The 286,825-nt window shown below is 46.7% G+C and overlaps 4 protein-coding genes across 11 annotated transcripts; 3 read left to right on the top strand and 1 right to left on the bottom strand.

The window, feature by feature from the left end:
- Nucleotides 1-2,078: 2,078 nt before the first annotated feature.
- Nucleotides 2,079-20,113, bottom strand: adgra3 (adhesion G protein-coupled receptor A3). The gene is made up of 20 exons (XM_052078322.1): nt 19,597-20,113; nt 19,298-19,517; nt 16,848-16,919; nt 14,509-14,580; nt 12,750-12,821; nt 12,562-12,633; nt 12,303-12,463; nt 10,897-11,110; nt 10,648-10,812; nt 10,317-10,518; nt 10,100-10,249; nt 9,800-9,958; nt 9,451-9,618; nt 6,947-7,157; nt 6,581-6,789; nt 5,336-5,460; nt 5,131-5,254; nt 4,913-5,058; nt 4,746-4,841; nt 2,079-3,629 (listed from the first exon to the last, which is right to left on the bottom strand). Exons 1-20 carry the CDS (start codon nt 19,646-19,648, stop codon nt 2,312-2,314), a joined length of 4,008 nt encoding a protein of 1,335 aa, XP_051934282.1. The 5' UTR covers nt 19,649-20,113; the 3' UTR covers nt 2,079-2,311.
- Nucleotides 20,114-20,451: 338 nt separating this feature from the next.
- Nucleotides 20,452-28,085, top strand: LOC127609004 (coiled-coil domain-containing protein 149-like). Of its 4 annotated transcripts, none has more exons than XM_052078631.1 (13): nt 20,452-20,628; nt 21,367-21,528; nt 21,602-21,640; nt 22,518-22,625; nt 22,702-22,818; nt 22,901-23,073; nt 23,139-23,211; nt 23,284-23,368; nt 23,761-23,905; nt 24,253-24,329; nt 24,436-24,468; nt 26,310-26,399; nt 27,499-28,085. In XM_052078631.1, exons 1-13 carry the CDS (start codon nt 20,581-20,583, stop codon nt 27,810-27,812), a joined length of 1,464 nt encoding a protein of 487 aa, XP_051934591.1. In that variant the 5' UTR covers nt 20,452-20,580; the 3' UTR covers nt 27,813-28,085. The 4 variants fall into 4 exon arrangements, with proteins under 4 accessions (XP_051934591.1, XP_051934599.1, XP_051934606.1 ...); XM_052078646.1 differs by having other exon boundaries at nt 20,462-20,628; nt 21,340-21,528; XM_052078649.1 differs by having other exon boundaries at nt 20,464-20,628; nt 21,346-21,528.
- A 4,076-nt stretch (nt 28,086-32,161) lies between these two features.
- LOC127608912 (putative pre-mRNA-splicing factor ATP-dependent RNA helicase PRP1) lies at nt 32,162-50,555 on the top strand. The gene is made up of 14 exons (XM_052078430.1): nt 32,162-32,323; nt 33,036-33,309; nt 33,479-33,672; nt 33,857-34,016; nt 34,908-35,126; nt 39,375-39,542; nt 43,160-43,246; nt 43,349-43,498; nt 43,566-43,674; nt 47,070-47,261; nt 47,492-47,614; nt 47,674-47,852; nt 48,421-48,590; nt 50,129-50,555. Exons 1-14 carry the CDS (start codon nt 32,316-32,318, stop codon nt 50,235-50,237), a joined length of 2,142 nt encoding a protein of 713 aa, XP_051934390.1. The 5' UTR covers nt 32,162-32,315; the 3' UTR covers nt 50,238-50,555.
- Nucleotides 50,556-55,156: 4,601 nt separating this feature from the next.
- ppargc1a (peroxisome proliferator-activated receptor gamma, coactivator 1 alpha) lies at nt 55,157-285,872 on the top strand. Of its 5 annotated transcripts, none has more exons than XM_052078355.1 (14): nt 55,157-55,406; nt 150,882-150,929; nt 242,731-242,910; nt 259,704-259,895; nt 260,715-260,840; nt 262,842-263,196; nt 264,851-264,896; nt 265,116-265,189; nt 267,418-268,573; nt 270,620-270,712; nt 272,190-272,310; nt 274,822-274,943; nt 277,190-277,341; nt 283,182-285,872. In XM_052078355.1, the coding sequence occupies exons 1-14, from the start codon at nt 55,335-55,337 to the stop codon at nt 283,283-283,285; spliced, it is 2,841 nt and encodes a 946-aa protein (XP_051934315.1). In that variant the 5' UTR covers nt 55,157-55,334; the 3' UTR covers nt 283,286-285,872. The 5 variants fall into 5 exon arrangements, with proteins under 5 accessions (XP_051934315.1, XP_051934306.1, XP_051934335.1 ...); XM_052078346.1 differs by having other exon boundaries at nt 259,701-259,895; XM_052078375.1 differs by lacking the exons at nt 55,157-55,406; nt 150,882-150,929 and adding an exon at nt 240,533-240,848 and having other exon boundaries at nt 283,182-285,519.
- Nucleotides 285,873-286,825: the final 953 nt, after the last annotated feature.

Here is a 286,825-nt window from a genome sequence, read left to right as displayed (position 1 = left end):
ACACCACTGATAACGACTAATTAAAGACAGCAACTGGGACAAAATGGAATCATCTCATTTTTCGAAATCAAAACATTTATTTTAATGGCAGCAGTCATTATTGTAGCATCGCGTTTGTTGTTGTCGATCGAATGATAGTATAGTAAGAGGTGTTCTTTCATATCTTATTGAACACAACTTACACGGAGGCCAAATATAGAGCCCTAAAAATAAAACATTGTTCCGGGCTGTTTTGAAGAGAGCAGATTTTTAACAACAAAGCTGACTCGTCTCCTAAAAATACCACCAACCTGATTTTAATCATCTTCACAAAAGCGATCACTTCAGTCTTTAAGGAGGACCACGATTCCGTCTTCTCTAGAGTTTAGTTTGTGCCCATGTGTTGCTCTGATTTCAAGCAATCAATTAAGTGCCCTCTGCATAATTTAAACTGCTGATTAGAATTTGTCATAACCAAGCTGACAAGGCAATAAATCTCGGCCAAATATGTGCTCCATTAATAGCAACATTTCCAAGTGCAAATTTATGGCGAGCCATTGTGACATTATGCACAGTTTGAACATTAACATCACTCGCTCGAAACGATGGAACCCCCACCCCTCCAAAAAAAAGATCCTACCGTCATGATTCAATTTTACGTAAACCTCAGTTGAAACTTGGTGTACAAGATTAAAAAAATAAATAAATAAATAAACAGACGTCAAGTCAACAGTATTTCTCGAGCACTTTCAAACAGCCATCGCTGCATACAAAGTGCTGTACATGGAGCAATTTAACATGCGCAATAAACAGTAAGACAAATCGGTAATAAAGGCGGTAGAAAGCACCAAACAATAAAACCAAGAACAAATCTAAGTCACGCTGAGTCGAATGCCAAAGAATACAAGTGAGTCTTGAGGAGGGCTTTAAAGATGGGCAGCGAGGAGGCTTGCCGAATGTTCAGTGGGAGGTCATTCCAGAGAGAGAGACCAGCAACAGAAAAGGCTCGATCCCCTCTGAGCCACAGTTTAGTTCTTGGTACTTCTAATTGTAAACGGTTTGCGCATGAGCATTCTAGTTTCAAGTTTTATTGTACAGTACTACATGGTACTAATTTAAAATGAAACGTTTTGGGGATTTGATGATGATGAATTCGACTCAAGCTTCTAGACGGTAGAGGTCAAGCAAGGACGTCCGCTCGATGTGTTCCAACCTGTCAAGTCAGCTTTCATATACAACCAATGTGGTGTAATTTGGGCATGCGCACCACCAAAAAGAGCCCCTCTGATGGGGATCCCCCCCCCCCCCTCCCGGGACCAGGGACGCAATTAAAACACCTCGTATCACCACGAGGCGAAGGGGTTGAGGGCTCTGAAGTTCAGCGAGAGAATCCAATTAGCAGCTTGCAACATCCGTGTCAACAATAGAAATTCTTGTCTCCGGCTCCACCTTTGAACCCAGGACTGCGGCTGCAGAGCAGAAAAAGATCCCATTGCCCAAATCACCAACTGGCAATTATGGCTTCTTTTGTAATGATGTCACATCTCGTACAAAAAAAAAAAATCATAAAATGCAGTTGTGGGGTTCTGACATAATTCTACCACACCTGACATTCAAACACACATTTTAAATGTTCTGACAAAAGCATAAAATGTAGAGAAAATACTGTATTATAGAAACAGTTTGTTATTTGCCTTTAAGAGGCGGGGCTTGGAGGCAAGGCATGGCATGTGCGGTCCGGCTAGTGTGCAATGAGTTTGTGGGCGTGAGCTGTAACTGACGGCTGCTCCTGTGCAAGTGTGCAGATTTTGGGTGGAAGGTTGGACAGTTACTTTTATTTTCAGAAAAAAACTCACTTAATTGCTGTTTTGTGCTCCAACCAAACCCAAGTCTTCCTTTTTAGGGAATCAACTGCCCTCGTGAGCATGTTTGAAAAGCCTCTGATCAGAAAGGCGATCGAGTTGTTATTCTAAACCGGCTGTGTCTGACTATTTCACCACCACAGTGGGCGTCGATTACGATCCCAACAGTACAGTACTATGTACAGTACTGTACTAAAAAAAAACATAAATACCGATGGAAGTGTCACAACACGAGAGTTTTATATTTGGTACCTTTTATTACTGCTGCTGATGTTGCTGTTATGAACACAAAGGCGACATTGTGTCTTTTATAAAAATAGAACATTTATAAAAAGCAGATGAGCGGTACCAACACGGCCACTTCTTTCAAACAATACCATAAATTGTGAACAATACAAAAAAAACAAAAAGAAAATCTACAAGAAAATAGCCTTTCACAGTAAAAAGTGTCTTCAGGTCGGAACGTGTCGCTACACGGTAGTTTCATGTTTCCACAAGCCAGTTTTGATACAGGGGGCGCTCTCGCCCGTACTTATTAGTGGAACCACTTGCCCATTTTCTTTGTGCGCACTTCCATTTGGTGTGATGAGGTTGAGGCCGTAAGATTTGGTTTCCAGTTCGCCGCTGCAGAACGGCTCGGCGGCGGAGTCTCTGGAACCAGCGGGCGCCGCCCCGGCCTCGGTCTCCTCGCCTACCTTGCGAGAGCGTCGCGGTAAGCTGGCGCTGTCGCTGCTGTCGTGCTGCAGCTGGCTCCGGTGGCGTTCCCTGTAAGCCATGTAGGCGGCGCGGCGGCTGTTGCGCGCCGCCATGTCATAATAGTGGTGCCGCCTGCTGGGGGCGCTCTGGACGCTGCCGTCCACGCTCGTGGGCACGTCGTAGGCGTACTCCCGCAGCACCGTCAGGCGGCTGGCCCGGTGAGCGCGAGATCGGTTCTTGTGGGGCCTGTTGCCGGCCGGATTGTTGTCCAGGGGACGAAACTGCACGTCCACCGGCGCCACATGCATTTTGATTTCGTTGTCCACCGAATGCTCTGTCAGGCTGTTGTCCAAAACGGTCATCACCGGGACGGCGGCGCTGGCGGCGGCGGCGGGCTTGCACTGGGCGGCCTCTGCGTGCAGATTGGTCAGCTTGCTGCCGTGCGCAGAGTTGCGTACGCTGGGCGCGCTCTTGTTCGTGTAGGAGGAGTCGGCGCTGCTGCTGCGGGCGCCCTTATTGGACTCGGCGTCCGTCTTGGCCGAGCCGGCCGCGGACGCCGCGGCGACGCCGGGTTGCGGCAGCAGTGCGTCCTCCTGTGCGGAGTAGTTGCGTCGGGTGGAGCAACAGGCCTGCGACCAGAAGCGCCTCATGTCCTGCCTGTTGACGCAATGGTGCGTCACCATGAATGCGGCGAGGGCCAGCGCCACCACGCCGAACAGGCAGGCGAACGCCAAATCGAAAGGGTGGTCCTGCGACACGGCCGTGGCGCCAAACACCCACAGGCTGCCGTACAACCCCAGCGCCACCGCCGCCCCCGTAAGCTGCGCGCCGAAAGTGTGCTCGTTCTCCAGCACCGCCATGGGAGCGGCCCGCGGAACGGCCCCCGGCGTGAGGGGGCGGCGAGGCCCGTCCGCCGCGGCCTCGCCGGCCAGGTGCTGCCGCTCGTCGGCCAGCTCTTTGAACTCGTAGCGGCGCTCGGGGTGGCGCCGCAGCTGGAGCAGGATGCTGAGGAAGTACATGCAGTCCACGAAGACGATGAAACCCGCCGGGCCGTAGAAAGCGCCGATGCTCGGCTCCCACGCCATCCAGCAGCTGGAAAAACAAAAAGTTCCTCCGTCATCTCATTGGCACAGGATGGACTTCAATCATTTTATTTACGTTCATTCTTCTTTTATGCTGGAATTTGATCTGGAGTGTCATTTTTGGACTCTTTTGACACGCAGGGGTGTCAAACTCATTTCGTATTGTGGGCCACATACGGCCTCTGTCGATGTCAAGTGGGCCGGACCATTAAAATTATACCATACTCCGATATACATAACCAAAATATCCTTTTGCTCTGGTTTAAAGAAGCACAAGAACATTAGGAAAATGTTGAAATGTAATGAACATATCTTTGAGAAAACATTTCATGAAGCACCTTATATTTCCTTAGATAAATGTTGCAATTTACTTTTATTATTCACACATATGCATTGCAACTGATCCCACTGATTGTCCAAAGGCACAAAACTTTCACAAGTTATGATTGAAAAATATAGTAATGCACTTCAAGATTAAACAAGATTTATAAAGAAAGGAATTTTTAACCATTTACACATGTGCATATAAAATCTAAATTTAATCCCTGCCTACGCCTTAGAAATTTAGGAGATTGCTATTAAATGTGTAAAGAAACTATTCACATGTCCTTTATAGCGCCTGCGGTGTTGTGTCTGTCTCAGTGACTGCAGTTGCCTTCTTCTCTGATCAAAACTATGTTGTTTTTTACTCTTAATAAAACAGTGTGTCCCCTAGAGGATACTCCATGAATTGCACCTAATGAAAAATATTCAATCCTTGTCTTTAATGCATGTTATCACTTTTAAATGATCATGTGGGCCTGATCGATCCTCCTTGGGGCCAGTTCCAGCCCGCAGGCCCCATGTTTGACACCACTACTTTAACGTATGCATACACTGAAATCAGGACGATCTCGTCTAAATTTAGCTCCAAATGTACATAGTTTCGTTGCTTGTCTCGTATGAATGCCAACAGGTGAAAACAGTTTCATTGTCGCTTCTATCACTTGCTCGGAGAGCATTTAATTGTTCTGCGTATCACTAAATGTCACTGGTATAGATTGCCGAACAAAGAGTAAGTCACAATTCACATGATCTCTGACAGTCGACTAATGCGCCAAAGCACCAATTCACACATTCTACTTACTATGGAGCATTGATTTGGCTGCCGTAATTCTTGATGTTCGCCGCCGCCGTAATGCCACAAACAATAGTGGGTATGCCTCCGCCGATTAAGTAGAACCTTTGGGAAACACCAAGAGAAAGTTCCAGCTTCCGAGCAGAAATCAAGAAGACGTGGCTTGACGCATGTACCTGAGCATCGGGCGAGGCGGTGGGGGCGGCTCATCCGGCTCCTCGTAGCGCTTGGCTTTGCGCGTCACCTGCTTGTAAATATTGCGTGCCGTCACGCCGACCCAGAGGGCGGTCGCCAATGTGGAGTAGTGCAGTAAAATGCCCACCTGGGGGCGGAGGGTCAAAAACCCAGCTGTCACCAAGACGAACTAGAGTGGAAACGCAAAGTGGGGTCTTACCGCCTGGCAGACGCTGGCGTAGCGCGTCTGATTGATGCCGCCCACAAACACGGCGCACGTGAGCGAGACGTGGAAGCAGAGGTTGACCAGCATGTGCCAAGACTTGCGGCTGACGCGCGCCGACCTTGAAGCGGCAGCGACACCGGGGCGTTAGCGGAACGGCGGATGTGGAAGGTGGGAGGAATCGGGCGAGCGAAGCGCTCACTTGTGGTGGGAGATGTAACTGACGATGATGGTCAGAAGGCAGAAGAGGAGCACGATGCTGGTGGCGTAGATGACGGGATGCAGCGGCTCAATGGTGGGGCTGAAATAGTCCATGCTGCTGAGGTCCTGCAATGGACAAGACTGCTAAGCTTATTTTGGTCGGGAGCAAAACTTGGATTTCCGGCCACCATCAGTTCACTTGAATATGTCGCGGTAAAAGTTTTCGACTTAACTTGCATTTTGAGGTTTTTTTTGCCCTTTCCTTTGTGCAAGTATTTTGCCTTTGATGTATCTATTTTTTGGTCTGAAGAAAGTGAATGCTGAGAAGAATTGGATGATGAATTTACAGGAAAAAAAAAAAGCTGACTGATTGAGTTCTTAAACATTGTATTGTAAACGTCCAAGCTATTTTTACACTTTTGACTGGTTCATAATTTTTCAAAATAAAATAGTAAGACTGACCAATGGTATTACCGTATTGCCCCGAATATAGGACGGCCCTGATTATAAGACGACCCCCTCTTTTTCAAGACTCAAGTTTGAAAAATGACTTTTTGAACACCAAATTAATTTTTATGCAGAAAATAATTATAGTGCATCTGAAACAAATGATTACAACAATATATTTGAGAGAAAGAGCATGTTATTTTGCCTCATTCAAATCTAAAGTGCAATCACATTCGTAAATAATGGCTTCTGGTTTTTGAAATGTAAATTACATTATAACTTCTCCTCAGCTGCCGGTTAACCTGGCCGATCTTCCATCCACTTTTCTCCAGATTGTCGCTACGTTTCTCCATTTTCTGTTATCTCGTCTATTATTTTCTTCTATTTTAATTCTTACCATCTTATTTTTATTTTTATACTACGTGGCAGGAGTTCACTTTGGCCTGAAGAGTCAAGTTTGGCATTCGCTTCAATGATATCTGACGCCATCTAGCGTCGTGAATGGGTATAATGTCTAGACCCTGAATATAAGATAACACCAACTTTTTCAGTCTTATTTCAATGCAAAAAAACTCCCTCTTATATTTGGGCCAATACGGTAAATTATGACAAAATATGAAGCAACCACATTTTGTCGTTGGACATTTCTGCTGAAATATCATAACTCTGTATTAATCTATAGACGGGGTATTTGGCAGGTCTACTTCACAGTTCTAAGGTTCAGGCTTTGAATTTCAGCTTGTCTAACTGACTCAAAAGTTCGACAAAGTTCAGAGAGGAGTACAAGCGCGCCGCCTACCATGAGCAGTCCGTAGTTGCCGAGCGAGTTGCAGGATATGGTGGTGAAGTTATCGTGGTGACCCAGGATGCGGCAGCCGTCGCTCTGCCAGCCGCCCTGACCGCCCACCAGGCTGAAGTTCCAGCAGGCGGACACGGCGTCGGAGCCGCGGGCGAAGCGCCGCAGGGTGATGTTGACGGGCGTCCGCAGCATATGCACGGAAATGCCATCTGGATCCGAGTAGAGACCAAACGCACTTTAAATGAGTCACCCCGGGACCTGCATTTTTCTCTTGTCATTGAATCGCCACGCACTCGTAGCAAAGTTAACAATAAAGAAAATGGATCAGTCCAAAATCAACCCCAGCCCCAACACAATCCCACTTGCCTATCTTTGCCATGATGACCGGAGTGGCCACATTCCTCCGTTTCCCGCCGTCGGCCAGCTGGCTGGAGTTGCCAGTTGACGGGAAAAACTTGCCGTTGCGGAAGCCCAGCAGGTGGAGCTTATAAACGGTGTCCTCCGAATGCCCGGGCAGCAGTGCCGCCTGGCTGAAGAGCGACTGAGGAAGCTGCAGAGAGGCCTCCACCGTGGTGCTCTAAGGAACCAAGGCAACATCATGAGAAAATTAGAGCTGTCAGTTTAGCGCGTTTTTATTTAAATGAATTTTAACGGGATTAAATGTTTTCTCGCGAGATTAACGCGGCACACGTCACAAGCGGATGTTACGTTGCTCTATAAATACACCAGAAACAAAACAGCAAGCGCACTGCAGAAGTCCACGCCCATGTCTGTTTTGCCAGCCACGGCAGCGCGAGACACCGAAAACGGACACTTAGAGTTTATGAATGGAAAGTTTACTTTTAAAAAGTTGCCAGATTGCTCCACTGACAAGAACAAAGTTACCTGTTCTTCTCTCTCTGTGTATAATACAGGTATACGATGTATGCCACTGACGCAATTGTTACTTGTTTGGAACTATTTTGTGTGGTAGGTTACAGCGGTCCGTGTCCATATAAATAGAGCGGGTGGAGCTTCTCTGTGTTCGTCTGACAGTGCGCTGCTGTGGAACTAGCGAAAGTCAAACGTCTCCAGTGTTGTCATTGAACCAAGTGTAGTCATCCGAAATGAGGTATACACAAAAACCGTAGAGAGACTTCCGCGCAAGAAGGACCAACACAATCAACATAGCCTGACTGTGTTAGGGGGAGTGAACCCCCCCTCTTTCAGAATGGTTTGCCCCAGCAGCACGGGGGAAGTGCTTGCACTTGTTTGTACGGCGGCAGTTTTGAATACAGCGGCACATAACGAACACTGGTTCCGGGGTCTCGTTATTCTCCAACAAACATACAGAAACAGACTGTTGTGTTCAAAGCAAACTTGAGAAAAATGAAGTATGCAACCATGGTTTATCCACAATAGACGGAGTAGTTTACCTTAGATGTGCACTTTATAATGTTATATTGCTCTGTTTTGATTTCATTAAAAAAAGCTGTTAAAGCAGCTGTTGTGTGACAAAATATTTTTTTCACTGTTGTTGATGGACAGTAATATTGTGTGAGAGATTATGTGTGAACAACTGCTCCAAGTGAAAAAATTTCATGTAAAATTGAAAATCAAAATTGTTATTTCAGTAAATATTTGCATTTGGCACATAGAAAACTGATTCATGATTCCAAGTTGATGAGAGCATTAAAATGGGGAAAAATAGGACAAAAAATGTAAAAGGAAATTCAGAAACGATAAAAAATGTGTGAGTAATCACAATTAATTTTTTAGTTCATTTGAGTTAATTATGACAGTTGCATTTTTAATTAGATTAAATATTTTAATCGTTTGAGAGCTCTAGAGGAAATAGATCTAAAATATTCATATAGAGCTCCGGATGTTGACGTCAAGCATTCCAAGATGCACTGCGCCAAATTGCAACAAATGTGTGCCAGGGCAAGACAGGACAAAAGAATGGACAAGCATTTGACAGGCTTCTAAAAGAAGAACCAAGGTAAAGTAAAAGAATAGCCGTCATTAAAAAGAACCAAGAACAAGATGGAGAAGTGTTGGTTATCGCCGGTGTGGCGCTGACTTTGTAACTGGCGAGTCAATTCCTGAATCCGTTGATCATGCAGATTGACTTGATTGTATAGTTATTTACGATTAAATGAAGTGAAAACTGGTGAGGAGGTTAGGAGCGTGCACGCCAGCGTCGCCCGCTTCATTTACATTTATTTTTTTTAAAAAGCGTAACTCTAATTGGCTGGTCCACATCTGGCTCTGAGGGTACCTAGTAGTGGCATTCTACTTGTCTCAAAGATTAAGCCTCAAAAGTACCGTACACATGTTCAATCCGCCGTCGCGACTGTGGTAAAAAGCACTCCTGGCGCTTTATAAGGAATTAATATCCAACTTTTATAGCTTGTACATGTATCGAATGCCCTTTTCATCAAAGTGAGATACGAATTCCGTTGGATGGAATTGGTGATTGATTGACACTTATGTTATCACGGCTCTCCATCTCTCATGTGGCACTGCGACACGACTGCCAGCATGGACTGCATAACAAAACGCACGCAGTAATCAGTCACATGACGTCGGGAGCTCTACATGGTGAATTGCGGGTTCTTCCAGACCAACCACCCTTTCACCCACCCCAACATAAAACGTAGAGAAAATAAAAAGGTAAGAAAAAAGGGTACAGTCATGTAGAGTACAGTGTGCTTGGATGACCGCTAGGTGGCAGTAATTCACAAAGTATGGCGTTCCATTGGCAGTCATGTTGACGGGTAACAAAAAATTTAATGTTCTCTGTAACTGTGTCGTCATAAAAAAATCTATGACTATTATTATCATTATTAGCAGTAGTAGTAGTAGGAGTATTTGTCTTCTTGACTGACCTTTAGCAGAACGCTGGAGAAGGAGCCGGTGGTGTTGCATTTAAAGGTGAGCTGGCGGTCCTGCCCGTGGGTCCGTTCCGGGCTGGGCCTCTGGAACAACATGCAGGTCATGCCGTTCCACTCGTTGGCCTTAACCGAGTGGGCCTCCAGCGCAATATTAGGGGAGGTCTGCCAAGAAAAAAAAACAACCGTTGGGCTCTGATGATTTTGAATGTTAATTGATATCACGCAATTTTAAAATGATTAGAGAAATGGATACGATAAAACAAAATTAAACAAACAAGGGCAAGATGACCTATTTGGTGCATTTTCCAACATATTACAGATATTTTTTTGTTGGTGCACTGACCAGGGAGAAGGCCTGCGCCGAGGCCAAGCGGTGGGCGGCGATCTTCTGGAGGCAGGCGATGATGCGGGAACAGGCGGTGGCCTCGCGCTGCGCCATCCAAAGCACCCGCTCGTCGGCCAGCATCAGATTGCTGGCCATGCTCACCATCACCTCACCCAGCTGGAAAACAAGAAGACATCGGGCGGGAAGGGACACTGGCATCAAACGGTTGAATCCATCCTCCGTTTCTTGGCCTGTTTAAAAGCTACCAGCTGTGTGTTTGACTTCGATTAAACCCAGAAGTGAGCGCTCGCCACTCACGTCTTTGAACTTGTCCACAAACTTGGCGAACTTTTCGATCATCTCCGCCACAAAGATGATGTCCATCTTATCCGAGAAGTTGGCGGCGTCGATGGTGTAGACCAGGAGGCGGCGAGCCCTGGGCACCACGTTGCTTTCGTTCAGCGGCATCTGATAAAAGAGGCAAAGGGCGAAGGTCATGACGGGTTGTAAAATGAGAAGAACTCCCAACACTCACCTGGTTGATGACATAAAGGAATCGTGTGACGTCTTTTTGGAACTGGCAGCGGGAGTAATCATCCTCCGCCCACAGCCCGTTGCGATTACAGTCCCGCCAAGCGCGTTGCTCATCGCCGGAGCCGCCAGAGTAGCTTCCCGCGCTCGACGTTAATCTGTTGCAGGGTAGGAAGGCTCGGATTCCCGCCAGGGTGCGCGGCCACCTGGAACGTTGTCGGAATGGCTCTTATTTACTGCAATTTGTTTTCCACAAATTTGTAGTCGGGAGTCATGGATGAAAGCAAATCGCATGCCAGACAAAAGGTGACTCGGTACAATTTATGTGAACGAACCGAAAGTCTCCCTTGTTGTTGGAGATGCGTTCAGGGGCGCAGTATTTCGCGGAACTCTCCAACACAACAATATGAACCGTCCGGGTGGTGTTTCCTCGGCTCGTCCTGACCCGGCACTCCCAGTTCCCGGTAAAGCCCGGTTGGATGTTTGAGATGGTCAAAGCGCTGTCAGAGGACATATTTCAAATTATATTCGAAGAGTAGCGGCGTCAAGGCTTTTAAAAAAAATATTGTTGATTGTCTCATCACCTGGCAATCAGAGAGCAGTTGTGCACCATGTGTTTCTCGATGTAGATGCCCTGGGCGGCGTCGGCCGTCACCATGCGCCCGTTCTGGTACCACAGCACCTGCATGTCCTCGGCCACAAAGGACGCTTGACACTGGAATGGCAGGCTGTCCCCCTGGAAGACCACCTGCCGCTGGGATGGAGTCAGTTGGAAGGAGGGCAGCTCCAGTGGGGCGTCTGCAACGGAAAAGTCGTCAGGGGGAACTTCATTGACATTTTCAGGTATCGCAAGTCATCGTTGGACAATAATCAGCCCCTCCACCCCCAAAAGGTGCAATATGCAAGCATATGACCAAAATATTTTTTCAATGCATGTATAAAAGAACCACAATCGTAACCCAAACAACAACGTTTGAAGAAAACAACAAAATAAAAGCAAACCGCTTTTTTTTTTCAGTTCAAAGTGCCCACTTTCATAAAAATTCCCATTCGGACAGCACAAAACTGCTCAACAAGAAACCAATATTAAGTGTAACAACTAATTTTGAACATTGTTCACAAAAATAAAATGTAACCAAAAAGGTAATATTATTGAGTTGTTCCTCCTGCATCATTATTATAAATCCACACACACACACAAAAAAAGATTAGGCTTACTCACGTCGTCTTAAAGGCAGTATACGATCGAGTGTAAGTGCAACTAATACATCTTTGCCATCTAGAGGTGACTGGTGATATTACAACTTTAAGCTCCAGCCCATCCCAGTATATTCGTAGCTTGGCACCGGCGGATTTGCGTATTGTGATCCCCCTGCCCTATTTTTTTTTCACATTTTGAAATTTTCCTGTTCTTTTGGTGGTCACCCCATTTTTAATGAAAAAAAAATTGTGAATGTTTATCATAATTTCCTTTTTTTCAAAGATGTTTTGGGGTCAAGGCATTGCCTTCTTCTGTGTGTGGTGTCTATTTTAGCTTTGACCAAGCTAATGAATTCATAAGAAGTTAAAAAGTCATGAATAACCTAATAACCCTCAGTATATAGTACTTGTAAATAGTACTGCGATTTATCCATTTGTGTTCATATTGTATTTAATTGAAAGATGTTTGTTGTTTTTTTTTCTCTTTCTCCTTTCTTCTTTCTACATACATTCTTGCTGCTGGAGGCTGTAAATTTCCCCAGTGTGGGACGAATAAAGGATATCTTATCTTATCTTATCTTATCTTATCAACGCTCCACATGTTCGGGCTTCACTATTTATCAATCCACATTTTCATTTTCATTTTTGTGCTTCCGAGGTCGTGATGCAAAGTGAACTGATAAGACACAAGGGAGCATAAGTAGACACATCCGCCGATTCTCTCATATCAACCCCCACCGGCTGAAAGCAAAACAAGTTTCAAGAGACGGCCGGACTGGCGCTCGCCTACCGCACGTGAGGAGCTCCGGCTTGACGGCTGTGATGAGCTGGCCCTGCAGCGACTGCGGGTACGAGCACTTGGTGGTCTTGGCCGCCACATTCCTGTCGCGGAGCCACCGCAGCAGCCATAGCAGGTTGCAGTCACACAGCAGGTAAGGCGTCTGGAAGTCCCTGCGGGATTGCCAGCAAAAGCGGTCCGGGTGAGTGATTGCTCGGCCAATCGACGATCCCGGTAAGTTTTTTTTTTTTTTTTTAAGCTTCAGACTCACAGTGACTTCAACGAGACGAGGCTGTCAAAGGTCCCCTGAGCCAACGAAGAGAACAAATTCCCAGAAAGATTTCTGCAAATGTGAGTGAACATGTGAAGGGGTCACAGAAGGTGTGGGGGTGGCGGGGGGGGGGGGGGGGGGGCACCATTCCACTTGACTTTCATCACAAAACTAATGAAAAGACATACAGCCGGATGAGACTCGTGAGGCCCCTGAAGACGTCCGCGTTGAGACAGCCGATGCTGTTGTTAGACAACTCCCTGCCGCACAAAAGCACAATTTCAAAAGCACAATTTCAATTTCTTCTTTCGTTTTTTTACCCTCTCTTTTGTTATCACGTGACCACTAAAAATGGATATAAAACACCGTAGATGTTTTCAATGTACAACCGTTTCTGAAACTACTACTTCTGTCAATTCACCGTAATCTAATTTACAGGATTTAGAACCACTTGAAGATTAAAAACCTGTTGTGTTTATTTTTTTCCCTTCTTGTTATAGTGTGGTTGGAACTGAACCATAAAGATATTGATTTTTTTTTTTTAATGTGCAAAGATTTTTGAGAAACTTCTGCTGGGTTTATTTTGACTCTTATCCACCCCTTATATTTCTTTTACATTTTTAAATTGAAAAAATAATGCTTGAGCAGTCTGTAGAGACAGAATAACTTCAAGATGGGGCGGGGGTTCGGTTTCCTAAGCATGTTTGTGTGCCTACAGGTGGGTCTCTGCACTTCAAAAAAAAAAAGCAGACTGAAGTAATTCATCACACGTGATTATCGAGTGTCAGGAGCTGCCGGTGCCTCAGTCGACGACGTAAACACTCCAGTCAGAAAGAATTGCACCGAATGATACATGTGGAGCACATCTTTAACATCGCACATCAATTTAACCTTCGCGCCATATTGCCGGGCAAATTGGCCCATTTGAAAGTTTTTGAAAAAGTGGTGGGATTGCAGTTAAGAAAGTAAATACGAGCTATAAACATTTGGGGGGGGGGGGGTGCATTGCAGGCGAGATTAACAGCACAGAAAGGGCCGGAAGGGAAGGTTAAAAATAGCCTGATGTGATGAGGCCTTAGTTGGGACCCTTTCAGCTGTTAGTGGGGCGCTTCGGTGTAGGTCAGTGGAATTCATCGTATGTATGTGTATGTGTGCTCATTTCTGAATGTCAAGAATTTTAGTTAGTTTTGTTTTAGTCAATGATTAGTCAAATTACACACAGACTGTATAGCTTGCAGGAATGATTGATGGAATATGCCCCAAAATGGCCGCATCAAATCAAAATGTATGCATTTTTATTCAATTGTTATTTCTTTTTTTTTTGGGGGGGGGGGTGTTTGTTAGGATGGACATGTCCACCTCAACTGGTGTCTAAAATAGTGAAATGTGGGGATGGGGGGGAGCTCGGTAGGACTCCCTGTGTGTGAGAGAGAGAGCCTTAAATATGCAGCCCGCACAAGCTGAATGCCTTCCTGTCTGGCTCTCGACGCTCAGCAGGCGTGGCCAAACTCAACTTTGGCTCGGCCAGCATCTGGACACTTTTCGATTCCAAATCAGGTCGCATTCAGGAGACACACTACATTCCCAGTCTCCTGAATGCACAGATAACAAAATAACGGCCCATTTCAAAAGCGCCGTGCGCCCTATCCTTGCACTGGCGGGAGCGTGTGAAAGTGTCCAAGGACCCAAGCTGTCTCGGGCTTGGAGCCAGACTAAACAAAGCAGTGGAAATAAAACAGCACTTGACCAAGCGTCCTCCCCTTATGGACGCATAGCAGAGCTGCCGAACACAAACACGCGGCGCACTGCAAACATAGATGCGTGCGACAGCTGCTCTCGACGCGGTACAAAGTCTCCAAAGGCAGTCAGAGTGGAAGGGGGGGAAAAAAAAAACAAAAAACAATCTCAAACTCCAAATGTGAGAAGGACACTCATGACACTACTTACAGTCTTTTGAGAGCTGGCAATCCGAGGAAGGCACCCGGTTCTATTCGGCTGATCTGGTTATTCCGCAAGTCCCTGGAAATCAAAGAATTAAAAAATAGGTCTTTCTCCTTCTTTTCTCTCTTTTTTTTATTTTTTATTATTAAACAAGCAGCCTCTCATGCTGAGCCATGGCCACTTTTGGTGTAGAGTCTTCAACAAAAGATAAAAATCAAAGCAGAAGTTAAATCAAAGGTTCACTTATTCATTCATTCATTCATTCATTCATTCATCTTCCTAACCGCTTGATCCTCACTAGGGTCGCGGGGGGGTGCTGGAGCCTATCCCAGCTGTCTCCGGGCAGTAGGCGGGGGACACCCTGAATCGGTTGCCAACCAATCGCAGGGCACACAGAGACGAACAACCATTCGCACTCACACTCACACCTAGGGACAATGTAGAGTGTTCAATCAGCCTGCCATGCACATTTTTGGAATGTGGGAGGAAAACGGAGCACCCGGAGAAAACCCACGCAGGCCCGGGGAGAACATGCAAACTCCACACAGGGAGGCCGGAGCTGGAATCGAACCCGGAACCCCTGCACTGTGAAGCCCACGTGCTAACCACTGGGCTACCGGGCCGCCAGGTTCACTTATTCATTTGAAATTAGATTTATATCAATGAAACCATGTTTCTATATTTTACAATTATTTTTTTTTCTTAATCACAGAAACTGAGAATCTATGGAGACGCCACACCTAAAAAAATAGCAATTCAAGGACCTTTTGGATGAAACATGAAGCCTCAAGAAACAAGAAGAAGCCCAGTTGCCTCGATTCAAATCACGATGACATGAATGATTTCGACCCGGCTTCCGCAAGGGGCATTCCTTCCAAAGCAGCAGATTAACTCAGGAATTAGCATGTGACGCCGGGCTAGTCCGGCTCTCGTTTCTGTGGGTGGCGTAATAATAATGGCGATTGTGTGATACGGAGACGCCCCCGATACCTCCACAGTGACTCGAGAAATCTGCGCACGGAGCCCGATCGGCATAACTGATTCTCTACCCTCACTGGATGTCGTCTTCATATTCACAGCTGGAGAGACAGTTTCTTGGCGAACAAACGAGTAGAGGGAAAACAGAAAGGCACCGGAGGCTGTGGAAAGTGGGTGTGTGGGTAGGAGAGGGGGTGAGGGGGTGGGGTTGGCGTCTTTTATTTTATTTTCACAAGGGTGAATTTGATGAATGTTGGGAGGGGAGGCGTCAGGGGTTGTGTTGCAGACACCTCCCGACCTTTGCTTGGCATCATTACAATGACAAAGCAGGCGAGTTGTCCAGCTCCACTGACCCTCCGGGCACAAAGGAGAGCTACTTTTGGAGCGCCGGATTCAAATGACGACGGCCCGAGCAGGCTTTTACGGCCCAATCGTCTAGCCGCTGGTACATAAAAGGCTTCCAGGGGCATTTTTGAGGGGTAGGGGGTGGGGGGTGAAGATCAAAGTTTGCTGGGACACCAATTAAGCAAACATCCTTCAACTTGCCTCTGAGAAGTAAAAAATGAACCTAGTCATCAACGCAACATTTGGATGGACATCTTAAATAAGCACGACGCGTTTCTTTTAGCCCCAAATTAGGTGTCTTAATAACGTGCTTTCAAAATTCCCCAACAATCGGAAAAGCTCACAAAATGGCACTTTTTTGGGTAAACATGCAGCTCACCCAAGATTGACATGGTTGTGTAAATTCACACGTGATGCATGGGTAGGCACTCCGGAGATTTAACTGCTACAATTCAACCAATTAAAAAAAAAAAATCAATATCTCATAACACCTTGAAGGCGCCTTCAAGGCTCATTTTCCAAAGAGCGCATCAGATTAAACGTATCTACGCGGGTGTCCAGAGCGCAAAGTGGCTCCCTTAAGATCCTGAGTCGTTTTTACCAACGTTATAGGAAACATACCTCTAATTCCCAACTGATGCAGTCATGTGCTGTGGTAGCCTCGGGTAAAAGCCCCACCATTAACGGCCCTTGTTATTCAATCTGCGAGGAAGCCATTCCCCAGTGATAAATCATGCGAGGCCCATATGTGCGGGCCCCGGAGCCTTATTTCTCCAAAGAATCCCTCGCTCGGAAACACGGGAGATGACATTTCAAAACCAGAGGGGTATAGCGTGAGTGAGAGGAGAACTGATACGCCAAGAAAAGACAGCCCTGACCCGATCAACCAAAGCCAGGTTGGATTGTCGAAAGCCCAGAAGGCTTCTTCTGACCAGGAAGACAACCACCAACAATGAGGGCGGTACCCAAATGAGCCGAACTGCTTTTGTAGCGTTGGATATCATTTGCGGCGCACTACTTACAATTTTTCCAACATTGTCAGTCCGAGAAATGAGCCGTTCTTCAGTTCTTGAATTTTATTGTTGTTCAGAATTCTGTGAAATAGGGGGGGGAAAAAAAGAGCATTAACGCAAAGCATCATCATACAAATGAGCATTGTCCTTCTAACGTCCAAGCCGAAAAATGAACATGTTTCTAAAACAGGGGTGCTCGAGTCTGGTCCTCGGGGGTCCTGTTTTAGAGTACTCATCCCCTACAGTGGGCAAATTTCAGCAAATGTTTTTTGCAAAATTTTTGCAAAATTGTGCCCACACGGCCATGTTCCAAAGGCTGAACACACCTCAAATCATCTTTTCCTATTGAAGTGAATGGAGATGTTGTTAATTTGTTCCAACATCCACCTCCACAAATTAAAATAAATAACTAAAAATAAAACAACACATTTGTAATGTTCATTTCTTTTTAAATCTGATGTAAATTTACTTGGAGATCAAAGCTCCTCAAAATCCTCCCCCCTCAGGGCGTCTGCTGCTGCATAGGCCACTTCCTTGCCCCTCTCTGGGTGGGGACTCCAGAGGGAACAGTCTGAAGTTCCTGGTAGAGTTTTGTTTCCCTTATCTTGATGCCTAGATAAGTCCTGCTAGAGCTCAAGCCAGGAAAAAAACTACAAGGGGGAGTCCAAGTGAATCTCGCAATGGGGAGAGATTTATGTCAAAGCTATTCACACAGATACATCCACAATTTTTGTTTTTCAGATCCACAAATAAATGTGCAATTTTCAAAAATGTTTTTTGGGGGGTGGGGCAATCGTCATGACTTCTCATTTGTCAATATTCAATTCTCTGAGTGAAGTGTATAAGGTGCGTTTGCGGATCAGCGGACACGGGCATTTATTTATGAAACAAACGTCACCCTGTTTCAAGATGTGAAACATCATTGTGTGAGACACAGGTCTCAAACAATGATGATGATTATTATAATAATTGAGAAAGTGCAATATTCTTGACGGAAATCCCCAAGTGTTGTGCAGGGTTTGGTCTGTGACAGACTTGTAGTGTGACATCTTGTCCGGTCCAAGACACAAAACGATAATTATCTGGTAGTCTGAGCATGTGACCCTCATGAATGACAAAAAAAAAAGGTGTGTAGCTTCAGAAGGTTGTTGGAACCTGGCAAATTGGCAGATGGACTTCAACTTTACATAATTTCCATACAGGGCAATAAAAATACCCGTGGAAATCTTCAATGCCAGAATTTAAGGTTATTATATGACTTCTATAAAGCTTGGGAAGGTATCCCCAGCAATGATTTAATGACAAAGCAGACCCTTTTCTCTCAAAAAGAGAGAAGACGACAAAACCTGACAAGAGTGACATCATCCGAATGAAAACTGAAAAAGGAATTAACAGTGTTGAGTGATGCCAAGAGTGGCCTGGAGTCCATCTATGCATCCCTCCATTTTTTTATCTGCTTTATACTCACAAGGGTCGCGAACCGGTTGCCAGCCAATTGCAGGGTTAAAAAAGAGACGAACAACCATTTGCGCTCACACTCACACCAATGGATAATTTTGAGTGTTCAATCAGCCTGCCATGCATGTTTTTGGAATGTGGGGGGAAACCAGAATACCCAGAGAAAACCCACGCAGGCACGCAAACTCCACACAGGGAGGCCGGAGCTGGAATCGAACTTGGTACCTCTGCCTGTGAGGTCGACACGCTATTCACTCGACCACCAGGCCACCCTGGCCTGGAGTCTTTTCCCAAAAATTATCCGCACAGGGGGATTCCTCTGCCGTTGCAACCCGAATGCTCTTTTTCGTCTCACCAAGCTGTCAGCTGATCACTATCAGGGACATGTGTTAGTATGACCTCTTAGTTTCACAATGTTGCCATCATCACGTGGCCTGAAATCCAAGAAAGACCACAGATATGTCGCCCCAACTTCCGCTGCACCGGCATTCATACCTGTCCATCCATACATGTCACGTCATGAAATAAAACAAACCGTCCCAGCCTTTGTGAACAAAAATCCTTTCAACAAATCCACACGCTTGGACAACAATGGACTCCCGGGCTTGAGGTAAATCCTCCCCTTTTCATTTTTAGGCCTCGGGCGTCTAATATTTCCTTTCCCTGCCCCGGTGTTCTCATGTCGCTGCAATCGCTCAACACCAACACAAAAGCACACAGAAAAAATGCTCAGCTGTACTGTGGAATTCATATAAGTGCAAAAAAAGAAAAAGGTTATGTTAAGGAATATGTTTGAATGGGAAAACTAAAACCACAGTTGTGTTCGTGAGGCCTACTCTGTTATGTGTGCCTACACCGTTCGTGAATTTAGTTATGAATAGTTTTATTATTTAGATATTCATGAAATATGCGCAATTAGTCCCAGACAACTGAGACCTCACAGGAGGACATGGTGCATTCAAGTGGCGTCGTAAACAGAAACGCCCACCGTTTATACTCACAGCGTGACAGTCCGATTTGGGAACGAGTGCGACGGCAGCATCTGACGGAACTCCATGTTACTGCAGACAACCTTCCTGTCAGACGACGGGCTTTTCCCGGTGCTTTTCGAGTGCTCGTCGTATTTGCAAGCGGAGGCGTCCGGCGCCGCGCGGCAGCCGCCGATGCATAGCAGCAAAGTCACAAACTGGATTAAATAGGCTCTCATTTTCCCCACGGGGCCTTAAAGTAACCACAGTAAAAAATGAGAAATCTCACGAATCGAACATAAATTGCTTTTCCTTTTACTTTAACTACAGACATGTTACTGTAGCTTGTAGCTTATTCGGTTGTAGTCCTGCTCCATCGTCCATTCTTTTTTGCCTTCAGCGGAACGGAAGGTTCTTTGTTCCTTCATTTAAAACCACCTTTCCAAATACCGTTGCGTTTGGTGCCCATCGCGCGAGTGTTTCCTTTTCCACGGAAGGCGCCTGCGGTCAATTCCCAAATATCCACACACACAAAAAGGTTTCGGGCAGTGGTCCGATCCAACAGAAGTCCCCCTTCTCCTGTTTTTTTTTTTTTTGCAACAGGAAATCGGCCAGAAAAAAATACGAGCGACGAGAGCACCAGCAGCCCAAAGGTTACCACAGCTCAAAACGTCAAATGCGATGGGAAAGTGTTGAGAGGGTGAAGAATCCACATGTATTGTAACGTCTCTTGAGTTCCTTTCCCGTCTCGCAAAGAATTCCAGGCGAGTTCTTGTCCATTGAGAACTCTTCGTTTTTCCTCACCCGGAGCTGAGTTGGCTGGCAACTTCCGCGTCGATATTTCAAAATAAAACGCAGCCGAACTCGTTTTTTGAACTGAAATATGTGCTTTGTTTTTCCCCCGAAGTAATTAGTTTGAAATATTAATTAATTCTGTGCAGCACTAATTCAAAAATATATATATTTTTAAAAATGTGTATACACGGGTATCGAGTATTGCTTTTCCGCAAACTTTCGTCTCCCTCACTATTTACAGTTAAAAGAGCCCACATATGAAACCATTACACATTTAAATTAGTCTTAAACAAAAACAACAACAAACCAATTTAAGTCATTGGGACCAAATCGTTCAAAAATAAGAGCGAGGACACCATTTATTTAACCGGAGATTAACCGGATATGGTTGCCTTCTTCACAGAGTCATTCTTAACAACACGGACGCTCCGTTAGTGTGACGTAGGCGGTAAACAGATGGCGAGTCGTGCTCAGTCCTTCCCATTTCAGACGTTTTCTTGAAGATATTCGGAGAAAAAAAAATGCAGTCTTCTCGAAGCGAGAGTGACTGGCAAGGCCTGGTGAGCGAGGTAAGTGTGCCTTCCACGAATCCACACACGGGCTTTAGATGACTGGGATAAACATATGGAGCCAGCAGTTGGGAGTGATGCTCAACTTTTTGTACGCAATTCCAATATATGGGTTCTGACCAACTGATTTATCAGCCAATTATTCAGCTGTTATTCCGTGGAGATGAGCGCCATTTAATGTTTCTTTTCGTCACGTTGCACCCTGCCTCCTAATGTTTGCCTTTCCACTTACCGGGCAGGTAACCATTGTTGACATTTGCACAGTCGCCTGACTAAATATCGGCAGTACATTTATATGAAATAATCAGAGGTGGGTAAAGTAATCACACATCGGACTTAAGTAAGTACTAGTATATTAGTACAATATGAGCAATACTTGTATATAAGTGAGTATTCAGTGAAAACCATCTCAAAAACCAACGTATTAGTGAGTATTTTTATTTTTAATGAGTATATAAATGCACATCCTGTAAAATATCAAATAGGATTGATCTATCGCCCACCAGCACCACCAAAATGAATGACATATTTATAAAATCATAAATCTTAATCAAATCTAGCCTCAATAAATAGTTTTTCAATCACTTTCTAATGTTTATAATCACGAAACAGCACGCACAAGATAATCTGTTTTCAAAAGTAAAAACTCCTCCGAAAAAATCCGTACTCAAGTAAAATACAGATACTTGAGCAGGTTATTTCTCACCTCAGGTAAAGATGTGTGTATGTTTGCGCTAGTTCCTGGTGTGTAAGCGCAAGCTGGAGAGCAAAAAAGAGGCCCTGCTCATTCTGTCCAAGGAGCTGGACACGTGTCAGCAAGAGCGAGACCAGTACAAGTTGATGGCCAACCAGCTCCGAGAGCGCCACCAAGGACTCAAGAACAAGTACAGGGAGCTCATTGTGAGTGTGTGCTATTTTTGTGCATCAGCAGGCTTCTTGCCTTTTTTGACGCTGGCATTTGTTCATGATTTAGGAAGGCGACCCGTCTTTACCACCAGAGAAACGCAATCAGGTAAGTCTGTGGAATAATGTTGTCGGGGGCTCTTCTACGAATCACTGTCACATTTTTTTTCATTCATTCATTCATCTTCCGAGCCGCTTGATCCTCACTAGGGTCGCGGGGGGTGCTGGAGCCAATCCCGGCTGTCTTCGGGTAGTAGGCGGGGGACACCCTGAATCGGTTGCCAGCCAATCGCAGGGCACACAGAAACGAACAACCATTCGCACTCACACTCACACCTAGGGACAATTTAGAGTGTTCAATCAGCCTGCCACGCATGTTTTTGGAATGTGGGAGGAAACCGGAGCACCCGGAGAAAACCCACGCAGGCCCGGGGAGAACATGCAAACTCCACACAGGGAGGCCGGAGCTGGAATCGAACCCGGTACCTCTGCACTGTGAAGCCGACGTGCTAACCACTGGACTACCGGGCCACCCCACATTTTTTTTCATATTTTTATTCCTTTGCATGCTCTGAGTGAGACATTAGATTCATTTTGATGTGCTTTTGACAACAAACCTCCTAGTCGGTTAAGGTGTTTTCTTCTCCTATATTGAAGCATGGCGCTAATGTGCAAATGGTGCATAATATTCCACTGGCTTGTAAAATCATTAAATACACTTTTTAGGAACAAAAACTCTTTTGTTTTTTTTAATGAAAGCTTATGCCTACTACACTACTGTCTGTTTAGGTTTGTCACAGTGCTTCTAACTGGAGAACTAAGAATTTATTCTTTCGGGGTGTAAAAAGTTTGACCACTGGTGTAAAACTTTGCGATGTGGGCCAAATTAGCCGTGTCATGAGGTCGGTCTCGGGGCCCCTAGGCGATCGCCATGTTTGACTCCCCTGTTGCGGCGCCTCTGAATGTTCGTTCTGCTTCCTGTGTAGGTGAACCTCGCCCAGTTGCTGCGAGACACCAAGGAGCGCGTGAAGCAGCTGACCGAGGAGGCCAAGGAGCTGACTCAGCGTCTACTGGAGGCCCAAGGGGATAACAAGGTAAGTGGGGAACGGCGCATACTTCCGTCTTCGACCGCCAGACGTTGCTGAAACCGGCAACGTTGTCCTTCTTCAGCTCCTGCGAATGACGATTACGCGACAGCGGCTGGGCGACGACGAGGTCGGCGCGCGACACTTGCCCGCGCACGAACGTCAAGATCTGGTGCTACGACTGGAGAGAGCAGGCCATCAGGTCGGGAAAGCCTCATCTGTACACAATGGGATGTCCTAATTTTCAGGCCTGTAATTTAGGCGCATGTTTTGCGTTCCGGTAGATGGAAGAGATGGCGCACAACGTGAAATCCCTGACGGACGAGCTCCACGACATGAAGGCGGAGAGCGCCGTGTATCGCGACAAGGCCGAGCGACTCAACGTGGAGCTCAACCACGTTCTGGGCAACCGGGACTCGCGCATCGTTGACGTGGACGCGCTCTGCATGGAAAACCGGTAGCGCGCGCGCACGTCGTTTCTCTCTTTTTGTTTGGGATTTGAAGGCGTGTTCCTCCTCAAAGGTATTTGCACGAGCGCTTCAAACAAATGCAGGAGGAAGTGAACCTGCTGAAATCCAACATCATGAAGTACAAGGTAGAGGCTTGTTCGGCCGATCGTTGTAAAGACGAGCTTGGGAGCAAATAAATAAAAGTGGAATCTTTGCAGGCCGCGCTAACGAGGAGGAAAAACTCAAACGGTTACGAGAAGTCACACAGTCGTCCGATCACGGGGGTCCTCTCCGCCGAACGAGGTAACCAACGAATAACTGCACAAATTCTTTTTCTTGGTTTATTGGATTGATGACAAATTGACGTGGGGCGGGGCATCTCTAGGATGGGTCTCGAAGTCTGTACTTTTTATGTTTCGGTCCCATTTGGGTCGGTCTTACCTCGAACCGATTCAGAGGGTACCCCATCGTTATTCCTCTTCACCTTAGCTTTTGGCCAGTGAATCAGAAACGCCTTTATTATCATTGTATTACATACAACGAAACTTGGGTGCCACTCCCTAGTGTATTTTGTAAAAAAAATAAAATAACGGGTTAATAAATACAAAACTCAACAACAAGCCATAACAACAGCAAAAAGCTGATCTGATTTTGACTTATCCCATCAAGCTGACATTCATTTCTCCCCTTTGCAGTGGAGGAAATGCTCCTGGAGGAGCACGGCTGCAGCCTCCCGGCCACGCCTCAGTCCATTTGCGAGCTCAAATCCCTGGCCACAGCCCTGCTGGAGACCGTCCACGAGAAGAATCTCGTCATCCAGCACCAACGGAAGACCAACAGGTGAGCGATTGATCGATCGGCGGCCTGATCGGCTCCATTGAGTTGACTGATGTTTATTGCGGGACAATGTGCAAAAATAACATGCAACTCGAGGAATCAATGTGCCCTGTACTAGTTTATCGGTTGTGGGTTTTTTCCTTGTGGCAGGTAAAAAGAAAATGAAGCCAACCCGACTCCAGTGAATTTCCTAGCATCCTCATTTATTATGGCAATGTAATGCAATACAGTGCTATTTTTATTTGCTTTCTTCCGCAAATAGTACACGCATTAGCATCCAGTATATGAATTTAAAGTGCATTCGTCGCATGGTGTTCACAAGTCTACTAATTGCCTCCCTCACATTGCAGGATCCTCGGGAACCGCGTCGCCGACTTGGAAAGGAAGTTGAAGACGTTGGAGGTTGCCGGCTTTTGGAGTCTCCCAGGTGCGTCTTTTCTGGACTCCAAAGCTCAACAAGCGCGTACATTTCCTCCCTCTCACCCTTTTTTTGGTATGACTTTGTCTTCCTCTTTGCGGCGGCTGCGTCTTAGGCCGGACCTACCGCGTGTCCGTGGGAATTGGGAGTATGTATTCCTTGTGTGTCATCTCGTGTTTGCCGTGGGTCAACTCCACTTCATCCACCATCCATGGTGCAGTTCCCCTTCTCCCCACCGGGGTGCGGTGTTGTGCCACATTTAAGGCAACGGCGAAGATGAGTGAGGGTGGGGGGAAGGGGTGAGGTGCTGCCGACCTGTCACCACCATCATTCTACGCCATAAAACTGACAAGCGTCCATTATGGAAAATGATTGCCCACATTACAAACGCATTTAGGGCGAATGTGGCGTTATTAGGGGATTTGTAGGCGCCTGAACGAGAGGTGTGGGCTTGATGTGTATAAAGCAGGACGGAATGAAACAGGCAAACTATTTGTTTTTGAGTGAAACGCGCATGATTGACATCCCCCTCAGTGCCCAATCAGCCCAAAACAAAAGCAGTTGCGCGCATCAATTTTTTTATTTTATTTTTTTTGTGGCACAGCCTCACAGTTGAATGGTTCGTCGTAAAAGGTTGATGAGCGCATTTGGCAGGTTTGTGTGTGTTTGTGACGCCATCAGCAACATATGGTGTCAGGCCAAGAGGCGCGCAGCCATCACTAATGAAGACAGATGACGGCGAAGTTAAGGCCACTTTTGACGCGGGCGAGGCACAGCCAACACTTTTATGGATGTGACGATAATGCCTACTGATCTTAAAAACGATTTTTCAAACGTGAGCAGCCCCGCACGGGACGAAATATCGCCTTGTGTGTGCCGCACTCCAGATAAGTGACTTCCCAACTGCCGTGTCGTCAGAGATCAAAACATTTACCGCAGGAAATTGTCCAAAATAGCTTCATTGCTCGTCATTCAATGTATTAATATGTGCCGATCACCACAGGTAATCGAAACTGGCTCTGGCAAGTTTTGTTCACACCGACCAATCGGAGGACAGAGAAATGATGATGTCATCGAATGTCAATTTGCTTCATTGTTCATGTCGTTTTTCGTCCTTTTGGACCAGCACTACTCATTGGAAAGACCCCGTGCAGATTTGATTGAGGTGACGACACACATAGGCTGAAATCTGATTGGATGAAAATAATAATAATAACAATAATAAAATTCTCCATCCACATTCACATACTGGAAGCAACCAAGACAAACGCAATGTTGCCACAGCTATTAAATAAAGGGTTAGCTGATTGCCCCTAAAAAATAAAGATGTGCCCTTCCTTTGGCAGCAATGATTTGAACACCAGCTCAGTGATATGTGGCTTTCTGTTCAGCCCGCATATTTCTGAGCGGGTATTAAATCCACTGTGAATGGAGAAAAAGTCCTTAAAAATGGCTAAATTGGCCCTCAAAAGTCCTTAAATGCTCCATCAATGAAAAGCAAGTGGAAGAGTGGGAACCCTGCATGTTGAAAACGTGACTTGGCGTGTATGTGTTCCCCGCCGCCTCACACGATAGGGCATAGATGACCATCCCATAATGGTTCACGGCTGAAATTATAAATTGCTTCCCTTTTCCACGTTTATGTTCCATTTATGTCATGTGTTGTTTTTATTATTTTACTTGATGTTCACTGTTTTGTAAAGCGCTTTGTTACAACTGCAGCTGTTGTGAAAGCGCTCTATAAATCGGGATGTATTGTATTGTATTTTCACGTTGATGTTCCTGTTGGTTAGTAAAACACTATTAAAAATATGAGAGCGTTCGATTACTAGTTACTCGATATGGCAGCCGTTAGTGAGTAACTGGCCAAATCTCATCAAATGATAAAGATAAAGAAATAAATACAATTTCAAGAGACAAATTCATATTGTGAATGTAGGTCAGCGCTTGAAGTGGGCTGATGACTAAAGTAAACTTTTGTTCTGGTAGGAACGCAGAACGAGGCGCCATCCAACGAGAAGCTCCCGCCGGGGCTCCATCCAACGCAGGCGGCCTCTCAGCCACACCGTCCGCCTGCAGGTAAGGCGCGTGCAAAGTCGGCCCACTGGCGAGATGGCACGAAAAGCGCCATTAGCCCACACGTCCATCGCCTCTGCTGCCTCGTCTCCTCATCGGCGTGAGTTGCCCAAATGCCGTGGCATTTGGAAAATGGGAGGCGAATTCTCGCCCGCTGACATTCAAAAACTTCTCTTGAAAGACGACCAAGTGTGAAATGTATGCGTAAAGGGGGAAAGTGAGGTGGGGGGGGGGGTGAAATATGGATGCCGGACTCAAGTAACATCGTTCTCCTCCCATGTTCGTCTGCGGGGGCTTTGAGAGTCTTTAACCTTTTTTTTTCCTTTTTTTTTTCCATGCGTGTCCACAAATATGGGTCAGTAATCCCCCAAAGTGCGGCCACATTTTGGCGAAGAGGCAGAACTAAGCTGTTGCTGTCACATGTCCCCTTGTCACTGTCGCTGCGACTATATTTAGACTGTTGCTATGGAAGTGCTCCAGCCACAATTGAAATAACATTGTCTGTGTTGACCAAACAGAGAGCATTCACTTTGCACTAAGGACCAGTAAGGGTAGTTGCCTGTCAAAGCCAGCAGATGGCGCCGCTACCGCTACGCTCAGTGAAGTTGCAATATTATTGGTGATTACTCGCACTTTTTCACTAATATGACGAATAATAGTGGTCGATTACTGTCGTCCCAAAGTGCAATTTGTATGAAAACGAGAAATGATGTCGGGGAAACTCCAAAATGTGCACATTTTGCGAGAATGACTAAGCATTCCTTTTTGAGTCAAGTAATCAGATTACAGTTGCTCTGGACTAAAGTAGTTTTCATTTCCTTTTATGTTAGGTGAAATGCAGGAGATTATAAATAATTCCAAAAAGTTGCCTTTATTTTTAATTTTAAAAAAATCATTCTTAAATATCACTGTTAAAAATGCAGTGCCAAATCAGAGGCAAACCCGGCTGTCATATTTTATGTTAAGCAGCTGCTGAATCTAAATACTAAAGCAACTTGAAATGTAACTTATCGGTAGTTACTTTTAAAATCTGTTATCAGGAAAGTAACTCGGTTACCTTTGAAAGAAAGTAATTTGCAAATAAATCATTTACTTCTTCAAGGCAAATGTGGCGACATTGCACACGACCCAAGTTCCCATGAATCATTGTGGGAGTGCCACACGGCCGCTGGCGACCTTGGCACAGATGGCGTGCCACAGCTGGCGGCGGCGGCGGCGCAGACGAACGAGATTGACGGCAGACGAGGCGACCCGGCGACCCCGACGGAAGAAGATGGACGGAGTCCCGTGGAGGAGGCGGGGCGCGAAGCCCAGGAGCCAGACGTGGTGGCAATGGTGGAGGAGGGCGAGGAAGCGGCCCTGGCGCTGGCGCTGGACGCCTCACCCAGCCAGTCGCGCCTTATATATAATATATAATCGCAACTTACATGCGATGCAACGTTGCCAGCAGGACCATCCGACGCCGAGCTGCGTGGCGTGACATACGTCACCGCATGGCGTGAATGCATTTGAAGAAGGCTGCCTTTTCATTTCCTTGCTTCATTGCAAAATGGGACATTATTTCAATTTGACGGAGCGCTAATTGATTTTTTTTTTACCGTTACCGCTTTGATCTGTGAAATAGATCAGAAAATCGGCATAAATGTTGATCGTTGTGATTTTCAAAATAAAAAGCAGGTGTTTGTAAAAGTCGTTTTTGAAAATTGATCATCCGCCTGCAATCAGTGGCAAGAAGTTGAATATTGACTGTTGAGATGCTGAAACGCCCCCCCCCCCTCCCCGAACCCCTCCCCACTCCCACGCAGGTGACAGCTGGCCTCTCCATGCAAAACGCCAGAAACTATGAAGCGCTTACCCGGCGCAACTTGCTATTTTTAATCCCCACGCCACTAAATAAATTGGAGCGGCGGGCGGGCGGCGGCGTGAACCCGACGCCAGCCAGCTGATTTGGCACGCCGCTAAGAGCCCCCTTTCCTCCCCGAGCGAGGAGCCGAACTTTCTCAAGCAGATGGAGTGCGAACTAATGAAGTCGTAAGACGATAGCAGCTCGCTTTTGGATTCCTCATCAGGAATATTTGCACGCCTTCGAGACAGCGAAGAGATTTGCAAAGTTGTTTGGGGAGAAAACAGCATTTTGCCAAGAAGATCCTGGAGCTCTTGCGGGCTTGTGTGACATACATTCCCTCAACATAAATTCCAACAACATCAGAGCTATGACTGCGAATTTCATGGAACCGCTGTGGCCAAATGTAGTTGGAAAAAAAATGTTGCAATAAATTGAAATAAAAGAATGTGCTGCAACAGTGTGCTGGACAGTCCCGGGGCACTTGTGTCTTGCGCCTGTAATGGGCAGCATTTTTCACAGCCCCACTTTGTTCACCGGAGAGATCGGTGCTGTTAAACGGTCTGCGGCTGGATGGATGTAAGGCTTGAGGAGCCGACGATGAGAAGAAAGGAGCGTTGGCGCGGAGTGCCGATGCGGATGTGGAACTGGGAGTCGTGGCTTGGAATTGAAGTGGATTTACATGGGATGGGAGATGTGAGCCAATCTCTTTTTCATCAATGGACGCTACAGCTTCGTGTTTGCTTTCAAAACTTAGCTTGGAGCAGACGTGTGCACATTTTCAGCATGACGTCTCTGATCCACTGGTGAAAGGACACTTTAATCCTCTCCTCTTTCATCTATAACTGCTTCAGACAACAAAGTGAATGCAGAAAAGTGGTGAATATTGCACGACTGTCTGTGTCCTATGTGTTGTGTTGTATTATTTTGACTTCAAAATGGCACTGCGTGAGTGGCTGCCTTTCCAGCAGCTCCTATTTTTTGTTGTTCTACTTCTTCCTTTCATAACTTTGCTGCTGTGAATCGGGAATTTCTCCATTATGAGACTAATAAAGGTTTTCTTATCTTAACTATTTTTGGGGGGGTTCAGTTCCTATTTTGACACATAGGGGACAGTCTGTACTTTTCCTGACTGATCAGTCAACCCTGGGCCAACTCCCGTTTGTCAGATGGCCCGACGCTGTCAGTAGCTGATTTCGTGATTTACGTTTTGAATTATTTAAGGGGTGCAAGCAGTAGTGAACGAGCGGTCAATCATTTTATGTTATCTTTTATTCATTTAAAAATATTACCACTTCAACTATTGTTGAGGTTCCTGGAATAACTTTTGGGATAACACGGAAACACGACATATCATTATTATTAAATATTATTTAATATGACAATTTGAAATTTTGGCACAGACTTTAGCATACGACATGGAAGTTGACATGCCTGATTTGCTTTTGTGGGCCATATAAAATGTTGTGGTGGGCCAGATCTGGGCGCCGAGCCTTAAGTTTGATACCAGCACTCTAAATAGTGGTGCAACTCATTTTTTAAAAACTTTATATGAATCTAACAAATGGAAACAGCGTGCCACCAGTAACACAAACACCTCATCAATTCAGTACAAGTAGTGTTGCCCTTCAGATTATTTTTACTGTAAGCTTTGCAGTTTTGTCTTTTTTTTCACATTTTCCCACAATTTCATGACACAGCTGGCTGGGTCACCACCATGCACATGGGCTCCAATAAGTGTGACCGTCATCATCATCATCATCATCTCGCGGAAGGTTGAAGGGCGAAGATGAGCTTTTCGGAGGCCGCACTTTCCAAGCCGGGGTTAATGACTCTCGCAAGCGGCTGATTCTTTTTCATCTTTGCGATGGCCCTCGCGCGCCCGAGTTGTTCTCGTATCTCGGGAGACGCCTGGACGCCCGCAGCTTTTGGGGCACACGACTTGACAAGTGTAACTTTCTGCTCTACTGCTGACAGGCCTTGTTATTAGCTGTCAGAAAAGGGCAGCAGTGCGCCACAGAGGGAAACAGGCAGAGGTTGTCACTCCTCTTTTGCGATGGAATCACAAGTGAAGGTGAACAAAAGCCTGCTCAGCCTCCAGCTACATCAGTAGCATAGATGAAAAGGAAAACGAGATAACAACTGCAATGTGGGAGGGATTTTAAAAAATATATTTTGTAGATTTATTGTGACTTAATGAGGATTAAGTTGATTCAACTGATTTGAAAAAGTATGAAAAATAGAAAAAATGATAAAAGCATGCAATTCATGATGTTGCTGCTGAGTCATGTTGCTCACTTTTTTTCCTATTTCTCGTGATGGCTAAAAAGATTTTAGCAATCGGGCTGCATTTATGTTGAGAGTCACAATCACAGAACACAATTACAACGATGGAAAATGTGTTTTGACAGTAACAAGGAAGACAAACACAATCATAAAGCACTTCTTTTTCATTAGCTATGTTAAGTTGGTCATTGAGCAATTTGGTAATTTTAAAAAGTTCAACAATTCTTGATTACTTTCATAATCGATTAAACCAGGGGTCCTCAAACTTTTTCCTGTGAGGGCCACATAAATTTTCCCTTCTCCGATGGAGGACCGGTGTCAGTTTGTAACATCAACGATCGTAGGGGAGCTTAAAAAATTTATTGTTTCCCAGAAAGCCACACATAAGCAAATAACCCTTTCCAGGTTCTTTACAGAAAAAAAAGTCACGAAACAAATAATAACACTATTAATGAAATAAATAACAACTAAATAACCCTCTCTGAGTTCTTCACAGAAAAAAACAGGAAATAAATAATAACTAAACAACTCTCTCTCTTTATAGCCCCTTGAAATCCACAAAAAAAAAAAAAGAGTTCTGCCATCTACGAGAACGCCACCTATCTTGTCTTGTGCATGTCTGCTACCGCCTTGTTCACGTGTTCTACTAATTGATCTGAGACAGAACTAAAACACTGAAACTTTTTATCACGTGTAAATAACTTTGTGACCTTGATTTCAACCCTATTTGCATCATGGGTCATTTTGCCCCGAAGACCACCTTTGTACTTTTTTTGTACAGCTTCCATGGAAATGTGAATAAAAACAACATTTAAAAATTTCTGCAGTTGGGGACAATCTAGGAAAAGTCATAAAATTTCAAGTTAAAAATGTATCATTCAGGAGTTTTTTGGGGCGTTTTTAACACAGTGACGGGTCATTTTGACCCAAGGACAACACGAGGGTTAGAGGGCAGGGTCAAATGGGCCATAATTTGGGAACCCCTTGGATTAAACTGTTGACTCAATATTTCAATTCATCAATGAATCTGGAAAAAAAAATCAATTTCAATTACTTAATTTAAAAAAGGAAATTATTTCAAAATGATTGTGCAGAAACTGCAACAACATACAGTACATATGATGATTGATTGATTTATAGGTTTGGTATGTACCATCAGCCATAAAATTGGCAAAAATGTTGAATAATGTTTTACAAAGTAAAAGAAGATGTTTGGGAATGTCCGACTTTGATTCGACACGAAGATATTCGGACTACTTTCACAGAAGACTGCAGAAATATTTACTGTTGAGAGGCTGAAATCAGAGGATTTGAAGTTAAACAATTTGCAGTTAAACAAGGTTATTAAATCATAAATCGATGATTAAAATAGCTGATCCATTTGATAAACAAACGCTAAGAATTAATTGATTTTCCTCTCAATACTTGATATGATTCATGTTTAATACAGCAAAAATTACATTTATTTTTTTAACAACTCGTGCATGTTTCTGTGTTTTGTGCATGGATTCCAGTATTTTAAATTTCAAAGGGCAGGAAATGTTCTCCAATTCTCAATTGATGTATAGATTGTTTTTCAACCGATGAGCATTTTCTCGGTATATTTTTTCTTTTCCCAAGTGAATAGCGACGGATCCTTTCAGTGCTGCAGTTGCAGCAGCGTTTGCAGCCGAAGGGGGCGGGCGCTCAGTGCATCAGCATCTCTCTCGTCCTCCTCATCAAGCTTGAACGACCCGATTCCCTGCAAGCATGCGACGTGTCGACATCGTGACACCTGTTTAAGGATAAACATGATGAGGTGAGGACGAACATGGGTGTCATTTTTCAGTTTCGATGAAGAATGTATGCAGTGTTTCTTTTCACATTGGGCAGCCCATGATGCTAGCCCAGTAGCAGGCATCGGGTTTGTTAATAATTGGGCGTATTTTTATGATTTATTTTTTCTCACGAAGTCAGCATCTTTCGACGACTCATCAGATGTTATAAATCATGGTGCTTCTGTCCCAAAAATTGGAAATTGAGAGACTACGACGTGCGACAGTTTGACATCAGTCGACTCGTTCTGGGTTAGCATTGTTACAATTGGTTGGCGGTCGTCACGTGACTTCTACTCCGAAAGTTCTACCGACCAACAAGAATTAGGCTCTGGTCTTATTTACAGTACTGTATTGTTATAAAATTGTCCAATGCCCTTCAAGCCTCTCCTCGAATTAATGCGATGAGCGTTTTCAATATAATGACAGAATGCTCGCTATCAGTCGAAAGATACACGTAGAGGACTTTTTGAACGCGTTCGCCCGTTCCTGCAATACGCTAGTGTGTGCGCCATATTCGATGTGGCAACTCTGTCCGGAAAGCTCATGCACGGAAATACACACTACATAAAGCGTCCACCTACAAAGTTTATGCAACCAATTCAGCCACTCGCATGCATGTGAAGTGTGTTTGCAATATCTAACCCTTGCAAAATAATTATAACAGTTTCATGTTTCTGTCTCTGTCCCCTCCAGGCGTGACAGGGATAGGTGCCGAGGTGGTGATGAGCAGTCAAGGTCTGGCTCCTGTGTCCAGTGTGGAGAAACGGAGACTGACCGAAGTCAAACCGCCACGCAGGAGCACATCAACCCGTTCACTCAGCTGCCCTACACAGCTCGATACCACCAGATTCTCAAGAAACGGCAACAGCTCCCCGTGTGGGACTACCGAGAGAATTTCACACACATCCTGATGCATCACCAGTGTTTCCTTATTGTAGGAGAGACCGGCTCTGGAAAGACCACACAGGTAGGAGAAGCATGTGGGTAAATTAAATAAAGACATGAAGTAATTAAACTAATTTCTCTAATCACAATTTTTCAACAAATTGTGGTGCCTTAAACTCTCCTCTAAATTCTGGACTGACCGATCCAACATTTTGCCTTCCTTTTCACCTCCTCTTTTTTTTGTCCATCAGATCCCCCAGTGGTGTGTGGAAAAGTTTCAGTCCACGGGGGAAGCCAAGCGGGCGGTGGCCTGCACCCAGCCCAGGCGGGTGGCGGCCATGAGCGTCGCCCGGAGGGTGGCCGATGAGATGGATGTCACGCTGGGCCAAGAAGTGGGGTACTCCATCCGCTTTGAGGACTGCAGCTCTACCAAAACCGTACTCAAGTAAGAACACATATCAAAGTCACACATACCGTACGATATGTAACCATTCTGAGGAGCTTGAGCTCCACCAAGACCTAACCCACACGTCATTGCAGTGATAATGCTAACATATTAATGTCCATTACAACTTCACAAGATCCTAACAGGAACAGAAATATTTCTAAATCACAATTTATTATCACAGGTACTTGACGGACGGGATGCTGCTGCGGGAGGCCATGAGCGACCCGTGGCTGGATCACTACGGCGTCATTGTTCTGGATGAGGCTCACGAACGCACGCTCGCCACAGACGTCCTTCTAGGCGTCCTCAAGCGGGTACTCCGCCAAAGATCGGACCTCAAGGTAAATATGATACGTCTGATTGGGAAAATGACACCAGAGGTGGGGAGCAATGTTGTGACGTCAACAATCAGTCCATTGGTACAGGTGGAAGGTCTGCGAGTCCGCCATTAATGGACTAAGCACAGATGGAAGCTATTTTCTTCCGTCCCCCAAACCGCTGAAACCTGCCTGAAATAATGACGGACTGATGATGCCGAATGTTTAATGACACGGCCACCACTGCTGACACACTTATACCTTCTTACACCGAGCAGTAATGACCGGGGGGTGAAGCCCTGCCTCGAGAAGTCCCTTGTAGTCTGAAAACCATTCTTTATTTACTTCCAAAAGTTAATCCATCGGCAAGTCACGCTAAACCTGACTCGGGTGTTAACTGCAGTGCTCATAAAGCAGATGGATAACGCCTTGATTGTTTGTCATTGTGGAATCTGAGGTTATTGCGAACGATCCTCCTTCCTAGCGCACGCCCTCCCCATCTCCTGCATCCCCATCGGCTGGCGAATCCGGGATGTTTAATTTGCCTTGATTAAGATCAATTATGATGCCCCGCCGTGCGGAAAGCGAAAATGCCGAGATGCTGGCCCCGGAATATAGCGGAGATTGAAAAGGGAGTGACACGCTTTCCCTCAGAATCCTAATGCGCTTGATCAGATGGCTTGGAAGGGAATGACATGTACCCAACATGAGCCGACGAGGACTGCGGTGTCCCCCGTGTCAGTCGCCGACATCTTGCGAGAGCGTCCCAAAAGCCTGCAAGAACAACACTCATCCTGTGTGGCTTTTTACCACCTTGTGTCATCATCATCATTGTCACGGATAATGAACTCATTCTCCGCTCGAGTGGCCGCTCCATAAATGGCCGCTCTCCCTGGCTGTTTTTCCCTGTTGCAGGTAATCGTCATGAGCGCCACACTGGACGCAGGCAAGTTCCAGGCATTCTTTGACGGCTGCCCGCTGCTGTCCATCCCTGGACGCACGCACCCCGTGGAGGTCTTCTACACGCCCGAACCCGAGCGTGACTACCTGGAGGCGGCCGTCCGCACCGTTGTCCAGATCCACATGTGCGAGGAGGACCAAGGGGATATTTTGCTGTTCCTCACCGGGCAAGAGGTATGACTGCAGTAATCCGCTACAGCGCTGAGGCTCTGAGTGTCAAATTATGAGTTACTGCTGATTAATTATAATTGCATGTGTTCACAGTTTAGTACCGGTAGTAGTAGTAGTAGTAGTATTTATTCGTGTGTGTGCGTGCACGCGTGCGTACATTATATCAACGCTTCTACCTCAAATTTTAAGAATCTCTGTCATCTTTTCTCTCTTTTGTGACACTTTGGTAATAGATTTAATGTGACAAACACTTTAATCGATCCCAGGATGCGTGTCACGATCACATTTCTGTGGGTCCGCCATCTTTTGGGATCTTACACATTGTGGCACCATCCATGAGAGATCCAATGCTGCCATCTGCTGCCAACAGTGGTGGCAATGTTTTATTTATTGCTATTTATTTATTTATTTTATTCATTATAATAATACATTTTATTTATAAGCGCCTTTCACGACACCCAAGGACGCTTTACAATAACAAAAAACACAAAACACATTCATTCATTCATTCCCTTTCCAGAGAGATGTTAAACACAGAGTTTGCCAAAACATTTCTCCACCCATTCCATTTAAAAAGAATGAATAAATAGGTCGTTGACAGCATTAAGTTGACGGCACTCCTTATTAGGATTCCAGTTGATGGCATTTTACGGAAACGGCACACAAGCAGTCAACTGCCTCATATTTTCAACACACACGCTATGAACAAACACAGTGCAGCTCACCCTGTGACAAGCGGACTTTATGATATGCTATCAGCAGCACATCAAACGTGACAAACTAACGTGAGCTACCTTTTGCTAACCGTAAAGCCGGTACAATTTCTAGCCTATCTATTGTCATCCAAACAGTCAATGATTCTGACTTCCTGTTCGTGTTTCCGACTCTGTTACTTGAAATTGTAGGTCACATTTCTTGCCTTGTCTGTCTGCCATTCATGTTTCGAGGGTGCACAGGACACAATGATCTCTACCAGGGGTGTCTGGATGCAACCCTCAAAACAAGTTTGGACACCCCCGATGTAGACCAAGGGCGTTATCGCGTCCGTTTTGAGGCCAAATGCTTGTGCAAATAGCATACCTAAGCGAGAAGGAGAGGAGTGACCAACCTGTCGTTCCTTCCTCCCCACCATCTCCTGAAATTAAGTCATTTCTTTCCCCTGCACACGCTTGCCCATTGATGTGTAATAGAGGGCAGGGTTCACTCTCGGAATGATGAATTTGGTTACAGCTGGGTGAACACACGCACACAGAAAAGCTCCACAAATGTCTCTAGATTTCCAGTCGAAGCCTGATAAACAAGCAGTCGGTGTTTGTTTGATTTTTTTTTCTTTACTTGTCATTGCCATTGCAGGAAATAAAGATGTGCGGACAGAGGGTTTATTGTGCACACACACAACAGTTTTCATTGTTTCATTCATTCATTCATTCATTCATCTTCCGAGCCGCTTGATCCTCACTAGGGTCGCGGGGGGTGCTGGAGCCTATCCCAGCTGTCTTCGGGTAGTAGGCGGGGGACACCCTGAATCGGTTGCCAGCCAATCGCAGGGCACACAGAAACGAACAACCATCCACGCTCACACTCACACCTAGGGACAATTTAGAGTGTCCAATCAGCCTGCCATGCATATTTTTGGAATGTGGGAGGAAACCGGAGCACCCGGAGAAAACCCACACAGGCCCGGGGAGAACATGCAAACTCCACACAGGGAGGCCGGAGCTGGAATCGAACCCGGTACCTCTGCACTGTGAAGCCGACGTGCTAACCACTGGACTACCGGGCCGCCTCATTTGCTCTGCATATAACCGACGACCATGTAAAATGGACGCAGAAAATATGACTGTAACTCATGGATGGTCCTTCCTTTCTTCTGTGGAGGATATTGGCAGATGGCACGTCAGTTTAATGGTCCATCAGCACCACCAACTGATCTTGTACTTCTAGCGCAAGGAAACCAATCTGAATTGATGGTGCCCGGGTGTTGTCAAGTATGTCGTCGCCGTCTCGTGTTGGGCCTCTGAGACACACTTGTTTGTCAAGTTCTTCTTGGAGCTGAAGAAAATTTTTAAAAGGGCATATCCCAAGTCCAGGGCACTTATTTCAAGGCATCACTGCAAATTATTAAAAAAAAAAAACGTCATCTGTGATGTTTGTGGCTCATGCGCTCCAATTTTATTTGATTTTTTGGGGGGGGCAGGGGGGTTGTTCATGATTGAGCATCCTAATTGGGTCGAAGGAGTGTAATGTTCAAAGGGTGCCGTTGCAGCCTCCTTCTAGCTCTTCTTCTTCTTCACCTCTACGGCCTCGCAGCAACTTTGAAGTGGACTAATGATGGGGAGGCAATCCGTGTTTTTTTTTAGTTTGGTACACCCCAGCTTTCAACACCAAACCCATCGCAACTTTCAAGCAAAGATAAATCCTAATGTTTAAGCTTCCCTCTCAACTCTCAACTGCGAGAGTCAAAACACCGCACAGCAGTGCGGTGAGTGGGGCAAATCCAGAGAGGGTGACCTCGTAGAGGAAAGCGCGTGGGTATTGGCTGGTGGACACGACCCAACACGTGGGCCGTATTCCTTCGGGAACACCAGCCCAGCTTGCTTCCAGCGCTTTGGCAAAGATCGCTTTTTTTTCCCCCTCCGCAGCAGCTGCTGCATCCCGAGGCTTGATTGGCTCTTAATACGCCGGCTAATTTGACCGATCCATTCCGATTTACCGGTTTCCCACTTGTCACAGTGTTGATTAAGAGACACACGGCCATCGGAAGGCTTTGACTTCATGTGATGTACAAAGAGACCGCCGGTGAGCTCGCTCATTCACGTTCAACGGTGGGAAAAAAAACCTCAGACATGCTTCACACTCATCAATTATTCGTATGATATATTCACAAATCTTGACACCGACAGAAGAAAGTGTAGGGAAATAATTCTTGATTCTGAAAGCAAATTATTTGTATCAATTATAAAGACAAACGATACTAATTTAGATGCTCGAAGATTCAGATTCTAACAAATTCTAGCTCGAAGTTCGAAGACGCAAATTTGTTCCTGGTAGTAGTCGCAACAGCTTTCTGGTGCGTCGCACCCATGGAGGAAGTGGGTGTTGCGATCCACTTTTCACCACCCAATAAAGTTGTCGGCTGTGTCAAGAGTTGTTTTTGTACATCCTGTGGGCCCCTAAAAAAGACTGCGGGCCACAAATACATACGTACATCTGTCTGTCTCGCTTTCTTTTTTCTCTTTCTAGGTCTCTCTTTTTATCTCTCTTTTTGTCTCTCTGTAAATTTCTCTTTGCTGACCATGCATTATTGTTATTATTATTATTTATTATTATTATTTTTTGTTTTGGGCGGCCCGGTAGTCCAGTGGTTAGCACGTCGGCTTCACAGTGCAGAGGTACCGGGTTCGATTCCAGCTCCGGCCTCCCTGTGTGGAGTTTGCATGTTCTCCCCGGGCCTGCGTGGGTTTTCTCCGGGTGCTCCGGTTTCCTCCCACATTCCAAATACATGCGTGGCAGGCTGATTGAACACTCCAAATTGTCCCTAGGTGTGAGTGTGAGCGTGACTGGTTGTTCGTCTCTGTGTGCCCTGCGATTGGCTGGCAACTGATCCAGGGTGTCCCCCACCTTCTGCCCGAAGACGGCTGGGATAGGCTCCAGCACCCCCCGCGACCCTAGTGAGGATTAAGCGGTCCAGAAAATGGATGGATGGATGGATTTCTTGTTTTGCATTTTTTTACTGGCTGGCTGGCCATGCGATGCATTCACTAGCCTGCAGGTGGTGCTACAGCCCAGGCTTGCAGTCACTTGTATCCAGGCTGTGATGTTGACAGTTGGAAGATTAAAAAAAAAAAAAGAACGACATTTATGTGCAGTTTTAAGACGTTTCTATGTGGATGTGTGTCCATAAATAAAAGTGTCCAGCCTGTCAACTCCAAGTGCACGTGTTACCTTGCGCCGGTGCTGTCATGTTGTCTAACTCCTGCCGCCACTCAGGCCTTCCTTCAGTCTGGCTCCAGAAGCTTGAGCCTGACTGAACTGATTTGCCGGCGGTGCGGCATATTCCGCTTTACAACGCTGTGCTGCAGAATCATGAAGCCTGTTTGTGTCTGACTGGCTCGAAAGTTACAGTTTCCGTGATTGCTCGCCACCACGCTGAAGCTGTGGCGTCAAATTGGAGGGGATAGGTGCAAGTGGTAGCGGCGTGCTTCTGTTTCGTGGCCGCTTTATTTGATTCATGCTCGGTTTGTCTTACAGGAAATCGAGGAAGCCTGCAAACGCATCAAGGCAGAGGTCAACGACTTGGGACCCGACGCCGGCGAGGTGAAAATTATCCCGCTGTACTCCACGCTGCCGCCACTGCAGCAGCAAAGAATCTTCGAGTCGCCTCCGGCCAATAAACCCAATGGCGCTATCGGAAGGAAGGTAAACAATCCAAGGAATGAGCAGAATTACGACAGACAATCCAGTTAAAAATCGGTTACCAAGCTCAGTCACACACAGGATGATGAACATTTTGGATGTGGGCCTTTATGGGGCATGGCCCAGTGAGTGACGTCGCTCCTTGTGAGTGTTTTCATTTTGCATTTGTGTGTTTGACTCTTGGTCCTGTTGAATAAGTGTCAGAAAGTGCATCGGCATCTGTGGCTCTCCTTACAGTTGCTTAATTACTTTGCTAATTTTATATTTGTATATACACTCATGCCTTGAGATAAAAAAACCAAACAAAACTACACTAAACAAAAAAGCACTTCCAACTCCTGGAATGAATGGTAATGCAAAAAAAATGCTATAATCAAAGCATTTCTACCATGAATTGAATATTTAATGCACACGGTTTGTGACAACACTAAACTAAACCTGGTATGAAATCGAACATTCTTCCTCCTGTTTGGACCTTCTTGAATCGTTGACATAAAACAGGAAGTCAAGGAAGGAGCAACTCCATGAGCCAGCAATCCTGGCCACCAATGGAAGGAGGTAATACGCACTCCTCCTGGGTGGCCTCACGTCGAGTGAAAAATGCAGAGATGTCATCGGAGCCTCCCCGAGAGGAAGTCGTGAAAAAGAATTAAGGCTTGTCACGCCCGCCGCTGCGCATGCTAACGACTGCATTAGGCAGCCCTCAATTAACATAAAGCACTGGCTCGTCATTTATTCGCCATTTGTCCGGGAGAGCGGCTGATTGTCTTGCCTCCCCCCCCCCCCCCCCACCCCCGACTGTAATCTCTCTTGGACAAATGCGTTACGATGAGTTTATCTGGAGTGTTACGTCAAATCTCTCGACCCTTTTGAATGCGGACGCGTCGTTTGACGCACTTTTCAGTTTAAGCCCGAAGCTTTATTTGTCAACAAAGCTCGGGTCGCGAGCGTTAAACTGTGAGCGATGGCCCGCGTTAGCCGCTGCGCTCGCTCCCTCTGCAGGTAATAACCCAGAAATAACACGCAGAAACGACGCTTTAATGATATTACTGATGAAGCAAGGCCCGGATTATCTAGCGTGCCAACAGACTGGAAAGAGCCAGCAGGCATCGGGCGTAATGGCCCCGGCCGAGATAATCCTTCACAATCAATGCAGTCAATGACGCCGACGATATGATGGGGAAATGGGAGAGGGTGTCATGCGCGGCAGCTGCTTCTGTCCCACAGACAGCCTTGCCTATTGGTGCGTACGGGTAAGCGCTCGACCATCTTGTTCCCAAAAGATCAGAAATTCAATTCTTCAAAACTCTCTGGTGACAGCGAAATTTAGCAACCTGAAATGTGGAAAACGTTTCCATCATTAGTACGTTAACAAAAAAAGTCTCCAGGATCCACCCCCAAAAAGACACAAGAAGTCAGCCATTTTGGTTTGAAGCGGCCATTTTATGCTAAATTCAGGTTTGCTAACTAGCCATTAAATGTTTAAAAAAAAAGACATTTGGTCTGAAAATGTCACTTAGCAACGTCAAATTTAGTAGATATCTCTATCATGATTAGATACACAAAAAAGTCTCAATAAGCCATGCTCAAAAAGACCAGGAAGTCTGCCATTTAGGTTTGAAGCAGCTATTGTGTATTCATCTTAGGTTTGCTGACTGGCCATTAATCGTTCACGGTCGTCGTTCAGATAAATTGGGTTTGACAATGTCACTTAGAACACGAAATGTGGTGGTTATATTTATCACGAGTAGTTACACAAAAAAGTTTCAAGAAACCATGCCCAAAAAGTAGTTTGTTGCGGCCATTTTATGCTCATTTCAGGTTTGCTGATTGGCCATTAAATGTCAAAAATGCAGTACATTTGGTTTGAAAATGTCAGTTAGTAACATGAAATTTGGTGGACATATCTATCTTGAGTATTCATTCATTCATTCATCTTCCGAGCCGCTTGATCCTCACTAGGGTCGCGGGGGGTGCTGGATCCTATCCCAACTGTCTTCGGGCAGTAGGCGGGGGACACCCTGAATCGGTTGCCAGCCAATCGCAGGGCACACAGAAACAAACAACCATTCGCACTCACACTCACACCTAGGGACAATTTAGAGTGTTCAACTATCTTGAGTAGAGACACAAAAAAAGTCTCAAGACGTCATGCCCAAAAAAGAAAAAAAGCCTGCCATTTTGGTTTGAAGCTGCTCTTTTCTGGGTAACGAAGTTGTGAAACATTTGTGTTATTCGGCTAAACACTGCGGCGAGTGATGACTCGTCATAAAACTCTCAACTCAAATAATTCAGGTCCACAAGGCAAGACAGAGGCCCACTGAGCAATGTGACGAGTTTGAACGTGCATACAGTATAGAGTAAAAAATAAATCTGGAAAGTTTCTCCACTTATGATTAGATTCACGGTTGCCTCGTCTTGGCTGAGGTAAGTAAACACAAGTTGCCGATGTACACGGAAAGAAGCATTTATTTATTTTCATTCGACGCCCACCCGCATATTAAGTTATGACACTAGAGAGGCAGTTGCCAGTTGGAGTGAGCTATTAGTCAGCCGTCACAGTCCTGAGTGCTGTGATGAATCTAAAAGGGCCATCGTTATATAAGGAGATCTCACCCCAGCGGCGGGCGCTTTGCGTTCGCGTGATGTGCTGTTTGTGTATATGCTGACAGCCACGGACCCATCGGGTGCGATGACTCATTTGACTGTCATTTCTCATAGGCAGTCTTGCTGTCGGGATAATTGTAATCAAAACTGATCCGGGACCAGAATGCGCTGGAGGTTCTGCCTCCCTTTCTATTTGCAAATATTACTTTTCATTGTCTCAGTAAGGTTTTTCGGAGGTACCTTAACTTACGGGTGCCCGGAGTGTAATGTGTGCTTCAGGTCGATGAAAGTAAATCATCAGTCATACTCAAAAACTCCAAATGGCTCCCCAAAATCGTCAGATTATTTTTCAAATTCAGCCCCCGAAGCCAGTTTAACTCTTTCAGGCCCAGCGGTTATGACGGTGGTGCATGAATGGGTTAACGTAGCAACACGAAATTTGGTAAACAAAGCCCGGTAGTCCAGTGTTTAGCACGTCGGCTTCACAGTGCAGAGGTACCGGGTTCGATTCCAGCTCCGGCCTCCCTGTGTGGAGTTTGCATGTTCTCCCCGGGCCTGCGTGGGTTTTCTCCGGGTGCTCCGGTTTCCTCCCACATTCCAAAAATATGCATGGCAGGCTGATTGAACACTCTAAATTGTCCCTAGGTGTGAGTGTGAGTGCAAATGGTTGTTCGTCTCTGTGTGCCCTGCGATTGGCTGGCAACCGATTCAGGGTGTCCCCCGCCTACTGCCTGGAGACAGCTGGGATAGGCTCCAGCACCCCCCCCGACCCTAGTGAGGATCAAGCGGTTCGGAGAATGGATGGATGAATTCTAAAATGAGTAGAAATGCTTAAAAAGACTCTGGAGGTTTTACATTTTTCATCATTCTACACTTCACTGTTGATATGTTATCTAGTTACTACAAATTTCAATAACATGCGGAGATGACTAAATTTGAGTTTTGGTCAAGACGAATCTCCATTAATTTGATGTCAGGTTATGTCTCAACTCACTGGCCTTCTTTTCCCGCAGATTGTCGTGTCAACCAACATCGCTGAGACATCCCTCACCATCGATGGCATCGTGTTTGTGATCGACCCTGGATTTGCCAAGCAAAAGGTTGGCAGACCTCGTGTTGCAGCATATTTCTTCGATGTAGCTTGAGCTAGGACATTGGCGCTGTTTGTATGCAGTAGTAGTGGCAATTTCCTGCCTGGACAGGTGTACAACCCTCGCGTCCGAGTGGAGTCCCTTCTGGTATCCGCCATCAGCAAATCGTCGGCCCAACAGAGGATGGGCCGAGCCGGACGCACGCGTCCCGGGAAGTGCTTCCGATTGTATACCAAAAAGACCTACAGGACAGAGATGCGGGTAGGAAGCGGTAAATGCTTGAAAAAAAAAACATCTCAGGCCTCGCTTACCGCTCCTTGTTGCACAGGACAACGCCTATCCAGAGATCCTAAGGTCCAATCTGGGCTCAACGGTGCTGCAGCTGAAGAAGTTGGGAATCGACGACCTGGTGCATTTTGACTTCATGGATCCACCAGGTGAGTGTAAAAGTCCCGACCCCTTCCCGTTTTACGTCATCAAAAGCTGTGCGCATAATGGTTGCAAAAGAATGGTTGACATTTATGCTGCTGGAGGCTGTAAATTTCCCCAGTGTGGGACAAATAAAGGATATCTTAATATCCGTGGCTTGGCTGGCAAGATGATTTTTTTTATTGTGGCTTTGGTATAGGTTTTGAAAATTGGCCATTTGGTTTAACTTAAGGTGTATGTGTTGAAATATTGAGTGTTTAGGAATTGTGGAATAAAAGCATGGTGTGATGATTGCTACTGCTAGCTAGTAACAGTTAGCCGACTCGTTTAGCTATGAGCCTCCATGCGCTCTCTCTCCAAGTGACTCCAGCTCTTAATTCGTTAGCATTACTGTTTGCGATGTTGCTCTTCGCCGTTAGCGCGATGAATATCAGGCCATTGGACAATGGGGGACTTTGAAACGTCTTCTTACCAGACGGTGATCGCATAGGGATCAAACAGTTGCTTTCCATTTGACAGTGTGAGCTTTTTTAGTGCTGATATTTCACGATCCTTTACAGGCTCAACTCATTCAGTACCAGCCAATTCTGGACCAAGTCTGAAAAGACGTTTATAAACGTCTTTGGGAGTGAATGAGTTAAGGGCCCATAAAAACATTTATCTGTAATATTACCCTTTCAACACATTAAAACACACTTTTTAAAATTTCTTCTCAGCTTCTTCGTCTCTTCTCCGAACTACACTGTCCATCAAGTTCGTTAGTGTCCGACATGTTGCAGCCCAACGTGGTACCGTGCTAAAAATGTGCAGCTCTAAATTCGGATTTGCCCGAATACTCAACTGTAAAAGCTCATTTTAAAATTCATTCATTCATTCATCTTCCGTACCGCTTGATCCTCACTAGGGTCGCGGTGGGTGCTGGAGCCCATCCCAGCCGTCTCCGGGCAGTAGGCGGGGGACACCCTGAATCGGTTGCCAGCCAATCGCAGGGCACACAGAGACGAACAACCATCCACGCTCTTAGAGTGTTCTATCAGCCTGCCACGCATGTTTTTGGAATGTGGGAGGAAACCGGAGCACCCGGAGAAAACCCACGCAGGCCCGGGGAGAACATGCAAACTCCACACAGGGAGGCCGGAGCTGGAATCGAACCCGGTACCTCTGCACTGTGAAGCCGACGTGCTAACCACTGGACTACCGGGCCGCCCTCATCTGCAATATAGCAGCTCTGCGAAAGATGAACGGGGGGGGGGGGGGGGGATCCTTGTCCTCTCATATTTGATTTCACATCAGACAACGCCGCCGTCTTGATTGGGATCAGTGTCGTCTTCATCGATACAAACGCGGTTACAAAGCGCTCTGAAACCTTGCGTCCGTTTGATGCGCGGTATCAAATCGGGGTCCGCCGCGCCACTCGGGAGCCGGCGAAAGACGACGAGATCAAATGATCCTGGCAGATATCAAACGCTGCATATTTGGAGCTTTTCGGAGCGCTTGCAGTTTTGATGAGCACTTTTACTTGGAAGAGCGCGGCGGCGCTTGTTGTGAATCACGCTGGAATTAGGCCAACCAGATTCCCCGCGAGAGCGTGCGTTACTACATCTTCCCGAGGAGACCGCCAAACCCTCGCCGCCCCCTTCCTCCTCACCATAATATAGTTTTCATCTCACCTCTGAGATTAAACCCATCTCCCCACCGCCCCCCTCCATCCCCCCGCCCAGCGTGGCAAGCGCCATTTTGCGAACGAAATTGGTTACATCAATAGCGGCGCTATCGCCCGGGCTATTGCCTCCTCCTTTATATTCCTCCGGTGACTGACCTCCACCGCCACCCCCGCATTCCTCACAAAATGGAAGCGTCAACATATCGGATCGGCCTCGCCTGCCGGCCAAGCGGGGACGGGCTGAAGTGGGGAGGAAGGATGACTTTTTATTCCTTTGATGCACCGCTGGCATTGACGCCGCAACCTAACAAGTTCCTGGATGCTGCCGCACGCTTTGAGTCCTGGACAGACTCTTTATAATTTCTCGTCTCTTCCGATCGATTTTTATGCGCCCGCCTCCGAGTAAATGGGCCAGCCAGGGATGTGTCTCCAGAGGAGGCGCGCTGTGATACAAAGACTTAACAGCGTGTTTTGTTTGCCTGTTCCTGCCACTGTGTGTCTGTGTGTGATGTGTGTGTTTGTTTGTGTTTTCCTTTGGAGGTGCTGTCTAGCTAATCAGCCCCAAACGCCATGACTTATTGGACGAAGGTTTCATTTGCCTCGTGACATTTCCCAAAGAAATTCCTTTGAGCCGCACCCGGGTTTAATGTTCCTTTGGCCCACAGTGAACAGAGAACATTTCTGCGAGTTCCTGCGCTCGCTTATGAGACTTTAATGTCTTAGTATGGTTGCTCGGCAAGTTAAACGTTCAGGATAAAGCCTCTGTGATACAAGTGATCAACATTTTTGAACCGTTTAGACCGGAGATGAGCAACTTAAATGCTGAAGGTGCCCACAATTAAATTAATGAATGGGCCACTCAGAGTGTGGTTGCGGCCTCGTTTTCCATCCGTGATTTCGAACAAACTACCCCTGTGTTTTTTTTTCCCATGCTCCTAGCAGGACCCGAGAGGACGTTCATTTTTATGCAACTGGTCATTGGGGTCAGTCACTGCATCTGGATGAAACCCATGATGCAAATCACGGACGACAGAAGAAGTGGCATGCGCCAAACTGAGCAGGAAGTTGGCCGTCCTACCCTGTATCAATAGTGCACTCAAATAATTTTTCACTTCAATGTATTGCACGTAAAAAAAGCAATAGAAATTGTTATCAAACAAAACTTCAGCAATAACTCGTCCTGAAAGATTTTGTGCAAATATAGGCGGCCCGGTAGTCCAGTGGTTAGTACGTCGGCTTCACAGTGCAGAGGTACCGGGTTCGATTCCAGCTCCGGCCTCCCTGTGTGGAGTTTGCATGTTCTCCCCGGGCCTGCGTGGGTTTTCTCCGGGTGCTCCGGTTTCCTCCCACATTCCAAAAATATGCATGGCAGGCTGATTGAACACTCTACATTGTCCCTAGGTGTGAGTGTGAGTGCGAATGGTTATTCGTCTCTGTGTGCCCTGCGATTGGCTGGCAACCGATTCAGGGTGTCCCCCGCCTGCTGCCCGGAGACAGCTGGGATAGGCTCCAGCACACCCCGCGACCCTAGTGAGGATCAAGCGGTTAGGAAGATGAATGAATGAATGAATGAATGAATATTGTACTTAAAAGTTGACTACAGTACAACTGAACCGTACGTAGTCAGCAGTTCTTTCGTGTACCACTAGAGGGAGCCTGCATACAACACTTTGAGAGTCTCTGGCCTTTTTCCGCGTTCAAGTTTGCTGACCCATAATCGTGCCCGTACTTCCTTGGCAGCCCCCGAGACCCTGATGCGAGCTTTGGAACTGCTCAACCACCTTGAGGCCCTGGACGACGACGGCGAACTGACGGGTCTGGGCGCCGTGATGGCCGAGTTCCCGCTGGATCCGCAGCTGGCCAAGATGGTCGTCGCCAGCTGCGAGTTGGGGTGCTCTGACGAGGCACTCTCCATCACCGCCATGCTGTCAGGTGGGTACTTTCTGCCTTTCTGTGACTCCTCCGGTCTCTTTGTATCTCTCTTGTAACCTCCCGATGACATCACAAGATGACGTCAAGTACTAAATGATCAAAACAAAATAAATAAAGACGAATAGCAAAAACATTCCCGCAGTTGCGATAATGTAAATGGGTAGTGGGGACCGTACTTTGTCCACCCTTGGGTTAACTTCTCCCTTTGGGCCCATACCAATCTTGTTTAGTCCCGCAGTGCTTCATGCGACCCCCTGAAGCCAAAAAGGCGGCCGACGATGCCAAGATGCGACTGGCCCACCCAGACGGAGACCACCTGACTCTTCTCAACGTCTACCTCGCCTTCCAACAAAGTAAGTCAGTGTGCGGCATCCCCTCTTCTTGATTTTGACCTCTTCATTTTCCCACTCAGGCCACCGGTCATCGCAGTGGTGCTACGACAACTTTGTCAGCTACCGCTCGCTCATGGCGGCGGACAGCGTGCGTCTGCAGCTGGATCGCATCATGGAGCAATCGGGCTTGCCCCGGCGGACCTGCGACGGGGACGACGTCCACATCCGCCGCATGCTGCTCACTGGTTTCTTCATGCAGGTCGGGGTTGTTTTACATTATAGTTGAAATCGTATTTTTTTTCTGATTGCTGTTGAGAAACAAATTATTGTTTTTTTTATTTGGGATTTTTTTTTCATAATCAAACAAAACCAAGGCGGCCCGGTAGTCCAGTGGTTAGCACGTGGCTTCACAGTGCAGAGGTACCGGGTTTGAATCCAGCTCCGGCCTCCCTGTGTGGAGTTTGCATGTTCTCCCCGGGCCTGCGTGGGTTTTCTCCGGGTGCTCCGGTTTCCTCCCATATTCCAAAAACATGCGTGGCAGGCTGATTGAACACTCTAAATTGTTCCTAGGTGTGAGTGTGAGCGTGGATGGTTGTTCGTCTCTGTGTGCCCTGCGATTGGCTGGCAACCGATTCAGGGTGTCCCCCGCCTACTGCCCGGAGACGGCGGGATGGGCTCCAGCACCACCCGCGACCCTAGTGAGGATCAAGCGGTACGGAAGATGAATGAATGAAACAAAACCAAATAGCAATGAAGCAATATCACCCAAGTGGGAGTGATGTTTTACTCACTCGGCCACCCGCCCGCTTTTGTCTCAATTTGGGCAGGTTGCTCACCTTGAGCGCAGCGGCCACTATTTGACGGTGAAAGACAAGCAGGTGGTCCAGCTGCACCCGTCCAGCGTGCTGGGCCACAAGCCCGAGTGGCTCCTCTACGGCGAGTATGTGCTCACGGCCAAGAACTACATCCGCATGTGCACCCGCATCCACCCGCAGTGGTGAGTCTTGCCCACTCGCATGTGATTCTCAACCAGTGTGGAAATTCACTTTCACTCAATCGACGCAACAATTATTTAGTCACTCCAAATAATGTATTTTGTTTCATCTATCTATGCGAATGTCTCATGTTGCCAGATTTACCCAGTAAAAAGTAACACAATCTCTTGGTACGTTTCAATCCAAACACAGCTACAAACACACACACACTGTGTGTGTGTTTTTTAAAAGTAGTGTTATTGAAGCTAGAAAACACTGCGTCGACAGCACAAACTGCGCGACAAGTTATTTGTTGATTGCCATGACTGGTACTCAGTCATGGCACCGTATTCCATGATCTTAGCAGTTAAGCGTATTTTATCATTCAATAGCTAATAGTTTTGTCGCATGCACAATATGCATGCGTGAGGTAGACACCATGGCTGAGACGTACGTATGTGTTGTTTATTTGTTGTCCAGTCAATTCTTTCGTTAGCAGCAAGTGCCTTCGGAGGTGAAAGGTGCTGCTCTTTCAAAATGTTGATGTTGCTTTCAGGTCGGGGGGGAGATCTTGCCCCAAGTGGAGGAGTTTAAGTATCTTGGGGTCTTGTTCACGAGTGAGGGCAGGAGGGAGCGAGGGATCGACAGGCGGATCGGTGCAGCGTCTGCTGTGATGCGGACGTTGTATCGGTCTGTCGTGGTGAAGAAGGAGCTGAGCCAAAGGGCGAAGCTCTCAATTTACCGGTCGATCTACGTTCCAACCCTCATCTATGGTCACGAGCTATGGGTCGTGACCGAAAGAACGAGATCCCGGATACAAGCGGCCGAAATGAGTTTTCTCCGCAGGGTGTCCGGGCTCTCCCTTAGAGATAAGGTGAGAAGCTCGGTCATCCGGGAGGGGCTCCGAGTCGAGCCGCTTCTCCTCCACATCGAGAGGAGCCAGATGAGGTGGCTTGGGCATCTGATTCGGATGCCTCCTGAACGCCTCCCTGGTGAGGTGTTCCGGGCATGTCCCACCGGGAGGAGACCCCGAGGAAGACCCAGGACACGCTGGAGAGACTATGTCACCCAGCTGGCCTGGGAACGCCTCGGGATCCCCCGGGGAGAGCTGGAAGAAGTAGCTAGGGAGAGGGAAGTCTGGGCTTCCCTGCTAAAGCTGTTGCCCCCGCGACCTGGCCCCGGATAAGCGGTAGAAGATGGATGGATGGATGGATGGATGTTGCTTTCAAGTCAAAGTCAATATATTCATTGTATTCATTGTAACTTTTTGTGGCATTTTTTTAGTCATTGTAATCTGAATACTTGACTGGATAACATGTTAAATGTGTCATTACTGGGAAAAATGCAAATTTTGTAAGTAACGCGTGCCTTTGTAACCTGTCACCGTCATCACAGCCAGCGATATTTATTGGCATTATTTCACAATGTATGCGATGTATGTTCAGTATGTTCTTTGGCTCTAAAAAAGTTGGCAAATACTGTTTTCGGGTACCTGACCATGACCAAGTAGCTTCCCCTTGTATCAAAAAGTTTTCGGATTAACGCTGATGCTCTTTTCGAGGTTGTTGGAAATCGCCCCGCGCTACTACGAGATGAGCAACTTCCCGCCGTGCGAAGCCAAGAGAGAGTTGCAGCGCATCAATGGCGAGCTCTCATCCAAGCAATTGTGAAGAAAAGAAATGCAGACCATTTGTTGCGAGTCAAGGGGAGGCATCATCGAGATTGGCTTTTATCCAGAACAGTTCCCATCTCATCAGGTCGGACGATCACGCGTCCGCCTTTCATCTTTTTTTGAGAGCTGGATTGTTGTTACATTTATTCCGCTCACAATAAACATGAATTTTGGTATAAAACAACCCCAAGTGTCGGTATTTTGGTCTAATGGGCCCTTTTAACTGTAAGATGCAAGGTAAACAAGCATGCTGGCGACAAAAACAGGAAGAAGACCATAGCCGTCTTTTCAATGTAGGCTCCCTCTAGTGGTAGTTGACAGAATCACTCCCTAAGACATTTCAGTTGTCTTTAACATTTAAATTCAATGCGTTCAAATTCAGATGTAATTTGACCAATGTTGTGCAATACTTTTAAATGAAATGATGAAGTACATTTTTTGGTTATTGTTCTATAATTAAGCGCAATGTTCATGTTGAAACTGTGAATATAGCAGTAATGGCTTACAAAACAACTTTGACTACCTTTTAGCGTTTTTTTTTTTTTTTGATGAGCAATGAAGCCTTCTATGCCACTGCGTTTTTCAGTTGTTCTAAATGGCACTGTGTGAGTCAAAAATTGGCCAACCTTCGAGATATACGATGAAATATGCGATCATTTCGTGGGGGCTACCTATGTAAGAACACAAAAGAGCCCTTTTCACGTGCTCAACGGGGAGGTTAGCATGTGTTCTTTTAGTTTTGCATTGCTCCAAAAAAAAAAGTGGGCGGTGATTCGCCATCAACAAAGCGAAAAAAGGGTGAGAGTCATCCCTCCCCGAGTGAAGCCAATAGAAAGGCCATTAGTCGGCGCTGATCTGGAAATTATATGGAATTGATCCTGAGGTAAGAACACTTTTTCAGGCTCGATACTTCCCATTGATTCTGGCTGCTATAATTATAAATGAAAATCGTTACGGAGCCAACTTGTGTTTTGAACTGAGTCTCACCACACACACACACATACAAACCCACTCACAAAAGTGATTTCCTCTCCTTGTAATGGAAAGCATATGAGATGTGTGTGGCTTAAACTTCTTGAACAGGCACTTCATTAGGTACACCTGTCCCTATTTTGATAACACCCAACAAGCAATCAACGATCCTTCATCTATCCTGTATCCATTTTGCAGACTTATCCACCTATTGATGCTTTCGGCCGTGAGCCCGAACTCCCAAATTGCGATTTTTTTTCAAGTAATAAGATTTTTTTGTTGTTCTTGTGTTTCTTTTGTCACTTTGTGTTTGTTGTTACGTCGTGTGGACTTGATGTGGACCTTTTTCAGCATTTTTTGGCCACGACATTCATCAAGGAGGAGACTCTGTGCTTGGTGGTTGCGCCTTCTCGGCAGCATGGGTATACCAGCACTGTTTTTGACTGGAGGAATGTCGGCGCCATTTGACTGTCGTTGCTGGACAGTCCCGGGGCGCTTGTGTCTTGCGCCTGTAATGGGCAGCATTTTTCACAGCCCCGCTTTGTTCAGCGGAGAGATCGGTGCTGTTGAACGGTCTGCGGCTGGATGGATGGAGGTCTTGAGGAGCCGACGATGAGAAGAAAGGAGCGTTGGCGCGGAGTGCCGATGCGGATTTGGAGCTGGGAGTCGCGGCTTGGAGTTTGAAGCGGATTATGTGGGACAGGAGAAGTAAACTCATCTCTTTTCGTCAATGGACGCTACAGCTTCGTGTTTGCTTTCAAAACTTTGCTTGTAGCAGACGTGTGCACATTTTTCAGCATGATGTCTCTGATCCACTGGTGAAAGGACACTTTGATCCTCTCCTCTTTCATCTATAACTGCTTCAGACAACAAAGTGTATGCAGAAAAGTGGTGAAGATTGCACGACTGTCTCTGTCCTATGTGTTGTCTTGTGTTATTTTTGTTATTTTGACTTCAAAATGGCGCCGCGAGAGTGGCTGCCTTTCCAGCAGCTCCTATTTTTTTGTTGTTCTACTTCTTCCTTTCATAACTTTGCTGCTGTGAATCTGGAATTTCTCCATTGCGAGACTAATAAAGGTTTTCTTAAGATGTAAATTGGTCTGTTTTAACTTTGCATTGTGTCACAAACCAACATTGGACTTTGCCTGCCTTAGCGCCATGATACTTGCGCGACCCAAACCCGCAGCGAGCAGGTGGTGTTTCCGTACAGCGGCCCCGCTCTGCAACCACCCCCGGAGTCCGTTCTGGTCGGCCAGTGCCTCATCATCATTTGATGACTGCGGGCAGGAAACTTTTATTGCAGCACACCTCAGCGTTCTGGGAAGTCCATCCACCCACCCGCTATTCCTCCTCTGCCTACTTGTGCTTTCCTTTTGTTTTGTTTTTTTTTCTGCACCATATTCCAGGCCAGGTGTCTTATCTGCCATCTTACCGCGCACAGCATAGCCAATCTTTTGGAGAAGATGGCGACGGGAATGTAACAAATCCATCTGTCCCGGTTTGAATTTGTATGCTAATTTGAAGTAATGGCCCCTCCGGTGAGGGTGCGAGAGAACAATTCCATCACGGCTTGTACAACAGCCGCATCTCAGCCCCGGCCAAGTGACATCGGCGCGCACGAAGCCCGGGTTAGCCTCGAGAGACGGCGAGATGGCATGCAGGAACGGTGCCGTGGCTTGAGCCCCCAGCGATTTGACCTCATTTATTCCCATGTAGACCGCATTGAACTTTCACCTTGTTTGCCTCATCACACGAGCATCATAGCCTCACCAACGGAACCGCGTATTGTCACCAAAGTGTCTGGGGCTGCTGATTTGATTCAGTGAGAAGCTTTCACGCGTGGCCGGGCAGAAAACGAGACAGCTCGGAGAGAGGAAACACAAGATGCATGGATCAAATGAGCTGAGCCGTGTCGTACGCTCGCCACCTTGGCCCTCCCTCGACGCGCAGCAAAAACGTATGACACCACTCGGCTATCTTTAAATTAATCTCTACGGCACGGGAAAGATAACGGCCAATAAGGTGATGCTTACTTTTCTTCCGCTGCCACAGCACACCTATCAACGAAGACCATATATAGTTTACAGTATTACAGTATAGCATAGATGCTATACTATAAAAATACGAATGGTCACCCATACCGAGTTCCGATCCAACTGATACTTTTCATACGTCCATTTCAATATACACAATGACCGATTAATGTGGACAAAGATCTTTCTTTCTTTCTTTCTTTCTTTCTTTCTTTCTAACTGTTCTGCTCTCCCCAGCCGCTGGGTTACTCAGTCAGTTCCAAGCACAGTTCAGTCAAACCAGATGAAACTGGAACTTGTTTTGGGATGTTTTATTGTCCCATGAAACCGTCGTATAAAACCGTAACACAAATGATTACAAAAATGCACCGTAGGTGCAAAAAAGTTGGAAACTGTTGATTGAAGCTCACTGTGTGATACTGTCGATACAAATACAAGTAAGTAAACCAGCTATGGGCGGCCCGGTAGTCCAGTGGTTAGCACGTCGACTTCACAGTGCAGAGGTACCGGGTTCGATTCCAGCTCCGGCCTCCCTGTGTGGAGTTTGCATGTTCTCCCTGGGCCTGCGTGGGTTTTCTCCGGGTGCTCCGGTTTCCTCCCACATTCCAAAAACATGCATGGCAGGCTGATTGAACACTCTAAATTGTCCCTAGGTGTGAGTGTGAGTGCGAATGGTTGTTCGTCTCTGTGTGCCCTGCGATTGGCTGGCAACCGATTCAGGGTGTCCCCCGCCTACTGCCCGAAGACAGCTGGGATAGGCTCCAGCACCCCCCGCGACCCTAGTGAGGATCAAGCGGTTAGGAAGATGAATGAATGAATGAATGAATGAATGAATGAATGAATGAATAAACCAGCTATCTTGCCTGTACAGTAGTCCATTCAACAGTAAAAATAGACTCTATGGATGGAATAATAACAACAATGTCTTATTTGTTCATCCAATATCCAAGCTGCCTTTATTCCCCCCCCCCCCAGTCCCCCCCCCCCCTCAAAAAAAATTGTGTCCACTCAATCAAAATCTTTTTTAGATGAATATAACATCATGGAGGTTTTCCAGCCAGGTTTTAAACTGCTGCATAGAACAAAGTCAGTCCAGTTATGAGTTTTTAATGACATCCTCCTGGCTAATGACACTGGAGACTATGTCTGCTCTCACCAGCGGTTAGGATTCTCAGTCAGTTCAAAGCAGGGTTTTAATAAAACCAGATGAAACAGAAACTTGTTTTTGGACACACACACACACATGACGTCACAGCTGCAAGGGGACTCCAGCCTGCTGTGTTCAGTGTGTCTTCTTCATGCACCTTGCCAGTGTGTTCATTTTGCCTTTGTGTAGTTTACCATCCTGTTCAAGAAACGGCTGAAAATTCCTTGACTCTCCTTTCCTCACTTCACTTGAGCAGATTTGAATCTCATTTGTGACTTAAATGTTGGCTCGAATCACGAAGCAATGTAAATTCGTAAAGAAAAAACTAATAATAATAATAAAATAAAATCTAATGAGTTCGGGCACCCGTATGCCAAGATAGCGCCGGATTGCGCAAATGAAGTTTTGCAGCAATCTACAGGCCAAAACACCATCAAGGTTTGGACGTACATTCCAGAACAATAGGTGGCGCTGTAACCCCGAGATTTTAGCGATTTTAGCCAATCAGAAGCATGAACTATATTCGTAGCAACAACATTTCATCATTTCGTATCCGTGAACAATAAAGTATTTTTTAAAATTCAAAGTTCACTTGTTCCTGACTATGCCATAGTTTTATTAAATTATTTTCACTTTTACATTTGTAATTTTAACTAAAACACGCATAAAAACACGGACATTTAAAAACAATCACATTTTTGAAACAATTTTATACACTCTGGATGCTTTATTATTTTATCTTGTTTTATTTGGGAAATGGGAAGTGGTGTGGTGGTGGTGGGGGGAGGCACACCATGTGACAGAGGAAGCCGGGGAAGCTGGTCGCTTGCGTCCGCGCGGTAACCGCCCGCCCGTTGGAAGCGAGGCAGGCCGGCCGGAAGAATCCGACACGTCGCTGCGGTGTCGACCGAATTCCGAGCTCGAGTTTCTACCCGGCGAGCAAATGGACGCCGCCCGTGGCCGCCGGAGCGACGACGAGCCAGTCAGTCTCACGTGGGAGAGCCGCTGCGAGCAGGTAGGGCACTTCGGCATGATGCCACCTTGTCTGGCGCACACGTGAACGTGATCTGGTGATGGAATGGAAGCTGGAAAAGCTTGACAATTGAAAACGACAAAAAACGTATGTTTTCTGTTTTGCTGTGAGACGCACCTGAGCTAATTATCTTCCTAATTAACGCCAGGTATGCTCCCCCCAGTTCCCCCCATCCATTAAACTTTCTCCCACAACTATTTGCTCATTTGAAGAAAGGAGTCAATATGTAAGGGGCAGTTAAGAGGATAAAAGGGGTTCCCTGTTGGCTCATGTGAGAGTTGGTTGCCAGGTTTCACTTTCAACCCTCTTTTGATAGTCAAGTTCTCTTTTTGGGCAAAGTGGCTCATGCAGTTGCAGTGTTCAAAAGCATTTTTTAAAAAAGCATTTTCAGACAAAATGTCTATTTAATATCTTTGAGTGTTCAATGTTTTTTGTTCACCGAGCAAATCTCGAGTTGTTTGAGAAGGGCTTGCACTCACTTTGTAATTACAACATGAAAGAGGATTAAAGAAGCACTTAGTGGGTGTCTTAGTGTAACGTCGCAACTATTTAGCAAACAAAAGCATGCAAATGTCTTATTATTGAACGACTTGTTGCACCCATTCTGGGTTTTGTTTTGGGTTACGCTCACTCAACGAATGTATTTTTTATTCGTATTTCTTTAATTGAATTGCTGTTGAGCTGCTGTTGTCTACCAAAAGCAACCTCAAACATGCTGTTTACTGTGTCTCAGAATCCTCTGTGTATATTAAATTGAAGTGCTTTCATTCCACTCTTGAAATCACTTCAAAAGGATAGAAATATGTATATATGTGTATATATATATATATATGGGCTATTACGCAGTGGCACAGAGTACCAAGACTTCTCAACTTTAACCTCTGGCATGTTGGGACTTTCTATGTCATACGGGGACCTCATGAGCCCACGGTTCCTTATCTTGTGCTATTTCTGTCTTGCACTTTGGGGTACTCGTACAACTCCTTCAGTGTGCGCCTTCATTGACACATATCAAGGACGCCGAAAATATAATCATAACATAACGCCGCCAACACAAAGGCTAACGTCAAATAAAATCTTCGCAATAAATAAATTGATGCCAATGCAAGAACCTTAGGAGGCTTTTAATTTGAAATTGGCCAGCGTGGTGGCGTGACGCCTAGCTTGACCTGTTTTCAGTGCCATTACATAGTTGCACAATGCCATCCCGAACTCATGTTCAGTCACTAATTTAGAATGCTACAAAACCACAAAATAATTACGCCGTCATTTTATGATACAGCACTTCAGTCTTCATATATATGTATATTTTGGGGAAAAAGTTGGGTATGTTTCTATTTTCCATTTTGGGGATGTACTGTATATATGAATGAATTGAATTGAAATATTGTGTCCAGTTGCCTTCTTGTGAAAGCAGGTCATCTCATCCTGCGCAACTTTGTTGCTATAAAGCCCCCCCCCCCCCCCCCCCTTCTCTCCTGTCCCCAAATCCAGCCGGGTGGGTAAATAAATAAATAGGAAGCAAGGCAAATGTTGACAGAGGCCGTCCTTGTGGCCACATTAGCCACTCATGCTTGAGCGGCGGCTAAAAAGCCGCTGCATTATTCAGTCTCGCACACACACACACACACACACACACACACACAGAGGCATGAGTGTCTCTGGACTGTGTGTGTGTCTGGCCCTGAGAACACTTTTTGGGGCACATGCCTTCACTTTATGGGCAGAGCGGCACTGCACGATGCCTAATTAGCATCAGCCTCTCTTCTTTCTTGGGGGGCTGCTGTCCATGGTGCTGAAAAAAAAGTATGGGCTAAAACTTTCAGCCCATACTTAAAAAATTATTATTATTTTTTTTAGTTTTGGTTCGACAACAAAACAAGTCATGCTTCTTAGATTATTACGTTGTCAGAATTTAGGTCAAGGTAGAGCGAGACCACAGAGGAAACTGGATGAAAAGTTGCCATTGTGGTCAGCAAAATTGTCACGGTATTACCCGGTATTGTTCATAGAAATTTGTTAAAGGGAGCGACACAAGTTAAAAAAAATTGCAAGCATTGCTGAAGCAGCTATCCTCAATACGATACAACATTTAAGAAAGTAAAAAAGAAAAAATATTCACATTTGGGTGAATTTCAAAATAAGACAAAATGCATAAATAATAGCTGAAAGATACAGTAAATCACATTAAAAACAAATATGTAAAAATAAAAGAATATTTAAAAAAAATCCAAAATATGTAAAAAATAAAAAGAGCAAAATTAGCCATTGGAAAGCACTGGGAAACTCGGTTGCAAGCATGTAATTGTCGATAATTGCAGCTGGCTGGTAACAAAGTGGATGATCTTACTTTCGATTGGCCCGCTCTTTGCATCTTTCGTATTCATTCGGTCGGCCTGCGTTGGCACTTGGTGGAGCAGCCATCGATTTGTGTGCGTGTGCGTGAGTACACGTGCGTGAGCGTTGACTACCTTCAAGATGGCTGGCAGCACAGATAAGAAAAACGACATTTGGGAAGCCGCATTATCTACTGCGCCATCGGCAAACTTTGGTTCATGGCTTCAGTCCACGCTTGCCCCCGAGGAGAATACTTTTTTTTCCCCCTTTACTTTTCTCCCTGCTCATCAATAAGTGTAGTGCACGCCAGCTGAAAGCCTTGCCGTACTCTGAGCACCGTAGCCAGCGACAAATTGAAGGTACGGGTGGATAATTATCTCATTGAAATTTTGAGGAAGTCCCGATACCTGCTCGCCATCTGGGTGCAACATGTTAATGTCAGCGCTTTTACTTCCCGTCAATGGAGAAAAAAACCTCAAAAAACAAATGGCTGAAGAATTGAACACCAGGACGTACAACAATACAACCTTGAGATGCAAGTTTAATCCCGAAAGTGTCAACACTCGTATCTCAAATACATTTTCCCTGCTGAGAATAATGTCCGGTCCAGCTTCCCACCAAGAAACAAACATTTATGTTGTTGTTGCAATATGGAAAAACTAACATGCTATAATATTGTACAGTATAAAAACAACAATCTGGGATTCCTTGTCCCCGCAACCTCGGTTAAACGGAAGACAATGCGATGAGGAAAACAAGAGTCAGAATATAAGTGAGTAGAATTGAAATAATTGATCAGTTTGTGCCCATTAATTTCATGCTGCAATCCAGTTGAGTGGGCTACTCCTTCTGGTGTACCAACCTTGGCCACTGGGAGGTAGTGCAATGCAGTCAGGCAGCCAAATGAAGAAGAAAACTTCCTCTCTGACGACAACTACAATCGGTTGTCATTAGTCATTTTTCGTAAAGGAGGAAAAAATATATGCCTTATGAGCATTGTTATATTATGTCATATCCGTAGCTCAAAACCTGTTGATGCTTTTCATCTGTCAATGGTGTTTTGCATCGTTTGTTAGCATTGAGCTAAGGCGCCATTATATTGTGATTGCATTGGAAGTATCCCATTAAAAAAAGGTCAAATCAGTTTAGATTTTTTTTTTTGCTGTGGCACTTGAGCAGACTGAAGAGGCTGCTCAGGCTGTGACGCTCGATGAAAATAATGCCGAGGCTTTCTCACATCCGCTTCCCGTTTGCCTGTGATTGCCTGTGAAAAAAAAGAGGCTCCTTCTTTTTCCTCGCCACTCAACAATCTGTTGATCCCTGGCGGAATCTTGAGATGAAAGGCGGCGACGGCGTGAAGCATCCTTGCTTTTCTCACCGGGAGGTAAAAAGTACTCCGGCAAAACTTTGACTGGCACAATGAAGCGTTATCAGCGTCGGGCCTTTTTTGATGGCGGCTCGGAAACTATCGCATCGCCTCAACCCAGGCCTTTGACACCCCCCACCCCTTGCCAAGGTGTTCCTTTTGATTACCTCCGCAGCAGATTAATTGCTTTTCTGAACCCCCACCCACCAAACGTCTGCTGGCTGCACCAAGTGGATGCCTGCCAGAATGGGAGGGGGGGGGGACCCCTCCAAAATAAAAACAAATCTCCATTCCTGACCTTCCTTGCCTTACTTTGCCTCCGTCGTCACGATTAGCAGCATCAGCGATGTTCTCTCTACTTTTGGGGGAGGATGATGAGCAGATAAGGAGCTTCGTCTTCTCAATTCCCGTTTCATCGCGAATACGCACTCGCCATTCAGTTCCTTTGAGTGCTGTGTCTCCTTGTCTCCTTGTCCTTTTGTAAATATGTTGTACAAGTTCAGTAGACTAGTGCCATAGAAACAGAATCGTGCACATGACTGCTATTGGGGTCCAAAGGAATTATTCCGTATTGGCCCGAATATAAGACGGTGTTTTTTTGCATTGAAATAAGACTGAAAAAGTGGGGTCGTCTTATATTCGGGGTCTAGACATTATACCCATTCACGACGCTAGATGGCGCCAGATATCAATGAAGCGAATGCTGAACTTGACTCCACAGGCCAAAGTGAACCCCTGCCACGAAGGATAAAAATAAAAATAGAGGTAGCATGAAGAGGAAAAATAAAAAATAGTGGTAAGAAGGAAAAGAGAAGAAAACAATAGAAGAAATAACAGAAAATGGAGAAACGTAGCGACGATCTGGAGAAAAGTGGGTCGAAGATCGGCCAGGTCAACCGGCAGCTGAGGAGACGTTATGATGTCATTTACATTTCAAAAACCAGAAGCCATTCATTTACGAATGGGATTGCACTTTAGATTTCAATGAGGCAAAATAACATGCTTTTCTCTCAAATATATTGTTATAATCATTTGTTTCAGATGTTTTAATTAATTTGTTGTTCAAAAAGTCTGTTTTCAAACTTGAGTCTTGAAAAAGAGAGGGTCGTCTTATAATCAGGGCCGTCTTATATTCGGGCCAATACGGTACATAATGGTAGAAAAAAATTTTGGGGGCGAAAACACACAAATACGAGAAGATCAAAACAATTCTGGAATTTTCTTTTTCCTAATAAATCATCAATGAACCTACAAAATATCCTTAAAATAACTCAAAAATATTTCAAACTAATACAAACAATATTTGAAAATTACGCAAAGTATTGGCTGAAAAATCAAGAAACAATTAGGAAAAAATATTTGATGAAATGAAGAATATCGCCATGGAAACAGAGCCATCTTGGCCTTGAGTTGTTGCTGGTGAAGCAATTTCATTTTATTTTGCCCAGGCATCTTTTTTCTGCTTGCCTTTGAGACATACACGTGTGCATCTCCTCCCCCTTTTCCACTTTCAGGACATCCTGAAAGCGCGTCCTGGGGGTTTGGGGCGAGGCGGCAGGAGGGGTGTGTGTCAATGATTTATGCTCTCCATTTTGCGAGCAGTCCACCAACAGCCGCCATTTGGGCTCAAATGCTCTCGACGATCAACTGAAGCCGGAGTGGCTTGGTTCAAAGTTCCCGCGGGTACAAAGAGTCCTTCCAAATGCTCCAAATTGGCTTTTGAAAGATCGGAAAAGTGCATACATTTTGGATCTGGGCTGTTGAAGTACTCAGAATTCCGTGTCTCTCTTTCAAGTGTCTGAGGAGACGATATTTAAAAGGAAGCTCATATGCAAGGAACCACATTTGGTCACTTAGTCAAAATGGACGCCACATGCTTTGATTAAGTTAAAATTTCCGTTCAACCATTTGAACTAATTAAAAAAAAAAGAACATTCGCACACGAGCAACACAAAAGCCATCGAATGTGTCAAACTTGAATTTCATCCATTTTGAAATCTTCTTCTCCATTGTCGTTGTTTCTTGTTGTTGTTTCTTTTCCGACTCGAGTCAAAGTGAAGTTTAGGCCGCTTAATTGGTTCAGGTACCGCAAAGAGCGCCGCGGGGCTCCTCTCCTACAGACGGTCCACCCACGTCAAGTGCAAATCAGCATGTGATGAGCGCACTGACTCATCCGCCGGCTCGCCAACAGTGCAGCCTTTGTGGTGTTGATGATTCTCGGCCTCAGAACAAAAGAAAATAAAACCACAATGGCAAAGAGTTGAGCTAATTGAGCTGGGAGGCCCGAGGAGGTCTCCTGAAGACCCTCGCTCGCTGCCCATGACCTTTCTTTTCATCCACTGTCGTCTCTGGATATCTTAATTGCTCTTCAATTGTTTCTCAGTCGAACAAGGAAGCATATTTTAAGGGTTCGGTATTTCACATAGACACTTAGCAACTTAACGGATTTCATTTGGAACCATACCTCCTCAAAATGTACATGCCAGCGCAGTGCCGAACCTTAAAATACAGTTTTGTGTTGGACCCAAGTGTTGACCAAAAATACATAAAAGTGCATTACACTAGGATGTTTTAATTCAGTGATAAGTTCAGCTACCACTAGAGGGAGCCTGTGTACCACACTTTGCGAATCACCGATATAGGTCCCTAACTATATATATACAAAAATATACATATTGAATGAAGAGGTTCAGTAGCGACAATATATATATATATATATATATATATATATAAAATATTGTTTTCTTTTGGACTTTTTTTTTGCTTCCCATAAATTAGTGGTGTCCAGGTTTTCAAAGCAAACATGGTGAAGCAGCATTTAGCTGTCATGCTGGACAACATCCAGGTTCATTTCGTTCCCTTCATACCTTTTGACCTAATTATTCATTAATAATTTTCACCGTACGATCTTTTAGGTTGTCTTTCCTTCAAACGTCTTTCAGTCTCTGGTTTGTAAGTGTGTTCAAATGAAAATTCTTTCAGTAATTTTACGACGCTACTTTTGTCCTGCTTTGCGACTGTTTTCAGCTGTTCTGTTTGGAAGTGTTTTTAGGTGTTGTTGCCTCGGTTGTGTGACGCACATGTATTTGCCTTCAGTATAAAGTGTGCTATACAAATGAAGTTGCTTTGCCTTGCCGATTTGGCTTAGCATTCAGTTCCACTCGATGGCTGCAGGGGGAGCCCCGAAACCCGATTATTCCATCTTTCCTCGTGTACATTCAAAGCGTGACGCCCGTGCCCGTGCGGCGTAGCGTTAGTATGGCCGTGCTCCATGCAACAGCTAAAACGGGCTCCATTGTGTGCATCACGGCCCACTAGCTGACAACAAAAGCAGATTATGTGTTCTATTTGAGGCATATTAAGATGTAACATGCCGCCGGATGGGCCCGGCGCGGCCCCCCATAAAAGCCGCCGGCAAGCTGCTGAGATGGAGACTCTGCGCCGTTTTCCGTCCTTTTAGTTGCACTCGGGGACTGATTACGAAGCGGCTAAGGGCCTTTACCTGGAAAGTCACTTTCACGTCCTGCTCCGCCATTTGTTAGTGTGGCTAATGTCTCATTAAGCCTCGCAGAGGGGAAACGTTGTGCTCTTTGGGTGAAGGTTACACTCCCAAAAGCTCGAATGATAATCGCCGTGCCACAAGGCCGATTTGTGGTCGAGCGTCATTAACCCGTCATATCGTCGCGTTATGTCCACCTTGCCGAAATAGGAGCCAAACACGGGTGCTCGGGGGCAAGTGCGTGACGCCTTTTGAAAGTACAGAAAAAGGAATAAGCAGAGAGCGGTCTCGGGGCTCGCTGGGAAATTCTACATATTGTGCATGATAATTACAAAGCAATCATAAGCTGTTTTTGGTAAACAAGCCAAAGGCCTGCGCTCTTGGCCTGAGAATAATTAAAAGATGCACGAAAACCCCCCCCGCCCATCCCGAAACGGGCGAGGGGCTGCTTAACACGCGTGCAATTTGGCATTTGCTCTTCTTCCATTTCAGTGGAGGCGATTGCTGTTTTGGGTGGTGGAGCCAAAACATGGATGCCCTCATTCATTTGGATTTTTTTATGGGGCGAGGGGGGTGGGGGAACACAGGAAATGTTCTTTATGCCCACGTTTTCTCTTATTCACATGTGACAAGCTATGTTAACACTGTTGGGCATCATGCCCAATTAAGACTTTTCGTCTCATCCGATCTTCGTACGTAGTTGTTGACATTAAAAAAAAAAGTGACTTATAAGGCGAATGGATTGCATCCGTGAAGTGAGTGACACACATTCGCTGAAGAAACACCACAGCATGTCAACGCAGTGTTTACAGACGTTAAGTATGGCCCCTCGTCTAAATCTTACTCCTGACACATTTGTCACCATTAAATTTCTTTTCGCCACTTCATGTGTTTTTTTTTGTTTTTTTTTCTGCTCGCTTGTCCGCCTTTGTCTTCTCGCTCTGTCTGTTGAACAGTTGTGATGTGACTTGCCTTTGCACGATGCACAGGTCAGGCGCGTCCACGTACGAACGAGACTTGGATTTGAAATATCGGAATTGTACTGTTCACATTGAAATGCCAAAAGATCCAAGTGACGTATGTGAACATAGTTGTCGTTCGGGCTGCCGATCAGCTAATGCGGAAAACGGAACCACCTGTTGCTTTGGCACGGAGATTGGGAGTCAGCCAATCGTAATCAATAAGGTCCTTTCCTCCCCGAGCCACTTTGAGTTGACGGGTCATGCCGTCCTCCCTACCTGATGACTGGCGAGGTTTTTATCACATGAAGCGCAGACATGGTCACCTTACCCCAGGACTCACTTGAGAGAATTCCATTGGAAATCAATAAATGCCCTCCCCCTCTCTGCTCTTTAATAGTTTTTTTTTTTTTTGGGGGGGTTAAAAAAAGAGCTTCTTGTTAGCGGCGGGCGGTGTTGCATCGTCAGCCAGGACGGCTTGACTTTGATTCGCTTCCTCTTCCGGCACTCATTGTTTGTTGGCACGATTCGGATACGAGAGGCAGCTCGCTCAACATTTGCATTGCCCCAAAGGTCAGACGTGGGTCACATGACGTGACTCACATCAGATTTCAGTTAAAATCAATCACCAGTCTTGCGAGTGATTTTCTTTTTTAACCTATTCCGCAGAAAACTATTATTCATGATAACAACTTTTCACAATTCATTCATACCATTGATTTAATGAGTTTATCGATTTATACGAATTGAGCTTTTGCGTCATTGTTTCGGTAGTCCCATAACTTTACACTATACGATACTCTTACTTCTCTTTCAATGACTTCTGTACCTATCCCCTTTTTTTTCAAATTTCAAACCAATTTTTTTCAAACCTTTTTTTGAAAATGTTTTTGGAATGATATTTTTGTGCACCCTAAACACAATGTAATATATTTTTTAACCATCCATCCAATTTCGAATCCGCTTATCCTCACAAGGGTCGCGGGGGATGCTGGACCCTATCCCAGCTATCTCCGGGCAGTAGGGACACCCTGAACCGGTTGCCAGCCAATCGCAGGGCACACATAGATGAACGACCATTCGCGCTCACAATCACACTTGGGGACAATTTTGAGTGTTCCATTAGCTTACCATGCACGTTTTTGGAATGAGGGAGGAAACCGGAGTACCCGGAGAAAACCCACGCAGGCCCAGGGAGAACATGCAAACTCCATAAAGTTAACCAGCACGCAATTATTATTTTTTAAAAATAACCCCAATTATTTTTTTCTTTGGCTTTCATATTGTAAATAATGGTAAACATGCTCTCCATGGGGATCGACACGTTCACGACTCACTGGTAGCTGGTCAAACATGACCGAAGCTTCATGTCCGTTATGCATTTAAATGGGGAAATAATCTAACAGAGAATACGAAGACGATTTTGGAGACCCTTAAAACACGGTGTTTGTGAGTATTTTAGTAAAGCTAACGAACAATCGGGCAGATACTGAATACAATGAGGTGAATGCATGCATGTGCGATTGAGCGAGATGACTTGACTCCTAACTTTACGGAGGATACGAACATGTAACGAGAGTCGTCTGAGTCGTTCCTGCCCAGCCGTAATGATTGTGAAGCCTTGTTGGTGGCTACTGTTGTTAAAAAATACACTCAGAGTGCCTTTTCCTCTCCTGGAGCAAAACAGTGATGTGGCCTCCCCCAGGGAAGACTAGCCTTTTCTTAGCACTAGCGTCCTGCCTCCTGACAAGGAGAATGTCGGCAGAGCTGCGAAGAGAAAACGAATAAAAGTTTGCCGCACAGCTTTTTAATTCTACGAAGTACCGCCATTCAAATCTCCCGTCAAATTTACATATAAAGTGTTCAATCATCACACTTGTGTGCGAGAGAGTTTGCTTTTGTTTTGAATGGATTGGACCGGCACGGCGTTTAGTGTGCGAGCGGCGCAGATAAGAGCGGTATAAGCAAATAGTGCAGCTGAGTTGTCTCCCTGGCACCTCACAGGATTTACGGCGCGAGTCCGTCGAGCCATCAATCAATCGTGACGCACTCCAAGGACAACTTTGTCTCTTTATGCAATTTGTAAGGCTGTCCAGTCAAATTGATTCCTTAAGCACAAGCCGTCCGCCAAAAAAAGAACATTAACCTCCCGTGTTTGCCGTAAACAAGACAATAAATGATACCACTGCTGCCTGTCAGCGCACCCCAACGACGAAAAAAGAGAAGGGTGACAAACAACAAGATGAACAGTGATCGCAGGAGTGATTGATTAAATGGGATTTAATGGAACACCGTTATCAATGGTTCTGGCATTGTCCTCCATTCTTCATGCCACCGAAACACGCTGGCCTCACGGTTGTAAATTGTTATGGCTTGGCGATCCGCGGTTGCCTCGGCAACCGCAGAGCCACTATTCTCCCTTTTAAAGAGGCCACTCTGCCAAAACACTTTTAATTTGTGGACAAACGGGGGCAGAGTCACCCGAAAAGCAAAGCGTTGGTCGCACCCGCGTCGTCGATACGGCATTGGCATTTGCCGACTCCTCAGCCTGGAAAACCACATTTCACTGAAGGAATACACTGCGGCCACCTCCACTGGGACCTTGCCGCCACGTCTGCAAGCCCCGAGGCCTTTTCCCGGTTGGATGTGCCCGGAATGCCTCCCCCAGATGTCTGAGCTCCTCACCCGAGGATGCAGATCAGCCTTCAGTTGCCATGTTCTCAAAACAACGACAAATAGAAATATATGAAGCTTGATCCATCCATCCATCCATCCACCCATTTTCGAATTGGCTTTATCCTCACGAGGGTCGCGGGTGTGCTGGAGCTTATCCCAGCTGTCTTCGGGCAGTCTGCGGGGCACACCCTGAACCGGTTGCCAGTCAGCCAAGTGCGGGGCAATGGAGCTCTATGATGAGGATTTTTTTCAAATGTACAGCTCTAAAGCAAGCATTTTACCGGAACCCTCTACAATAGCGTGTCTCACCATGAATTAAAGGTGGGAAAAGTGTCGCTCACCAAAAAGCTTTGATGGGTGGCACGCACAGTTGGGGGAAAAAAAAAACAAGTGTTCATTTCAGTTTGATCAGCGCAAGTGTTCGGCGGCATTGGGGGCGGAGGAGTTGTGCGGGGGACCCCGTTCCGAGGACTCGCTGACAAACGGCGATGCGACGTGTCAGCCTGGCTGCACATTTTGTGCGTGTGATAAGACAAATCTAGAGGGAGGGAGATCCAATATTAGCAACAAGAGCGTTCGCTTTATACAAAAGAGAGTTCTCTTTGGATGAGACGTGATTTGGCAGTCGCAGAACCAAGTGGGAGAGATCAGTTTACAAGTTATTTCTTTTTATTTTCTAAGGCCGTGAACTCACCTGGCTTTGCAAATTTTTCACAAAAAAAAAAATCAAAACCTTGACGCATAATATGGCTCTAATTTGGATCCTGCCACAAGTTTGCTCCTTGCACCAACTGTCATCTGAGGGATGAAAGTGGACCCGAAAAAGCAGCGAGGCAAGTAAACAGGCTTTACTGAACAAAGTAGATGAACAAAATCACTTACAGGCGAACACTGGAAAAACAAAAGTCAAAACACAAAGTCCCGAAAATGCTAAGAAACCAAAGTAACAAACAAAAAACGATGACAGAAGAACGAAACGACGTGACAGCAACACAAGAATCTGACCAAGACTGACAGAAACAAGGGAACTAAATACAAGCAAACTGAGAAGACAACGAGGAACACTTGGACAAAACACAAAGAGCTGAGGGAGCTGATTGATTGACACAAGGGACTCGGATGGCGCACCTGCGAACAAAAACAAACAAGGAAAACAAAAGCACATGAGGAAACAAAACTATGAAACAAAACCAAATGTAATCTGAACAAAAAACGAATCATGGCAGTACCCCTCCCTCATGGGACGAATCCCAGATGTCCCAAAGTGACCCGGTGGCAGCCGCAGGAACGGGAGCAGGTGGCGGCCGCAGGACGTACGCCGCTGGAACAAGGACGGGTGGCGGGCGCAGGACGTGCGCCGCCAGGACAGGAACAAGCTGCGGCCGCAGGAACGGGAGTGCGTGGCGGCCGCAGGACGTACGCCGCTGGAACAGGGACGGGTGGCGGGCGCAGGACGTGCGCCGCCAGGACAGGAACAAGCTGCGGCCGCAGGAACGGGAGTGCGTGGCGGCCGCAGGACGTACGCCGCTGGAACAGGGACGGGAGGCGGGCGCAGGACGTGCGCCGCCAGGACAGGAACAAGCTGCGGCCGCAGGAACGGGAGTGGGTGGCGGCCGCAGGACGTACGCCGCTGGAACAGGGACGGGTGGCGGGCGCAGGACGTGCGCCGCCAGGACAGGAACAAGCTGCGGCCGCAGGAACGGGAGTGGATGGCGGCCGCAGGACGTACGGCGCTGGTACAGGGACGGGTGGCGGGCCCAGGACGTGCGCCGCCAGGACAGGAACGAGCTGCGGCCGCACGATTTGCGCCACTTGAACTGGGATGGGTGACAACTTTGGAATATGCACTGCTGGAGGCAGGTGGTAACGGTATCAATTGCCTCCGGGCCTCCGGGGTCCCTTCTTGGTCGGATCTTTCCGTCACATGTGCCTGATGCTAGTGGACCCAAAAAAAAGCAAGGAGGCAGGAGAAGAGGGGTGTACTGAACCGAAAGGAAAGAAAAAAAAACACTGGAGTCAGCTCGTCTCTATCCTGATAGTTTAGGGCAGTGCGTCAAGAATGGCCACCGATTTGAAAAACAGAACAAAACAAACGCACCTTCTTTCTCGGCAAACAAGGGTTATTTATTCACTCTCTGGGAGGCAAAGACGGCAGTGCTGACAAACAATCTTATGATGCAGTCTTCATGTCAAGGCCGGATCCCCCATCCCCACTCCGCCCCAGCCTACCCCGTCGCCCTTTCCTCTGTCTCCTTCCCATTCTTCCAGCCTGCAGAATGTCTCCGTCACTTGTCACAGTCCCTTTTCCCTAGCCACGGGCCCTGTTGACACAGGAATCCGTCACTCCTCACACGGGACGTGTTGGCGGCCATTACTATTCATGAGGCGGTGTCATCTACTCTGTCACCCCGTTGTGGGAGGGGGAGAGGAGTCTGTCTGCAAGGCTGCCTCCCCACCTCTTTATCAGCCAGGGGTGGCTAATGAGAAGCACCGAGTTAATACCGCCACTGGAACCACAATGTCTTTAAACCTCTTAATTCATTTAGTGGCTTATAATTGAAACCGGGGGGTTGAACCGCACTCTGGACACAGCTCATTGTCTTGCAAGTCCTGGCGGTTCGAACTTTGAAGTTTTTGCGTGACTTTACAGGCGTACTCGCGCTTGAAAATTGTACGAGATGTGAACGATCTTTGGCCAGATGGGCCTGTCCAACCATGTGTCTCACTTGCACTTAAGTTGAAAACTGCAGCCTCGGCTAAGACTAGGGAACCCGCTGGATGTGGCGACGTGTAAATTAAAAGCGCCCTGACTTAGGCATCACACACTCGAGTGTTTAATCAGCATGCAGTGAGCACTGTGCGCTCCAAAAGCGGCAGCTCTTACTCTTGCGCACCACCCTCTCATCCTTCATGCATATTTCTTGCCACAGCTTGCGTTGGTGTCTTCTGAAGACACATATTGATGGCAAGAGGGCGTCCTCCAGCCCTCCACGCAGAGCATCCGGCACCTTGAGGCCTTCCCTCTCGTTTGTTTGAGTCAGCCCTGCAACTGCAAACCCGACTACTCGGGCTCCTCGGGCCTGTAACGATCAGCGATACCTTATTGGCCCGGATATAAGACAGCCCTGATTATAAGACGACCCCCTCTTTTTCAAGACTCACTCTTAAAAAAAAAAAAAACTTTTTGAACACCAAATTAATTTTTATACATAAAATAGTTACAGTACATTCATTCATTCATCTTCCGAGCCGCTTGATCCTCACTAGGGTCGCGGGGGGTGCTGGAGCCTATCCCAGCTGTCTTCGGGCAGTAGGTGGGCGGGGACCCTGAATCGGTTGCCAGCCAATCGCAGAACACACAGAAACGAATAACAATTCATACTCATACTCACACCTAGGGACAATTTAGAGTGTTCAATCAGCCTGCCACGCATGTTTTTGGAATGTGGGAGGAAACCGGAGCACCCGGAGAAAACCCACGCAGGCCCGGGGAGAACATACAAACTCCACACAGGGAGGCCGGAGCTGGAATCGAACCCGGTACCTCTGCACTGTGAAGCTGACGTGCTAACCACTGGACTACCGGGCCATCGTTACAGTACATGTGAAACAAATTATTATAACAATATATTTGAAAGAAAAAAGCATTTTATTTTGCCTCATTCAAATCTCAATATCTGAACATTTAAATTTGTAAACTAAAGTGCAATCCCATTCGTAAAATGGCTGAATGGCTTCTGTTTTTTTTAAATTACATCATAACTTCTCCTCAACTGCTGGTTAACCTGGCTGATCTTCCACCCACTTTTCTCCAGATTGTCGCTACCTTTCTCCATTTTCTGCTATCTCTTCTATTATTTTCTTCTCTTTTCCTTCTTACCGCTATTTTTCTTCTTTGTGCTACCGCTACTTTTATTTTTATCTTTCGTGGCAGGGGTTCACTTTGGCCTGGGGAGTCTAGTTCAGCATTCGCTTCATTGAATTCTGGCGCCATCTAGCGTCGTGAATGGGTATAACGTCTAGACCCCCGAATATAAGACGACCCCCACTTTTTCAGTCTTATTTCAATGCAAAAAACACCGTCTTATATTCGGGTCAATACGGTAATCCTCTCCGAGCCCAAAATGCAGCTGTAAATATTCAAACGTGCCATTTGATGATATGTGCGAGGGAACGCCGTACGGATGACACCACTCGGCGTCCCTAAAAACGCACAACTTGCCGGCATAAATTTCCCTCCCTCCAAAAAATGCTCATTCATTCCCCCCATTTGTCACTTCAATCGTTATTTTTATAACGCCGCTCTATTAATTGAACTGCTTCTGCCGCACAACAATTCAAGGCCCAATGCATCCATTATGAAGGGCGCGCGCCTGAAACCTCGCGGAACGCGCTCACAAATCAGCCTAAGCCGAGAGGGGAACCTCACAGTAGTGTGGCGCAATCACCCTCATCTTTCATTGACAATGGGCTCTTTCTTCAGTCATGCAAAGAAAAGTGCTCGGCGTGGGAAGATCGGATTCGCCGTAGGATAGGACGTTCGACAGAATTTGCTTGGAGTTGTCGTCCGCCGTCGTGGGAAAAAAATTAAAGAGCGACTCAACATCACTCTGACACTTTGGCGCAAGACCCTTGGTTAGAAATTTTAAGATGAGATTTGGCATATGTGCCACATTTGCGTCATTCGGTAAGAATGTCAAGACCAGGACAATACTCTTCAAGGTACGCCTTGGGAACATACCTTGGTGTCCAGCAACTCTCGCTATTGGGTACATTTTCACACATTCCACTGATAAATATGGTCTGCAAGTCTTTTTTTGACGACGGCATCAATGACATCCAGGGATAGTGCTTGTGTACCACCAAAACCAAAATGGTGACAAGGCATTGAGAGCAACTCAAGAATCTAAATGAAGAACCAGGACTTAGCTGTAAGAGGAGCACGATTTATCCGTTGACTGTTCTAAGTGATTTAAATTTTTATTTATTATTCATTCATTCATCTTCCGAACCGCTTGATTCTCACAAGGGTCGCGGGGGGTGCTGGAGCCTGAATCGGTTGCCAGCCAATCGCAGGGCACACAGAGACAACCAACCAACCACGCTCACACTCACACCTAGGGACAATTTAGAGTGTTCAACCAGCCTGCCACGCATGTTTTTGGAATGTGGGAGGAAACCGGAGCACCCGGAGAAAACCCACGCAGGCCCGGGGAGAACATGCAAACTCCACACAGGGAGGCCGGAGCTGGAATCGAACCCGGTACCTCTGCACTGTGAAGCCGACGTGTTAACCACTGGACTACCGGGCCGCCTTATTTATTATTATTAATTTTTATTGATCTGTTCCTCTTAGCTGTCGCTAGATTATTTTGCATGTTCGCCTGTTGCACTTTCAGATTTGTCTTCCAATGTAAAGTCTATTGTTATTATTATTAACGTACTATGAGCTGGACAGGCTGTGTTTCGGACTGTCTCGCGAAACATCTCAAACTCAGGACGGCCCTTGTTAAATCACTCGCTCCTGCCTTGTTGTCACAGAGGACCCCCCCCAAGCCCCCCAAAAAAACAAAACTAGGCGGAAAACCTTTCGAATAAGACAGATTTATCTTTGATTTCAGTTGTTTGTATTTCTCTGTGACAGAACAGCCGCCTCTTGGTGGCTTTGACATTTTAATTTATCTGTTATCTCCCGAAAGACTTTAGCACTCGTGTGACTCAGCATAGCGGCGTCTTAAAAACAAACAACATACTCCTGAGCCGACGGAGACGGGGAGAGGGCGTGATGGCGCGACGTCCAATTTAACTGCCATCTTAATGGAATCTATAATAAGAGCAGGGGCACAGTATTGGCGACGAGTCGCATCTTTGGATGGGGGGGCTCGGAGGGGGGGGGGGGCATTAATCACAAAGCCTTGGGATCACCCGACAGTCCAGAACAAAATGCCCAGATGTCATTGCCAATTTTGTAGTAACGTATTCCCTGTGGGTTCTACACCAGCTCCTCGGTGGCCCCCGATGCCACCGAGAGGTAATCTGCTGTCTGCAGCATTGTGGCCTACCTGCATCCCCCCCCATTTAAACCTCCCCTTACTTTCATTTCACGGGCACCTGTTCCTTCATGTGCCCCTGGACGCAGGCGTCAAATTTTCATGCGGCCCGCCCGACTCGCAGTTCTTTCTCCGCATGAGCATTCTGCCGCTCGGAGAACGCGAGGAGGCGGCTGTTTCGGTTGTGACAACAAAGCAAACGGCTTTGGATATCGATGATGAGATCATCTTGTGGGGGGGGGGGGGCCTGATGAGGCTGCTTTCTGCGTCACGAGTTGAGCAAATATTAACCAGCAAACCTCAATTTCATACGAATGCAAAGACACAAATGTCAGAGCATTGACGCATAAAAGGACACAAATCAAGTTTGTGTACCGTCCCGATCACCCGATTCCCTGCCGGCTCTGAAGGATCATGACGGACGCCAATTAAGGGATGCCATTTAGCACGGCTCCACTAACAGACTAGCGGCTTCTGCTTGTCAAATACAAACGTGGCAGGTTTTCTGAAAAGCACTTTGGATCCCGACAACAGGAGGCAGTATGAGCACGGCGGTCTCGGCGTTGCATCAAACCCCGCCGCTACTCGTCGGGAGTTGCAGATGCTGCCGGTAATGATGCGGACGACGGGCCGCGGACAGGAAGCGGTGCTGGCTGAAATGAGTAAAAATGACTTTCTCATTACCTCCCTCATTGCTCCTGTAAGTAGTCACAGTTTCCGCACGATTAGGGGAACGAGTTACCGCGCGCCGGATCTTGCAAACACGCGCCGCTTTCACACTTCACACACACACACAAAAAAAAATCGGCTAACCAACCGTTTTTACCTCCCGCCCAAACATTCCTCGTCAGACCGACTATTAAACGATGGGGTTCTCTCATGCTTCCCCCCCATCAAATTTTCCATTTTTGCTAATAACCCAAATATTCAGCGACTTAACCGTCATCTTTTTCCTCTGCCCAGTATACGCCGTTAATAAACAGCGGGGCCTATTTTCGTCCCGACAATCCTTACGTTTGCACAACTCCACAAAGCCTGAGGGCAAACACATTTGAATAAACTCCACATTTGTTTTGTTTGCAGGTTAATAAGTGGTAAACACGGCTCATTTTTGCCATAGTGAGCGCCTCGATTGGCACGGCTGTTGTTATTATGGCTTGTTTTTCCCCAACCTTGCATCGTACGACCCTCTCCAAATTAGCCCAAAATAAGCTTGACTCGCTGGATTGTATTTGCAGCGCACAAGCATTTTCACACCTACTGCTTACAGTGTCAGATGTGTCATGCTCCCGCTTCCTCCAGCCGTGCGGTATTTCTGTCCGCCGTGCCTCGTAAACCCGTAAATAGCTTCTGTTGCTGGAATGCCAAAATACAGTGGAATCAGCCGGTTAAAATTACCCCCGATCGCACTCTGGAAACCCACACACACGAGTTCCCAAAATACCTTGCGGCCTTGCGTCACGCTTGGCTGTTTCTATAGGCTTATGTGTGGGGATGGAGTTGAGGTGGCAGCGGGGGGGAGGGCAGGGCCGACGCCAGTTCTGGTGAGCAAGCAGTTGCCCCGGTGCCAAGATCTCATAGCGGGAGGGGAAATATGCCAGCTGATGCCCCGCCATGTCAATAAAAAGACGGCAAACTGAGGTTGAGTCAGCTGAACGGTAACTTGGAAATTCATTTCCTGAAGCACCACGTGGATGGTTAAAGTATTTCTATTGCCCAGGTTATCCTGGATTATTGGGTGTAAATCAGTCCGGTGTACATATCAGTCCACCTCTTTTGGATTTGTCAGATTTCTAGCTTGCCCTACGTAGTATTTAATTTTTAGCTCAAAGAAAAAGAAACCCGCCATGGGACTAAGGCTGAAAACTAGCATTTATGCTAAATCCAGCGCATTTACAGTATACTTTTGTGTTGATTCACTCATTTTCCGTGGTGTAACCCCCTCAATCCCAGCATTTTACTGGATTTGGACTGATCTTGCAAGGCCCACAGAATATTTGGTTCCAATGCAATATAAACATGGAGCCGCCCAAAATAAAATTTGGATTCTCTTCTTTCATCAGAAAAAAAAATATTAGATAAGAAAAACCTTTATTAGTCTCACAATGGAGAAATTCCCAATTCACAGCAGCAAAGTTATGAAAGTAAGAAGTAGAACAACAAAATATAGGAGCTGCTGGAAAGGCAGCCACTCTCGCGGCGCCATTTTGAAGTCAAAATAACAAAAATAACACAAGACAACACATAGGACACAGACAGTCGTTCAATCTTCACCAATTTTCTGTATACACTTTGTTGTCTGAAGCAGTTATAGATGAAAGAGGAGAGGATCAAAGTGTCCTTTCTCCAGTGCATCAGAGACGTCATGCTGAAAATGTGCACACGTCTGCTACAAAAGCAAACACAAAGCTGTAGCATCCATTGACGAAAAGAGATTAGTTCACTTCTCCTGTCCCACGTAATCCGCTTCAAACTCCAAGCCGCGACTCCCAGCTCCAAATCCGCATCGGCACTCCGCGCCAACGCTCCTTTCTTCTCATCGTCGGCTCCTCAAGACCTCCATCCATCCAGCCGCAGACCGTTCAACAGCACCGATCTCTCCGCTGAACAAAGCGGGGCTGTGAAAAATGCTGCCCATTACAGGCGCAAGACACAAGCGCCCCGGGACTGTCCAGCAACGACAGTCAAATGGCGCCGACATTCCTCCAGTCAAAAACAGTGCTGGTATACCCATGCTGCCGAGAAGGCGCAACCACCAAGCACAGAGTCTCCTCCTTGATGAATGTCGTGGCCAAAAAATGCTGAAAAAGGTCCACATCAAGTCCACACGACGTAACAACAAACACAAAGTGACAAAAGAAACACAAGAACAACAAAAAAAGCAAGGCTCATGAGAGCACTTGCTGACGGCTGCCTACTCGGGCGCCATCTTGACTTCAAAAAAAAAAAAAAAGTTTCTATCTTATAGTTTCTATCTTTTTCCATTCGTCAGCAATCGGCATTACAAAATAGCTCGGTTCAATGAAAATGGCGATTCCTGGGCAAAAAAACGGAGAAAAATAGCTTTTTGTACAAGCAGGCAATTTCAAGCACGTGAGGCACCACTGCCACCTACTGGTCACTTTTTTTTACATGACTTACAATGCAAACGGCTTATTCTCATTCACAGATTGCATCCGACCCTCTTCCTGTCTTTGACGCAAAAAAAAAAAAGATTTAGACGTACAAGTACCTCCTTGTTAGGCGGGGCCTAATTTTAAAACGACGTACAAGTACGTCTTGTGGAATGAAAGAGTTAACGTGCACTGTCCCAATGAAATAAATAAATACATCCATACATAAATAAATGTGGCTTTTGAAGGCACGGGGTTCACCATCTTTCAACTATTTAGGTGTATTTGACCAATAATTGATTGAGGTTACGTCTGTTCCTCCAAAGGTAGATCGTGTTGGGCGCTAACCCGCATTCATCTGCATTGTGAGGAAAGCCAAACAAGGCTGACATTTGTCCCCGCCGTCTCCTTGTGTTTGCTACGATGGCTTGTATAAATAAAGGCCGTTCTTGTGTTCTTACGCTCGTATGGTCGGCATGCTGTTTGGGATTAAGGAATCTCATTTTGCCCCGAGCCTTGCTTGCTTGCTTGCTTTCGGTCGGTCAGCTCATCTGCAGATCTCGCAGCAGATAGACAGCAGCATTCTCTGCGCCTCAGCATTTTTTGTTGTTGTTTGTTTCCTTGCACCCCCTTTTTTTATTTATGTTTTTTAATGTGCTGCCATTTGCACAAAAAAAGGGGAAAGGGTGGCGGAGGGTTATGCAGGCACACCCGCTGGCTGGTTCGGAAATCGCTCCGGGTGGTTATCGAGCTCCTTCCATTCTGTCTGTAGAAGGAAAACCCCGACGCCGTTCCCGTTGTTGCTGAAAGATTTAGAGCGAGTCAGCTGAGGGGGCAACGAGGCAAGGACAGCCTTTGTCGCCGGGGAGATGAGTGACAAATGGTCGTCAGTGGGTTACGGAGTGTGATGACGACCAAAGAGGGCGGGCGATCAAAGACGAGAGCCTTTTGTGTCTGGTAGCCTCTTTAGCCAATTATGACACTTGATACCTTAGTAAGAGTTGGTTAGATAAAAAAAAAACAAAAGTCATGCCGGAGGTTGGGCTGGGGAATTCATTGGAATTCAATTGTGATTTCAATTTTGGCTTGATCTTAAAACGTGACGATGGAAGAAAAAAAAAAAGATTGTGCGCGCACGTTGTCAAGGTACCCAGAAGGCACCATAATACGTATGCAGCGAGCGTGTGACGTTCTGTGATTCTGGCTTCCCTGTGTGCTTTAATTGTACCCAACTTGGGATTTGACCATAAAATTAAACACAAAAATTAATAATTTACACATATTTTGTATGTATTTAAATACACGCCATGCTTTGTTTGGTAGTTTTGTTTTACGGTCGTTGAATAAACACAAAGTTTTGAAATCAATTGTTGCTCTTATGATTGCAATAGCAATCAAACATAACCATGATTAAGATAAGATATCCTTTATTTGTCCCACACTGGGGAAATTTACAGCCTCCAGCAGCAAGAATTATTATATTTTCTTACCATTGCCAAGGTGTAGCTGCAAGTGTCATACTCTTTTTGTTTTTTTTTTTGCCACATTTCACGGATCATACGTGGCTCCCTATGCTCGTGCCAGCACCCTGATGCTATTGCAAAGCGATTACTGTATAGCATTTGAGTTTTCCTATTCCTGTGAGAACTGGGAGGGGCCTCCTTTTGGTACTGGATGTCCTCCCTTTTTTTTGTTGTTTTTTTTTTTGGTCCATATTGACAATCTGTCGGGGTTGAGTCACGCAGGCCACCTGCGAATGGATTCTTGTGTATGCAGACCGAAGAGTTCTAAAATATTATCTTGGTTTTTTTTTTTTTTTGGTGGAAAGAAGGTGATATTTTGGGCGGCCCGGTAGTCCAGTGGTTAGCACGTCGGCTTCACAGTGCAGAGGTACCGGGTTCGATTCCAGCTCCGGCCTCCCTGTGTGGAGTTTGCATGTTCTCCCCGGGCCTGCGTGGGTTTTCTCCGGGTGCTCCGGTTTCCTCCCACATTCCAAAAACATGCGTGGCAGGCTGATTGAACACTTTGAATTGTCCCTAGGTGTGAGTGTGAGCATGGATGGTTGTTCGTCTATGTGTGCCCTGCGATTGGCTGGCAACCGATTCAGGGTGTCCCCCGCCCACTGCCCAGAGACAGCTGGGATAGGCTCCAGCACCCCCCGCGACCCTAGTGAGGATCAAGCTTCCAAATGCAGAGCATTGATATTCAGCAGTCTTCAGCAAAGATGCTTGATCCCCTATTGCTGAGGAAAGTCAAGTGCCATCCAGCTTTACGTTTCGGATGTTCCCGGTCTTACAACTGTACTCAATAAGGAATTGGAAATGAAAGGAAGTTTGACTTTCGGAGCTCTGCCTTGTACACTGTACCTTCTTCGCTCGGAGAGAAATTCTTAGGCTGGATCGGCCACAGGATTATACTGCCGTGATCATTACTTCCTCTTTAGCTGTTTTGATGCATGTCATCCCGTTGCAAATCCTCCTCGTGATAGACGCAAACAAATTAAGGCTGGCTAAAGGTCAGCTAAAGGTGACAGGCGCTCATCATCGGCACCTCTGCTCCTCGTAGATATGCTTTGAATTGATTTTTTTCCCCCTTCCGCTGCAGGGGAATTAAAAAAAAAAAATCCACCTTTCCGAAGACCGAAGGCTTTGACCGAAGACCAACCGATCTTGTTCGGAAGACATTGACATAAACATTTCTCCAAAAACCGTGTTGTCCTGTTAGGTTTAAAAAAATTTTTTTTTAGGCGTATCCATTTTAAAAGTGTTCCAAAATATCAGCTTTAAGTGGGAAACTGGTCTTACCCGTATGGCACGGTTTGTTTCTGTGTATGTTGTTTGTTGATACGTTAACAAGGAATAGTCATTTTTTTTTTCCCCAAGATGGCGCCCGAGTAGGCAGCCTTCGGCAAGTGCTCTTCAAGAGCCTTGCTTTTTTGTTCTTTTTTGCTGTTTTTGTCTTTTGTTTTGTCACATGTTGTTTGTTGTTTCATTGTGTGGACCTGATATGGACTGTTTTCAGTGCTTTTTGGCCACGACATTCGTCAAAGGAGCAGTATCTGTGCTTGGTGGTTGCGCCTTCTCGGCAGCACGCCTGTTACCAGCACAGATTTTGATTGGGAGGAATGTCGGCGCCATTGACTGTCGGTGCTGGACAGACCTGGGGCGCTTGTGTTTTTTGCGCCAGTAATGGGCAGCATTTTTACAGCCCCATCTTGTTCAGCGGAGATGTCGGCACCGTTGGATAGTCTGCGTTTGTGCGGGTGGATGGATGGCCGCAGAAGTTGAGGATGAGGGGAGAGGAGCGTTGGCGAAGAGCGCCGATGCGTATTTGGAACCGAGAGTCGCCGCTTGGAATTGAAATGGATTTCCATGGGACAGGAGAAGTGAACCAATCTCTTTTTTCGTCAATGGATGCTACAGCTTCTTGTTGACTTTGAAACTTAGCTTGTAGCCGACGTGTGCACATTTTGAGCATGACGTCTCTGATCCACTGGTTAAAGGACACTTTGATTCTCTTCTCTTTCATCTCAAACTGCTTCAAACAACAAAGTGCGTGACGGAAAAGTAGTTAGGACTGCACGACTGTCCGTGTTTTATGTTATGTGTTGTGTTTATTATTTTACTTTATGTTAACTGTTTTGTTACAGCTGCTGCTGTTGTGAAAGCGCTATATAAATCAGCATGTATTGTATTGTATTGTATTTTTGTCTCCCAATACAACTGAACTGGAAGAAAACCAGTGCACCACTCTCTGGGCTGTACAGTTAAAATTCGCACTGCACCAGCCCTAAGACAACAATGCCCCTTCCAGATTCTCTCCTCAATAATCTCCTGATAAGAAATAGCACACTTGATGATTAATTATAGCCATTGTGCTTGCGGACTGATGTGCTCCCTCATCACATCCATCTTTAACCCCGCCCCTCCCTTTTCCTCCTCTTTCTGCGGCTCCCGGAGTAGTTTTCACGAGGGACATAAAGGCTAGCCAACTGTAACGCTAAATGAAAGTCGTTCTGTAAGATGCGGCTTTAAAGACGACTTTTTAAAAAATCATTAAAAGTGTTCAAAACAATTAGAGTTAAAGGTATAAGCGACGTAATCGTGGCGAATCCTCAGTGATCCTCTAACTTTTGACGCCATGCTTCATCCGCAATAAATGTCGTCTGCAAAACAACCCCCCGCCACCCCCCGAAAAGTACATTTTAGCATTGTCTATCTGTCGTATGTGGGACTGATTTGGAGTTTGTCAATGTACGAACTGGAATGCACCTAAAATGTCTGCTTCAAACCAAAACTTCCTGTTTCAATTCAGAGACATTTTTGTGCATCCTGTTCTGATACGTCCAGCCAATTATGTTTCGATGAGTGAAACTGGTGTCAGGCTAATTTTCCTCAACCTCCGGAGGGAATTTTGCATAGGGTCGTCTTCGGTATCCATTGCGCTCGCATGCAAATATTCAGACATGTTCATTCTGCCGTCCCTCATGACGCCATTTCTTTTTCTTCTTCTCGGAAATGACGCAAATGCAGTTTTGCTTTTTTTGGTTGCTCATTCCATGTTTACGTCGCTCAGTTGATGAGAGAATTTTGATTGTCTCATGAATTCAGATGGCATCCATCTTCAGAGATCGGCAAGTTACTAAATAATAGCCGAGTGGCCAGCCGTTGATGTATCACGCTGACCTTTGGGACAAGGCGAGGTGAGCAGGAAGGAGTGGAGGGCATTTACGACTTGAAGCCCCCCCCCCCCCCCCAAAAAAAAGAAAATTTTGAGCTTCCCTTCAAAATGACAGCAGCTCGAATAACTTTCTCCAAGTCAGTGTTTGCTCACACTACCTGATGACTAAAAGGCTGTCACAGCACTGCCAAGGCATCTAAACATATTCACAGAATGGCGGGCGAAGGCGGCATAGTTTGGCGGTGTCGTGACAAACCCTTGTTTGGCTTCTCCCCGGGATGCTACACGTTGGGAAGGAAATTACCCGCGGCCCCCCCAAGTGGGATGACGGGCGCTGTGATCTGTAGCCAGAAAAACACACACACACACACACAAAAAAAAGCAGCACAGCAAACCTTGGGAGAGCATCCACTGAATGATGCTACATTTTCCACATGGGCCTCCACAGTCATTGATGACATTGGCGGTGTTTTGTGTTGTGTTCAGGTTGTACTTTTCAAGCAGCCGTCCAAACGGTGACGCTGACCAAATACGGCTCACCAAATGGACTTAACTCAGTCGGTACCAGCCAATTCTGGACCAAGTCTGAAAAGACGTTTAAAAACGTCTTTGGGAGTGAATGAGTTAAGAATCAACTTCACACCAAAAGGAAGAGATTTGAAGACATTTTTTTTTTAAACATGCAGGTGTCCAAAAGCAAACAAGCTGGAGGAGCAGTTCTTTGCCAAGATCCAGGTGCACAGGGAGGCAGGAAATGGAGGTCAGTGGGCGGGCGGGCTTTGCTTTACCGGCGCCGCGCTGGCTTCTGTGACAGTTTCCCGCAGTCTGCTTTCTCCAGGGTAGCCTGGAGCTGGCACCACATGAAATGTTACTTTTTTCGCCGGCTGGCTCGGGGAAGTGGGAATGCTGAAATGAAATGTTTATCCCTGGAAGTATTCGTTCTTTCAATAGCTTTTCCGTACCCTATTTCTGACAAAGAGTAGGTGCGTCTTGATGAGTTGACAATTCACAAGAAATGATCAGTGGAAGGGCGGCCCGGTAGTCCAGTGGTTAGCACGTCGGCTTCACAGTGCAGAGGTACCGGGTTCGATTCCAGCTCCGGCCTCCCTGTGTGGAGTTTGCATGTTCTCCCCGGGTCTGCGTGGGTTTTCTCCGGGTGCTCCGGTTTCCTCCCACATTCCAAAAAATATGCACGGCAGGCTGATTGAACACTCTAAATTGTCCCTAGGTTTGAGTGTGAGTGCGAATGGTTGTTCGTTTCTGTGTGCCCTGCGATTGGCTGGCAACCGATTCAGGGTGTCCCCCGCCTACTGCCCGAAGACAGCCGGGATAGGCTCCAGCACCCCCCGCGACCCTAGTGAGGCTCAAGCGGCTCGGAAGATGAATGAATGAATGAATGAATGATCAGTGGAGAAAAATCCCTTTTACTTTTTTGACGCACATATTGCGTGGGAATACGTTTGCCACCTATGGAAATACGACAGGCCACTGAAATCGGATTTTGGAGTCTAAAGTGAAGTGTCCAAGCGACCGCTGATCGAACATGTGACCATCCACCACCGCCGCCGTCGCCTTGGTAGCCATTAATGTTGCATGTTTGATTCGGTTCAGTCCCGCTGCCTCTGCTCACTGCACCCGCATCCCCAGCAGATGCTTGATCGGAGATAAGTACGCGGGTCAATGTCTATCTCATCGAGGGGGCCCGGCCCTCGTTTGGCCCGTCATGTCAATAACTGCCAGGCGACGGCGCCTCCACCTTGATTGACAGCTCTCCGCCGACAAGGTTTATGGGGGTCGGGACCCTCCTCTCTTGTCACCTTCAAGTGGATGTCATTAGCCGCGAGACCTTGGTTGCCTGCGACCGCCGCCGTTATCTGCCGCCGTTTGCTGGAAAGACAACAGAAGGTGATGAATTGTCTTCAACTTCCAGCGAGGAACCGTTTTTGAAGTAATCAACATCAGGCTGGATCAATGGGAGGCTAAGCTACTTTTGCGCGGGGGGGTTGCCGAAAGGCCACAGCCGTGCACTGTATGTCGAGCCAAATCAGGTCATTGACCTTCCGGCTGTATTATCCCATTAACCCGCCCTGCTGGGAGTTAAACGTGTGATTCCCTACCCTCCCTCCCGCTACGCCCGTGATTCCACATCACGAGTGTCCCTTCCGACAAATGTCTGGGGTGGGAGGGGCGGACTTGGTTTCAAAAGCATGCGAGAGGGTCGCCCCCGTTTTCAGACGCGTTGATATTTTGGATTACGGCCAAATTTTATGATGAGCATTAATGGTTGGAGAAATAAAGGAGAAGGCAAATAGATATGGGATGTGGGGGAGGGAGGGGTGGGAGGGGTGGGAGGGGGCACTTTCGCTATCTCCCCCCGGCATGCCTGTATGCCTTATCTGGCTCCATTGCGGCAAATGTTTATGTAGAACTTAAGCGCTTGCAGAGACTCCGATGTGACAGTTCAATTTATGAAGCGATTATGATGTGGACTGACCCCGAACTGGTCTTTACACAAAGGTGATCTTCACTTTTTTTTTTTTCTGACAGCAAACACGACATTGGGGGCTGAAGTGCTGTCCCACCCCCCCACCCCCCATCCTGTTTGTTTTCACAGCGAGGATCAGTCAATGCCACCGCAGCGACCAATTAGACAGAAACTGTCCGCCCGGTTCTTTCATTGAAATCAACTTTGATCACTTTCCTGTTAATTGGCAGGATGCTGGCGTTGCTGTCGAATTGGTGGTGGGTTCAGTTCAGTGTGCTCGCTTGAGGGATTTGTCGCGACAAATAATTCAAAGACAACAAAGATGCCGGGGTTTGATGCCGACGCCCCTTCTGTCTTGCTTATTCTCGTCATACTTTTGCATGTCAGATTTGTCTTTAATGAGATAAACCACCCAAGAGTGTACAAAATAGACTTTGATTTTTTTTTTCCTTCGAATGTATTCCGGCGACTTGCCTCTTTGAATGGATTTCTTTTTACATTTGGCTTCCTTTCCCCGAGATCAATTACGGAGCTTCATAGGTCAAGCCAAAGTTTGGCCGAGTACTCATTTCAAACCAAGGTGAAAATCAGCTGCTTTGACATGCCATGGATTATGCAAATGAAAGATCAATTACGTTCTCGTAGTTTTCCACCAAAGGCTTTGTTTCTCAAAAAATAAAAAAAACAAACCTTTTAAGTTTGCAAAGCCGCAGCAGGATTCCGAGTCCACTCGCAATGGCTCCCTTACTTGTTCCCCGCACGATACCAGGTGCATATTTTAAGATAGAGCCTCAACAGCGCACCGACCAACGATGCTGGCCGTAATAACGGCGTTTTCAATGGCGGTCGGTGTTGTTGATGGCATTCATTTCCAAGCACTTTCCAGCCTTTACATCTCTCTACAAAGCAATGGGTTGCGAGGCGCACGTCTGGCTTTTTTAGATTAAAATGTGTCACCAAGCTTAACTGCTGCCTTTGAAACTGGACTCCCCTTCAATTTCTATTAACGTTTGCGCAATTACACCCCTTTACATGATAACGCTCGTCTTACTAACACCTGATATGTGGCATTTGTGACGGACACGTTGCTTAATGTTGGCCATGGTTGATCTTCTTCGGGACTCGAGTGGCGGACATTCCCGCGCGCTACTTCTTCCACGTTTTGTTGCGTCACGTGGGGTAGCGCTCTTGGACATGCTTAAAAGGCTACAGTGGGAACTGTGCTTAAGGCTAGGATAACAAGCAAAGGTTTGGTGGAGGATAAGAAATGGAACAACAAAGAGTGTGAGCAAACTTTCACTCGATTTAAATAGTTTACTGGTGAGATGCCCGAAAACCTTTCCTGGGCTGCATTACTCGCGTCACCCACCGAAAGTCGAAAGTTGAGGCACATTTCGGTGCTAGGCTAGCTAGCTAGCAACTAGGTTCGGCTGGCTACTAAACACCCTGCAAAGTCGCTTCGATGTCTGTAACAATCACCTCTCTGCAGCGAATAAGCTACTTTTCTGAAAAATACTGCTCTGACGAAGGTATGCTAATAACCGAAGATCGACGCGGCTAGCACATGAGGCAAAGGATCGAAGTGCTTGGGTAATCAAGTCCGCGTTTCACAGACCTGTGCTGGAACTGTGTTAAAGCGGAGTACATTCAACTTTGAATGGCAAAATAGCAGGCAAATGAAAACGTTTTTGGAGAGAAAATCTACTAGCTAAACAGAACCAGAAATTAATTGCAGTACACTGCGGCGTATGTCAGACAGCAGGAGTGAAACCCAGAAGTTTCAAAGTATATTGATATCGTATTTATAATTTATCAATACGATTATTTGTTTGGTTTCATAATTGAGTTCTGAGTTTTGATATTGACTTTTGAGGTCTGCAACAATATCTGCTCCCAAAGTTGCATTGTTTAGATATCTTAAAAAAAAAAATCTATTTAGCTTTGCTTCTAAATGAGAAAATAGTTTGCTCTATACAAAATGTGGATTTAAGAAATAAAAAGTAGTGATTGTGTAAAAAAAGAAAAAAAAGAAAACCAATCCTTCATCAGGTCTGTTGTCATATTCTTATTGACTTTTGACGATGGAATCCATCAAAGACTCAAAGACACCGAACCCTCCCTCCTCAATAGAAGGAAATCTGATGCACACTTGAGGTTAAACGCATGACATTGACAAGGCCGGATGTTTCTAAACTCGACCCGTCCATCTTTCTCGCTTCACCGCGCCGCTCGACCTTCCATTTTGCAGTGCATCGAGTGCCTTGTTTTACTGTCAATAATAACACCTTGGAAGAGCCGCTTGATGACATCGAAGGCGGCGCGTAGCGCCCCTGGTGGACGGTGCGCTTTGAATGTCACCTCCCTCCCTTTCTTCAACGCCCCACGCATATTCAGGTGCCTCGTGACTGTCTCACCTCTCGGTAGCCTCCCATGGCTCACCGGGGATCTTTTACCTTTTGCTTTGCAATCACGTTTCATCTCTGCACATGACTCATTCTGCTCAATAAGCTCCAAAGTAAGCAGATTTGTCCATCCTTGGCTCCCTCCCTCCACCTCCCTTCTACTCCTTAAGAAGGCTATTGTGATTCACAGAGGAAGCCCTTCAGAGCAAATATTCTGTGGGCATTTCATGTATAAACATGGCTGACTTTCTAGTACCGGTGGGTGGGGGGGAGGGGCGGCGGCGGATGGGGGGGATATTGGATGGTTGAGGAAAAAAAAATACTTTTGCGATTCAATATCGACAAATGTTCCGATTTGTCGGTCCTCATCTTAATGCCGAGCGCGATAAACAGATTAGCCCGGAGACGGTGGACCTTAAGGGCCCCCGTCGCAATTCCTTCTGATTTGTTGGGATTTGGCTTGCCAAGCTCCAGAACGGTGATGAAAGGAGTCAGGCCCCCGTGGCATTTCCACAGAAATAAACACATCCAGACTTTCTGCTTATATTTAACTGGATTTGCCATTGTCCGGATTATAACAATCTGATGGATTTTCCTATATGTGAATTAAGCCCCCCCACCATCTTCCATAATAGCTAGTCATTAGTTCACAATATAATCACATTTCATCCCATTGTCACGCTGCCTGGTATAACGTACAGTGGGCTGCACTGGGACGTACATATAGAAGAGCTGGAGGACGTTTAGATTGCAATTGATTTTCTTTTTTTTTCCTCCGGGGGGAAGAAAAAAAAATCTCATTGTTTCTCGCACATTCGTGAAACGGATTTCGGGCATTGATGTCGAGGCCCACTTTGATAAGTCATGAGTTGGCTTTTGTTGAAGGGTGACGCTTTGTCAACGATGCCGCTCCTTTTTTTTTTTGTCGTGGTCTGGCCGTGAGCTGCGCGGCGTGCGATATCCCTGAGCTGTTTGTCGGTGGCACCGGTCAGTAGCAGCTGAGCCCCTTTTGCCTTGTGTGTTGATGGAGACGTTTGCCATGATGGACCCTTAAAATCAGGATCAAGCCAACGTCTCAATATTAATGACTTAAAAAAAAGTGTGTGTGTGTGTGTGTGTATATATATATATTCGTCACTTTCCCTTATTTCCCACCAAAAAAAAAAAAAAAAGGAAAAGGGGAGACTCATAATGGGATTCAGCCAAGGCATTGGATTTTAAATGAAGTCGGTGCCAGGCTTCATAATGTTATTTTAGATTCCCGCGTTCCAACTCCCATCAGCGCCGCGACAGAATCAAATGTGAATATAAGCTGATATAGGGAAATTGGTTTGTAATGTGCTGATGCTTTGGAGACCCTGTGCATGCAGGCAAGGAGGAAAAAAAAAAAACCTGCCGTGGCACACGCCGAGTGATGTTTTAATTACTTGAACTGGAAAGGATGAAGAGTGAAACAGATTAAACTATTTTTTTCCCCCCTCCCGGTATTCATTTTCAATGTTTTAACTCGCCTTTTTTTTTTTTTTGTCTGGTGGCCAAGCAGCAAAAAATGGAGAAGTGAGTCATGTTCACTGCGACGTTCCCGGCCCCCGACTTGCTCACCCTGCACGTCTCTCGCCACGCTACCTAATGAAAACGTCCACCGTAAAATTCATTACCCGGGCCTTCGAAGATTTTGCATTTGATGTTAAAAATGTTGCCGCGCTTTGATCACACGCTGCTGAAAACTTCATGTACCGACACACACACATACACACACCACCACCCCCTCTTCCCCCACCCCTCCGTCAACGGCGGCGTCTTGTTAGCTGCTTATACGATCACATGGGGGGCTATGTAAGTATGAGAGTGACTCTGGGGATGGCGATGCTGTCCATCCATCCCTTTGATCACAGCGGATTTGTGGCGTAATGTCCTCCAGTGGTCGTCTCAGTGACTTTTCTTGATCCACCACAAATCCGGACGATCATCTGCATGTTAAAATGCATTCTGACCAGCCAAGGGCAGGAGTCCTTTTATCTCAAGTGGAGTATCATAAAACAACGACGAGACAAATATGTGGCCCCTCTTGTGTCAACTCGGGGTTACCGTTGAACTTATTGGGTTGGCGGAAACCATTTTCTTCTCGGGTGTCAAACTCCTCTCTTCACTCGTGCGGGCACATTTACTGGTCCGTGTTTATTTAGAGTAAAAAGGCAAGACTCCGGGCGGCCCGGTAGTCCAGTGGTTAGCACGTCGGCTTAACAGTGCAGAGGTACCGGGTTCGATTCCAGCTCCGGCCTCTCTGTGTGGAGTTTGCATGTTCTCCCCGGGCCTGCGTGGGTTTTCTCCGGGTGCTCCGATTTCCTCCCACATTCCAAAAACATGCGTGGCAGGCTGATTGAACACTCTAAATTGTCCCTAGGTGTGGGTGCGAGTGCGAATGGTTGTTCGTTTCTGTGTGCCCTGCGATTGGCTGGCAACCGATTCAGGGTGTACCCCGCCTACTGCCCGGAGACAGCTGGGATAGGCTCCAGCACCCCCCGCGACCCTAGTGAGGATCAAGCGGCTCGGAAGATGAATGAATGAATGAATGAAAGGCAGGACTCCATCTTATTGTGGCTCTCTGCTCACCACGCAACGACTGGACCACTCTGCAGCTAATGATAAAACTCACCTCATTCATCCCAGTATTATATTTTAAAGGGTTAGTGAGTCATGATCAAGTTCAGAACTTTTTATTCACCATGTGCTGATGTACCGCAACGTAACTGTGTAATGATGTCACACTGTACAGCTTGTTTTCCTTGTATTTGCATTTACTTTTAATGCGCTTTCTTTGACTCTGCTGTCTGTAGGCATTGAAAATGAAATGTGCAATTCCTGATTGGCTTAAGTGGATAAATAAAAGTGGTGGCCCGGTGTGCTAGTGGTTAGCGCGTTGACCTCACAGGGCAGAGGTCGTGGGTTTGATCCCGGCTGCGGCTTTCCTGTGTGGAGTTTGCATGTTCTCCCTATGCCTGCGTGGGTTTTCTCCGGGTACTCCGGTTTTCTCTCACATTCCAAAAACATGCATGGCAGGCTGAGTGAACACTCAAAAATTGTTCCGGGGCGTGAATGTGAGCACGGATGGTTTTTTTTGTCTCTGTGTGCCCTGCGATTGGCTGGCAGCCGGTTCAGGGTGTCCCCCGCCCGAAGACAGCTGGGATAGGCTCCAGTATGCCCGCAACCCATGTAAGGATGAAGCGGTTCGGAAAAGGAATGGCTGGAAAGTTAAATAAAAGTTACATTTGGGAAAAAAAATGCGTCGAGTGCATGCAGAAGCGTTGTTGCACTTTTTTTTCAGGTGCGAATGGGGCTATCCGCAAAATTTCGCCAACACAGAAGGAGCGTCATAACAACGCAAAACATTTTTATTATTCCCTTGTGTCGCTCCAAGGTGAGGAGGGATTTTTGATGACTTCCTAACACACCTGCGCCGACTCCCTCTTGCCCTTCCATCCCCAACTCAAGGCGCACATCAAATAGCTGCGTAATCTATATCTTCAATGTAATTGTGACTTGAAACGCTCCGTTAAAGACCGTCGCTTGCTTTGAGCTCCGAGACGAAAATTGCAGGGATTAGAGACGTGTATTTTTGCTCCGCTTCGCTCGAAAACATCACAGTACTGATTTGATTGGAGGTCACCGCGAGCTGCGTTTGGAAGCTTTTCAGTACCCTTTTAATGAAACGAGGCTGGAGTTGACGCGTTGTTCACACCCGCTGTGACAGCGAGTGAAACTCCATACACGCCATCGCCATTATTCCTTGTGACACGGACAACTTTCCGGCTAACTGCTTAGTTGAAATCCCTTCTATTTCTCGCCTTGCATAATACACGTTGTCAGCTTTCTGTCAATGCCGCGCTTATGGCTGCCGGTGACGGTAACGAGCCCGCCGCCGTCATGTTTATAAATGTGGCAAAATTAGCCCTAGCCGAGGAGGGAGGGACTGGAAGGAAACGAGGCGTCACGTCGGAGGCATTCCGATGAGCCATCCTGCCGTAAAGTGACAAACCGATGCGCTGTAAGGATGAATCATATTACGGATCTCCAGAGTAATCGACATTGCAAACGGGCATACCTCCGCTGATAGGTACATTCCCCCGGAAACCAGAGTCATAATTGCGCACCTGGGGAGGAATCTTTGATGAACTTCCCGAGGGAAATGGCCGCGGCGCTTTTGCATTGTCGAGCTGAATGTAGAGGGAACAGCTGGCATAATTAAAGCGATACAAACTGTATGGCTTTTTTTATTTTTTTTCGTGGATGCGCTCCCATACGATGCTGAATCTTGCAATGAAATGGCATCGGGCATGTATTTCTGCCGTTTTGAATGTACATAACCTCATTGGGAAGAAAATAGCGAAATGAAACAAGCGTATTACCTGAATGATAAGATAAAAAGCAGCAACAAGAAACTCAGTTGGCGGCCCGGTAGTCCAGTGGTTAGCACGTCGGCTTCACAGTGCAGAGGTACCGGGTTCGATTCCAGCTCCGGCCTCCCTGTGTGGAGTTTGCATGTTCTGCCCGGGCCTGCGTGGGTTTTCTCCGGGTGCTCCGGTTTCCTCCCACATTCCAAAAACATGCGTGGCAGGCTGATTGAACACTCTAAATTGTCCCTAGGTGTGAGTGTGAGCGTGGATGGTTGTTCGTCTCTGTGTGCCCTGTGATTGGCTGGCAACCAATTCAGGGTGTCCCCCGCCTACTGCCCGAAGACAGCTGGGATAGGCACCAGCACCCCCCGCAACCCTAGTGAGGATCAAGCGGCTCGGAAGATGAATGAATGAATGAATGAATGAATAATAACAATGACATTTAAATGATTGCCGTTTGACTTCATTCTCATTTTCAGTAAAGATCTCATGTGATGAAAGAATGAATGAAAGAAACTCAGTTCTCCACTCGTCTATACACGACATTCAGATTAACTCTTGCAGGGACTGCGGCTACTACAGTGAATAGCTTATCATATTATCGGGTTATGTTTGTGGAAAAATGGGTTAAGCAGCAAAATCCACCCATTTATTTTTATTTTTTAACCCCTCTCATGGAGCGGCTATCTTGACACTTTTTGTCGACTTAAAATGACATCACAGTTGCCAGGGTTAGGTAACAAGCACATGACATTGACGTGGGCGGATGTTTCTAAACTCGACGTCTCGCCTCTTTTCTGAAGCTGGACATTTTTAGAATTTGGTGTTCCGTGAACTCTGAGCAACAGTGATGTCATTTTCAGTTGATGGCAAATGGTCAAAATGGCCGCCACCTGAGATGATCAAAAACGCGTGGCTTCTACTCATTAACTCATATTAATATTAATCAGAATGCTATCTTGAGACAAGTGGAGCAACATCAAAAATATTATCATAAAGGACATTTATGGGTTGTCTTTCCCTTCAATGTTTTCTAGCGCTAATTTAATTCAAGTATCACTGTTCACAATGCTCCGAAAGGCTAAAAGCTTTGAATGTTGATTTGTATTGATCACTGCATGCCCTCCAATAAATGGTTTGCCTTAGTAAAACCACAATCCCTCCGTTGAAAAAGACTCAAATAACCAAATAAACTATCAGACAAACATTTAGCATTCAGACCTGAGATGAAGATTTACATTCCGTTTTAGCTAACGTCTCATCTTCTACATATATATATATATATTGCGCGTCGTCCCGCACGCGGTCTGTCCTTCCGTCTGTCCCTTTTCAAAACGTACCTACTTCACCGCGCCGCCACTGCGCGCCGCCACTGCGCCGCTCAGGCAGTGGCTCACTACGATCGCGCGGGCATCTTAGCGAAAAAATGTTGTCTACCCACAGGCATTGCAATAAAATTGTTAGTTATTTAGTAGAGCTAAACATCTCTTTATTTTCGCGATAAGCAATGAAGATGAACAAAAAGTTGAACCAAGCAACAACACTTTTGTGGGCCGGAGGCCCACCTTACCAGCCTTCCGCATGAACTAGCTGATGAGTTTACCAGCTAGTTTAACATATTTACCATTTGGGAAATAAAGGCCTCCGCTCAGATAAATGCCTGGCACCTGAACACGTTGTGTTACATGACCGAAATGATTATTTACTAAATTACCGTATCTTTGGTAATCTATCCATACCAGCAACATATCGTCACAGACAATTGGTAAAAAGACCAAGCGTGCTCAACATGAGCAACCACGAGGTGACGGAGGCACGGAAAAACGTCTGCCGAGGTTCCGTTTTTGGCTGCATCTTTACAAGAACGTGCTTCTCCAATTACTGGCGGGGAAAAGAAAGAGGATCATCTCAGAGCGAGATCAGACTTGAGAGACAAGAATGTGGGGTACTAAAACTGTCTTGCAGTTCAACTTGGAACCGTGCTGAGTGTGTGAGAAGGACCAACAAATCTGCAAGTAATTGGGTTGCAGAAGTGTGAGCAAAAAAAAAAAAATTACAGTTGTCCATCAATGTTTGACACTCGGATATTCATATAATTAACTTCTCTTCCACTAGAACGTATTATTAACCTGTTGCAATTGACACCATAGCATTCAACTTTTTTTTCCAGTTGGTGGTGGTCTTGAGATTTTGTAAAGTAAAATATGCAACTTGGCTCAGTTAAGGATGGGTAGTCTAAAAAAAAAAATTACTTGAATGACTTTTCACCGATCACGCGTCTTCCTGATGATGGGGAATCGGGATCTCATCAGGCGGGGTCGCAAACGAGACCGAGTTTTCTTTACCTCGTCATCTATTTCAATCACCGCAGGCAACTTTTGGAGGAATTTTATTTTCCGCGTAGCGACAGTGGCGGCGGCGTATGCTTGACCCTCATCAGCGCAGTCATGGAAACGCGTTGACAATCAGCTTTCTCCTTCCTGTGCATTTTAGTCATCAAAAGAACGTTTGCCGCTCTACTGTCCCAAGTCAAGGGTACATAAAAGGGGAATTTGCTTTCTACTTGGCGCAAACACTCCACGCAATGATCACTTGCTACAATTCCAGGAGGGTCCAACGCACACACTTTTCTTCATCCTTGGTAAATGCGCTACGGGTAATTATCGCGAGGAGCCATGTCTTACTGGAGCTGTCAGAAGCATAATTGCCAGAGGGACGGTGGGTTATCGAGAGGCAAATCACACCACAACGATGACAGCAGCGTCTGATTAGAAAGGAAGCACTTCCAAGATGGAGATGTTTGCGAAAAATCCGCCATTCCATCATGAACATGAAGTAGCACGTCAGATATATATTTTTTTTCCTCCGGAGGATGCAAATGCCAAGAGTGTTTCGTCAGGAGGGATATCATAGCGCACTTGTCTGGGCTTTGAGCGGCAACATCATTACCTGTAACTCATCAAACATGAACCAAAAAAAAAAGAGAACCCCCCCCATCTTGTTAGAGGAAATTATCACGGGTAAACGTTTGCACTCGAGTACTCACTCATCTTTTCTGTCATCAATGGCCCATTTCTGTGCCAGACGCTCGTGCAAAGGACGTTTTTTTTGTGTGTGTGTGTGGTGCGTGCGTGAAATTGAACTTGAGCCAAAGAAAATGAGATTTTAATTTCTTCAAAAAGCCCATCTGTTTGTGCGCATGGCGAGGGAAAGCGCGGCAAAAAAACCCACATAAATAAATAAATAAGTGAACGAAGCAAGCTGGACCGTAAACTTACTCCGTCGTTCGGAGATTGTTTGCGAAATTACAAGTCGTAATGTCATCAAGAAATCAATGGGGGGGGGGACCACAAAAGGTAATCATAGTGGTACAGTTGGCAAAGGCGCGGCCAAATTGCCACTCGGGTTTCCCCACCGACAAGTAATTGTACCGGACAATCTGAATCGTGTCTATTTACATACCTGCTAGCGCCGAGCTAATTGCATTTTCAAAGCGTGATTGTGCCACGCCGCTAAATATTGATTGAATGCTAAACATCTGCGGGTGTCAGCACGTCAAGCCAATTTGATTTAAATAGCCGTGGCGTTGAGGTGTTGGGTGTGCGCTAACCTCTCCTGTCAGCAGCGGGGGCCCGTTGGAATATGGAAGCGGCTGCGCACTTAGCCTGGGAACCCGTCGCAATATCTCAATCGAACGATTCTCAAAATGTGCTTAATTGAAAGTGGCACGTAATTGGTGGCCGTTAACGTAGCATGAAATTTGTCTTCAGCGAACCCGGTTGCCACATTATCTCCAAATATCACCTCCGCTAATAGAGTCAACAGTTACACTCGCGTACGCATTTTATGTGTCGCTATTCCTTTCTAAAATAGTCGAGACTTAAAAAAAAAAGGTTGACTGAACTGCATTTCACCAATCCACCACTAGGTAGAGCATCTTCACTTGAACTGCGATTTCATTCACCACCTTTTACGTTATCCGCATTCTCCGGGAAGGCATCGGCTTCCGACGTCGTATAAGAGGCATGTAACAGGTAGAAAGCCGCAGCCGCCACCAGAGTGTCAAGTTCAGCATGAAAGACTCATGAGATCTGAACGTGCGAAGCCGTTGCGCCTGTCTGAATCCAAACCTCCCACTTGCTTGAAACACATTTGAACATACTGAAGCATACTTTTTAAAGTATTTCTTGGCACCTGTTTTTTGAAGAAAACTGCGGCTGGCATAGTTCTCCAAATAAGAGGAAACGCGTGCAGGTTTACTGTAAAAATGTAAAACTGACACATCCAGTTAAGCGAACGAGGAACTTCAACACCAACATGCTCAACCACACCATGTAATCCACTAAAAGTCAGCTAGCTTAAAGATAACATATAATGTGAACATCTATGAGGGCTAACGTGAATTAGCATATATTTCCTGATAGCTAGCATGTCGCGGCACGTGTTAAACTCCTGATGGCGCGCAATGCTACATTCTGCTAAATACTATAAAACACCATCAAGAACCAACCCTCACCTATGGTCACGAGCTATGGGTCGTGACCGAAAGAACGAGATCCCGGATACAAGCGGCTGAAATGAGTTTTCTCCGCAGGGTGTCCGGGCTCTCCCTTAGAGATAAGGTGAGAAGCTCAGTCACCCGGGAGGGGCTCAGAGTCGACCCGCTTCTCCTCCACATCGAGAGGAGCCAGATGAGGTGGCTTGGGCATCTGATTCGGATGCCTCCTGAGCGCCTCCCCGGTGAGGTGTTCCGGTCATGTCCCACCGGGAGGAGACCCCGAGGAAGACCCAGGACACGCTGGAGAGACTATGTCACCCAGCTTGCCTGGGAACGACTCGGGATCCCCCGGGGAGAGCTGGAAGAAGTAGCTAGGGAGAGGGAAGTCTGGGCTTCCCTGCTAAAGCTGTTCCCCCCGCGACCCGGCCCCGGATAAGCGGTAGATGATGGATGGATGGACCATCATGAACCACTGCCTTAAAAAAAGAAAAAATCTACGAAAAACAGAGGCACAGACAATCAATCGTGATACACATTCACCGTCCGGCACCACTCCATGGTTAGCATCGTGATGTTATAAGCTTGGTATCTTGGTGTTATTTTCTGCCCGCTTCATGCCAGCTTATTACCAAACACACTTGTCGGTGTTCTCAACAAACATCATACTGTCACACATGGCCGCCGATAATTGTCAGCGCCACAAAACATCGGGCTCGCTGTCGAAAAGTCGCAGCTGGCGCCTGCCGCACGGAAGAAAGCGTTGCGTTTGTAGCTATCGCGGGAAGCCAAGCATCTCTGATTGAATTCTCCGAATGGTCTGTTTTTCATATGCCGCCGTTTTTGAACAGATGTGTTTGCCGCTGATAAGAGCCAAAGCGTGGATGTATACACGCGCGACACCCGCTGCTCTTCCCTCAGCCCTCTGCCGCTTTCTCGCTCTCACAACAGGTAGCTCGCGCAGCTCCAGCCTTTTTGAAATGGAAACTTCCCTGCGAAATCTCTCGAGGCCTTGCTCTGCTTTTGAGATAATCAAGTCATACACAAGACGCTCCCTCGCTGGAAATGTTGTAATGCACGGAGCCTAATAGGACTATAAACGCTACGCGTACTGCAAACTTTGGTTAGAATTTGTGTATTGTTGTGGGAGCGTCACTATAGCTTTATTTAATCAGCATGGCATTACGGAGAGCCTTAAATCATTGGTGACTAGTTTGAAAGATTTTTCTGCGTCCATTTGGCATGGTCGTATATTTAAAGGGGCCATATCAATCTTTGGCGTTTCGACTCAGCATGACTTAGATTGTTCTTGATTTTACTGCTTGGTGCTTTCTACCGCCTTTATTACCGATTCGTCTTACTGTTTATTGTGTACTAGCTGGTTCGCCGATCTCCGGGTGGCTCATCAGCTAGTTCCTGCGGAAGGCTGGTAAGGTGGTGGTTCGCCGCCCTCCGGGCGGCTCATCAGCTAGTTCCTGCGGAAGGCTGGTAAGGTGGGCCTTCGGCCCACAAAAGTGTTGTTGCTTGGTTCAACTTTTTGTTCATCTTCATTGCTTATCGCGAAAATAAAGAGATGTTTAGCTCTACTAAATAACTAACAATTTCATTGCAATGCTTGTGGGTAGACAACATTTTTTCGCTAAGATGCCCGCGCGATCGTAGTGAGCCACTGCCTGAGCGGCGCAGTGGCGGCGCGCAGCGGCGCAGTGGCGGCGCGCAGCGGCGCGGTGAAGTAGGTACGTTTTGAAAAGGGACAGACGGAAGGACAGACCGCGTGCGGGACGACGCGCAATATATATATAGATATGTTTAATCGCTCCATGTACAGCACTTTGTATGCAGCGATGGCTGTTTGAAAGTGCTCTATAAATACTCTTGACTTGACTTGACTTGACTATTCGAAGCTTTCCATAGTTAGCGATAGCAACATATTTGACCACCTCTGGCACAATAGTGATCTAATTTCTTGTGAGATACGAGTTATTTTGGTGGCTATTATTCAAATGTGGAACTAAGATGGCTGGTTCACTCAAACCCCGCCTCGCCTCGTGTGGCCGCCGCACGCCTTTCATCAACCTTTAGCTGTTATTCATTTGGACTCCCCTCAACGGCTTGTCGTCTTCACTTTACGGCGACGCTAGTCGGTCGGCGGCTGCCCGAAGTTGCCATCCCCAAGGCGGGCGCCGCGAGTGTTGACGTGTGAAAGGAACTACTTCTCCTCCACTCTTGTGCAGAAGCAGAAGTGTTTCACTGGTGGATGGTCTGAGAAAAGTGGGCGTGTGCTTAGTCTGCAGGGGGTAGCGGGTATGGGGGTGGCTCCTCACTTTGCGACGTAGGAAAGTGAGGACCCAGTCGTTTTCTTGGATTGGGTGGTGCTCAGAGATGGGTGAATAGAAAAAAAATGACTTTTTTGTGCGTAATTAGCATTTTAATATGTCTGAAAGCTTAAAAAAAGTTGATTTAGCATGTTATGGGCCTTTTAAAAAATTTATGAGCCCAACACATCCAATCATAGATTTTCCGTTTTTCGATACATTCTTATATAACTGTCTCACACATTGTGTGTGTGACTTCCTAATGACTGATTAAACTTTCAAATGGAGTAAAACGAACCAACAATTCAGGAGATGGAATGATGTGTTCTGCTCTAACTGAATTTGTGTGTGTGTGTGTGGAGGGAGGTGGAGGTGGGGGGGTGGTCTGGTACAAAACTGCCATTAAATTCGATATAAACAGTGCAACTTGATCATTTCTCATATCTCCTCGACCCTTTCCTTGGGTCTGCCACTCTGCTAATCCCTTCTCAGGTCGGCTGGCAAATTGACATGTCAACATTTCTGAGACATTTCAAATGGTGTCACTTTGCCCTAAAAACTCACCTGAAGTAGCACAAACGGAATGTTATTTATGGACGAGGAACAGGGTAGGTCATGGACTTTAGTCATTGAAGGCTTTTTTTAATGAATTTATGTGTTATGGGGAATTGTATGCGGGCGTGGCCGTAGTCGCCTCCTCTCCAAGGTTTGCTGTAAGGTGTGGAAACGATGTGCCATTCATTAGACGGCATAAGTTTTTGTCTTGGTGGAGGCACATGCGGGACGCTTCAATGCCGTGACAAACATTTTGGAATACGGCATCGGTGTTTGTTTTGGAAGCAGGTCACAGCAGAGCCGTAAAAAAGTGAAAAAAGTGTGTGTGGGGGGGCGTGGATGGAGGAGGTATGCGATGCGGGGGATTATTACGCAGGCTGCTATGCATCTCGGTTCAGGCAGCATTATTTTCTGCCGTATTGTTGGCCTTAGCTTTATTGTTCGGCTCACAGTGGAACCTGAGAAGTGCAAAATGCCGCTTTAGAAGTACCTCTCGAACTCTTTACTCACTTGGGTTACTTGGAATCCATATTGGCTGATTTTGTGGGTTGTGGCGTTAGATTTGGAAGACTGGCATCGATCTTCGAAATGTTTGGGTCACGGACTCAAGGAAATGGCGCCAGACTCAATCAGTCCCAGCACAACTTCCTACCAAGTTGCGCTCTCACTTTTCTTCATCACAGAACAATCCTTGCTCCCTCCTTCACCTCATTTCCTGCACCTCCCTCATTTTATCACCAGCGTTCCTCAAGAGTCATTTCTGTCTTTTTGCTTTATTTCCACCTCGGCGAGGTTTTTTTTTTTTTTTTGGGCCTTGGTTTGGATCACCCTTTCATTTCCGTGGACGCCTCCAATTTCCAGCAGGGTTCTGGCAGAACTGACGTCCCCATCCAGAACCTCACGTGGTCTTGGCATCTAGTTAAAAGGATTTTGGAAAGAGTCACCTCATCAATCTTCTTTTTGTTCTGCTTTGTTTGTTTCCTTTTTGGTCTCAAATCATCTTCATTCTCTCCCGGTTGCCCGCCATCGACCTCAAACCTTTATACACTGGTACTTAGAAAATTCATTCATTCATTCATCTTCCGAGCCGCTTGATCCTCACTAGGGTCGCGGGGGTGCTGGAGCCTATCCCAGCTGTCTTCGGACAGTAGGCGGGGGACACCCTGAATCGGTTGCCAGCCAATCGCAGGGCACACAGAAACGAACAACCATTCGCACTCACACTCACACCTAGGGACAATTTCGAGAGTTCAATCAGCCTGCCACGCATGTTTTTGGAATGTGGGAGGAAACCAGAGCACCCGGAGAAAACCCACGCAGGCCCGGGCAGAACATGCAAACTCCACACAGGGAGGCCGGAGCTGGAATCGAACCCGGTACCTCTGCACTGTGAAGCCGACGTGCTAACCACTGGACTACCGGGCCGCCCTTACTTAGAAAATTATGAACTAGAAAATTTTGTGAGTGGAGACGCGTGTAAATGCTGTAATGCATTCCCATGCATCAAACAAATGTTACAAATTAGGTTATTGCTCGATAAATGAGAGTTGTGCATAATGTAAAAAAAACAAAGAATCGAGTAACAAATAAAAATGGTCGTTCAACTTTTACTGCATAGGCACATATCTCTCTATTCATCGATTTACATGCATCGACACGTACGGTAGAGGTTCCTCTTAGCCAATGGGATTCCAGGATGCTCAGTAATAGCCAATGGCAGAGCAGCTACAAGTTTGTTGCGTTCAGGAAACTCCGATCTGCGAGTAGCAGCCCAAACTGAATTTTTACCTTTCGTATCTTGAAATTTCTTTTGTAACAAGAGGCTATATTTTCCTGTTGAGACGATTTGTAAGTTTAAAATCTCACGATAAGAGACGTTCTCATGTAGAGGTACCACTGCATCTCCTTTTTGCCTCCACATCTACCAATACTGTATATTCATCTAGATGCGCCTCTCTCGCTTTGTCTTCACGCCTTCCAATCCGTGCCGCCCTTGTGACGGTCTCATTGCTGTCCATCCTCATCGCCCCCCCCCCCCCCCCCCCCAAAGAGAATCTCAGCAGGCTGAACTCTGACACCTCCAGCTGCGTCACCTGTCCTCTGGCCATTCCTTCCGACACCCAAGCATCCACCGCGGGGCGGTCTCACGACCACTCTATAAAACTCTCACTTGAATTTACGCTCTTCTGTCACAGATTGGCCCTGACCTTTCCTCCCCCCCGCCCCCACTTCCCCGCCCCCGCTCCATACTCGCCCGCGCTTGCTTCTTCACGCATCTTTCCGCACTCCCCCACCGCAGTGCAGGTGTCTAATATATGCTGATGGTGCGCTCGTTGAGCAAAACTGGATAGGTGACCTCACAAGCAGATGTTTTTCGCTGCGGAATGACAGTCGTTCGGATCATCGCATCCCCTCATCGGGTCGCAATGCACCATTGCTGGCATTTAATGTACAGTGTGTCGTGGATCATTTTCTCCTCTGGAAGGCCATTGTTTATTTGACCGCACGTTGGGTTGGGGCAGCCTGAGCGGTCGATGCTTCTCGTGGTTATTTGGTCAGGTGGGGCGTACGCAACGTCGCATTTAGTATGTTGACTGATGTCGTCTTTCGATCAAAGAAGACAAAATGAAGTGTCGGCTGCCGGCTGGGATTTTATTTTTAATTTTTTTTTGCTAATACTCTTCAATATTCATGCGTATGGCTTTAATCAGCCCAGCCGCACGCTGCTAAATATTAATGCAACTCTGAGCAATGTCACTTTATCAGTTCGATAGCATCATCAACTGTAGCAGATGACGGGTCGCGGGCTTTCGCCGAAGCGAGCGGAATGCGCGCGGGCTTTTTGTCGAGGGAGTCGCCGTCTTGAGGGCAACCCCGATCCTTCCTCCTGTCGGGCCAAATTGAATCGGCCCCGGAGTGTGTTTTCCTTAATTTCTCCAAACACCGAGGAGGCAGCTTGCCATTATCACGCTGGGAAACATTTGTCGTCGCTTGATTACGCTAATGGGGAAGCGCGCATGAATATGAAACGTTATTGAAATTAGACTTAATTGCTGATGGCATCGCAGGTTAATTTGTATTCCCACGGTTTGAAACGTGTCGTTTTGTGCATCGAGATACATTTCATTTATGTATAGTAAAGGCGTCGTCAATGATGAATACGGCCTTCTGCCAAAACAGACAACGGGTAAGGCTGCCGAAAAGCACGTTCGGCCACTTCACCGAGGGGATAGCGATTAAAAAGCACTTCAGCGCGGTGACAACGACAAGCCAGATTAGATTTCCCTTTCTGTAGCAACAACAAGACAACAGCGGTCTATTTATATATCAAGCTGCTTCTTGATCACTCCATCTTACTGATCCGCGCGTTTGTCTTTGGCGTTTTAATTATTGATGCTGATTCGTCTCACTTCCCGCCATTAAACACTTGCCCTTAATCATGAAATGCAATTTACTCGGGGGGTAATCCTGAAATGCAGTGGAGGAAATTAACAAGTACATTTACTCAAGTTGGCGCACTTAGGCGCCCAAGACGCTCAAGTGTGAACAAACATTATCGTCAACGCACTGGTGAGTGTTCTGATAATACTGCAAGGTTTCTCTCGGAGCGTCGCAACTTTTTTTCCCTCCTCTTGTACTATTTTCTGACTTGGGTATACTAAATTCTGCAATCTACGGGACTTTTTCTTGTAAGATTGTCACTTATTTTAATATCATTACCAATTATCAGGCGGCACGTTGGCCTCATAGTGCAGAGGTGCCGGGTTTGATTCCGGCTCCGGCCTTCCCGTGTGGAGTTTGTATATTCTCCCCTTGCCGGTGCGTGTTTTCTCCAGTTTCCTCCCACATTCCAAAAACATGCATGGGAGGTTAATGGAACGCTCTAAATCGTCCCTTGTTGTGGGTGTGAGCGCGAATGGTTATGTTGCGATTGGCTGGCAACTGGTTCAAGGTGTCCTTCGCCTACTGTCCGTAGACAGCTGGGATAGGCTCCAGCATCATCGTTAGCATAAAGCAGTTCTGAAAATGGTTGGATGGATACTAATTATCATGCCACATTTTTTTTCGTGACATTGTGACTATTTTTCGGAAAAAAGATTTTGAATTGAATTGCAGGCGGCCCGGTAGTCCAGTGGTTAGCACGTCGGCTTCACAGTGCAGAGGTACCAGGTTCGATTCCAGCTCCGGCCTCCCTGTGTGGAGTTTGCATGTTCTCCCCGGGCCTGCGTGGGTTTTCTCCGGGTGCTCCGGTTTCCTCCCACGTTCCAAAAACATGCGTGGCAGGCTGATTGAACACTCTAAATTGTCCCTAGGTGTGAGTGTGAGTGCGAATGGTTGTTCGTTTCTGTGTGCCCTGCGATTGGCTGGCAACCGATTCAGGGTGTCCCCCGCCTGCTGCCCGAAGACAGCTGGGATAGGCTCCAGCACCTCCGCGACCCTAGTGAGGATCAAGCGGCTCGGAAGATGAATGAATGAATGAATGAATTGAATTGCCACCCAACCCCCAAATCAATCCTGAATGTCACCTAAAATCGTATTTTTCAATCAGGTCAACGGGTTTCACAACAAGCGGCCCGGTGATCCAGTGGTTAGCGCGTCGACCTCACAGTGCACAGGTCGTGGGTTCGATCCCCTGTCTTCCTCTGTGGAGTTTGCATGTTCTCCCTGGACCTGCGTGGGTTTTCTCTGGGTACTCCGGTTTCCTCCCACACTTCAAAAACATGCATGACATGCTGATTGAACATCTTGAAATTGTCCCTAGGTGTGAGTGTGAGCGCGGATGGTTGTTCGTCTCTGTGTGCCCTGCGATTGGCTGGCAACCAGTTCAGAGTGTCCCCCGCCTACTGCCCGAAGACAGCTGGCATAGGCTTGTGTGTGTAAAGCGGTTCGGAAAATGGATGGATGGATACCAATTATCATGCCGCATTTTTTTTCTTGACATTGTAACTATTTTTCAGTAAAAAGATTTTGAATTGAATTGCCACCCCACCCCCAAATCAATCCTGAATGTCACCTAAAATTGTATTTTTCAATCAGGTCAACGGGTTTCACAACACCCGGTGATCCAGTGGTTAGCGCATCGGCCTTACAGTGCAGAGGTTGTGGGTTCGATTCCAGCTCTGGCCTCCCTGTGTGGAGTTTGCATGTTCTCCCCGGACCGGCGTGGGTTTTCTCCGGGTACTCCGGTTTCCTCCCACATTCCAAAAGCAGGTGTGGCAGACTGACTGAACATCTTGAAATTGTCCCTAGGTGTGAGTGTGAGCGCGGATGGTTGTTCGTCTTTGTGTGCCCTGCGATTGGCTGGCAACCAGTTCAGAGTGTCCCCCGCCTACTGCCCGAAGACAGCTGCCATAGGCTTGTGAGTGTAAAGCGCTTCGGAAAATGGATGGATGGATGGATGAAAGTTCCACAACAGCGCAAAAAAAAAGCATTCTCGCCGTCTGCTTTTTGGCTTTCACTCAATGATGAAGATGGTTAAATCCAAGGTCAAATCACTCGCTCAGTCGAAGGTAAAATACAGAAATCCGCTTGAGAAAATGAGCTGACTAGTTTGCTGTTTGTCGTACAACGTTCATAGCTGAAAGATTGAGCAAATTTCTATGAAACATCCTGCTGGTGCATTGAAAAACAGTGGTGGAATTCGGTTGGATTGCGTTGGAAGCGAAGTCACAAGATGCTGAATCGAATGCTGTAGAAAAGCTCCGATAATTTCAGGCACCTTTGCAATATCTGGCGGTGAGACCGACGAGGCCAACCGTTGCCCTCCGCGGCGATGAAGTCTGCCGTATTTGTTGAATAATGTATGCTACAGCGTGAGTGAGGCTCGCACTGATACATGTGGACCGAGACTTGAGATTACAGTGGACCACATGACCTTTATTTTCATGAAAAATTAACCAGCCCGATATTGAGCAGATGAGCCTTTATTTAGCACAAACCTGCAATGACATCTGTGCAATATTTGCCCGTCTACTTGCAGTGTTTTATCGCCAGAATGGATGGCAAAATTGAGTTGTTGTTGATTCAGCACAGGATTCCTTTGGTGAGCTCGGTTCAAGCGGAAAGTGGAACGATTCGGGTTGGCTTATTGCTCCCAGGCTCCCCCTACACGTGTATAAGTGTCCTTTTGCACATTTGGACATAAGCAAGATGGCCAGCTAATCACCAACCAATCTAACTGGTCAGACTGATGCGAGGTTGAATCCAGTTGCAAACTTTCTCGAGCATAGTAACACTCCCGGGAAAGTGAGAATCAATTATCTCCTGAGACCAGTTCCATCGATCAACAGACAATTTGGTGGACACGTCTGCCATACTGAGATGCATGAAAAGGTCCTAAGGAGGTCCTGAAATTGATAAAGTCAGGCATTGTACATTGAAGGACCATTTCGGGCAAACCCCAAGGCACGTACTTAGAACAACAAGAGATTCTGCCCCGATGGGTGTCAGCTATTTTAGGCAGACGGGGAAATGTCAGGCTTTTTTTTTTCTTTTGTTAGCATGGCATAACAGTTTGATGATTTGCCATTTATAAAAAGGGGTGGGGGGGGGGGAGCGAGGGCCTTTTTTTGGCTGCATGCAGCTTTAATGAACATTGTCGCTTTCACCTTGCGCTGATGCTTTCTAAAAGTGTGCCATTGTGCTTTCTGTCTCGCCCAAGAACTCCCGTTCATCCATAGATGTATAATACAAGAAAAGGGGGAGGTTGGAGAGTAAACATTTTGACAGTCGGTGGAAATCTGCCGGGTAGTTTGATGTTGACAACCCCGCACATCTCCGGTGATTCCAAATAATGCATCTCAAATTTGATGTATTGTGTGCTTCTCTTTCAAAACGGCTTCTTAAAATCCCAACCTTCAGCGCCGCTGCCGCTGCTTAGGTGGTCCTTTGTTGTCAACAGACGCAAATATCATTTTCCCTTTGTCCGATGCCTCACAGATGAAAAATAAGTTATGATACAGCTGTGCCGTCAAGCTGTCACTTTGGTAATGAAGTTGGTCCAAACCATTCATCTTGTTTTGTCACACTTTGCCCCATTAGTCATCGTGCCAGAACCGTTTCTTCTCTGGAACCCCCTTGCCCAAGGACACTTAGGTTCTCCCGTCTACTGTGCCACGCAACGCTGAGAGACAAGTAAGGGAGACGATAGCAGCGGACCATGTCAGGGGCCAACGTAGCATCCAGAAGTGACGTCACCTCGGGAAACTTTGGAATAGGAGTTGCGTGTCCTGAGGACTGGGAATCCTGGGCTGGATGTGTTGGGTGATATTTTGAAGGTTAACGTTGCAAGATGAGTTTGAAATAATTGAAAAGTATTTTGAGATCATAGTTGGTGGTTTATGTATAGTGTAAACATGGGCGGCCCAGTGGTTAGCGTGTCGAACTCACAGTGCAGAGGCACCGGTGTCAATTCCAGCTCCGGCCTCCCTGTGTGGAGTTTGCATAGTCTCCGCCTGCGTGGGTTTTCTCCGGGTACTCCGGTTTCCTCCCACATTCCAAAAGCAGGCGTGGCAGACTGACTGAACACCTTGAATTGTCCCTACGTGTGAGTGTGAGCGCGGACGGTTGGTCGTCTTTGTGTGCCTTGCGATTGGCTGGCAAGCGGTTCAGGGAGTCCCCCGCCTACTGCCCGAAGACGGCTGGGATAGGCTCCAGCACCTCCCCACCGACCCCCCGCGACCCTTGTGAGGATAAAGCGGATTGGAAAATGGATGGATGGATGGATCTTGTCCACGCTTCTTTATCATGCCCACAGCGCAGCCTTTGGAAACCCGTTCGCTTTGTATTTAGACATGACTCCATGGCTGGAGTTGCTCTCCCCCGTCTTCTGTTACCGATGACGATGGGAGTCTCTCGCCAAACAAACAACCGAGAGACCGGGGGTGTGTGTGGGGTGGGCGCACTGCAGAGATGACTGTATTTATGGCGCTCATTAAATTCAACTCAAGATGCCTCTCTTTGCTGACAATTGGTCCTTCAGAGCCGCGTACCGCTTTGCACAAGCACTTCCACGTCACTCTCTTCAGGCAGGCAACCCTCCACGTCAAACATGGAACACTCCAACTGCAAATGGCTGATGAATATGTAGGGCGAGAATGGATTCGGACAGTTCCATTGGTCCACTGTGACGAGACGATGGGTAAATTGACTGCCGGCTTGAAGCTTGTCAGCAAAAATTCATGAATAAACGCGGATCAAAAGTGTGAGAAAAATATGGACAATCCTGAAGATTTTTAGGCAATTACACAAGATCAGGTCAAAATGCCTTTGGGATTTCAGTTCAAATCCGGAGTCAAGTAATCTGTTTGTGTCACCGCGACATCTGTCACACGAGTTGATCAGGTGTTGGTTTAACTGTAGGCGGGCGTGCTTAAATAAAGTCAAATGGCTCCGACGCGGAGCTGGATGACTTCCACAAGCTCCGTTCAATGCTGGCTGCTCCGACAGATGCCAGCGGGGGGGTGGCTAATTAGAGGACAGCTGCCCAGCAGACCCCCACCCTGCCCCGGGAGACTTCGTCTATCTCACTTCCCCTCCAAACTCCGAGACCCGAGACCTGGTGCGACCGACGCCAAGCTATGGTCCATCTCCATCAGCGGATCTTGGCAGCGAGGCCTCAAGGGAGTTCCGACGGTTCACCTCCGACAGTCGACGGAAGGGCGGGTTGGCGAAGCTCATTTGTGACGAGACCGGATGCCATCTGGGCCGTTGAGGGATGCTCGGTTGCGAATTTCCAACTCGGCATCGTCACGAAGCGATGATACGTTTGCGACTTAGCTCGATCATCATTCAGTGGGTTGAGATGGAGGGCCGGCTCGGGAGTGTTGGAAAAGTTCACGGCCTGTTCATTCCCCCTTAAATCAAGGTGCTCATTGCTCATCTAGGCTGTTGGCGAAGGCGCGAGTCGCCGAGCGGAGGATGGAAACTGTGCACCCGGCCATTGCAATGCAATAATTAAGCGGCCCAATAAAAATGATTAGAACCGCTTTTGACATTCCCTTTTGCGAATAACTCGCGTTTAATTGCAATCACAAATTTTAAATGCCACTTTTATGTTCCTCGGCCGTAAGCTGTTTAAAGTTCAGTCGCTTATACTCTTTAAATCTCATTCGGCCTCGGAGGCAGCGAGATGGAAAAAAATAGTGAGAGAATAGGCTGTGGGCGGAGACGGGAGGGTGGGAAATGAGGATCCAAAAGTCAGGAGAGTTTTTGGCCAATTAACCGACGGCAAAGGCGGCTTTGCCGGCCCGGCCCGGCTCGGCTCGAGGCTACTTAGCTCTTCTGCCGCAGCATCTGTTGCAGGCTAATGGATGTTACAACCTCATAAACGTCATGAAATTGGACATTATCCCTTAATTAAAAGAACAGAGATGCATTACAATGATTAGCGCGCCACTCCAGTGGAGCTGTTTCCAGAGGGGGTGTGCACTTGGTGGGTAGGCGTCGGCGTAGGTGGTGCTAGGAGGAGGTAATAGCTTTAATGAGCCACAAACTTCTTTGAGTTTCAGCGGGTTCATGTCAAGTTTAGACTGCCTAAAACTTCCTCCGGGGTAAACTTCTTGGTCTTTAACGCTCGTTTCATGAGTTTTTCTTCTTCTTTTTTTTTTTATTTGCATTTCCGGAGAGTTTGACGATGGGCGCCTTCGTCTCTGTGTGGTTTTGTGTGCAGCTCAGCACAAGCATCTGCGCCATAAAGTCAGATATAAAAAAAAAAAAAGTAAAAAGAAAAACAACTCCCTACTTGTACACCTGGGCCTGCGGTGCCAGAGCAGCCGATCAATCTGGGTTATGTTGCTGTAAAAAGCAGCTTCAGCGGCGCTTCAGAAAATGGAATCCACAGGCTGCATGCAAACACGGGCGACATATTGACCCACACAACTCGCACCAAGAATATTTGAATAATTCAGGAATTAAATTAAAACGGAATGACGTGTGTCGTTTGAAACCCTGATTCTGTCACTAGGTAGAGTCGTGACTCGGTTGCTAAATCCTGGTACCCTTTTCATCGCGCAACTTTAGCTGTCAATAGATTAAGATTAAGAAAACCTTTATTAGTCTCGCAATGGAGAAATTCCAGATTCACAGCAGCAAAGTTATGAAAGGAAGAAGTAGAACAACAAAAAAATAGGAGCTGCTGGAAAGGCAGCCACTCTCGCGGCGCCATTTTGAAGTCAAAATAACAAAAATAACACAAGACAACACATAGGACAGAGACAGTCGTGCAATCTTCACCACTTTTCTGCATACACTTTGTTGTCTGAAGCAGTTATAGTTGAAAGAGGAGAGGATCAAAGTGTCTTTTCACCAGTGGATCAGAGACATCATGCTGAAAAATGTGCACACGTCTGCTACAAGCAAAGTTTTGAAAGCAAACACAAAGCTGTAGCATCCATTGACGAAAAGAGATTAGTTCACTTCTCCTGTCCCACATAATCCGCTTCAAACTCCAAGCCGCGACTCCCAGCTCCAAATCCGCATCGGCACTCCGCGCCAACGCTCCTTTCTTCTCATCGTCGGCTCCTCAAGACCTCCATCCATCCAGCCGCAGACCGTTCAACAGCACCGATCTCTCCGCTGAACAAAGCGGGGCTGTGAAAAATGCTGCCCATTACAGGCGCAAGACACAAGCGCCCCGGGACTGTCCAGCAACGACAGTCAAATGGCGCCGACATTCCTCCAGTCAAAAACAGTGCTGGTATACCCATGCTGCCGAGAAGGCGCAACCACCAAGCACAGAGTCTACTCCTTGATGAATGTCGTGGCCAAAAAATGCTGAAAAAGGTCCACATCAAGTCCACACGACGTAACAACAAACACAAAGTGACAAAAGAAACACAAGAACAACAAAAAAAAGCAAGGCTCATGAGAGCACTTGCTGACGGCTGCCTACTCGGGCGCCATCTTGACTTCAAAGATACTATAGTGCGCCCCCTATAGGAACCCCCAAGAATTCTCAGTGCGGGTTAATTGAGGCCATGCTTTACCATCGCCGAGGTTTCCCGTCAGTCGCTCGGCATCTTTGGGAAATTGCCGAGCACAACGGTGTGAATATATGGCTGCGTACGGCCGCTGTGACCCAATTACGTGACAACATTCCAGAGATGTGTCGTTGATACGTGGCGAGCCGTGCGACGAACCATCTCCGTACAGCTCGGCGGGCCGCCCGCATGACAAGTAATTGTGCATTTCTAATTTATGTATTTGCAATTCTCGACGATCCCCAAAACGGAAGAATAGAAGACCGAGCAAAGGCTTGATAAAGAGGCTATTTTCTCCTCAAAGCGCCATCTTCCCCGAATGGAAACGAACGACGGCGTGTGGAGGTGGCAATGCATCAACATAAAATATTGAAAAAGCCCAACCAAGGGCAAACTGCATGTAATTGAAACCCTATCTGTTCCCGGGAACGACCGGTCAAATGTGCAGCTTTGGCAGGAAGGCTTTCAGACGGTGTTTTGTTTCAGTTTTCGCTCGCTCTCACTTTGGCAAATTAAAAAAAAAAAAAAAAAAAGTGATCCTAACCTTTTATTTTCCGACAAGAAGCCTCTTCGTCCCACTGGATGATTTGTTCCGTTTAACCTTGATAAGGGGGCAGAATGGCGAAACAAATTGCGCGATTGATGCTTTGCGGTGATGGCCGTTGACCTTAAGGTGAGTCCGAGGTGACCTAGCTGGAGGTGCCGCTGCTCTTCTTATTTTGTCTTTCCAAAAAAAACAACGGGGGGGGGGGGGGGCAAACCTTGTTTTTTTTTTCTCTGACGGATTTGTTTTTTTTGGTGTATTACAATGCTTTAGCGAAAATGAAGTATGAAGTCAAAGTCAATCTTCTTTGCATCAATTCAAGCTGCTTCATTATTTCCGGATTATGAGGTGTATGCGGGAGATTTAGGTTGTCGTTGCCGCCGAATGACATCACTATTAGCGCTTTCGCCAAACCCAGCGCTTGTCATCTTTGCCGATTGTCGCTCATGCCCGCCGAGTAATCTGCATGCTTGCTTTGTCCTTTCCCCGGCACCAAGGGCTGGTCACCCTCTCCAGAGTCCCCCACATCTGGCAGGACCATTAATCTTCCGCGGCAGCTGTGCCCCCTTCTAACTGTCTCGCTTTTGTGTCAGAGGGACGGAAAGTCTTTTTTTTTTTTTTTGGTCATTATCTTGCTCCCCCTGGCATATGCTCATTCTCGCTTATCACGTTTAACCTGCCGCCGAGGCTCACTTTGACCTGCATCGGCGTCCGCCGTTCCGACTTTGATTTGCGGTAAAACTCCAGTGCTCATTGTCGCCCCCGCTGGAATGTGTTGTCACTTGCGTCCGAGAAGACGTGCCCTCTGAAGTCTTGAAACTGAAGCGTTTATGAGGTGACGCTGGAAATCGCAGCCTCGCCACAGAACGCTCCTAGTTGGGATTTAAGCACAGACTTGAAAAACAGCTCAGAAGCCACCGGAAAGTGTCCTCGGTTTCACAGGATTCCGTTTGACAGACAATCCAAGCGACAGTCTTATGGCTTTTTCTTTTGCTTTTGATGTGAGCTCATCTGTCCCTGGGCCGGCTAATTAACTACTGACACATCGGAGGTGGGGGGGACTCTGCTTTTGGGAGGTTTGACAAAGAGTCGTTTGATCGGGGCCACGTTTGAGAAATGATTGCAACCGATACGTGGAAAATGATACCTCAACAATTGGGCCGGTAAAAACGTTACCATCGGTCGCAATGTGTTCTTGTTCCGTTTTGGGATGTTTCTTGAATCCAAAGTTTAGGGCCGGGGAGTTTTTAGTTCCGTTCCTTTCAGTGGGGTTGCCAACCGAGTCAAGTAATCTCACTTTTGGGTTTATAACGACGAGAGATTCCAGTAGCAGGTGCACTCCAGCGGCCTTATATATCAACCGTGCGCAATAATAAACACTCACTCATAAGGAACGTGTGAAAATAGAAGCATGACACTTACCATGCCTACAGACAAAATAGTTTGGTCGAACTGTGAAAAGAGTGAGCCCGTTCCCAAAGAACCACCTGCCCCAAATTCACTGCCGTTCAAACAACACAGGATCCATACAGAGATTTTCGGGAAGTCTAGAAAACTAAGAACGTGAACATTTTAATCTTGAAAGTGTACTTGGAAAAGTATCTCAATAGATGGAATGCCCATGCGGTAACCTTTGCCAATGTCGCTGATTTGATTGAAATGGGGTGACTGTGAATTTTGTCGATTTTATCCTTGATTTCAAATCTGGATTTGGTTGCACAGTGTTGATTTTGCAAGACTGCATCCGTCCCGGAAAGGCAGCTAGCATACGAAGACCGTCCGATGGATCTCGGCCTAAGATTGCGGTCGCCCCGCCCGATGGATTCCACTTGCTCCTAATCGTATTCTCGTATCCTTGCTCAGTGGGGCATTCCATTTTGTGTTATTGACTTTAATAACACATCCAGTATTTGGACTTGCAATTTCATTACATCACTGTCAATTACCAGTGGGTGAACAAAGCGTGGCCATAAATGAAACGAGTCAAGTAATTTCCCCAAATACCGCTTAGGAGCTAGCGCGGTCTGAGCGACGGGCGTGCTTAATTTGCGCACTTGTTTGCTACAAATTTGGTTATGCATTAGCAGCCAGGCACATTTATTAAAAAAACACACACACACAAAAACAGGAGACTTGAGTTTTCTAACATCAATACAAAAACTGGCCAAGAATGTGCAATCAAGCATTGGAAACAATTTGACATGAGCACAATTTTGCTCGCAAAGCTTTTGATTTATAAATCGGAAATCAATGTAACCTGAAAACTCCACAAAAAGGTACTAGGCCTCCTCCATGAGCTATTTGAAAGCTACCGTTTGTGATAAAGTAATAGTACCGTATTTTCCGCACTATAAGGCGCACCTAAAAGCATATATTTTCTGAAAAGCCCACAGCGCACCTTATGATCCGGTGAGCCTTACATATGGATCAAAGTTCCGATTTCTTGGACGTCGTATTTCAAATGTTATGTAAAGCGCTTTGTTACAGCTGCAGCATTGTTGAAAGCGCAATATAAATAAAGCTGTATTGTATTGTATTCACTTTAGCGTAGCTCCATCTAGTGGATGCATAACAGAACCGTAACTACTATTGTAGCTTCTATTCTTGTGCACCTTACAATGCGGTGCGCCCTATAGATGAAAACTGTTTTAAAATAGGCCATTCCTTGAAAGTGCGCCTGATATACACTAAAGCACCTTACAGTGGGGAAAATACAATAACTGAGCAAAATATGATTCGTGACATTTTTCTTTGATGCGAGATCTTTCAAATGCAACTCTGGGCCTTGCAGTGGTCGGATGCTAACGATTAGCATGTGCCTTTATGAAGCCAGGCTTGTAAATGTGCAATGACTTTGTTCTATATTGAGTTTGCTCTTCCATAAACAGCCCGCCATGAGGGCGGAGAGCACTCTCCGAGCTGAAATGGACTGTATTGATCGTCCAAACAATCACCGCGAATAAAACTCGTCAAGGTCTTAGGCAAAAGGGGATTAACAAAATTACCAGGCCCTGTCTTCTGACCGTTTATTCTTAGCGACAAAAGCCCGGCAAGGCGGCGAGGTCCTTGATGAGAAACGACACGTAAACGCGGCGGACGAGCGGCCGTATCGATCGAGAATAGGCTCCGTGCTGCAACCTGGAGCGACGAATTGTGTCTCCCAGTCGCGTTTTGATAGCCAGCTGTGCAATTACAGGCTGCCTTCTTCTTCTTTTTTTTTTTTTTGCTTGTTGTTTTGTTGTTGGTGGTGTCGCCTCATTAGCGGATGCTTGTAAGTGGATGTGAAGCGCAATTAACAAATGAAACTCGGAGCTTGTTTCCAATCATCAGCATTGAAACCCGGAATTATCATTAGCATGCTTGTACTTGAATGAAATGCTTCGCTTCGGCTTTTGGCGGCGATTTAAAAATAAATAAATCAATGACTACATACTGTATATCACCCCCTCCTACCCCCCTTCTCAAATTCCCAAATGTTATTCCCGGTAAAATTGTAACTGTGACTATATTAGCGGCTATCCTGGGCAGCAGATGGTGGTCCACGGGCCTGCCGTGTGGAGTAAGTGATGATGCTGTTGTTTTATGCACTCGCTGCCGTGGCAACTCATAAAACTCCTAATTAGGGCCGCAAATGAATAAATGACATTGTGCACAGCCAAAGCATCCTAAATTAGGGGGAACGGCTATAAACATACAGGTAAGTCCTTCATTAGTGCGGGTCTTTCCTCCATTTATGTGAGAAATCCGCAGTATTACAATCATTGGCTTGCATATTAAGAGCAATTAAATGCCGATTCAAGCCGCCGAAGCATTTGCGGCGTTTGTTTGTGCCGTACGAGGAGCTCCTCCGAGTCCCAATCTCGGTAAACTCCATCGCCTTAATCCTCCCAATGTTTTATTAAAAACAAATTATGTCCGACTTCAATGCGGCTAATCCCGCGCATCAAGTATTGGTAACCGCCTGAAGGAGACGCGTCGGGTTTTTAATTAAGAGCCCGAGTAACGAGGCGGCGGAGTGTGAGGATGGAAGTGTGTTGACTCGCCAAAGAGCAGGATGAGGAATGGAAATCTGCTTTCCGCTTTTGTCGTTGGCTGTCCATTGACAATCAAAACATGCGCCTTGTTTGTTTTCCATCCCAAAACATAAAAAGGAGAAAACAAAACAAATTGGCGGATATACTCTTTTCACTGCATGGCAACGATGCATAAATAATAATAAAAAAAATAAATATGCAACACACACTTCCGAGTATTCATTTCCAAAAACAGGGAAATGTTTTTGTGGTATGATGGGCGATTGATATTCAGCCTGTATTACCATCAAGTTTTATGAATCTTGAAAATCAAACATAGATTTATGACCGCTGCTCAAAGTAACGCATCTCATTCATTCCAATGTTTAAAAAGTTAGTGAGGACTCATGTACACCATGGGTGTCAAACAAATTTTTTTGTCGCGGGCCACCTTGGAGTTATGGCTTTCCTTGGAGGGTCGATGTAAAATCACAACGTCCTTTATTACCCATGACAATGTGACATTTGATTCAGATTTCAGCAAGGATCATGAAAGTTGAAACACATGATTTGCTCCCGTGGGCCAAATAAAATGATGTGGCGGGCCGGATCTGGCCCCCGGGCCTTGACTTTGACACCCATGATGTACACGATCAACAGCAACACCCGTTGTTCACATTTTGTACATTATATTCACTGTGATGATATATGTTGCGTCAGGTATTATGTAACGTTATAAGCATTGCACAGTTTGTATATGTCGTACTAGCATTTAATCAGCTTTTTTTGTGTATTTATATTTTTTATCTGACTCTAGGCTGCCAGGTCGGCGTTGCAAATGAGAATCTGTTCTTGATTGCCTTACTTTGACAAAATAAAATACATCTAAATAATCCAAAAGTCCATTTTGCCCCTTCGGAAAGCAATCCGAATTTTGCTTAACAAGTATTGTCGTGTTTGTCGGTCACAAAGGGAGGTAGCCGAGATCGCACAAAGAGTTTCGCAATCCTTCCCCCTCCCCCCTCTTGGAAGAGCAGACCACAACTTGGTATTTCTCGAGCCTGTGTACAAAATCTTGGTGCACAGGCAGCCAACTGTGACCAGAATGGTCAAGAAATGGTCATCGGAATCTGAAGATGCTCTGCGGGACTGCTTCGAGACAACCAGGTGGGAACTCTTCAGCGAGGTTCATGAGGAGTACATTGATGCACTCACTGACACCACACCGTACCCACCAGAACTGTGCGGTGTTTTTACAACAACAAACCATGGATTAATCCCGACATAAAGGCCCTCCTGAAGGAGAAGAAGAGAGCTTTTATGTCGAGAAACAGAGAGGAGCTGAAGGCCGTGCAGATTTGGCTGAGAAGAAAGATCAGGGAGGGGAAGAAGATGTACAGGATGAAATTGGAGGACCAGTTACAGGCTAGCAATGTCACTGGTGTCTGGAGGGGCCTGAAAACCATCTGAGGCCATGACAGCCCAAAGACATTGACTGAGAAGGACAAGAACTGGGCAGATGGACTGAACCGTTTTTTTTTTCAACCGTTTCGACCAGTTGTCTGTCCCTTCCCCCAACCACCAACTGCAACCACTCTCACTGAGGACTTCTTCTCCTCCCCCTCCTCTTTCGACCAGCTCTCATCAACCCAGTGTGTCACCTGGTTCCTGCCTGTCCGTCACAACAGAGCAGGTGAGGAACCAACTGAGGAAGATGAATGTCAGGAAGGCAGCAGGTCCAGACAAGATCAGTTCCCAGCTCCTCAGAACCTGCTCTGACCAGCTGTGTGACATTGTCCAGCACATGTTCAACCTGAGCATGAAGCTGGGCAGAGCTCCACAGCTGTGGAAAACCTCGTCCCTGGTCCCAGTGCCCAAGACCCCCTACCCTAAGGAGCTGAACAGCTACAGAGCGGTGGCGCTGACGTCTCACCTGATGAAGACGCTGGGGAGACTCATCCTCGCCCACCTTCGACCGCTGGTGAGCCCGTCACTGGAACCGCTGCAGTTTGCCTATCAGCCTGGCATCGGCGTGGAAGACGCCATTATCTACCTCCTCCACTCAGTGCTGTCACACTTGGAGAAGGCTGGGACCACTGTGAGAATCATGTTCTTTGATTTCTCCAGTGCCTTCAACACCATCCAGCCCAACTTACTGGAAGGCAAACTGCAGAACGCCGGAGTGGACCACCATCTCACAGCATGGATCATTGACTACCTCACAAATCGGCCGCAGTACGTGAGGTTGCAGAGCTGTGAGTCGGACAGGCTTCTGCAGCACTGGAGCGCCGCAGGGGACTGTTCTGGCTCCATTCCTGTTCATTCTCTACACCTCGGACTTCAGACACGCCACTCCAAACTGCCACCTTCAGAAGTTCTCCGATGACTCTGCGATTGTTGGCCTCATTACAGAGGGGGACGATCGGGAGTACAGGGGACTGACGAAGGACTTTGTGGACTGGTGCCAGCAGAATCTCCTCCAGATCAACCGTCGGAAAACTAAGGAGTTGGTTGTGGATTTCTGCAGGAAACAGTCCTCACCAGCACCAAGGAACATCCAGGGTATGGACATAGAGAGGGTGACCTCCTACAAGTACCTAGGTGTTCTTCTGAACAACAAACTGGACTGGTCTACAAACACGGGACACCCTGATTAGGAAAGGACAGAGCCGACTCTTCCTACTCAGGAAGCTGACGTCTTTTGGGGTTCAGGGATCGCTCCTTAAGACTTTTTATAACTCGGTGTTGGCCTCGGGCCATCTATTATGGCATTGTCTGCTGGTCAGGCAGCATCTCAGCCCGGGACAGAAAGAGACTGGAGCGACTGGTCAGGAAGACCAGTTCTGTCCTGGGCTGCTCCCTTGACACTCTGGTGGAGGTGGGCAACAAAACGATGCTAACTAAGCTAAAAGCTATGATGGACAGTCCCTCCCACCCTCTCCAGCCCGCCCTGATAGCACTTGGTAGCTCCTTCAGCCAGAGACTGTTACACCCGCGCTGCAAGGAGAGATACCGACGCTCGTTCCTACCGACTGCTGTCAGGCTGGTGAATAAAAATAACAACAATAATAATAATAATAATTAAATGATGTGAAAAACAATTGTAAATAGCACTGCGATTTATCCATTTTGTATTTATATTGCACTTAATTGAACGGTGTTTGTTAGTTTTTTCCTCTTTCTTCTTTCTACCCACATTCTTGCTGCTGGAGGCTGTAAATTTCCCCAGTGTGGGACAAATAAAGGATATCTTATCTTATCAATAGTCAAGTCAAGTAAAAAGAAATAAATAAACGGATAAAATACAACTTTGAGCCACAGAGACTTGCCGATTGTACCCCCGGAGTCCCCCTGCGTCCATACCATAATCGACATACTCAGCTGTAATCCCTTGTGGGACCTTCGCGCTGTTCCCAGACTCCGGCGGGGAGCTTGCCGCTTCTCCCAAGAAGTCATGACCAGTGTTTGATCAAAGAAGCTCAGCTCCCAACGCCTACTGCTTTTCTGCCCGGGCTTGATCTGGATCGATGCGCGGGTTAGCATACCAAAATCCGCCGGCTTCCCTGAGCAAAAAGAGGAGTCACGCTAAGTTCAATAGAGCCCTTGTTTTCCCGTGCGTCTTTGCTTTGACACCCCTCACCCCACCCCACCCCGCCCCTCCCCAAAAAAATCTTCCCGTTCAAATAGAAACTGACACGATGTTGAGCTTCATAAAAATCTTAACGCTCCAGCTGTAAGGTACTGGAGTGCGTCTACCAAGCATTTTGATGATTGTTGTTTATTAAATTTTTTTCACATTTTCAAGGGAAGGCACAAAGCCAGTCTTCAAGTTCACATAAATGCTCCCTATTACCATTAAAAGTCTGGAATGCCCAACCAGCTCAGCTTGTTCCTTTATCAGCTTACAAGCAGAGTTCCTGACGCTCGCTCATAAATCCAGCGAATATTGTTCATTGTGACTTTTCCAATTTTAGCAAACAAGAATAACAAGAAATGGCGCATAATTACTGAATTTACTGCAGTCGGAGAACTTGGCCCAAACAACTTTTGTTCCCATTAATGGGAAATATGCTAATTAGCCTTTCAGCGGTTGGTGTTCATGACAGTGACAACAAGAACGTTGCCGTCCATTTATTTCTTTATTTTTCTCACGCCGCCGATTTCCGATTGGTGCAACGATTGGCGCTTTTCCCTTTCTTTTCGCCGCCCGCCCGATGGGAGGGGGACGGATCATTAAGCCGGGTGCTGCTTCACATGAAAGCGGAGAGGGAATAAAGAAGTTTAAAAAGCGAGCTTGATCATTTGGAGGGTCGCAGAATGACTCGGGACCTTGATAGCGGGGCTGGCGGCCATGTTGACATGACATCAAACGCTTGTTTGCTTCGTTGCGAAGCGAGCTCAGCGGGGGTGACAGCTGGAATTTCAATCGCACTCTCCAACTCCAGGGGGAGCTTGGGAGCTGACTTCAAGCATCAGTGTTTCTTGTGCATGTCTCTCAAATACAATGCTTCGTTTTTTTTATTTATCTGTTGTTCTTGTTTTTGTTTTTTTCTGTGTGTCGCAAGCCAGAAGTTGAATTTTGAGTAAACTTCAGACATGCCGTCGCTCAAGTGAAGTGAAAAATAATACAGCAATTAAGGCACGTGGAAGGAGCTGCAGTCATGATACACTTCCAGCACTCTTATTGAACAAGACAAACAGTCAAACATGCAAGTACAAAATGAAAACACTGATAAGAAGCCACGCCACCTACTGATGTCACTCACTCGGCGACATACCTTAACTCAGCGGTCCCCAACCTTTTTTGCCCCATGGATCGGTTTCATGTCAGGCAATATTTTCAGGGACCGGCCTTGAAGGTGTGACGGACCTGCATGAAAACTGATATTTTCAAAACAATCCATCCATCCATCTTCTACCGCTTATCCGGGGCCGGGTCGCGGGGGCAACAGCTTTAGCAGGGAAGCCCAGATTTCCCTCTCCCTAGCTACTTCTTCCAGCTCTCCCCGGGGGATCCCGAGGCGTTCCCAGGCCAGCTGGGTGACATAGTCTCTCCAGCGTGTCCTGGGTCTTCCTCGGGGTCTCCTCCCGGTGGGACATGCCCGGAACACCTCACCAGGGAGGCGTTCAGGAGGCATCCGAATCAGATGCCCAAGCCACCTCATCTGGCTCCTCTCGATGTGGAGGAGAAGCGGCTCGACTCGGAGGCCCTCCCGGATGACCGAGCTTCTCACCTTACCCTACCTTGTTTTCAAAACAATAATAAACGCAAACCTATCTGGACGCAACACTCGAATGTATGAGTAGAAAGCACACGTTCAACACACGAATACGACAGTGCGTACAGTACAATAGTGACGCGCGGGGTTGCGGAACTTTTAAATCAAGGCAGCACAGTCTTTACAGTGTGAAAATATGAAGGCGAGCATCCTTTGACTTTGCCGTAATGGACCCGTTAATATGGAATAGTCCATCCCGGTGGAGCAGCTGCTCGAACACGGAGCGCCCGGGTGAACTCCAATGAAGAGGCGAGCGCGAATCGGGCGTGGGGCAACATGGCGCGGTGAACAATGTGCCATTGTCTCGCGCCGTCTCCGTCGTTACTCACAGACGTCCAATGACACGCGCAATATCCCCAGGTTTGCCCTTCATAGCTTGTTGTGTACCCGCCAAGCGTTTCCAGCTTTGGCTAATGATGATAACAGGCGGCGAGAGCGCACATTTTGGCACAGGCAAACATGCATGCACACACGCACACACACACTCACACACACACACACACACTTGCCTTCTTTCATTTCGCAAAGGACACCAGGAATGTTGCTGATTTTCAACAACTCACAATTTAAACCTTACCCCCAGTCAGTCAGTACACATTGACACCGAACTGTAACATCGATTGGGAACCCACATAATTTTTTAATTAATTTTAGATATTCAGGTGAGTTACAATAAATACCATTGAAGAATTGATTGCATTCAGTGGCTTGGTTACTAAATAAAAGTCATGTTATTGTGTCGATTCAATGAACATTGGGAAAATACTTTTCTCAAGGCCAATCCTTCCAAATTTTGCAATTGAGAATCCGACCTAATTCCTTGATTTATGCTCCTGGCGGCCCGGTAGTCCAGTGGTTAGCACGTCGGCTTCACAGTGCAGAGGTACCGGGTTCGATTCCAGCTCCGGCCTCCCTGTGTGGAGTTTGCATGTTCTCCACGGGCCTGCGTGGGTTTTCTCCGGGTGCTCCGGTTTCCTCCCATGTTCCAAAAATATGCATGGCAGGCTGATTGAACACTCTAAATTGTCCCTAGGTGTGAGCGTGGATGGTTGTTCGTCTCTGTGTGCCCTGCGATTGGCTGGCAACCGATTGAGGGTGTCCCCTGCCTACTGCCCGGAGACAGCTGGGATAGGCTCCAGCACCCCCCGCGACCCTAGTGAGGATCAAGCGGTACGGAAGATGAATGGAATGAATGAATGTTTTGCTCCTTGTCTATCGCTGACATACCGCAGAAATATGCAAGTTTTTACTTGATGCCGCCTTACAGTAAGGAAAGAAGAGCCATGGTCTCAGATCCACTTTTCAGTTCATGAAACACAAAGCGGGCAGTAAAAACACAAAGTGACCACTTACAAAGGAGCTGCTGCTGGCCACAGCTCACACCCAGACTCTCACACGAAGACTTGATTAAGTCACATGCCACCCTACCTACACAGGTACTACAATACAATTATTATTATTATATTTTGGTTCAAAAACATTCTCAATGTGTTTCCAAATTTTAAGTTGTGCGGGAAACTTTTTTGTGGATTGTATTCTTTCCGGCGAGTTGTCATGTCAATGTGCACCGAGGATTAGCGTCTTGGCGCTTGACGCGTGTCGCGCCGTCGGTTTGCAGTTGCGAAATCGGCAGGGCCACCTGTGACGTCGGGCTGACGCGATGGTGGCAACGCGCTTATTGAGATCCCGATTATGGCGGCGTCGAAACTCCGCTCCCCCTTTTGTGACAAAGCTATTAGCCGGCTGTCACGCCCGCCGGCATGCTCCGTGTACGCGAGAGCTAATACTAATACACTGGCTGCAGCTCACGTTCACATACTAGATTAGAGCCATCACTGTGGCATTGACCTCGGATACTTTAAGAGCAAATGCAAATTGTGGAAAATCAGCAAATTTCTTTCCCTCACCTCTTCTTCGGGAAGTCGTTGGATTTTATTATTCTCCACGTGTTAGGTGTTTGATTTACTGTAGACGTTTGAGAAACGAAGGCAGAGTGGCAGCACATGTCCAGATTAATTAGCCTCTTAAAACAATTGTTTTCCGTGCAAATCATGAGCTGCTCGGTGACCTTTGACCATTCGTTTGGATGATGGAAATTTGTAGGCTCATCACATTAACAATGCAAGTCAACAGCCGTCCTTCATGAGTGGCAAGGTACTCACCAGGGGTGCCTGGAAAAAAAAAAAAAAACGCTGGTTGGAGGGTTGGCGTCTTCCAAGGTTAGATACTGACATTAACGTCGTCAGCATCCCACCGCAACCTGCTTCTCTCCGTACTCTATAAAAGCCTTATCTCTGGCATGCTGCATCAGCGCTATGGTATCTACGTAATCCACTTTCTCGTGTTTGCTAGTGACCCAACAACTAGGCTGAGCTTGGAGGCTCCCCATTTAATGTTAAACTACAAATATATATTCAGTGTATATATATATATATATATATATATAAAAAAAAATCCTCATCTCACCCCTCGGGTGGTGTCCGTCCCTCATTCAGCTCGGGTCCTCTACCAGAGGCCAGGAAGCTTGAGGGTTCTGCGCAGTATCCTTGCTGTTCCCAGCACTGCACATTTCTGGACTGAGATGTCCGATGTTGTTCCCGGGATCTGTTGCAACCACTCATCTAGTTTGGGGGTCACTGCCCCGAGTGCTCCGACCACCACAGGCACGACTGTCACCTTTACCTTCCAGGCTCTCTCCAGCTCCTCTCTGAGCCCTTGGTATTTCTCGAGTTTCTCATGTTCCTTCTTTCTGATGTTTCCATCACTTGGGACCGCTACATCCACTACAACGGCTTTCCTCTGCCCTTTATCTATGATCACGATATCTGGTTGGTTCGCCATTACCATCTTGTCAGTCTGGATCTGGAAGTCCCACAGGATCTTCGCTCTGTCATTCTCCACCACCTTCGGAGGTGTTTCCCATTTTGACCTTGGGGTTTCCAGTCCATACTCCGCACAGATGTTTCGGTAGACTATGCCAGCCACCTGGTTATGGCGTTCCATGTAGGCTTTCCCTGCCAGCATCTTACACCCTGCAGTTATGTGTTGGATCGTCTCAGGTGCCTCTTTGCACAACCTACACCTTGGGTCTTGTCTGGTGTGGTATATCTGGGCCTCGATGGCTCTGGTGCTCAAGGCCTGCTCCTGAGCAGCCAGGATGAGTGCCTCTGTGCTGTCCTTCAGGCCAGCCCTCTCTAGCCACTGATAGGACTTCTTGAGATCAGCCACTTCAGTTATGGTCCGGTGGTACATCCCGTGTAGGGGCTTGTCCTCCCATGATGGTCCCTCTTCCAGCACCTCATCTTCTGTTCCCCATTGTCTGAGACATTCTCTGAGTACGTCATCCGTTGGAGCCTTCTCCTTGATGTATTCATGGAGCTTGGATGTTTCATCCTGGACAGTGGCTCTCACACTCACTAGTCCCCGGCCTCCATCCTTTCGGCTTGCGTACAGTCTCAGGGTGCTGGATTTGGGATGGAACCCTCCATGCATGGTTAGGAGCTTTCGAGTCTTAACATCCGTGGTCTGAATCTCTTCCTTTGGCCACCTTATTATTCCTGCAGGGTATCTGATCACTGGCAGGGCATAGCTGTTTATTGCCCGGGTCTTATTCTTGCCATTGAGCTGGCTTCTTAGGACTTGCCTCACTCGCTGGAGGTATTTGGCCGTAGCCGCTTTCCTTGTTGCCAGTTCGAGGTTGCCATTGGCTTGTGGTATACCAAGGTACTTGTAGCTGTCCTCAATGTCTGCTATTGTCCCTTCAGGGAGTGAGACCCCTTCAGTGCGGACTACCTTTCCTCTCTTAGTCACCATCCGACTACATTTCTCAAGCCCGAATGACATCCCGATGTCGCTGCTGTAGATCCTGGTTGTGTGGATCAGGGAATCTATGTCCCTTTCGCTCTTAGCATACAGCTTTATGTCATCCATGTAGAGGAGGTGACTGATTGTAGCTCCATTTCTGAGGCGGTATCCATAGTCTGTCTTGGTGATTACTTGGCTTAGGGGGTTCAGTCCTATGCAGAACAGCAGTGGGGATAGTGCATCACCTTGGTATATGCCACATTTGATGGACACTTGGGTAAGTGGCTTGCCATTGGCTTCAAGTGTGGTTTTCCACATCCTCATCGAGTTCGCAACGAAGGCTCTTAGGGTCCTGTTCACCTTATACAACTCCAAGCATTCAGTGATCCATGTATGTGGCATCGAGTCATAGGCTTTCCTGTAATCAATCCAAGCTGTGCACAGGTTGGTACGTCGGGACCTGCAGTCTTGGGCGACTGTTCTGTCAACCAGGAGCTGATGTTTGGCTCCTCTGGTATCTCTACCAATGCCCTTCTGTGCTTCGTTCATGTATTGATCCATGTGTCCACTTATCTTAGCCGCAATGATGCCTGACATGAGCTTCCATGTTGTGGAGAGACAGGTTATTGGCCGATAGTTGGATGGGGCTGCACCCTTTGAGGGATCCTTCATGATCAGGATGGTTCGCCCTTCGGTTAGCCATTCTGGGTGAGTCCCATCCCTCAGCAGCTGGTTCATTTGTACTGCTAGGCGCTCATGGAGTGCTGTGAGTTTCTTTAGCCAGTAGGTGTGGACCATGTCCGGGCCTGGTGCTGTCCAGTTCTTCATATCTGAGACTCTTTCCTGTATGTCTGCCACTGTTATGGTAACCGGGTTCTGTTCAGGGAGGTTGCTGTGCTCCTCTCTCAGGGTCACCAGCCATTGTGCACTGCTGTTATGTGCAACCTCCTTCTCCCATATGCCTTTCCAGTACCTTTCAGTTTCCAGTCTTGGTGGGTCAGCTCTGTTGTTAGGACCCTGCCACTGAGCGTACACTTTCGCAGGTTGTGTTGCGAACAGCCTGTTTATTCGTCTGGCCTCATTCTCTTTCGTGTACCGCTTTAGGCGACTGGACAAGGCTTGGAGCCTTTGTTTGGCAGTTTCGAGTGCTTCAGGTATGGTCATCTGGATGTACCTCTCGGGTATCGGCCTTTTCATCACACCTCTCTGGGCCTCCGTTAATTGACTCACATCTTTCCGGGCCGCCTTGATCTTAGCCTCCAACCGTCTTTTCCATGGTGGGTAACGTATCTCATGGCTTCCATGGTTGCTCTTATAGCCCAGAGTCTCCAGGATCACTGATGCTGAAGCGTATATCAGCTCATTGGTTTCTGTGATCGTTACGGTAGGGATCGCCCTCAGTGCTGCATTCACACTTTCTATGAGACTTTCAGATGGTACTTCACATAGCCGTTGTAATCGGTTTCTAGGTTGCCCCGCTTTCATTCTCGCCATGATCTTAGCTTTCAGGTCAGTTGCTGCCTCGCTCAGCATTTCATTCATTGGGGCTGGCCACCCAATCTCATCATCTGCATTCATTGGGGGTTGCCTCCCAATCTCTTGTATGACCTCCTCCTCTGATCTGGCAGCCTGGGGCCCTTCACCATGGAACCTGCGTTGTACATCATCAATCTCAAGTTGTGACAGCAGTTGCCGTTTGTGGATGTTGGAACACTGAGCTACTAGTTGTTTCGCGGTCAACCGTGACTGTGGGTTTCGAAGTAACCATTTAGCCCACATTCTCTGCATGTAACCCCTCTGACTAGGGTTGCTTGAGTAGTAGCATTCCAACAGAGCCATGTTATCGTATCTCGCCCATCTCCGCTTTGTTCCAGTAGCCCATTTTTCATCAAGGTGCTCTGGTTCCCCAGCACCTGACGCAGACCTTGTTTGGCCGGGCGACGTCTGAGCCGGCATGTCATTCGTTTTATTGTCTCTCATCATTGTATGAGGTAGGCATTAGCGTGAAGGATCTTGCCCAAGGACCCACACTGGATGGTGTTATATGCTCATTTTTGCCCCAAGCGGGATTCGAACCACCGTCTCCCGTATGCCAAACCGATGCCTTACCAACTGAGCTATCCAGCCGCGTATATATATATATATATATATATATATATATATATATATATATATATATATATATATATACTTTGTTCCTTGAGATACTTGGCTATAAGAGCAAACATGGGAACCATGGAAAAGACGGTTGGAGGCTAAGATCAACGCGTCTCTCTCTCTCTCTCTCTCTATCTATCTATCCATCTATCCATCTATCCATCTATCCATCTATCCATCTATCCATCCATCCATCCATCCATCCATCCATCCAAGCGGTCCGGTGGTTAGCACGTCGGCTTCACAGTGCAGAGGTACCGGGTTCGATTCCAGCTCCGGCCTCCCTGTGTGGAGTTTGCATGTTCTCCCCGGGCCTGCGTGGGTTTTCTCCGGGTGCTCCGGTTTCCTCCCACATTCCAAAAACATGCGTGGCAGGCTGATTGGGCACTCTAAATTGTCCCTAGGTGTGAGTGTGAGTGTGAATGGTTGTTCGTTTCTGTGTGCCCTGTGATTGGCTGGCAACCGATTCAGGGTGTCCCCCGCCTACTGCCCGAGGACAGCTGGGATAGGCTCCAGCACCCCCCGCGACCCTAGTGAGGATCAAGCGGCTCGGAAGATGAATGAATGAATGAATATATATATATATATATATATATATACACACACACACACACATACACACCGTATTTTGCACTATAAGGCGCTTCGGATTATAAGGCGCACCTTCAATGAATGGCCTATTTTCAAACTGTTTTCCTATGTAGGGCACACCGCATTATCCGGCGCATTGAAGCGACAATCGTGGCTGTGGTTGCACAATGCATCCCCTAGATGGTGCTACGCTACAGCAAAACAATGCAATACTGTACTGTACAGCTTTATTCATACAGAGCCTACACAACCGCTCCAGATGTCACAAAGCCAATTGGACTGATGACAAACACGGACATGAAACCTATAAACACGAATGGTATTACAAAACAATAAATGAAAGGCAAACCTTATGAAGACAATTGATTTGACAAAAAGGCACACAAACCTCGGGGGCTCACATCCACAAGGGACTAAATATCCGAAGAAATCTTGCTTGTCTCCTTTTTCCTTCGTTTAGTCAGAAGTTAACTGTGCTTTGAGTATTATCTTCGTTTCATAATGACTACTAGTGTCGGGCAAGTTACAATTAGTTCCTACTAACAATCACCACTAGATGGCATAGGAACACTCACAGGGAAACAACTCAGTGGGGAATATAAAGAGAGTTGTAGTCTTTTTATATTAGGCACATCGGATTACAGGGCGCACTGTCGGCTTTTGAGAAAATTAAATGTTTTAGGTGCGCCTTATAGTTCGGTAAATACGGTATGTATATATGTATGTAGTATTCCAACTCCCTGTTACTCAATCAACTCCTCCTAACACCAAGCGCAAGTACAGACACGGTCTCCCCGTCCTGCTTCCTGCGCTTGATGTTTTAATGAAACTTCACAGTAGCAGCAGGGGGAGCCCTTGAGCAAAGCCAAAAGAACACAAGTTGCCGTGCCTTTGAAGTCAGGCAATGAGGTAAACAACATCTCAGCTACTTGCTGGCTGTTCTCTTGCCAGCATTTTGAGCATCTTTCTCCGCCACCGGTGTGGCAAACATCTCTGCAGGCTGACGTCCAAACCCCCTTCTTGTAGGCTCGGGGAATTGGTTTCACTAACAAAGCCGTTTTCACAGTTTGTTGTGCCGCTCATGCATATTCATGCACTCATTGCTCGGGTTGCCGCTTTTTCATTCCAGTCTGTAGACTGGCTCTGTTGTCGATGGCGTTAAAAAGACCACGAGGAGCTTTTAGCTGCTAATTTCCTTGTTTGTTCAAATTTGCCCAAAAGTAAAAATCGACGACAAGAGTGGCTCTCCTTTCCCATAGGTGGAAGTACCACACGCTCCGAAACGCTCCACTTTTTATTATTATTTTTTTTTTCGTGTCACACAAGTGCCAACGCACCCGAATGTCGCTAACTCCTGTTTCTGGTTTGGTTTTGAGCAGGAGCTGTTTTGACACTGCTATTCTTCTTTTTGCTCTTTCTCACTCGACCTGTTCTGCTAACAATTGAGCTCCCTCCATTACCTTCAGCCGTTTTTAGTCGGGGATTAGCGCAGCATTAACAGCTTACACTGTTTTCCTCAGTTGGTCTGTCGTGCACGTTTTTGGTCTTTTTTAGTGAGCAAGTCAATTTTTTTTTTTTTTTTACATGACGGTATATTCCGCTGAGGGGGCTGAAGGCACACGACTTTGACGAAGAAACGGCGTGCAAGGCTTTATCCCCGGCCCCCTCCGCCCCCTCCTAACTTCAACCCCCGCCACCCCCGAGGACCCGACCAGTGTCTGATGTTGATTTAGCTGTAGTACAACGCCGCGTATTCCCGGCACACCCGCAGAATCCAGTTATAAGCGCGTCACATCCGTTCGCCGGGTCTCCGAAGAGCGCCAAAGCGACAGAAGAAGAAAATAGGAGAGAAAGAAATGCTGTATTTGGATTGAGGGGCCGCAATAAAGACAAAGAGGTGGTGACACATTTATTCTTTACACTCGCACGACTCGATTGATTTTCTGACTTTTCTTCTCGAATGGGCTGTATAAATATTCAACGAGTCGATGGAGGATGACCCGTGCCGTCATTCCCAACCGGTCCAAAAGCCACCTCCTAAGAAAGCGGCAAAGTTATCGAGGCGGGTTTGTCAGCATCGCTTCTTACCTACTTTCAACATTCCATTGATTCTCTTTCCCACCATGAATATAATATGACATTTTCACAGTTGACACGATGAAAGCAACCCAACATATTAACAGGAACAGATTCCTCTGGGTTTCCGAGCAGAAGCGTGGCACTGCAGCATGGGAAAAAAAATAAGACTGCCCGAGCCGTCACCACGCCAGTGAGACTTTCTTCACCTCTTAATTAAATGTGAAGGGCTGCCACGGGTCCAACAACCTTTGCTGAGAACTTTAAGGTCATCTGTTAATACCGGATTGCTGCGGTGCAAAGGAGATACGTAGCACAGTTTAGCCCACATCATGTCCCAAGTTACAATCTTAGAGCTGCGGACCTATTTTGAAAATTCTTTGGAAATTTGACCGTTACCAAAATCTTGTGATTGATCAAATAGGAAAATATGACATGATTTCAATTTAGAAGTCGATGACGTAATGTTACATGCTTGGCATCCATGCGCGCGCACACCTGTACACACATTACTAAATACTACTACTACTACCTGCATATAGTTTAACTTTGTCAAATATATAATAGTTACACTGACGATTATTTGTAAATTAAATAAATTGTAAATTATTTGGAGGCTGTAAATTTCCCCAGTGTGGGACAAATAAAGGATATCTTATTATTTTGCACATTTTCATTGATGATGAACAAAAGGACTCTCCAGATGTTTGAGGCAATACAAAAGCAAAAATAATTAGCAGAAATCAATGTTGAGTATAAAATACATCTTTCCCCCAAAAGTTTTTTTTCCCCTAAATAAAGTTTTTTATTTAGGTGAAATCAACCTGTGTTGTACTTCTTATTGAAACATTCATTCATTCATTCATTCATCTTCCGTACCGCTTGATCCTCACTAGGGTCGCGGGGGGTGCTGGAGCCCATCCCAGCCGTCTCCGGGCAGTAGGCGGGGGACACCCTGAGTCGGTTGCCAGCCAGTTGCAGGGCACACATAGACGAACAACCATCCACGCTCACACTCACACCTAGGGACAATTTAGAGTGTTCAATCAGCCTGCCATGCATATTTTTGGAATGTGGGAGGAAACCGGAGCACCCGGAGAAAACCCACGCAGGCCCGGGGAGAACATGCAAACTCCACACAGGGAGGCCGGAGCTGGAATCGAACCCGGTACCTCTGCACTGTGAAGCCGACGTGCTAACCACTGGACTACCGGGCCGCCCTCATTGAAACATGGAATAAGATAAACAAACTAACTTTTTGGGGTGCCGAAGGAAGACACTCTAATCATTTGGTAGTTTCTGTGAGCCTTGAAAGATTAGTCTGAATGCTCCAAATTGGTTGGCACTCAAGAGGTTCTCTCTCTCTCTTTTTTTTAATGGTGGGTATTAAAATAGTGAAAAACATTTCTACAATAAATATGAGGTCACAAAACGGGGTTTTCTTCTATTGTGCGGGTAGTCCTGAATGTGACCACTGTGATCAGCAGTTATTTTGCGCACTGAGACTTCCTCAACACAACTGCATATTGTTCCTTTAATCACAACTGAAAAGTGTATTCACAGCACACTTACTCACCAACACACACTCATAAATGTATTTAAAATGATCCATAAAGTAGCATTTAACGCATCCATTTTTAATAAGTTTACAATTTAGCCCAAAGTAAATAAATACAAAAAAAAAGACACACATGAGTCAGTCATCCTTAATTTCACTTGACCCAGAGGATATTTAGAATACTTAAAAGATTTAAAATACATATATATATACAGTATATACCATATATCGGGCATCACAATGCTGCTTCAAATTCTTCATCCTGTTATTTTCACTCTTTTTGGCCCATCCCCTTATTATTGATGACTGCTATCTTGTGGCTTAATGCCAGACAGATAGGCGGACAATGGGCTTTTTTTTTCTTTTCCCAATGCCGTCTCAGCAGTCGTCGTAGCGCCCCGCACTGCATTCTCACGTTACAATTGGGCAGAAGGTGCCCCCGGCAACCACCCTCACCGTTTGCACGTGTGTCTTTTCGTAGCTCTGCATCCGGTTTCAAAGGCTGCACAATTGTCAATAGCACGTCGCCATTAAAAGGCCACCTGTTTCAGTGTGCCAATATAATCCAGGGGCCTCCCGCGCACACAATTCCTCCAGTGTCACGTTCCATCGTTCCATCGATGGGGGCGTGGGGGCTCCGTGGTAAAAGTCGGGCCGAGTTGTTAACGGACTGAGGCGGACACGCAGTGTGACAATTTCACAGAAGGGGTCCTATGATCCAGCTGACGCGGCTGTCGGCGCCGCCTTTAACACTCTTGTGGAGTTTGTTTCTCATGAAAAATGGTGACATTCCTTGGTCAGTCAAAAGAAAGAAATGTAAACTACTTTTCACTGTTTTTCATCTTGGGTCATTTTGACCCGGATCAGAAAACGAGAAGTAATTTCTCCTTTTTCACTTTGGTGAATGTTTCGGAATAAAAACAACAGTCAAACGCACCTGGGTCAATTTGACCCGAGTAATTTTATATCAGCCAAGAGTGTCAGAAAAGAAACACAAATCCCAAATAAGCATGCCTTACATCAGATTTTTTATTCCAATACTAACAATGTGAGTGGCTGATGAAAAAAATACTTGTTTAAAATGGGTCAATCTAACCCATAACAGCAGAGGTTTATTATGATTATTTTTTTCTTTTGGTGCATATTATTGAACAGAAATTTCCATGTCAAGCTAGCTGTCCCTTTCTTCCGGTGAAGCATTCTGAACTTGTTTTTTTTTTTCCAAATGCCCGTCACGTTCCCTATTTTCCTTGCAAAATGCCCGATATTGCACACGGCAAATACATATTTCATAAACAACTACTTAGATTCATCTTTCAGGGTGTTGAATCAGCTTGTCGCAGTTTAATTTGCTTTTTTCTCTGCGGGCACTTTTTTGGAGTGCAGTTGAAGTGTACCAAATTGAGATATAGATTTTTCTGTCTCTTTGAGCGAGCAATAAGATCACTTTGAAGAGGCGATGTTAGGGATCACATGTGTTTAGCTGGAGAATGGCTTTTGGGCAACCCCCCCCCCCCCACCCCCCCCACACACACACAACACACGCACCCCCTGCAATGTACACTGCCTCCTCCCATAGTGACTTGAACACAACACAGATTTATGTGCACTTATCTGGCAACTCAATAACGATCTCTATCACTGCTTGCTGGCACTTTATATTCACTGCATATTTAATCACAAATCATATCGAAATCTTAAAAAAAATATATATTGAATTGAAGCCCATCATCATAAAAACATTAAATATCCTCACTCGCTGGGTTTATTATTATTTTTTTGTCGATCAATATCAGAAATCAGACCGTTAAGCTCCCCTGAAAGCAATCAATATGTTATTATTTTTCATGTGCTGACTGTATTTAATACCCTCTATTAATATTCGCCCTTCGTGAGCAAGCAGGAAGCAATTCACCAGTTTTGTCTTGGTTCCTCCTGGATTACTTGCAAGTTGTTCGTGATGAATACATCCCCTTTGTTAATACATTTCGTAGAATTGGAAACAAATGGGATGGTGAACCAAATGTATTTATTTACTCCCTGAAAACCTCCCCGGTATGTTGCAGGTCAAATTGACCCATCATTCAAATGTGATTGGCTTTTTTTTCCAACATCTGCACCGAGAGTCATTTCCCGACATGGAAAAAAAATCAGGCAGCTGTTCACCTGACAAATGAAGACGTTCGCGTAAAAAATGTCAGCTCCTATTACATGTTCATTCCACTGCCTTACTGTTAATGTTGCCACAGTTATATTAAAAATGTAATTTGATTACTCCTTTATGAAGTAACTTGAAGAGTACGATTACTTGATTTTCAAAGTAGCATCCAGCAGGTGGACACAAACACGAAATTAGCGTTACTTCAGAAAATTGTAGCATTTGCTAAGCTAGCAAAGCACCTTCCTTAGCATAGGATGCTAACTTAGCATTTCAGAGCTGAACTTGAATGAACTCAAAAACTATCTTTGCGAAGAAGAGAACTACCGCTAACGCTATAATTTCAATAACCGTGTCACTCTCAGTATCGTAACTCATATGTGAGGTATCTGTAATTCAAAAATCGGCAAAAAGGTTATCATGTTTTCTAAAGTAAAAGCAGATATCTGCAAATGTCTTATTTGGATTCAAGACAATCGGTCTGCTTTCGTGGAGGACACCAGAAAGCGGACAACATTTACTGCTGAGAGACTGAAAAGTTAAACAATGTCTCTAACTGGTTAACTAATTTGATAATCGATTAGTTGTCGACTACTCGCCTCTAGTTAAGTTTGCTTTAGCATCCGAATGCATGATTAAAGCTTACCTCAGTGGAAATTAGTAGCTGTGGAGTCCTACCAAAAACAACAACTACAACCAAAAATCTTCCTCATTACGGCTTTAATGATTAAAAACGGGATGCCCTTGATATTGCGATATTGCTGATGATATGAGGTTAACGGTGTAAAAGAACATAAACCTCACTTTAGTGTGTTAACTTGTGTGTTTGCATGCGCGCTGACATGATGTACGCATGATGCCCCGTGTTGTTACTTCATCTTTATGGGAGATCACAGCGGGGATCAAATGCGCCTTTAAATCTCCCGCCCGTAAAACACTTGATGTATGCCCACGCCGCAAACACACCGGGCGATGGAGCGCCAGGCCCCCTGAATGTATGTCAGGAATTAGGCACTAACACTCATTTTCATACAAATGAGCTCCCTCATAATGATGTGAAGGATCCCAGCAGCACACAGTGGGAGCCGCAGAATGGAAGGCGCCCAGTTAGCACGCCACGGAGCGGCGATAAATCATCTGTAATTAAACACGCTGCAAGTGTATGGGCCGTGGCGGGGGGACCCGTTCGCCCGTCCTGGAGGTCCGGCGGTTGTCTACGTTTCAAATTGGACTCTGCCTTTCCCCTGAGAGGAAGTGCGTGCGATCGGAGTCGTTAAGTCCAAGTCGCAGTGGCCATAACAGACTTTTTACGAGTTTAGGAGATTATTATCTCGTTTTTCCCTTTCCGTTAATGGCTCAGACGAAGGCTGAACATGGAGCATTAGCCAAAGAGGCCATAGAATTGAAGGCTGCAGACTTGCTTGTAAATCACAAAGAATGATGGGGCATTGGAGATGACTGCGAATGTCTCAACTTAAAAAAAAAAAGAAAAAGAAAAACACCGATGTGACTGGAAGCAATAATAGGCAAGAATTACCCAGAAGCCCCTTTGAGACCTACAGTCCTATTTTGATGTCCTTCATAGGAGCAACAATAGAGCGCTAGCGATTCGACAGAGGGTTTATGGCCCCGATCGCAGTCACCCTCCCGGCGGATGTTCATTATGTGGTCACATTTATGATGTCCCTTAGTCGAGGCCAATATCGCCCATATATTTTCAACTATACTAGGCCGTTTGGGAAAGTGACACAGTTTGAGAGACGGGCAAGTTGCCTCTCACAAGCTAAATCCATTCAGGCTGAGGCTAAAATGCTAATGCAGCCGTATGCTAACGCTAAGAAGATGAGGGCAAGATGGTGGATTGCCAAATTCCACTCGGTGTTTTCATGATGCACTGCGGTTAAAATTAGGAATGTTCCTGACACTTTTTTTTAGACCTATAACATATATACAATATATCCGGTAGTCCAGTGGTAAGCACGTCGGCTTCACAGTGCAGAGGTACCGGGTTCGATTCCAGCTCCGGCCTCCCTGTGTGTAGTTTGCATGTTCTCCCCGGGCCTGCGTGGGTTTTCTCCGGGTGCTCCGGTTTCCTCCCACATTCCAAAAATATGCGTGGCAGGCTGATTGAACACTCTAAATTTGTCCCTCGGTGGGAGTGTGAGTGCAAATGGTTGTTCGTCTCTGTGTGCCCTGCGATTGGCTGGCAACCGATTCAGGGTGTCCCCCGCCTACTGCCCGGAGGCAGCTGGGATAGGCTCCAGCACCCCCAGCGACCCTAGTGAGGATCAAGCGGTTAGGAAGATGAATGAATGAATGAATATATATATATTATATATCATGAACAAAGCCCTTTCTTTGTGGTGCAGATGATGATTGACTGATGCATCAATCTGCTGCAGTATCTCTATTGCCGAGCAGGACTGACTAAATGTCATATTTTTTTCCCTGAAGTATCAGTTGCTGGAATTTGTAGTCTCCATGAGTACCCGATACCCTAAAATGAGGCTCCTCTCGCCCCGATACCTTGAATCAGTATTCACCCATCCCTAGTTAAAAATAATACAGTTGCAGCTATTGCTCGTTGCACATTCTGGGTGATTGTCAAACAGAAACGTTCCCACCGTCGAGGCGTCCTGGTTGGTCCGCCAGCACATATCGGGGGTTCTTAAAGGGCCCCCTCATAGTACAAGTGCCATTGGATATAATTAGCATGTCTACCCCAAAATGCCATGCAGGGCTACATGGTACTACCACCTAAGAAAAAAAATACTTGACTGAAAGACATGAACCTGCATTGATGACCGTCGTAGTATGTTAAAACCAAGACAGAGGCTTTCTTCCTGAGAGTTGTACTATGTATATGAATATATGATCGGAAGCCACTGTAACTTACTACCCAATTTGAACATTCGTTGAGAGTTCATATTAATCTCAGACAATAAAATAGCCCTTGCGTAATTAATTGAATATAATGTGTTGCATACAAATATGTTGTACTCAAAAGTCAGATTCAAGTCAACCGCACTCAGGCTGTGATTCTTTCACATAAAAAAGCCCGCGTTGAGAATCAAACTATAAAAAAGTCATCAAATGGAAAAAAAAATCAGATTTTTACAAGGCGACGACTTCTAACATTACGACAATAGTTCTTTTTTTTTTCTAAGGAAAAAGGTTGTCATTTTTCCAAGAGCAAATACGTGTTTTTATAAGTCCAAGTTGAATACAGCGAAGAAAGCTGCACCTTATATTCTAAAAAAAAAATGTTTTTAATTATATTACACATACATCCATCCATCCATTTTCTGAACCGCTTAATCCTCACTAGGGTCGCGGGGGGTGCTGGAGCCTATCCCAGCCGTCTTCGGGCAGTAGGCGGGGGACACCCTGGATCAGTTGCCAGCCAATCGCAGGGCACACAGAGACGAACAACCATCCACGCTCACATTCACACCTAATTTAGAGCGTCCAATCAGCCTACCATGCATGTTTTTGGAATGTGGGAGGAAACCGGAGCACCCGGAGAAAACCCACGCAGGCCCGGGGAGAACATGCAAACTCCACACAGGGAGGCCGGAGCTGGAATCGAACCCGGTACCTCTGCACTGTGAAGCCGACGTGCTAACCACTGGACTACCGGGCCGCCCTATTACACACTTTTTTTTATTGTTGAGACTCCAGATTGTAACTCCTTAAGAATGTTTGAAGAAGTAGAGGAGAACAGAAGCCGACTTGGCACGCTCTGATCGTGTCAACGTTGGCAGGATACCGGAAAAGCCTTAATTGGGGAGCATCGGGTTATCGGGCTTAGGAACAAATCTTCATGGAAGTAATCAAACCTTGATGAATTCAAGCAAGCGGCTAAGCCCTCGTGTCCAGCCGCGATTCAACTAACCCCCCGTAGCTTAGCCCGTAGCTCTCCCTACGATAACGACAGCAAGCGCCCAACAAACAACAAAAAAAACACACACAATGAAAACACAAATCCCAGCGTTAATTAGCCTCGGCACATGAGCCGGTTTTCTTGAAAATGCAGACGCTGCCCAAAAAGAACGGAATGAAAATGCAATCAGCGGGGTACTCGGAAAAGCTTTTGGAGAGCACATGAAGCCTGCGCGCCGATCCTCTTGTCAAAATTGTCGGTGCCATTTGAACCGCGCTTGATTTCGAGCCTCGAATGACTCGATGAAGATGGAACAGTCGAGGCTATTTCGGGAAAGAACAACAATCGGCGGCCCAACGTTTGGGTCTCATTTGGTCCTCGCGCTGATTGGGCGCGCACTTGTGGCAATGTTTTACATCTGGGCTGCTCGCACCCAAATTTGTGTTTTTTTTTTTTTTTTTTTTTTTTTTTAACGCCAGCAATTATTGATGATTCGTCAAGGAAGAACCCGAGTGATTTTCAATGATTTCCACTCGCGTGTGCTCAACGTAGTTGTCACGGAATCAACGTAGTTGCCCGTGTGCGCTGCCTGCCAGCGGCCTCCGTATTGCAATGCCTCAATAACCAGCACACAGAATCGGTCTCCTTGCGCTCTATCCGTCAGCCACTTTTTCGATCATCACCGCTGAAGGTAGCTTATTATCAAATGAATGCGTCTGTATGCACTCCCTTGTCATCCATCCATCCATCCATTTTCTGAACCGCTTAGTCCTCACTAGGGTTGCGGGGGGTGCTGGAGCCTATCCCAGCCGTCTTCGGGCAGTAGGCGGGGGACACCCTGGATCAGTTGCCAGCCAATCGCAGGGCACACAGAGACGAACAACCATCCACGCTCACATTCACACCTAGGGACAATTTAGAGCGTCCAATCAGCCTACCATGCATGTTTTTGGAATGTGGGAGGAAACCGGAGCACCCGGAGAAAACCCACGCAGACCCGGGGAGAACATGCAAACTCCACACAGGGAGGCCGGAGTTGGAATCGAACCCGGTACCTCTGCACTGTGAAGCCGACGTGCTAACCACTGGGCTACCGGGCCACCCTCCTTTGTCATCTACCATTTTTAAATTGAACAGCTCACTGTAACTTATCATGAACTCAGCCGGCGTGTATGCGCTCCTTGTCCAATTTAGCAACAATATTTTTCAGCTTTTTTTTTTTTTTTTTTTTGGAAGCTGACAATTTTGGTCTTCCGGGGACAAAGCGGGTGAGGACATCTTAAGTGACTTGAATTGTTTTGTATGCGTTCCTCCTCGCTCTCAGTTGTCAAACCGTTTTCCAACGTTTGACAATATTCATAATTTAAGTGCTCACGCTGGCTTGCTATTGACTGGTCTGTATGCGCTTCTTGTCAGTGCTCTATCAGCCACACGGTGACAAAACAAAAAAAAGGGACGAGTATATTGTCGTGGAAAAAAAAATAAATGTCAACAGTTGTTTACAAGCTTGGCGATGATAACGACTCAGTTTAGGGTATTATTAAATTGATTCCTCTGGATGCTCTCCTTTTGTGTTTCCTCGCGGTGGTCTCGCAAGCCAGGGTGAAAGGCGAGTCCACAGCATTTTTGGGTGACTTTTCCCTTTTTTTTTTTTTCTTCTTCAACTCCCTCGCCCGACGATCTCAACTCTTTCATGAACTCCTGCACCCGAACCCCATCATTTCATTTCCTTTCTTCTTTCTTGCCTCTCAATTTTCAGTCTAATTTTCACTCTCCTCTCTCTCACTCTCTCTCACCCCCCCCCTCCCCCCACCCGTCAAGCTTTCCTCCCGCTCCCTCGCCGCCGTGGCCCGGGCTTTGCCTTGTGTGGATATTAAGCTGTAACAGGCAACGCGCTCTGTTGCTCTCTGATGTATGTGCGACCTGCTTTCCGCCAGAGCCAATCTCGCCGCCTGCCTCTTCCCTCCTTTCTGCCTTTTCTGGGTTAGAGTAGCAATAGTCCTTGCTTGCATCCTGCACGAAGTGTCAAGGAGGTGAATGAGGGGATTACCCGTGATGGCCTTTGTTCTGCTCGCGTGGCTAATTGATTGCGTTTTCTCTGATTTTTAAGTGTGGAGGTGTTGGTACCCTCCTGACAAAAACGTAGCCCCAAAATTGTTTTTGATCAGTGAAAACAACATAGAAAGGGTTCGTGATAAAAAGGAGATCAAAATCCAAACACACAAAAAAGACATTTTAAACTTAAAAAAAAAGACAAGACTCTATTCGTTTCCATTTCCATTTTCCATTCTACACTAGAACTTGCTATATTGCTGTTCACTGAAAAACACACGGCGGCCTGGTAGTCCAGTGGTTAGCACGTCGGCTTCACGGTGCAGAGGTACCGGGTTCGATTCCAGCTCCGGCCTCCCTGTGTGGAGTTTGCATGTTCTCCCCGGGCCTGCGTGGGTTTTCTCCGGGTGCTCCGGTTTCCTCCCACATTCCAAAAACATGCGTAGCAGGCTGATTGAACACTCAAAATTGTCCCAAGGTGTGAGCGTGAGCGCGGATGGTTGTTCGTCTATGTGTGCCCTGCGATTGGCTGGCAACCGATTTAGGGTGTCCCCCGCCTACTGCCTGAAGACAGCTGGGATAGGCTCCAACACCCCCGCGACCCTAGTGAGGATCAAGCGGCTCGGAAGATGAATGAATGAATGAATGAAAAACACACCTATAACCGTTTTTGTGCTTTTCCTGTAACACACTGAGATGCCTTCAGATGGCGCCAAAACCCCGTTCTCAAAGGAAAGTCGTAATTGGTTTCAAGGAAGTACGCTGAAGTGATTCAGCTCAACTCAGCGGCAACTCAGGGATGAGCAAAGTGTAGCCTGGCTTGTTAGCGCAACTTACGGGGGAATCTTGGACATTTTCTGTACTTCTGGTGCATTTTTTTTCCCAGATCACATCATCAGCAAGCAAGGAGAATGTTTTGAAAGGAGTCTGAAATGATAACGGTTTGGGGTTCATATTTCGGGATATATTCAGAATTCAAACTTTTACAGTGGCGCCTCAAGATGCGAGTACAAATAAATTTCTGGAAACAAGAAAAAGAAAATTGCACTTTGTAAAAGAGAGAGTATAACATGTATAAAAAGAGCAAAAAATTAAACTCTTTGGGAATGATTTCATGCTGCAATGTCGTTGATTGTGTTGCTCCTCATGGTGTGCCCTTGGCCACCGGGGGGCAGTATAACGCTGTACAGCCACACAGACGCAAATGAATAGACTCCTTCTATGGAAGATTAAAAGATGTCTGTCAGAGTTGTTATCTGTCAACATCGTAGTCTTGCATTCTCCTCATTTCCAGCCCAGTGAACTTCGAAGCTTTGCTTTTCAAGTCATGTAATGTCATGTTGTTTCTTTAAATAAAAACGTACACAGACCATACAAAGAGAGTGGCACTAAGGTGACAAGGAGGAGAAAAACGCTGCTGCTTCTTGTTGTGTTGGGCTTCTGTTATTTATTCACACGCTAAAGCGGGAGGCGGTTCAGGCGAGGGTGAGCGCCCCGAGGCGACAGGCAAATTTGGATCTAAACGCCGCCAAGGTTCCCAAGCGACGGGCTTTTTTGGCGCTCGCTCGCCATCCAGTTTGGTCTGAGAGTCGCTGACCTGTGATATTGGTTGGGCTGCTTTGGCGGTGCCTTTTCTTCGCCATATTTGCACTTACTTCCCCTAAAGGGTATTTAAGGCCTCGCTCTCAGCCCCTCATCAAAAATGAAGCCGGGCCCAAAGGGGAAGAGCGACGGCAATTTGCGCGGACGGGTTTGGCAGCCCGAGCGGCCATGAAATACGGCCCTAGCGACGGTTATTGCAGTTGTAAAAGGCGGCGACATAAAATACAAAACAGAGAGCGGCGGCTCTATTTATGGAGCAGATAATCGGCGCATTAATCAGCGCCCGTCATTTGCCACGGACACTTTCGTCCAGCCAAAGTCGCAGGCGGCTTCATGTGGCGCGTCGGCTCAACGTGTGATTGGCTGAGGTACAAACGATGATCATGTGACATATAGGGTGACATTTTTGGGGAAGGGGTGGGGGGGCATGCATGTGCTAACAACTGGCAGCAATGACTTTGGCAAGGCAAGGCAGCTTCATTTATATAGCAAAAACTTTTTAAAGCCATTTCAAAATAACTCAATAAAAAGAAATTTATTAATATGACTAAAAGAACGTGCAAAACAAGATTTTACAAAATACAAAAATGCTTGAAAAGGCCTTCATCGTAAATATGAGAGAGGGAAAAAAAAGCAGGATTTAAAAGCATTTCCACTTGAGACAGTTCCACTTCTCAAGGCAGCTTCTTCCATTTGCGTGCAGCATAACAGGTAATTGCTGATTCACCGTGTTGGCTTTGAACTCTGGGCTGCACAAATTGACCCCAGTCTGCCGACCGCAGAAGCCTCTTATCTCACCAAATTCCGTATCTGTGGATCTGCTCCGTAACAAGCGTTTATCCAGGAGCTGTCTGTGGCGCTCAAGCCTCTGCAACGCAAACTCGTCTGCGAGCAAAAATCCCTTCACTTTCTGCCGCATTGATGTTGAATCATCATCCGACTCATCGATGGTCAATGACAGTCATCAATCAAAGTTTTTTTTTTTGACAGGGGATCAGCTACTTTTGAGGCTGTTGTGGGAAAACGTTGATGAGGAACCAAAAAAAGGAGCGCAGGATTTTCTTGAAAGTGAGGGCAGCGAAAGGGTTAAAGCGGCTCTCCATTATGCTGCATTGTTTCCCCCTCTCTGACAGTATCGTGCGTCTCACACTCGTTCGCTTTCTCGCCGTCTTTGTGCGGCTTGGGGCTTCATTGGGGCTAAATGGAATTTAATGGACCTCAAGTGATTGGTCTACTTCCACAAATAAAGTGTCCATTCATATGTTAAGCAAATAAACACGTGTATTGTTTGCTCGAGTCGCACTCATGCAGACTAAGGAGCTTATTTAAATGCATGAGTTCATTTTTTTTTTTTTAAATATACACACATAGATTATTATGCGTGAGAAAATGCACAATATGGAAAAGTGTGGAGCAGCGATGCCAGAAACATGTTACTCTAATCCAGGTGTCACCAACATTTTTGAGGGTGAGAGCAACTTCATGTGTACCGATTGTGTGAAGGGCTACCAAATTGATACACGTCTGAAATAACATATTTGTTCAAAATACCTTCAATAATATGAGGATGTGTTATTTTTAATACTTGATGATTTAAATTGTCAGACTTTGATCGTGTTTCGAAATGTCTCACAGTACTGCCAATGTTTGCATTTTTAAATCATAATTTCTACTAGCAAATCACAATGTCCAGGCACTGGCGGGCTACTCAAGTGGTCTTCACGGGCTACCTGGTGCCCGCGGGCACCATGTTGGTGACCACTGCTCTAATCTGACCATCTATTTTTGGTCAGGAGTACACATTACTATATCCTGACCATGCATCCTTCCATTTTCTAATTGGCTTCTCCTCACGAGGGTCGCTGGGGGTGCTGGAGCCTATCCCAGCTGTCTTCGGGCAGCAGGCAGGGGACACCCTGAACCGGTTGCCAGCCAATCGCAGGGCAGACAGAGACGAAACACCATCCGCTCACACACTCAGACTTAGGGACGATTTAGAGTGTTCCATTAATCTGCTATGCATGTTTTTGGAATGTGGGACGAAGCCAGAGTACCCATAGAAAACCTGCGCAGGCACCGGGGAGAACATGCAAACTCCACACAGGAATGCTGGAGCCGGAATCGAACCCTGCACCTCTGCACTGTGAGGCCGACGTGCTAACCAATAGGCCACCGTGCCACCTTATACCCTGACTACTATTCCCTTTACTCAGGATTGCATGATAACATTTTTTGTTTCCCATAGAATACCGCTAACCGATAACTTCCTGCCTTTTCTATCTGATACCGCTGACTTTGACTTAAGAGTAAAACATTACAATTCCGCTTCTTAAAAATCGAGCAGGGTCGCAGGGTGATATTTAAAAAAAAAAAAAGTGGCCATCACTTCAAACTGAGACGATGAGCAATCTCAAAGGCTCTGTTGCATATCAGTACCCAGTTGCCTGCATTTTTTTTTATCACTCCCACTCTTGTTTTATATTTATCCAATGAATAATTCACTCACAAATTATTATTCATTATTTAGTAGTGACCTTTTAACAATACGCATTGCGTACACACCCACACATACATTTAAACAAAAGCATAACCCGAACATTTGCTCCCAGTCATTTTCATGTGAAGACGTTTTCAAGGACCAAAATAAAAACAAATGATTCAAAACACCAAAAGCTGCACTTCAACGAGCCGTCGTCGTTTGTATTCCAACAAGTACAGCAGAACACGGCACGACGTCGGAGCATTTTCGGAACCTATTTTCCTCACTATTAGCGATTAGCTTAGCCACAGCTCTGCTCGGCTGCCCCAATTTTGTTTACATTGGCTCCGCCGCTACAAATAAAAAAAATAAACAAAACGCTGTCTGTATTTATTTTTTATTAACAACCATCCATCCATCCATCATCTTCCGCTTATCCGGAGCCGGGTCGCGGGGGCAACAGCTTTAGCAGGGAAGCCCAGACTTCCCTCTCCCTAGCTACTTCTTCCAGCTCTCCCCGGGGGATCTTGAGTCGTTCCCAGGCAAGCTGGGTGACATAGTCTCTCCAGCGTGTCCTGGGTCTTCCTCGGGGCCTCCTCCCGTTGGGACATGCCCGGAACACCTCACCGGGGAGGCGCTCAGGAGGCATCCGAATCAGATGCCCAAGCCACCTCATCTGGCTCCTCTCGATGTGGAGGAGAAGAGGCTCGACTCTGAGCCCCTCCCGGATGACCGAGCTTCTCACCTTATCTCTAAGGGAGAGCCCGGACACCCTGCGGAGAAAACTCATTTTGGCCGCTTGTGTCCGGGATTATTTATTAACAACTTTATTTTTAAATATGAATGTGAAAAAAATTAACTTCCTGGCAGCTGCTGACTGTAACTAAAAAAAGTCATCTATATGTCGCTTTTTCAAGGTGCCTGTGGCAACATTGGCAGGAGATGAAGCGGTTTGCCTGGCTCCTCCTTCGACTCTCCAAATCTCCTTGTTTCACAAGCGAGCAGAACCGATGCCTCTTAATTTGCACCCAATTCATTGAGTTACGCCCGATAAGGGAGGAGAAATGCACCAAAAGTCCTCCCGCTCTCTTCTCCCTCCTTCCTTCCCGTCGCGGCGCCATTCTTTTTCCCCAGCAGCGCCGCCGTATATAAATGCAAATACTACGGCGCGATTGGAGGCTCTCATTTAATGGAATCAATAATCGTATGCAGAATGGCAGCGAGGGACGGAAAATTACCGGCAGGAATTTGATATAGAGTACACTACGTGCCGTTGTTTACAATTTGCACGGCCCACCCCCAAGGGCGTCGGCACAAACGTCATTTGCCACCGTCGGTCTCACGCTCGAAATGATGCATGGCTGTAAAATGACAAAAAACTGCGACACATCCGCAGCGTCAATTCCGCGGTTGTATATTGAATTCAAGAAAGGAGCGACAGTAAATTTCCTGACTGTTGAATCCTTGCACTGTTTTTTTTTTTTTAAAAGAAATGATTCCTTCGTGGGCGGCCCGGTAGTCCAGTGGTTAGCACGTCGGCTTCACAGTGCAGAGGTACCGGGTTCGATTCCAGCTCCGGCCTCCCTGTGTGGAGTTTGCATGTTCTCCCCGGGCCTGCGTGGGTTTTCTCCGGGTGCTCCGGTTTCCTCCCACATTCCAAAAACATGCGTGGCAGGCTGATTGAACACTCTAAATTGTCCCTAAGTGTGAGTGTGAGCGCGAATGGTTGTTCGTTTGTGTGTGCCCTGCGATTGGCTGGCAACCGATTCAGGGTGTCCCCCGCCTACTGCCCGAAGACGGCTGGAATAGGCTCCAGCACCCCCCGCGACCCTAGTGAGGATCAAGCGGCTCGGAAGATGAATGAATGAATGAATGAATGAATGAATGAATGATTCCTTCGTACTACTTCAACAGGTTCAAAATTGAAATCCCACACAACAAAGCAAGACCCTCTTTCGCGACACACCTGGACAGGAAGTACGCCCGCCCCCAAGGAAAATATGTTGCGTCCTCATACACACACCAGAAATAGAAGTCGTTTTTGTTACATAAACACAGCAAGCCCGTGAGGAGAGTCTCCTCTACATCCTGGGGTTTATTTTCTAGTAATTTGTCTCATTGTTGTCGGCGCAGCTGTTTTCGTCCCGGCTGGCAATTATTCAAATTTACTCCGATTTATTTATTTATTTGCAGCTTAATGGCCTTTAGGTGAGCGGCGGCCATCCGACTTAGCTGCCTCCTCACAAGACATTGGGACGACGGAGGATTTCTCCGGAAGCTCTTTCACTCGCAGTAGGAAATGGAACCTTGTTTTTTTTCCCCTCAAGTTGAGACATTTCTTTGAAGTGTATCCGTTACTCTGAGTGGAGAAGTTTTGCAGGCTTTCCTTCAAGCGCTTGTATCCACAGTCTTGTTTTTCGCAGTGTTCCGGTCGTTTCGACCAATGGTAGCGAGGACCCGGCGAAGAAGGTTGATAAAATGGCTGAAACGGGGGAGTGAGGGTGGTGCTATGCATGGTGAGCTGTGAGCCAGGATAGAAATGCCGACCAAATGTCATGCTGCTACACGCAGGGTAACTCTGACCAAAATCTGTCAGGCGACAACCGGAAAATGCCCGAATGAGTCTGAAAGAACCCATAAGGTTGACTTCTGTGTCTTTTTGAGAACGGGTTCTTGAATGGGTTTTTTTTTTTGATGGTTTGATCCAAACAAAATGTCATGATGTCCTGAACCCCCTTCAAATGCTGATTGGATTGATTTGGTAGCGGGCAGTCATCGGACATGGCTTTTAATTTTGTATTTTCACACTGGTACAGTCTTCTGCGCTCCCTTGATCCACCCTTCATCACACGCTACTCGATCAGGAATGACAGGTGAAAAACATTCAAGCGACTTTATTGAGAGTGAGCTGGGGGGGAGTTTCCGGGAGGGAGTCGGCCGGCGAGTGCATCAGCATGCAGGGACCGCCGCCACTCCTTTACAATGTCTGAAGGCTTTCCATCGGTGACGGAACTAACCTGACATTGCTCGGATTTCGGATTCAGTCAGTTTCTTGACTCTAACCCTAACCCGGGGGTCAGCAACCTGCGGCTCTGGAGCCGCATGTGGGGCTTTGGCGCCGCCCTAGTGGCTCCTCTGGAGCTTTTTCAAAAATTCTTGACAAAATGATAAAGATGGGGGAGGGAATTTTTAGTTTTTATATGTTTTTTTTAGGAGGACAAACATGATACAAACATTCTTAACGATGTGCAGCAAAGGGTCGATCGTGGGAGGTTGGTTTATCGAAAAAAAGGCAATTTAGTCGTTTTGATAGTAGGCTAATATAGCTCATATCGATACATACAGCATGTGTTGCCTTCATGATAAGGCTTTTAATTTTTTGCGGCTCCAGACACCATTTTTTTGTTTTTCTGGTCCAATATAGTTTGGGTTGCCGACCCCTGCCCTAATCCAACAAGTGTTTTCAGTTTTCTGGATCAATGTGCGTCGAGCCTTCTGAGTTGATCAGCAGCTGCAAAAGTCCATATTTTTTGTTCCTTGCAACACAACGGGGAGAAAAAAAAATTTCTGACAAGTGTATTGTTCATATTTGACAGGAGTCCTCGCAGCGACTTATCAAAGTGCCCTTGGTGTGACCGACTTAATAATGGTTCAAGTTTGGACATCTTGAGGCGGGCCAGTGGAATTCTGCCAAGCGTGGCTCCCAGCCAGCCTCTCAAAAGATGTCAGCGGGCGTTGGGTTGAAGTACCGCAATACACACTTTGCGCGAATGCAATTAACAGTCACACGGCCCCGTGCCACTTCAGTTGGTTCAAAGGGCTCATTTTATTTCCCCCCATGCAGACGCCAGACAACTGTTTTGGGCTATGTTTAAGGCTTGACTCATTTTCCCTATTCCAGACCGAGCAAAACTCTCCTGTCTTTCCCCATCAAGCACATGCTCCACATTTCTCATCCTTTTCCATGTTTTACAATCTGAAACCCGTCGAGGCGAATCCGCGGGTTTTGTGTGTTTTGTTAATGCACTAATCAAGTTTGTTAAATTGGGAGGTTTGGGCGGAGGGGGGGGGGGGGCAGGGGGTGGGGTGGGGTGTTGGTACCGCGGGTGTTTTCTTCTTCAAACTCATTTGTCATGCATGGGACAAAAGCAAAGAGGGATTTCAAGGACGAGGTTTTAGACACGTCTGCTCTATTGATTGGTTAACGAGCCGGCATTCAGAGCCACTTCCACATCGTGGGGCACGGACACAATGGAGCACATTTGCCCGCCACACAATGTGGGCATGCGCCGGTCGAGGGAGGCGGGGGACGGAGGGGACGGGGGACGGGCACACTCTCGGGCCCTCTGCCAGGGTGGATGACTATGCCAGGCGAGAGGACTGACAATTGGGAAAAGAGGCGGCGTGGGAGTAAAATGGAACAAAAAGGGAAAGAAAACGGTCAAGCTGAGAAAAACTTCCGAATTAACCCCGTTGGGCACAGCGGTTACTACAGCGGACAGTTTATCGCAGAGGTGGGCAAACTACGGCCCGTGGGCCAAATCCGGCCCGTTGGTTTTTTTAATCTGGCCCGCCGAAGGTTGGTCCACAATTAAGGTTCGATGTGAATGATTGCATTCATTTAAATTGGACTTGTATTGACAGGCAATTTCACCGCCAGGTGGTGCATTGACTTGAAGTTGCAGAACGGGGGGGGGGGGGGGGGTCTTTTTGACCACCTAGGACCTCTGTATCACTCTACTTCTACTGGTCTGATCATAACCCATCTGTAGCAATGCACAAGCTAAAATAGGTCATCAGCAACACTGTTGTCATTTAAAAAAGTATATTCATACAGTACTTTCATGCTTTTGTTGTGTTTATGTTTGATATGGACTGTCAACAAATGCAATGTTTTCTTTTTAATGTAACATAGCTCGTGCTGACCTGGTCCTTCTGTCAAATTTTTGCCAAAAAGTTTGCCCACCCCTGGTTTATCGTGTTATCATTATTGCTGCATAATTGTAGTATTATTTTGCCATTTTACGTTAACTGTTCTTTTGATGGCCACTCGGGCACCCGCAGCGGCTCCTCTCTCTTGTGGTTGAGAGGAAAGACATTTCATCTGTGCTGTATGTTGCACATTTAGCACATTTGACAGTAAAGTGGACTTGAACCTTGAACCTTGAAAGAGTTCATCCGTCAATCCAATATTGGCGTTTTGGACAATTCAAAGTTTTGTGTGAATTTCCGAAGCCTATTAAAAATCTAGGAGCCGCTGTATTTATTCATTTGGCTTCTGAAAATGTCTAAAAATGGCCGCCTCCACGCACCCTCACGCGAGCTCGCTTTCTGTCGTCTCGCGGCTTTAAAAATACAGTCCATCTTGCGCATTTGCTTTCATCGCTTGTGACACCCTCCTTGTCGCTCGCTCGCGCCGGTTAGCCGCACCGTGTCGTCCTCGGCTCGACTAAGCTGTCTGCGTCTACCCCCCAGCCCCCCACCCCCCTGAGCCGCCTTGCCGGCTGTCTGTCTCCCGCTCGTCCGACCTGTCTTCTCCTGTATGGATCATTGCCTTCGCGTTTCTCTCTTTGCCTTTCTCAGGCTGTCCTCGACGATTTGCCGCGACCTGGCCGTGTGGTTTTTGTGTCTGTCACGAGCTGTCTCGTCTCACCCCCCCCGACCCTGATTTTTATTTAGTTTTTTTTTTTGTGTGTGTAACTTTTGTTATTCTTTCTCGATGTGTTTCTGCTCGGATAAAATGACACTGATTACTTTGTCATTCGAAGGGGTGGCTTGTGAAAGAGTTTTCAAAAAGTTCGGCGAATGGTTAAATCGCCTTTGGTAAGCTGTAACACATGAAACAAAACAAAACAAAAAAAACCCAACAACAACATAAAAATCAACTGATCCCCACAAAATTGAACCCGCATACATGTAAATTCTTTCTTGAATGATGTAAACTAATAATGTTCGTGGTCGTTTACCTGGATAGGAAAAATTGACTATTACATGTTGTGGGGGAATGGGGCGGGGTGATAGCTATACTGATTTCTCAGTTAAAAAAAAAAAAACAAACAAAAAATTTTGAAAAAGAAAAAAAAGATGAGGATAACCCTGATCGATACGGATTTTTTTTTTTTTTTTTACCGCCAATTTTGGGCCGATGCTTATTTTTGGCAAAAAAAAAATAAAAATACAGACTACTGGTTGACTAACTGATTAATTGAAATAACATACCATGCACGCTTCCACCGGTCACCCCGACACCCCAAATTTGGATTGGATATACTAGTTATGTGTACACTTGGTCATCTTTAAAGCCCTCCTCAAAACTCACTTGTATTCTTTGGCGTTCGACTCAGCAGGACTTAGATTTGTTCTTGATTTTACTGTTTGGTGCTTTCTACCGCCTTTATTACCGATTTGTCTTACTGTTTATTGTGCATGTTAAATCGCTCCATGTACAGCACTTTGTATGCAGCGATGGCTGTTTGAAAGTGCTCTATAAATACTCTTGACTTGACTTGACTTGACTTGAAAGTATACGGGTGGCGCTTGGCATGAAAATGTGATAATTGACCGTCAAACTCTTGCAACCTGGCTCCACAAAAAACTTTTGTATTCAGAAGTTCTCATCCTAAGGCCATACATCTGCCACTGCGACACCAAGTTGCAGCAGGAAATGGCCAAAAATGACCAACCTTATACATCAAACCTCCACATTTCATCAGTATATCGCAACTTTCATATTCCTGCTCGGCCTCTCGGAAAGCTGAGTGATTCCCACGCACATTTTGGCGGATCGATCAATTTTACCGTCGAACAACCAAGCTCAATCACTTCGGTGTGATCATCATATCTCCTCCAGTTGTGTTTGTTTTCATCTGGCCAGCCGGCAAGCACGCATCGCCGCCGCCGCCGCCGCCGCCGCCGCCGCCTTGCTCCTGTACTCAGAAGTCATTTTCCTGGGCCGTAAAACATTGAGCTGTTAAATTTCTTTATGCGTCTCGCTCCGGCCTGCGGCCCTCGAGGTTTCCTGGTGCTTTTTAAATTGAATGATTGCCTGCAGCTCTTGGCTAGTTTAACCTCTGCAGTGGCAGTGACTGTATTTTTAGAAGTTTTGCACACCCCTCCCTCGCACCCCAAGTACGCAAGTGTGTGCCTAAAGAAGTGTGTGTGCAAGCAAAAGACAGGTAAGTGTTGGGGCAGGGAGGGGGTCTGTGGAGGGGGGGTATTGCCTAGAGCTGTGCATGAGTGCAAGACAGCACGAGTGCGTGTGCACGCAAGCATGTGCATGTGACATGACTAGCGGTTTCCTTATTTATGAGCCTCACCTTCATCCAGGCTACGAATTTGTCTGAGGGGCAGAGAACCCCCCCACACACAGAAAAAAAAGGCAATCGGACGATTCAGAGGTGAGCGCTGTTCTGCCGCCCGTTAGCTTTTATGGCCTACTAAAGAAGAAGCTAGTGAGAGTGAGCATTCTTCCTCTCTTGATTGACTTCTCTCCCTGCACAATTCCTCGGCTGTGACGCGAGCGCCACTTTCTTGAGAATGAAAGAAGCGACCCTTTCTTTTGATTTGGACTTTTTTCCGTTCTTTTAGAATCAGCAGTAAAAAAAAAAAATTAAAAAAGCTAGTTTGCACGAAATGTAGCCCCTCCCCCCCAATGCACTCACAAACCGTGCTGTTGCTAAAATGGGACATCAATATCCTCTTCTGGTAATTGTGCATCCGTAAATTTATTTTCGTGTTTGAAATTTACAGTGGCACAACATCACATGCCCCCACCCGTCCCCGTTGAAATGCGATACAATTATAATTGTCAGTGTCTAGCATCTTTTCATTTCATCTTTTCATCATTTCTTTCAAGAAGTCATTCATTCATTCATTCATCTTCCGAGCCGCTTGATCCTCACTAGGGTCGCGGGGGGTGCTGGAGCCTATCCCAGCTGTCTTCGGGCAGTAGGCGGGGGACAATGTAAATAAAGAGTCAAAAATTAGGATTTTTGAAAAGGGGTGTGCTCGCCAACCTAAGCCCCGCCCCCTTCCTATAGTATTTCTTTTAGAGTTTGCTCACTGGCTTTAATAAAAATCTCATACTGACATCGTAATGAGGAAACTATTCGTTCCATAGTGTATTTTTTTTTGTCAAATGTGTTGCGGCGACACCATCTAAAGCCGGGTGACAATATGGCGCCCGAGCCTGTGACTGTCCAGGGGCCTGTGACTGTCCAGGATTTTTCCATAACACACTCCCATGGACAATCTGTAGTCATCAGTGTTTTGGCGTGATGCTTCGCTGGCATGTAATAAGGAGAATGGCACCGGTGTAGCCGCGTCCTGGATTTCGCCGGTGCGTAATATTAGTGGACCAGCCGGGACGCCGCTCAGGCTGAGTTAGGCCTGTTGTTTGTTTTCTCGGTGACACATGCAGAACGCTCCTCCAATATTTACTTGTGTGTTTCCGCTTTGGGGGGTCTGTGTGCGCGCGCATGATATGAGTTCAACATTACTTGGGTACGCAATATATGAAAGTGCAAAGGGAAAAGAACCCAGGCCAGGCTTGTGATTCAATACGCACCCCCCGTGGAGCCAGGCTTACGGGAGTGTATGTGCTGATGAAAAAGTAATGTAGTGTGTCTGCAAGGTACTGCTGGTTTTTCCCTCGTGCTTCCTGAACTCCAACAACTCATCTTCCAACAACTGGGCTGGCTTCCTTTTTTCTGTCTCTCTCTTCCTTTTTTTTTTCAAATCAAAGCTAAAAAGAGATCTCAAAAATGCAGTTCTTTCGATTTGCACGTTGTTCTGTGCGCCAAAGTTTTGTCCCCCCCCCAACCCCCCTCCCAAGTATAAATAAACCTATGATCATGAATATGGATCTCATGCAAAAAGTCCCAAATGTTTTGGTTTTGGAAATTGTTTTAGGCAAACACGTTTGAATAAGACTCCCTGGGTTCCCAACATTATTTGCATCTTTTGGTTTTGAACAAACTAACAAAAGACGGAATATTACACACAAAGCCGGGGTGGGACGGTGGCAAGTTGAATCCGTCCCTGGGCTTGGAGCGCTGACTTGGCAAAGTTTCTTGGAGCTGCAACCTCATTAGAAAAAGTTCATACGAGGACTCCGCTATTTATCTCCCACTTCTGAGAAACACGTTTCTTGCACTGTACTTATCGCGGCACACGTAATAGTCACGTAACATTTGGTTCGCATCTCTGTCACGACGAGACCACCAAAAAAATGTAATAAAATGGTGCATGAAAGCCTGTCCGAGAAGACCTCACCATTGTGGTTTAAAATGACAATTTTTGGTGCATTTAAGGATCATTTTCAGCGTACAATTGCGAGATCGGTGAGCTTCAGGAAGAAATTTCTTAATTGGAGAACTTTGCAAGTTGAGACGCGTTTTCCATGTAAATGGCCTAATCCGTTCCAAGCCCCTCCAAAATTCAGACATAAATGTTTTGTAAAGCATAAAAATACATCCAAATATGGAACAAATACATGTTACAATTAGGTTGTGAGTTTTGTATAATGTAAAAAACAAGGAACAAAGTAGAGAATAAAAATTCTGGTCATTTTTGTCCAGTGTGGGACAAATAAACTCTTATCTATAAACTATCTTAACTCTGTCCTCATCATTTTTTGCGCTCTTTTTTTTTTTCTCTCAGAACTGTTTTTGCCTGGTGTTTTGTAAAGAACTGATCCAAGGACGTTTGCTTTTGTCGGCTTTTACCAATCCTTCGAAAATATCAAACATCAGCATAGTGAGCGATCGCCCGCCTGGTGAACACTTTTTCTGGGTGATTCACATTTATGTAAAACTAAACACCTCATGGCCTGAGGGGCGATTGACGAGGACGCTGCATAGACATTTATCTATCTACACTCATAACACATACGGTAGGAGGTTCCTCTTAGCCAATCGGATGCCAGGATGATGTCCGGTAATAGCCAATCGCAGAGCAGCTATATGTATGTTGCGTTCAGGAAACTGGTAGCTGTGACTAGCAGCCCAGACTGTATTTTTACCTTAAGTATCTTGACATTTCTTTCGTAACAAGAGGCAATATTTTCCTGTTGAGACGTTTCCTAACTTGAAAATTTCATATTGAGAGACGTCGTAAGTAGAGGTATCACTGTAAAACGTTTTCTCGGTGTCATGTTGGTGGAACGTGGCGGCAAAGTTTGGCCTAACTTGGCCTAAAACAGTCCAACTCAATAACTCAGTTGCATTCCTCCGATTAAATCTTAATGTTCCCACATTGTTTACGATCCCGTTTAACTTCCAAATATGATCAGCATCATTTCATCTGCCCTGATCGGTAAACGCGATGCTTGCCGAACATTCCCAAAGTATTTTGCCAATTTCCTTCAGCACACAACAGCGTAGCACTGCCCTGAATTCATATGGCGCTACGACAGCCTCCTTCCCGCCGCTCGGGAGCCGGAGCCCATTTAGCGGCTCTTGTTTGGCGTTTGTGGTGCCAACACATACAAAACAGCGCATTAGCATAAAACCGGGGAAACGCGGGCCAAAAGAGCCGTAATTGCTATTGACAGAATTAACAAACACATTAGCACGGCGCATTAATTAGAAAGTCAAATGTAAAAAGTGTCATGAATGGCGGACAGCTGTCATCCATCATCCCGCTCATTGGAGTTTCACGGCCATTCATTTTCCGACGCCTAATTTGCTCCGTTCGGCTGGTGGTTTCCGGGAATGACACCACGAAGCGTACCTGAAAAACGTGGCTCGGTCGCGGGCGTTTAGCTCGCAGAGAGGTGATTGATCGATTATTTAGCCTCGCCATTGGAGGAGTGTTGTATTAACGCCGGCTGAAAACTAAAAGCAAATGTCAAATCAATGCGGATGGCGCCAAGGAACCGATTCCGCCATTTATCAGGCGCAAAGAGTTTGAGGATATGACTTTTTCATTGTGGCTTTTTGCTTCTTGTTGTTTCAGGCGCTGGTGGGCGTGGACATGGAAAAACACTTTCCCCTCCCTTCGCAGGTAGGTCAACTCCTTTTTGCGTATTCTCGTCCATCATCAATAATTGTGGTGGCTCGGTGGAGTTTTCTCATCGTCATTGTCATAGCGGTCCCTCGCTATCTCTCCAATCAACCAGCACGTTGTAAGAGCCATTTTTTTGGCTTCTACCTTTACTAAAAATGCTTTAAAAAAATCGGTTGTAGTGTTAGTTTTAGTTTTATTTAATATGGAGTGTTTGTCGAGTACAAAATTAAAAAGTTCACAAAATATTGTGTCGTAAAGTAACGTAAACTCCACTTCTCAAATGGCTGTTTAGCCTTCCTTCCTTCTGCAGCAATACCGAAATAAATACGCTTAAAATGAACCCTAAAAGGGGTTCGATTCCGGGCACATTCCTGTGTAGTGTTTGGACGTTCTACCTGTACCTGCGTGGGTTTTCCTTGGGTACTCCGGTTTCCTCCCACATTCCAAAAACATGCCCGGGAGATGAAGCGATCACTCAATTTATTTAGATGAAAATATTTTTTTTACCTCTTTTAGTTTTGACTGTTTTGTTCGCTTTCATTCACTGCAATGCTAACCGTGGCCTGAACACATTTTCTTATTTTGGGGGTTGGTGGGGACACCCACAATCTCCCCCTCTAAAGCAACAAGAATTGAATCTGAATTTGAAGCTGAGCTGATCAATAGTCTTTTGTTCTATTGATGGGGCAGCATGGCCCCCCTCCGACTTTCGAGGCCTGTTTGCTCATCACTTATGCAACCAATAAAGAAACAAGACTCACTGATTCAAAAGGAAATGGAGGGATGAGCAGGTAAGCTGTATTTTTATTATTCTGCTCTATTCTCCAAGTTCAATGATAGGATTATTGATACACATATTATACTGTTGGCAAAACTTTGTGTTGTTTGTGTATGCGCATTCTAATGGAGGTAAGTGGCTGATGTACAAAAAAAAAAAAAAATCGCATTCTGAGATGAATGGCCAGGATGTAAAAACAGTGTCACGACGTTCCCGTATTGTCTCATGTGTCTCCACATCGGATGTGATTGATTGGCGTGCTTGTAAAATTCCTATTGCTCGCTGTATTTCTCTCTTTAAGACTCCCCAGACAGGGGAGAAAGGTGAATTCTCCCCCACCAACCCTCCCCCTCCCGACCCCTCTCGCTTTACATGTCCGATCGTTCATCTCTCCGCCGCCGAATTCATTTCAATTAGCGCCCCCGTAAGCCGCCGCTCTCCCTCCGCATATCGATCGGCGGGCCGCTGCTATCTCCCGCGCACACGAACAAGATCACAAGGGTGTGTGTGTGTGTGTGTCTTTGTGTTGTATGTTGAAACATAGCGGGCACCTTCGCCACTCCGATCAACAATAAATATGAGCAGCGGCAAACAATTACCCCCTTAACGAGGGATTAATTGTGTCAAGATGGAGTGAGGGCAGCGCAGAGGTCGTTTGACGCCGTCCATTCCTAATGTGTTTATTTTCATTAGTTAGGCAAATCAGCCTAAGTAGCCTTTTGCCGGGCCGTGTTGTCGTCCGTTAGCCGTTGCTTGCTCGATGTGGCATGTGGGAAAGGAGAGACACAGTCACGACTGCACTCAAATATGCACTCAAATACCAAATGAGAACACTCACAAGAAACTGTTGTAGGCCACAGCTCACGTGCAGGCACTCGCATGCTCTCGATATATATTTTATAAGGCCACGCCCTTTAAAGGCACACATCCAACACGTGAATGCTACAGCACATACAGTAATTCATAGACAGATAGACTGATATGATCAACTGGATCAGCAGATATTTGGCATTTCATGCGAAATTGGTGATTGGAACTAGTCCATCTGCTGATCTCAGTCATTGGTTTTCGACTCCAAAATCCTGATCGTCGAAAGCAGTGGTGCCCAAGTTCTGTCCTCAAGGGCCCCTCTCTAGCCTGTTTTAAATGTTTATCTACTTCATCACAACTGCTTCAAATCAGGATCATGATCAGGCTTCTGCAAAGCTTGCTGATGAGCTGATCAATTGAATCGGGTTTGTTGGAAGAGGGAGACATCTAAAAAGAGGCTTCTCGAGGACCAGACTTGTGCATCTCTGTTGAATAGCCTCATAAATACGCTTCATACATTTTTTTTAAGGACTTCTCTTTTCTTCTTTTGCAATGTTCTCCTTCAGTGATTTTACATGCCACCCTCTGAGCAAACGTTCCGGCACCCCCGGGATCATATGGTAAATATAGCACAAACTGTGAGCAGGGCTTTGCTGTATTGATACACGGGCCAGAGCAGCTCAGAGTAATATTATGAGGTTGCGCTGAGATCAATGTTCTAAATGCCTTTAACGCTGCCGCTTCAACTCATTTGTCACTTATCGATGGCGGCGGCGGTGAGGCGAGTCCTCAGCGCCACCGCCGCCATCGCCTTGATACATTTGTCGCTTCTCTAACACGCCTTGTCAAGCCTCCTAAGTGTGTCGTCAAGCCTGAGTCATAACTTGAGGCCAAGCTCTGTCATGTTAGCCGCCGACAAGCGATTAGGCGTTTTGTGTGCGCCCACGCGGCAGCCAAATGAAAACTGCCGACCATTTGTTTTCGGGCTCGCTACAAGAGCGAGCCGGAGCGCTCGCCCACCGTCCGCCGTCCCCTCTGGCTGATGGAGGCATGCGGCCGGCGTGTTTACATTCGAATTGTGCACACGTGAGGGCGGCGAGAGAAGCGGGATCCAAATTGAATCGCTTTCTCGTCTCGCCGGGGCCGGCATTGCTTGAGACGCCGTCATTGACAGCTCGCTGCAAGGAGCTAGGATGGATGCCGGCCCCTCAGGCCTGCTCCGTGTTGCATGCTGGGTAGTCGTTTGATGGAACATGGCCATGCGCTTTCATTCCGTTGCTGTAAACGAAGTCGACAGTCATGGAAAGCCACACAGACTGAATGTAACAAGCACTATGAAACAATATCAGCACTCTCTCTTATGTTGGCGGACACCACGAGTTATCTTGATTTGAAGCTACAGCAATGCTCGCAAAAACTCGCCTCTCATCATCATCATCTTTCCTCACTCAAATGAATGAAAATGACAATCTGTTCGAGCCCCCTCCCAACTAAAATGTTATATTTGAAGGACAATGGCACTGTGTAACAAAATAAGTTTCACTTTTGACATAATGACATTTTTTTTAAAAATTGACAATTTGTGCATCATGATTTCAAGTTTCAATTTATTGTGCCACTCTTTCTGGTGGCACATTTTGGTCACCAGGGGGCAGTGCAATCCAGTCGGGCAGATCCAAACAAGAGTCACCATGACTTTCTGGGATTCAGTCAGCTGCAGTATTATTTGTGGATTGTTGCAGAGGATAAAGAATATGTGCAGGGGGACACTGGTGTGATTCTCAAATTAGCACCAGCAGTGTTTGTTAGCTATTCATTTTTTCCCAATCTGCCATCCGCATGGATGAACTTTGCCGATTATTTATAAAAAAAAAAAAGAAAATAAAAAATGGCATCAACACCAACGGTGTCAAATAGTGATTTTTCGCTCATGTGTACAAATGTAATTTTAATGAGCTTTTTTTTCTGATTGTTATTTCATTTTTTTTTTTGTTTTTGCTTTTAATTCCTAATTACAATACGTGGCTACACAATGGCAGCTTATTAAAATAGTACAATTAACTATTCTCTAAAAATAATTCCAAATGAAGACAATTAAGTCGAATGGTCGGCTCAGCTAGCTTACCTAGCACTGTTGACCGGCACCACCGACATATTTTGACGGAATGTCGAAGCCGCCGAGCGAGAGTACGGAGATAATATCTTGCCTGCGGGCTTCCTCCAACATCTTTGGCCACCGTCAGTCTCACCCTGAAATGTAGCCGTTAGCCGAGAGCCAAACTCGTCAAACAAGCTGCCTTGGGCTCCTTGGCATCTTACCGTGAGGGTCAACTTCAAAATAAAAGCATAACACGTAATCAATGACTTGCTGAGCTTTTATTTTGAAGTTGGTCCTGGGAAGCAAATGTTGTGGCGGCTGACTTGACTTTGAATTAAGGCTGTCCTGACCGCTGTCAAGCTGGCTGACTGAGCTGCAATAGTCTTCGCGCGGAAACAAGGTGACCGATTTGAACTAGCGCACCGCGACATAGCCAGGGCCGACATTTGGGAACAAGCAAACCAGCACATAAAATTACTGGTATGCTCGTTGATGACTTCCCTGTCAGCTTGTTTACGCGTCTACGTTATGCGTGTAAGAGTTATCTCCAGGGTTTTTTTTTTCTTCCTCTCCCTTCCTACTCCTCCTCTTGGAAACCTCTCACACCCACCCCCTCCTACTATTAACCCCCCCCACCCCCCCTCTCCTCAAAAGCTGCACCTAGCTATTTATAGCGGGAAGAAGCCCGAGACCATCAAAGCTGTTTCCATATATCAAAGCCCATCCGATCGTCTCCTCTTTCTCATCCGTGTCTTCTAAAAGGGGAAGGCAGGGAAAGCCCCAGAAGGAGTTGGGAACCGCCGCTGGGAGAGCGCCTCGGTAGGGCGCGGGGATACGAGTGTGGGAATGTGCGAAAAGCGAGTGAGTGGGTTTTCGTGTTTCCTCAAATGTAACTCTTCTGGGTAGCGGCGGCCTGGGGGTTTGATGTGTTGATGCGATGCGGCGTTCATTGTCACCTAATGAAATTACAATGAGGCCTGGGAGGCCCGCGGGGTGGGCGGGGCCCGCTAGGAGGCGCTGCCACCACTGTTGCCGGAATCCATTTTCAACTTACGTTTTCCCTACGGCCCAACGCCTACGCCCCCCCCCCCCCCCCCTCCGTCCTCGTACAAACATGGAAAACAAGACGGGGGCTCCGCGGGGACGAGGCTTCCCATGCTGAGCGTCGACTTGGAGTGCAGCATGAGTTCATTCACAGATGATCGCCGCTTAACTCTCCTACGACGGACACGGTTTCTTGGGAACGGCCATATTTATGTCCCTGAGCCAATTTGACCCGTGACACGCCTGAAACTCAAGGGAAAACAAAATGCAAATTATTTTCTACCTTCTTAGGGGTTATAAAATTTACATTAAGTTTTTATGGAAGGGGAAATTTGGCATTTACCACGGCAATTAACCATGAACTGATCAAAACTGAATGGAAGTGTAACATAATATTACAGGCATAAATTGAAATATTTTTTCATTTACGGACAGCCATTATTCATTCATTCATTTTCCGAGCCGCTTGATCCTCACTAGGGTCGCGGGGGGTGCTGGAGCCTATCCCAGCCGTCTTCGGGCAGTAGGCGGGGGACACCCTGAATCGGTTGCCAGCCAATCGCAGGGCACACAGAAACGAACGACCATTCGCTTTCACACTCACACCTAGGGACAATTTAGAGTGTTCAATCAGCCTGCCACGCATGTTTTTGGAATGTGGGAGGAAACCGGAGCACCCGGAGAAAACCCACGCAGGCCCGGGGAGAACATGCAAACTCCACACAGGGAGGCCGAAGCTGGAATCGAACCCGGTACCTCTGCACTGTGAAGCCGACGTGCTAGCCACTGGACTACCGGGCCGCCATACAGCCATTATTATTACTCTGAATTATTTTGAAAAGCTGATGTGACCGAGGAAAAAAAATTGGAAAAAGTTGAATTTTGTGACATTTAGTAAAAAATTTTGATCAACGTATAGTGTGACAAATTTTCTGAAATCTTAAAAAAAAAAATCAGTATTATGCTAAAATTCAAACTATATTTACAACCTATCAATGGCCCATAAACTATTTCCAACCGTTTTTATTGATTGAACATGAAAATGGGTCAGTTTGAGAACGATTAGAATGTGCCGTGTACCTGCGTGTGACATCACATTCGCCACGCCAGCTCCGTTATTTCATTTGAAGTTACCCATTCAAGATATGCAAACTAGCTGTGAGGAAAAATAAAAAGAGCACAAAACCTTGTTTTTCATCACCCATCGGGATTGTGGAAACAAGCGCGTGTTCATTCTGTTTGTTTGTTTGTTGTCAGGAGAGCGAAACAGCGACGCAGAACCTTAAATGCACTCGAATGAAAACAACAAAAAAAAAACAAAATCTCTTTCATCTCAACCTCGCTCCGTCAAGGAGACGTGGCACCTTGGCGGAACCCTGCTCCAAAAACATTTTTTGAATTACAAACACTGAAATGCAATTGCATTGCACTGTCGGGAATTCGTTTTTATGATGATGATAATTGTTATTATTGTGAGTTTTGTCGATTCGGTCTTTGTTCTATTTTTATGTACAGTACCTCACATTGTATTTATTGTAGTGCATATATCGTATGGTATAATATATGTAATATCTTTATTTGTACTCGTTTTTTTTAATCTTGCCCTGTTTTACTCTGCTCCGTGCAGCCAGGGCGGCTTGGCAGAAGGAGATCTGTTCTCAATTGCCTTCGCTGGAGAAATAAAAGTCCACTCGAATAAATATCACACAAGCGCCACGCACAAAGTACTTCGCCAAGTCGACGGCACGCAAGACCTCGCGTGTGTTTTTCTGTGCTTTAAAGCTGTAATAGAATTGACATCATCGGCTTTTTTTTTCCTCAGCACTCAATGGCTTTCTTTTTTCTGGTTGTTAGCAAAACATCAATTGGACCGATCCTTACGAAACTCGGTGGACGCACAAAAAAAGTCTCAAAGTCACATGACTGAAATTCAACAGTGAGCCATTTAGGTTTGAGGCAGTTTTGGGTGACTTAGCAGACGTCTCAAACTTTTTTGTTTTTTTCCCGTGAATAACTTTCTTCACTCTTTCGATTGGCTCACCTTCCAGTCGGTTTTATCGCCCCACCTGTTGCTTTGCCGCGTATGTAACAGCCTGGGAGTGAATTTTAATGTGGATGAGAATTGTTTTGACCCCTGGTATGGGAATATAGACAGTATATACATATATTTTTTGCCTCATTAACAAGTCTCCCGTGTCGCGTTCCATTGAATCCCAAGCATGTGAGCATCTTGTATATGTGCAAAACAAAACGCCGTCACGGGCTTTGGAGGCAATTATGTCCTGTCGAGCTGGTGTTAAAGGTGTACGAGCCTCACACACACCTGCACAAACACACGACGTCTGCAGAATGATGCATCACACACCTTTGTGTGTGTGTGTGTGTGTGTGTGTGTGTAAGGGGGGAAGGGGTTCGGGGGAGCGGGCATGCCTGCACTTGCGCATGTTGAAATATGGCCCCCATATTTCACTGCACACACAGCATTTGTAAATGCCAAGCGCTTTCCCGCGTCGCCTCGCCCTTCCACTCTCACTTGCTCGCTCGCTCACTCTCGAATGGAGCATCCCCGCCGAGGTGTGGGCTTTTAAGAAATTGAAGGAATGACCCACCAGGAATTGTGGTGAGGGAGGTGTGGGCCAGCCTCCAAATATTGGAAAGTAATTGTCAACAAAGACAAAAAAAAAAAAACAGAGGCACTTTTTTTGTGCAGGCTTGAAGAGTTGAGGGGTGTTCTGTTTTGTGTGTGTGCGTGCGTGTGTGTGTGTGTGTGTGTGTGTGTGTGTGTGTGTGTGTGTGTGTGTGTGTGTGTGAGCGTGTGCGTGTGTACGTGAGTGTCGTGCTGATTGGCGGTAACCATGAAATCACCTTTATCACAAAGGATGATGGGAGCCAAAGATGAGAGTGCTTGATTGCCCCCACACCCTTACATTCTAGTCTCTCTCTCTCTCTCTCTCTCTCTCTTTCTCCCCCCCCCCCCCCCCCCCCACTCCCTAGGCGCCGCACTCATTCAATCTCCCGAAGCATCACAGTAAATGGCTAAATTTATAACTGCCACTTCAGCTGACAATCTCGCGCTATCACTCCATTCTCACTGTCTGTCTCACTGTAGTGGTTGGAGAGAGGAGGAGAGAGCAAAGGCAGCCATGTTGAGGCGGGGCAACTCTAGGCCATTGCCACGAAAAACATAACTCGTACGATGATATTCATTTTTCCGTGCATTTTTGGGAGGGGCTTGTCCTTTTCACACTTATATTCTACTAGCTGGTTCGCCGCCCTCCGGGCGGCTCATCAGCTAGTTCCTGCGGAAGGCTGGTAAGGTGGGCATTCGGCCCACAAAAGTGTTGTTGCTTGGTTCAACTTTTTGTTCATCTTCATTGCTTATCGCGAAAATAAAGAGATGTTTAGCTCTACTAAATAACTAACAATTTTATTGCAATGCTTGTGGGTAGACAACATTTTTTCGCTAAGATGCCCGCGCGATCGTAGTGAGCCACTGCCTGAGCGGCGCAGTGGCGGCGCGCAGCGGCGCGGTGAAGTAGGTACGTTTTGAAAAGGGACAGACGGAAGGACAGACCGCGTGCGGGACGACGCGCAATATATATATAGAAGATACGGTGGCTTAAAAAAATCTGAGGGTGCCTGCTATTACACCCTGCGGTACACCAAGGATGTATAACATTTCTGTATTTCCTTTTCCAGAAATTATGTTCTTCAGGTTTCTGATCAGCTTAACTGGTCAAATGTTTTGCATGCAAAATACTGTATATACAGTTTGTAAGGAGAAATCCTTTCAATCAATCAATCAATCAATCAATCAATCAATCAATCAATCAATCAATCAATCAATCAATCAATCAATCAATCAATCAATCAATCAAACTGTTATTGACCCGTAACCAGAATGGTTTATCGGTTGGATAACTTCTAAATCGCATACTGTATAAAACAGTTCAAATGCGATATCATATACAAGCAGAGGTTACCCGATATGACACCCTGTGGTACACCAAGGATTATATGTATTTTTTTTGTTTGTTTTTGTTTTGTTTTATTTTGTTTTAAATGACTTTTCTCTGGCTTCTGACTGACTAAACACGCCTAAAAACTGTCTCCCTTTCTGCACATCAGTATTTTGATAGAAATTAGGTATTGGATTACACAATTACCATAATGCTGTGGCTGGTGTACGTGTTGTATCGAGCCCCCCCACCCCCACCCCCCGCCCAAATTGTCTCGACAGGCTATTGTGGCTTCTGATGCAATCTGTTGTTTTGCCCTTTGTACACCCCATCGATGTTATTCCTCCCCAATTTCCCCCCACCCCTTCCGCGTTGCTTTTTCCTTTCCCCGTGCGGGTTGGCCCATGTCAAGGCCTCTGTCTCCAGCCTTCGTTTGACATGCCGCTCGTAATGGTCAGACGGGGGAATACTCTCCCGCCCGGTGACGTCCGATCATCTCCCCCCTCCGTCAACGAGCCAGGCCGTGTCGCCCAAATGGAGAAAATCTATCGAAGGCCATCTCTGAAGGCTGATGCGAGGAGTTGATTTGGTGTCTATGAATTTGGACGCCGGAAAATAATAAGTGGATAAAAGAGGGGAAGGGGTTATAAAACTGACACGCTCAAGCTGGGGACGTTTGTCGCCGCTCGTCACTTTTTCCCCGCCAGCCCGTGGACATGACAGCCCAGGCGGCTGAGCGGCATGTGGCAGGCTCCCAGGACCCGAGTGCGGAGTGACAGATGACTCCGTCGCGCTCAGGCCATCATGATGGGCGGAGGAAGGGGTGCGGGGTGGGGAGCGAGAGGCGGGACGAGATGTCTTGTGACAGTATCAAAACCCAGCAGACTTGATGCCGCGTCTGTCAGCATTTTGGAACGGAACTGAGTGGCGCTGGCTGAGGAGATTATTTTTATTTGATGATTTTTAGGGACCAAAGCACCAGGAAGTCTGGAGGCTTTCTCGTCATCGGCGTGTGTTTAGTATTCATCTTTCCTTAAATAAATCGCCTTTTTAGTAGGTCAACATCCCTGAAAACTCATCAGTGCCATACTTGGACTAAGTCCGCATATGAATGTGGCCCAATTGTGTGAAAGCTCAATTCCAAAACTTTAACTATCTCATGCAAACGTCAAGTTTGATGATCGTTCCGAGGATTCGCCCTGAAAAAAAGGGGGTGCCCTGCTTGTAGCTTTCATTTTGGATTCAGATTCACAGTTTGTTTACATGAGTCACAGCAGTCCCCCCCCCCACACCCCCCTCGCCTCTCATTGGCCAAATTCTGGATGCCTCGTGAGTTATGCCTCATCTGGAGAGCACAAACTCTAACCTTTGATGCCTCCTCCATCCCTCTGCATTATGAGAACAAGAGATCGAAAAGGGAAAGACGTCTTTTTCATGTTTTTTTTTTCTTCCTTGTTTCCATACAAAATATGACAAACAAACCATTTCGGAATGGTTACCGGCCTTTATTAACGCGATCATTTTTCTGATCTTGCTCTACAATGTTGAGAGTAAAATCCTTGGGATGAAACCAAAGCGGGCGCCCCGGTAGTCCGGTGGTTAGCACATCGGCTTCACAGTGCAGAGGTACTGGGTTCGATTCCAGCTCCGGCCTCCCTGTGTGGAGTTTGCATGTTCTCCCCGGGCCTGCGTGGGTTTTCTCCGGGTGCTCCGGTTTCCTCCCACATTCCAAAAAAAACATGAGTGGCAGGCTGATTGAACACTCTAAATTGTCCCTAGGTGTGAGTGTGAGTGCGAATGGTTGTTCGTTTCTGTGTGCCCTGCTATTGGCTGGCAACCGATTCAGGGTGTCCCCCGCCTACTGCCCGAAAACAGCTGGGTTTGGCTCCAGCACCCCCCGCGACCCTAGTGAGGATCAAGCGGCTCGGAAGATGAAACCAAAGCACAAGCCTTTTTTTTTTGAGTTGTGACAGCACTTAATTCCCGCGGAATCACCATAACAGTCAATAATGGTCCGGCAGTGACCTCCAGGGTAGTGTTATTGACCTATTTAGCATACACGCCGGGCGCACGCAAATGGACAGACGCTTTATTTGTGCCGTTATTTATTAGCCCCTGCAACATGACTGTAATGACCGTTCGGGGACTCTGCTGGAATGCGGTTTTAGATTATCATGATTGCTACTTATTAGCGCGTGCGCGTTTGTGCGTGCGCGCGCATGCCGCACTGGGAGAGATTATCCCAAGCTGTTTGAATAAAGAAAACACAGGCAGTCTTGTACAAATTGTTACTGGGATAGTTTTGAACGCGTACAGCTTAGCGTCAAGGACACAAACATCCACAGCTAAAGTTTTTATTCTTTTTTTTTTTCCTGTTGGGAGACATCATTACACGGGAAATGCAGCAAACGTTTACCTTGCCATTCATTTGGTCCTGAGAATCAATATTTCACCGGGCAGACGTGCTCACACACACACAGACACACACATGCACGAATTGTTTTTTTTTTTTTCCCATCAGGATTGTAGGAAAAGTCTCTGAAGAAAAAGCTGTGACATTAGCAAGGATTAGTCAGAGAGGTGTTAAAATGAGAAGCGAGATGGTAGACCCATTTTGAAGAACTGCGCCTTCTCCGGTAAAATAATTCCGATGCTTGGGAAAACACCATCGCACACACTGCAAAAAAAAAGCCCTGGCTGCATTGACTAAAAAGGGAGGAAAGCTCATGGTGTATCCCCTGACCTCAACCCTGTTGGGAACCCGCGCAGCATGAGGGCTAACCGCCATCGAAAATAGCCGGATAAATCTAGCGCATTTTCTGCATTATAAGGCACACCTAAAAGCATTTAATTTTCGCCAAAGTCGACATTGCGCCCGATAATCTGATGCGACTAATATAAAGGGAGTGTAACTCTCTTTTTATTCCCCACTGAGTTGTTTCCCTATGAGTGTTCCTATGCCAGCTCATGGTGATTATTAGCAGGAACCAATTATAACCTAAAAAGGGTTCTGCCCAACACTAATTGACATGTGCAGTCGTCAACACACACTCAAACAGACGAGTACTTTGTGAACTCTGCTCGGCCATTATGAAACGAAAATAAATACCAAAAGCATAGTTTAAATCTGACTGAACGAAGGAAGAAGGAGACAAGCAAGACTCAGGATATTTAGCCCCTTGTGGATGAGAGCCCACGAGGTTTGTGTGCCTTTTTGTCGAGTCAAATGTCTTCATCACTTTTGTCTCTCATTTATTGTTTTGTAATGCCGTTTGTATTTCTGTGTTTCATGTCCGTGTTTGTGACCAGTTCGAATGGCTTCGTTAATGCTGCAGCGGCTGTGAAGGCTTTGTAGAAATAGAGCTGTATTGTATTGTATTGCATTCCTGTAGCGTGGCACCATCTAGTGGATGAGTAGTGCAACCGTAGCCACAATTGTAGCTTCTATACACCTTATAATGCACTGCGCTCTATGCATAAAAAAAACTTTTTAAAATTGGCCGCTCATTGAAGGTGCACCTTATAATCCGAAGAACCTTATAATGCTGAAAATACGGTACCTTCCACCGTGAAATAATTCTGGTTGCAATTCCGCATATAAAGGGGGGAAAATTAGTCCTTGATCTGAGAGCTTGATGAGCATCCGCATCATTCATCCATCCGTTCATTTACGAGACTGCGCATACTTGTTAGCGTCACGAGTGACATTTGGCAAAAGATGGGGTACGCTACGGACTGGTCGTCAGCCAGTCAGAGAGCACATACGGACGAACGACCATGAGCAAGCTAAGTTCATGCCCATGTCAGCGCGAGAGAAAGTTTGGACGTGCTCACCATTGAATCATTATCCACCCGCCCTTCCGCTTGACTGTTTTGGAAAATGTTCCAAAATAGCATGTGATGAATAACGGCATATGACGTTATGATAATTGGCAAAAAAATAAGCAATCTCACCTCCATTCCAGTCAGGCCCCCTCAGGGAATGAATGCAAAGGCTGAAGTCATCCACAAGGCAATTAGCCGGAACCTTCCCAGGCAACATGGCCGCTCGCAAATGCGGCGGAGGTGTGTGCAAACACGTAGGATTTCTTTCCGTATTTTCAGGTAAAAATGTGCCGCCTCACAGGTACTCGGTATCTCGACGGGATTAATTGCTCATTTAGCAACTCTTTTCCATATTTCACGCTTGAGAGAGGATTCAAATTAGCTTTGCCATCAGGGTTCACGTCTTCCCCACAGGGGTTGGGATGACCACAGCAACTTCACGTGCGCTCTGTTGCAATCTTTGTAAATTAGCCCGAGAGCGCCCGACGAGCCTCGTAGAGCGGGAAAGGTCGCAGCGGTTATTTGGGCGCGGACGCCGCCGAGGCTAGCTGCCGAATCGGCCTAATGGGGTGGGAAGGCGAAGTCGATGGCTTTCCTCGGACGCTCGGCTGCACTGATACATCTCCTGCCTTTCTCTTCTTGCGACCACTCATCCATCCACACCATTCTGATGAGTCGTGTCATTAAAGCCAGCGTCCGCCGAGGAGATAATTAGCCAAACTGTGGCATTAATCAGCGACTACAGCCTCTCGTTCCTGCCAGAGTGTCTGGTCTGGGACATCCTTTTTTTGTTCTTAATATATTGACCCACGGTGTCCCCCTCCCTGTTCCACACTTGGTCGACATTAACCTTCGAAGGCTTGGTCGTTTGTCTACGACCAGGCCGTGTTCACCGTCCCTCGCAGTATTTCTACCACGGAATGGACCCATAAATGCCACCGTCGCGAGTGGCGGAGCGTGGCAGCTTGGACGGACGGCTTCGAAATACACTCGGAGATGGCACAATTTTCCGTTTGAGCTTCAGTGATGTTCCTCATCATTCTCGGCTGCCGCTCGAGTTGAAGATGATTGGCGCCGGTTGATTGCAAAGGGGGCTGTCTTTGGCGACAGCCTGCGCGTAGACTAACTTTGAGATCAGGTTGCACCCCGAGAAACCGACGATCTTGACCGCTGTTCGATCGGAATCCAATGGCTGGGGAGCCCGGACGATCGGGATCGAAGAACTGCCTTTGTGTCCGCCGCCTTCACAGTGGCTGGGTTTGCTTTGATGGGAGAAAGCCAATCTGCCTTGACACATTTTATTTTGATTCTTGCCGGATGACGATCCAGCCTCCTCAACGTGTCACCCCCAAGCAGGGAGCCATTTTCATGAGATGCCATTTTGTATTTTGATCAGACTTGCTCTGAGGCGGGGGTCTAAAATTCCAGTCTTTGGGAGCCACTTTCTCAATTCAAAGGATGGGATCATTTTTGAGACTCCTGCTTTAAGGGCCGCTTTACTTAAAACAATACCTCAAAGCCATACTGTATGGATACAATATTTCAGCCTAAAATATATTTCAAAAAACGTTCAAATATTTTGCTCCCATGAGATGACAACAAGGCATTTCAGATGTCTAATAAAGGAGCGGCTTACGAGCTGGCTGTGGCCGGCGGCAGCAGACTTCTCATGAATGTGTCAGCCAGCGGAGTCGGAGAAACTCTATTAGGCCACACCCCGTTGGCTTGGGCTCATGAATAATGTATGATGTCCTGCCGCTTCCAGGTGTGACTTCACTAAGAGAGTGGAGGAAAAAAAGAAAAAAAGAAAGAAAATGAATATTCAGTGACAGGTGGTAATGAAATCAAAACGTTGCGTATGGTCGTCGGACTTTGGATGGAGTCTGCGTGTGTTGCTCGGGACTGCTGGACTGGCGCTGATGGAGAGAAATGAGCGACTTTATATGCACTGACAGGGCTGAAATGTTGCCGTGCACTTTTAATGGTTTGTCTGACAGCAGATGGAGCTGTCACCGCGAGCGTACTGATGGAGGCCATTTTGTTTTGGCCCATGGCGGAGGTGATTTGTTTATCAGGGAGGGGCACTGATGAGCAGGAGGACGCCCAAATGACCCATCGGTCAACATTAAACAGATTTCATTTAGTTGCGCTAACAAAGGACTCGACGCGGATGCACAGAAGCCACTGTTTGGTCTTCTGCTTTGCAGGATGTCACATCATCAGTATTTATTTGAATTTTAGTTGACAGATTTATGTATACATCCAAATATATATACAGGTATATAACCTTCATGGACAGAATCTCTAGGCGCAGCCGAAGCGTTGAGGGGGTACGTTTTGGTGGTCTCAGTATTGCATCCCTGCTTTTTGCAGATGTGGTGCTGTTTTTGCGACGTGGTGCTGTTGGCTCCTTCAAACAGGGCTCTCCAACTCTCACTGGAGCGTTTCGCAGCCGAGTGTGAAGCAGTTGGGATGAAAATCCGCACCTCCAAATCTGAAACCATGGTCCTCAGTCGGAAAAGGGTGGAGTGCCCCCTCCGGGTCGGGGGGGAGATCTTGCCCCAAGTGGAGGAGTTTAAGTATCTTGGGGTCTTGTTCACGAGTGAGGGCAGGAGGGAGCGAGAGATCGACAGGCGGATCGGTTTAGCGTCTGCTGTGATGCGGACGTTGGAGTTTTCTCCGCAGGGTGTCCGGGCTCTCCCTTAGAGATAAGGTGAGCAGCTCGGTCATCCGGGAGGGGCTCTGAGTCGAGCCGCTTCTCCTCCACATCGAGAGGAGCCAGATGAGGTGGCTTGGGCATCTGATTCGGATGCCTCCTGAACGCCTCCCCGGTGAGGTGTTCCGGGCATGTCCCACGGGGAGGAGACCCCGAGGAAGACCCAGGACACGCTGGAGAGACTATGTCACCCAGCTTGCCTGGGAACGCCTCGAGATCCCCCAGGGAGAGCTGGAAGAAGTAGCTAGGTAGAGGGAATTCTGGGCTTCCCTGCTAAAGCTGTTGCCCCCGCGACCTGGCCCCGGATAAGCGGTAGAAGATGGATGGATGGATGGATGGATGGTATATATGTATGAAACATGTATCTGTTACATACATCTATTTTGATGCATTTTTCTTTATAAAACATTTATGTCTGAATTTTAGTGGGACTTGGAACGGATTAGGGCATTTACAGGGAAAACGCGTCTCGACCAAAATTTTCTACTTAAGAAATTTCTTCCAGAACCCAAAAATTATAAGTCGAGGTAAAACATGCTTTTCATTGGATAACAACGATAAAAAAAGCATGCTACACCAAACTGGGTTTATTGTTTCTTTTATTTATTTTTTTGTCCAAAGTTGAAACTGTTTCATTTTTATAGAGTGATACAAAAAAAAAAACCACGCGGTTTGTGCTTCTGGCTGTATGAATGTGGGCCTTCTACAAGAAACAATTTCTTTGATCAGACCTTTATTTATCCAGGCAAATAAAATTTAGAACAAATTCTCCATTCTCGTAAAACAAAACCAAAACAAATAAATGCAATCTTTAATGAACAAGCGGGACAGTTGGTAAAAGCTGGTTTTGCTACCCTCACTGAACATTTACATTCCAGGGCGGTGATGCGGGGCCACACTCTTTCTTGATCTTTAACGGTAAGTATGAAGAGTAAATCTAATTGTTTTTCCTTGATAACGAAATTGTAAATGAGTAAGCGGCGGGACAATTGTGATCCGCCGGCATCCGAGCCAACATCGGGTGCAATTTCCTTTGCGGTGTTTGCGTGACCTGTCCCTGACAGTCGTCCTTTGCGCCTTTGTCTGGCCCTCACTTCCTCTTTGCCATCTGAGATGGAGGCGTACGCTGGGCACCCCAAGGGGGGAGTTGGGCATTGCTAACTTTGTTTGAAGAGCACTGGGCTCCTCTCAGTCAAACATTGACCTTTTCCGTTCCCTCTGACGGCTCTCTTCCGGTTCCCCGAAGATGTGCTATTCCCCCCCAACCTCTCTGCCGCCCCCCCTTACCCCCACCTTTTCAACCCAAACAGCTCACTTTTGATTCCAGGACTTCCTTTTCGGTGCAGAGCCACAGTTGGATTTTAGGTTTGGAACAAGTGATGAGAAAGTGTGTCTAGGTGGAATATTTGCCTCAATACATTCTCTCATCATGACACAAGCCAACAAGCTGTCGCGTTCGATTTGCGATTGTGGGTTAACGAGAAAGATACAAAATCAGCGACTTTTTTGGCGGAGCAAACGGTGCATTGCCACAGCAACAGCATTTGACGGAATAAAAAGCTTTGCTTTAACTTTTCATCTTGAATATCTTAAGATGAAACATCCACAGGTTCAAGACCATCGGGTAAAATCTCTAAATTTTTTTGTCGTGGGCCACACAGTAGTTAAAAATATGTTTTTGTTTGGTAACAACTAAATGCGTACACTATGTCAACGTTTTTAGTTATTACACATGAGTAGAAATTGTGCTCCAGATGTTACTAAGAATCATGAAGATGATGAATTTGATTCTCTTTTTCGGGCCAGATAAAATCACGCAGTGGGCCGAATCTGGCCCATGGCCCTTGATTTTCGTACAAGTTCTCTTCATGCTGGCATTAAGGCTCGTAATAGTTTTGTCAAACTTGAAACTCGGACAAAACACAACATTGAAAGTAGTCGTTGCCGACCTTGGAAGATGTTTTTGTAGTGCTATTAAAGAGTTTGAGGTTCGTGGGTGAACTCACACTCTACAGTTTGTTGTATTCCGCTTCTCGTGCCAAAACTCTGTTGGGATAAACTACAATTACGGGTGCTACGAATGAACCGTATAGAAAATGGCTTTGCGTTTTTCTTCGGATTTCCACGTTGTCATTCAATATATTCCCTGTGACTGATTAGCAAGTGGTCCAAGGTTGACCCAATGGTGTGCTTGCTTCGCTCGCCAAATGTTTGTCACTTCGAGGGATGGGGGGGGGGGGGTGATTGCTTAATTAATTACACTTAATCTGTAGTTGCTCTGGTATCGGATTTATAAAAAATCTAGCAATATGGCGCCCCGCAACCAGGATCATGATGGAAAAGTTTTGGGATGGGCGATATTAAGTCATAGTTGCTGATGTTCTGAGAATGAAAATACCGTATTTTCCGCACTATAAAACGCTTTGGAGTATAAATCGCACCTTACACCAATGTCCTTTAAAAAAAACGGTTTTCATATATAGGGCGCACCACATTAAAAGGTACTTAGAATAGAGGCTACATTGGTGGCTGCTGTTGCATTATGCATCCACTAGATGGAGCTATGTGCAATGGAATTCGATACAATACAATACAGCTTTATTATAGAACGCTTTCACAACCTCTGAAGTTGTAACAAAGCACTTTACACAACAGTTAAAATACTACGTCGAAGAAATCTGAATATTGATCAATATATAAGGCGCATCGGATAATGAGGTGTCGGCTTTTGAGAAAATGGAAAGCTTTCAGGGGTCCCGTATAGTGCTCAAAATACGCTACTGTACTTGGATTCGGTGTTAGTGGCGCTAACCTTTGGAAGGATGAGCAATGGAGAAGCCCGTTTATTGTGCTTTTGTGTTGTGTGGATTTTCAACACAAGTCATCGGATTCACATTGTTGACGTGAAACGTCTAAAAGAATACCTTGGGTCAGGATCCTGCAAACAGCAAATACTTCAACGGCATTTGCATAACCTGTCTTCACTTTTCACTTAAGCTCGCAGTGCCACGCCGCGTGTTGGAGTTATTTGCTCAGCCTCTGTGCTGAACAGGCTCTATTCAAGTTCCCCCAAATAGAAAATCTGCCTTACTGTTGCCTCAGGAGATGGTAGGCTGTGGAAATAACGCGTGCTCGACTCCAGCCGGCAGTTGGTCATTTATATGTAGCGCATATGATGTGAATGCGAGAGGAAGCGGATGAGCATTTTGTGTTCCTGGCATATTAATCTGCTGGTTGTGAGCAAGAAGCAACAGATTAGTTTGGACCTGCATGCATTTGATTCTATATACTGCAGGAAATCTATCGCAGCAGTTACGGTCAGCGCTCACTTGCCTCACTTTTTACATGACACGATTGTGCTTTTAAATCGCCCTTCAATCCGAGTGGTCCCGATGGCCACATTTGAAGTCGCCTGAGACAAAAGTTGCTCATGATCGAAATCGATTCATGTCCACTAAGACGGTGTCACGCAATATACGTTATTCTCCTAAGTTGCAAATCAGCATGATAGTTTGAACGGACATTCTTACATCACTTTCTAGGTTGAAAAAGGATGAAATGGCCAATGATGTGAGCAGACTTGCGATTTTGTTGCGGTGTCGGTGCGTGTCTGCATTGATGAAACGGCACTGTGTCGCTTTGTTGAGTTGAGAAATTGAGCTGTTCCCCATAGAGACAAGCTGCGATGAAAGAAAAAGCCCAATGTGTTTTCGGAGCACAGAAGTAAAAACAAACCTTCCCTTTGCCCAGATCAATTACCCGGGGACTGTTAATCAATTGCAATGACGGTCTAATGATTTAATGTCGCAGGTATGAGGAATGACCACTGGTGGAGGGTTTTTTTATTGTTGTTGTTGTTCTTTTTGTCCCCCCTCAGCACCCTTGTTTTGGGTTCCGGTTGACATTTCAACATGACCTGAGCTCCATGTGGATGCTCTTTTGAAATTTGAGAACAAAACAAAACAAACAAACAAACAAACAAAGAACAAACGAAATCCCTGCCCTACCAATCATGGAATATGGATCCAGGTGTAGTCGCAGCTTATTTTCTCGGAATCTGACTCATGCCGCGATGATTGATTGGCTCAATGAGGCACACTAATGATTTGGATTAGAAACGTATCTTTGTGATCCCGTCGCTTATCTGTTTGCCGAGTGCCTTCCTTCATTTCCTGTTCCTTGATACAGCGATAAAGACTCCTATTTTATGCTTAGTTAGTTTTGATGAAGAACTAATGGGGCTTTCAAACATAGTTTCTTGATAAGGTGCGCACTATATGGGGATACCTCGAGTCACGTGCTGCCGAATAAACAAATATTATCATGCGCCAACACGCGTGTCGTACGTGGGTGAGTCGTTTCCCTTACGATGAACCTCAAGTCCGACCGCTCGTTTTTCCATCATGTCTCCAAGTCCGGCAAGGCAAAGACCCCCCCGAGGGACGCGACGTCATATCTGTCCGGGAGCGATGCAGAAGACGTTTAAGCGTCTGAGGCTTTTTGGTGGCTCGACACATCTGGCTTGCCGAGATTAGTGCGCACGTGGAAAGTCCTTGTCACGTGTGCGCTTTAAAGCCAAACAACAACAAGCCCAGCTCAGAAAAAGGAGCTGAAAGCCATAAATACATTTTACCCTCCTGTTATATTTGTTTCCTTGGGACACCAAAAACTTCCAGTCGGCCTGAGTTGCTGTGCGTTTACACATTTATAAAATGCATTTACAGCTCGTAGATAAAATGCTCGGTATCCACCCCGCTTTCTTGCTCGGTTGTATACGGCCCGTATCGGTACCTGCTTTGCCGCAGTAACTAACACCCCCAGCAGGATGAAGCGGCCGTCGTTGGACATGTTACGCCAGCCTCTCATAATGAACTGAAGTCATTTGCGTGGCAGTAATTACGCACTTCTCTGATTAAAGATGGCCACGGTGGATAGTATTTGGGTAATTATTCCCTTTTGCTCCACGTGATAAGCTCCGAATGTCCAGCCCGGCGCAGCGGAGGGAAGTTAATGACTGCAAAGATTGGTACGTGCGAATATCCAGCGGCTTTTTTTTTTCTCCGCAAAGTGGAGAGCCTCAGCATGGAGGCACTAGCTAGGCTAAGGTAATTGGCTCTGAAATGCCTCCTCCACTGTTATAAGAATGCTAATGACAGCTAGCCTTAGCTCCTGAGGGTGACTGCCCCTTCAGCGATGCTAATTAAAGCCTCCCTTTTTTGGGGGGGGGGGGGTGTTCTTCTTCATCATCCAGTTTGACCTAATCCCTCCCCTTATCCCAATTTACTGTTTGTAATTAACACTTGTCTCGCTCATCTCTTCGTTAGCTTAGCCACTCTGGCAGCTTTTGACCCCCCCCCGCCAACCCCACACCCCCCTCAGCCTGGGGCCTATTTTGTCGACACTGTGTAACCCTGCAGATTGGCTTTCCCTTCATGTCACCCAGAATGTTGCATTTTTTTCATGCCACCGTCATCTCCCTATTTGGAATTTTTTTGGGCATGGAAGACTCTAAGGATACGGCCTTGCTAACTGCCGTACAGCATACTTATTGTGGCTTGGACGAGGATTGGATTGGGCTGGGCTCTCTTTCCTCTATCCACAAGCCAATCAAAACCTGACGACGGTCACTTATGACAGGGAGGGAGGGGTGGACGGATGGATTGATAGTACATTTTAGCGACATTCCGCAGTCACATCTGAAGGTGTCAATTGTGAGGTATAAATGCGGATAATACACCCTGTGAAATGCAAAGGCGCAATAAAAATGCAAATGGGTGTTTGTGATTGTCCTTCATGACTCACAGAACCTGCTTTAATTTAGCCAGGAACATGGTGTTAGCCCTGCCAACCCGAGCGGACCCACAGAGGGGAACTTGGGGGGCATCATCACAGGCAGTGGGTGGCACGAGGAAGCCAAACAAATGGGCACTGAGAGGTGGTCCAGATTTCTCAACGGAGGCAGCCTCCCAACACGCTGGGTTGTGTCGCGGGGGGGCTTCGCAGCTACCGTTTTAATCAATGCAAACAAGGAAGGGTTGTGGAGCGAGGATTCGGACAGTGGAGGGGTGGAAGACGCCAGCTTGAGGGACCTCGATGGGCCTGGCAGCGGAGATGGCATATGCCCGGCCGGGAAATCCACGCCAGGAGGCATTTGTATGACAAGGCCCAGAGATGGAGCTCATGCTAAGAAGAGAGGCTTTGTAGTCAAAGCCAGATAAAACACACACACACACACACACACACACACAGACAAGCTTTATTTGAACATTGCTGACAGTTGTACATGGTCTCCGTTGCCAATATATGAAAGTTACATGTTTGAGCCCGCGTGCCTCAAATCGCACTCGGCCAACCTCTGACTTGACAGCGGCATATTTGAGGCGGGGCAGTAAGCGTGGAGCCGATAAGGTCATGCCTGTGAATCTTCTGTCATGAGACAAGCCCAAGAACCAGTGTGCAAAACTGCGATTTGTTTGCCCTTCAGACGGAACTCGGCAAAGTGTGCCTGGACATACGCATTGCGGCTTCACATGTTTGATCATTTGATAGATCCGAACCTTAAACTTTATGGCTAACGCCAACCCAAACAGGAGATTATTTGCCTGTCCTGTTCAGACAAAACCATGGCAAGGGTTCTTTTCACGGGTGGCCCGGTAGTCCAGTGGTTAGCACGTCGGCTTCACAGTGCAGAGGTACCGGGTTCGATTCCAGCTCCGGCCTCCCTGTGTGGAGTTTGCATGTTCTCCCCGGGCCTGCGTGGGTTTTCTCCGGGTGCTCCGGTTTCCTCCCACATTCCAAAAACATGTGTGGCAGGCTGATTGAACACTCTAAATTGTCCCTAGGTGTGAGTGTGAGTGCGGATGGTTGTTCGTTTCTGTGTGCCCTGCGATTGGCTGGCAACCGATTCATGGTGTCCCCCGCCTACTGCCCGGAGACAGCTGGGATAGGCTCCAGCACCCCCCGCGACCCTAGTGAGGATCAAGCGGTTAGGGAGAAAGAAGAAGAAGAAGGGTTCTTTTCGCATTTGTGGGGCTGCCATTTTGATTATTCATGTGCAGTCTTATCCATCCATTATCTGATCTGCTTTACCCTTGCAAGGAATCGAACCCCGGTACCTTTGCACTGTGAGGTCCACGCGCTAACCACTCGAACACCGGGCCGCCAACAATGCGGTATTAGCAATCGATACATCGAAATGGAAATGTATGAATCGGCCTTTCGCCACAATCTTAAATCGGGCCATTATGAAACCAGCACCAAATTCTTCATGGTAAAGTGCAGCCGGTTTACTCATCCATATAAAGATTGCTCTGCCTTGGCTGAGGTCTGACATTCCCTCGATGGACATGAGCCCGACGTGGTCGGGGTCAGCCAAACCGCAGAGCTTCACATCACTCCCAGCTGACCCGCCTCTTGACGGTGCCTGCCGGCCCGGCTGTTCGTGTGACCGGGACCTCTTGACCACCCCGCTCAGATTATGTAAATCTTACAATAAATGACACAAGAAGAAGAAGAAGAAAAGGGAAAGAAACGCCATTGCTTTCTTGCGTCACTCGCAGCCGTAGCGCTTGCATCATTCCCGTCGTTCCTTTCTATTCCGACTCCGATCGTGTGACGCATACTGCGGTCGAAACTTCATGGAAGATTCTTCCCGATCTTGTGACTAGAGCACACGACTCGTGACATAGCCCGAGAGGGCGGCCAAGTGATGTCATCGATGGAGAGGCGAGGGGGTGGGGGGGCAGGCAGACATGGCCTGCGGCATTCCACGTAAAGCCTGGAGCAGCCGCGGTGGGGGGGGGGGCGGGGGGGGCTGACAAGCGAGATTAGAGCAGGGCTGAGAGAGGTGGGCACATGAGAGAGATTATGCGCCAACGGATGAGGCTAAGGTTACAGCCAGCTGGATGGTGGTACTGTACGGCCTGCGGGATGTCGGCGAGCTTGGGAAAATGGACGGATCGTGTTAAGGGGTGGAAGGGAGGTGGCAGGGGAGGTAGTGGGGGGGGGGGTCACATGAGCAAAGTTTCCATGGATGAATCCCCGTCAGCTGGCCTGCACAACGTTAATGTTCGACACTCAAATGTGTTGAAAGTCTGACTCGGGCCGTTGCTTCAGCGCCGTCCATTATCGTGGCATCGGAGGAAGCCGTCACAGGCGTTTACTGATTGACGCGGGATCTTTTCCACATTCAGAACAATTATTTAACAAGACAAAAAAAAAGCAGTTGACGGCGTCCTGGCGTCGCCAACGTATACCTCACTTCTATTTCTCATCTGTCGGGGCAGACCCAAAGCAAAAATATTACGTTCAGGGCATATGTGTCCAACTCAAGATCAGTTGGACGAAACTAACCTTGCATATCGATGAATTGATTCTTGTTTTTTTTTAGCGGGATATCTGTTCTGAAAATGAGATTTTTCTCATTTTTTTTTCACGTAACAGATTTAAGCATTTTTTTCCACCTTCTTAAATTTAGCTGCACAGTACATTTGAATGTTTGCTGACCACAATTTTCCATCCATCCATCCATCCATCCATCCATCCATCATCTACCGCTTATCCGGGGCCGGGTCGCGGGGGCAACAGCTTTAGCAGGGAAGCCCAGACTTCCCTCTCCCTAGCTACTTCTTCCAGCTCTCCCCGGGGGATCCCGAGTCGTTCCCAGGCAAGCTGGGTGACATAGTCTCTCCAGCGTGTCCTGGGTCTTCCTCGGGGTCTCCTCCCGGTGGGACATGACCGGAACACCTCACCGGGGAGGCGCTCAGGAGGCATCCGAATCAGATGCCCAAGCCACCTCATCTGGCTCCTCTCGATGTGGAGGAGAAGCGGCTCGACTCTGAGCCCCTCCCGGATGACTGAGCTTCTCACCTTATCTCTAAGGGAGAGCCCGGACACCCTGCGGAGAAAACTAATTTCAGCCGCTTGTATCCGGGATCTCGTTCTTTCGGTCACAATTTTCCATGACTTCCAATTTCAAAGTTGTTGTTGTAACATTACGCAATAGCAGTCAAATTCAAAGGCAATTGTGTCCATATCATATGACATAGCGTTACATTTTTAAATAATGTTTTTTTTTTTTTTTTTGCGGTCCTCTGAGAGAAACTCTAACTACAAAATGGTCACGTGGCGGTTCACGTCGCTTTCGCATGAGCTTCTTCGACACTGCCTTCTCATCAATCGTATTTGAATATTCTCGCGCTGTCGTTTCGGACAGAACTTGCAAGTGACTCAATTGTCATGGCTTCAAGGCTTTTCGATCCACTGGTACTTTGCACAGAGGGCACCGGTTGACCAAAAATCGACTTCGGTCAACTTTTTTGAACCCACACTTACTTCACAATTGCAATGTAAGTGACAACATGGTATAGGAAATGTTATGCCTCCCAATGCCGGGGTCCATTTTTTTGTTGCTGGGGGGTGTTCATGGAACCTCCTGTGACTAAAATGTGTAACTGTAAAGACGTCTAACAACATGTGTCACCCGCGTGCAGTCGCGTCACCCCTTTTCCCACATGAGCTTTTGGTGAGGGCGGTGGGGGTATCAGTTCCTGCTTGGCTCGATGAAGGCATGCCCCTCCACCCCCCTCCTCCAGCTCCTCCTCCTCCTCGTCCTATTCTGCACCTGCAAACGAGACCATGAATGGGCTGGAAAAAACGGCGGTGGCCATGGCGGTTGGGCCTCGCCCTTCCTGCAACTGTTCCTCTGGGAAGTTTGAGGTGCCGCACTGCTGTTAATGAGCTCATCAGGAGGTTCACTTTTTGAAGGAACTTGGCTACGAAAGTTCTATCAGCGTCCCCCTGATGTCCAAACTGAGAGAATAACAGGGGAGGAAGTAAGGAAAGGAGAGGAATGGAGATTGAGATCTGGCCTTGCCCTTGGTTTTGAAGGCGGGCAGGCGGGGAGAGGGGGGGCAGGCGGTCAGATGCCCCGTGCCTGCTGGTGCCGCCGCTTCCCACACGGGGGGTCCGTTCGCAAATGGAGCCCGGTGCTTCTGATGGATCAGCATATCAGTTCCCTCCTGGAGGGTCAAACGAATGGAAGTTAGCACGGCGCCTGTATCAATCACGATGAAGGCAAGGGGGGGGGGGGGGGTAGAGGTGCAAGTGCATGACATATTCGCGTCACTTGAGTGAAACTTTACCACCACTTTCCCCTTTTACCCAGATTCGCTCAAAGTCATCCGTAGACCTTTTTTGCAGGGTGATCTTATTTTGCAACTTGATTCTTTAGTATGCAATTTCTACGGTGGATACTCGGTATTTACACTGCAACCGATTCGAGTTAAATGGACCAAAGAATGTTTCCCCGCATTTCCTTTCTAACCCCAAAGAAAATTAACATTACAGTAATCCCTCGTTTATCGCTGTGATTGGAGACCAAAACCACCCGCAATACACGAAAATCCGTGAAGTAGCGATCATTAACATATATATAAAAAAAATTGCCCCACGTGGGCCTTTGCGCTTGAGCAGAGCACACTAACACACACACACACACACACACACACACACACACACACACACACACACGCACACACGCACACAGGCTAGCGATCCCTCGTGCAGCAGACGTGTTTATGATTAGTCAATTAAGGATGATTAGACAATTAAGGATGGAAGAGACCTGCTTTCGTTCTTATAAGCCTCCTCTCTCTCTCTCTCTCTCTCTCTCTCTCTCTCTCTCTCTCTCTCTCTCTCTCTCTCTCTCTCTCTCTCTCTCTCTCTGTCTCTCTCGCTCTCTCTGCCACACACACACACACACACACAGACGCGCACGCACACACTAGCGGCACACACTGAGACACTGATTAAAGATCAAAGAGTAACCCACATGAGAAGACAGAAAGAAGAAGCACAGCCAATCAGCATGGCTTTACATCTTCTCAGCTCCCCCCTCACCCCACATGTACTGTATTTGTTGCTCTATGTGACTCACTGTTTATTTGCTGACTTTCACTGCTTCTCACGGACCGGACCGTTTGCGAACTTTTTGCGAACTTAAAAAAAAAAAAAATTATATATATATATATATATATATATATATATATATATATATATATATATATATATATATATATATATATATATATATATATATATATATATAGGGCGGCCCGGTAGTCCAGTGGTTAGCACGTCGGCTTCACAGTGCAGAGGTACCGGGTTCGATTCCAGCTCCGGCCTCCCTGTGTGTTTGCATGTTCTCCCCGGGCCTGAGTGGGTTTTCTCCGGGTGCTCCGGTTTCCTCCCACATTCCAAAAATATGCATGGCAGGCTGATTGAACACTCTAAATTGTCCCGAGGTGTGAGTGTGAGTGCGAATGGTTGTTCGTCTCTGTGTGCCCTGCGATTGGCTGGCAACCGATTCAGGGTGTCCCCCGCCTACTGCCCGGAGACAGCTGGGATAGGCTCCAGCACCCCCGCGACCCTAGTGAGGATCAAGCGGCTCGGAAGATGAATGAATGAATGAATGAATATATATATATATATAATTTTTTTTTTCTGAATATGCTTGAAAAAATCCGCGATGCACATAAGCCGCAATAAACGAACCGCAAAATAGCGAGGGATCACTGTAAGATGCTTTCAATTGCTACGTTCAACATGTGAGAACAACTCCTCGATTTGCATCTCAGCTTGTCAATCATTATTGCGCGGCTCGAGCAGTCGATCACGGGCCCATGTTGCCTTTGAATCTTACCGTGGAAAATGAATGGAGCTCAAATTTGGAGTCGGACCTTGCGCCCGTCTGTGATGTCAAATGAGATTTTCCATGAAGAGATTTCTCCATGCCGCCAAGCCCGTCATCCCCTCCTGGGGCGCACCAGCCCATAATTGACATCATCGGTGGATCCGTGTCGATATAAATTGTGATCCGCATTTACTGTACATCTTCTTTTATGAAGCCACCCCTTCATCAAGGTCTTTTGACGCTCCGCTTACCAACCGTATTGATTTGTTCTCTGCTTATTTTCGGCCCTATGCTTGCTTCTATTTATTTCCCCTTGCCTTTCACGTGACAGAAATTGATCCATGGTAATCGCATTCCATCTGTGACGCCGCTGTCTGTCCATTTTGCTTGACCGGGAGATTTCCTATTACTCTCTCTCTCTCTCTCTCTCTCTCTCTCTCTCTCTCTCTCTCTCTCTCTCTCTCTCCCCACGGTCTTAATTGTACGGTTAGGGAAGCAGAATCTAATTCCAAAATAGGCACGAGCCCCTATCTGTGTTTCCCTTCGCAGAGCCCTATCAGCGCACACATGCAAACACACAAACTTTGGTTTCGGAGGCGGCGCCTACACAAACAGGCCTTTGGCTGGAGGTACCAGATAGGAAGAAGCTGGCTCGCACCAGTACTTTATCTGAGCTGCCGCTGCCGCCACCACCACACATCAATAATATAAACGTTCACCACCATTCCTTGCTCCTCCCTTGTCACCAAACTCCGCTCTCCCCACCCCAGCCCGCCACCCCACCGCCAACTCTCCCGCCTTCCCTCCAGCTTGTACTTTTAATCTCTCAAAACAAAACAAGCAAAGCCCCCAAAGAGGGGCTACATCAAGACGAGACTGTGCAAAAGTGCTCTTTTTTTTTCTTGCTTGGGTTTTTCTTCCGTGCAATTATTCCCACATGTTATTGTCTTGATAATTCGAAAAATACAAAATCATCATAATTAAGGGTCCTCTTGGAAATCACTCTGTTTATTGTTAGCGTTGCAACATATGAATCTACTTTTTGGGACCGTCAGCATGCCCAAAATCTAACACATTTTTATAAAATGAATGTATTTTATGCGTCCTAAACTTGTCAAAAAAAAAAAAAGCCTCCCAAATTAGGACCTGGGAAAGTTTGGAAATAAAAAGTGCACATTAATTTCATCAGTACACACAGAAAAGTCTCCTTGGTGCAGGCCTGAAATTGAACAGGAAGCTGTTCATTGGATTGAAGCAGCCATTTTGGGTGACTTCCAGGGCCATACCATGACCAACCCCTTCATGAAAATTCGCCCTGATGAGCCCCCCCCCAATGACGAAGGCCTGGTGGTCAAGTGGTTAGCGCGTCGACCTCACAGTGCAGAGGTCGTGGGTTCGATCCCAGCTCCGGCCTTCCTGTGTGGAGTTTGCATGTTCTCCCCATCCCTGTGTGGGTTTTCTCCGGGTACTCCGGTTTCCTCCCACATTCTAAAAACATGCATGACAGGCTGATTGAACACTCGGAATTGTCCCTGAGTGTGCGTGTGATCGTTGATGGTTGCTCGTCTCTGTGTGCCCTGCGATTGGCCGGCAACCGGTACAGGGTGTATATCGCCTGCTGCCCAAAGTCAGCTGGGATAGGCTCCAGTCCCCCCCGCAGATCCTCCGCAGAAAATGGATGGATGGATTAAGTACAGGATAGACCCTTGCAACCCTGATTTCTTGGCTCTGGTCACATTTGAAGCGTCAAGGAGTTTGCCAAGCATTGGAGTCCTTAAAACTTTTTCCCGCATTCTATTATGGAAGACACCCAGGGCATTGCTTTTGGGGAGGGCAACAGGAGGAAATTTTGGGGGGTGGAACCCCTTGTCTGTACATTTTCATCAGGATACTCCCACAGCATTCATTCATTCATTCATTTTCCGAGCCGCTTGATCTTCACTAGGGTCGCGGGGGGGTGCTGGAGCCTATCCCAGCTGTCTTCGGGCAGTAGGCGGGGGACACCCTGAATCGGTTGCCAGCCAATCGCAGCGCACACAGAAACGAACAACCATACGCACTCACACTCACACCTAGGGACAATTTAGAGTGTTCAATCAGCCTGCTACGCATGTTTTTGGAATGTGGGAGGAAACCGGAGCACCCGGAGAAAACCCACGCAGGCCCGGGGAGAACATGCAAACTCCAAACAGGGAGGCCGGAGCTGGAATCGAACCCGGTACCTCTGCACTGTGAAGCCGACGTGCTAACCACTGGACTACCGGGCCGCCCCTCCCACAGCATGTCAAGCGAAAATGTGGTTATTTTGTTGAAAGGATAATCATAAACACAGCCATTCCAAAATAGCACATTGTCCAAAATTTAATCAAACTACGAGCCCTTATGTCTTCAGGCTCCACCCCCAAGAGAGGCGTGCCTTCACACTCAATTAAGCATATACTGTAGGAATTTGCATGGTACGTTTCCATGCTGTACCATCCAAAGGATTGTTGTTACGTCAAAAGACCGCATATTATTGTGTTAAGAGCAGAAGCTCTCTCTCTCTCTCAATCTCTCTCTCTCGCACTTCACTGAATCAATAGTGCAGACAAAATGGCACACTAATCAACATTTCATTATTTCTATTTGCATATTTGATCCGGGATTTGTTCAAAGGATTATACATATTACCTGCATGGTGTTTAATTGCCTTTTTAATAGACTCTGCGGTTAAACAATGGAGTGTGGCTGGAAAGAGAGTCGAGAAATCGCATTAGAGCGAGTTGCTTTTGCGTCATCCCGCAACGCTTGGGAAGGTGGCGGCGTGAAATAAAGCAGCAGATCCGTCTGGCGATAGAGACGGCAGTGGCTGCTCAAAATTCATCCATTTGCCTGGTATTTGTTTAAGGAGATTGAAGAGGAGGCTGCTTGTTTCCCGTCGCTGCTGCATTTTTATATCTTATCATGTTTTGACAGATGAAGGGCGAGAGGGAGTTGGATGCACACGCGGCGGGGGAGTTTTTGTTGCGTGGTGGGCCACCAAGTTCGTATTGCTTGTAAAGTTTGCGGGAACTTTTACAACGTATCCGCTTGCCTTGTCCAGAAACGCATTCGCTTCAACTTCAGCATTCGCGAGCTGTTGGTTGCAAAGCTCTCCTGAAGTGCAATCGCGCCACTGTGTTGGCCAGAGAGCTACTTTCGACTCTCGTTCGTCAGGAACAATTCATGTTGAGTTCAGTTTTAATTCACCTTCCCGGGCCATCGGAGCAACGGAACCAGGCAGCAGAAAAGGGGGCGCGGTAATTGAATCAGTGGCGATCATGACCAGATCGCCAAGTTGTTTGGAACCTGCCATGACAAAGTGAATGTGGATGCTGTCATTGTGCCATTCGATGTTACCCAAACTCTCTCAACTCAACTCAACTCAACTCAACCGTATTGCTAGAGCACTTTAAAACAACCACCGCTGTACATCGAGAAAATATCATACATAGAACAATAAAACAAGATATTAATAACGAAGACAGTAGAAAGCACAAAACATCAAAATTAAGATTAAGTCTGAGGCCTGCCGAGTTGAATGCCAAAGAATGCAAATGAGTTTTGAGACGAGTTGTAAAGATGGCCAGCGAGGGGGTGTGCCGCATGTTCAGTGGGACGTCATTCCAAAGAAACGGACTAGCAACGGAAAAGGCTTGATCCCCTCTGAGTCTCAGTTTAGTTCTTGGCACTTCTACTAAAGTTTGGCCTGGCCTGAGGCACCGGTACGGTGCGTAGTGGTGGAGGAGCTCAGCGAGGTAAAGTAGAGCGAAGCCATTTCAAGATCTGAAAACAAATAATAGGGTCTTCAGACGAACTCTAAAATGTATAGGAAGCCAGCGAAGGGATGCCAGAGTAGGAGTGATGTGCTCCCTCTTAAGAGTACCAGTCAAGAGGCAAGCAGCAGCATTGTGGACCAACTGGAGGCCCTTAATGGAGGATTGGTTGACTCCAAAGTAAACTCTCTGCTTCAAGTGGCTCCGAACATTGAGTGCACACCCGCTGTAGTGGCTTGTGTGACGTTCGTTTGTTCATCCAGCACGATATTGCCCGAGGCTTGAACCCACGCGACCGCCATCTCCTTTGTGTCCATTACTATTACTACAAAAGCTGGGTCTCCAAAGCCACCCCCATCATCCATCCATCCATCCATCCATCTACTACCGCTTATCCGGGGCCAGGTCGCGGGGGCAACAGCTATAGCAGGGAAGCCCAGACTTCCCTCTCCCTAGCTACTTCTTCCAGCTCTCCCCGGGGGATCCCGAGGCGTTCCCAGGCCAGCTGGGTGACATAGTCTCTCCAGCGTGTCCTGGGTCTTCCTCGGGGTCTCCTCCCGGTGGGACATGCCCGGAACACCTCACCAGGGAGGCGTTCAGGAGGCATCCGAATCAGATGCCCAAGCCACCTCATCTGGCTCCTCTCGATGTGGAGGAGAAGCGGCTCGACTCGGAGCCCCTCCCGGATGACCGAGCTTCTCACCTTCATCATCAGTAAAGAACACACATTGCAACACCCTAACTACGGATGAAACCAATGCTCGGACACGTTCTGGAGTTGATGACGATTATAGACTTGAAAACGTAAAGCTAGCCCCACCCCATTCATCCGTGTATGTGTGTGGTTTTTTTTTTGAGTGTGTGAGTTTGATTTGCAGTAAATGTCAAGACGAGTGTACCACCACATGGCAGCCCAACAATATGTTTGTTTGTGTGTGTTGTGGTGGCGCGATATAGATACACTGACTCATTTCCCTGCAGGCGCCCCAGCAGGTCTTTTTGGCAACATGGAGCTGTGTTTGTGTGTGTGTGCGTGTGTGTGTTTGTGTCTGTATGTCTCTGTATGCTGTATAAGCATCAGCTTCAGGAGCGTGCCGCATTGAAAGTCATTCTTTGTGCTTAATCCCCCGCTGTTACTTTCTTGTCCTCTCTTCCTGCCTTCAATCCACCTGTGTCCCCTCCATCTCTTCTATTTTGTGCACTCCTCTCGTTTGTCCATCTCGCTTCATCTGTCATCCGTGCCCGACTCCCGCACCCCCACCCAGCCCTCTCCTAGTCCACGGGCCCCTAGCGTGACATTCTATCTCTGACACATCATGCATGTCCTTCTCTGATGATGCCAGCGCACTGACAGATCAGTCACAATGTGTGTCATCTGGCTAAAAGGGAGGGGGGCGGAGGGGAGGGGAGGCGAGGGAGGGAGAAAGGGCGGGAGGGCGGATGTGTCTCTTCATCTGTTACAAACCAATCAAGCAATTCCCTGATCAATAATAGTTTCAGCGAGACCCCGTCGTGTAAATACGCACTCAAGACTTTGGGAAGATTTTGACGACCGAACTGGCCAGATAAGTTTGATTTCTGAAAGCGAGTAAACATCGCTGTCAATTTATTTCTCCCACCTACGCCAAGAGATGATGCTCTTTCCTATTTTAAGATCAAATGACTCATAACCAGTCATTCAGTGTCAAAAACAAATGTTGGCCGACAAATAAGCATCCCGTAGTCTTCCTTGATGTGAGTTTTGGCGGTGTAGAACATTTTGATCGAATACTGGAAGCGGTTCTACTTGACAAGCGGACCCCGCTGTTCCGTTGGCAAGGCTGCGATGTTGACAATGCAGGCCTTGGATGATGCATCAAGCATGGCCCTAAAAATGTCACGCGAGTGCATCGACAAGTTGCTTCCAGCAGCATCTCGACGTACTGTATGTTACCGCGGTTAATGTCAGTTTCTGCACAGAAAGAAGTCAAAGCCCAGCGAGTTCAAGCGTGGCCGCTTTAGTACGAGCTTCAGCATAAATAAGACGTAAAGCAGGGAGCAGTCATATGTATGGTAATGTATATGTCAGGTGCTTTAAGCGTATTAATTCTTAGCTTCTTATATACAGCATGTCCGGCTGGTTTCGGTCACTTATACATTGCTCAGACCAAGAAATCCTCTTCCAACAATTGCACTCAGCCAACTGGATATTTCAATCGCCAATCCAACCGTCCATCTTGGACCGTGTTCTCCATCCCGGTGGTTCTTTGGTGGTAGCAATGACCCTCCACTCTCTTCAAATCCCATTTGTGCCACCAGAATGAACTCACCAAAATGGAAGCCAACCAAGTAGGAAACGGCAACGATAAAAGACATATGAAGAAAATAGTATATGGAGTCGGTATGGGCAGACTACATCCACCAAGACTGAGATGTTAAGTGCAGTGAGAAGTGTACCGGGATGTCCATTTGAGTATTTCCTGCTTCTTTGAGTTTTGATGCCCAGAATGGAGGGAATGCACCGTTACAACAGTTATTGAGTTTGGATAAAAATGGAATTGTTTGTTCCTCAGTCTGTGCACCACACTTCGGAATAATTAGGGTTGGCAACGACGGTAGTATGGAGCTGTCAATGCGGAATAAAAGTATTTTGACTGGCAAATACGCTCAAAAGTACACGCGAGTACAATCGAACGTACTGAAATACGTTTGAACGTACACGCAAGTATATTTTGATGTTGTCTTGCTCGTACGTGGATTCATGCATACTTCCTGGCGTCATCTCATTTTGATTCTGGATGAAATGTTCCATCCATCCATCCATTTTCCGAACCGCTTGATCCTCACTAGGGTCGCGGGGGGTGCTGGAGCCTATCCCAGCTGTCTTCGGGCAGTAGGCGGGGGACACCCTGAATCGGTTGCCAGCCAATCGCAGGGCACACAGAGACGAACAACCATCCACGCCCACACTCACACCTAGGGACAATTTAGAGCGTCCAATCAGCCTGCCATGCATGTTTTTGGAATTTGGGAGGAAACCGGAGCACCCGGAGAAAACCCACGCAGGCCCGGGGAGAACATGCAAACTCCACACAGGGAGGCCAGAGCTGGAATCGAACCCGGTACCGTTCCTCTCAAGACAAAGTTGCTCAAAGAATGGAAAGTTAAGCTGCACCGCTTTCTCTCTCATGAATTCTGTAGCTAAGAAATACATTGTCCAAGCAAAAACTGTGTGATATTTTGGAAGTAGGACCCACAAGGTAGGAGTGGTCTGAGTCCACAAGGCCCAGAGTGATGGATGGATGCGCCAAGGGAGGCAGAAGAAAGGCCTAATCTGTCGAGGATCACGTAGGTCCAAACCTGTCCTTCCATCTTCTGGGACAAGAGGATGGCGTAGGCAGACAGTGCTTTAGTGAGAGACGTCAACTTTGAGCAATGGCAGCACCGGAGGAATCTGTCCCGCAGGCCCCAGCTGTGGCAATCACTGCTCAGTGGGCCGCCGGGTCGGAGCAATCAGGACACCAGCGAGCCGTCAGCTGAGCCTCGCCTCGTCTTCGCCGCTTCTCTCAGCTCCCCCATCGTTCCCATCGCGGGACGTGCTCGCCTCCTGGGAGTGGACCAGGTGGATTACATACCCCTGACGTTATGGCAGTCTCGTGCAATTTCGACGGAAAGTTCGCATGTTGGCGTGCAAACAGGTGCCTCCATTTGTATAGCCGTGGCAATTGCAAGAAAACACCGCTTTGGGGTCATTTTCTCCAGGAAGCAAACAACGTTCATATCTAACATGTGTACAGGTATATGTGTGGATATACGGTATGTATGTATGTGTCTATAGGTGTGTGTATGCATGCATGAATATATATATATTTATATATATATATTTTTTTTATATATATAATGTGTGTGTGTGTGTGTGTGTGTATATATACAGTATGTGTATATATATAAAATATATACATGAAACCTCGGTTTTCAAACGTCTCTGTTCTCAACCAAATCGGTTTTCGACCAAAAATTTTCGTTTTTTATGCCTTGGATTACGACCGAAAATCAGTTCTCAACCAAACTGAGCGCACTTGAATGCACCACTTGACTCCTCTCGCCTTCCTTACACGGGGAAGTGACGCTTCCTCTGGTAGACGGGAAAGTGATGCTTCCTCGTGGAGCTTTTCCATTGTGAGCAGACATGTACAATAAAGGTTTCGCTTTTTGAACAGCCTTCTGGAACCGAGGTATGACTGCGTGTGTATATATATATATATATATATATATATATATATATATGTATATATATATATATATGTATATATGTATATATATTGGAGCTGTCAGTTTAGAGCTGAAATTGTTATTTCAGTAAATATTTGCATTTGGCACACATTTGGCAAAAACTGATTCATGATTCCAAGTTGATGAGAGCATTAAGATGGGGGAAAAATAGGACAAAAAATGTAAAAGGAAATTCTGAAACGATATAAAATATATGAGTAATCACGATTAATTTCTCATTAAGTTCATTTGAGTTAATTATGAGTTAATTATGACAGTTGCATTTTTAATTCGATTACATATTTTAATCGTTTGACAGCTCTAATATAAAAAAAAAAAAATCCTCATCTCACCCCTCGGGTGGTGTCCGTCCCTCATTCAGCTCGGGTCCTCTACCAGAGGCCAGGAAGCTTGAGGGTTCTGCGCAGTATCCTTGCTGTTCCCAGCACTGCACATTTCTGGACTGAGATGTCCGATGTTGTTCCCGGGATCTGTTGCAACCACTCATCTAGTTTGGGGGTCACTGCACCGAGTGCTCCGACCACCACAGGCATGACTGTCACCTTTACCTTCCAGGCTCTCTCCAGCTCTTCTCTGAGCCCTTGGTATTTCTCGAGTTTCTCATGTTCCTTCTTCCTGATGTTTCCATCACTAGGGACCGCTACATCCACTACAACGGCTTTCCTCTGCCCTTTATCTATGATCACGATATCTGGTTGGTTCGCCATTACCATCTTGTCAGTCTGGATCTGGAAGTCCCACAGGATCTTCGCTCTGTCATTCTCCAATATATATATATATATATATATATATATATATATATATATATATATATATATATATATATATATATATATATATATATATATATATACATATATATATATAGAGAGAGAGAGAGAGATTTTTTTCAGTGTAAATTTGACATTTTTTAAAGCATCGTAAAACATTTTGAGTTGCATTCTGATGTATCAAAAGTGCTATCTGAATAAAGTCTGATTGACTGATTGATCTGCATTCTTAGACATTTACACTGTGTTTCAAAAGTCAATGGGATGAAATTTATTTATTAAGCCCTTCATCACAAAAAGAGTCTCAAAGGGCTTCACAAGCCCACATTTGAAACATATTCATGGTCAACCCTGATCTAAACCCCATAAAAGGGCACGGAAAATCTCAAAAACAATACATGGGGAAAAAAGAAGACACGGGGGCGTCTTTCCAGGATGACCAGGCAGCAATGGATACAGAGTGGGCAGGATTGAGCACACAAGTGGTGCGGCGGGCGACTTAATTGAGATTAAGATGAACCGCTGCAGGAAGACACCTCGGAGAAGTGTGTTTCAATGAGCCTCAATCAGTTTAAAGCATTCGGGGCGGGTACGAAGCTATGCTTCATTGCCCCGTTGTATTTTATACTCATTGCGAATTTGGCTTTGTTCTACACCAACGGAGTTACGCCACGCGGTTTATTTGAACGAGCCCACCGCCAGAAGGCTTGGAGGCTTCTCAGAGGTACCACGGGTGAATTCAATCGTTCGAGTCAGTTTTGTTTCCGTCTGTGAAAGACGAGGCTCACCGTTTACCGCCGAGGCACAAACGCGATCAATAGCTGTCGAGCCACACCCGCCGCTCCACGAATGCATCCGCTGGCTTTTGCGTCCAGGGGATGGGCCCATGTGTTGTCATGGTGATGTTTCATGTCGTTGCGGCCAGACACAAATGGAACATTTGGACAGAAATCCACTCAAAAAAAAAAAAAAGCGATCTGGAGCTCTTACCATCTCCTCCCTCGGTATAGGTCCTAATGAGTTGCAAGGCGAAGTGAGGCAAGACATCTGTAATGTGCCATGAAATATGTAAGCCGGGCCTTTTGGAAGAAAGAAGGAAGGGCAGGGGGTTCTCTTCTCTGATCTTTTGTGAAGCCGTGGCAGGTTCAGGGGGCACAGCTTAGCCCCCAAATTTTGGAATCCACATCGACACCCCACCCCTAGTTCCCCCCACCTAGCAACACACCCTGCACTAATTTGATTCCTGGAATGATGAGGGTAGCACTTGATATTAAGTCCTTCATCAGTCCTGCGAGGAAAAGAGACAGAAAGGTCTTGTGGGAGGTGGCTGCGCTCGCTTCTCCACTGTAAATATATGAAGCATGAGCATCTATGTTGGCATTTAATTGCATCTAATTCTGATTCTGCTACTGTCTGCTTCCCTTGAACCTTCCCACCCTGGCTTATCAGTGCATACAAAGCACTAATAAATACTTACTTGGTTGTACCGCATCCCTTGGCCTAAATTTATGGGCGAGACCTTTCTGCTTCTTTTTTTTTTTTTTTAATATATATGCCCCATATTCTTTCACCTTCTCCAAACGCACATAAATCCCCCCCCCTCCTCACCCCCTTGCCCCTTTGTTCCCACCCTCTTCGTCTGGTATTTTAAGGCCTTGTTTTCAAAGTATAGCAATGGCAAGCTCAGGGCCGAGCCAAGGTAGCCCGCCTGTGCATTTTCATGCTTTATGGCGTCTTTGGGATTTCTTTCTCGGAGTTGTTTGGAACAGGAGTTATCCTGAGAAGTTTTGGAAACGACTACCGGAAGCATAACGATAGAAATCTCTTCGGTGGCTTTCAATACATTTCGCGTGACAACTCTTGTACGCATGACAAAGCTCATCCATTTTTAATATGCTTATATTTATTTTAAATATTTCATATTTGTTGATGTACTTTTTTTTTTTGTTCTTCTACTTTCTCCCTTTCATAATTTTGCTGCGGCGGCCCGGTAGTCCAGTGGTTAGCACGTCGGCTTCACAGTGCAGAGGTACCGGGTTCGATTCCAGCTCCGGCCTCCCTGTGTGGAGTTTGCATGTTCTCCACGGGCCTGCGTGGGTTTTCTCCGGGTGCTCCGGTTTCCTCCCACATTCCAAAAACATGCATGGCAGGCTGATTGAACACTCTAAATTGTCCCTAGGTGTGAGTTGTGAGCGCGGATGGTTGTTCGTCTCTGTGTGCCCTGCGATCGGCTGGCAACCGATTCAGGGTGTCCCCCGCCTACTGCCCGAAGACAGCTGGGATAGGCTCCAGCACCCCCCGCGACCCTAGTGAGGATCAAGCGGCTCGGAAGATGAATGAATGAATGAATAATTTTGCTGCTGTAAATTGGGACTTTCTCCATTGTGAGACGAATAAAGGTTTTCTATTCTTATCTTAAAATAAGACCTTTGGAGAGCAAAGTGCCCACCAAAATTGAGCAATCTGGCAACACGGAGGCTCAGTGAAACTGAAAGCGTCCGCATTAAAGCACTTGCTGGATGCTCTCCAACAAATTTGGAGAGCAAAAAAAGACTGAATTTTTCTCAATGCCGCCTTTAATGATTGTTCTTTAAGTGAGCAAGGGTCAGAGATAGATATTTCGGCGTTAATGTCAGGGGTTCGAGAACGCACGCTCTCAATGATAGGTCACGACAGATATAGCAACTCAAATGTGCGCTCGCACTCCTGGACTGTAGTACCCCTATTAAAGAGGTGTTGTTGTTTTTTTTTTTTTTAATTCTGTAGCGGCCACATTTTGTCATTGGCAAGCCCCACTTCAATGTTGTTCGCAGCTAATTATAAAGCTGGTTTCACCAGACTCAATGTTCGCATGCACAAAGCGCCTTAAATGTCACGGCGGGCGCAACACTCGTGAGTTATTCGGCGGCAACAATGTTTCGGCGCCTCGCCGCACATGGTACGGTCTTCTCTTCTAGCCAGGGTCAAGTAAAGCAACGCTTATCAGAACAGTGTGCATTGCTCCTTTGAGATTGTTGGCTTTTCCCTTTCTAGTTCATTCATTCATTCATTCATCTTCCGTACCGCTTGATCCTCACTAGGGTCGCGGGGGGTGCTGGAGCCTATCCCAGCTGTCTCCGGGCAGTAGGCGGGGGACACCCTGAATCGGTTGCCAGCCGATCGCAGGGCACACAGAGATGAACAACCATCCACGCTCACACTCACACCTAGGGACAATTTAGAGTGTTCAATCAGCCTGTCATGCATATTTTTGGAATGTGGGAGGAAACCGGAGCACCCGGAGAAAACCAACGCAGGCCCGGGGAGAACATGCAAACTCCACACAGGGAGGCCGGAGCTGGAATCGAACCCGGTACCTCTGCACTGTGAAGCCGACGTGCTAACCACTGGACTACCGGGCCGCCTCCCTTTCTAGTTAAAACGCAAAACATCACTTAAAATAGCGACTGATATGGGCAACATTAAAGTGAATAAGCAATCGGGAAGGAGTGAGCTTTGAGATGAGTTTTAATGAGTGGATAATGAGTCTGTGTTATGGAGGTCGGATGGTCAATCGTTTCAAATACGAGGAGCAGGGTGGCTTAAGCCTCTGGTCTTGACGGCGGTCAGATGGGCAGAAGGAACGGAGAGCTGGAGGAAGGGTGAAGATCTGAGAGCACGACAGCGTGTAGCGACGTGAAGGAGCTCTGAGAAGTGGTCAGTTTTTTTCGAGGGAGACCAGGCAGAAGAGAGTTGCAGCTGTTCAGGAGGGAAGTGATGAGGCTGTGAACAAGGATGGCAGTAGAGCTGGATCTGGATAGCTACCGGATTTCTGTGGACGCTTGTCTCAGTTACAAAGTTTTAAATGCGCATGAACCCCAGCCGTTCGATAAATTCATTCCGAGGAGAAACAATGAAGGATGCACTCGGGCTTGATACAGGACGGCCGGAGCCAGGATCGAACCCGGTACCTCTGCACTGTGAGGTCGATGTGCTCACCAGTCGACCGCCGGGCAGCCAAAACTGAAACGTTCGTTAAAAAACACCCATGAAACACCGTTTCCAGACTGCAGCCCATTCCGGTCAGCTTCTGGCTAGCAAATTTGTAGCTGCAAATGATTTTTTTCTGTCCTGTTCTATTGTCTAGTAATAGCGTACAGCAACTGCTTGTCTTGTCAGTTCGTCGGTGAAGGCCCTCGTTATCGAGGAATGCGGCCCCCAGGACAGGGCGATGGCTCCTGGTGCTTGTGTCTCCGATGACTGTGGAGGCCCAGTCTTCCCCGAAAACCCCGCCCGCAGGATTGACAGAAGTGGGTTGGGGGGCCGGGCGGTTGCAGGGCCCTCTCCTTCCTCCGCGCTCGCCGGTCCTCCTCCGCAGCGACGCGTCGAGTCTCGAAGACCCGGACCCCGCCCCGCACAGCCCCACGCCAGGCCGCCCGATCTGCGGCCAGGTCAGCCCACTGTGCCGGGGGAATCCGGCACCGCTGAAGATGACCCTTTAGCTGGTCTTTGAAACGTCTTTTCGGGGAACCGCGAGGACGGGTGCCCTCCAGCAATTCCGCAAAACTTCGCAAAAGATCTGCACAGTTCTTGTCAGTTATAGGATAAGGATATCTTACTTTGGTTCTTTATTTGGTTTCTTATTGCCGTCACCGTGGTTTGAAAGTTTGATGCGTCTCACTGTGCTATTTTAGAAACCTGCCTCTGGACTACGGCTAAAAGCTAGCATTTACGCTAAGTCCGGCACTTCGACACTGTTTATTCTTGTGTTGGTTCATATGCACTGTCCCGATAAAGACAACCCCCACCCCCAAAAACATCTAAGTGTGTGTAGGGGGGTGAGCGATTAATGTTACGTAAGTGAAAGTACCTCGAGTGATGTTATTTATGTATGATTGAAAGGAGAGTGCGCTGTCTCGGATGATTATGTTTTACTTTATGCAGTTTGTTTGTTTCCAGACAGCTTTTTGCCACTGTCAAACCACCCCCGCCCCCAACCCCGCCCCTCCGCCAGCTTGCCGCTGCGTCTAGACGGGAGCTACTCAATGATCAAAAACGGGTCAAATCTGTCATCATGTCTCCTACTATTTTTTTTCCCCCCCCTCCGAGTCTCATGTGCACTGCCCAATAAATTTCAGTCTAACGGATGGATGAATTATGCAGGACTGATTTTCAAGATGCAGATTCATGCAACGTATCTGATCGGAGAAGTTGCATCAAAATGTCACGCGTAGGGATATGCCGGAGCTGACTGGCGCGTCAGTCACCCTTCACGAGGTGCTTTTCGAAATGTGTTTACAAGTTCCTAATAGCAAACGGGCCGCCTTGTGTATTAGCATGCTTCCACCGGGCCATTCGGCGTCCATTAGCATGCCATCTGCACCGCACCGAAGGTAAGAGCTCATAAAGTCTCCAAAGATTCTTCACGCTTGACCTTACAGATAATACTTCCGCTCGATTTTTGAGTGCTTAATAAGTAATATTCTGCGAAAGGCCAGCAGGTATTTGGAGCGGGGAATCATTATTGAATGAGGCTCAGACCAGGTTTATGGTCCCAATTATGCCGCGCAATAAAAAGGGGCCGTCGGTAGCGGCGGCCGCGCTCCGCAAAGTTTCACAGAGTTTCCGAATTGCCGAGGAGAGATTAGATTGATTGGAAATGATGACGGTGAGGAGCGGGAGGACGTTGCAGCCTTCTTACGTCAGCTTTTTTGATTATTAAAAAAAAAAAAATCTCTGGTTACATCTGAAATAGGGAATGAAAGGTTCAAGCCATGGAACAAAACTGCAGCGTGCACATTTTTTCAAAATACAAGTCCTGGAAGCTGCGCAATGAATTAGCGGTTAGCATGTCTGCCTTCACCGTTCAGGGTTCGAATTTTCCTCTTCTTTTACTTGTGTGGGTTTTCTCTTTATCATCTTTAAAGCCCTCCTCAAAACTCACTTGTAGATTTGTTCTTGATTTTACTGCTTGGTGCTTTCTACCGCCTTTATTACGGATTTGTCTTACTGTTTATTGCGTATGTTAAATCGCTCCATGTACAGCACTTTGTATGCAGCGATGGCTGTTTGAAAGTGCTCTACAAATACTGTTGACTTGACTTGACTCTGCGTATTCCGACTTTAACCAACATTTCCAAAACAAACATGTACATCATTGAAGACTCAAAATTGTCCTGCGGTATGAACGTGTGGTGTTTGACTCCGTGCTGTGCGATGCAGTATAGCAATAAGCCAGTCGTCGGGATCAGATAGAAGACACCCGCCTGTTTGTGTCCGCAGGAAAGGAAGAGCTACAAAGAAGGAGAGAAGGGAGTATAGACGGGGAGGGATCGAAGGAAGAGCAGAATGGCATTATGTCTATCGGTGTGGATAATTAAATGTTGGAGCGTTTTTCTCCGAGCCTTTGTTGTCCGATCGATACGGCACTACCCGGGGGAGCTAATCTGTATTAGCGGAATTAGCCTGGTGGCTAACTCGGATGTCTCAACCAGGCGGGGTTGAAGTGGGGTGGCGGAGGGATGTATGGCAGGATGCGAGATCGCGACTGGCGAGATAAAGAGGCAGCAAATATTCCGCTGGAGGTTTATCGCATACTGAAAAGTTTGGGGAGTCAAAAGTGTGTTTATCTTAAATCTCTTCTATATTAGGGTCATGGGTTACATGCATGCTGATGTGCTTTGCCTCGGCAGAGAATGCTCAAGTACACAAGTAGGAAAATAGGAAATTAGGGGGGATGCAGAAAGGATATTAAAGCGGAAACGGCCGTAGAATCATCAAATTCTGCCGTCACGCTCCGGCCAGATGCAATGAACGAAAAGCCGAGATGTTGCACATTTGGCGTCATCCATCTGTATCATGCAGTGTTTTCCAAACCTGGACTGAGCCAAGGCACACATCTCCTGAATACAAAGTTCACATCTCAAACTAACATGTTGCAAAAACCACTGATATGATAACAATTTGTAGGATTTGGCAGCCACCGCCCAAAATGTCTTTTTGAACGGCAAGGCAGCGTTACTTATAGAACACATTTCAGAGACGAGATGGCTAGCTTAATGTGCTTCACAAAATTCAAAATACAAAATTCAAATTTAGAACATTTAAAAACACAGAAGAATGTAAGAATTGAAGGCATTTCAAAGCAAAATAAATCAGAGTTGGGGCGGCCCGGTTGTCCAGTGGTTAGCACATCGGCTTCACAGTGCAGAGGTGCCGGGTTCGATTCCAGCTCCGGCCTCCCTGTGTGGAGTTTGCATGTTCTCCCCGGGCCTGCGTGGGTTTTCTCCGGGTGCTCCGGTTTCCTCCGACATTCCAAAAACATGCGTGGCAGGCTGATTGAACACTCTAAATTGTCCCTAGGTGTGAGTGTGAGTGTGAATGGTTGTTCGTTTCTGTGTGCCCTGCGATTGGCTGGCAACCGATTCAGGGTGTCCCCCGGCTACTGCCTGAAGACAGCTGGGATAGGCTGCAGCACCCCCTGCGACCCTAGTGAGGATCAAGCGGCTTGGAAGATGAATGAATGAATGAATGAATAAATCAGAGTTGACCAAAATGAAAGCGGAAGTACATGATTTTTTCAAAAACGGGTGATAAAGATGCTTTAGTCGACCGCATCGATAGGACAATAATGGCTCGCAGAACCCAGAGAGATGGCACAAATTGACCCGAAAACGGTCACCTCAAAACAATACGGCAGACTGACTGTCACTTTTTGGCTTTTTCAAACTAGCCACGGCGACCAAATTTGTTGTTGTTGCAAGTGGCTCGGGGGCATGTCTGTGTTTATGTGTGTATAACGAGTGTTTGGCGCTCACGCTTCACTCATGCCCCATGATTTGTGAGGATTAAGAATGAGCCGCCTGCTCGTGCTAATGAGAGGTGAAGGGATACAGTAATTGAAACCTTAGGGACAGCGATTGAGACACAAGAATAGTGCGGGGTGCTGCTGGTGTGTTTTGGTGTTTATCTGCTAGTGGGGGGGAATGGGACCGGTTTTGTTTTGGACCTTGGCAGAGTGTTGTGTTTCCTCATGAGATGGAGCTCTACCCTCTCCCGAGTTTCAAGTTGGGCTGATGCACTCCAGTTATGATCAATAAGGCGAGTGCCATCAAGCTCCTCATTTGAATTTGCATGGGGGGGGGGGGGGCGGGGGGGAGGAGAAACCCTCCACTCTAATCCCCCAGTCGATTGCAACACATTTCCAGCCGTTCACTGCGCGCCGCTGAATAGATATCCCGTCAACGTTGCGTGTGGACGCTCGCAGACTTTCGAGTGGAAACTTACCTCCAAGTTCTGCATGGCTGCTTTATTTGGGGTGAAAATATAGACTCGCTAAGGTGTTTGGCAGTTGGCCTCCATCCAACGTTTCAACAGAACGTTCACTTAGAAAACACGGATGCTTGTGGTCACACGGGTAAATGTGCATCGTGTATCGTCCACACTGTATTACCCTATATGGAGTAGCATTCAATTTCCATGATATTGCTATGATATTTCCCCAGCTTGAATTTCAGCTATCCCCCCCCCCCCCCCCCCCGCACAGTGTCACATCAGATTTTATGACACCGGGTTGTTTATTGCTTGACAATACAGATAACGCCATCTCACCACCATTTGCACTATATTGCAGTGTGTCCAGCCCGTTTGGAGAATACCCACTGTGGAGAGATTGTTTCAGTGCGGGGACCCCCGCAGTTGGCTCATTGTGAGTCCAGGCCACCATCATCAGAGGGAAAAGTCTCCCCTGACTTAAAAAACACCAATGTCACCGATCGCTTCCCCCAGAGAGCGGCAAGAACAAGGCGAATCCGTCCGATCGAATGTCACGCAAATACACAGCCTGTGATTGCTGTTGGTTCTAGTCCGGTTATTGACCCCCATGCTCTGTGTGATGTGCAAGTCGCCGACATTGTGTTGCAGGCACGGTTGTGTGCGCTTGTATCCGAGAAGCGATTGGAAGGCCATCGCGCATTGCGCTGACCCTATCTCAGAGGCTCGGATGGCTGCGTGGCGAGATCAGAGAGGGAGCTGAGCCCAGTGACTCCAACTGTGATGGAGGATATGTGTGTGTGTGTGTGTGTGTCTGTGTGTGTGTTTAGAGACAAGATGACATAGCCCAGAGCCCCTCTGCAGTCGAGTCAAAATGATAAGAGAGAAAAAGCTGCGGCGATGGGCAGCTCCACAGATGGTCACCAAGAACCCTCCGCCCAACACACACACACACACACACACAAACGCACACACTTCATTGTGTATATATACAACGCGCACACACACACACACACACACACACACACATTTTCAAAAGTCTTATGCAAAATAGTCCCATTTACTTAAAACTGACTTTAGAGCAAGGTGATTCTACCTGGCATTTGAATAATTTAAAAGATAAGACTTTTTTTTTTTAATGTGTATTTTTTTTTTCATCCTTTTGTTCCCAAATCCTGTTAATGGACCAAAACCAATAATGTGCTAATCTGACTCTCATTATTTGAACTCCTCATGACTGCAGCCCCAAGCCAATTATTTGCCAAGTAAAGATGTAAATCTTTTTCTTTTGGGCGGGTTGGCGGGGGGCAGCATTTCATTCCCCCAACTAATGTTTTGTGGCTCAAAAAGACTTCAGAAATTGTGATCAAAATGTCAGTAGATAGTATTTTTGTGATTATTTGTCATATATAAATTAGCATGTATTGTATTGTATTGTATTGTATGTGACGGACCAGACTCTGATGCACACGCAGCCGAAAATCGATTTTATTTTATTTTTTAAATTCTGGTGCATATTGACGGTGGGTGGAGCACCTCTGCCGTCCTGTGACCACTTGACTTGATGCTAACGTCACTCCTTCGGTTTGCGTACGATACAAGGCCTTGGTTTACTATCACCACTGGCTTTAAAAGTAAGTGAGGCCTGTAGGGGGAGCCCAAGAGCAAGACGGCCAAAAGAGTGAGCCCCACGAGGGGCAAAACGTTTGCTCAAGGCTCCCCCTGGCAGTGCTATCTAAATCCTTACGCAGGTTAATCCAACTCTGACCTCCTCCAGTTCTCACTGACCGATCGTATCGCCTTCTCGTCCTCGCCACCCTTTCCCTCCTATGCGGTCGCAATCTGCTTCCCGGTCTATCCCTTATATAGTCTTTATCGCTTGCCGCTGCACGTTTGAGCCTACCTTGATGTCTGTCCTCACCCCGGCGCCCCAAAGTGGCCCAAAGGAGATTTTCAAGCCAATTGTAGTTGGATGTCCGGATAGAGTCCTTGTTTACCTCCACGTCCGGCACTAAAGGCTTTTTTTTCCGGTGTTTATTTGGGGGATGTAGGAGGTGGGGGCATTTGGCGGAAAGGGAGGGGAGTGAAAGTTGGGCTGGAAAAAGGTGACTCCAAGTGTCCGCGTGTCTGCACCCCTCGGGCAAGGTAGCGGAGATGGATGACCGGGCCCACTGTGTGCATAGAAGTCGTTTTTACTGTTCAGGAGCCCAATTAAGTCTATTTTCATCATTTATAACTCTCTCTGGGTGCCAAGGAGAGATGGCAGTTAGGTATCGGACACCGTGTCCGGTGATCCAGTGCTTAGTTCGTCGACCTCACGGTGCAGAGGACATGGGTTCGATCCCGGCTACGGCCTTCCTGTGTGGAGTTTGCATGTTTTCCCCGTGCCTGTGTGGGTTTTCTCCGGGTATTCAGGTTTCCTCCCACATTTCAAAAGCATGCATGACAGGCTAATTGAACACTCGAAATTGTCCCCCTTGTCCCAATTGACAATAAAGTTAATCCAATCCAATGGATGGCAACCGGTGCAGGGTGCCCCCCCTCCCCACCCCCGTCAAGTATCGAACATCGATAAAAGTGATCAGTGTTGCAATACAATACTATGAAGCTTGTGCAGATAATTGCTGCACCATTTTTAAAAGTGACCACTAGCGGTATTTGTCGAACAACTTGAAGTGTGCAGAAAGTCAAAAAAATTGTACAGAAAGTCCTTGAGCGCATGTAAGTGTCAGGTGCTGTGGAATATCGATCAATGGCAATCGTTCAAGGATGTACAGAGCTGGCGTTTCGATGATCTGTGCGGTAATACTCTTCTCAAAAATGCAAAGAGCCACTGGAGTTTCGGGTTAGTGTTGAAGGAGTTTGCGGCGAGACGGAAGAAGCATTTCCTAAATCTTGCACATGCGCTGTACGTTTTCTCCTTTGCTTTAAAATGTCTTGAATTTGTTTCAAATGTTCTGATTGAGTTACCTTGTATATGAAATGTGCTGTATATATAATCCTGGGACCTGTGCGTCCACGTGTGTGGACATGACGTCTTTGGCTTTCAAGACTATCCATCCATCCATCCATTTTCCGAACCGCTTGATCCTCACGAGGGTCGCGGAGGGTGCTGGAGCCTATCCCAGCCGTCTTCGGGCAGTAGGCGGGGAACACCCTGAATCGGTTGCCAGCCAATCGCAAGGCACACAGAGACGAACAACCATCCACGCCCACACTCACACCTAGGGACAATTTAGAACGTCCAATCAGCCTGCCACGCATGTTTTTTGAATGTGGGAGGAAACCGGAGCACCCGGAGAAAACCCACGCAGGCCCGGGGAGAACAATCAAACTCTACACAGGGAGGCCGGAGCTGGAATCGAACCCGGTACCTCTGCACTGTGAAGCCGATGTGCTAACCACTGGACTACCGGGCCGCCCACTTTCAAGACTCATTCATTCATTCATCTTCCGTACCGCTTGATCCTCACTAGGGTCGCGGGGGGCTCTGGAGCCTATCCCAGCTGTCTCCGGGCAGTAGGCGGGGGACACCCCGAATCGGTTGCCAGCCAATCGCAGGGCACACATAGACAAACAACCATCCACGCTCACACTCACACCTAGGGACAATTCAGAGTGTTCAATCAGCCTGCCATGCATATTTTTGGAATGTGGGAGGAAACCGGAGCACCCGGAGAAAACCCACGCAGGCCCGGGGAGAACATGCAAACTCCACACAGGGAGGCCGGAGCTGGAATCGAACCCGGTACCTCTGCACTGTGAAGCCGACGTGCTAACCACTGGACTACCGGGCCGCCCACTTTCAAGACTATAATGTTAAATTTTGGACTATAAGGGCCTGGCGTCCACTTACGAGGACGTTTCATCAAATAAAAATATTTGTTTTCTTTGTCAAATAATATGACAATTTAATTGAGGTTCTAATTTAGGGAAGCACGGTGATGTACGTGGACAGTACAGTCATGCAAGAGGTCCAAGGAGGTTAAAGCACCCTTCCCTTGCCCTGGTAAGCATGTCTATAAAAGAACATCAAGAACCCACGCCCCAGAAAGTTGTTTTGATCTGAAATTTGGCTCCATTCAGGCCCCGCAGCATGCCTTCTTTCTGCCCAAATGACCCTCTTGCACCAAAGTCTGCCTTCTCTACTCTGCCGGTATCTCCTCATGACTAGATGAAGAAGCGTCTTACGCTGGGGGGTGGGGGGAGGGCGAGGGGATTCTCATGCCACTTGTCTACAGTGAGCCGAGGAGCGGGATGCGTGCGCGGGTTGCGTGTGAGCACTGCTAATTGCGCTGCGACTTGAATGTGTGATGCATTATGCATTGTGCGCATACATCCACTAGATCGCCGCACGCCGCCTTAAAAGGGGAGGAAGAGCCTATATAGACGAATCATGACCGTGCCGTGTCAAGCTTCTCTCACATGCTGCGTGGAAGGGGCCGGACGGACGCCTCGGGGGGTGCTGCCTCTCTCTTTTCCGCTGCAATCCCACTCTCGATTGATCTCCGTGCAGGTGGGCTGTTTTTAAAGAGAAGACTTTGTCCGCTTTAAATCATTTATAGCCGCGTGTGCTCTTTTTTTTTTTGCGTGGGTATCCTCGAGTGTGCGTGTGTGTTTTGATACGACACGAGTTGGTTTGTGTGTACTTTTGGGATGGTGAGACACCGGGAAGATCAGAGGACCTTTAAAAAAAAAAAAAAAACTGTGTGATACGTGTGGGTGGATGCCATTACCCAAGGCGCTATTGTAACCCTAATCAAAAGTGCAGGAATCCAATCTTGGAACAGGAATCCCTCCACCGCCTCACGGGCAAGCTCCGGGTTCACGGTCTCTTCCATATGTGAGTGTAAATGTCCTGATCCATGTAGAACAAGCCGATGCATTAAAGACCATGTCCAAATCCATCTCAGTTCCCAAAAGAGCAAGCCGAAGTAGGCCATGCTTCTCACTTGGTGTGTCCACCTGCCTGTTTGACAACAGAAGCCCCCCCCCTCCCCGCACCCCAAGCCTTGTGAATGAGGTCAATCCATTTCCTGGATAGTATGAGAGTAGTGGAGAAGAAAGTATGTGGGAGGGTTTCCCCATAAGTGCCAATTAGCGTCTCAAGGTATGGAGTAGGGCGGCCCGGTAGTCCAGCGGTTAGCACGTCGGCTTCACAGTGCAGAGGTACCGGGTTCGATTCCAGCTGCGGCCTCCCTGTGTGGAGTTTGCATGTTCTCCCCGGGCCTGCGTGGGTTTTCTCCGGGTGCTCCGGTTTCCTCCCACATTCCAAAAATATGCATGGCAGGCTGATTGAACACTCTAAATTGTCCCTAGCTGTGAGTGTGAGTGCGAATGGTTGTTTGTCTCTGTGTGCCCTGCGATTGGCTGGCAACTGATTCAGGGTGTCCCCCGCCTACTGCCCAAAGACGGCTGGGATAGGCTCCAGAACCCCCCGCGACCCTAGTGAGGATCAAGCGGTACGGAAGAAGAGGTATGGAGTGTCAGTCACGGTGCTGCAAAATCATAACGAGAACCGTCTCCTATGGAACTGAGGCTTTATCGAGTCTAAAAACTTTTTTTTTTTTTAAACATCAGGAAAAAGTCCCAAGATGTGGCAACGCGCCTCCCGTCGAGGTTACAATTTCCTTTTTGGTGGAGTCTGTTCACCGCAGCTCGTAGCCTTAATATTCATTGTGTTTTAAAGTTGCTCTTCTAAACGTTCCCCCCCCCCCCCCACCCCCATTTTTATTTTTATTTTTTTTGTCTCCCTCGTCTCCCTGACTATTCCTGTCAGAGTGTTTTGGAGCACACGGAGTCTTGCCGAGCATTCAATCTTTCATGGCGCCGTCACTTTTTCAGCGCCTGCTTTGACACTCCACTCAGTCAGTGCGAGAGGAACTCGCCACGCTCCCTTTTCTCCTCGCTACCAAAAGCAGGCTGCAAATAGGTGAACCGGTGCAGAATGTGTTGGCAAGGGACTAGGCAAGGCTTTAAACCCAGAGCAGCTCTATGATGAAGTAGACACTTGAAACACACGCATACCCGGTGACTGTATAACAAGTAAATGTCTGCCTCTTTGATATTCTGTTGCTTCGGCCTGATTTTCTCAAAAGTAGCTGACGCACGATCCTTGCAAATGAGAAGTTTTTGAAGCACACGTACTGCAAAAAAAATGGAGGCAGGGTGTGTGTGTGTGGAGGGGGGGGGTCACTTTAGGCCACTTAACGGGCGGGCGTGCGCGTGAGGCTTAAATGAGAGACGAACGCTATCGAGCACAAGCGGCTGGAGAAATCCAAAATGAGAAAGTTTTCCGGAGCAAATGAGGAAAACAGCGTTAAAAATTAACTTCCGCTCTTCTTCAGATGAGATGCGAGAAAAAGCCGTCATATAGATGCGGAAAACAAGTCATTTCCAGTCATCTAAGAATACACCAAATCCTACCGACTTTATGTGATAAAATATCGAAGATCTAATTCGAGTTTATCGATGTAAGTTATTAGATTTATCATTTTAGTCACGCGGGCGGACAGGTGGGCGAGTGGTTAGCGCATTGACCTCGCAGTGCGGCGGTTGTGGGTTTGATCCTGGCTACGGCCTTTGTGTGTGTGTAGTTTGTATGTTTTCTCCCTGTGCCGGTGTGGGTTTTCTCCGGGTATTCCGGTTTCTTCCCACATTCCAAAAACTTGCACGGCAGGCTGATTGAACACTCTAAAAATTGTCCCTAGGTGCGAGTGTGAGTGCGAATGGTTGTTCGTCTCTGTGTGCCCTGTGATTGGCTAGCAACCGGTTCAGGGTGTTCCCCCGCCTACTGCCCGAAGACAGCTGAGATAGGCTCCAGCACCCCCCGCGACCCTTGTGAGGATAAAGCGGATCGGAAAATGGATGGATGGATGGATTTTAGTAACGCATAATATTTCGAATTTCTACAAATGAGTTTTCTATCCTGAAACTTTAGCAGCAGTAGTAGCAATAGTAGTGATGATAATTATCATCATCATCATCATCGTTATACCATCAACATTTGCCACTCACAAACCAGTCCACTGGGCCCCTAAAACGTATCAGATTTATTTTAACATCTTTTTTTTTCTTTTTATAATGACTATATATTAACTTTATCCCTTTCAGGGACAGTGGACAGCTTACCATGTTATCAGGTTACAGGGTGCATCCGAGGCTTCATGTTCTAAGTCACAAGAGAGCACAGGTAGCGTAAATAACAATCCAAATATGAGTTTGGGAACTTTAAAGTGCAGAGAAGTGAAACTGCAGCGCGGAGTTTGATTAACAGTCCAAAGCACTGCACGATGTCTCGTGGCCTTGTCTGTCATGCAGCGCTGCAAGGACTCGCTTTGATTGTTTGGCCCAAAGCACGTCCATGCATATAAATAATGCAAAGAGTAACAAGACCGGCATTTTCTTTCTCTTTTTTTTTTTCTCAAAGAAAGCCATGTTTTTAATTGTGACTTTATGACACACTGTGTTTTGGCAATGTCACGCGTGCATAATTTATCCATCTTGTTAACATTCACCGGTCAAAGGCTAACCTGCTATTTTTTTCTTTTTTTTTTTTTGGAGCTATTTGTGGAAGTTTTTGTGCAGGTGTTTACATGATGCTACGCTAAATTTACTTCTGTATTTGTTGAAAATCCAGCCTTCGCAGCCCGTTTTACATCACGGCCTGAAATTTGGTCGCAGCGTTTATCGTGAGAGGACCTACAAAATAATTGAAGTCTCACAAGCCAAGGCGCCACTGTTTTTGATGAGTTATCTGTGTGGGTGATGCATTCTTTGAGCCCCCCCCCCCCCAAATTCTTGAAAAACTATATATTTCAAAAATATATTTTGAAAAAAAAATCCAGGGCGGCCCGGTAGTCCAGTGGTTAGCACGTCGGCTTCACAGTGCAGAGGTACCGGGTTCGATTCCAGCTCCAGCCTCCCTGTGTGGGGTTTGCATGTTCTCCCCGGGCCTGCGTGGGTTTTCTCCGGGTGCTCCGGTTTCCTCCCGCATTCCAAAAACATGCATGGCAGGCTCATTGAACACTCTAAATTGTCCCTGGATGTGAGTGTGAGCGTGGATGGTTGTTCGTCTTTGTGTGCCCTGTGATTGGCTGGCAACCGATTCAGGGTGTCCCCCGCCTACTGCCCGAAGACAGCTGGGATTGGCTCCAGCACCCCCCGCGACCCTAGTGAGGATCAAGCGGCTCGGAAGATGAATGAATGAATGAAAAAAAATCCAAATTTCACACCGGCAGTATTTGTGAGTAAACTGAGGTATAATTTCAGTTTCCATATTTGATGGCTTCTGCGCCACTTCTGCCTATGCGGTGTGCAGTACGTGAAAACTTTGTATTCCTTAAAAAATTAGTGACAGTACCTTGCAACACATTTGGCGTTTTTTTTGTCCTTGCATGCGTGCAGTTTGGTGGGAAAAGTTGTTGACTCGCAATAAATCTGTAAGGTCATAGCTTGACCCAAACAGCTTAGGTTCCCTACCGCACTTATTCGGGGATAATCAACAGCGGTTATATGCAGGACCCTTCATTTATTCTATCATTCCAAAGGCCCTGAGGAACATTTCCACACTTTTTTTCCTCGTTGTGTGTCTTTGTTTCAGAGAGATGCGCATCGCACATCAGCCTTCACGACGTGTCATCTGCAAGTTCCCTTGCGTATTGTCACGATATGAGCTTGTGTTCTGCATTCTTTTAGCCGACATCGCCGACCCGCCGTTATTTCCTTGAATGAATGGATGGATTGATGGAATATAGATGGGTAAAGCGCCGATCTTGATTAGTTTTTGCACTGCTCAAATATTAGCAAGCAAAATCCCATTGTTTTTCTAAGAAGTTCAGTTCAGTCCCATAAGGCGATGATGATGATGACGACTCATCGCTGACTTCATTTGCGGATGTCTTTTTTGAGTTGACCTCAAGCTATAACCGCCATTGTTTCATAGTCAACACATCGTCTAGTCCAGTGTTTTTCAAACTTTTTTGAGCCAAGGCACACTTCTTTCAATGAAAAAAAAAATCCAGCGGCACACCACTAGCTGAAAACGTGAACAATGAACGTATTATATTGTTACGAAAACCGTTTTTCACATTGAAGAATGACGTTATAACAGCTTGAATTGGAATCAAATGAACACAAACAAAACATTCATTCATTCATTCATCTTCCGTACCGCTTGATCCTCACTAGGGTCGCGGGGGGTGCTGGAGCCCATCGCAGCCGTCTCCGGGCAGTAGGCGGGGGACACCCTGAATCGGTTGCCAGCCAATCGCAGGGCACACAGAAACAAACAACCATTCGCACTCACACTCACACCTAGGGACAATTTAGAGTGTTCGATCAGCCTGCCACGCATGTTTTTGAAATGTGGGAGGAAACCGGAGCACCCGGAGAAAACCCACGCAGGCCCGGGGAGAACATGCAAACTCCACACAGGGAGGCCGGAGCTGGAATCGAACCCGGTACCTCTGCACTGTGAAGCCGACGTGCTAACCACTTGGCTACCGGGCCGCCCACAAACAAAACAGTATTTCATCATCTTTCATATTTATTGTTTCACCGTCGTCCTGGATTCATGCGTCACAAATTCGCTTGTCTCTCGTCGAAACACAAGGCAATTGGCTAACTGATGCTGCTCCCCTAGCGGTATGGGAGGGTACTACATGATTACTTTCTGGGCGAAAGACCGCACAGGCATAATAATTGGATATTTTCCCACGGCACAACAATGTCTTGCGGCACACTGGTCTAGCCGACGAGTGGATTCAATCCCAGTCTCGACCGGAACACTCGGTTCAAACACGGCGGCACTTGACGAACAGCAGACCATTGACTGTTCCTTCCAGAAGAGTCAACGTGGTTTGTAAGTGTGATGAACAGCAACAAAACGTTGCCATCCATTTGCCAGACCATTGACTGTTCCTTCCAGAAGAGTCAACGTGGTTTGTAAGTGTGATGAACAGCAACAAAACGTTGCCATCCATTTGCCACAGACTCCACGCCAACCGCTCCGAACTGTTGGGGGGCCAAGTTGATCTGATCTAAATAGCTTCCGCATTTCCTTCTCCATGTCTGTCAACATCTCTCGTCTTTCTCTCGCAACTATTCGCTGCCACTCCGACCCGTCCCTCCCCCGCCAACCTTCTGTTTTATCTCGTTCCATGCCGCTGGATTCTGCCCCCTCTGTCTCTCTTCATTCCCCCCCGTTCTTCGGCCGAGCAGCGAGCGGCAGCGCCAGTGATTAGGAGGTGTTAGAAAGAATGGACGTGCTGTTCCCATAAAGCGCTCGCGGGTGTCAACACCAGCTTTGGTGGAATGGAATCAGATTAAAAAAAAAACACACACACATAGAGTGCATGTATGTGTGTGTGTGCATGATCGGGGTGGACGGGGGGTCAATTAGGAGTGTAGCGCGACAGCACTATTGAGACACATGACTCTCTTGCCTACAACTGTAAAGTCAGTTTGCCCTTCAGGTGAACTTTGGCTCACTTGAACGCAGCAGTGATGAGATGGAGGAAAGGGGGATTTGAAAATAGACCGCACAACTACTGAGTGCTAAAACGAACACCTTGACCCTCAACCGGCCCGCCTCCCCCTCTTCATGCTCTCACCTAAATATTTGGCAACACACGCCGGCTGGGCGATGACACCGTCTGGCAACGAGCGCTGCATAACGGCGGGTGCGCGGAGAGCGGTCGGGCACAGTCAAGCGGGTCAAAGGAAGGCAAAAGTTCCAATAGCCTTTTTGGGTTGCCTGCTGTGAGACTTTTAGCCTTTTTCATCTGCAAGTCTCATTCTGAGCAGGCTGCCTTGAACGGAGAAGCATCAAAGGTTGTCAGTAAAATGCAAAAAGTATCACCGCGTGTCATCATTGTGTTGGCTAATTCCTGGTTCTATCCAACCATCCAACCTATGATCCATCCATCTATCTGGGGATGACTCTGAGTGACGCCTTGATAAATTACCCCCCACCCCAAAAAAAAAAATAATACATTATATATATTCATTCATTCATTCATCTTCCGTACCGCTTGATCCTCACTAGGGTCGCGGGGGGTGCTGGAGCCTATCCCAGCTGTCTTCGGGCAGTAGGCGGGGGACACCCTGAATCAGTTGCCAGCCAATCGCAGGGCACACAGAAACGAACAACCATCTGCACTCACACTCACACCTAGGGACAATTTAGAGTGTTCAATCAGCCTGCCATGCATATTTTTGGAATGTGGGAGGAAACCGGAGCACCCGGAGAAAACCCACGCAGGCCCGGGGAGAACATGCAAACTCCACACAGGGAGGCCGGAGCTGGAATCGAACCCGGTACCTCTGCACTGTGAAGCCGACGTGCTAACCACTGGACTACCGGGCCGCCCACATTATATATATATATATTTTTTAAAAAAATGGTGCGCGATATTTTTGTATGAGAGACTTTATATTTGTTGGAGGTTTAACGTATGACATGACCTCTGTAAAAGATTGTTTGTGAGTAGCTAAAAGAAAAAATAGCAAAAAAACCCGATATTGATATAATAAATATATATGTTTTTAAAACATTTACAAACCTAAATAATTATTTAAACATTTTTTTAAATATTTTTAAAAATGTTTAAAAAACTGTGAGGGGTGAACTATAATTTCAAGTTGTAATATCACCATTCGCCACTAGATGGCAGACATGGCTAGCTTGAACATTTGCCGGGTCTTGTACTGCCCTACACCACAACATGAGACTGAATTGTTTTTGCTGATTTCGATTCAGGGAAGACATAGTACATCAATAATGCACAAAATAATGCACCCCCCAACATATTAAGAGCGCTTATGTTGTCCATATTTGAAATGGCATTTTTGTCACTCGGGAAGCGAATGGTCCTCTGGCCCAAAGCAGCATTGATGAACGATTGCGCCCCCCTCCACAGCCTTAAAGTTGCCCCTCGCTGATTTGGACAAGGCACAATTGCTTAGCGATTCTGTTTTTTGTCACTGCCTGTTGGCCAAAGTATGGTTGCCAAGTTTGATGAAAAAAAAAAAGACAAAACCCCAAAGACAGAAGCTGATTGGCTGCGTATCGCGAAGTCTGTGTTGTCAGTGGGAACAGGACTTCCACTCGGTTTCCTGCACTACAGTTTATTTGGGTGCCGTTTGGTATTGCTCTCACGCAGCACAGTGATTTGCCGTCACTAATCTGGCATCACAAGTCGGCGGTCCTGCGATGCGGCTTATGTTCTCGTCGCCGGCGTCACGGGATGCGCTCTTTTTTTTTTCTCTCCCCCTATCCCTTTTGCGCCTCGCCAAAATAAACCGAGGCCATAAACGCTCGCATTGTTCCTCCGACTAATTACAAGGCAGTCGGCGCTCCACCTTCATTTAATAGCGACAAGAATAACAGCGAGATAGAGAATCACAGCGCTCATTTGGAAAACACGGTGATACAAAAGGGAGTTAATTAGGACATAAGAGTGAGGAATTGGTGGGGGGGATTAAAACAAAAAGCACACATCACATCCGCACGCCCGCTTGACTGTGCGACGTGAAAAGGTCAACCAATGAAGGCTGCGGAGGCAATTTTGACACATCTGACAGGCTGATATTTTTTTTATTTTTCATTTTATTTTATTTTTTTAGGGTTGTCCTGCCTAACAGGCATTTCCTGGATATATACATTTTATCGAAAGCCGGCATCGATTGCCCGTCACTTAACCCTTGCGTTCGATGCAAAGGAGCTTCTTGAAATAGCTTTGGTTCATTTATTTTTTTTTTCATCAACTTTATTCAACATATTGCACCTTTGACAGGGAATTTCACGTGAAAAAACAGTCATGTAAATTTCGAACAACTTGAAGGTTGCCATGGAGACATGACACTAAGATCAAGAAAAGAAAAGAAATGACGAAAGGGGGATAAAAAAAAAAAAAACATGGCCGAAAAATACCATGTAGGATACACACCTGTGTATCATGGAGTACCCTGAATTGCTGCTTTCCATTCTCATCATCTGATTGGATTTGTGCAACTGCTTGTTTTTAATGCGCCAAAACACAGTTTTACTGTCCAACCTGATGGTTTAAACTTGCCCTCTTTTTCACTCTTTTATTCAAGCTCCTCCACTTGCGCCTCTCCCCTTTTGATGAGAGCGCCAAGGAGGGTGCGCCGAGACAGGGGAAAAAAAAAAATCCTTTGGATTGACTTAATTTGAACACGGGTTCAGTTGCACATGATTAAACTATGTTAAACTGACAGGTTACTCGATTATTTATGGAGCAGTCTGTAGAAACAGATAAGATCTCGCGGTGTAACGAGCTGATTTGCATTCGATTATTGTATTGCAGTTGAGGGGTTGTCATGAGCATGCCAAGTTAAACACGGAAATGTACGAACATGTAAACGCACCACTTGTTGGTGAAATGACGTCACCTCCATCGTAAGGGTTTCTCCGGCAAAAAATAAAAAAAATAAACGCTCATTGTAGAAAGCCTGCTTTGTTGCAAAGTGATCATTACGAATAGCAACTGTGTCAAGCGGTTAGCATCAAAGTGCACCGTCATTTACATCTAATAAATGTCTCATTATAAAAATACAAAAATGAAAGAGATACAACCCATCCAAGAGACATTGAAAAACAATGACCAACCCTGGGATACAAAACAAGAGTTCAGTGCCACATTTTTACAGATGAAAATAAAAACAAAAAAAGTGGAGGCAGGGGGGGGGGGAAGCCCCACCCCATAATCAGCTCCTGTTAACTGAGCATAGTATGTATTTTGGAAGAAAAAAAAAACAAACAAAGCTTGGGTGAGTTTAGATATTTTAAAGGTCCTTCAGCCACAAACGTGTCCCCAAGCTTTTGTCTCTTTGCAACCAAAGTTGCACCACGTACCGTGTTTGACGCCATACGTCGAAGGATTTGAGTTCCTGCATGTTCGTCGCACGGCAGCGAAATTTGATGAATCGCCATAAAAGTCATCGACACAAAGGCAGAACTAGTTTTGTCTGGCCGCATGAGAACCTCTCAAAGGATATTTTGCCAGGAAAACCTTCTCTCTTTCCCTTGTTTCTCTTAATTGATCTGTCGGCCCGCCTGTGTGTGTTTTTAGATGAATGACATGCAAAAAAAAAAAAAAAACATCAACATGCAAAGTGAAAGTGCGTGTTTGCCGTGTTCCCTGGATCAATTATTCAAGCTGACAAATAGCTACAGGCCGCCTGGTGTTTTGGCCAATTACAAACGGGCACACTGCGGGGCTAAACAGGGTGCCTTTGCTTTTCGCCTGGGGCGGTTCTCCCAGATGAAGCGGACCTCCCGAAATCAGAAAAAACGCTTCCTTCCGTTATCTGCTCATGCCTGTTCTGTCTCCCTTCCCTCCGTTTCTTTCATATGTGATATTTTGGCCGTGTCATGACATTTTAGCGAGCATACCTTCCAGGCCTGTATTTACAGCAGCTGCCTCACCGTGCGGGCAGCGAGACTACAGGCGCGTCTGACATTCTCATGCACAACAACGGCAAAGTAGGCGGCTCGGATTTCAACCCCCCCACCACCACACTCCCCCCAAGAGAACAGAACATGCACATTGGCTTTAATGGCATTGGCCGGTCACGTTCGACGCTGTTGTAAAACAATCCCATAAAACCTTTGACCACATAATAGCTCATGTAAATATTCACGTGTCGTTGCGGTACACTGATTAATACAAATGTTCATTCTCATAAAACATTTTTTTTAATTACGGTACGTCACCTTGTTGACATGAAACCGTGTGTCACATATTTTTAGAACTTTACGGTTTGATAGCTTTGGATCACATGATCTTCAAATGCAAATTCAACAAAAAGAACAAAACTTAATTGGCTTTTTAAAATTGGGCTACGTCAAATAAATCACGGTGAACCAAAGGATAGCATGTTCACTTCATAGTTCTGAGTTTTGGGGTTAGAATCCTTTTATATATCCCGAACCAGCGGGAGGTTATGCAATTTCAGCTCATTGATCTGAAAATTTATGATTACTTCACAACAAATCTATCATCTCGATGATAGCTGTGTGTTTAATTAAGCAAGCTAAGTAAGCACAGTTAACAGTGACTTGAGATGAGATCATTTTAATATATACATTAATCTCCTTTTGGTATGATTTTTGCTTTGTGGTCTGCCATGGGATTCTTTTATATGTAATTTACTCATTCATCTGTCTATCTATCGATCTATCTCGCTATCTACCTCACTCGCTAATGAATTAGCTCGCTATCTAGCTAGCTACCTAGCTAGCTATATACCTATCTTGTCCTATTTACGGCAAGGTAAGCCAAGTTTATTTCATGTGCTATCTATCTATCTATCTATCTATCTATCTATCTATCTATCTATCTATCTATCTATCTATCTATCTATCTATCTATCTATCTATCTATCTAGCTAGCTAGCTAGCTAGCTAGCTAGCTAGCTATATCGCTTTCTAATCCATGTAATTGATCTAATCTATCTCATTCATCTCATCTGTCTTTATTATTTGGTTTGTGGTACCTTCCTTCCTTTCCTCACACAAGATGTGGAGTGGGATATATTAGCATAAAGAGCCCTTGTGTGCCGTGTAATTTTCATCACGTCGGACCCTGCGAGGAGGTGGGAGGGGCCTTCGGTAGTTCCATGAGACGTGGGAGTGCAAACGCTATCTCGCGAATAACTCCGCATCCCAACGGAGTGATGGCTCCTAAACGGCAGCGCCTGTGATCACTATTGATTCCGCCCGTCCTCTTGCACGCCAATGCGTCGAGGTTTGTACAAATTTCTGATGTGACAAGCGAGCGACAGGAGAGGAGGAAGAGGAGGAGGCGGTAGAATACTCTCCATCCCTCTCACGTCCTGAACCGTGCACTCGTTTAAGTGGCTGTTGCTCCTCCATTCTCACTGTGTGTGTGTGTGTGTGTGTGTGTGTGTGTGTGTGTGTGTGTGTGTGTGCCCTGCATGTTTGTTTGTTTCGTGTGTGCGCTCTTCACCTCACTATGGTGTTTGCATGGGCCCGCTTCCAGTGACGTCTGGTGGATGCCAAACAGCCCGTTAGCCAATAACTCAGCAACATTGAGGCCACAGTGGACTCTGCCCCCCTCCACTCCCACCCCCCCTATGACTCTGCATAAATGAGCAGCCCCAAACATCTACTGTTCTACATACGCGTTTTTGATTTGAAGAAAATGTTTTATTACAGGGAATAAACTGTGACAATTACGGTGCATTCATTAGCATTCGAGCGCTACATCCTGCGGTGCCCCAAATTGCTACAAAGTCCTCCACAGGAGATTTAATTACATGCATTCTCTTTTTGCATTCTTTTTATTTATTTATTTCATTTCTTCTTTTTTTTTGGTTTTTTGTTTTTGTTTGGTTGAAGCTAATTACCAATGCATGTTAGCCCACTGTGGGTGAATGCGCTGTAAATGATAAAGGACTAATTGCTACCCCCCCCCCCCCCACCCCTGTCAAGCCACTCAATGTCTTTCAATGAAGCCTCATTGACTCCACTAGTCTCAGTCTACTTGTCGGAGAGACAATCCTTCCTGTCGTGTGGTAATGAGTAACCTTTCGTGGTCAAGGGGTCAAGAACCTGTTGCTTGTGTTGGATAAACTCACCACAAAGGTTAATGACTGATAAGGGCCAATGGAGTCCTCGCAGTCCTTTTGACGTCTGTCTCTTTCTCCATGCGCCAAAAACACACCCGTAGCATTTGTACCGACTGCCAAATGAAGCATGACGTAGAATTCTGCCGCTAAAGCAACGATACGCAACTGCTGTAGCTGAGAGGGATAGCTTGACTTTTATTCAGATGTCACGGTGGATTTGGAGTATCCCTGCGTATCTTTAATATTGCACGGCCAAAAAAACGGGGTTTGAAAAATTGGGACTAGATTACTTACTAAACCCTTTCATGCATCCTGTAACCTGATAACATGACAAGCAGTCCACTGTAGTAACCGCTGTCCCTGAAAGGATTCAGTAAAATTATCTGACAATTAACTCATTTACTACCAGCCAATTCTGGACCAAGTCTGAAAAGACGTTTAAAAACGTCTTTGGGAGTGAATGAGTTAACCTCGACAATTTGGCTTGGTAAGATTTCCTCAAACAAGTAAACGGATGGTCACGACCGACAGCGCCTCTCAAAGCATTGTCAATGCGATCTTGTTTTGTGTTTGTAATTTTTGGGGGGGGGGGGGGGCATGTAGAATTGTGCCAGCATGCACGTGGACAATGGGATTCAGCTCTTTCAATTGTTGATGCCCGAGAGGGAGGGCGCAACGTGCGTTCCCTTCATGCCTCAAAGAGTTGAATATGCATTCGTTGGGACTACAAAGAGAACAATTCTATCGCTGTCATGTCTAATAATAGCTCAATTACCATAGCCTTCAGGGCTGCATCTATGGGGAGATGCGCGTTGGCATGTGGAGTGCGATACAGACTCATTGAAATAATACTAGTACAAACAGTACACGGGCTCATCCGCAAACTCACGTGAGGCACATTCCCTTCCCAGCCTCCCTGCGTGTGGGCGGTGGGTGGCTTCTGGACAACGGCGGCGCTGTTTGCGGAAGGGCCTGAACGGAGGTGCAAAGCAGACGCAAAACGCTGGGGCCGTTTGTTTCGTTCGCTGGCGTCAAACCGCGCCACGAAGATTTGATGAAATTAGCCCAACCTGAACTTTACCTGGGCGGCCCGGTAGTCCAGTGGTTAGCACGCCGGCTTCACAGTGCAGAGGTGCCGGGTTCGATTCCAGCTCCGGCCTCCCTGTGTGGAGTTTGCATGTTCTCCCCGGGCCTGCGTGGGTTTTCTCCGGGTGCTCCGGTTTCCTCCCACATTCCAAAAACATGCGTGGCAGGCTGATTGAACACTCTAAATTGTCCCTAGGTGTGAGTGTGAGTGCGAATGGTTGTTCGTTTCTGTGTGCCCTGCGATTGGCTGGCAACCGATTCAGGGTGTCCCCCGCCTACTGCCTGAAGACAGCTGGGATGGGCTCCAGCACCCCCCGCGACCCTAGTGAGGATCAAGCGGTACGGAAGATGAGTGAATGAATGAATGAATGAACTTTACCTACGCATTGTCACATTTGGAGACGCCCCGTACTGACGGAGTACTTTTCTCGGCCGCCACCTTCTTCAAAACAAATCAATACACCCGTCGTGTAGACGTTCATAGGAAAGATTACAGAGAAATGGCTATTAAGGGCTTAGCCTCTATCACTTCTCCCATCTCAAAGCCACTTATAGACCGGCGGTGGCATTGGGCTGCGATCGGGGACCCGGTGCGTGTGTCCCGCCGCAGAGGTTGTCAGACGGCAACTTTGATGGGACCGATTCTTCGGGCGGTCAAAACTGTGGACAAGGGCAAGAAAAGAAAAAAGAGCCATTCGACAAATTGTCTTTGGACTTTTCTACTGAGTCACCGGGCGGTTAATTGACAGTGTACTTCTTTAAAAATGTCAAAAGTCAAGTCAAGTCAAGTCAACAGTATTTCTAGAGCACTTTCAAACAGCCATCGCTGCATACAAAGTGCTGTACATGGAGCGATTTAACATGCACAATAAACAGTAAGACAAATCAGGTAATAAAGGCGGTAGAGAGCACCAAACAGTAAAACCAAAAACAAATCTAAGTCATGCTGAGTCGAACGCCAAAGAATACAAGTGAGTCTTGAGGAGGGCTTTGAAGATGGGCAGCGAGGAGGCTTGCCGAATGTTCAGTGGGAGGTCATTCCAGAGAGAGGGACCAGCAACAGAAAAGGCTCGATCCCCTCTGAGCCTCAGTTTAGTTCTTGGTACTTCTAATAATGTCTGGTCCACAGACCTGAAGCGCCGGGCAGGGGTGTAGGGGCGGATGAGCTCAGAGAGGTAAGGTGGCGCGAGATTATTCAGAGATTTGAAAACAAAGAGGAGGATCATGAAGTGAAAAGTGTGCTGGGAATGCCAAGCGGCTTCTCCCGCTGTCCGAAACACAGCTTGGATATTATGAAAAATGTCGGCATTGCTTCTGTGTCCTCTTTCCTGCTGTCGGGTTCAGACTGAACCGAATAATTGTGTTTGGATTCCGAAAATGCAGGCGCGATAACAAAAACATTTATTGCAGAAAATTGCACCGACAAACTATAAACTGAAAATACTGGTCACGAGGGGAGGGGGGCGGAAAATACAATGCATAAAACAAAACAAAAAACGCTCACAAAGAGAACCCTGAGAATACGCAAACAAAATATCAAAAGTTTGATAACACAAAAACAATAATCAACAGCAATAATTGAATCACAAAAATACTTTGAATCAAGTATCTATGAACAAAATGAGAGCGACAACGAATACTATCGAGAGATTTAGAAAATAACACTTGAAGCACAAAAGCCAACAAGGTCAATAATCTGAAAAAGGTTCGGCAGCTTCACAGTCCTTAAATGCGTGGCTAGTCCTTGAAATGTGCAGCAGGTGTGCACGCTGTAGGCAAAGCCCTCCTCTGCCAGGAGACACTAAAACGGAATCATGACACCTGCTGTCAAAAATGTGCAATTCCAACAAAGCCGACTAACTTTTGGGATTTCTTTATGATCACAGAACCCGAACCCCTCGTCAATTTTATGATTATTGTTTACCTTTTTCAATGTGCAGTGAATCATTATCATAAAAACAGAACAGAATGTTTCTATGGAATTAAATACAAAATGGTCACAGTAAGTCCAGTGGTTAGCACGTCGGCTTCACAGTGCAGAGGTACCGGGTTCGATTCCAGCTCCGGCCTCCCTGTGTGGAGTTTGCATGTTCTCCCCGGGCCTGCGTGGGTTTTCTCCGGGTGCTCCGGTTTCCTCCCACATTCCAAAAACATGCGTGGCAGGCTGTTTGGACGTTCTAAATTGGCCCTAGGTGTGAGTGTGGGCGTGGATGGTTGTTTGTCTCTGTGTGCCCTGCGATTGGCTGGCAACTGATTCAGGGTGTCCCCTGCCTACTGCCCGAAGACGGCTGGGATAGGCTCCAGCACCCCCCGCGAACCAAGTGAGGATCAAGCGGCTCGGAAAATGGATGGATGGATGGTCACAGTATCAAGTGATTGAGTGAAATCCCACAAAAGTTTGCCTGGGGAAACTTTGGTCAATCTGCTAAAAAAAAAAATTGTATTGTCATTGTAACTGAAAGCACCTAGTGAAAGTCAGCAGTTTGTGTCATTTTTATAAAATTTTCAGAAATCCTAATCCAACTCTGGGGTATTATTGTCCTTCTGAGTTTCAATGTCGAAAGCAAACTTGGAGTCATCATATTTCTTCGGGCGCCGAAGATCTTTTCTGCTCACAAAATATCACGGTTAAGGGTAAAGTATGAGCCTTAATGGAGACTTCTTCTTACTTTTTCTTTTCTGATTGATATAAAAATGATTTAGTAGATATAAACACATAACGGGGTAGGACTAGATAAGTTTTTTTTACTTCATCCTACTCCCTTGAACATAATAACTGTTGAATGAAGACTGATTTCTTTCTTTACTTTTTTATCTACCTTATTTTCTGTCAAATTATTACTGTATATGTTTTATGTTCAACAAACAAACAAACAAACAAACAAACAAACATTTAAGCAAATGCTCACTTTCTTCGGAATGAGACGGAACGCCAGACTGTTTATATCGTTTGGTTCACCGGAAGGAATGCCTTCGACCAATTACAATTTCCAAATGGTCCTCCTCACTATTAATCAGTGGCAGCTTCCTCCTGCTGTCTTTAGTATGACGTATCCTGCCGCACGTGGCTCTAAATTTCAAGGTAAATAACACTGGGGGCTCTTTCTGGACGGGAGGGGGGGGGGTGATCACATGGTCATCAGCTCATTGTTTTTCCCATCTTGTCACTGGCATTTTGGGAAGTCACGGATACACATGGAAGGGTTCCCGCGGATGTGTGAGATGGAAAGGCAAGAGAATAGTGTGGCAGGAATACAATCGTCGCAGCCACTCTCCATCCACTTGCTCGCCATGATTATTTCTACAATAACATTCCATAGCATTTTCATCCAGCAATATAGTGCACGGCCATGGAAAATTGTACCCCGGAGCGGTACACCTCGCGAGTGTTACGGCACCTCCGTTTAAGGCTTGGTTTGGCAGACTTTTATTGGCAGTTTCACAGGGAAAGTGAAAGAATATCGGCTCTTTTTTTTATTTTTTATTTTTTGAAAGTGGGGGGGGGGGGGGTAGCAGGGGGAGCCTGAATGGCTCTGATATTGCCGGATTTAACGCTCCATCCCGGATTCGGAGCTTTTCCAGCAGGCCCCGACAACACGAGTCTTCTTTCAAAGTGGACATTTGGGAGTTTCGATGACTCACTGAGGGCGGGGGTCCTATTGCTCTGAATCCACACGCCCTTATGTGTCAACTGCATACTCTCAAGGGTTGAATCTTGGTGGATGCAATCCAATCCAGAATGTTGGTCTTCTCTTTGTTGTTTAGCCTGCTTTTGCATGAATAGGCAGTTGAGGTTTCGGTGCGAGTTCAGTCCCACTCTCAGCCTTCCTTCCTCGGCGAGTCTCATTGTTTAGCCAATAACGCGTTTGCTCTCATAAGAACAGCTGCTTGGCCCAGAAGGTGTGAAATATGGGATACCTTTTATAGCACACTTTTCAGGGAGGAGGGAGGGGGGGGGGGGGGGGCTCCCAAAACCAAGAGGCCAAAAGAGAAGGTAGACAGGCTATTTAAAAGGCTCCTGGAATCATCTTCTCATCGATAGCCTCTCATTGACCAGTTTTCTTAATTGACTGAGAGAGCGGAGAGCTAATATTTGTCATTTTGACACATCCATTATAGCAACGAAGCTCTGTCCACTGGAGCTTCAGGAGTGTCAATAAATGAGAATGGATTTCAGGTGACGATGACAAGCATCTGAGGACCTCTCATCTAGTAATAGGATCATTTCGAAATAGGAAAATCTACTCGCCGTGCTCCCCTTTCAGATAAAAGCGCAGACGAGCCATTTGTACCATTGGAGCTCTTCCAAATGCCAGGCATTCCGCTACGGCAAAGATGACATTCGGGTATTTATTGGTTGACTAACTTGCGAGGGTGTCATGTTCTATTTTGGTTGCTAAACAGTCGGGGTGGGGGTCTGGGGTGGGGGCTTTTTTCAAATTGACTGTACACGATTCTGTTGTCAGTCTTATGACCGACCACCTGCCATTAAAATGACAAGAGAATTTTGGGCGTCATGTATTGCTTTCGTGCAGACTCGTTGATTTTTCGTCTTTATGTCTGCTCGTAGGTCGGCGTAGTGGTTAGGTCGTTGAACTCACAGTGCAGAGGTACCGGGTTCGATTCCAGCTCCGGCCTCCCTGTGTGGACATGTTCGCCCCGGGCCTGCGTGGGTTTTCTCCGGGTGCTCCGGTTTCCTCCCACATTCCAAAAACATGCACGGCAGGCTGACTGAACACTCCAAATTGTTCCGAGGTGTGAGTGTGAGCACGAATGGTTTTTCGTTTCTGTGTGCCCTGCGATTGGCTGGCCACCGGATCAGGGTGTCCCCGCCTACTGAAACCCTTGTGAGGATAAAGCGGATCGGAAAATGGATGGATGTCTTCTCAATGGACCCTCACAACTGCTTTGAACAGGAATGTGACATTTCAAACGAAGGTTTAGTCCACGATTTTCCCTCAGCGCCAAATTGGGCCGTGTCAGTCGGAGAAATGGAAAAAAGTCGCCAAAGTTTGCAGACGATTCCCAAATCTGACAGCGGCCCTTTCTACACGTACCCTCGACGAGCTCGGCCGTCGTCGATACGGTCAGTCCTGATTTGATTAGCGCATGCCTCATCCTCGGCTTGTACTTGGATTAGGCGGACATCGTACACGCGCCCGGCCTTTCGCCGTATTCCACCCGCCGCTTGTCAGTATGCGCCGGGCTCCGCGGATCGGTGTTTATTGAATCATTTCCCAAATCGGGGAAACGATAATTACAAGAAGTGGCGGCTCGGCACATTATGCAAGTGCTGCGCCATGACTTTGCAGCCAAACGGGCCTCCTTATTAAAGACAAACTGGCCCAGAGAAGCGCCTAATCTATTTCTAGGATTTCCGAAGATTCAGCAATCCAGGGATTAGGCTTTTTCTCACAGATTTAGACCGCTTCACCCCCTTCTCCCCACTACCACCTCCTCCTCCTCTGCCCTTTTCCACCCCCCCCCCCCTGACTCACTTGCTCACGTTCATAGTGTTGGTGTCTGCAGTATGTCAACTCGGACCTTTTCTGTTCTACCACACTCATACAGACACACATACACACACGTTCACATTATTTCCCTATTGAGTCGTACAACCTGATGCTAATTTGGGGTGCGGGGGCATTTCCACAACACAAGCTTTATGTTATTTGTATGACAACTGGTTTACCTTTCCGGGTTCTCAACATTCGAGATCAGTGGTTCTTAACCAAGGTTCAATCGAAACCCAGGGGTTCGGTGAGTCGGTCTCAGGGGTTCGACGGAGCCTCTGCCATGGAGGGTCAGACACATGCAACTCAACATGTTAATTCGTTATGACACGCCCACTTGGCCATCACTGGCTGCAGATGATCACATGACATTGTTTGTCCAATCAGTGCTGTGGGACATTTAGTTTGCTTGTAGTTAACGTGTGACTGTTGTGATCGTATGTCTGACAATTTTTTATTTTCTTTTTTTTTAAGTATACTTATCTCTTCCGAACCGCTCAATCCTCACTAGGGTGGCGGGGGGTGCTGGAGCCTATCCCAGCCGTCTCCGGGCAGTAGGCGGGGGACACCCTGAATCGGTTGCCAGCCAATCGCAGGGCACACAGAGACGAACAACCATCCGCGCTCACACTCACTCCTAGGGACAATTTAGAGTGTTCAATTAGCCTGCCACACATGTTTTTCGAATGTGGGAGGAAACCAGAGCACCCGGAGAAAACCCACACAGGCCCGGGGAGAACATGCAAACTCCACACAGGGAAGCCGGAGCTGGAATCGAACCCGGTACCTCTGCACTGTGAAGCCGACGTGCTAACCACTGGACTACCGGGCCGCCCGCATACTTATCTCTTGAAATGTTATTTACTTTGTACTGTTTTTAATAAATGTGTTTTTTTTAAATATCATGAATTTGTAAAAAAAAATATGTATATTTATTTTTCACTCATGAAGGGTTTGATGAATGTGCACATTAACTGCTTGGGTTCGGTACCTCTAAAAAGGTTAAGAACCACTGGTCTAGATGGTGAATTCTAATAGGCGGAGCATTTTGATGTGAATTTTTATTTAGAAAAACATAAGAAAAGGGCATTAGCTACAATAAGTTTAGCTACATCCATGCTACGGACGACTTCCGTAGGCAAAGCGGACGTGAAAAGAAGAAGGTTATCATATTTTTTAAATATCGTAAAAACTTTTTACGATAGGAGTTCTGTCGGTATCCACGGTAACAATGTTTTGGACCTGTAAATTTGTGAAAATGGGACACAAAGTGAGTGTTGAGAGTGCATGCTTAGATCTGACCAATTCAAAGCCTGGCATGCCTATTCTGGTGTTTTCTTTTGTTCTGGGTTTGCAAATTGAAGTCCTCGTCAACCATAAATTGACGATTGTCAATTAATTAGCCGTTTGGGCTCTTAGGCCATTAAAGGAGCATCGCAGTGGCAAATAGTGCACATAAATGCTAGCTGTGAAGCAGCAATATCATTTGGCTGAAAAAAAAGACATCAATACATGTTTATTTCTTCTGTCTGATTGGAAGGCTTAGCTGGGATACGAATGCGGGATTTAATTGCGTGTTATGAGAGGGTATGAATCAACAATTTGCAAAGGACGTACGGCGATTGTGACAAGCCTTTAGATTGCGACGTTGCTGTTAAAAGCATTTAGGACAGCGGAATAACCGTTAAAGACAACATAAACTTCTTATTGAAATATAGTTTATGAGGCAGACAGCTGTATGCGGAGTGGAAAGGTCAAACTGAGAAGGAGCTGGGGGTGTTAAGAGAATGCCAAACACGGTGCTCGGCTGGTTTGAGCACCCCCAAAGGTGGCAGTACTAAGTTCACAGCGGCGCATGTAATCAACTGTGGTCACGTTTTCGGTCCGGATGTCGCAGCGCCAAAATAAATACAAACAAAGACGTAAGTAGGAGTTCCACGCTAACAGTTGCACAGATGCTAATTTCTTAGCAAGCTAGCCGGGAGAGCTCCTCGCGGTCGGATTTTGCGCATCCATCCATACCATTTTAGGTGTTTGATTTTAGCGCACCTTGTCCAACCTTTGATAAATCTCAAAATATTCTCAATAGTTTAACACAGGGGTGCGATCGTGATCAACCAGTAGTTCTCGGACTGGTCCCAAATCGATCACGAGGGGTCTCAAGGGATAAAAACCTCAGCCCAAAAAATGTGTGTGTGTGTGTGTGTTATTAATATGATATATTTTTGTTTTCGTGCACACTGCACCCTTAGCATCAGTATCACTCTCTCAAAAGGTATTTCACAAATAAAATAAAATGAAATAATAAAATAATATAAAAAAGCAGCTCACCTTTAAACCACGGTGGCGCGTGACCTGCATCACCGGAAGTTGCTAGCACGATACATTTTATTATTCTTGTTACTCTCATTCAATTTGTTTCATGTAAAATTCACCAAGGTTACTGGCGAAGAATGGGAATCCGGAGTGCAGGGAGAAGCATATTAACCCTTAAAGCTAACACGTGAGCTACGATCTTGAACACGTTGCAAAAGTGCGTCCCATGCCTCTGCGTCAGGTCTCTACTAAGGTAGTCAGTGACCTGCTTTCCACAAACTCACAACCCTTTGTGTCTACTTTATTTTTCAGTTTCGCTCATCAAAAGCCATAATGGCCCCCATTATGGCTTTTGCTCATCAGGGCATGCATGTGTAAGTGCATGTACGGATCGATCGCGGGAGGTTAGTTCATCGAAAAGTCGATCTTTGGTCAAAAAAGGTTGGGCACCCCTGTTTAACGTATTTTACTGTGATACTGGAGTCATAATGCATTTAGGCTTCTCCTCTTAGACATGGAATAAGAATCACCCCCCCCCCCCTCCATACACCCCCCCCCCCAAAAAAAACTGACAAAAAGGAGAAGAACCACAAAGTTAGCCTGTCGACGTCTCGAGTTATGCTAAAATTGCAGCAAGTCTCTGGCCACGAGTCAGAGGCTGGGCAGCAATGTATTTGTTTAGGTCGTCGCATGAAGCAGTTGCACTCCCCGTCCCTTACGCAATGTGCCTCAGTAGCGTGGTGAATGTCCTTACAGAAAAATTGAAATGCATGTACCATTCCACCCCGAGATTAAGTAAACACAAAAGATGTACACTATATGAGAAAATATGGAAATCGGAGCAAAAGGGGAAATTGAGCTGCAGCGGTAAGCCTTTGGGGTGATTACCTTATCTCAGTTGAAACCATTTTAATTTAACCGTCGAAGCAAACAAAAAGACCATTTGATCAAAGCCTGCAAGCTCGCTGGAGTTGGACTTTCTCTTGGGATGCAAACTCATTGTGACCAGATGAGACACTTGGATCAGTCTTCTGGTGGGAGAAGCGGCTTCAGAAAAGACAACATGACTCGGAATAACTGCTCGCTCACCTCCCGAGCCTCCTCGGCAGTCGGACACGGCCGGCTGCGGGATGTGAGGGAGAATTTCGGATTTCACTTGATCCGTTCAGCTTTGACTGTGAGCTGGAAAATAGGCATCCGATCCGCGACTTAAAGTAAGATTCAGACCAGGCTTATCTGATTAAAAGGCGAAGAGGACAGCATCAATTAACAAAAGTGAAACCCCCAACAAAACATTTTTGCCAATATTTGTCACAGCCATCTGTAACTTAAGCTCCTTTTCCCATGTAGAAATCAAGCCAGTAGTTGTAGAAAAAAAAAAAACGTGTTTCACATGGATAAAACATGGCGTCACCCAATGTGACAAAACTATGATCCTATTGGTTAAACAATCCACCTGATGGGAAACGATGGACAGTGGTTTGTGACGTCAGAATGACCCTTCTATGGCAAAATCAACTCGTCCTCCACCAAGCATCTCCAGTTGGTCCAAAACTCTACTGCTCGCCTCCGGGAGCTCGTAAGAGGGAGCACATAACCCCACTTCTGGTTGACCCAATTACACGAAAACAAAACAAGAGCGAGATCAAAGACAAAATAATATCAATACTTACTCATGAGGGCCTAGAGAGCAAAAAAGGGACAATGATGAGATCGAGAGGTCTCAAAAGCAACACTTGAGCGTGAGCAGCAAACAAGAACAACACTCTGACGGAGACTTGACAATGAGGCAGTCCTTGAATGCATGACGAATTGATGAAACATTGGCAGCAGGTGTGCACGCTGGGGGGAAGGCCCTCCTCCGCCGCCTGCTGCAGACACACAAGAACAGAATCATGACGATAAATACGTTTTTTAAATATTTTTTTTCATTCATTCATTTTTCGAACCGCTTTATCCTTACTCGGGTCCCGGGAGGAGCTGGAACCTATCCCCGCTGTCTTCGGGCAGTAGGTGGGGGACACCTTGAACCGGTTGCCAGCCAATCGCAGGGCACGCAGAGACGAACAACCACGCACGGCCACACCCACACCTAGGGACAATTCAGAGTGACCAATCAGCCTGCCATGCATGTTTTTGGAATGTGGGAGGAAACCGGAGTACCCGGAGAAAACCCATGCAGGCCCGGGGAGCACATGCAAACTCGACACAGGGAGGCCGGAGCTGGAATCGAACCTGGTACTTCTGCACTGTGAAGTCGATGTGCTAACCACTCGACTACCGGGTTGCGATAATAAGATATACGTTGTATATTCTTTCTTGCAATGTGCCTTGTTAGCCACTAATATGGAGATCTGCCTCCCCCCCTACCCCACAAGCAAAGGTTCATTGTATCCTGCGCGCTTGCGCATCTGCCACAAAGCCCAGATAACCCAGCGACTTGTCACTTCCAATCGCCTGAGATCCCCAGTACACAAATAACATCCTCGAATAAGGCACCGCATGCAAACAAGTGGCTGGCCATAAACACAGGTAGAGCGTCCTTATATCTTTGACGATTAAGCCTAATTAATGACCCAGGTATGGAGGGGCGATAACTGCTCAACAGCTATTATCAGGCCAGCGTGACACTCACTACAGAGCCGCTCGCAACACAAAAGCCTTGTCTGTAGTCAATGGCCGGTGGCAGAAAGGACGAGGGATCAATTGCAAGAGGAGCAATAAAGGAGCTAAAAGGGAATGGGTGATGGAAGCAGGCAGTTGTTAGAAACGGATCGAGAGATGCTCGGCATCAGGGAATTTCCCACAAAAGGCAACAGTTAGGATGCACGTTGGGGTCGATGCTTTGGGCTTTACCAGTGCTAACGTTGTCGGTCCAAGATTGTTTATTGGTGTCTCCTGTTCTGTGCATTGTAGAAACACTCACTCACGTGCGCAGGAATCCGGCAAACGAAATGTTCACATTGGTTATTAGGGATGTAAATGCTACGGAACTGTTAGTTTAACTTGCACTCTAGCCGCGCCTGCCGGATCCTCGTGCGCTAGCCATGCCAGTCTTTGGTTAGCTTAGCACTTAGCATGGCTTCCCCGTCTTTGCTCATCATCGCATAGTGAGACCGATACTTGTCAGATATTTATCTTTTTTTGGAGTGAATCCACAATGTGTTTAGATGCAGCAGTGTGCAGCCGAAGCTCATTGTTGGCTAGCCGGCGTAGCATAAGTAGAACCTAGCTTAGAGCTTCAGTGTTGCTTGGAAGTGAACTCCCACCAAGCTGCCGACTGAACACCACCTGTTTGTATAATTTGGATTCACAGTGACGATCGTAATGGCTACTTAAAAAATGAACGTTGGGAATGTGTGAAGGGCTGCACAAAGGTGACGCTGCAAATGAGCTTGACGATCGAAGCCTCGTTGGCATGCGAGTGACTCGTGAAAGAAATGAGAAAGTTAAGTGTTCACAGGATGTCACATTTTGTCACCAGTCAAAGATGCCAGCTAGATGTGGCGACTCTTCATCCGGCTGCCTGCTCAGTTCGTATGGACCTTCCATCACGTTTTTAATGTGATGCCATCAAAGTCATTCGATTGACAAGATGGATATGTGCTATTTATTCCTCTTAAAGGAAAAGCTAGATCAGTGATGCCTTGAGAGATCATCAGGCTGCCCCCCCCCCAAAAAAAAATCTCATTTCACCTAAATTGTCTGAAAATCATTTAATGAACGACAACTGATCAAAACTGATCAAACAATCAAATTTGTTCCTTTTTCCATGCAAGTAACCTATAGTAACATACCGAACAAACACTGACATGTCGTTTCGCTAAATGGTAGCCAGAGCACCTAACCTAACTACCCGTTGCTATTCTTGTAACAAACTAATGGCTTTGACATTAGCTAAACAAGTCCTGAGTTAGCAAAAAGTAGTTTGTTTTGAAAATAAATTAAAATGACCTCATTATTACACTACGTCAGTATCATTTCTTTGTTTTTTTGGGGGGCGGGGGGTATTTTTGTTTGGTGGTTTTCCATGAGAATTTCCCTAATTAAAAAATGCACTTTGGCTCAGTAAAGGTTAGGAAATGCTGATGACTGGATGGGATGAGGCGGCGCGGTAGTCCGGTGGTTAGCACGTCGGCTTCACAGTGCGGAGGTACCGGGTTCGATTCCAGCTCCGGCCTCCCTGTGTGGAGTTTGCATGTTCTCCCCGGGCCTGCATGGGTTTTCTCCGGGTGCTCCGGTTTCCTCCCACATTCCAAAAACATGCGTGGCTGAATGAACACTCTAAATTGTCCCTAGGTGTGAGTGTGAGTTCGAATGGTTGTTCGTTTCTGTGTGCCCTGCGATTGGCTGGCAACCGATTCAGGGTGTCCCCCGCCTACTGCCCGAAGACAGCTGGGATAGGCTCCAGCACCCCCCGCGACCCTAGTGTGGATCAAGCGGCTCGGAAGATGAATGAATGAATGAATGGATGAGATGACGTGTTCTCAATACGGGTGGTTGGTAAGGTTTGCATTTGTCTTGTCAAAAGATATCAATCGTAGCATAATAACAGCTCCTTACTCACTGCTTTTTTTGTATATACTGTATATATTTTTTTGCACCTTCACGCGACAACAGAAGTAGATTACAAAGAATCCCATTGCTTGTCTTGACTGGCAGTTCATTGGACCCACACGGCTAAAACACAAAACCAGATCAAGGTCCACTGCCCCGTATCATACCTGAACTGTACCGCCCGGACGTCACAGTTTGTGTTTACAAGCTCACCCAAGTCCAAAGCTGCCCTAAATGTCCCGGCGTGTGATCGCTGACTTGCAGGCCAAAGCCACTTTCCCGGTGGCTTCATATCTATTAGCCGCGATTCGCGTGAGCTGGCGTGCGAGGTGAGCAGCAGAGCGAAAGCGCCGCAAAGCTCGCTTGATGCCACTATCTCATGTCGAAGGCGGGAGGATGTAAGATTCCATCCTTGCCAAGACTCCTCGCCAAGGCCTTGCCCGGATTCACCGTTTTGACCAGTTTAAGAGCTGGCTGACTCCGTCCTGTCCCCCCCCCCTCCCTTCCCTGTCGCCATTTGTAAATGTCAGTTCCCACAATGTGCTGGCGCGACAGAGCTACCGCCCTTCAGCATGACAGAGTTCTCCCGCGGAAGACACCGGCAAATTCATCGCTTTCAATAGAAGCGTGTGCACGTTATGACAATGGCGTTTCAGTCGAGAACAGGCTATAACTTAATCTTCGCGGAAATGGTGTTTGGGCCTGGGAAAAGGTAATTTGCAGGCCGGAATGGCGGCTTTTGTAGTGGACTTGAAACGAGGCGACGTGATATGGAAACGAGAAATCCGGTTTCCCCGGCTATCTTCACTTCCCCGCGCAATGGCCCGCTTTCGTAATACTTTATTTGGAACGTGTTCATTTTTCTGCTGGGCCTGTAATTAACCCCGCTCACAATACGGTACTGGAAACACCACAGACACCATTCTGGCTCCGGGGTTTGTTTAAAAGACTCAAGCCATGTGATAGGATGTGCGTAACAAGGGAACGGCGAAGGGAAAACTTTATCTTTGCGCGAGAGCCTTTTCTTGTGCATTCTCCGCCGGGTTTTATTCAAAACTGCTGTTCCTTCACTTCTGCTGAATTGGGTTTTGTTCCCGGCTAATTCTAGCTCGTCTCTGTCGGCGGGCCCGTGGGAACCTCCGCGATCGCTTACAATCACTTCAGTCAAACACCTGGGAGATAATTGACTGGGCTTCGGTCAAACTTGTTTTTTTTCTCAACCCCCCCCCCCCCCCACCCCCCACCGCTCTCTCTATATCTGTTTCTCTCTCTTTGTCTCCCTCCATCTCTCTCTCTGGCTCTCTATCTCTGTTCCTTCCAGTCTGTCTTTCCCTCAGTCTTCACAATGCAGACAAAGAGAACAGGTACATAAAAAAAAATAAAAAAGATCAAGATCGCCAAATCCATTCCTAGACGAGGCAGTGTATAGATGGCCCCAGAGCCAAATTGCCTTGCCTGAGTCTGGGCCAACTCACGGAAAATGGCTGCGAAACGCTAGTTTGAGCTTGGCAGTCCTGAAAGAGATGGTTGCCCTTAACGGAGAAAAACAAGCCGTTGGTCTTTTTTTGTTTTTGTTTTTTTGTCTCAAAAAATCCTTCCAGACCTAATTTCCAAGCAAAAGCTCGGAGTTTAATTGTAGCAAGAATTGTTTTCTGCACCTGGCCAAGTTGGAGGAACACCAATACAAATGAATGCAAAACATTCTGCAGGCCAACAACTCACTTCCAAACACAATAAATAATAACGTATAGATTTTTGTTAGATACGTTTATCTGTTACCTTCTCTGTGTGCTGTTGCGAAGTCAATTATATATACTGTATATATATATACTGGGGCGGCCCGGTAGTCCAGTGGTTAGCACGTAGGCTTCACAGTGCAGAGGTACCGGGTTCGGTTCCAGCTCCGGCCTTCCTGTGTGGAGTTTACATGTTCTCCCCGGGCCTGCGTGGGTTTTCTCTGGGTGCTTCGATTTCCTCCCACATTCCAAAAACATGCGTGGCAGGCTGATTGAACGCTCTAAATTGTCCCTAGGTGTGAGTGTGAGTGCGAATGGTTGTTCGTCTCTGTGTGCCCTGCGATTGGCTGGCAACCGATTCAGGGTGTCCCCCGCCTACTGCCCAGAGACAGCTGGGATAGGCTCCAGCACCCCCCGCGACCCTAGTGAGGATCAAGCGGTTCAGAAGATGAATGAATATATATACTGTATACATTATGAATTTTTAGTCATTTAAAAATGCACGCTACGCGCGAACGACTTCTTTCGTATCTTAAATAATCCGGGTTCACGGTGGCAACATGAGAGATGCACTTCACCTCTTTCCAAGAGAGTGTCTGCCTCACACAATGATTATTTTCAGCTACGTTGCTACGGGATGGCGTCGACGCCAGCTATTCTGTCCGCGGCGGCGTCAAAGTCCGACAAGGGGTCTCCGTGCGTTTGTGATGTCGCCACGTTGTAGCCTACTCGGGTTACAGTTGAGGGCATGCATTGGCGACTGCCGCCGCTTCTCCTTGACCCCCTTGACCCCTGCCTGACTATAAGAAGCCGCGGTCCTATAATGATGTCATGAGAGATACAGTCAGCGAATGTCTTCACGTTTGACTTCAGTGAGCTATGCCAAACATCTTGTTGTTATTTTGTAACTACCCAGGGCCTCGCTGACATTTAACCTCGCCGTTGGTGTTGTCATCATGCTCAATTTCTGTCAGAATGGTGGGAATTGCGGGGTTCTTGTGACATTATAGCATTTGAGCTGTCATGTTAGGGTACAGAAATAATTTCGCAACTGTTAAAACATGAAAAGAAAAGAAAGATATTCAAGAGGTCCGACTTCAACGGACAGTTAGGACGGCAGAAAAAATCGTTGGCACCGCCCTACCCACTCTTGAGGACTTGCACACTGCAAGAATCAAGACAAGGGCACGGAAAATCCTCCTGGATCCCCCGCACCCTGCCCACCACCTTTTTCAGCCACTCCCCTCAGGCAGACGCTACAGATCCATGCGCACCAAATCCAGCAGACACTTAAACAGCTTCTTCCCTCTAGCCATTAACTCCTTAAACAGTCACTGACATAGTCACTCTTCTTGCACCACAAAATGGTACTACAAAACTACTGGTTACTCTAAAATGGTTCAATGATTTTGTTGTTTACGATGATACTAGTGCAGCGTGTTATACCGGAGACAAATTCCTTGTGTGTTCTACATACTTGGCCAATAAAGATGATTCTGATTCTGATATTAGCAAGTGACAGCAGACGGTTGGCTGTTGTGGAACTCACGCATTGTGTGACCTCTTTTCAGGCATACGTTTGTTACGACAAGGTCTGTCAGAAAACTTCCAGGACTGACGTCACAAAAGATGTATTTGAAAGGGAAACTAGAAACGGCAGGTTCTTTCCTTCCCGCGTGGGACAGAGAGTCAACCGACACGTCTATACAGTGATCCTCTGTCAGACACCTCGTAGCTGCTTGACCGTGACAATGTTGCTGCTCACAATGCCAGGAGCATCTGACAGTTCCTCACCACACTCAGGCAACCTCCCAACTCATTCAACCTGCCCCTCTGTATGATTATTATTACTTTTTTTTGTTTGTTTGAGTTTTTTTTTTCTTTCCCAAACTCAAGCGCGTCATCCATTCCCATCAAGATAGGCGTGACGGGCAGAGCTGTCGTGGCTAGTGGGTATTTTTCCACGTGCAAGAGCACACCTGTTGTGCGCACATGCTCCCACACTCAGCACTTATCAAAGCACAAAAAAAACTTTTAGAGTGCAAACCGGATTTGCCTTTGCGTGGAAGAGAACACACGAGATAATCATTCGAAAATTATGCCAGGATCCAATTCACTTGAATCTTTTCTTGCTTTTGTTGCTTCTACTTTTGTGTGTGTGTGTGTGTGTGTGAACATGTGGAGATTATTTTCCTCACTGTTTTCATTTGAAATTGAAGTCCGAAGTTTGCATGAGGGGGGGACAAAAAAAAAACAGTTTCGCCCTTTTCCATCTCTATTGAAAGTCATGGCCAACAGCGCCCATCGGTTCTGCTGTCTTTGCGTTTCCGCTCCAAAAAGCAATAGCGACTGTACTATTCTTTAATGGAAGATTAGCTTCAAATGCAAGCTTAAAAGATTATGTGCTTTCATATACGTCTTTGGCAGTCCAATTCTCTCCTTCATGACGGAATCTCACCTTTTCTTTTTTTTTGGTGGTTGCAGGTATCGGGTTAACCCCGTTTGTAAACCTTTTGCACTGAAAATAAGAATTCATTTGTTTATTGGATGGGGCGGCCCGGTAGTCCAGTGGTTAGCACGTCGGCTTCACAGTGCAGAGGTACCGGGTTCGATTCCAGCTCCGGCCTCCCTGTGTAGAGTTTGCATGTTCTCCCCGGGCCTGCGTGGGTTTTCTCCGGGTGCTCCGGTTTCCTCCCACATTCCAAAAAACATGCGTGGTAGGCTGATTGAACACTCTAAGTTGTCCCTAGGTGTGAGCGTGAGTGTGGATGGTTGTTCGTCTCTGTGTGCCCTGTGATTGGCTGGCAACCGATTCAGGGTGTCCCCCGCCTACTGCCCGGAGACAGCTGGGATAGGCTCCAGCACCCCCCCGCGACCCTAGTGAGGATCAAGCGGTTCGGAAGATGAATGAAGATGAATGAATGTTTATTGGATGTTCATTTTTCGACTTCTGAATGCCATTTCTGGACAATTCTTTGACTAAGGAAGCAGTTTGGATTTGTTTGGTGTGGAAAAACTTGTAATGTACTGTTATAAATTGACATGACATAAAAGTCATTCGAAATAAATGTGTGAGCCAAAAGTGTCCCGGAGCCAATTTGGTTTGTTTCCACCAAAAACGTCCAACGACGAAATACACATTAACCAAACCTCCAGAGGGCACCACTGAGCAAGCCAAACTCAGCATCTTCTTCTCTTTTCACTTCCTGTTGTTGTCCGCACAGGAAGTGAAAATAGAAAAAAATGATTTTGCTTCGGCAAGCAATATGCCCAACATGTCCACTCGACAGTCCGTATGCGTAATTTATTACGGCTCATTTGTCTGTCGGGAATATTAATTTCTCCCGCCATCGTGCCAACCGACTCGGCGGCATTATGAATTATTCTGACTATTTGTAATGATGTCCCGTGTAGGTATCGCCATTACAGGCTAGGAACTTAATTTGCCCATTGTTAATTAATTGTTCCGTTCTTGGCGGGAGTAATAAAAACGCTATTAGGTAAAATACCTCTATCATTAAGCTAACTTTGTTAATATGGCCATCAGCGGGCCTCCAGAAACAAAAGCATCACACAGGGGTAATTAAAGATGCACGTCATTAATTATGCGGGATAGAAGATGATTCAACGTATCGGAGGCCGGTTGACAAATTCATTCCCAAAAGTTTCCTCACTGGGATTGTCTGCGCCCCCCCCCATCCCCACCCCACTTATCTACTTCCTGCAGTTTGTACATACAATGTGTAAATCATCACTGGATAGTTTAGCACCAGTTCAATGAATGTTCTCGTTAATGCCACACCGAGTACATGAAAAGCGAAGGTGACGCAAGGCTCTATAAAAAAGGTGTTTGGCAAGGACGCCATAAAGCAATTGTCAGGTTAAATATGTGTCATATCAGCTTAAATGAACACACACATTTAACCAAAGATTTAAAAAGGGTGTGTTAAAAGGGACCTCCCTTGGTGGAATGCCATCATGGAAGACTCCAGGTACTTTTCCAGCCTTGTGCCATAGATGTGAAATGGATCGTATCTAATCCCAACTGAACCAGAATTTCCGCCCTTTTCAAAATTGGCTCCCAACCTCAAAATGGCAGGTTAATGGAACACTCGGAATTGTCCCGAGGTGTGATTGTGAGCGTGGATGGTTGTTTGTCTATGTGTGCCCTGCGATTGGCTGGCACCCGCCGACTGTCCGAAGACAGCTGGGATCGGCTACCCTCCTAGGACCCCGAACTCTTGCATGACTGTACTGTCCACGTACATTCAGCGAATGAGTTAAAATTGTGAAATGCTTTGCATAGCAATATCTAGAATAGCAACAGTAGAAGTCATTTCACCGTGCTTCCCTAAATTAGAACCTCAATTAAATTGTCATATTATTTGACAAAGAAAACAAAGAATTATTTTTTTACTTGATGAAACGTCCTTGTAAGTGGACGCCAGGCCCTTATAGTCCAAAATTTAACATTATATATGTTAAATATTATTATTATTATTATTATTATATATATATCTTGGGCGGCCCGGTAGTCCAGTGGTTAGCACGTGGGCTTCACAGTGCAGAGGTACCGGGTTCGATTCCAGCTCCGGCCTCCCTGTGTGGAGTTTGCATGTTCTCCCCGGGCCTGCGTGGGTTTTCTCCGGGTGCTCCGGTTTCCTCCCACATTCCAAAAACGTGCGTGGCAGGCTGATTGAACACTTTAAATTGTCCCTAGGTGTGAGTGTGAGCGTGGATGGTTGTTCGTTTCTGTGTGCCCTGCGATTGGCTGGCAACCGATTCAGGGTGTCCCCCGCCTACTGCCCGGAGACAGCTGGGATAGGCTCCAGCACCCCCCGTGACCCTAGTGAGGATCAAGCGGCTCGGAAGATGAATGAATGAATGAATGAAAATATATATCTTGAAAGCCAAAGACGTCATGTCCACACAAGTGGACGCACAGGTCCCAGCAGGCTACAGCACGCCCCGCGACCCTTGTCAGGATAAAGCGGATCTGAAAATGGTTGGATGGATGGATGGATTGTATTTTCTCACCATTACAGAAAACCTAGCAAATGTGTGAAATTGATGCGATGGGGGAAAAACAAAAAAACTAAACGTGATTGATCCTCACTTTGTTTTCTTTGGCATCCAAAACGCCACGACGCACGTTTTAATAATCTTGACAGCGTTTGGATTAATAGGACAGCGCGGGAATACGGGATGCGGCGGGGGATTCTCCAAGGTAAATGTGAAATAATGAGGCGGAACATCATCCGAAAAGCTTGCCTCCGACAACAACCGCGACGAGGGGGAATACTGTACAAGGTGCAAGGGCAGAGAAGCTTCCTTTTTGGTTCTATTCATTCCGACATCTCCCACAAGAGCCGCAAAACGAGGCTCCGATTCATCCCGAAACTTTACAAGCAGCGATAAGGCCCGTTCAGACCTATTGTTGCTGCCGGGAATGACCAACAACACGAAAGGGCATCTTGGCCATCTCCCATTGTGTGCGCGGCCGCAGTGTGGAGTGAGCCAGTAGGAAAGCCATCCTTTGTCCACGCGGAACAAGCACGAAAAGCCTTGCCTCTCAATCAAGCAGGTGACTTTGCGTGTCGAAACGAAAGAGGCAGTTGCTGAATGGAAGTACCCGTAAGTGGGTTAGCATGCAAATACGCAAACAAGTCGGGAAATGAGTGCTTAAGTGCGTTAGCATGTAAATAAACAATTAATGTGGGTTGATTAAAGACGTTAAAGGAAGCGAGCGTGTCAGCGAAAGAAAGTTATCTCAGAGGACGTGGCGTTCTGGTTCCGGCTTCCCGAATCTTGCGTGTCATATTTCCTCATGTAGATGACATGCTAATTACGCCTTTAATTACGCGCATCATCTGGACCGAAGTGTCCAACGCCAGCGTCGATAATCAATTTACGACGGTGGTGACGCGATTCCCCGTGGACACGGGATGCGGCAAAACCCGCGTCTGGGAATTATTCTGCCACAAAGAGATTGCGCAAAGACTGGAAATCGCTTATTCTTCCATATGACAACGTTGAGACACGCAGCTCGTATGGGAAAAGCGCCGTTTGTTTTCAGGAAAACATGGTGGTTGCTCTTTCTCAGCACAATTTGCAATGTGCTTACACCAGCCCGCACGTTTATGGAAGGCTGCCAAGTTCATGAAAATCTGGATTTTACACACACGTCGAAAGTAATCACGCCATCATCAGGCGTCACGCAAGCCGTGTCCGGTTACAACTCGCCGTGTGTCTCGCCATAGAGGGACCGGTCAGAATTTCGTTTCCCAAAGCGTGGTGCGCGTCTAGGGGCAGTGAGTTCATGCCACATTCCGAAATTTGGGCTTCTGTCGGATGGATTCGGCGTTGAAAACGGTTTGCGGTCTCCTCTGATGAGTCCAAGTTCTTTGATGGCCAAAATCAATCGTCATTTTCAACGGCTTCAGTTTGCCGCCGTCTTGTACCCCTTTCCCACTGCCGCAAAATCACGGGTAAACACGCTTTTTTTTGGGCAGTGGATCGACAATCCGTGTCGATCCGCGTCCACCAGCACGCCATCGGAGGGTGGGTTGTGATCGCCTTGGATCGCCTCCGCTTTCGGTGTAAAAGCCTAACATGGGACTTCCGGGTAATTACGTGATGACATAGGGCGGTACGTGATGAGTCACAACATCACGTGCCATCGGTCTCCTATATAGCACGCCCCCACAAAAAAGCCAGGAGATCACCCCTTAGGGTGATCAACTCTTAGCTAGGAGATCGCTTAGCTAGGAGATCAACTCTGAGACAATCTCAGAGTTGATCCTCTGCTGCTTTTCTACCATTTTGAGGACGGTAAAAAGCATAATGAACGAAAGAACACTCGCTTGCATGTTGATTTGTTTACCACTAAGAAATCTGTCGGACGATCATCTACGCAATCACAACGTGGTGACGTAACCAGACGCAAAATGGTGGAAGGGGAGGCGGCTGTGACGCAGAATTGCCTTCTGTTGGTCAATGGGAAAGGGACAATATGCCAATCGGTCGTGTGTTGCCACGGATCACTAGTACTCGCTAATTTCAGTGGGAAAGGGGTGTAGTGACCACCACCTCGGTCACTCGCAAGGGTGAGGTCCGGATTGAGTCTTCCTGGATCTGTACTTTTCGGACAGCTCAACCTCAAAGTTCATAAAGTCCAAACTGACCAAAGGGTCTTAGGGTTGAATATGTTGGTGATTGCTAGAGGCAATTGCTCACGTTTTTTTTGGTTTTGGTTCTGGGTTAGAATGCCGGCAAGTGTAAAACCCAAGCGGGAGTCCTTGCGAGCAACAAGTTCCATACTTTCTCAAGCATGGTAAGATCTTAAAGGCGTGATCATCTACGCGCGACAGCAACCATTCGGTTACCCCCTGCGATAGTGACCGCTGTGGCGGTTTATCTCCAGATATGACATATTTTGCCGTCTCCCCAGAGCCCCCGTCCGTCCGTATCTGCCTCTAATTGAACCTCCGGTTTTTGCGGCTCACTCTCTCGAGCTTTTGTTCCCACCTGTCACATTCTTCCCTCGATCCATCCGCTGGCTTTTTGTCTCCTCGTGTCTATTGACAGTCACTGCTCCTTTTCCAGAAGGTGTAAAAATGCAGCATCTGAGGGTGGGAAAAGGAAGAAAAAAGAAGGTGAGGAAACAATCAGTTTTATTGTGCCGCACGGATTCTTTCAGCCCGGTGAATATACTGTACAGGAGTCTGATAAAAAACGAGGCCAGACTTATGGGTGTGACTTTTTGGGAACGTTTCTACCTGCCATTCCACTTGCCTCCCACTGATGCTTTTTGAACGCGGCGTTCCAGAGGGCGCAAGCTGCACTCCGGCTGACCTAATTCCTCCCTGGCGCTCTTTCAAAGTGCTGAGCATTGCGAGCGCCGCTCTGTCAAGGTATCCAGCCCCGCCTCTCGCCATTAATTCTGGAAATCAAGCAACATCTGTTGTGCTTTGGGGCTCCTTGTGATTCACAGGAGAGGTTGTTTTTTTTTTTTTTTTAATGCATTTGCCTGAAGCCAGTGATGAGATCTCAATGAATTTTTCGCATTTCTGAATCTCTTGTGTTGGAATCGTCATTGCTCGCTCAAGCTATAGCCACTCAGTGAAAAAGATTGAGCTGACAGTTTTTTGTTTGTTTTTAGCAGCACCAGACATACGTCTCAGAATTTGTCTCGTTTTAAGCACAAATCCTGTTTATCTGCACAGCCACTCACTCCATGAATTTTAATATTCCTTCGGAGTGCTATACGCAAGCAAAGTGCCGCACAATTCCCAGCCCCGGAGCGCCAGTTTAGCGCAGTCTTCGAGCCACTCTCCGCATGCATCTTGCATGACTTTATGACTTGAAACAAGTTCAATAACATCACAACAACATAGTAGTCGAGGTGACTATGATATTATTCATCCGTGGTGGGCGGAAAGGCTTGTCCTCCGTTGCCCCCTCTCCCTCCAGGGCTCCCTGTGCGGGACGTGCTATTTTCAGTTCCGCGGCTAACTGGCCCATTTGCCTCAATAATGTGGGCCGCGGTCTCCACGGGAGAAAGTAGCCGGCCGCCGCCGCTGCCATCCTGAGAGGGGCGAAATGACACAGCGGAGTTCATCGATTGAAAGGATTTGCACACTCGTACTGGTATCAAAAGCCTCCATTTTCAAACCCACGGCGTCAAACGCGTTAAGCTTGCCACTCCCAATGTCGGACACCCGCTCCGTAGAAGTAAACAATTGTAGGCTGTCGTATTCTGAGATGACCATTGTCCGTATGCTTTGATGGCCATTGTTTATCGTCTCCTTAGTTTGCAGTTTTTAGTCTCCTCCGGTGGCCAGCATCTGTATTTTCCCAAGACCAGCTCAGTCAGTCCTTTTTTTTTGCTAAAGAAGTGCAAAGTGGGCGGCCCGGTAGTCCAGTGGTTAGCACGTCGGCTACACAGTGCAGAGGTACCGGGTTCGATTCCAGCTCCGGCCTCCCTGTGTGGAGTTTGCATGTTCTCCCCGGGCCTGCGTGGGTTTTCTCCGGGTGCTCCGGTTTCCTCCCACATTCCAAAAATATGCATGGCAGGCTGATTGAAAACTCTAAATTGTCCCTAGGTGTGAGTGTGAGTGCGAATGGTTGTTCGTCTCTGTGTGCCCTGCGATTGGCTGGCAACCGATTCAGGGTGTCCCCCGCCTACTGCCTGGAGACAGCTGGGATAGGCTCCAGCACCCCCCGCGACCCTAGTGAGGATCAAGCGGTTGGGAAGATGAATGAATGAATGAATGAAGTGCAAAGTTTTTCAAAAAGAACGTCGTCTATAGTATCCTGGGACAACAGTACGTACACAACCGTCATTCGTCGTCTGTTATCTCCTTTGACAACATTAGTCAGTCATCTTTTCTGATTGTCATGGTCTCAAGTACTGACAACTGTTCTACATAGTTTATTTTTTAAAAATTATTGACCTGGGATACAAGGCGCTTCCATATTCTGAAACGACCCCAATGTAGCACTTTCCTTTTGTGACTTCAATTTGTAGTGTCCTGAGATTGCCGGACTCGGTACTCTCCTCTGCCGGCTGTGGCATTGACTCTCCTGAGACGACTGATTTCAGTAAAAAAGTGCGATTCGGATCAGGTCTTTTGGGAAGCTTGACATTGGAAAAAAAGTATTCACGCTGTCATAAAGAACAGTTCTGAAGTCACTGTGATGCTTGACTGACGCCTTCTATGATATTGCAGTTTGGGGACACGCTTCGTGATAACATTGGCGGGCCAACAGCATCGTACAATTGTAATGATTCCGGATTGTAGCCCACACCGCACAATCGACATCTGCGGAGCTCTCCGAGGTGAGAAATGCGAAGAAAAACCTCTCGCGCTGCCAGTCAGACCATGTTGAATATTCAAACAAAGATAATTATCTGTGGATTAGCCCCATTTTGGCTGGGGCCACTTCCACCTGTTAGTGGACTCCTGGGAGCGATTGTTTAATCATTAAGACCTTTTTTTTTTTGCTCTCTGTGAACTGCCAGCAGCGCAATTCGGTACAAGTAGGGTCGCGAAGATATATTATATCCCGACGTGTGAGCCATTTTAGCCATGTAGTGTCAGCCCGAGTTGAAGCCAATAAAAATCTGCACGTTTAACGGATCCTTTTGAAGTGTATTTATCAATATGCGCCAGCGCCTTGTGCAACATTTAACACCTCGAGGGACCGTCCGTCACATGTGCTCGCCTTCAGATGGGTGCGAACAACTTTTCACACTCCATCCTATGTACCCGGCCCCAGTCCAGATATACATAGTGTCCAGAAGAGTGGCTAAATGCACGGGCGGGGTGAACCTGAGTGCCGCTGCCATTTTTGAAAGTTTAATTTGACAGTGATGTCATTATACACGGCAGGGGAGGATATTCATTCATTCATCTTCCGTACCGCTTGATCCTCACTAGGGTCGCGGGGGGTGCTGGAGCCCATCCCAGCCGTCACCGGGCAGTAGGCGGGGGACACCCTGAATCGGTTGCCAGCCAATCGCAGGGCACATATAGACGAACAACCATCCACGCTCACACTCACACCTTGGGACAATTTAGAGTGTTCAATCAGCCTGCCATGCATATTTTTGGAATGTGGGAGGAAACCGGAGCACCCGGAGAAAACCCACGCAGGCCCGGGGAGAACATGCAAACTCCACACAGGGAGGCCGGAGCTGGAATCGAACCCGGTACCTCTGCACTGTGAAGCCGACGTGCTAACCACTGGACTTCCGGGCCGCCCGGGGAGGATATTATTTGGGCAAATGGGAGTCGCCATTTCAGGTTGATAGGGGTTGAGTTTAGGGCTGAACGTTTGTGTCCCATTTGGAGATACAGTTGGCATTTGTCGCTCATTTCCCTTTCAGAACGATCCCCATCGCGCTTGTGAAAATCCAGCCGATAGTGAATACAGTCTGCTCACTTGGACCTAATCAAAGGGCCACTCAAGAGTGGCAAACATCGCAACGGGGCTGTATTGATTCTGAATGGGCAAGCAGAATCGGCTCGAATGTGCCTTTTGAGAGTGACTCTGAAAGAAATAGTATGTAGCGTCCAGTTCCCTTCTAGGTGTACATATGGCGCCGTTCTAGGGCCCAGGATGTTGTTTTGAACTGTTCGTTTTCATTATCAGAGGAGGACAGTTGAGTCCCCGCTGCTTTCTCCTATGGCAGCCCGTGTGGTAGCAGTCCATCTGGGCTCTGTGAGGTCACTGCACACGCCACCTGCTCCGTGGCGTGGCTCCTAGGTGGCATCTCTGCCCGGTGTGTATGGGGGGAAGCAGATGTAGAGATTTAGAGCTACACATGCGCACAAGTGTAATGGTTAATGTTGCAGGATGACATTCTGTGTCTCTTTTAAACAACCTCGTCGTGTTTTGTCGTGCGTACCTTTATTTAAAAGCTATAGATTGTAAAAAGAGTTTGTCATTGGCTCCCAAACTCCCCCAGAGGCCGGAGGTGTTTTAGCACGTTATTGTATGCTGCATTAAATCTTGAAAAACTGTTTTGTTTTTATTTTTTTGGTTTTTTTTTTTTTTTACTGAATATCCAATTTTATTTAGCTTTTATGTGCACTAAATTTAAAATCAATCACTCTTTTGGGATTTTTTTTTTCCTAATATGGATGTGCAATTTTAATAGTCCAACTCTGTATAATGTTACAGTGCCTTGCAATAACAGTATAATCTTTAGGAATAAAACCTCAGTCTTGCTTTCAACTCATACTTGGGCCTGCTGTGCGGTTCTCTTTTAATTTTGGTACCTTAAGACTAAAGTATTTATTTTTTTCGGAAGTACTTTGTGTAAAATGTTTTAGAAACACATTTGTGGAATACAGTAGAAATGCTACGCTATGGTCAAAAACACTAGCAGCGATGCTAGTGCTAACACAAGAGGTGTCCTGGCTGGTCCGCCGATGCTTCAGCGCGCTTAAGTAGGTGATCCCTGATTACCATGGCAACAGCAGCAACACTTGTCTAAAGCCAACATCCAAATGCTGTTATTTGAAGATCAAATGACCACATAATGCTTCCCTAATAGGCTTATTAAAGTGGAAATAAGGGCGAGCTCGACACATCACTAACTGGTTGGATTAGAATAAAGAAAAGCACGTTTTTTTGTGTCAAAAGCTTCTTTGTTGAATATATCCACAAGGCTCCTGTTTTGATTTAAACCAGTTTATGTTGCCTATACACGTCGTGTTGACACTGTATACACACTTGATACTGCCAGCTGTCCTTTTACTGCCTCCGAATGGCCAAAGAAATGCTGAATTACAAAGCATGGCCATTTCAAGTCGGTTTGCCAGCAATCTGATCTGTCAGGAAATCCAAAACTCAGACAAATGTTTTATCCATTCGCTCGCGGGGCGGTGCAAGATCGGCCAGTTCAAATTTGTATGGCTCGGTGGGCTTTGTTAGCTAGCAGGATTATGCTAAAACTGCTTGTTTCTGTTTATGCGTGTGGGTTTTTATATAAACATAATTGTAAAGCTGTTTTTGTTTATTTGTGGGATGACACAAAAACATTTCAGACTTATCTTTTGCGCTAAGTTTTCGATTTCTTGCATTCAAACTAATCATTTGAGGGCAGGTAAACAGTTTGGACCGATGCTTGAGCCTTGGACAGTTCTGACGAATGCTCTCTTTACCGAAATAAATACATGTCTGAACATAAGAAAACCAACATTTTGTTATGCACATCAGTAAATCAAGAATGAGTTCCATTTTGGATATGATTACTTTTTTTTTTGGTTTGTTTTTGTTAGCTAAGCTAACGTCACCAAGTGTTTTCATTAAACCTTCCTTCCGTGGCGCACAAACAGAAAGTGAAAATGAAATTTTAAAAAAACGTAACATTCCTGACATGAATGTAGTTTGTAAATATCTGTTAGCGAACAGGTTTGTGCAAGAACAAATTGATCATCGTTTTGCTCCTGGGCTTTGAGCTGAGAACTGTTTCGCTAATTTCCACATCAGTTTATGTAGATGTTGCATAACCTCGACCGAAGAAAGCATTTTGAACACAAACTGCAACCTTTACTGCACCAATTTTTGCCTTTCTTCCTGATATTTTGGTGATGCTACAGAATGCTTTGCTTGTTTAATTGTTAGCTAGCCAGATTACACAAAAGTATTGAACCTTTATGAGAAAAAAAATGCCTCAATAATGTCAGATATGGACAAAAAAAATGTGAATTGATCAACGTTGTGAACATAGCCTTAAATCTGGTTCCCGTATCCAATTGGCAGAGTTTTCGTTGTCCATGCTGGCAGGAAAGGTTTTTTTTTTTTTTGAGGGGAAGAAATTTTTTTCCTCCTTCTGCCCATTGTGTAATGCTGTTTCGTTAAAACCTTGGTAAGATGGGGTCAACATTATGTATAAAAAAATAGTGTTCAAATTTTACAGGAAACTGCCTGCAGTTTATGTTTGAGAGCTGCGATATGCAAAAAAAAAAAAAACTACAGAGCCAATATCTCGTAAAATCTTAAAATTGTTTTTGTAACTATCTATATCTGTTCATTCGGCCGTGTGCTTTCCTTGCGCGCTGTGCAGTTACGCAAAATCGACTTGCTGTTGCCCGCGCAGCCTTACGCGTTTGTCTCTATTTGTTGAGGGAGCCAATAGGAAGCTTTGAAAACGTACGACGTGAACATTCATAACGGAGGAGCGTCGAAGCTGCGGGTAAGCCACGCCCCCGCGGCGCGCGTCACTGGCGTGTAGCGTGGACGCGGAGTCACTCCCTGCCTACTTTTAATAGCTTTGTCATGTGATGGAAAGCAGTTGTAAGACAGGTGCCCTCGGTTCATTCTCGGCGAGGGGCAGCAGTTGCCTGCGTGCGAGCGAGTGGGAAGAGTGCGTGGATTTCTTTTTTACTTGAGCACCCCCCCCACCACCCCCTTTTTTTTATTTTCAGTCCCTTTCCCGACGCTTTTTTTTTTTACTATTATTTTTGGGGTTTGTTTATTTTTTTATTTTTTCTTTTTTACGGAGCCGTCATTCAGTGGCTGGATGGCGTGGGACAGGTGTAACCAGGACTCGGTGTGGAGAGAATTAGAGGTGAGCATAAAGATGGCTTATCGAAAAAAAGAAACAAAGCAAAAGCAAAACGAAATCGTTCGATCCTTTTGGACTGCTGCTATATTATTTCCTGGAGCGACGGAGCTTTTAGTGGCTTGCTGAGTCCTCTCTTCCCCCGATGCGTAACGCGTAATGTGGACCCAGTTGAGGATGCACAACGCGGGACTATTTGGCAACTGTTAAACAAGCGGAATGTTTTGCCCTTTTCCACCTCGATTTCTGGTGTAGTTTACCCCTCACCCGCTGCCCCCCCCCCACCCAAAAAAAAGAAAGGAAAAAAAGGGACCCTTTCACTCTTTCTAACGGATCTATCGCTCCCGTGTTGCGTTCAGGTGTCTCGGCGTATGTGTGTGTGCGTGCGTGTGCTCGCGCGGGCTTGCGTGAGTGTGCGTACCGCGTGCGTGTACATGAGAGTTGCGTGTGTGTGCGCGTGTGTGCGTAGTTTTACGCACGGAGTCCCTTGGTGATTTGCGTCCGTGCGTGTTTTTTTTTTTTTTTTTTTTTTTTGCCAATGGAGCAAAGGTTGCAAAAGAGGGGGACCACTGTTTGGAATTCGATCTTTAATCAACCACCAGAGCACGTCAGCAGACCATTCGACTTTTTTTTTTTTGTTTTCTTTGCACCTGCCAGCACTTTAATCTGCGCCGTGCTGCGCAGCGATGCTCTGCGGAGGTGCGGATTATTACCCTGCTGGCGGAGATTTCTCCGCAGTGCTTCAGATTTTGTTTCCAAAATTGTGCGCACACGCTAAAAAAAATGTTTGCAGCGGAAGGAATAAGGCAGCCGGTGGCTTCCTCTCGATGCCCCTCCGCTCAGCTTCTATGTGCGTAAATCACAGGATAGTCTTGCCTGTGTTAGGAGCTAGTCCATCACTTTGCACCCGGCCGGGAAGTCCATCAGATAATTGGGCAGCCTATCAGCGGAACCTCTGGGTTGCAGAACGGTTTGCAGTCTTTGGCTGCCGTGCCTTGTCAGACTGCATCATCTCACAGGCACAAGCCGCCCCCCCCCCCTTCCCTCCCTCGCGTGTGCAACACAACCCAGATGTCTCATCACAAGTCTTGAAGTCATTGTGTATTCGTGTGTGTGTGTGTGTGGGATGGGGGGGGGCGGATGAACTGTGACACCGTTGTCTGGGCGCTCCTCGCTTTGCCTCCTCAGCAGCAAGCGACATGTCTCCCGGCTTTTTTGACCCGAGCCCAACCTCACGTCCCTCCTGCTCAGGCGGGGCCGAAACACCCCTCTCGGGGATATCCACCTTTCCGACATGTGCAGCCAGCTACCGTTAAGACGGGAGGTTTGCCGTGTGGCTTTGAAGTTTACCGCTGTATTTCGCTGTCATGTGGATATTGATGCAAAAAAAGGTAGTGTGTGTGTGTGGGGGGGGGGGGGGGAGGGGGAGCGTGATTTCCATCCTTGGTTGGCGTAGGAGCATCACAGTAGCCCCTCTTCCAGTTCCATTCACAATGAGCCTGCAAAAAAAAAATCAAATAAAATTAAAAAAAAAATGAGATGAGACATGCAAATTAGCCCAACCCCTTCCCATCTTGCTCTTTGCCTCTCTCTCTCTCTTTTCTCTCTCTCTCTGTTTGTTTTCACAACACCCAGAGCCTCGTTCGGCCCCCTCGCCGCCACCCCGAGCCCTTGTCCTGTTACAGTTGGGTGGCGGGGGGTGCAGGCAGCTGCTCCGTAAAGTACACGACAAATCGCGGAGATTACATAGAATGTCAGCGGGCATGCGCGCGGATTGCATGCAGAGCGGCCGCACTTTGCAGGTTGGGGGATCGAACGACGCACCGGTTTGTTCTGTTTAATGTGGCACTGACCAGGTGTGTGTCCCGCCCCCCTGCCCCCCCTACAGTGTGCTGCCTTGGTTGGCGAAGACCAGCCCCTCTGCCCCGACCTTCCCGAACTCGACCTCTCCGAGCTGGACGTCAGTGACCTCGACGCCGACGGCTTCCTGGGCGGCCTCAAGTGGTACAGCGACCAATCGGAGATCATTTCTGCACAGTATGGCAACGATGCGTCCAATCTTTTCGAGGTAGGTCGCAGCAGCATCTTTTTTTTTTTTTTTTTTTGCGAGAATGCTGTCGAGTGTTGAAAAAACAACGCAGGCGCGCTGGGAAGATAACGTAAAGCTTGATAAGCCCGCCGGGACCTTTGTCCCCTTATTTGGGGCCTGACAGTGGTGGGCCTCCTTATCAAAAGTGTTTATTTCAGCTTCAGCTTACTAATGCGGCTCACATCTGAAAGCAAACTATGGACACGTCGTAAAGAAAGGCTTCTCAAAAAGCTTGTAAAACTTTAATCTTCCCTCTATCACCCTTCCACTGTTCCTTTTTTTCCCTGTTGTCGCCCAGCGGGGCTGCCAACGAGGTCGATGATCCAGTCCGGGCCATAAAGCCGTCAGTCTCGCAGTCTTCATTAGGAGCCCTTATCGCTGCCGTAGATAAACAGGCAGAGGCCGGGAATGGACGCGGCGGCCTGGCCTCCAGGGGGCGAAAATGGCGCCGCGTCGTGTCACGCGCTCACGTTTTCAGCTGCCGCGCGTGTGATGGGCGCTCCTGCGGGCAACACTTGATAACAAGCGAAATTCTTTCCACGTTTAACCTCGTTGACCAGCGCCGGGGAACTGTTTCAGTGCCTTTGTGTGCGCCTCACCTCTGCGGACGTACACACTCGCGCGCACAGAAATGGAGTCTAAGTGGAAGGTGGCGTGACTGGCTGCCGTCGAGCCCAAGCCATCTGGTTAAAAATACCGAGTGTCAGTTTCAAGAACAATGCATGTCCGACCTCCGTTAATAGCTTTTAACTCTGCTGTCCAGTTGCAGGTCAAATTGACTGTATTTGAACTCATTCGGTACCAGCCAATTCTGGACCAAGTCTGAAAAGACGTTTAAAAACGTCTTTGGAAGTGAATGAGTTAAAAGTTGAATTCACACAATAGTCGTACAATTTATACTCTGGAAAAGTGGCAGCAAAAGAGGATACCACTCAAAGTTTGGAGGTCATTGTTTTCGAAAGAAGTTTGTTTTTAACCACATGAATAGGTGTGGGTAGAAATATCGGTGAATCCATGCGTGGCAATATTCCCTTGCCCCATTCAATTTCCATTCACCTGGTCATCTGAATTGATGGACCTCCTGGCCAGCAGGGGGTGCTTTGCGTGCAATTTGCATTGTTTGGATGCACAAAGACAAAATGACAAACAAAGCCAACAGCAACATTGTGATGCCAGCGCCTTCCATTTTGATTTCTGACGTCCACAGCACAGGAAAGTGACAAAAAATGTCTTCAGTCAAATTTGCCAGGTAGAATGTTTAACTTTCATTGCAATACCCAAAAGGAAAGAAATATTAACCTTACATGCACTTCGGCATTTGTTCAGAACTTTTATGTTAAGCGGTCAAAATTCTTTGGGTGCTCCTGAAAAGTCGCGTCATGAATGCCATGAAGAATACAAATAGGAAAAAAAAAATCTTCTCTTCTATCTTTACTGCCTCTGTGTTTGTCCCAGCCTTCTATAGCATTTCCCCTCGAGGTATCATATTTTCCGCACGAAACGGCACACCTAAAAGCTTTCCATTTTCTTAAAAGCTCACTGCGCATCTTAAAATCTGATGCGCCTTGTGTACGGTCATTACGGTGACGTTTCGACCCCAAAATGTCTCCTCGCTCGAAACATGCTGACAACGCATAGTTCAAACATAAGGCGATCGGTTACACCGTTGAACATGGAAATAGAGCAGCGGCAAGAGAGTTCAACGTTAACGAGTCAATGCTATAACTTGTCTCGCTGCTTTATTAAATACGTTTTACTGACATCTGGTCGTTCTGTTGGTGTTTCCTTGAGCATAGCTCCATCTAGTGGATGCATTGTAGATTGCGTCTTATAATGCGGTGCGCCCAATGTATGAAAAAAAAATTACAAAATAGGCCATTCATTGAAGGTGCGCCTTCTAGTGTGGAAAATACAGTATTTTATTTAAACCTCCTTCTACGGCGGCACAGAGGTCAGAGGGTTTACTCCCACATTCCAAAAATATGCATGGTAGGTTGAGTGGACACTCTAAATTAATAGATGGGTGGATATTATATGATTGTGGTTGGTATTATTTTTAGTACATTATGCAAATATAATTTGCTAGTTTTTTTAAAAAGCACAGATTCGAAATCTGCGGGGGAAAAAAATCTAGAACTATTTACTTGTAGCTCGAATTAAAAAAAATAATAATAAATTGACCAGTGCAATTAATCCTGCCGTGTAAATGAATATACCTGTAATGTGCTATGATGAGACAGAATCGGGCTTTTGCTGCACCCCACTTTGTTGCGGTCGGACGCGTGGTCCGCGCACGTGTCCCCGAGAACGGGGCTCACGTGTTCCGCATGAATATTGTGCGCTCGTGACGATGTTTTCCAGCCCTTGCCGCGCACGCCAGCAGCTATTGTGTCACACTGAGTGAGATCTCTGCAAATCGTTGCCGGGAAGAAGCAGGGCTAAGGGGTGAGAGGGCGTAACGTTTGTAAATCAAACCCCCCCCCCCCCCCCCCACTCCACTGCCCCTCACACTCTCCATTTTTGGAAAGTTTCAAGTCACCATATGAAGTGGCCAGTTCTTCATGTAGCAGGACCCGGCTAATCCCTTTTAATCTGACAGGGGAAAGTTTGCCTCTTGGCAAGGATTAGAGCGCCGGGGGGAGGGGGGCGGGGGATGAATGGGGTGTGGGTGGTGGTGGGGGCACTGCTAATGTATTTCCTAATTAGCCTGCTGGAGCATCAGAACTGTAAAATCCTGATTGTCATCTTGGAATCACTTTCGGGTTGCGGAAAGTTTGGCCTGAGCAACATGGTCGCCACTTTTGAATGCCTTCTTATGTTGTCTTATGTCACACGTCCGTCTGGGTGACAAAAACTCAAACTTGACGCCGGTATATTACGGAAAGGTCGACTTCAGGTTACAGGACTGTCCCCGGCGGCAGTCTCGCAAAGTGCTGGTAACTTGTTTGAGACGAAAGCAACTTTAGCGTGGCGATGCGACGGCTTGACTACGTGCCCCACGTGCGTTGGAACCGTATGTGGGGCAGCACCGTGGGATCACGAGGTGTCCCCTGGCTGGCCTTTTGCTCCATTACGAACTGTCCCGATGCGAAATGTGCACTATGATAGGCCACACCCCACTCAGCGCCAATCCCCCCCACCGCGCCACACAGACATGCGAAACTTTCTTTGCTCGTGTTCGACACCTCTTCAAAACGGGCCGACTGTGAACGCCGGCGCTCTATTTCGGGCCGTGGTCGTTGGGGGTGCAGATGGGGCGCTAGCTCCAATAACTTCCTGATGTACTGCCAAAGATAACAGCATGGAAGCGTTGACCCAATGTCTTTTGAACTGGCCGGAGCCCTGCTAGGGTTACACGGCTGGCGGTCAACGGAAGGGTGGGGGAAGGCAAAGACACTCCACGGATAAGATTCAGACACGCCTCATTTAACCAACGAAGTGATCAAACATCACTGGTAATGCCTGAGTCCGCCCACAGGAGCATAGCTAAAGCTAAGCTAGCCACGGTGATCGTCAACAGGTGCAAACTCTGCCTTACGGGCAAGGCGGCATGGTGTAGACCACAGGTGTCAAAGTCAAGGCCCGGGGGCCAGATCTGGCCCGCCACATCCTTTTTTGTGGCCCGCGAAAGCAAATCAAGCATGTCAAGTTCCATGATGCTTGCTAAAGTCTGAACCAACATTTCAAATTGTCACGTTTTCCACAATCGCATTCATTATTCTTGACTTCTTATTTTACAATTAATTATTCTTCACTGTGGCGGCCCGGTAGTCCAGTGGTTAGCACGCCGGCTTCACAGTGCAGAGGTACCGGGTTCGATTCCAGCTCCGGCCTCCCTGTGTGGAGTTTGCATGTTCTCCCCGGGCCTGCGTGGGTTTTCTCCGGGTGCTCCGGTTTCCTCCCACATTCCAAAAACATGCATGGCAGGCTGATTGGACGCTCTAAATTGTCCCTAGGTGTGAGTGTGAGCGTGGATGGTTGTTCGTCTCTGTGTGCCCTGCGATTGGCTGGCAACCGATTCGGGTTGTCCCCCGCCTACTGCCCGAAGACAGCTGGGATAGGCTCCTGCACCCCCCGCGACCCTAGTGAGGATCAAGCGGCTCGGAAGATGAATGAATGAATGAATGAATATTCTTCACTGTGTTGTGTGCTGTGTATGTAATATGTGGAGGTTGTTAAACATTTTTATGGTTTCCCAAAATTCAAAACGGCCCTTCAAGGCAAACCGTAACTACAATGTGACCCGCGATAAAAATTAGTTTGACACGCTTGGTATAGACTTATATTCCATACAGAGTGGTGCCTCTATTATGAAATGAACACGAGTAATAGTCCTGTTACATCGGTTTCTCGGGAATAGCAACAATCTCCCGGGGTCCGTTTGACCCCAGGGAATGTAAATGTCTCCAAGTCCAACAAACGTCGGCATTATTCATTCCATTGCGCATCATTTGTAGTATGCGGTACACTGATGACACTTGGGGAGCTAAACAGAAGTTGTTTCATGCTGCGGACGATTGTTTTGTCTTTATTTTACTTAAAATTGAGTCAAGCTGACCCGCAACAGGAGGATACAGTGTTGTTTTGGAGTCATTTCGGATTTTCATCGGTTTACGGGGCAGCTGCGATTGAACGCTGTGAACTCTGCCCACAAACAATTCCATTTTCAAGTGAGTCAGTAGCACGGGATTTTTTTTTTTTAATTTCTTTATTTTTTGCTGCCTGGTGCTTGGTGACACCCCTACCCCACTCCTCTCCCCGCCCCGCCCATGTCAAGTGCACATTTGTCAAAGCCCGGGCCAGACAGACATGAGGACAGATGGGTAGAGGAGGAGAAGGTTTGGGCTGGTGCCAGCCTGAATCAAAGCCGAAGGATTGCAAAGTAAAAGGTTGTGGGCTTTGCAGCTAGTAAAATGAAATGCCAAGGCTTTAGAGTCTTACGAAGATAGTGTGCGTGGACATTCTGCAAGCATGCGATCATGCGTCGCCGAGCTCGGTCACACATGCCCTCTGACAGCCTTGGCGTAGCAGCTTTGAGCCAATTTCTCCCTTTCAACCTCCCGTTGTGGTGCGGGTCAATTTGAACCGTTTTCCGTTTAAAGGAATAACAGCAGAAATGTGAATTTTTATGGGGGGGGGGGGGGGGGTATGGAACTTCTGCTCTTTGATTTAAGATATTGAATGAACAATATTTAGGTTGGATTATTTTTTTAACTGTTTCAGGGACAGCGGTTACTACAGTGGACAGTTGGTCATGTAAAAAGATATAAAAATACGAGCTACAAGTTATTTTTCCGGATGATTTACTCGGCCTAATAAGTGAAAATTTTTCATGGGATTTTTATTCATTCATTCATTCATTCATTCATTCATTCATTCATTCATCTTCCGAGCTGCTTGATCCTCACTAGGGTCGCGGGGGGGTGCTGGAGCCTATCCCAGCTGTCTTCGGGCAGTAGGCGGGGGACACCCTGAATCGGTTGCCAGCCAATCGCAGGGCACACAGAGACGAACAACCATCCACGCTCACACTCACACCTAGGGACAATTTAGAGTGTTCAATCAGCCTGCCACGCATGTTTTTGGAATATGGGAGGAAACTGGAGCACCCGGAGAAAACCCACGCAGGCCCGGGAAGAACATGCAAACTCCACACAGGGAGGCCGGAGCTGGAATCGAACCCGGTACCTCTGCACTGTGAAGCCGACGTGCTAACCACTGGACTACCGGGCCGCCTGATGTTTTTATTATTTTATTTAAATATTTTACATTAGAAATTCCGGAAATAGAATTTCGTCGCCACTCAGAATCTTTTTAGGATTGCTTTCATCTCTACCACTTTTGGATGCTCTAACTTGCCCGGGTCAAAATGACCCTGGCACATGATTGCAGTACCTGAGAAACAAACCGAATAGGAGGCTTAAGGTGAATGTGGATTGGATCGGTGGGTTCAAAAAATCAGCAGTAGATAAGCTTCTACGCTTGTCATTGGGGAAACACACACACACACACACTCAGGGCAAGCTCTTATTGTTCCTGTTCCTGTACCCTGCTGAGCGCTTTGATTTTGCAAATTTATGCTGACATTTGAGAGTACACCGCCCACACCGGTTCAGCGCTCCAGCAAAAGCGGCGTATGAATTACCACAGCCACCACGGCGCACCACCCCTTCCTCGTCTCGGCTGTTATCGCAGCGCGGCTCGGGCGATCAGCGGAGAAGGCGCACGCTCGGAAAGACGCGACAAAACTCCCCGCCTCCTTTGGCTCCCGAGGCGGAGGATTTGTTTCTTCTGGAAAGACGAAGCGGTAGAAGGGGGAAGGCAGTCGGATCCCAAACAATAGTCCCTTCTGGGAATGTTTGGGAACAAGAGCAAGGGAAGGAAGGGAGCATCCTTTTTGGTCTCGCTCTATCTCTCCTCCACACTCATCCCTCCGTCCCAGTGGGAAGCTGCTGCTGCTGATTGCGGCACGCTTTGGTGAGCCTACCCAGCTGATCCCAAACCCCCGAGTGCATCCCTGTCCTCGCCACCGGTGTCCACAGGTGTGTAATTGAAACGTAGCACGCGCACGTCAGATGGTGGTCTTCGGGAGCCGGCGTGCATCAGCCAGTGGCGGCTATTTTTAGCCAATGGGGTAATCTCGGCTAAGAGCCTTTCAGGGCTGTTTCACGTTAACCTGGCCAAAACACTAAGCCAATAATCCAACCCTCCCCCAGACTCGCGCCGGCGCACACACATACACACACACTAACGTGTTGCTATGATCCCACCTGATAACCCACCCTGTATTATTTAACACGGGATTGGATGCATGGAATTCTTGTACACCCTTCCAACTCCCAAGATACTCCCAGTAAACTACTCCAGTGACATGTTTTTTTTTTCCTTTTTGCAATCTATAAAGACCGGTGAAGATGTTTATTTCATTCCTTTGGATGCCTCAATGGCCACGACATTCATCAAGGAGGAGACTCTGTGCTTGGTGGTTGCGCCTTCTCGGCAGCATGGGTATACCAGCACTGTTTTTGACTGGAGGAATGTCGGCGCCATTTGACTGTCGTTGCTGGACAGTCCCGGGGCGCTTATGTCTTGCGCCTGTAATGGGCAGCATTTTTCACAGCCCCGCTTTGTTCAGCGGAGAGATCGGTGCTGTTGAACGGTGTGCGGCTGGATGGATGGAGGTCTTGAGGAGCCGACGATGAGAAGAAAGGAGCGTTGGCGCGGAGTGCCGATGCGGATTTGGAGCTGGGAGTCGCGGCTTGGAGTTTGAAGCGGATTATGTGGGACAGGAGAAGTGAACTAATCTCTTTTCGTCAATGGACGCTACAGCTTCGTGTTTGCTTTCAAAACTTTGCTTGTAGCAGACGTGTGCACATTTTTCAGCATGATGTCTCTGATCCACTGGTGAAAGGACACTTTGATCCTCTCCTCTTTCATCTAGAACTGCTTCAGACAACAAAGTGTATGCAGAAAAGGGTGAAGATTGCACGACTGTCTCTGTCCTATGTGTTGTCTTGTGTTATTTTTTGTTATTTTGACTTCAAAATGGCGCCGCGAGAGTGGCTGCCTTTCCAGCAGCTCCTATTTTTTTGTTGTTCTACTTTCTTCCTTTCATAACTTTGCTGCTGTGAATCTGGAATTTCTCCATTGCGAGACTAGTAAAGGTTTTCTTAATCTTAATCTTAATCAACAGTACAAGTTCCATTGATTGTACAGAAGTTGGCGTTGACCGCGCTTCCATGATGAGCTGACGTGAGCCAGAAATGGAAAGCATTGGCCTAGTTTGTTGCAATTGCTACGTCTTTTTTTCTTACACTGCAAGCTTATGTCATAGCTTCTGTTTATTTCCAATTATTTGCACGGGCTTCAGAAAGTTCAAAAGGCTCTTGGAGACCGGATGACTTAATTGGCTGTCCAATCAGGAACCTCTGCTTGCATGTGCGCGATATTCTTGACGCAGTTTGAAAGCAATGACAGAAAATAACGATATGGTATGCAACCGTGGGCACACCGAGGCTTGGGAGTATTTATCGCGGAAAAGACATAACCAGAGTTGGCTATGGTGGTGTTGTTGTTGTTGTTTTAGTAGAGATTTTTTTTGGTCATCCATTGGCCAATGACGATCAGTCACTGCGCATTTGGCTGACAAGAAATGTAAGCAGGGCGGCCCGGTAGACCAGTGGTTAGCACGTCGGCTTCACAGTGCAGAGGTACCGGGTTCGATTCCAGCTCCGGCCTCCCTGTGTGGAGTTTGCATGTTCTCCCCGGGCCTGCGTGGGTTTTCTCCGGGTGCTCCGGTTTCCTCCCACATTCCAAAAACATGCGTGGCAGGCTGATTGAACACTCTAAATTGTCCCTAGGTGTGAGTGTGAGCGCGGATGGTAGTTCGTCTCTGTGTGCCCTGTGATTGGCTGGCAACCAATTCAGGGTGGCCCCCGCCTACTGCCCGAAGACAGCTGGAATAGGCTCCAGCACCCCCCGCGACCCTAGTGAGGATCAAGCGGCTCGGAAGATGAATGAATGAATGAAATGTAAGCATTGAAAAAGGAAAGTCGGGACTCTAATTTTGGGGCATACCACTTCATGCTACTTTTTTTTTTTTACATTTTGTGAACACTTTCGAGTTTTCCTCATTCACCAAAGAAGTGAGTTTTTGTAACGTGGGAGGTCGGCAAGCTTGGGGAGATCTCAAAAACTTCGCACAGGAAGGCCGAGGTCAAGTGTCAAACCCTGAATCCCTGAACTGTGGTGCAGATGAGCTAATTCCCCTCATCCACTGAGTGAAACTGGCACCAACTTTAAATTTAAATGACAATGACAAAAAAATTGCATGGAACATCTTCTAGTTCTGGGCGGCCCGGTGGTCCAGTGGTTAGCAAGTCAGCTTCACGGTGCAGAGGTAGCGGGTTCGATTCCAGCTCCGGCCTCCCTGTGTGGAGTTTGCATGTTCTCCCCGGGCCTGCGTGGGTTTTCTCCGGGTGCTCCGGTTTCCTCCCACATTCCGAAAACATGCGTGGCAGGCTGATTGAACACTCTAAATTGTCCCTAGGTGTGAGTGTGAGTGCGAAAGGTTGTTCGTCTCTGTGTGCCCTGCGATTGGCTGGCGACCGATTCAGGGTGTCCCCCGCCTACTGCCCGAAGACAGCTGGGATAGGCTCCAGCACCCCCCGCGACCCTAGTGAGGATCAAGCGGCTCGGAAGATGAATGAATGAATGAAATGTAAGCATTGAAAAAGGAAAGTCGGGACTCTAATTTTGGGGCATACCACTTCATGCTACTTTTTTTTTTTTACATTTTGTGAACACTTTCGAGTTTTCCTCATTCACCAAAGAAGTGAGTTTTTGTAACGTGGGAGGTCGGCAAGCTTGGGGAGATCTCAAAAACTTCGCACAGGAAGGCCGAGGTCAAGTGTCAAACCCTGAATCCCTGAACTGTGGTGCAGATGAGCTAATTCCCCTCATCCACTGAGTGAAACTGGCACCAACTTTAAATTTAAATGACAATGACAAAAAAATTGCATGGAACATCTTCTAGTTCTGGGCGGCCCGGTGGTCCAGTGGTTAGCAAGTCAGCTTCACGGTGCAGAGGTAGCGGGTTCGATTCCAGCTCCGGCCTCCCTGTGTGGAGTTTGCATGTTCTCCCCGGGCCTGCGTGGGTTTTCTCCGGGTGCTCCGGTTTCCTCCCACATTCCGAAAACATGCGTGGCAGGCTGATTGAACACTCTAAATTGTCCCTAGGTGTGAGTGTGAGTGCGAAAGGTTGTTCGTCTCTGTGTGCCCTGCGATTGGCTGGCGACCGATTCAGGGTGTCCCCCGCCTACTGCCCGAAGACAGCTGGGATAGGCTCCAGCAGCCCCCGCGACCCTAATGAGGATCAAGCGGCGCGGAAGATGAATGAATGAATCTTCTAGTTCTTGTGAAGTAGCATCTTTTTTTTCCCTCCTCCATCAGGTCAAACTAAGCCATGAAACGAACCTAATGGCGGAGGTGTGGTAGGATGCCGCGAAGAGCCCCATCAAACACATTCCCGGAACGCTCGCATCCATATGTGTGGCATTGATGTTCGACAAAGACGAACCTTGTAGCAGCTTTGTTCTCTTTACTTGTAAAGAGGACGCAAAAGCCTTGTGAAGTCCTCTCTCTTTGACGAGCCCATATGGCACTTGAAAGTGCACGACAATCGGCTGGTGCTGAGGGGCCGGCTGATGGGGAAGGGGGGGGTGGCTGGTGTAAGGGGGTGGAGACAGCTGAGATGGCATGCTCGCAAAGTCACGACCGGGTGAAGAGACTCCGCCTCTACCTGCTTCCGTGCGCTCACACACACAAACAGTCAAGGTAAAAGATAATAGGTGTATTTGGTAATCAGCAAATAGCTTTTAGCGGGTGGGTAAGTGGCGGCGCCTGTGAAGCCTTGATAAGATCGTGTGCTTTCAGGTGTTTCCCTGTCACGCCGCCATTCAGCGCAAATTGAATACGGTGACCTTCTTTCGCCGCCGCGTCAAATTGACTGCATTTCCCCCCCAAAAAGATTCTGCCATTTCAATTACCATACATCTGCGATATTGCCAACACACACACAGACACACACACACACAACTCGCTTTCCTGTGTGCCCCGCGATGTGGATTGTGACAACGACGTGCACAATTTGTTTGATACAGCACATTGGTGTCCTTCCGAGGACGCCGTAACTGCGACAAAATGCTATCGATGCCAGGCCCAGAAGGTCACACACACACACACACACAGAAACAGCGTGCAGCTGTGTAAGCGTGATGGTGTTGTCCTCTGGTTAAAAACACGAGAGCAAACCGCCACATATTCACAATTCGTCGTTGGTCAAGTCGCACGTGTGTGTATTTAAAAAAAAAACTGCTTTGGCACATCCTGCTGGCTTTTTGCTACCGCGGCACTATGTTGAACTGAAGGGGAGGAGCTTCATTTCGTCCTGCTGTAGCTTTGTCTAAAAGCCTTTCTGTCTTGATGTGTGACCATCACTCAAGCATTAGTCAAGTCTTCATGTCTTCTTATCCTCTTATCATCCAGTAAGAGGAAGCGGCAGGAATCGGTCGACCATATTAGGAGCTCTTCATCCAGACATTGGGAAATATGAACCATGACAGCCAGCACCAGTAATTGGTTGGTCATGTGACTCATTCTTTGCACAAAGTTGGTCAACCTCCATTGCGTCAGCGAAACGTCAATCATATCAGAATCAGAATCAGAATCAGAATCATCTTTATTGGCCAAGTATGCAGAACACACAAGGAATATGTCTCCGGTATAACACGCTGCACTAGTATCATCGTAAACAACAAAATCATTGAACCATTTTAGAGTAACATGTAGTTTTGTAGTACCATTTTGTGGTGCAAGAAGAGTGACTATGTCAGTGACTGTTTAAGGAGTTAATGGCTAGAGGGAAGAAGCTGTTTAAGTGTCTACTGGATTTGGTGCGCATGGATCTGTAGCGTCTGCCTGAGGGGAGTGGCTGAAAAAGGTGGTGGGCAGGGTGCGGGGGATCCAGGAGGATTTTCCGTGCCCTTGTCTTGATTCTTGCAGTGTGCAAGTCCTCAAGAGTGGGTAGGGCGGTGCCAACGATTTTTTCTGCCGTCCTAACTGTCCGTTGAAGTCGGATTTTGTCCTTTTTTGTGGCGGCCCCAAACCAAACCGTGATGGAAGAACACAGGATTGATTCGATGACTGCCGTGTAGAACTGTCGTAGCACCTCCTGGACAGGTTATTTTCCCAAACATTGGTTAGTACAGTTTTCATGATTGTTGCTTGTTCGGTCATGTGACCCGTTTCTCGCCCAGACATCGGTGAGTTGAAATGCCAATCGCAATTTTTTTTGGCCCAACCGAACCATCGTCGATTTTTCCGCTGACGTTCGTATAGTGTATTGACAGTCAAATTACACACTCTGGTCCGGAGTTCATCCCCAGCTCCTGTTCCTGCGGCGCACTACAAAAGCTCTGCGCGAGCGATATAGCTTTGAGCTGCAGGAACAGGGCGAGGCCACACAAAAGGAAGCAGAAAGAACATTCTTGCTCACATCCCAAGGGTGGCCGTCTCAATCGGATCTGGTCTCACACACACACACACACACACACACACACACACACACACACACACACACACACACACACACACACACACACACACACACGTATCCTGTACATGTACAGTATATACAGTATATTAATCTCCTTCTTCTCACTTTCTCTTTTCCTCTCTCGTGTGCCATCAGTTCATCTGATAGTGTTCTAACGGTGTCGGATGCTTCCCGGGAGATTTATCTTTCCACGCATGCAGGCACATCTTCATTGATGGGTCAAACCATTTCCTCTCTGATGTATTACTCGCATGGCCTCCTAAAGCGGAGACAGACATCTGGCATATAAATAGCCAGCGCGCTCCTGCAATGCCGCCTAATGTCAATTCATCCGCATAGCTCGTGCGTTTTAACAAGGAGACTCCGAGTGGTGAATTCCGAGCAGGACTAATGGATTATTACAAAGTCACGGTAGCGCCACCGCCACATAAAATGATTGGATTGGGAGTAACTTCTGATGATAACAAGAGCCAGTTGGCCGCTATTTATTAAAGCTAATCGCAGCGCCGGGCCGAGTGGAGGTTTAACATTTAGTTTTATGGTTTGGAACTCTGTCAGGCACACTGGGGGGTGAGAGGGGGGGGGGGGGAGTCTTACGTATGGTTGCATGGCTGCACACGGGCCATAATCACACTCTCTCCGTTTCAGTGAGTTCATTCGAAATAAGCGGAGGTCTTTGGCGGGACGCTCCGATCCGTCTCTCACTGTGCCCTTATGCCCTTACCCTTTTTTTTTTTTTTTTTGCCACCTTCCCCCATCACGGCCATATGTGCGTCCAACCCCAGCTGAATCACCTTGATTTAGTCCTCCTGAGGTTTTGCCAGAATGACATTATTTGTTTAGCTCATCCCAAAGTTGAAAGCCGACATGATTCGTCTGAAATCTGATGAAACGTGACCGTCCAGGAAAGATTTAGATGAAGCAACGCAATTAAACTGTCACGGTGCAAAGCAAGATAAAGGGAACTTTAACTGACGATGACCCACTTAATCGCAGATGTTTTGTCTTCCCACATTTGGGGAAACTTCTTTTTTTGCCTCCTTTTTCACATGGAAATGATTGTTAGATTTATGGGGGGGTTTTTTTGTTTTTTATTTTTTGCCTTTGCAATACTCAAGAAGCAATTAGCTGATTTAATTTGACTATTTGGTCCAAAGTTTAGAAGCAAAGTGTTTTGTTTGAAGCAGCTCCTTTCACCTTTTTCCCCTCTGTTATCAGCCTGGTGAATAGTATCTCCTGGAACACAATGCCTTGGTCCAGAACTCAATAAAATAGTTAATGGCAAGGACAATCTCAAAGACAGCCCGACCCGATAACAAAAGGACCTCACCTAATAATGAACAAGCGGCTTTCTTTGCACCGACGTGGGGCAAAGGAGGCGGTAGGGGAAGCTCTGCCAAGCACTTGCCAGCATGTTTTATGGCTAATTGAAGCATTTGGAATAAAACAGCCAGAGAATGGCACCCTTTAGAATTGCGGCGGGGGTTAATATATTGTGATCCCACAATTAGCCCGGGATTGTTAAGATCTCTTTAATTCGGCGAGGTCCATTAAGTGAGATGGTCGAGGAAGTGCGTCCACCGAGACGTTTGTTTTTTTTTTTCCCTTTCTTTGTTCCTACTGCCCCCTGATACTCTCTACAGCTCAGTAGTAATCAATATAAGTGGACTGCAACCAGGTTAGCCAGCGGGCTCCTTACCCATCTGCCGTGTTTGTAAAAGCACTTTTAGGGTGCTGCCTTGGTTACTAAAATGATATTTTTGGAGGCGTGCAGGCTTGGGGATGAACACAATACATCGAGTGGTGTTACATATTCAGGATACCAAAAAAAAGTGATTGTATTCTGTTACAGTTGCAAAAAAAAACATCAGATCATCGTCAGTTTACAGGTATGAAAAATGTGGATTATTTTGCAGGATTGTATTTTTTAATGCAGGGAGAGAGGCGGCGCAGAAAAGTCTATGAACACACACTCTTAACTTGTTGGTCAATTTTCCGGAGTTAATTGGGTACTTGCTCACAGTAGAGCTCAATGGTCAATGGCCAACGATGAAATGAGACCAGTCACTTCCTGGATACTTGTTGGTCTTGGAAAGTGACTCGAAGGGAATAGATGGTGACTGTTTTGGATCGTATTCACTGGAGAATTTAAAAATTCATGAAAAAAAACACACATACACGCACGCACACACACACACACACACACACACATACACAAGGAGTGTTGCTGTAAAAGTCATCCGGGCTGCTTGTTATTCTACGAGGAGCTAGCAGGCTAACACCATGCCCGCATATATTAAGTTAATACTTCTCATGAATCACCCGCAGCTATACAATTTGAATGCTATATTAGCAAAATAGCTACATCCGTTACCGGGAATAAAACGAAATTCAGTCTTTTTTTTTTCGCTGTTGACGTCATGTATCATCATTTCAAAATTACAATCGTGTGCATGTGTGTATACGTATGTATGTGAGGTGTTACCATCAGGGACAGTTCTAAAACAGGCTTTCAATACGTCACTCACTCCATCCATCCAACCTTTTATCTATCTATCTATCTATCTATCTATCTATCTATCTATCTATCTATCTATCTATCTATCTATCTATCTATCTATCTATCTATCTATCTATCTATCTATCTATCTATCTATCTATCTATCTATCTATCTATCTATCTATCTATCTATCTATCTATCTATCTATCTATCTATCTATCTATCTATCTATCTAGCTAGCTAGCTAGATAGCTAGCTAGCAAGCCTTTCGACATGTTGCACAAGTGTTTAGCATGTTTGTGGGTGCTCTGGCATTCCAAAACCATAGGACAGAAATGTAAATGTAAAAATACATTTCATATTGATTTTATGTTTGTTTGTTTACATTTTTGGTATGGAGTAATCCAAAAGTAAAAACAAGTATTCAAGTTACATTTCTTGAATATCAAGGTACTTGGATCCCATTACTCTATACATTTAACATATAGACATATCAGAATTCTCTTTTAAAAATAACCATCCCAACCCTGCTGGTGTGGTTCTGATTTTGATAATGTGGGATCACACGTTGCAACTGTAAGTAACTGTATGGCCCTGAAAAAGTTACAAACCATGTCCACATAGCAATCATTACAAAGAAAACCACCCTATGTCCCTTTTTTTCTTCAAACATCATTTGTCAATGTGTAAATCATTAAAAGTTGCTTAGTGACTGAACTGGTCGAGCATGTGACCGATTCTCCTTCTTGGAATTTGAAAACAGGAGCGTTCTGACTTTGTGAAACATTTTCTCTCTGCACCTCGTCTTTTTCAGGCGTGTGTGAGTGTGTGTCGGGGGGGGGGGGGGGGATATCAAACCTAAACAGATGGCTCATCAAAGACGATCGGCGTGAATAATCCTACTATTAATCTCACATTTGAGTTTGTACTGAGGTGTGCGCCCACTTTACGTTTGAAGCTGCGGAGCAAAAAAAGGGTTGCACACCGTTCCAGCGCGCTGGATTTTAAAGCTCCTTACAAGTAATTAAACAGCATGACACCTCATACAGAGCAATTTCTTGTGAGGCGCTTTTTCTTGCCAGTGTGGCATGGCCCCCAGTATACTTCGTGTTATCTCGGTGAAATATATCCCCTTTCATCATTTTCTAATAATGACAGAGCGCTCATGTTGTTAGGGAGACGATCAACTCACTGAGCATCCGATTAACATTTTCCTCACTGTTAGCGAGCTAACTCAACGCCGAAGATGGCTGTGTCGTCTCTAAATGAAAATTAAAGTGGGGGGCTGGGGTTGGGGGTGGTGGGCGACATGAAAATAACCGGTGGCGGCCGGTGACATTTTGTCAAGGCAAGCGTAATAACACTTGTTTATCCGCCTCCCAAAAACACCATAAACAGCACATCGTTTTCCGTAGGCTCCCCATTTGATCGTCAGCGTGCTATCAAATAACAAGGATTGAAGTTCAGAAAACACATTTAGTTGGTTCGAGTAAGTCAGGGGTTATTTGCTACATTTTGAATATGGAATAAATCATCACTGGGTATAATACGCATCTAAAAATGCTTCTTTTCCTTGACGGCAACTTGACGCCTGTCATTGGCATCCGCTGTCCTGTCAAAATGTTTTAAATATAGCCTGTTTATTTTTGCATAAGCGGACAGTAATTCTCCATATCTGAGGATTGGTGGCAAATGTCTTGCCAGCAAAAGGCAGGCGAGAGAGTGAACTTGCCGTCATTGTTTATCCACAAACTCGTTCATAGCCAGCACAAACATGACCGTCTTCCCGAGCTCGCTACTTGCTACTTGTCAGCCTTGGTAATGGCTTTCGCAGAGAAGGTATTATTTTGGTCCAGCAAAAGCTGCGTATTTAAAATATGAGTGACAGGCTTGACTCACTTTGCAAAGGGAAGAGAATTTTGTTTGCCAGAATAGAGCCAGCTCCTGGAAGGGGTCGGGTGGGGGGTTGGGGGGGGCAGTATTAACAATAAAAGTCTGCATACAACCACCCACCACTCTTACTTTCCTGGGAGGAGAAGATTTACAACTTCCAGACTAAAATGTCCTATTTTTCCTTTCTCTGTGTGTTTCTGTCTGTCTTCTGCTCACCGCCCCCCCCCCCCTTTTTTTTATTTCCTTTCCCGCCTGCTAAGAAGATAGATGAAGAAAATGAGGCCAACTTGCTGGCAGTGCTTACAGAGACCCTGGATAGCATCCCGGTGGATGAGGACGGTCTGCCTTCGTTTGAGGCTCTGGCAGATGGGGACGTGACCAATGCCAGTGACCAGAGCTGTCCCTCCTCCCCCGATGGCTCGCCTCGGACCCCAGAGCCCGAGGAGCCTTCTCTGGTAAAGCTTCTCCATTTTGTCCTGGCTGCTCCGTTCACTTTAAAGCATTTGTATGCAATCGTCGTACCAATTAGCTGGCTCCGGATCACAACGCGACTCTTCTAATGCTTCCATTGGGCTTGAAGTCCAGTTTGCTGTTGGGTTGCGGAGGTGCACCACCGCTGATTATTTCCCCGCCCACTTTTGGTGTCTTCACATGACTACGAGTACTCGTATTTGTTGTGATCAAATGAAAGCAACAAATGAGGTTACTCAAATCATTCCGGCTCTTAAGCGCTAATTCTATTCAAATACGAGCGCCACGGCGGGGCCAACGATGGCCGCAAATGGAGTGGGCATTGAATGAAAGAAAAGGCAAAGCGAAATTCATCTCCTCTATTCCCGGTAGGTCTCGGCTAATCCGTGCCCCCCCCCCCCCCTCACCATTGCCACACTCTTTGAGCCAAAGTCGTCTATTTTGGAAGCAAGGCAGGCCTCTTAGCGTTCTGCGGCTATTTTTACACACGAGCGTGTGAACAATTCTCTTGGCTTTCGGCGCTAAAATGTTAACTTACACTTCATTTAACTTTCCTAATGAGCGTCCCAGCGTGTCTGTTCAGTGCCCTTGGAGAATACATACCCGTCACGTCCTTATTTCGACCACTTTACCAGCCCCCCCCCCCCCCCACCCATCTGCTCAGATGGGTAAAAATCATCGTCAATTGAAAGAAAATGGTCATTTGCATAATGGGCGCTAACTTCAACCTCCCTCCGTTTCCCTCACTCCTTGTCGTGTCGCTCCCCCCCCCCACCCTCCCTCTCTGCACCGCTTGGGTCCAGCTGAAGAAGCTCCTTCTGGCGCCTGCAAACTCCCAGCTCAGCTATAATCAATACACAGGTGGCAAGGCACAGAACCATGCAGCCAGCAGCAACCACCGCATCCGACCACCACCTGCTGTCGTCAAGGTACGCACACTCATTTTTATGTTAGTTAATCTTCCTCGCTCTGCTCTCGCGCTCACAATTTTCTTGTTTTGGTCGCCGCCTTTAGAAGATGTTAGACCGCCGCTCTGCTATCCCAGAGGGCGTTCTAGGGGGTGGAGGTTCTGGTAATGAAAACAGGCTGATTGCTGTTGGGGTTTGCAGGCGAGGCTTCGGCACCGTTCTCTCATTAGCTCCGCCTCTTATCCGTCTTGATGGGGATACGTCAGAAGAAAAACATCGACGGGATTCCAGAGATTTGGTCACGTTCGATGTCGAATGAGCTCACGACGGAGTCGCTTGCTACGGGTTGTCGTTTTGTGTCCAAACACATATCGCGCGACTTCATTTGTTCTTAAAATGAAAAGATCAGACACACATTCGCGCCGCCACTGTGTTTGCACAGTGTCGGATTCTATTTTCACGCGCTGCCTCTGAGTCATGCGTTTGCGGAGCGCAGTGAACGGAGGGTCTCGAAGGACGCGGCGTGCAAGCGCAGCGCTCGGAGGGCCGCGCAATTAAGACGATGACTTCACACCCGGCGTTGGCGTCTGGTCTCTGAGGCAGCTGCTGTGCTCCAGCTACCGGAGTTGTTTTTTTGAGCTCTCTGTCTACCGATAAACATTGTTCCAAACACGAGTGTAGACTTACCATCGCCCCCAACTTACAGAATGTGTTTTCTGAGTAATTGCTTCAAACGATGATTGAATGCACAGCGTTGCTGCCGAGCCTGAGCACAGAGGAGGGTGAACTTTCTTCCTATTCTTACGGCCGAGGAAATGAAGCAGTCATTTCGGGTGCCACAGCCAATTTTTTGGAATGTCTCACGCCTCACCTAAGAAGGATGCCCCTGCCCACCGGTGGAAACGGCGTGCATTGGGTCATCCTGTGGAAGTGTGCCGGCAAGAGGCTCACTGTGCTCGCTTTGTTTTTGGGGGGTATAGCAAGAGCGGAATAATCTTACAGTAATCTCTCGTTTATTGGGGTTAATGGGGACCAAAACCACCCACGATCAACGAAAATCCGCGAAGTAGCGACCCCCCATATAGGTACATGTACATAATATTCATCTTCATCTTCTGAACCGCTGTATCCTCACTAGGGTCGCGGTGGGTGCTGGAGCCTATCTCAGCTGTCTTCGGGCAGTAGGCAGGGGACACCCCGAATTGGTTGCCAACCAATCACAGGGCACACAGAGACGAACAACCACGAACACCCACACCTAGGGACAATTCAGAGTGACCAATCAGCCTGCCATGCATGTTTTTCTCCGGAGTACCCGGAGAAAACCCACGCAGGCCCGGGGAGAACATGCAAACTCCACACAGGGAGGCCGGAGCTGGAATTGTACCTCTGCACTGTGAAGTCCACGTGCTAACCACTGAACTACCAGGCTGCCTACATAATATTTATAAGGCCAAATTTAACGGTATAGATGCATGTAGAAGTAAATTTTGAAGTAATTAACATGACTTAATGCTGTATACTAATAGATTTAAACATGTATAAATTAGGTTAGTTTATGAATAACAAAAGACAGTACAGTAATTCTCGTTTATACGGTTAATGGGGACCAAAACCACCCGCGATAAACGAAAATCCGTGAAGTAGGGACCCCTCCCTTCAATATAGTTACATGTACTGTACATAATATTTATAAGGCGAAATGTAATGGTATACATGCAGGTTGAAGTAAATTTTGAAGTACTTAACATGACTTAATGCTGCATCTTAATAGATTTAAACATGTATAAGTTAGGTTAGTTTATGAATAACAAAATACAGTGCCGTAATCCCTTGTTTATCGCGGTTAATGGGGACCAAAACCACCCGCGATAAACGAAAATCCGCAAAGTAGCGACCCCCCATCACTGTCCTTCAATTCATCACATGATTGAGTTCAGTCAGTGAGGTTGAATGGAACTCACAAGTCCAGAGAGTACCGTACTAACATTTTGGAATGACTTGGTGCCCCTTTTTGAACAGACGGAGAGCCCCTGGAATGGCAAAGCAAGAGGGGTCTCCAGCCAACAAAACCGCCCTCTGAGACGGCCTTGCACAGAGCTGCTGAAGTACTTAACAGCTACTGATGACATCCTGCTCCACACCAAAGCCAACGAAAAGGGCAGCTGGAGCGGCGCCCCCGGAAGGGACAAGAGCAACCTGGGCCTCGGCGCTTCCTCCTCCTCTTCCTCCTCGCCGTCCTCATCATCCACCTCCTCCTTCTCCTCCCTGTCTTCCACTTGTTCTTCGTCCACCGCCGCCTCCAAAAAGAAGTCGGCCGCGCCGCCGCAACCGCCGCCGCCGCCGCCGCAGCCGCAGCAGCATCATCACCAGCGAGGTGAGAGCCGGGCTGCAGGCGAATGTAGTGGGGCTGGGAAGTGGCAGCGTTGCGCTCAGGATGACGGGGTTGAGGAGTCGGAGGGCGCCTCTATCTCTGTCGGCCACAGAACCTACAGCTGCGGCCGCGTTCGCCCTAAAGCCAGCGAAGAAGGACGGCCGCCAGGTGATGTGGGCCACCTGGCCGCCGCTAGGTTCATTAGGTATATGCATTCTTATTCCCTCCCTCCCCGAGAGGTGAGTCACAGCTGTGAGCATTGCCGAGAGGCTGTCGGCGGCGCCACTCGAAAAAAGACTAGTGGGTCCAACCGCGCTCAACGTACACACATCACAGTGACCGTTAGGAAAAGGGAAGCAAAGCCGGGTCACCCCTTACTTAGCCGGCTGCTCACTACCAAACTGAGACCTGCTCGCTACCGAGGGCACCTTCTCAACCCCTTAACCGGCACTCACGGCGAGTTAGCGGGGGAGAGCTCCGAGCGCGTCAAACCGAAGGAGGAAGAGCGCACCGATGTTAGAAAGCGGCGTCGAGAGACAAGCCCCCGTAACATAGACAGGGGCTTTGGACTAGAGCCGGGGCGGCCAAGCCAGGGAGGCTCTGGGGAGGATGTCGACCATGATCATAAAAATAAGAATCACGATGATGATGATGCTGCTGATGGTGTCTATGATGATGACCATGTCACGGGCAGCCCCGCCGCGGTGCTCTCGCAAAGCCCGCCGAGCCCCCTCTTCCCAGATACTAGCATTGCAGAGCCCACCCCTGCCTGCTTCATACATGGGCATGGGCAGCCACACAGGCAGGCACTCAGCGAGCACCCAGACGACCACCTGTTGTTAGGTAATCATGACTGCATCCCCCCCCCCTCCCTTCCACCACTGGCCTTATCTCTGCTCCCTCTTCTCCTTCTCCTGCTCTAACCATTCCCAGTTTGGCGTCACGACTAACCGCTATTCTAATTCGAAGCTAACACTCATTCCGAGCGCATCAACACGACTGACACCATTCTACTTCCAATTTCGATGGAGTGAAACCAAAACATCGAGGGTGGGAAAAGGGGGTGAGCCTTGTTTTTCATTACAGTTGGCCGGTTGAGCTGAGTGTGCTGAATATTTTCGCCTCCGAACCCGGATGGTGCTCTTTAGCCACTAAAAGCCACGTTCCCTTAGCCGGAGCACAAGTCGGCCAAAGCCTCGGGCAACTGCACAAGCTTCCTTGACTCTCCTTTCTTCCTTTTCTTTATTTCCCCCCCCTCCTCTGCTGTTGGTGCATGCGATGATGACTTGTCCATGGAGGGGCTCACCCACCGCCATTGTGTCTTGTCCGTGGCATCGTCTCTGTGTGTCTTTCCATTCCAAACGTGTCCGTACGGAGACACCCGTGACCCACGTGCCATCGCCTCATCCTGCCTCACACAGTGAACAGGCTAGCCTGAGAGAATCAATTGATAAAATGGGGTCTTCAAAACACTGAAAACAAAAACCAAAAAAAAAACAGTAGTTCAGTCTTCTAACCAGGGATGGGTGTTTTTTTTTCTGTAGTGCATTTGATGAACACATTTGATATTAATTGTTGCAGAATGTGGACCTGTTCTCTTCTGCCAACAGTGTTCTAACTAGATCAATAATTACCCGTGCTCCTTTGTGTTCTGCAGCCAAACCAACCACCTTGCCACTACCTTTGACCCCAGAGTCTCCAAAGTAAGTGTGAGAAGTTTTCCACGTTCTTCTAGGCAAAAGGAAAAAAAAAATTGACCTGAAAATAAGATGAAACAAAAAGGTCAGAAAGAGACAGACAAAGGAGTCGGAGTCGAATCAGAGGCATTTTTGTGACTCATTTCCACATCTTAGATCACTTTGAAAGCCTTCTCATCACCCGAAGAGTAAAACATCTTGCTTATTTTTTTTATTGTCTTGCAGTGACCACAAGGGATCACCGTTTGAGAGCAAAACCATTGAATGCACATTAAGTGTGGAGATTGCTGGAACCCCAGGTAAGCGGACACTTCCTCTTTCGCTTTCCTTCCCGTGTGGATTGTTCCATCGGAGTTCGAGGTTAGGGGGAACATTAATACGAGTATTGATTAGGTTGTCGGTTTATGAGGAAAGCCCTCCCATCCTCCATTGCTCACTCATACTGTGAGTCTTCCTCGAAATTGTGTTAATGCTCTTCGGCTGCTAGCTTAGTTAGCTAAACACATCATAGCCAAATGATTTTTTTTTTTTGCTTTATTTTTCTCCCTGTTTGCGTGTCACTGGCGACCGCTTTTGCGCAAGGTCACCATCGGTGTCCTTTTGCCTCGTACAGTTGGTTAAATCGCACCGGCCCCCTTTTAGGTATTCATTTACCAGCTGTGGAAATGGCTCACCGCGTGTGTGCACCTTGTACCGTCTATGTGTTGAGGACTGTGGATGCTGAAACCGAACTCTAAACCTTCCACTCTTGATGTGGTTAATATTTCTTATGGTTTTACTGCGCGCATGAATTGACCCCTGGCCTGTTTTGTACCACCGGCTCTGTACAGCCCCTGAGCCGACTTCCCTCTCCGGCGCAAATTTTAGGATTCGCTATTAGCTGGGAAGTTATTAGCTCAGTAAAGCTCCGGGTTACTGAGCCTCACACTCGTTCCGACCTGGGGATTAGCTAGTGCTGAATGAGAGAGATGGATAGATATCTCAGTAAGTCCAGGTGAAAGCTTCTTGGTCCTTTGCGGACGAAGAGTAACATTCCACTACAGTAAGATTGCAGTGGCGTAATTGATAACTAGGGCGGGGGGGAGGAGGGGTTGGGTGTTCCACCTTCAAAGCAAGTCATCCTTAATGGAACTTTCCATGAATACCACATGCTGACGAACCATACCATTTTATGTCAGCTTTTGTACTATTGGCTGCATGTTTTCCTGACTTCCCAAACAGTGACAGTTGAGCTGCAATTGCGACACTAACGGCACTGACTTTTTTTTTTGTGTGTGTGTGATGGATGACAATAAAAACCTTGCGTTGTTTTCCCTCCAGTGACGGCACAATTAATGTTTGTGTCTGTGCCGCATCCGTTTCTCAAAAGTTTGACTGAGAGACTCAAATTTGTCTAATTTTGATTTATTTTGACCCCCACCTCCCTCACCGCTAATGTCTCTGAGTTTATGACCCTACGTGCGCATTGTTTTGCACAGATGGTACTTCATTGTGTTATTTTTTTTTTTTTGCATAATTTATCGATTTTTGTTTTTCAAATGTGAGAAAAAAGGGGGGAGAGGCACGAGGGTGTTTGAAGTTTTCCATGCAGCATGATAATCCGATGTAATCAGGAATTCCAAATGCAGCAACCTCCTATAGTTGCTTATCCAGCTCCCGCGCTCCCTTTTGCGAGCTGCCGCTCTGCAGCCTCCTCTCATGCCGGATTCAATGCTAATAGCTGTCATTTGATGCAATTCGGCAGCCAGCGAGGAACGGTGTGCATTACAAGAAAGGTAAAGAAGAGTGGCAAGTGTAGGAGTGTGTGTAGTGCCCGGCTCCGGTATGCGAGGGAAACATGTCGTCGAAGATGGCCGACGGGAGGGAGGAAGAGGAAGATGGCTAGAGGAGAGGAGGAAACTGGGAATGAGTGTAATGGTGACGTCCGCTTGTATGAGTGCATTAACAGTGCTCTAAAGTGGGCTCATCTCAGGACTTCCCATATAACTGCCATCTGTCCGGTTGTAAATCTGACCACCGCCGGAGGACTAGACGGGAGGCCGTGAGCTTTAGGGACATCCCATCAGAAAGGAATGATACTGACTTTGCCACCTTGTTACTTCCGTTGAACATTCTCAATGGAAAACAAGAACACCTGAGCATTGGGGTTTTCTTCTTCAAAACACGCTCGCGCTGCTGGAATTTCTTCTTGGTGACCATTCGCCCGGTCATGAGGTGCTTCCTCAGTCGTGTTGTTTCCCCTCCAGCCCCTTCCAAAAGAGATCGTTCCAAGGTCACCGAGGAAGGGGCGGGGGGTGGCAATCCAACCGTATTACTGCACCACCGTATTAAGTTACATCAAGCATTACATTAATCTGTCAAGGCTGTAATAAAATCGAGATCAGGATTAATCATAGTGAACGTGCATATTTTAATCAAACGCATATCTTTGTCCTCGTTCATAAAGTCGCTTTGAGTTGCGGTATATTTGAGACCTGTTTTTCTTTCTTTGCCCCCCCCCCCCCCCCCCGTGACCCCTTTCCCGTAGGTCTGACACCACCGACCACGCCCCCACACAAAGCCAGTCAAGAGAACCCTTTTAAAGTATCGCTCAAAACCAAGTTGTCTCCATGTTCCTCCTCAGCCTTGGCGTGTAAAAGAGCAAGGCTGGTCGAGTTGGGTCCTGGCCCCAACAGGAAGGGTCCCGAACAGACTGAGCTGTATGCCCAGCTGAGCAAAGCATCCACCGTCCTCCCGTATCCCGTCACTCCACAAACGACAGGGAGCGGACTTATGGAGCATCGCAGTGCGAGCAACCCTAAGCGGGCTCCCCCCCGTGGCGTCAGTGACCATGACTATTGTCAGGCATCGGCGAACGCAAAGAAGAACGGCAACATGGCAACCGGTGCCATGACCGCATCGGGGGAAAAGCCAATCGCGCCAGGTGCCACTGCTGCTTCTACGCCGGCTGCAGGCGCAATGGGGAACCAGCATGTCGGATGTAAGGATTCAGCCACGCCCCCATCGTCTTCACCTTCATCAACATCTCGTCCTCTCGCCAAGCGGCAAAGTTTTGCCTCCGCGACTGGAGATGAAGCTCAGATTCAGGGATTAGGGAAGGAGTCCCTTGCCCAGAACTCCCAGGTCCCTGGACAACGGGACTGCTCATCTGCCCTCTGCCGCAAGCTCTTGTGCGACCGGGAAATCCGAGCTGAACTCAACAAGCACTTTGGCAACCCCTCGCAAGCCCTGTACAGTCAGGGTGAAGAGGACAGGGAGCCAGGCGGCAAAGCCAACAAGGTGGACCCTCCTCTGTCCCTTGAGGAAGAAGAAATTGACTCCCAGAGGTTGCCGCGCTCTGGCGGCCCGCATTCGGGGCTCCTGTCCCTCCACGATGAGCTGGAGTTGGGCGAAGGACGTGAGAGTCGCTTCCTTTACCCGTGGGAGGGCACCCCTCTGGACCTACTCTTTGACTGCCCCCCGTGTTCTCCCTCCTCTTCGCCACCGTTGAGCTGCTCCCCATCACGAGGCTCTGTCTCGCCGCCGTCGTCCCTTCTTCTGTCGCCCAACAGGCCTTTCTGCTGGTCTGGCGGGAGGTCGCGCTCCCGCTCCCGTTCCCGTTCTCACTCCGGCTCACGCAGCTCTTCCCCAGGCTACCGGAGGCGCTCCCTGTCCAGCTCGCCTGATCGACATCCCTCCTCCTGGTAAGTCTCCTTAACGAACTTCCTCTGCCTGAACCTTGGCTGATCCCCACCCATGCAGTTAAACGGGGCTTGGAAATCAGCGGGTGGGGGGTTGGGGGGTCTTAGTAGCCTGATCAGTCGGTGTCAGACTGGATCAAGCCTGGAGACTTCTGGAGCTCTCGCTGTTCTCAGCTCATTCTATCTGCATATATTTCGGTGAAACCAGGTCGAGTGTACGATCTGATCAATTGCTGTTTGCATAGTTGAACTGTGCCCCCCCCCCACCCCAAAAAATAAAAATAAATAAATAACGACTAACCAACAAAAAGGAAAGCTCCCAGAAGATGGGCATTATCTGAACTGTTTTCATCTCTCGACAGAGTTTTGAGCGCCTTCCTAATATTAGCCCCCCCCCCACCTCCCGCTCAGTTCCCTCTGATGCGGTTTCTTTCCGTTTGATGCAAGTGTTATTGTTTTAAGCGGCAGCTGTTGTTTTTACAGCACGCTCGAACCCCTTCTCTTTCGCATCGCGCAAAGATGAAAGAAAAAAAATTTCCAGGCTCCGGGATTGTCGTCTCAAATCCTCTTCAAAGGAGATCCTGTCATCAGAGCGCGTGTGAGAACTTCATTTCCCATGGTTCTCTTTGATCAGTACGTCGAGGCTTTCTGTCGGGTTCCGTCGAGAGGCCAACCGAGTCTGTTGCGAAGTAAATGAAGTTAGTCAGCCGTAGGTGCCTCTCAGTTCTTGACTCCCATGCAGTTTGTTTACCTGATTACCAAAAGGTCAGTTTACTCCACGGAGCCGGCGGGAGTCACTTCAATTCTGTTGCGTCGTTTTGTTTTTTTGCTCCGAGCTAACGTGCTGGCGCATTTATCCAATAATAGTCTCAAGGCAATTCAATCACAGTCTGACAAGCTTCCCGAAAATACTAGGCCACAGCAGAACAGAAGAGAACAGGAACACTTGATGTGTTTTCTTCATATCTCTCCAGTTAAGAGATTCTGCGTCCTTCCAAACCGACTTTGCCGGCTTTCTCGTCTAGCATAATTTACGTTGTCGTTCCTCAGCAGTGCTTCAATAATGAAGCATCCGAAACCCGAGGAGTGCACAGAATTTGCTCCGAAGGTTTTTGAACAGGGTTTTTTTTTTCGCATACTTAAAATCATCGTCCTTTCAACAAGTCAAGTCAAGTCAAGAGTATTTCTAGAGCACTTTCAAACAGCCATCGCTGCATACAAAGTGCTGTACATGGAGCGATTTAACATACACAATAAACAGTAAGACGAAATGGTAATAAAGGCGGTAGAAATCATGCTGAGTCGAACGCCAAAGAATACAAGTGGGTTTTGAGGAGGGTTTTGAAGATGGGCAGCGAGGAGGCTTGCCGAATGTTCAGTGGGAGGTCATTCCAGAGAGAGGGACCAGCAACAGAAAAGGCTCGATCCCCTCTGAGCTGCAGTTTTGTTCTTGGTACTTCTAACAAAGACTGGTTCACAGACCTGAGGCGCCGGGCAGGTGTGTAGGGGCGGATGAGCTCAGAGAGGTAAGGTGGCGCGAGATTATTTAGAGATTTGAAAACAAAGAGGAGGATCTTGAAAATAACTCTAAAAGGAATGGGGAGCCAATGAAGGGATGCCAGAGTAGGAGTTATATGCTCCCTCTTACGAGTACCAGTCAAGAGGCGAGCAGCGGCATTCTGGACCAGCTGAAGGCGCTTAATGGAGGACTGGCTGACTCCAAAGTAAAGGGCATTGCAGTAATCGAGCCGGGATGTGACAAAGGCATGTATTACTGTCTCAAAGTGTTCATGTGAGAGGAAAGGTTTTATTTTGGCCAGCTGTCTAAGGTGAAAGAAGCTGGATTTAACAACGGCGCCAATTTGCCGATCGAGTTTGAAATCACTGTCCAGTTTAAGGCCCAGGTTTGAGACCGTTGATTTCAAATAAGGAGACAGGGGGCCCAAGTCTACAGGATGGAATGTACAAGGGCCACTGGGACCAAACAATATCACCTCTGTCTTCTTTTCGTTGAATTTCATACATCCCTTTTATTCTCCACCCCTACAGGTGTCGCAACAACAATGAATCGTGCACTTCCCGTTCCAGGAGTCATAAGAGCCCGCACCCGCAGTCACGATCTCCTCTCGGTCGCAGACCAAGGTGAGGCGCCTCATTTGTCAACACTTGTACGTTAACATTACAGGTGCACAACAATCATCCAAAATTTAGTTCAAGCAACCGTCAAACGGTTTGAAACCATCGCGTCCAGTCACGATTGTACACGCAATTCGCAAAGCTCCCCTTCAGAATACTCAACTCATTCTTTTCTAGGGTATCGATAAGCGAGAATCGAGCGGAACCGGGACTATCCTTCCCGTTCTCACGAATTCGTTCAGATTTTAAAATGTCGGTGCTAAATTCCGATGCAGATTTTGCCACGCAAAGCGCAGATGAAAATGAATGGATAGAAAATATGGGCGTCGGGCGACAGGCAGTCTCATGGTGCGACCGAACCCAAGTTGAGCATTTCTGGCAGCAGGTTTCCACATATTGTCACTGCAGTTCGCACGATCATCTGAAACGGTGTGGACCCGCACTCAAAATCATGATCGGGTTAGTACGTTTCCTGCCAACATTGAGCCAAGAGGGTAAACTGGAACTAAAACCGTGAATCAACACACTCACGTAAATGCCAAGCTAATATTTAGCTTGCATGCTTTTTATTTGTCATGTATATTTTTTTCTCTGGAAAGAAAAAACAACACTTGGTTAGCCCATCAATCAGTGTTGAATGGCTTTAAGTACTTGTTGTCTTACTGTATTGTCTTGCGTTGCTCAAAAATAAAGCTTTGTGAACAATTAATGCTCTGGTTGAAAATATCCTTTGAGTAACTCGGAGTAAAGTTCACAAACATTAAAAAGTTAATGTTAGAAATATCCCTCGGTGTGAATGTGAGCGTGGATGGTTGTTCGTCTCTGTGTGCCCTGGGATTGGCTGGCAACCGATTCAGGGTGTCCCCCGCCTACTGCCCGAAGACAGCTGGGATAGGTTCCAGCACCCCCCGCGACCCTAGAGAGGGTCAAGCGGTTTGGAAAATGGATGGATGGATGTCAGAAATACCTGATTAGCGGCCTTCAGTTTTTTTTTTTGTTTTTTTTTTTAACTTAGCTTCGTGAATTAGTATCCGGAATCAAATCGACGAATCAGAAGAATCGGAACAGTAATGGTCCAAATTCAAGCGACGCCTAACCCGACTCTTGCTGGTGCTGAATCAACTTTGCACTTAAGCAAAGGTGGCAATTTGGGAGCAAGTAGAGTGACACCGTCCTGGCAATCCCAGCTGATTTTGGCACCCATGCGCCTAATCGCACCCGACAGGGCTGAGAATCGCTCATCAGCACAGGGCGGGGGGTGGGAGGGGGTAAATGTTGCACTTCCTAAGCAGAAAGCAATGGCATGTGAAGTTTTGCTGACAGATGCAACTACCGTGGTCCCCTTGACTGCAGACAGATTTGACTGTAACGTTCTTTTTGCGGAAATATAATTGTCGGAGATGTCGGGAGCGAGAAAACCAAACGGCCAAGTCCCTTCTTTTGGATTCCCTTTGAGAATCAGAAATTACGTCTTGCTCCTTAGGTACAACAGCTACGAGGAGTATCAGCACGAGAGGCTGAAGAGGGAAGAGTACCTTTGGGACCACGAGAAGCGGGAGCTGGAAAGGACAGAGCAGAGGGACAGGCAACGACAAAAGGCAATCGTGAGTCCCCATTTGCATCCCGTTCGTCAGCGGTATCGTGATCTTTTTCCCGGACACACGCAAAGGCGGATCCCGGAGGACTTACGTCACCTGCTTGTGTATTTTTTGGCGTCCTGGGGGAAGTTTTCAATGCCTTCTCCCAAGGAAGTAGGAACTTTCACACGAGCCAACTATAAGAAAGGAAATCCACATTCTGGCCCTATGGTTCTTATTACTTGAAACCGAATCATTTGGGGGGTTTTATTTGTTTTTTTATAGGGACAGATGCCATGACGTAGATGAGTGAAAAACCATCTTCGCAGAAATGATAGCAAATGCTCATTTCCAATGCCCCTCCCTAGAAGGGCTTTTAAACAAACACAAAAAAAACAGCTTTTAATAATAATAATAATAATAATAATAATAACAATAATAACAATAATAATAATAATAATAATAATAATAATAATAATATAATAACAATAACAATAACAATAATACTAACAATAATAATAATAATAATACATTTTATTTATAAGCGCCTTTCAAGACACCCAAGGACACTTTACAATAACAAAAAAACACAAAACAATACAATACGGGTTGAGCAGCGGCAGCCAAAACGCGCTAGCGTCCACTCAACACGTATGTTACAAGCTAACGTTACATGACGCAAAAACAAAGAACGTGCCTGGTATGTTTACGTCACATATTAAGACTTATTCCGATAACTATTGCATAAAGAACATACTAACAAGTTGACCAAACCGGCGGTGTCCCTCCACATCACGAAATCCAATGAAATCTTCATCCTCGGTGTCTGTTTGAAACAAGTCTGCCAACTCTGGAGGTACATAACCACATTAGGAAATGCACATTTATAAAACAGAGGGACGAAAATGCGCAACAATGCCCCCCCCCCGCCCCACCTCCCGCACCCCCATCGCCCACTCACACACCCTCCAAGTCATTTCAGGAGACAAGACAATACCATACATCATTATTTATATGGCGGCATCAGCACCAAATCACCATGTCCCCCGTCTCCTTCAGGGAGGGGTGAAGCCGGCAAAGCAACGCCTTGACCGCCCGTCGATAAAGAACGCATAAAACGACGCGCTAATGCAAACTTGGTCTGCGCGCAGACAAACAATTACCGCTCGCACTGTCAAACGATGGTTTAAGAGCTTCAGAGATGGGGAGAGCGTTTCTGTCCGTCTGGCTGCCTCTCTCCCACACAGGCAGCCCTCGGGGGTGCCGTCAAGAAAATTCCGCCTATTTATCAGTTGTCAGCAACTAAAGTTCTAATTCAGCATTTACTTGTCCGTCACGGAGAGAACCCAAGCATGAAAGAGGGGGTACAAAGTATAAATCTGTAGTTAATTTGGATTTCTCCCGGGGCGTAGGTGAAGTTGGAGGGTGACACCTGATTTACATATGTCACAAGTCCCCTCAAGACGCCACTCACCGTCTCAATAGGCCTCCGTTGGCTTGCCACAGCGAAGTAAATGAAGGAATAAATAAATAACGCGACTTGCGCGCCGTATCCCGGGGCGCGCGCGGTGTAAAAATGATTAGCGGATGCAATTAAAAGTCCTCAAAAGATATAATTTAAGCCTGGTGCGGTTAGCGGCTTCATTATTCCTCTTTGACCCTCGCGTCCTCTGAGGTTTGGGTAAATATGCTTGTTTTTGCCTTATAGGGTCAATAAGTAACGATGGCGCAACATGTGTACTCTGTACACATTTTTCCGCCGCAAAACATCGCACTCTGGCCGCACGCTGCAAACGTAAACAAATACATTGCGGCTCGGTTTACAGCGTGTGCGCTAGCAGCATGTTACTTTTGCGGTGGGCGGGGGGGCACGTTATCCGTCTTTGTTTTTCTCCTTTTCTTGTATCACGCCACAGATTAGCATCTCAATTTCATAATGTATTACTGTGTAATAACAATCAGGGGACAATTGAATTTGAAATGTCGAGTGTTCAGAACGATTTCTGTTGCAATTGTCTGAATCTTTCAGTTCCCAGAAAGAAGACAAACTCTTGCTGTTGACCTTTCCTAAAAAAAACAAAAGATTCCTTCACCAGCCATAAAATCATCCATTTGAAAACTCAATCAAGGGAATGCTTTCTGATAGGAGGCTGAGTCACCACGGGGTTTTTATTTTTAGACTTGGACAAAGTAGAAGACGCGATCCCGGAGTGAAGACATTGCATCATTTGATAAAAATCAGTCTCCCCGTGGTTGATGTGTTGCGCCGAGAGGAAGAGGAATTGTCGTGCCACGGCAGACCGGAGGCACTTTCCCCATACAGCTCCATCAGATAAGCCAAAGCAAAGCGAAACAATCACAAAAGGGGGACGTACTGGAGAAGACGTCGGCGGTGGGCAATCGTGGTTAGTCCATTAGGGATGGCAAAGGAAGACCGCAGAAAAGCGGCGGGGGGTGGGGGGGGTCAAGCAGACGGCCAGCCTAGCGCCCCTTTTCATCTCCTGCCTTTTTGCCCCTCTCTTTCTTGTTAACGAACAGGGGGAGAGACGGGTGGTGTACGTGGGGCGACTGAGGTCCGACTGCACCCGGACCGAGTTGAAGCGGCGCTTTGAAGTCTTTGGCGAGATTGAAGAATGTGCAGTGAACTTGAGGGATGATGGGTAAGTTTTCCGCTCCATGTAGCCCGATTTTTAGACATGTCGCAGACAAACGGAGTGTCTCGTAGCAGATGACGCCTTGTAGCCCGTTTAGTGTGACATACCCAACGATTGGTCGCCTGGCGTCTGGGAATGCTTCTCTACCTTGAGCACCAAAGTCTGGCATGTCCGAGTTTTTGTTCGTCATGCCCGCAGAGTGTTGACGTGCAAAGTCGTCCTTCGATTGATTCTTTGGCATTGAGCAATCGGAAAACAGTGCCGGCCCACTTATAACGAGAGACTGGATGTGGCGCACACAATCACAATGCGCTGTACAGCATTTAAAAAATTGACTGGAACAAAAGGGGAAATATTGGAAAGTGTACGTAGCATTTCAACTCATGCTACGTTTGCTAACTGTTAAGCTAGTAGCCGATTTGCAAACGTGCTGTCATGAAACAAGTTTGTTTTGACAGACGTTCCATATGGCCCCGCCCCCCTGTCCAGGAACTGGTCCATCGTCTCTTTTTTTTCCCTTTCTTTCTCTTTTGCCTTTTATGGACAGAGAATAAATCTCATTCGTACATAATGCCTTCACCGACATGACTTGCTTGTCCCACTTCCCTGACGAACCTGCGCCAATAGATGGAATGTTGACTGAAGAATGTGAGTATTAGGCACCTTATGGTCCTTGACGAACTTGTAGTGTGACGTCTCGCCCGGTCCGAGACACAGTCCGATTATTCATCCGGTAGCCTGACAGCGTTTCGGTCGTGTATGACTGTTGTTTGAGGAGGACATTAGTCAATGTAGGGGTGTCCCGGTGGTCCAGTGGTTAGTGCATCGACCTCACAGTGCAGAGGTATCGGGTTCAATTCCAGCTCCGGCCTCCCTGTGTGGAGTTTGCATGTTCTCCCAGGGCATGCGTGGCTTTTCTCCAGGTACTCCTGTTTTCTCCAACATTCCATGCATGGCAGGTTAATGGAATACCTTCAATTGTCCCCCGGTGTCAGTGTGAGGGTGGATGGTTGTGTGTCTATGTGTGCCCTGCGATTGGCTGACAACTGGTTCAGGGTGTCCCCCGCCTACTGCCCAAAAACAGCTGGGATCGGCTCCGGCGACCCCCCGCGACCCCAGTGAGGAGAAGCAGATCAGATAACGAATGGATGGATAAGTCAATATATTGAGCAGTTTTAACCATCAGCCTCACACTTCATATTCTTGGCAAAACACAACGGTGTTCCACGCGTGTTGTGTACGTTAGTCCAACGCAGTGGTTCCCAACCCGTTTGGACCAATTTAATCAAAGTAGATAAATTCCCGCAAAGTGGAGGTATTTTTTTCAGGAAGCACTGCCATACTCATTCCTTCTGACCTGACCTCTCCAGCCTTTCCTCTCACATGAACACTTTGATACAGTAATCCAGGCCTTTGTCACATCCCGGCTCGATTACTGTAATGCCCTGTACTTTGGAGTCAGCCAGTCCTCCATTAAGCGCCTTCAGCTGGTCCAGAGTGCCGCTGCTAGCCTCTTGACTGGTACTCGTAAGAGGGAGCATATAACTCCTACTCTGGCATCCCTTCATTGGCTCCCCATTCCTTTTAGAGTTATTTTGAAGATCCTCCTCTTTGTTTTCAAATCTCTGAATAATCTCGCGCCACCTTACCTCTCTGAGCTCATCCGTCCCTACACACCTGCCCGGCGCCTCAGGTCTGTGGACCAGTCTTTGTTAGAGGTACCAAAAACTAAACTGAGGCTCAGAGGGGATCGAGCCTTTTCTGTTGCTGGTCCCTCTCTCTGGAATGACCTCCCACTGAACATTCGGCAAGCCTCCTCGCTGCCCATCTTTAAAGCCCTCCTCAAAACTCACTTGTATTCTTTGGCGTTCGACTCAGCATGACTTAGATTTGTTCTTGATTTTACGGCTTGGTGCTTTCTACCGCCTTTATTACCATTTCGTCTTACTGTTTATTGTGTATGTTAAATCGCTCCATGTACAGCACTTTGTATGCAGCGATGGCTGTTTGAAAGTGCTCTAGAAATACTGTTGACTTGACTTGTGATGTTCTACCCTATCTCTGTCTCATCCTTTCCTCACAGGGCTTTGCACCTAAAATCCAATTCTAAGTTAGTCATTGTTGTCATATACGGTTGCATATGCATTGATTTCCGTTTGCATCTAAATAGCGCGTACGAGACACAACCGATCAGTTAGCGGTGTCTCGCTGTGCCAGTCTGACACATTCCTTGTGTGTCCTTGACCACGCAGGGACAATTTTGGCTTCATCACATACCGCTACATGTGCGACGCCCTGGCCGCCCTCGACAACGGACACACCTTGCGGCGGTCCGACGAGCCGCGCTTCGAGCTGTGCCTCGGCGGACAAAAGCAATTCTGCAAATCACATTACACAGACTTGGGTAAGTGTGCAGCTTTGTTGTTGTTTGCAAACACACACGCACACGCATTTACTCCAATTCCAAGCCCTTGGAGGCAGCCTTGTATGTTTACATGGCTGCAAGGACTGTCAGGGAAAAGAGGAGATGGGAGGCTTGAAGCGGGGGTGGGGAGGTGTGGGGGGGCGGTGTTGAGGTTTAATACGGCAAAACAAAAAGGCGATGTAGATAAAAGGAGACTCATCTCTCCGCTGGCAACAATTCCTGCATCGCCCTCAACGTGTCCGCTGGGCATTCACTGCTCAAACGGGTCAGTTGGAGTTCAGAGGTCACTTTGTGAACATAGCTCGCTCCAGGAAGGAGCTGACGTGGGATGCCCCTCGGCATGAAAACAAACGGGGCCGGATAACAGCCGTGACAAGCCATCACATGAAGTCATCACGAAAATTTTTATTTCATTATTGCGCTTGGAACATTTCGAACCATAGTTTTTTTTGTTGTTGTTTTGTTTTTGGTAGGCATTCATGTGTATATTTCAACAATTTTTTTTACCGGGGTAATGAATCAGAACTGTGATTCTTTTGTTGTTGTTGTTGTGCTTGTGAAATTTCAAGCCTGTGAATTGTTGTCGGCATTTGAGTCATGTGAAGTGCTTTTTGATGTTACTTTTGTTCGGAAAGGGCGAGTACCAATGCTAGGTATCAGTATCAAGCCAATACTGACCTTATTTCAAGATATCGTTTTTTGTGAAGCACGTCGATACCAGCCACTGATACCTACTGGGGAAAAAAATCAATAAATCTGGCTTACCGTAGGTCTTCCTTATCTGTAGTTGATGCTATGCAGGGGCTGTTTAACAAATCGGTGAATCATCATGAGCCTCAGAAAATCAGAAAGACCTTTCTTCAGATTTGCTGTCGGTACTTGCTGTCGGTATTGGTGACTACTCAAGTGTGTGTGAACACCGGTATCGATCTAAAAAAAGTGTTATTGAACATCCCTAATTTTTATTTGAGGGCGGCCCGGTAGTCCAGTGGTTAGCACGTCCGCTTCACAGTCCATAGGTACCGGGTTGGATTCCAGCTCCGGCCTCCCTGTGTGGAGTTTGCATGTTCTCCCCGGGCCTGCGTGGGTTTTCTCCGGGTGCTCCGGTTTCCTCCCACATTCCAAAAACGTGTATGGCAGGCTGATTGAACACTCTAAATCAGGGGTCACCAAACTTTTTGAGAGTGAGAGCTACTTCATGTGTCCTGATTGTGTGAAGGGCTACTAAATTGATACACGTCTAAAATAACATTTGTACAAATTACATTTAATAATATTAGAACATTAGCTAGCTAGATGTATACTGTAGCTAGCTAGTTAGATAGCTAAATAGGTAGCTATAGAATCTATAATACTGCCCATGTTTGCATTTTTAAATCATAATTTCTACGAGCAAATCACAATCCTAGCACTGGCGGGCTACTGGTGTGGTCCTCACGGGCTACCTGGTGCTCGCGGGCACCACGTTGGAGACCCCTGCTCTAAATTGTCCCTAGGTGTGAGTGTGAGTGCGAATGATTGTTCGTTTCTGTGTGCCCTGCGATTGGCTGGCAACCGATTCAGGGTGTCCCCCGCCTACTGCCCGGAGACAGCTGGGATAGGCTCCAGCACCCCCCGCGACCCTAGTGAGGATCAAGCGGTTCGGAAGATGAAAGAATGAATGAATTAATGAATAATTTTTATTTGTAATTTTTAATGCTTCCCTAATTTTTATTGATCATTTGAAATGTTTCCCCATTACGGGAAATTGGATTGAAAGAAACGCAACCCTGTCACGGTTGTAACATGCCGAGATTTCATAGAGTAACTTGAGATCAAACGCTACGGTGCATTTCTAATATTGGGAGCTGCCAAGAATGGGATCCATTGTGGCAGCCCCATACGTTGCTCTTAAAAGACGGATCAATGGTCAGCAGAGGAGGTTCGCCGAATAAGTGTTGTCCGTAAGCTTATTTGCGTCACTTTGTGTGTGTGCATGTGCGTGTGTGCGCGCGCGCTTGTTTTCACGGAACGCCGTCCATTAGTTTTAAAGTAGATCGGCGGGGTTATTTTTCATCCCTCAAGGTGCGCAGCGGGACACAAACGCCGCCGTCGGCCATCGCATTAGCGTAGATCACGCCTGGTATCTCCTTTCGCTGCCATGGTCAGTCCCATTTCTCAGCGTGTGCCGGCGGGTCCCTTTGGGGCCCCCATTTGTTGGAGCTGTCTGTTGCTAGAGATAAGATAGAGCCTGCGTATTATCTGCTCCATCGGGGAAAAATAGGACATATGAGAGAGTGGAGGCGTCGGGATAAAAATAGCCACTTTTGCAACACATCCAATCTAAAAATCTGGATTTTTGTGGGGTTTTTGGTCAGCCTTTGCTGACACGTCAAAGGAATTTGGGGAGAAAATACTCCCACGCTGAAAACGCCAAAATCGAATCGCGGCGGGATGCGCTCTCATTGTTTGTCTGCCACCATGTTCCTTCTAACCGCGCACTTTTTGTCTTGTCGTATTTCTACTTCTGACATGATACCGTAACTTGTTATTGAGGTTGTATGATGGGATGTAAATAAGATCATCTTAAACATGACAACTACCATCATTCTCAAGGTAACTCAAGGTAACCTAGCTTGAAGAAATCTGGTCATAAGATAAGATAAGATATGCTTTATTTGTCCCACACTGGGGAAATTTACAGCCTCCAGCAGCAAGAATGTGGGTAGAAAGAAGAAAGAAGAAAAAAACAACAACAAACACCGTTCAATTAAGTGCAATATAAACACAGAATGGATAAATCGCAGTGCCATTTAAAATTGTCTTTCACATTATTTAATTATTATTATTATTATTATTATTCATTCATTCATCTTCCGAGCCGCTTGATCCTCACTAGGGTCGCGGGGGGTGCTGGAGCCTATCCCAGCTGTCTTCGGGCACTAGGCGGGGGACACCCTGAATCGGTTGCCAGCCAATCGCAGGGCACACAGAAACGAACGACCATTCGCACTCACACTCACACCTAGGGACAATTTAGAGTGTTCAATCAGCCTGCCACGCATGTTTTCGGAATGTGGGAGGAAACCGGAGCACCCGGAGAAAACCCACGCAGGCCCGGGGAGAACATGCAAACTCCACACAGGGAGGCCGGACCTGGAATCGAACCTGGAACCTCTGCGCTGTGAAGCCGACGTGCTAACCACTGGACTACCGGGCCGCCACTATTATTATTATTATTATTATTATTATTATTATTATTATTATTGTTGTCGTCATGTGAAATTTCCTGATCATTTTGCTCAAATTAAAGGAGTTGAGATACAAGTGACCCGACATAAACGTTTCTCAAGATAACAACCGGCGTTGCGATCGATCGGAGTTGAACAATTCCAAAAAGTGGCTTGGAGCTGTTTTGTCATTTCCAAGATGGCGCCCGAGTAGGCAGCCTTTGGCAAGTGCTCTTCAAGAGCCTTGCTTTTTTGTTCTTTTTTGCTGTTTTTGTCTTTTGTTTTGTCACATGTTGTTTGTTGTTTCATTGTGTGGACCTGATATGGACTGTTTTCAGTGTTTTTTGGCCACGACATTCATCAAAGGAGAAGTATCTGTGCTTGGTGGTTGCGCCTTCTTGGCCAGCACAGATTTTGATTGGGAGGAATGTCGGCGCCATTGACTGTCGGTGCTGGACAGACCTGGGGCGCTTGTGTTTTTTGCGCCTGTAATGGGCAGCATTTTTCACAACCTCGTTTTGTTCAGTGGAGATGTCAGCGCTGTTGGACAGTCGGCGTTGGTGCGGTGGGATGAATGGCTGCTGAAGTACAGGATGAGGAGAGAGGAGCGTTGGCGCAGAGCGCCGATGCGTATTTGGAACCGAGAGTCGCCGCTTGGAATTGAAATGGATTTCCATGGGACAGGAGAAGTGAACCAATCTCTTTTTTCGTCAATGGATGCTACAGCTTCTTGTTGACTTTGAAACTTAGCTTGTCGCCGACGTGTGCATATTTTGAGCATGACGTCTCTGATCCACTGGTTAAAGGACACTTTAATTCTCTCCTCTTTCATCAGAATCAGAATCAGAATCAGAATCATCTTTACTGGCCAAGTATGTCGAACACACAAGGAATTTGTCTCCGGTATAACACGCTGCACTAGTATCATCGTAAACAACAAAATCATTGAACCTTAAATGAAGCATTTTAGAGTAACCAGTCGTTTTGTAGTACCATTTTGTGGTGCAAGAAGAGTGACTATGTCGGTGACTGTTTAAGGAGTTAATGGCTAGAGGGAAGAAGCTGTTTAAGTGTCTACTGGATTTGGTGCGCATGGATCTGTAGCGTCTGCCTGAGGTGAGTGGCTGAAAAATGTGGTGGGCAGGGTGCGGGGGATCCAGGAGGATTTTCCGTGCCCTTGTCTTGATTCTTGCAGTGTGCAAGTCCTCAAGAGTGGGTAGGGCGGTGCCAACGATTTTTTCTGCCTCAAACTGCTTCAAACAACAAAGCGTGTGACGGAACAGTGGTTAGGACTGCACGACTGTCCACGTTTTATGTTATGTGTTGTGTTTATTATTTTACTTTGTTAACTGTTTTGTCAATTGCTTTGTTACAGCTGCCGCTGTTGTGAAAGCGCTATATAAATCAGCATGTATTGTATTGTATTGTATTGTATTGTATTGTTTTAACGCCACTCCCAGCTCAGGTTTACTCAAAAACTAAAAAAAAAACAAAGAAAGTTATACCTTTTATCTTTAAAACATCTTTGCCTTATGAAGAAAACCGGAAATGGCGTAAATGGTGAGATGAGGAGATGAAGCCAAGTCACCCATCACACACACACAAAAAAAGGGAAAAAACTGACTGTTTACACAGCAAGCTCGACTCTCTTTCATCCTTATTAGCCCAGAAACACGTCAACTCCCTTTTTTGCCCCACGGACCGGTTTAATGTCAGACAATATTTTTAAGAACCGGCCTTTAAGGTGTGACGGATAAATATAACAAAATAATACGATATGACCTACGTGAAAACTGTGGTATTTTCGAAACATAATAATAAACACAAATCATGACGCGAGGAATGTCTTATCTGGCCGCAACACTCTCTGGTCGCTCTGGTAACGTTTAAAATATAAGATACACCGCAAATAAAAAGTGCATGAAAATTACGACTCACCGTCGCCACATATCATGCAAAGTGGGCTTGATGCGTGGGAATCTCCCCTTGAGATAAATCCGTATTTTAAGGAGGACTCCTAATACTGTCTATAAAATGTAGCTTTGTTATTCTTGAAAGTCGTAGGCTTCTCTTCGCTCTCCTGACTGGGCCTATTTCCCTTCCCAAAGGAACTTTCCAAAGACGTTTGTGTTTTTGACTCATTTTACGAGCTCTCGGGTTTCATTTTAGCAGCAACCTATCACGTGACCGAGAAGCGCCGCCTTCACTTGAGTCAAGACTTACTGTAGACCAATATAACAAGTGAATCTGGTGATTTTTCAAAATAAAGCATCCTTCAGATTCCGAAATAAATGAAATGGATGTAAGTTATTTGTTCTTTCTGTGCCCACGGACCGGTACCAGTGCAGGACCGCTGCCTTAAAATGTAAAGTTTCCGAGTGAATGTCTCCCTTTGTGGGTCACCGCACAAGAAATTTTTCTTCAAAGCAAACAATCCCAAAATCTTTATTCAGAAGGTGAAATGTAGTTTTTGAAAGCTCAACTTGATACTCCACCGGCAGCAAGATTAAGATTCCGCGACCAATTTTTTTATTGTATTTTATTTTGAAATCTGAAATCTGTATGAATTATAAATGTTAATTTTCAAGTAACATCCCATCACTTCCACAGATTCCCATTCGGACGACTTTGACCCCGCCTCCACCAAAAGCAAGTATGACTCCTTGGATTTTGACAGCTTGCTGAGGGAGGCCCAGCGCAGCCTGAGAAGGTAACCCTCTCGGGGTTCCATGCCCGAGCCATCCTCACCCTCACAACCCGCCACCCCCCGGCCCCACTCGCCTAACCTCCCGAGGGACTCCCAATACCTCACTCGCATCTCTTATTTTAGTTTTTTTTTGGGGGGGATGACGAGACACTGAGAAGTTTTACACTGTATGTGGTGGAGTATTTAAGAAGAGTACATCTATAGACCTCTTTATCTATCAGAATTTATCCGAAACGAAGTTTACATGAACATAGCTGCTGAAGAGCTGAGGACGTGACTTCTGGGAAAGCCAGCGAACCCTCAGAACCTGCTGCACGGCTTTGACTGCTGTAGAATCAAAAAAAAAAAAAAGAAGGCAGGTGGGGGTAGGTTTTAAAAAAAAAAAAGTGATTTCCCCAACCACAAGCCGCCCCTCCCCCAAAGCACTACAAGACCCACAATTCTTTGGAGGAGCTGAAAAAAAATGCAGCTTGTTCAGCCAGATTGAATATTTTGCTCTTGTTTTTAATTTTTTTTGGGGGGGGGGGCTCTTGCTGTTTTTCAATCTCTTTGGAACTGGTGTTACATTTCAAAAGCAAGCGTTGAAAAGCGTTTGGGGGAATTGTATCTCTTGTTGTCTACATTTGAAAGAGAACTGTAGTTGTGTATTTACAAATAACTCTAAAAAGGAATATTTTTTATGTTCATGTAAAGTTGGGGAATAAAGTTGTTTATGTGTTACAGCTATGCACTGTAAAACGCAGCCTTTTTTTTTTTAAATGCGGGGGAAACAACATTTTCTTAATTCCGAATGTCGATGGACGTCGATAGTAATTACGATACTGCAAAACATACTGTGCGCTGACATGATGTTTCGGAGACATATGATGATTGTAAAAAAAAAAAAAAATGAAAAAAAAAGTAAAGTGGGGATTGCTCATTTTTGAGGCAACACGTGAACAAATTTATTTTCTTTTTTTTTTTAAGTTATTCAGTCAGGCTTCTCTGTGTTTTACTTCAATGTGTAAAACTGTTTTTTTTTAATGTTTTTAATGATTGTAAAAACAAACAACCCCATTTTTTATGGATGATTTCTAAAGCAATCACAAGTCTGTGTGTGTATACTGTATACGGCATATATTTATATGTGTGTGTACAGTGTGTATGTATGTGCATATATATGTACGTATATACATGTATATGTCAACGTAGCTCTTTGATTTTCGTACTTTGTATGGTCGTCATTGATTCAACACAGGGAGAGGATGATGCATTGGAATCTTTTCAATCAGTGGAAATGGCATATTTATGTATTTATTTTCATATTTGAATCAGCAATATTTATGGGCTACATTTCACATGACTTTAAAAAAAAAAAAGTATTTATTTAGGAGTTTTATTTAACGCTCAATCACGAGACAGGGTGTCCAATAATTTCCATGGTCGGAAAGTCGTACAACTTTTTATGCCTTTTTTCCGGAACAATCAGTAGCTTCATCCCAGTCTCACTTCATTGAGTCCGCAGCACTTTCTTGCTTGGTTTTCCTTTCAAGTAGAACAGAAAGCAATAATCGGGGTTTCTTTGCAGGAATTTCACGTCGCTCTCAAAAAGACTTTGTTGCGTCTCCACTCTTGCTCGATTAAGTGAATGCCAAACAAAAAAGTTTACAATTTCCTTTTTTGAATTGATTTTCTTTTTTTTTTTTAAAAAGATATTGTAAAAAAGAAAAAAAACATATACTACTGATATTATTCGCAGTAATAACAAGATGAGTAATAATAATCTAAATAAAAAGGGGGGAAAAATATATAAAAAGCAATAAATTATTTTTCTGAATTGTATTTTAGTCGCTGATTGTTGTGTTATTTTCTTTGTTTTTTTTTTTCCAGCTATTTTCTTTTGATTTTTTTGACCCATTACCCCGCCGCTCTGATGTCAGCGCCCCACATGCCAGCCGGTCCCTTTAAGACGTCTCCGTGCTGGTAAACGCACGCACGACCTTTGTGACATCCGTGTACGGCAAACTTTCGACCGACCGTGTTTGACGTGAACGTGTTTGTGGTTTACTTGTGTGCATGGCCGATCAACGAGACGGTGCTGACAACATGACAAAAAAAAATAATGCTGAGCTCGTGGGTCCGTTTCACGGACGGCAAACTGTTTCCATGTATTGTTTTCTTTGCGTTGGCTATCCTGGGTAATGGTGTCACGTTTCATAGATGTGCGGCTTTAATCAGTGTAATAAACTGCTTTGTAAATGGCCTAGAGTAGCAATATATTTGAGCAATTTTTAATACTGTGACCTACCGAGGATTCTGCCACTGCTTTGTCGTCGGGTGATCTTGTTTTCTTTGGAAGGACAATATGTGCGAGTGCGCTTTTAGCCAGGTGTTTGTATGCTTGGAGAGGGAATAGAAACATGCGCGCGTGTGCGTGTGTGTGTGTGTGTGTGTGTGCGTGTGTGTGTGTGCGCGTGTGTGTCCTATCCACGTTGCCTTACTGATGCCTTTGTGGTTCTACCTGTTGTACGAATTTCTTGTGAATTTCATTTTTCATGTGCAATTCTCATCAGCCTCACCATGCCAATAAAGGGAAAAATGTGACTATTTTTTTTTCAATCATCGTCATTATTTTTGCTGTTTTTTTTTTTTTTTGCCTCCACCTGGGGGGTCAAAGGATGAAAAGATTCGCGGAACTTGCAAATGTCCCTCCCTCTTTGGTATTCCGATCATCCGGGAGGTGACACCGCCGCAGTCTGTGTCCACAGCTTGACTTAGCTTGCGAGTTAATTAAAACGTCCGAGAGAACGGTTTCATTAGGACAAGGGAGCCAGTTGATAATGGCCGTTTCTTCCTCGAGCGGGAGGACGAAAATCACATTTGTGCTTCATTTCGAACATTTGAAAGCATTTGCAACCCCCTGCTCCCCCAGTTCAGGGGGAAAAGAAATCAAAGTGTGCGTAGAAACCAGAAGATAGTCCTTCACAGCAAAGCTCAATAACAGCAACCATTGGGAACGGCCTCCAAACAGAAATCGCGCAAAGAAATGCCCCATAGATATTGAAAAATGTGTTTTGATTTTCCCCTTTCTTCCGCTTTCTAGCCGAGAGAAAATATGGAGGGGGGGGGGGCGCATTAAATTTGAAGCACGGCGGGGAGGGAGGGTGTTGTTGTGTTTATTTTTATTTTCTTATTAAGGCTGCCGTTTGGCCTCCGAGGAAGAGAAGCGACGGGCTTTCATTTCAGCGGGAGGTCTCCGCTCTGCTTGCCCTTTTCATGCGATGAAACCCTTCTTGGAATTCGCTCCATCACCTTTATAGCCCCCCCCCCCCCCCCGCAACCCCTACCCCCACCTTCCGCATCTTCCTTTCCTGCACAATCACATCAGAAAAACATGAACACAATTGTTGGAATGAAAGAAAAAATCCATAATGCTGACTGAAATAACTTGACAATGACAAGTCTGAAATCTGTAAATGACACAAAGCGTCCTTTGGTCACATGAGACAATATTTAGAATTTTTTGGGGGGGTTTGGGGGCAAAACGAATCATGTCCCGGGTCCGCTT

Source organism: Hippocampus zosterae, chromosome 1, assembly GCF_025434085.1.
Source record: "Hippocampus zosterae strain Florida chromosome 1, ASM2543408v3, whole genome shotgun sequence".
NCBI lineage: Eukaryota > Metazoa > Chordata > Actinopteri > Syngnathiformes > Syngnathidae > Hippocampus > Hippocampus zosterae.
This window is presented reverse-complemented; position numbering and strand designations above follow the sequence as displayed.

What these genes read in the sequence shown, in the direction of transcription:
- adgra3 (XM_052078322.1), bottom strand. Translation starts at nt 19,648, where the DNA reads ATGGACGATGGAGCAGGACTACAACCGAATAAGCTACAAGCTACAGTA. An exon ending in TTGCCAGCTCTCAAAAGACT is followed by an intron (nt 12,822 to 14,508) that starts GTAAGTAGTGTC and finishes TTTGTGCGGCAG; the next exon opens with GGAGTTGTCTAACAACAGCA. An exon ending in AACTGCTCTCTGATTGCCAG is followed by an intron (nt 10,813 to 10,896) that starts GTGATGAGACAA and finishes GTCCTCTGACAG; the next exon opens with CGCTTTGACCATCTCAAACA.
- LOC127609004 (XM_052078631.1), top strand. Translation starts at nt 20,581, where the DNA reads ATGCAGTCTTCTCGAAGCGAGAGTGACTGGCAAGGCCTGGTGAGCGAG. An exon ending in AGGCCCAAGGGGATAACAAG is followed by an intron (nt 22,626 to 22,701) that starts GTAAGTGGGGAA and finishes GTCCTTCTTCAG; the next exon opens with CTCCTGCGAATGACGATTAC. An exon ending in GCGCTCTGCATGGAAAACCG is followed by an intron (nt 23,074 to 23,138) that starts GTAGCGCGCGCG and finishes TCCTCCTCAAAG; the next exon opens with GTATTTGCACGAGCGCTTCA.
- LOC127608912 (XM_052078430.1), top strand. An exon ending in TGTTCCTCACCGGGCAAGAG is followed by an intron (nt 35,127 to 39,374) that starts GTATGACTGCAG and finishes TTTGTCTTACAG; the next exon opens with GAAATCGAGGAAGCCTGCAA. An exon ending in CATCACCGCCATGCTGTCAG is followed by an intron (nt 47,262 to 47,491) that starts GTGGGTACTTTC and finishes AATCTTGTTTAG; the next exon opens with TCCCGCAGTGCTTCATGCGA.
- ppargc1a (XM_052078337.1), top strand. Translation starts at nt 242,594, where the DNA reads ATGTCAGCGGGCATGCGCGCGGATTGCATGCAGAGCGGCCGCACTTTG. An exon ending in AGCCCGAGGAGCCTTCTCTG is followed by an intron (nt 259,896 to 260,714) that starts GTAAAGCTTCTC and finishes GCTTGGGTCCAG; the next exon opens with CTGAAGAAGCTCCTTCTGGC. An exon ending in AGACGACCACCTGTTGTTAG is followed by an intron (nt 264,037 to 264,850) that starts GTAATCATGACT and finishes TGTGTTCTGCAG; the next exon opens with CCAAACCAACCACCTTGCCA.